At 43.2% G+C, this 288,358-nt stretch overlaps 3 protein-coding genes across 4 annotated transcripts; 2 read left to right on the top strand and 1 right to left on the bottom strand.

Moving 5' to 3' along the window:
- Positions 1–27,882: 27,882 nt before the first annotated feature.
- On the top strand, positions 27,883–36,335 carry AICDA (activation induced cytidine deaminase). The gene is made up of 4 exons (XM_070935291.1): positions 27,883–28,050; positions 31,708–31,978; positions 34,679–34,794; positions 36,282–36,335. The coding sequence occupies exons 1-4, from the start codon at positions 27,883–27,885 to the stop codon at positions 36,333–36,335; spliced, it is 609 nt and encodes a 202-aa protein (XP_070791392.1).
- Positions 36,336–59,194: 22,859 nt separating this feature from the next.
- On the top strand, positions 59,195–230,021 carry PHC1 (polyhomeotic homolog 1). The gene is made up of 15 exons (XM_070938332.1): positions 59,195–59,282; positions 84,205–84,363; positions 106,592–106,702; positions 108,065–108,142; positions 142,546–142,695; positions 143,796–143,951; positions 146,294–146,795; positions 148,884–149,599; positions 150,013–150,157; positions 187,922–188,127; positions 189,527–189,641; positions 190,313–190,421; positions 190,566–190,713; positions 225,992–226,223; positions 229,163–230,021. Exons 2-15 carry the CDS (start codon positions 84,250–84,252, stop codon positions 229,315–229,317), a joined length of 2,937 nt encoding a protein of 978 aa, XP_070794433.1. The 5' UTR covers positions 59,195–59,282; positions 84,205–84,249; the 3' UTR covers positions 229,318–230,021.
- Positions 230,022–231,109: 1,088 nt separating this feature from the next.
- Positions 231,110–265,659, bottom strand: M6PR (mannose-6-phosphate receptor, cation dependent). 2 transcript variants are annotated; one of them, XM_070935289.1, is made up of 7 exons: positions 265,593–265,658; positions 249,563–249,721; positions 243,876–244,042; positions 243,679–243,788; positions 243,046–243,194; positions 235,123–235,249; positions 231,110–232,593 (listed from the first exon to the last, which is right to left on the bottom strand). In XM_070935289.1, exons 1-7 carry the CDS (start codon positions 265,634–265,636, stop codon positions 232,471–232,473), a joined length of 879 nt encoding a protein of 292 aa, XP_070791390.1. In that variant the 5' UTR covers positions 265,637–265,658; the 3' UTR covers positions 231,110–232,470. The 2 variants fall into 2 exon arrangements, with proteins under 2 accessions (XP_070791390.1, XP_070791391.1); XM_070935290.1 differs by lacking the exon at positions 249,563–249,721 and having other exon boundaries at positions 265,593–265,659.
- Between the last annotated feature and the right edge of the window lie 22,699 nt (positions 265,660–288,358).

Genomic DNA, 288,358 nt, shown 5'->3' with positions numbered 1-288,358 from the left:
TTCTGCCACCAATAGCCTCCCACCGGCCAATCCGCTCCCACAGAGAGGGTCTCTTCAGGGTGCCATCGGCCAAGTTATGTCGGCTGGCGACACCCAGGGGGAGGGCCTTCTTTGTGGGAGCCCCAGCCCTGTGGAACGAACTGCCCCCGGAAATACATAAGATCTCCGACCTCCGGGTGTTTCGCTGCGCACTGAAGACCCTGTTGTTCCGCCAGGCTGGCCTATCAACATAATAATTTTAAATTGGGGTATTTTAAATTTCTGGGGTTTTAAATTGAGCCAAATTTATTTAATCATTTTAATTTTTAACTGCTGTTTTGTCTTGTGTTTTTTAAATAGGCTGTACACCGCCCTGAGTCCTTCGGGAGAAGGGCGGTATAGAAATAAAATAATAATAATAATAATAATAATAATAATAATAATAATAATAATAATAATTATTATTATTATTATTATTATTATTATTATTATTATTATTATTATTATTATTATTATTATTATTATTATTATTATTATCCTGTTGTGTGACCTAATAAAGGCTGGCAAAATAAAAAGTCGTCATGAATTTCTTGATTTTTTTTCGTATCTAACAAACGCCATAAGATTTGCAAAATTCGCAATGTCGGTGGACTCATCGACTTGCAATGCATAATAACGACTTTGAGAAATATCAGATAATAACATCTGTTTTACATTATTAGACATATCAATGATTCGTCAATGAACTGTATTATTTGAGAGAGGAACGCGGTCAAAAGTTTGTTTCGCTCTATCTCCTATCATTACTTCTGCCATTATCTTGGCTGCAGGCTTGATTAAAATTTGGCCAATGGTTTCCGCTGCACTACATTTGGCAATTAAAAGCGACACGCGATACGAAGCTTCTAGTATTTTTTGATTGTCACCTCCTGTCAAACCCCGCATTACTTTTCGAGATTTAAACCCTTAAGTTTATTTTCAAAAAAATCTATGGGTTTATCTTTGTACTGATTATGGTTTGTCTCAAAATGGCGCTTTAAGTTGGATGGTTTCATGCTTTCATTTGTTAGATTTTCAAAACAAATGACGCAAAGTGGAATAGGCTCATTTTCATCTCCAGTCCATGAGAATCCAAATTTAAGATATTCTTTGTCATACTTGCGAGTTTTCCTTGCTTTTTTCTTAACAGGTTCTTTCAGAATTGAAATTGATTCATCGTTAATTTCATTATTTCCTGTTCGTTGATTGCTACTACAATCATTACTTTCTTTCGGTTTAGCAGTTCCAGATTTCAACCAGCGATCCATAATCTCTGTTAAGGATAAAAATTGTATTTTATAAAAATAATCAAAATCAGTGGAACTTACTAAAGCACGATAACAGGCACCCGGAACTAACTTTTAAAGAAGTAAGTTGTCTCTGTAATGAAGTGCAGTATATTCATGCCGTGTCACGCCTCACAAGACTGTCTAACCATTAGATAACATTGCAATTCTCCGGTGTTTAAACAGCTCAGCGGCTCAACGTCAACTGTTAATGTTCCCGCAGTTTAAAAATGGCCGAACCCGAGCTGCGTGAAGGATGCGCAGAAGTTCCCGCCATAATGAGTTGCAATACGATGTACGATGGCCCCAGTTCCATGTAAAAACTGCGATACGCACCTATTTCTTTCCTTGTTCTGTGGGCGCAGCTAAGCATGGTGCAGTGGATATTCCCACGTGATCCCCACCAAACTCCGGTGCAACGCGTACCCCCACCAAACTGTTCCCATACCCCTGGGGGTACGCGTACCACACTTTGGGAAACACTGCTGTATGTCATTAGAATGTTCCTATCTTCTGACAACTTAGAGGCCTCCTAAAGGTATCAAAAGGATTTTGGCTGACTTTGTACTTTTTCCAACCAGATGCATTTCCTGCTTTTAGAATAGAGTGAATAGAAAGTTATCCAGTGGTCATCTATCAGATCCCGCTTCATCTACATTACTTTCAACACAATATACAATAGTATCTCAATTATTAGAATTCCCTTGTTAAATAGAGCTTTTTTTTCTTTTGTGTTTTAAAATCTTGAACTCTCCTCTTTTGCCCTAAATTTCCCATTGTTTGCACCTACCTTTTTTGGTGAGGAAAAAGAAAAGAAATCTGCCTCTGCCTAATTTTCCAATGTAACAGCCAACACCCTGCTTTACTTTCAGTTTCGTTTTCAGCTTGATTTGCATAAAGAGAAAAAAAAATCTGCTCCAACAATTTAGCTCTTTGCAGCAAGCAGCCGAGCCCTGCGCAAAACAGCTGAGAGCAAATCAGCTGAGAGTCAGGAGGCAGATCTAATCAACGGGCTAATTAGCCTATGCTGAAGCTGAAAGGAGTTGTTTTTTCTTGCTGTTTGCTTGCAAGGAGGTAACTGCTGTGAGGCACAGGCCAAAGGGTGGGGTCCACCCTTCTTGCCACTTAGCGCCCCCCTGTCGCCCCCTTTTGCCTCTAGCACCTCCCTGTCGCCCCCCTTGTCTCTTATCGCCCCCTAAGGCATCCCACCGCCCCCCAGGGGGTGGTATCGCCCACTTTGGGAACCACTGGCTTAACTACTTAACTACTTAACAACTGGTTCTACCGAAGTAGAATCCAACCCCTGAGTCTACCCATTTATTTTTGCAGGCACCGGTCTACTCATTTGTTTTCTTTTAACACTGATCAGCTGTAGGGCGGCCCTTTGAAGCCCAGCGGCAAGAGTTTAAACAGTATTTTTCCCTCTAGCCATCAGCTGGGACTCAGGAGGCAGCAATAGATTGGGAGTGGGGCCAAATAAAAGGTAAGAATAACATGGGGGCGGCAGCGGGGGGGTGGGGGGGCAGAACCAGTTTGGCGACATCATATTGTCACAGCTACTGGCTCGGCCGAACTGGGCTGAACTGGGAGGAACCCACCACTGCTACAATCTCTTCGGCCGAAGGAGTTGCAGAAAAAAATGTCAGGGTGCTAATTAATCCCATTCTGCTTTTGGGTAATCGCACCTTGATTTAGAGGATGAATCGAGGCTTTTCCTTGAAGTATACTTAAGAAAATAAACCCGAAGATATATTTTATAAGAAAAACTCATTTATTTGTTATAAAGAAAATAAAACATCTTACTAATCTATTTGGTTACATTTTGGCAACGTTCCTGCCGGCCACCTCTCTGGCCGGACCTCTCCTGGCAGGAGAACAAAGAAAGTTAGAAGAAAGTGAAGGAATGTAGACATGCGCAGTTAGCTTACTGATAAGAAACTTGGCAAGCTACGGTAAGTCTGAAAGTCCCAAAATAATAGCTCATCTGGTAAATACAAAAACGCAGTGACAACCCCTTCTTTTGCCAGTTGAGCGAATATCAGGTACATCATCAAATAAGGCACATCTTCTTACGCAGATACTCGTGTTGAGCTGCCGGAAGCGGTTTGTTGAGCATGTCTGCAATCTGATCATGTGTAGATACATACTGCAATTTAACAAAACCTTTTTTCACTAATTGTTTTATGTTTTGATAATGGATGTCAATGTGTCTGGACCTAGAACCTGTGAAATGTGATTCAGAAATATAAACCACCAATTGATTGTCTTCCATCACGGTAATCAGTCGGATCGGGTGTGTCCAGATATCTGTGACCGAAGCATCAAACCAAGTTAGAGAATTACATGCATCTGAAACACAAGCATATTCAGCTTCGGTAGATGAACAAGAAACAAAATTCTGTTTATGCACTTGCCAATAAACAGGACATCCATTTAAGAACATCATATAACCTGAAGTACTTTTACGTGATTTCTTATCACTTGCCCAATCAGAATCTGCATAACAACATAATTCTGAATAATCAGTATGTGTTGGTTCTAACAACAATTTCATGTGTTTAGTGTGTTTTAGGTATCTCAATAATTTCTTAACACATGTCCAATGAAACTGTTTTGCCTTACCTACGTGTCGAGACAAAAGATTAACACTAAGTGCAATGTTGGGTCTGGTCCAACTACTAATATATAACAGTGACCCAATAACTGAACGATAAAGTGTTTGATCCTCGAACTCAGGACTTGCTTCATGTGTCAAGTTGTGAAAATCTGTTTGCATGGGTGTCTTTGTTGTGTTAGCATCCTTCATGTTGCAATGATGCAAAATTTGTTCAATTTTATCCTCTTGTGAAAGACTAAACCCCTTCTGTGTTTTTTCAATCTGAACACCTAAATAAGTGTTAATATGACCTAATGATTTCAATGTGAAATATCTCTGCAAAGCTTTGACAAAAATTTCACTCATTTGCTTATTTGGACCAATATAAACAATATCATCAACATAAACAAGAACTATCTCATATGCATTGTTAGATCTTTTTGTGAACACGCACTCATCAGTTTCGGACTTAATAAAGCCCATTGAATTTAGTTTGTCAGTAAGACATAAGTATCAGTGGTTGGGTTCCTCCCAGTTCGGTCCGGTTCGACTGAACCGGTAGCGGTGATGATATGATGTCACCGAACCGGTTCTCCCCCCCGCCCTCCCACCCCCCCACCCCCTCCACGTTATTCTTACCTTTTATTTGGTCCCACCCCCAATCTATTGCTGCCTCCTGAGTCCCAGCTGATGACTAGAGGGGAAAAAATTGTTTAAACTCTTGCCGCGGGGCTTCAAAGGGCCGTCCTACAGCTGATCAGTGTTAAAAGCAAACAACTGAGTCAGGTCATAAGTGCGAGGACTGGTCATAAGTGTGAGGACCTTCCAGAAATGACTCTGACCAGGTAGCCACGCCCACCTAGTCACATGACCTCCAAGCCACACCCACAAAATAAGCCATGCCCACAGAACCGGTAGTAAAAAATTTAGAACCCACCCCTGATAAGTACCACATTAAACCAGACTGTTTCAGACCATAAAGACTTTTGTTTAGAAACCAGGTATCCCCTTCTTGCTGTCGGAACCCTGGAGGACCTCTCACGTAGATCTCTTCATCTAGGTCTGCATGTAGATAAGCCGTGTCAACATCGAACTGGAAAACTTCTAAACCAAGAATAGTTGCTGTTGCTAAAGCAATTTTTACACTCTCAGTCCTGACTGAGTAGGTATTTGTGTAGTCCTCAGGATAACGTTGAGCAAAACCCTGAGCTACAAGTCTGGCCTTGTACAGTGACTCACCATTCGGCTTCTTTTTGATTCTGTAGACCCATTGAGTGCCAATGACTCTTTTGTTTGCTGGAGGTTTTGCAGGTGTAAACACTTTAAGTTTCTTTAGACTGTCCATTTCAACCTGCAGTGCCTCATACCATTTGTCTTGCTCTGAATTAGGAAGATGTTTGATTTGTGTGAAATTATCAGGTGGAAGTGTAACATTGCAAATCAAAGGCAAGGGTGTTTTTGTCAGTTGCCATGAATATCGTTGTGGAGGGATTCCCTTTGTGACCCTCTTGGAACGTCTCGGAACAACAGTCCATTCTTCTTCTGCTTCGTCCTCGTCCTCATATTCGTCGCTAGCGTCAGCATCCGTGGCTTGCGAAGACAGAACATCAGGTTGAGAAGAACTAGTGGAATCTTGATCATTGATCTGTGCGGCATCAGCAGTATCATCTCTAGGAAAATAAACTCCAGGATCATTGGAGTGAATCCTGGACCAGTCAACATCTTCCTCAAAATTAGCAGATTGGGAAATCACAATTACATGTTTAGAGTCAATAAATTTGCTCCATTTTGAATTATCATCAATACCCATAAATCTCAGTCTCTTTGCTGCTGGACCTCTTTTTCTTCTTTGAGCTAAAGGAATGTTCACCATAGCATATGAAGCAAAAATATGGATGTTTTTGAGATCGGGCTTGTATCCATACAACATGAAGAAAGGAGTCTGATTTATTACACTGCTCCAAGTACAGTTGAGAATGTAATTTGCATATTTGATAGCTTCATCCCAGTATGGGTTACTAAGGTTGGCGTCTTCTAGGAGACAACGCATCATGGTTTGCAGGACCCCCTGTCGTCTCTCTACGACTCCATTGTGAGCCGGTGTGTAAGGAGCCGACGTCTGATGAAGAATTCTATTCTTACGCATCCAGTCCTGGAAACGCTGAGACATGAATTCAGCACCACGATCACTCTGGATTCTGGCGATGTGAACTTGGTGTTGGGTAGAAACAAGAGCAGCAAAGTCTTTAAAGATCTGAAAAGTCTCAGATTTCTGTTTCATAGGATATACATATCCATATCTAGAATAATTATAAACAATTGTTAGAAAATATTTTCTACCACCAAGTGTTGGCGGAAAAGGACAGAGGATCCCGGATCTGCGCACCTTCCACCGCGCTTTAAAGACCTTATTATTTCACCAGGCGGGCCTGGCCTAATTTTCTCCCTCTTTCATAAAAGATTTTTAATTTTTAAATATCTTTTAGTATTTTATACATTCAATTTTAAAATTGGTTTTAAATAGTTCGGGGTTTTAAATTTGTCGGAGCCAAAATTATTTAATTTGATTTTATTCTACTTTTAAATTTTGTATGGATGTGTTTTATTGTTTGGCTGTGCACCGCCCTGAGTCCTTCGGGAGTAGGGCGGTATAGAAATAAAATAAAATAAATAAAATAAAATAAAATAAATAAATAAATAAATAAATAAATAAATAAATAAATAAATAAATATGTCAGTGTGAAACAAATCAAAAATGCGTGTTGACAGGCGTGTAGCGCATTTGGGAATGGCTGCTGCTTTGGATTTGGCCTTTTTGCATACAGCACAATACAAAAACACCTTACACCCCTTTAGATCCAAACCTTTTGCGAACTCCGGCATCTTCCTAAGAACACGGAAACTGGCATGCCCCAATCTTCTATGCCATTTATTGATACACCTGGAATGCAAAGGTTTACCAGTTAGGGAATTCTCAACATTAACAGTTTTATGAGGAACCTCAGGCTTGCTCTGAGCAACCTGTTTCCTAATTTTCATTTTGTTGGCTTTAGGAGCCTTTGGAGTAGCAACAGGATCTCTCACTGGAGCATCTCTCTCTGGGCCTGTGCTCTCCTCTTTTGGTGTTTGTATACTTGCCTGTGTTTGCGATTTAGGTTTTGGCTTTAAGTAATAAACACCACCAATTAACATGGTTTCAGCAACAATATCTCCATCTTTAACTATGTAACTTGCTTTTTCAAGGTGGTGAACCTGGAACTTTAATGCTCTAGACTAGTGACTCTGACTAAGCAAATTACTGGTTGCTGTTGGTATGTAATAAACATCAGGAATGAATGCATCGAGCTCTTCAACATAAACAGTTCCTTTTCCTACGACCTTGCAAGGATGATTGGAAAAAGAATAAAGTTCACGTAGTTCAGGTTCAGGCTCATGCATCTCTGTAAAAAGTTCCTTTCTGTAGGTAACATGCAACGCTACACCACTGTCCAAAGTCCACAGGAGTTGTCTGTTGTACTCTGGTTGAGGTTGTGGATCATTGGTTAAAGCCAATGTGGCGAGTGGAGCTTGTGGATCACGCCTGGGACCACGACGACCTTGTCTTCCGCCTCTGCCTCTGTCTCCTCTGGAATTTGTTCCTCTGGGCTGGTACGAGATGGGAGCTGGAACTCGTTGGGGACAATCCCAGATGGCATATCCCACACGATTACAGATGTAGCATCTTGGCATCCTTGGAGCATAGGTCCTTCCTCGGAAGGGACGCCTCTAGCTGGAGCTCTTGATGCGGGTGGTCCTCTCAAGTGTAGCGTAGCTAACATGAGTGCTTCTTCTTCAATTAAAAGTCCGCATACATTGTCCACTGTGTGTTGAGCAATAGGTACTAGATTAATCTTTGTAATGGCATCTTTCCATTCATAATTCAATGAGTTAATATAATAATACTGATCATTTGAATATCATCAATAAGATAGCCTCTTTCTCTCAATTCTCTTCTGATTCCTTTCAGTTTGGTTAAATGTCCTCCAATTTGTTCACCAGGTTTCAATCTTGAACCATGGAACTCAGACATGAGCAAACATGAAGATTCAATTGAAACGGGCCTGTAGCAATTTTCCAATTGGACCCAAATTTGTTGGGCTGTTGCATCAGGCGGAAAGGTAACCTGCAGTTCAGTATCCATGGATATCAATAATGTTGTGCAAGTTTTAATCTCTAAGTCTCTTACTGCAGGAGTCCATGGCTGAGCAGGAGGATTAAAAACCATACAGTGAGTACCTTCTCTGCGAAGTAATAATCCAATCTCACTGACCCAGGCCTTATAATTCTGTCCTGCATCTTTAATTTTGACTCACCAGCTAGTGGAGCAACAGAAAATGCCTGGTGAGGAACATGCATTTGGTATGCTGGCTGTGCCGGTAAAAATATCTATGGTATTTGTTGTGCTTGTTGCGGACCAAAATGGTCCTGGTTGCACGGCTGGAGACATTTGTGCATGCACTTGTGGCTGAGGCTGTTGCATTTGAGCTGCAATATTGACATGGCCTGCTGGAGACGCAGTGATTTGCCTTTGCTGCATTAAGCGTTGTTGTGCTCCATCTAAAAGGACACCAGCACCACCAGGGGGTGCTGAAGATTGAGCCTTTGGAGACACTTGTGGCATTGCAGCCTGAATATCTGAGTGAGTTAAGGACATCTCTGATAAAGTCTGCTGCAACAATTGTAATTGCTCTCTCAAATTGCTATGCATTTCAGCTTTCTCTAGTAAATTACTTTTGCCAGCAGATATGCTGCAACTTTAGTTTCGGGCAGCTCAGATAATTTTTCTGCTTTTGTGGCACTTGTAATCTGAGAATAGGAATGATCATGTGACAAATGTGACGTGTGCACAGCTCTCTGTTCTGATTGGCCTGACACAAAATCCACCAGGGGGTGTGTCTTTGGCTCCGAAGAAGAAGGCAAAATGGCATTTTTAGAGATTTCAAAAGCACAAGACTCTCTCTTATCTTGCTCAAGCATAGATAATAATAATAATAATAATAATAATAATAATAATAATAATAATAATAATAATAATAATAATAATTTTATTTCTATACTGCCCTTCTCCCGAAGGACTCAGGGCGGTGTACAGCCAATTTAAAAACACAAGACACAACAATGATTAAAATTGTTTTAATCATGTTTCGCTGCGTATCGAGATCAGGCTCCATCTGCCTGCAGCTGGGGAGGCTCTTCTTCCCCCCCTCCCCCCCCCCTCGCCATGGAAACGCAGCGTTTTTGGGGCTGCTGGAGGCATGAATCTGGAATCGCAGGCTCCCCTGTGGAGGGAGGGTGTCTTGGAGGCCTGTCTGCACTGCCCAAGCGAGTTGGGCCGAACATGGGGGCGCAGGCGGTTGAAGGCCTTGCCTGGATGCTCCATCCTACTGCCTTGACCCCCGGATTGCTTCTGCTGCAACCACTTGGATGGGTGATGGCATCTAGAGCCCTGCTCCCCCCCCTTCTTTCCAGCCCTAAAATGGTCGGTTCTCTGGGTGTGGTTGCCCGCCGCCGTGAGAGGGCGGCTGTGGACCTATTGTGTGATCAAGTTGTGTTGCAGTGGGAGAGCATCAACGACCTGTGGATCCCACCCGGATGATTGTCCATCTGGCCTAGGAACCTCGCTGCGGTGAGAGGGCAGTGAGGATTACCATCGTCTTTTTTCCCATTGCCGTGAGAGGGCGTTTTGGAAATGCGGACTTTATTGCCTATTGCTAGGATGGATTTTTGGATTGTAGATCTTGAACTACCGGCCTGAGATCTTGATAGCCCCTGCCACCATGGACATGCCCATCTCTATGTTTGAGTATGACTATACGAATTTATACAACTGCGGACTTGGTCGCCTTGAGAAATTCCCCCCATTCTTGGGTGTGGCCAGTGGGCCTTGAAAAAACTTACCTTAAGGATGGGTCTTGGAACCCCGAGAGGTGGCACAAGGATTTTAAGGGTTTTAAGGGTTTTAAGGGATATAGATTGAGAGGTTTTTTAACAAAATTTTTAGCGAAAATTTTAAGGGGGACCCGGGCGGGTGATTAGGGTGGGTTCGGGGGGTAACCCACAGGGGTTGGGGGGAGCGGGGGGAGCTAGTTCCAATATTGGGGAGGGTGTTGCCATCGACATCGTGGGTGGGAGGGGCAGATATGGCGGGAGCAGGGGGCCATATCGTGTTAGGGGAGGACGCACTCGCTATCTGCGAGCGTTTGCGTGCTCCGGCCCTCAATGCTCGTCTCGCATCCCGAGTTGTTCAGATCCTCAGGCCCTGGGCCTTCGGTTGATGTTGTGCAATGCCAGGTCTGTGGTAAATAAAGCCCCCCTCATTTGTGATCTGGTTCAGGAGGGGGGTGCGGACCTGGTAGGGATTACGGAGACCTGGTTGGGCCAGGAGGGGGGGTCCCCCTCGTTGAGATGTGCCCTCCAGGTTTCTATGCATTCCATCAGCCGAGGTCCCAGGGGAGGGGAGGGGGGGTGGCGGTTCTAGTAAAGGAAGGTCTCGCCCCAAGGGAGGCCACTGTACCTCAGATAGCCGGATGTGAGTCCCTCTTTGTGAGGTGGGGACAAGGGAGGCAGATGGGCTTGCTGATTACGTACCTGGCTCCCTGCCACGTGTCGGCGGCCCTGCCCGAGCTCCTCAACGTGATTGCCGAGGTGGCGGTGGAGACCCCCAGGCTTATGGTCATGGGGGACTTTAATCTGCCGTCTGTCGGTGAAGCGTCTGAGGCGGCTCGGGAGTTCATGGCTTCCATGACGGCCATGGACCTGACCCAATTAATTTGTGGACCCACACACATAGGAGGACACACTCTGGATCTGATTTTTGTCTCTGGGCAGTGGAAGAATGATCTCGAGATAGGGGAGATAGTGATTAAGCCCTTGTCATGGTCGGATCATTCCCTTCTTAGGCTTGACTTTCTAACCGCCACACCCCGCCGCAGGGAGGTGGAACAGACCAGATGGTTCCGCCCCAGGCGCCTGATGGATCCTGATAGGTTCCAGACGGAGCTTGGGCCATTTCCTGAGACTCTGACTTATGGCTCGGCTGAGGATCTGGTGGCCGCCTGGGATAGGGCGGCCGCTGATGCTTTGGACTGAGTCGTGCCTGTGCGGCCTCTGACCTGTCACCGAGTCTACCTGGCTCCTTGGTTCTCCGAGGAGCTGAGGGGGATGAAGCGCCAGAAAAGACGCCTAGAGAGCAGTTGGAGATCTAGTCGCTCCGAATCCGACCGAACACTGGTAAGATCTCATATTAAGACTTACCTAGTGGCGATAAAAGCGGCAAAATGTAACTATTTTTCTGCTCTTATCGCATCGGCAGATAATCGCCCGGCCGCCCTGTTTAGGGTGACCCGTTCCCTCCTTCATCTGGGAGCGCGGGAGGATCCCTTGCAGGGTCGTGCCGAGGATTTTGTCCAGTATCTGCACGATAAAATCACTCAGATTCGGGAAGGCTTGGTCTCTGACTGGGTAGGTACAGACAGGATGATGGGTGTCGGTCTTGAGACTGCCATCTGGGAGGAGTTCGACCCTGTTGCTCCCGAGGACATGGACAGGATACTGGGGCGGCTGAACGCGACCACATGTTTATTGGACCCGTGTCCCTCCTGGTTGGTGCTGGCCTCCCGGGAGGTTACGCGAGGCTGGCTCCAGGGTATTATCAACGCTTCCTTGAGCGAGGGTGTCTTGCCGTCCGCCTTGAAAGAGGCGGTGGTAAGGCCCCTCCTCAAGAAGCCTGCTCTGGATCCGGCTGTTTTGGCTAACTATCGTCTGGTCTCCAACCTTCCCTTCTTGGCGAAGGTTGTTGAGAGTGTGGTGGCGCAACAGCTTCCTGGGTACCTGGATGAAGCTGTCTATCTGGATCTGCTCCAGTCCGGCTTCAGGCCTGGGCACAGCACGGAAACGGCATTGGTCGCGTTGGTGGATGATCTCTGGAGGGCTCGGGATAGGGGTTGTTCCTCTGTCCTGGTCCTGTTAGATCTCTCAGCGGCTTTTGATACCATCGACCATGGTATCCTGCTGCGCCGGTTGGAGGGGTTGGGAGTGGGGGGCACTGTTTTGCAGTGGTTGTCCTCCTATCTCTCTGACCGGTCGCAGTTGGTGTTGGCAGGGGGGCAGAGGTCGACCCCGAGGCGCCTCGTTTGTGGGGTGCCTCAGGGGTCGGTCCTCTCGCCCCTTCTGTTCAACATTTATGTGAAGCCGCTGGGTGAGATCATCCGTGGCTTTGGGGTGGAGTTCCATCAGTACGCTGATGATACTCAGCTGTACATCTCCACCCCGGGCCATCCCAACGATGCCCTTGAAGTGATGTCCCAGTGCCTGGAGGCCGTGCGGATCTGGATGGGGAGTAACAGGCTCCGACTCAACCCTTCCAAGACCGAGTGGCTGTGGCTTCCGGCGTCCCGATATAGCCAGCTGGTACCATCGCTGGCTATTGGGGGTGAGTTATTGGCCCCCACGGATAGGGCTCACAACTTGGGCGTCCTCCTGGATGCACGGCTGTCTTTAGAAGAGCATATGACGGCCGTGGCCAGGGGGGCTTTTTATCAGGTCCGCCTGATTCGCCAGTTGCGTCCCTTTCTGGATTGGGATTCCTTACGCACAGTCACTCAGGCACTCGTCACTTCCCGCCTGGACTACTGTAATGCTCTCTACATGGGGCTCCCCTTGAGGTGTACCCGGAGGCTCCAACTGGTGCAGAATGCAGCCGCACGGGGGATTATGGGAGCGAGGGGTCGCTCCCATGTGACACCTCTCCTGCGTGAGCTGCATTGGCTTCCAGTGGTCTTCCGGGTGCGCTTCAAGGTGTTGGTTACCACCTTTAAAGCGCTCCATGGCATAGGGCCTGGGTGCTTGCGGGACCGCCTTCTGCCGCCGATAGCCTCCCACCGTCCAGTACGCTCCCACAGAGAGGGACTCCTCAGGGTGCCGTCGGCCAGGCAATGTCGGCTGGCGACCCCCAGGGGGAGGGCCTTCTCTGTGGCAGCCCCCGCCCTCTGGAACGATCTGCCCCCGGAGATAAGAAGGATATCGGATCTTCGGGTCTTTCGCCGAGCCCTGAAAACTCTTCTTTTCCAGCAAGCAGGGCTGGCGTGAACCCCGCCCCCCCTTTTTTAGTTTTTAATGGTTATTAATTGTTTAGTTTTAATTTGTTAATGGGTTTTAATTCGCACTGTTTTAATTCGGGCCAAAGTATATAATTCTTTTAATTAATTTTAAATTTTGTATTGTTATGTATTTTAGTTTTGGCTGTGCACCGCCCTGAGTCCACTAGGAGAAGGGCGGTATATAAATTGAATAAATAAATAAAATAAATAAATAAATAAAATTTAAAATAATTAAATAGATTTGGCCAGTTTAAAACCCCAAAAATTTAAAATACCCCAATTTAAAATCATTATGTTGATAGCCCGGCCTGGCGGAACAACAGGGTCTTCAATGCGCAACGAAACACCCGGAGGTTGGAGATCTTACGTATTTCCGGGGGCAGTTCATTCCACAGGGCTGGGGCTCCCACAGAGAAGGCCCTCCCCCTGGGTGTCGCCAGCCGACATAACTTGGCCGATGGCACCCTGAGGAGACCCTCTCTGTGGGAGCGAACTGGCCGGTGGGAGGCTATTGGTGGCAGAAGTCGGTCTCAAAGATACCCGGGTCCTATGCCATGGAGCGCTTTAAAGGTGGTAACCAGCACCTTGAATCGCACCCGGAAGACCACTGGGAGCCAGGGCAGCTCGTGCAGGAGGGGTGTCACACGGGCACAACGAGGTGCACCCATAACCACCCGTGCAGCCACATTCTGGACCAGTTGGAGCCTCCAAGTGCTCTTCAAGGGGAGCCCCATGTAGAGAGCATTACAATAGTCCAGCCGGGAGGTGACAAGGGCATGAGTGACCGTGCGCAAGGCGTCCCGGTCCAGAAAGGGCTGCAACTGGCGGATCAGGCGAACCTGATAAAAGGCCCCCCTGGCCACGGCCATCATATGCTCTTCTAAAGACAGCCGCGCGTCCAGGAGGACACCCAGATTGCGAGCCCTCTCTGTGGGGGGCAAAGATTCACCCCCAATAGTCAGCGATGGCACCTGCTGACTATATTGGGATGCCGGCAGCCACAGCCACTCGGTCTTGGATGGGTTGAGTCTGAGCCTGTTCCTCCCCATCCAGACCCGCACGGCCAGATGACTCTTCACCCCAAAACCACGGATGATCTCGCTCAGCAGCTTCATATAAATGTTGAACAGAAGGGGCGAGAGGACTGACCGTTGTGGCACTCCCCATGCGAGACGCCTCGAGGTCGACCTCTGCCCCCCTGCCAACACGAACTGCGAGCGGTCGGAGAGGAAGGAGGAGAACCACCGCAGAACGGTGCCCCCTATTCCTAACCCTCTCAACCGCTGCAGCATGATACCATGGTCGATGGTATCAAAAGCCACTGAGAGATCTAATAGGACTAGGACAGAGGAGCAACCCCTGTCCCGAGCCCTCCAGAGATCATCCACCAACGCGACCAATGCCGTTTCTGTGCTGTGCCCCCGCCTGAAGCCCGACTGGCACGGGTCTAGATAGATAGCTTCATCCAGGTGCCTGGGCAGTTGTCGTGCCACCAAACTCTCAACAACCTTCGCCACAAAATGAAGGTTGGAGACCGGACGGTAGTTAGCTAATTCAGCCGGGTCCAGGGAGGGCTTCTTGAGGAGGGGTCTCACCACTGCCTCTTTCAAGGCGGCGGGAAAGGCACCCTCACTCAGAGAAGCAGTTATAATCCCCTGGAGCCAGCCTTGTGTAACCTCCTGGGAGGCCAGTACCAACCAGGAGGGACACGGGTCCAATAAACATGTGGCGGCACTAATCCTACCCAGAACCCTGTCCACATCTTCGGGAGCCACAGGATCAAACTCCTCCCAGATAATATTCTCAAGACCTGCCCTTGTCTCCTCCCCTGGACTCATCCAATCGGATACAGCCATTTTTGCCTGGGATAGCTCACATTCAAAATTTTCTATTTGATCACGATAGCTTTTTACAGCTAGCTCATGAAGGGAGAGATTGGAACTGTGAGGAGAATTATAGTTTACTTCTCTCTCTGCATGGGAGTGAAAATGCTTGGCAGTTTGTAGAAACTCTGGCCTTGCACCAAGTGTTTCAAAATAAAAGGTTCTGGGAAGACTGTTTGAGAGCATGCATAATTGGAAGAGGGTGTGACACCGACCTCGGTCGTAGCACATTACCTTCAAAAGCAGCTCCTGCAACAGCTTTTCTGATTTTTAAAATTCTTTTCACTTCTTCATTAGAGAGAGTAGAGATATCTATATCTTCAGCAGAATGCATTCTGTATTTGTTTTTCTTCTTCGGCATATTTGCAAAAATAATTAGCTTACCTCAGTAGCTAAAAACTAATTACCTATGCACTTATCATCAAAAGTAACAAGCAAGGAAAAAACCATAAATCTCGAACCATCCTCTGCTACCGGGTGTCAGGGTGCTAATTAATCCCATTCTGCTTTTGGGTAATCACACCTTGATTTAGAGGATGAATCGAGGCTTTTCCTTGAAGTATACTTAAGAAAATAAACCCGAAGATATGTTTTCTAAGAAAAACTCATTTATTTGTTATAAAGAAAATAAAACATCTTACTTATCTATTTGGTTACATTTTGGCAACGTTCCTGCCGGCCACCTCTCTGGCCGGACCTCTTCTGGCAGGAGAACAAAGAAAGTTAGAAGAAAATGAAGGAATGTAGACATGCGCAGTTAGCTTACTGATAAGAAACTTGGCAAGCTAGGGTAAGTCTGAAAGTCCAAAAATAATAGCTCATCTGGTAAATACAAAAACGCAGTGACAAAAAATGCTTTGAAAAGCCTCTGATGATCCCAGCTGAGCTGCGCGATCATCAGAGGCTCTTTTTTTTTTACTTTTAAAAGCATTTTTTCGGCCGAAGAGGTTGTAGAAAAAATGCTTTTAAAAGTAAAAAAAAAAAAAAGCCTCTGATGATCGTGCAGCTCAGCTGGGCATGGAGGGGGGGCGCAGGGATTTTTGCTACTGGTTCTCCAAACCACCCACCGCCATCGCTACTGGATCGGGCGATCCAGTCCAAACCGGGAGCATTTCACCCCTGCTTAAAACCCAAAATAGACTTAGAATTAGACAAGTTAATTCAGCAAGGCATTCTCGAACTAGTTGATCACGCCAAGTGGGAGACCCGCATTGTGATTCCCATTAAAGGGGACAGGTCAGTGCGCATATGTGTGGACTATAAGTGCACAATAAACAAAGCACTTCAACAATGTGCCTACCCAGTGCCAATCGGCCAACATTTATTACACTCTCTAGGGCCCAGAAATATATTTACAAAACTCGACCTCACACAGGATTATCAGCAACTACCTGTAGATGGCGCTACTGCCAAGGCTCAAACCATTGTAATGCATAGAGGGGCGATCAGATGTCACTGTTTACAGTTTGGGGTTAGCGTTGCCCCAGGAATTTTTCAAAGCATAATGGAGAAGTTGTTACAGAAAATCCCCAGGGTAGTGCCATACTTCAACGATGTGCTAATAACTGCTAGTGATGAACAGTAGTTATACTCAGGCTAAGGGAAGTACTCACTAAATTTTGCGCTGCAGGACTCCATGCAAAACGCAGCAAATGCCAAATCGGAGTCTGCAAGGTCGAATTCCTGGGGTACGGGATCACCGGGGACAGTGGTGAAATGTAAAATTGTTTCCCAAGATTCTTGAGTTGTTTCATCCAAGGAATCTTTCCCAAGTTCTCTCTGAGTTTATTAAAATCAGCTCTTTTAAAATCTAAGACACTGGTATCATTATGTTCTATTACTTGTGTTTGCGTTATGTTGAATTCTAGTATGACATGGTCACTCTCACCCAATGTTCCTCCCTCTATCACTTCTTCTCTGTTTGGAAAAATTAAGACCAATATGGCTGTCCCTCTAGTTTCCTCCTCTACCTTTTGGACAACAAAGTTGTCAGCTAGGTTGGTTAGGAACTTAAAATATGAATAATAAATCAGAGGCCAATATTTTAATATATTCTCTTTAAAATTGTCCCAATTAATTAATTTTACATGGATTTATCAATATTGGTATACTGATATTCTAGAATTTTGATATTCAGATGTAGAAAAAACCCAAACCCAAATTGGTGGTATCTACCAAGATTGTGTGAGGAACTCTATTGATCTGTTGTTTTAAAATGTCAGTTTCATAAGGGAACATAAATGTTAACAGAGGTTTGAATATATAAAAATAAAAGCCAAAACATAAATACCCTGGTGGCTACTAGCAAGATCAGTAAGTGATGTGGAAGGAAACCCTGGCAAAGGTTTTTTGCTCCAGCTATACCCTACAAACAGCTGGGATACTTCTTTCCATTGGACAATAGAAAATGTTTCCTAACAGTAAGAACTGCTCAACAGTAGTATAATAATAGAATAGAATAACAGAGTTGGAAAGGACTTTGGAGGTCTTCTAGTCCAACCCCCTGCCCAGGCAGGAAACCCTACACCACTTCAGACAAATGATTATTCAACATCTTCTTAAAAATTTCCAGTGTTGGGGCATTCACAACTTCTGCAGGCAAGTTGTTCCACTTATTAATTGTTCTAACCGTTTGGAAATTTCTCCTTAGTTCTAAATAGCTTCTCTCCTTGATTAGTTTCCACCCATTGCTTCTTGTTCTACCCTCAGGTGCTTTGAAGAATAGTTTGACTCCTTCTTTGTGGCAACCCCTGAGATACTGGAACACTGCTATCATGTCTCCCCTAGTCCTTCTCTTCATCAAACTAGACATATCCAGTTCCTGCAACCGTTCTTCATATGTTTTAGTCTCCAGTCCCCTAATCATCTTTGTTGCTCTTCTCTGCACTCTTTCTAGAGTCTCAACATCTTTTTTACATCATGGCGACCAAAACTGAATGCAGTATTCCAAGTGTGGCCTTACCAAGGCATTATAAAGTGGTATTAACACTTCACTTCACTAGATCTTGATTATATTCCTCTGTTTATGCAACCCAGAACTGTGTTGGCTTTTTTGGCAGCTGCTGCACACTGCTGGTTCATATCTAAATGGTTGTCCACTAGGATTCCAAGATCCCTCTCACAGTTACTACTATTGAGCAAGGTACCACATATACAGTACCTGTGCATTTTGTTTTTCTTCCCTAAATGTAGAACCTTGCTTTTTTCAGTTGAATTTCATTTTGTTAGATAGCGCCCAATGTTCAAGTCTGTCAAGATCCTTCTGTATCTTGAGTCTATCTTCTGGAGTGTTGGCTATTCCTGCCAGCTTGGTGTCAGCTGCAAATTTGATGAATTCACCATCTATCCCCTCGTCCAAGTCATTGATGAAGATGTTGAAGAGCACTGGGCCTAAAACAGAGCCCTGGGATACTCCACTGCATACTTCCCTCCATGTAGATGCGGTTCCATTGAGGACTACACGTTGAATGCGGTTGGTCAGTCAGTTACGAATCCATCTGGTGGTGATACTGTCTAACCCACATTTTTCTACTTTATCTAGTAGTAGGTGATGGTCAGTGGTGAAATCTAAAATTTGTTACTACCGGTTCTGTGGGCATGGCTTGGTGGTGGTGGGGTAATGTGACTGGGTGGGCATGGAGAGGTGGTAAAAAAATGCTTTCAAAAGGCTCTGACAATCCCAGCTGAGTTGCCTAATTGCCAATCAGGCAACTCAGCTGGGATCATCAGAGCTTGGATTGTCAGAGGCATTTAAAAGAAAAAAAGCCTCTGATGATCATGTGGCTCAGCTGGGCATGGGGGAGAAGGGATTTTTGCTACCGGTTCTCCGAACCACCCACCTCCATCGCTACCGGATCGGGCGATCCGGTCCGAACCGGGAGCATTTCACCCCTGGTTATGGTCTACTTTATCAAATGCTTTACTAAAGTCCAAGTAAATTATATCGACAGCATTCCTCTGGTCCACTAATTTTGTCACTTTGTCAAAGAATGCAATAATATTAGTCTGGCACAATCTGTTTTTGACAAACCCATTCCTACATACCTTAGTTAGCTGACTAGCAAAAAGTTCATCTACTTCCTCTGTTTGGTTGGGTGGCCTATAGTATAGACCTATGGCAATGTCATTCCCCCCCCCTTTAATATTGACCCAAATGCATTCAAGATAATTTTCATCATTGTTGTGCTTTAATTCTGTAGAGATGTAGTTATTTCTTATATATCGTGCAACTCCACCTCCTCTTTTATTTGGTCTATTTCTTTTAAATAATTTATATCCCTCTAGCTGTATGTTCCATTTGTGGGTTTCATTCCACCAAGTTTCCGTAATGGCAACAATATCATATCTGCCCTCATTTACTTGAATTTCTAATTCACCCTGTTTATTCCTCATACACTGTGCATTGGTGTATAGACATTTGAGTCCATTTTGATTGACCCTATGTTTACTGTCTACATAACCTGTGTTGTGCCTGACTGCCCCTGCTTTCTTGCCACCTGTTTGATTAATGCACATGGTATGGCACTCACTATTAAATGCTTGGTTTTGGTTGACAACAGGGGTGATAATCTTACTCGCACAGACATCTATGTTACATGTACTGATAGCCCTATTAATTTTGGATTGCTGGGGACAGAAATGTTCTGTATCAATTAATTCTTTGTCCCCACTGTTCAGTTTAAATGTTTATCCAGAAAATCTGTGAATTTATTGCTAAGTAACTCAGTCCCTTTCTTTGATGGATGCAATCCATCTCTTTTGTACAGTTCTTCATTGGACCAGTTGCAGGCATCATGACTAATAAAACCAAAGCCTTCCCTTCTACACCACTCCTTTAGCCACACATTAAACTCTGCTACACACTGGCCTTTTCCTTTTTGTTCATTATATACCAATAAAACCTCTGAAAAGATAAGCCTACAACCTATACTACTAAGTTCATACCCCAAGCTCTGGAAATCATTCTGCATAGAAAGTACATCCTTTTGGGACAGATCATTTGTGCCAAGATGTGAAGCATGAACATCACAGTCCTTACTGGCATTCTTGACTATCTTAAGAATACGCCTCTTGTCTCTGCTGGCAATAGCACCTGGCAGACACCTGACCTCTTTCAAAACCTCCATATCTTTTCCTAAATTTACATCCCTTACAATTGAATCACCAACCAGAAGGTGGCTTCTCTTTTTGGATACCGTGCTCTTCTTGTGTGACTGATGTGTAATACCTGGTTCACACTTTCCCCTTTCCAAAGTAAGTTCTTCATCTTGGACCACAATCCCCTGCTTATTTGAGTTATCAGTATCACTACTACCTTGACCTGTCACTTTAGTGTCTCTATTAAGGTCAGCAAGGGCACTGTATCTGTTATGCTGGGACACAGCAAAAGCTTTGTGTTTATGGTTCACAGCTCTCACCCTGCCAGATCCCAAGGTTGTCCATACTGCCCTTCTCCTGCAGGATCTTTGTGGTAGAGGGGACTGATGGCATAGCAGCTCAATAGAGTGGAATGGCTGAATTGGGCACCTAATTTCTGCTTGGAGATCACAGATTAGTGATTCTAGATAGGTAATCTGTCCACGTAGACTACTAATTTGTTTACAAAGAGGACAGTACCCAAATTTGAAAAGAGTACTGCGAAAGACAGCTGCAAAACAAGTATTACACTGAACTAAGCCGGTCATTTTTAAATAGAATAAAATCACATTCTCAAATGCACTAACCCTGAATATATTATTGCTATTTTTGATTTATTTTCTTCTCTGTACTCACTCAGACCCCCCTCACAGGCAGTTGCTCCTCCCTCTAACTCCTGTGAAGTGAGAATGTAAAGAATGCTTTTTCTTTGTATTCACTCAGACCCCCCCTCACAGGCAGTTGCTCCTCCCTCTAACTCTCAGATCCCCCTCAGAGGCAGTTAATATTAAGATATTAAAAATTTAATAGCTGGAGCAGTGGATTAGACAATGAGTAAGAACCCACAGTTATAGATAATTGGTTAAAGAGAGCTGGCCATTGCATGAGGGAATCTGAGCTGTATAAGAATAAAGGGGGAGTTTCCTTGTTTTCTACCTTTTTGTCCTGTGTGCTGTGTGTGCTCTCTGTGATTTACCTGATGATGTTCCTGATGTGTTGATTTACCTGACTACGCTCCTCATTTTGTCTCTTATTTACTGTAAATATACTTATTTATATAAAACTGCTGGTTCTTGTCAGCATCTCTGACTCCATTTGGACACCAGTTGCACAATTCCCTGACAAATGATCTGACAGACGGTAAATTCTTTTTTTACTGGAGGTATTTAAATGGGGGCGGGGTAGATGGTCATACTTTGGGAATGCTACAGTTGTGGATCCTCAGCCCTTATATTCTGCAGAACTTTGATTGACAATGGAGTAACTGCCTTCTATGCCTTCTTTTGAGTGACTGGTGGTTGGTTTTTCTGCCAACAAACACAAAGTGAGAGAAAAGGACACTGATGGATTCTTTAATTTCTATATTACCATCCTGCATTATGTCTCTAGGAATGGCACTCCTCACCAGCCTTGTTCTGGAAGCACAGTAAAACTCAGTGGGGGAGTGCAATTGTGTTGACATTCTTTTGTGCCAACTCAGAGACGGAAGAATGTGCATTTATGCAGCCATGAGGAAGTCCCCTTTTTCCTCTACTTTTTATCCTAATCCAGGGATCCTCAAACTACGGCCCGCCAAAGCCATTAATCCAGCCCATGTGGGACCATGAGTCTGCCCCACCCACAACACCCTGCCCACCCACCGGCCCCCACCCTTCAGAGGAGCACAATTCTTACCTTTGCAAGCCCTGCAGGCTGAAACTGGAAAGGAAGGCCAAAGTTTTTAGTCAGCAGAGTGCTTCTGGGGACCAGGGAGGCCAAAAATGGGATGTGCTGAGGCCACGGAAGGGGAAGATGGTGCCCTCCACCTCAGCTTCTTAGCTCGGGCTTCCTCCATCCATCCGTCCCTGGACTCAGGGAGTGCTCTCCAAGTGGCAATCAGCCGTGGTGACCCTGACCGGGGCCTAGGGAGTAAGTGCCTCACTGCTGCGGCATCGAGTGGGTGGGGGGTGATGGGTGGCTGCCCGCCACCTGCTGGCAGCCACAGCAGGCAAGGATGCAAAAGGAGTGGCAAAAGGAGCGGCATCCACGAAGATGCAGGTGTCCAGCAGCAGGGACTACACAGCTGACCTTCCAAGAAATATGGTGATGGCAGCACTGGCACCAGCAGCAGGTAGAATGGGGGGGAGACATGTGATGCAGACCACCAGATGCGCCTGCTCCATCCCATGTAGCTGGGACAGCACAGGTAGCTGTCCAATGCATCCAGCAATCCAGACCACGTGCCTGTCCCCTGTGCCTCTGTCTTCAGTTACTGCTGCCGCTGCGGGCAAAAACAAGGTGAGGAGGGTGTGAGGCGATGGCTGCCTATTCCATCCTGTCTCTTTTGGCTTGTGATTGAAAAGCAGGTAGTTGTTGGTCATCTTCTTGGCCCCTTCATAGGTCTGGCACAACCGAGGCTGCCAGCAGTTCATGCAAGTCCATTAGGCCTCTGCCATCACTACCTGGAGCACCAGGCCTGGGGAAAGCTCAATCTCCATCAGCGCTATGGCTGCCCAAGCCCAGCCAGAATCACGTGCCTTCACCCTCATCTCTGCTGGACCTGGGCAGCCAAGGCTCCAATGGGGATCTGGTTTTCCCCAATTGTGGTGGCCATTTAATGCCTGCTGGGCCTGGTCATACTTTACCAAATCTACTTGGCCTTTTTAACTGGCCACTTTGCCTCCTTTGGGCTGGGTGGGTCCACTGAGCCGTCATCCTGTCCGAAGTGGCAGAGTTGCTACCCAGGAGCTGCCAGGGGTAGAGACCCCTGATGATGTGCCTCCTTCACTGGAATTGCTCACAAAGGAGAGCCAAGCCCTGCTCTGCCCTGTGAGGTAGTAGCTCCAGAGCGCTTTCGGGGCGCTGCCTGTCCGACGCAGCTCCTTCAGACAGTGCTCCTGAGGCTGCGGTCCCTTCCCTGGACTGAAGGCAGCCTTCTATCTTGCAGCCCCCCTGCCACATCTCCATTCCAAGCTGAGGATTACAGCCAAATTCTCTGCTTGGCTGGCGTTCTGGGAAGGCGCGGCTTGGGGATAGTGGGACTTCCCTCTACACGAGCAGATGAGTCAGCAAGGTGCTGCCCAAACTGGTGCCTGGGGCTCAAAGGCCCTCTTCCTCCAGCCTTGGGATGGGTGCCACTTCCTACCCCATGCCCCTCCACGTTTCAGGGCAGCCCGGACAGGCACCACGTGTTGGGCCTGGTAGCAGATGGTTCCCTGCATGCTGCACTGTCCCACACTTCCTGCAGGGTGTGCTGGTGAAGCATCCCTCTCGTGCACCCACTGCTGCAGTTGGGTGTGTGAGGGGAACATGCTCCACACAGGGAAGGGAGACACATGCCCATTGTGATTGGCCAAAGGGCATGGGTGGGCGGGGGAGCACCTGCAGCAATGCCAGAGGGTGGACTGACGTGAATGGGGAGGGAAGTGCGTGGGAGTTGGCAGCATCAGAACTATCCTTGGCTCTTCCCTGAAGCCAAATCCCCTGTCCTGAATGCTGCTGCCACCACTCCCTGCCTTGCTTGGGATGCTCGTGATGGCACTTTGGACAGGATGATGGTGGCAGTGGGAGGGCTAGCGAGGCTTCCCGGAATGCTCTCTGGCTCTTTCCTGAAGCGCTTCTCATGAGCCGAATCCCCTGCCCCGAATACCATCACCGCCACTTCCTGCCTTGCTCAGGAGGCTCGCCCTTCGCTGCCCAGTTCTGGTGGGGCAGGCAGAATTTAATATCTGCCCCTGGGGAGCGCGTTGAAGGGGAGTTGGAGTGGCCAGATCCCTTCCAGGAGGCCTTTGCGATAAAGAGGGCCCATCGTCCCTATTTCACCTGTCAGGTGGCAGCAAGACAATGTCACCATAAGAAAAAAAACCCAACCTCTGGCCCTGTGAATGTTGCCTCTGCTGTGGATGGGCTTGCATGTTGGCAGCAGGAGCAGGAGCCCTGCACTAAGGGTGGTTTTTCTCCTCCCTACTGAAGAAAATGGTTTTGGTGCAGCATTCTGAAAAAGCAGCATTTTAAGTTTTCTTAATTGGAATATGCGAGCACGTCAACCCTATCCCTCTTCGTAAATTTCAGATTGAGGCTATGGGCTCCCCGATCAAGAGTGGGGCTGAGGGGAAGCCAGTCTTAATTTCAATAGCCAAATTGGGGGTGGGGAGGGCGAAGGGGAGAGAGAGGCAGGCCAGTCTAGTAATTCCTCATTTTCCCTTCCCCCACCAATTAAGGGGGCAGGTAGACAGTAGCTTGGTAGTCTAGCTCAGCCCAGGAAGGCAGAGGAGCAGGGGTGGGTTTCTACCGGTTCACCCTAGTCCGGGCAAACTGGTAGTGATAGCAGTGGGAGGTTCCACCCACCCACCCACCCAGATGTCATCAAAAATGCTCTGTGCATGCGCAAAAGTGCCGTGCACTCACGAAGTGCACCTGCGCACCTGCACACTACCGATAGAGAACCGTAGCACTGGGATTTGAATCCCACTACTGCAGAGGAGGCCCTTGTGCCAGAAGGGGCTTGCCTGGGTCTCATGGCTGCTGCTTCAGCCACAATGAAACATGTTATCTTGGCAAGGGAGCTATTGGGGAGGGGGCAGAGGAATCAAGCCCAGAGGAGAAACACTCTTTTCCTTCTTGTCTGTCCTGGCACTGAGCAGCAGTGGAGGGAGAGCAAAAGGAGCCTGTACTGGTTGGGGGACTTGGCTGGGGAAAAGTCCCAAGTGTGCAGGAGCTTGCTGCTGAGGGGTGCATTTTTCCAGGTTCTGGAGTAGACATAAACCTGCTCCTTTGCCTCTCTAAGGAGGCCCAGCTCTTGGGCCGAGTCCCTTGCCTCCCATCCACCCAAAACAAGGAGAAGCAATGCTTTCCCTGGTTTATTCTACTTGTTGATTGTAAGCTCCCTGGGACTGAGAAGAATTGCTGCAAAATTGAGTTTCCTGAAGTGGACCACTAGACTCCTAAACAACTTAAAAAAATGATCTAGTAAAAAGAAAAGTCAACCAAAAGAGCAACATGCAAACAAAAGCAAATAATATACCCCCAGGAGCGGGTGTTTTAATTAAACCAAATTAAAGTTTAATTTGTGTGTATTGTTTAATGGACTGCTAAATTGGCCACACCCACCAGGTCACATGACCACATAGCTACGCCCAGTCATATGACCACATAGCCACACACTCCAGCTGGTCTGGCCCCCCAACAGCCTAAGGGACCATGAATTGGCCCCCTGTTTAAAAAGTTTGAGGACCCTGTCCTAATCAGAAGACTGACATTCTTAGGCTTTCTCTTTGAGTCTCTACCTAGGATGGGAAGGATAGGGAAAGAACCTTCTTGACTCTTAGGACAGGGTCAGAGACAGTGATAGGATTCAGCCAGTTCAGGGTGGTTCAGGCGAACCGGTAGTAAAAATTCTGGCTGGCCCCGCCCACCCCACCCCACCCAGTCACTCCTCATCTCGTCTGCTCGCCTGGCATAGCTGCTGCTGCTCTCCATCTGGCTCCCTCGCTTGCCTCGACCACATGGTCTCTGAGGGCCAGCCAGCTTGCCTGCCTTCAGCTGCATCCGAGTGGCCCAACTGAGCTGCCCTGGTCTGTCTGGGTGAGTGACTGACTTTCTCATTTCCCCATTGAGTGCAGTGCCCAGGATCCTCTTTAATGGGAAGGGGAAACAGAGCAGCCAGCATGAGGGAAGGAAGCCTCTTTTTTTCTTTGCCTGCAGTTCCTCTGTTCCTCTTTCCCTCCTGCTGGCAGCTCCCTTTCTCATTTCCCTAGAGTACAGCATCCAGGATCCTCTTTGATAGCACCTAAGGTTTCCCCCCTTACAGCCCTGTGCTGTGAGGAGAGAGAGGAAAACATTGGGAGAGGCTTGGGGGCTGGGACTGAGAAAAACAAGCATTGCAAAAAAAGAAGAGTTTTCGTTAGTTTGCACTTTGCAGCTTACCATCACAGAAGTTTGTTTGAGTGCCTGCACATGTATGTGTTTGTGTGCACGTGTGTGTGTGTGTGTGTGTGTGTGTGTCTTGGGTTGAATAAGTCAGATGGCAATGGCTTCATCCAACGGAGTTTTTGTTTCGGATGGGTATCCTAGCCTTAGAAGGAGAGATGGAAGGGGGAAGGGAAGGGGGAGAGAGAGAGTGAGAGAGAGAGAAAAGAAAGAGAGAGAGAGAGAGAAGGGAGAGACAAGAAAGAAAGAAAGAAAGAAAGAAAGAAAGAAAGAAAGAAAGAAAGAAAGAAAGAAAGAGAAAAAGCCCAAAATTTTGGTTACTAAGCAAGAGCGTTGTTAAGTGAGTTTCACCATATTTTACTTAATCCATGACATCTCTTGGCTCTAACAGTCATGTGCAGGCTAGGGAAGAACATCTGAAGGCATGTGTAACAGTGGTGGGATTCAGCGGGTTGTCTCTGGATCACGTGAACCAGTAGCGGCAACTGCGGGAGGCACTGTCCACCCGCCCAGACATAATGCGCAACTACTGCGCATGTGCAGAAGGACATGCATATGTGCAGAGGTGGCACATGCAAGAGAAGTGTGCGCACACACTCACACTTGCGAACCGGTACGGAAGGTAAGTGAATCCCACCTCTGGTGTGTAATGTTCTAATGTACAGAAGTTATAGCTAAATGTATGGCAGAAAGTGGACTCTGGGTATGTTTTTCCAAATGCAATAAGTGAGGTTGAATATGTGTGTATATGTACATACACATACAGTATATATAGTAGATAATGTATCTTTTTGTGTGCCTATACACACACTATACTATGTAATATGTATGTACACATATGGCATACATACATAGGATTAAATAATGTATTTTGGATGTTCAGTAGTAGTAAATAGATAGGGATATTGTATCTCGTTGAGGCGAGGCCAGGCCAGACAAGGCACCCTTTGACGTGAGTGACGTCAAGCTGGCCACACCCACCCAATCACATGACCACCAAGCCACATGACCACCAACCATGCCCACAGAACCGGTAGTAAAAAAAATTGAATCCCAACACTGGTCAGAGATATCGGCTTTCTGTTGGAGCATGTAACATCTGTAATAAACTTTACTTGTCAGTTTGGGCTTTAGATGATTTTAATAAGTTGGTCCTATTGAGATGTGAATGTTGACTAAAATGAAGAATTGAGAGATCCTAACCAGGGTTGCCTCACATTTTTAGCCACACGTCACTGTTTTGGCTACAGACTTTCTATATTAAAGTTAATATAGTCCTCCTCTGTATTTCCTCCTGCAAACTGCAAACTGTTTTGCTTCCTGAATGTCATTTGTGGGGCCACTCCCGAATAAATTGGTATACTCTGACTAAAACGCCATATGGGGATGTAGAAAAAGACATACAAGGATGGAATGGGCCAGAAAGCATCCTTTTAAAATAAAATTGATGGCAAAATGTGATGGAGAAATCTTAAAAAACACATGTAAGGACTGTTACCCTGTGAATATACTGATATCCACAGTATTGTGGGTGGGTGGGTGGGTGGATGGATGGATGGGTGGATGAATTATGTGTCATCAAGTCAGTGCCAATGACAACCTGATTCATTAATCATGTAAGACAAAAAGGAACTATAGAAAAAAGTTCCAAAACTTACAGGGGAATATGTTGATCTTGTCATGCTAAATATGCTAAATTAACTATATCCATTGATTTTCTTCTGTCTTTTTTTTTTGTATGTTATATGCTTGAATATATAGAGTATATTCTTTTGCCTAGCACAAAATGATAATACTTTAGTTGACTATCTGCTTCTGAGTTCCTCATTTTTAATCTCATCTTTGGTCAAGTTCTTGATTTGTCCTGTGGCTCCCCCATATTGATCTTCATTTATAAATATGTGCTATTAATTTTCTTAATGTTCCTGCCTCCCTGCAGTCTTCTAATGAAGCAAAAGAAATTTCTCTACCATTTCAAGAACATGAGATGGGCTAAAGGCCGTCATGAAACTTATCTTTGTTATGTAGTAAAACAGCGGAATAGTGCCACATCCTGCTCCCTCGATTTTGGATATCTGCGTAATAAGGTAAAGGGATACACATTTAGCTCCCATTGGGTCTTTTCTAGTAGAGGCCTACAAAAAGTGAAAGCAAGGGAAAAAGCTGTCTTGGACTCCATGTGGTCAGGTAGCTCTGGGTTCTTGCATATTTTATTACAGTACACCATTTTGCTTATTCAAATACTAGTCTTCCTGTGAATCAATGAAAGGGCTGTGCAAAGAGAAAAGCAATGCTTCACAAAGCACATCTGAGTGAGTTCTTGAAATGCTAAAGCATAGCATTTGTTCAAGGCAGCTATTTGTATATAGGTGTGCATGCACAGACCACATCTCTGGGGCCACCAGCAAATCATAATGACATAGATTGGTGAGGAGAGCTTTGAAAATCCTTTGGTGGGTTTTTGGAACATTGGAGAGAATGATTATTTCCTGTGCCAACATTACCCAGTCTTTGGAAAAAAGTGAAGCTGGTTCTAGAAACATTCTGCTTTCCTCTCCAATGTTTCCAGGTGACACTTTCATTTGTGTAATAGGTTTCCATTAACCAATTAAAGTGTTTTCCTTAATCCACTTTGGAAAGACAGAGAACAGATTTCATTACAGTCTTCTCATGAATTCCTTTAAGATATTTGAAGAGTGCTATCCCACGTTCCCTCATTTTTCAAAAGACTGAGATAGATTTTAACACTTTATTTCAATAGCAAAGACAGCCTACAAAGAAGGAAGGCAAGAATGAAGTTCTATTACATAGAACTTGGTGGCAGATACCTAAAGATTGTAGAAGCAATTGTGAAAGAAAGAGAATTTGATTTCAAGATAGTAGAATAGTTCCTTCTAAAAACCTAACATCTTGCAGTGGATGTTTTTATATCTTTTCAGGTTCTGCCTATCCTATTCCTAATTGGTCAAGGTGCTTTGAGTACAATGTACATTACAATGATTTTGGCTTGTGATTGTCCAGTCTTTTTGATCCACCAAATTTTCTATGGCCTTAGGTTGGTCCATCCTGATATTTTCTATTACCTAGATTTCTCCTCTTTTTTTTATCAGTCCAATTTGTTGGCCCTCTGCTAAGATCTGAAAAACAGTTGTTTTCTATCCTAAATTTCAAATTTGCATACTTGCAAGTTATTTATGCTAACCTAAACGAATTAGCAAGTTATATAATTAAGACCCATAGAGTTTTATGCACTAGCAAATGCCTGACCTTAAGTTTTGTCCATCCTTGTTTCTTAATAGAATGCCATAACACATACAAAGTGCTCGATCGTCCCACTAAGCAATGTGGTATAACTGCAGAACAATATGGCTCTTATTAAGAATTTGAGATAGCAGCAAATAAATATGATACAGTTGCAAAAAGGAGAAATGTAGTTTTAGATTCCATCAACCTAAGTATATCTGTAATATCTAAATCAGAAGAAATTGTTCTATTTTATTCTGTTTGATTCAGATTTCATCTCGAATACTATATCCTAGTTTAGTACTACACTTTAAAGATTCAGGGAAATTAAAACATGATTGGTGAAGAGCAACAAGGATCAGTGCTGGGTTTCAAAAATTTTTACTACCGGTTCTGTGGGTGTGGCTTGATAGGTGTGGCATGGCTTGGTGGGTGTGGCTTGGTGGATATGGCAGGGGAAGGTTACTGCAAAATCCCCAGTTCCTCCCAATCAGCTGAGACTTGGGAGGCAGAGAATAGATGGGGGCGGGGCCAGTCAGAATTTTTACTACTGGTTCTCCAAACTACTCAAAATTTCCACTACCGGTTCTCCAGAACTGGTCAGAACCTGCTGAAACCCACCTCTGACAAGGATGACTTTTAAGACAAATGGGGGAAAAAATGATGGCCTTAGATAAGTTAGCTTTGAAAAAAAAGTCAGGTGGGGGAGTAGCACACATTAGTCAAATATTTTAAAGAATATCATATTGAAGATCACTACCTCTTTTCTCTCCTTGCAGAATGCAGAGTAATGGATTTAAATTACAGAAATCCAGATTCAGACTGAATATTAAGAGTAGAAAAAAATATCCCCAATAAATGTCATAGGACCAATAGACCAAAGATCTATCTTTGGCTACAGTCAGTTTTAGTTTTCCTTAAAATTACCTTAAAATTCCTTAAAATTGCCAAATAGTTGCGTCCCTATTTGGACCGAGATGCTCTACGCACAGTTACTCATGCACTAGTCACCTCCCGTCTTGACTACTGTAATGCTCTCTACCTGGGGCTGCCTTTGAGGACCACTCGGAGGCTTCAGCTGGTGCAGAATGCGGCCGCGCAGGTTGTGATGGGAAGGTCCCGATACTCCCACATTACACCTCTCCTGCGCGACTTGCATTGGTTATCAGTTGCCCTCCGGGTGAGATTCAAGGTGCTGGTGATGACCTATAAAGCCCTATATGGCTTAGGCCCAGGATATTTGTCGGACCATCTGCAGCCAGCAACAGCTTCCCATCGCCCAGTACGTTCTCACAGGGAGGGCTTCTCCGGGTGCCGTCGGCTAGACAATGCCGGCTGGCGACCCCCAGGGACAGAGCTTTCTCTGTGGGTGCGCCCACTCTTTGGAATCAACTTCCCCTGGGGCTTCGGTTGGCTCCTGACCTTCGCACCTTCTGCCGTGAATTAAAAACATGGCTGTTTACATCACCCAACCTGGACTGAGGGGGTTTGATTATTTTAATGGATTTTTATATGTTTTAAATTTATATTTATACATTTATGTATTTTATGTTTCATTGGGTTTGTTTTTACTGTTGTGAGCCTCCCTGAGTCTACGGAGATAGGGCGGCATACAAATCACATAAAATAAATAAATAAATAAATAAATAAATAAATAAATAAATAAATAAATAAATAAATAAATAGAATTACCTATTTGACCTCATTCATAGCTTCTAAAGGGTATCTTTTTCCTGCTATCAAAAACCTATTGAGGGAAAAATGAAATAGCTGCCTTTTAACTGATAATTCTAGGAATTATTGTGTCTGGAAGGATCTCAATGCCAGCATGATCAGTGTAATGGGACTAGATGCATGATGTATAAAAACAAGACAGATAACTAAAAGGTTAAAAGAAGCTCAGGAACTTAAATCATATATATGCAGAAATCTTATTTGAAATGACCTCCTGATTAATTTATCACCCCAAAAGTGCACCTTCATCACCCATTATTTCATTTTCTCTGCCAATTATCTAAATATCTTCCCAATATTGTCAGCTAAGGATCAGCAATACAATTTATAAATGGCAAAACAATACCTGGAGTGTGTTAAATTAAAATCTGTTGTCCACTCAGAAATATTATACACTTAACTGCGATAGATGATAGATAGATAGATAGATAGATAGATAGATAGATAGATAGATAGATAGATAGATAGATTCATTCATTCTTTGGCTTGATATTATTTCCATGTATGAAGTAGTGTGGATATAGTAGGAAAACAATCAGATATATAACTTTTCACTAGCAACTTGACATGTCATCTAAGAAAATGTGTTACTCCTGATCATACAATTTTTATTTGTAAATTGAGCAACTCAATCCTGATTTGTAGATTGAGCAACTCAATCCTGATCAGGATTGAGTTTATAAAAAAACAATACCTTTTTTTTTATAGGCTCTGCCTTTCATTGTATGATGCTCATATCCCAGTTTTTCTGTACCATTGCTATTTAGTCAGGTTGCCATGTTGAAATTCTCTTCCTGCGTTACATTTCCACTTGGGATCTGGATCCAAGGCACTGCTATCGTATTACTTGGTTCACCTCCTGGAGTCCATGTTACGATTGTGCCCGGCATGTGGCTGACTTCTTGTGTGCATATCCTAACCTGACGCTGCGAATTTTCGCTGCCCGTTTGTACTTCTGTGAGGAACGCAATGCTGAGCCTGAAGGGTTAAGACGTCTACACCGTGCAGGAGCTCAGATTGCCATCATGACATTCAAAGGTAAGATACTGCAGAATGATGGCATCTAGAATAATAAATAATTGTGATTGCAAAATATAGCCAACACTGTAAAGCAGACATGTCCAGCCACAGGCCATGAGCCACATTATATTACCTATACATTAACTATGTTATATATATTTTATATGAGGCCCAGGACAATTCCTCTTCACTTAATGCTGCCCTGGCAAACTGAAAAGATTGGACCACTTATGCTGTCAAGGAAGAGTCAGCATTATGGCATCTGTGATAATTCCTTACAAAATCCATGGAACTGTAAAATTAAAAATTAAAATAATTGAAAATTGTTGTAGAATTGAAAGATGACTTCTTGTCAAATTTTGTCTATTTGACTGAAATCTCATGAAATTTCAAAAGCAAGGCCAAAATTTCAAGAGGTCTCAGAAGCAAAACTACTATGATACTACAAGATTTTAGCAATACTGTACATTGTCAACAATTTTTATATTTATTTATTTTTCCTTTTTTGTGCGATGTTCATATCACTATTTAAACATGGTGTTTTCCAATACCTGCTAAGGCATCTGGGATCTTATTTAATTTTTGATACACAGTTGTACTACTCTCCCTGCCCCAAAGAGAACTGGTGCTCTATAAGTACTATTAATGGTGCCTCCCAAACACATACTGAATATCACACAGAATCCATTTATGGAATAAACACATTCCACACATCATTGTGTTGTAACTGTAGGCATATGTAGAGTTTGAAAGGGGATGTAATCCATCTGGTCCTGATGATTTGAATTCGTTTATAGTAATGGATAAGTCTTTTCTTACTGTTGTCTTGCCTATTTTGATTTATATTCTAATCTGTCTTTTACAGTATTGCTTTTATTAGATTGGACTGTTTTTTTCCTTTTGTTTAAAGACAGATGCAAAAAATAAATTAAGCAGGTTTTTTTCTCCCTGCTATGCATCATCTTCTTACCACCTTCTCCCTTTAGCGGACCAATGTTTTTTCTTTTTGACATGTTGAAAGAAACTTGGTTGGGCTGTATTATCTTTTTGCATGAAAACAGATACAAAGAATGAACTTAGCAGCTCTGATTTCTCTCTACAGCCCGTTACTTCCTTACCATCATCTCTCATTAGTGGACTGATCGTTTCTTTGTCTTTTTAAATTGTTTCTTATATGTTGAAAGAAACTTTTATTATTTTTGATATTTCTTGCAAGTCTTAATTCATTCTGAGCTTTCATTATTAGATTTCCTCACTTCATCTTTGCAGATTCAGACTATTTGCTGGTATTCTGCTTAATTATTTGTCCCTCTTTCCATTTTTTTATACTTGTCCTTTTTGTCTATCAGTTTAGTTAGAGAATTCTTTATGAATCTATGCTGGTTTCATCTGGGGGATCTCTTATTTTTCTTTCTTGGTGATATTGGGCTAGACTGGGCTTTTATAATTTCATATTTCAGAGTTTCCCAAGCTTCTAGAAATGTTTTCTCTTTGAGATTTCCATCCATGAAATCATTCCTGAGCTTTAAGTTTGTTGAAATCAGCTTTCTTAAAGTCCAAGTACACTACTTAGACTTTGTTCTATTACTTGTGCCTGAAGTATGTTGAATTTCAATATGACATGGTCACCCTCTCCCAAAGTTCCCATAACTTCAACCCCCTATTATCATTTAATCTCTGTTAGTAAGAATAAAGTCCAGTATAGCTGACCTTCCAGTTCCTTCCTCTATCGTTTGGGTGACAGTGTTGTCTGCAATGTTTGTCAGGTATCTGTTTGAGCTCCCATTTGGTGCAAAGTTTGTCTCCCAGTTGATGTCAGGGTAGTTAGAGTCCCCCAATACTATTGCAGTGTGCCTCTGGCACACCTTAGCTAACTTATTAGCAAAAGGTTCATCTATTGCCTGTTTCATTGGATAGTCTGTAACATACATTTATGGCAGTGTCATTTCTGTTTCCTTCTATAATAACCCAAATGCATCCAAGGTTTTCATCTTTGTTTTTTTGCATTTCTGTACAGGTGTAGTAATGCAACTTTGCTTCCTTTTCTGTTAGGTCTGTTTCTGTTGAACAGTTTAAATTCTTCTAGCAATATGTTCCAAACATGGGTTTTATTCCACCAAGCTTCAGTAATGGCAACAATGTCATTCTTGTCCCCATGTACAAAGATTTCTAGTTGGCCTTGTTTGTTCCTCATACTTTGAGCATTAATGTATTGGAGTCCTGTTTGGCTGACACTGTGTTTGCTTCGTACATCTCTTGTTTTGTATCTTTATTCCCCTTCTTTCTTACCACTTGATTGATTGCCATCGGGCTTATGCTTGGGATTAGGTCTTGAAAATTGTTCTCCCTCCAATTAATATAATTTAGTTTAATCCAGATTAAATTCTGCTGATTATTAGACAAAGAAAGGTAATATCATACAATTACATTTAGGGAATATCTGCATTATGAACTTGAAGCAAAATAAACTAATTGTATGATTATATATTCAGATGAATATAACGGCTGTACAAATCCTTCAAAAGATTAGCCTGGGGAGACAGGTGGGAACAACTTCTAAAAGAGTCAAGTGAGCCAGTGAAGACAGAGTTGCTTTATTTCAAAAGAGATGATTTATACATACTCCCATGAATTCTCAAAGCAACTCTTTCAAAAGATTTGCACAGCCTTAGGAGATATCAAACTGAGTTTGAATGTTTCATGGCTCTTTCTTATCAGACTATTTTTACTGCTGGAACACCTTTGTGGAAAACCGCAAAAAAACCTTCAAAGCCTGGGAAGGACTTCATGAAAATTCTGTGCGTCTTACCAGACAACTCCGGCGTATCCTTTTGGTGAGCATTTACTTCTCTCACTGAGTGTAAGGATTGTCTCTCCTTCTAACTTAAGAAAGTTGAAATGTAGTATTTCAAAAGGAACCTTTTATTAAGCAGAATTGACAGCAATGGATTCAAAGCAACATCTGAATACCCTTAGGCAAGACAGGTAGGATTAAAGTAGTAGAAACCCCTCCCTTTAGCCAGAATGCAGATTTTAGCCAATACACAAGTGTGAAGAATTTTCTTTACCAGCTGCCCTGAGAACCGGATAAGCATGCATTCCCATTGCTATCCTCCGTTATCCTTTAAAGTGAAACAGCCCTCATGGCTGTCCTAAACATTCCCCAAAGCAGGGGTGAAATGCTTCTGGTTCGGACCAGATCGCCTGATCTGGTAGCGATGGCGGCGGGTGGTTCAGAGAACAGGTAACAAAAATCCCTGTGCCCCCCCCCTCCACCATGCCCAGCTGAGCCGCATGATCAGAGGCTTTTTAAAAAACTTTTAAAAGCATTTTTTCTACAACCTCTTCCAATGAAAAAATGCTTTTAAAAGTAAAAAAAAAAAGCCTCTGATGATCACGCGGCTCAGCTGGGATCATCAGAAGCTTTTCAAAGCATTTTTTTCTGCAACCTCTTGCAGAAGAGGTTGTAAAAAAATGCTTTGAAAAGTCTCTGACGATCCCAGCTGAGTTCCTGATTGGCAGAGAGGCTTTTCAAAGCATTAGAAAAAATGCTTTGAAGTTTTTTTTAAAAAAACTTGACCACACCCACCCAGTCACATTACCCCCCACCACCAAGCCACGCCCACAGAACCGGTAGTAACAGATTTTACTTTTTTTTTTTTAATTTGATTTATATGCCGCCCTTCTCCGGAGACTCAGGGCGGCTTACAATGCGCTAAGCAATAGCCTTCATCCTTTTGTATATTTATACAAAGTCAGCTTATTGCCCCCACAACTGGGTCCTCAATTTACCTACCTTAGAAAGGATGGAAGGCTGAGTCAACCTTGAGCCTGGCGAGATTCAAACCTGCAGTAACTGCAGGCAGCTGGTCTTAATAACAGGGTGCTTTAGACTACTGTACTACAAAGGCTCTTTCACTCCTGCCCCAAAGGTAAGGAGTTCTCAGGGTACTGTGGTGCCAGGATATAGGTTGTAAAAAATCTGTTGGCAAAGGCAATGCTAATAAATTGAATCCAAGGCCACCCATTCTCCCAATTGAATGGCAGTATCACTTTTAGGGATCTGACACTAAACTTCCTTCTTCTTCTTTGCTGCTCTTCTCTTACTTGTCATTCCCTACTTCTCCTCAGTGTAAGCAGAATCACTGCCCTCTATTTGCTCTTCTCTTCTGTTGCCTTCATTTCTCATTCATACCCTTCCCTCCACTTCCCAGTTTTTCCTATATTTTCTTGATGTTTTCTTTATTACTGTCCTTATTTGTTATCTTGTCTCATATTCTCACAATTGCTTTTGGATCACTTATTTCTCCTTGATTCACAGCCTCTTTATGAAATTGATGACCTGCGAGATGCTTTCCAAACCCTTGGACTTTAAATTCCTGCTTGGGGAGAAATGAAGATGAAAAAATGTCAACATGTTTTGCGATAGTCTTCAACATCCAACTTTTTCTCCCAGTTCTTTCCTTCCTACCATAAGTATCAAATTCTGAAAAAAAACATATTTAAGAAAAAAATGGCAAGGTCTTTTGAATACTCTTCTTTTGCATACTGGGACTAGGGCTTGTTGTACTGTCCTCCATGGGAAGAAGTAAATCCAATCAAACTGTCCAAGGCACGTGGCCACATTTATTATTACTATCACAAAGGTCAGCCAGATAAATGGATAATTTAGGAAGATAGCTGTTTGTGCTAAACAAAAGGATCTAATTAAATCTTCTAGAATGAATGATAGATGTGGAAGTCAAATATTAAACTTTTAAAATTGCCAAGGTATTTAGCATCCACAAAAAACTCAGAGTTTACATGGAAGAAAAGATGAAATTTGAATCTTGATGCCGTAACACTGCATAGAAACTAATACATTTCATCATATTGTTACTAGCCCACTGTAAGTCTGGAGAGCACTGCTGCTTTGACACTGGATTTGTGCTTGGTCTTCATTATGTCATGATTGTAAGCCAAAACACTCTTGCAAGAAAGTATTTTCAAAGATACACCACAAGAGCCTTATACTTTGGATTAAGTATATTAAAAATGTATAATGTGCTAAATTAGATGTAGATTTTTCCATGCTATTTTTCAATAAGAACTAAAAAATAGAAACTTTTTTCATGTCTTACAACATTTACAATGTTATCAAATTGATTAAGCAAAGTCATACAAAATCTCTTAACTAAATAAGGACTTCTGACAACAAGGAAGTTATCAATCAGTTGGAGAAAATTACTTTTATTGATGAAGAATAATCATTCCTAGAATATTGCCTTTAAGTATATGCAAATTTATTCAATATAGAGACCACAGGGACCTCTTCTTTCACAGGCAGAGAGAAAAAGGTTTATTTATAATTTCACTATTATGCATTCTATTAACTGTGCTCTGCAAATGTTACGCAAGTGAGGGAGAGAATTTCAGAGTTATACTGGAACAATTTCAGGGGCTTCTGTAAAAATTGAGAGTATTATGTACAAATATGTGTAATGTAAAATAAATACATATTGCAATAATAATTTTTTTTTAAAATTTGATTTATATGCCGCCCTTCTCCGGAGACTCAGGGCGGCTTACAATGCGTTAAGCAATAGCCTTCATACTTTTGTATATTTATACAAAGTCAGCTTATTGCCCCCACAAACTGGGTCCTCATTTTACCTACCTTAGAAAGGATGGAAGGCTGAGTCAACCTTGAGCCTGGTGAGATTCGAACTTACAGTAATTGCAGACAGCTGGTGTTAATCACAATGCTTTCACAATTTGAAAGTCAAGCCATAGCAACTATGGAATTAAACATGAGTTTCTTCATAATAACATTTTAAAAAATCAAATATAAAATGTTTTTCTTATATGTGATTCCCTTTAGAACATATTCAATCATTTAAACACCATTGCTATATATCAAATTTTAAGACTCAAAGATAGGATTAAATCTAAAAAATACTAAATATAGTTTATTGAATTTTTAAGAGATGAAGTCACTATCAGCTGATTATTAGTCAATATAAAATAGTCAATATCTAATTGCTAATATCACTAAAATATGATCTAATGATAGATTTAATTAATTAACTATAGTGTTAAATATATGTTTTTAAAAGTGCTATCATTAATTCCTTTTAAAAGTACTCCTGTTCCATAAATTTATTATTTTCTCACAAATCTTTCTCCCATAATGCTAAATAAAGTCTCCATATTGTATTCTATTCTGTAGTCTTCTATAATTTTGCAATGGTTAAGTAAATAGCATGAATCAAATCTTTAGTATGTATTAATCCTTCAATAGAAGTAATGCACAGATTGCCTCATAGTTTTTCAGCAATGAATTCATACTATGCCCACGCTGTAAATTTGAAAAACCAAGATCAGGACCATATGGGTTGGAAACATGCAGAAGAGGCCTTCATCCTACAGTGGATAGACAATGGCTAAAATGATGATGATGATGACACATACCATATTTTTCGGACTATAAGATGCACCTGACTATAAGACGCACCTAAATTTAGAAGAGAAAAACAACAAAAAAGGTTTTTGGCCTCCCTTTTTTGGGGCCCTTTTCCGGGGCTTTTTTCTATCCATTTTCGAGGCTATTTTCGGCCTGTTTTGTGGGCTTTTGGGGGCCATTTTCGAGGGTTTTTTGGCCCATTTCTGAGGCTTTTTGGCCCATTTTTTCCCAAAAAAATGGGCTAAAAAAACCTCAAAATGGACTGAAAAGAAGCCCTGAAAACAGGCACAAAAAAGCCTCAAAAACGGCCCCAAAAGCCTCAAAAACAAACTGAAAAAAGCCTTGAAAATGAGCCAAAAAAGCCCCCAAATGGGCCAGAAAAGCCTAGAAAACAGGCCGAAAAAAGCCTCAAAAATGGGCTTTAAAAAGGCCTGAAAAAGACCAAAAAAAGGGCATGCAGAAGTCAAAAAATGGCTGGTGGGTGGGCGGCAATATTCGGTCTATAAGATGCACAGACATTTTCACCCCCTTTTGGGAGACAAAAAAGTGTGTCTTATAGTGCGAAAAATACGGTACATCATCTGACTTAGTCAGAAGCCACAAAATGTTATTAACTTGTTGATTATTAGAAGAGATCATTTGTACATTTCATCTACTTCATAAATTCCTTTCAAGTAAGGATTAATGTCTTTTCTCTATTATGAACACATATAAGTTTATAAGGGACAATGTATTGATTTTTCTGAAAATTCAGCTTCATAAAATAAAGATAAATTTTAGGCTGATGACAGCCTCTATCATTTTGATAATCACACCAACTTTTGTGAAAACCAGATGAGTTTGGGCTAAAATGTGAGTAACACTTAATATCCTCACCTTGCAATCTCAAATTGACCAAATTTAGTAAAAAGAAAAATATTTTTTCTTTTATTGAACCAAAAATTTTAAAAAATATCCCAGCCAGACACAGTTCTAAAAATCAGGAAAAAGCTGAAAATAGTGAAATCCAATTATTCCTTTTTCTCTATACCAATGACTACATCTCTAAGAATCCCTCTGTTAAAGTACTGAAGGTTTTAGATGATACAACAGTAATTGATCTAATTCAAGATGACAACAAATCTGCGTAGAGACAGAAAGTTGAACAACTGGCCCTGTGCTGCAGTCGGAACAATCTTGAACTGAACACACTCAAAACTGTATAGATGATACTACTATATTTTAGGAGAAGCCCTGGTATTCTACCACCTCTTACAATATTAGACAACACAGTATCAACAGTAGAGACCTTCTATCAGACCTTGCTCAGTCTATTCTCTCAGGAAAGTAAGACTCGTGACTCCATTTTAATTGAAGCAGAGTGTGGGTAACAAATTCACACAATACTTGGGTTACTCAGAAGTAAGATTTATTAGAAAGCTGTTTGCAAAGAGCTGGTGGAACTTCGCTTTGGCACAACAACAGAAGTCCATGCCTAGTTACAGATTTCAGCATATTTTATACAGTTCTATCACCGGCCACATGTCCCTCCAGACCCAGTTGAAAGGCCTGGTTCAGTCACATGCTTTCCGACCACCTACAATCTACTACTACACCTACATGTTTAAAGTTAGTTAAGTCCTTATTGTCACCCAAACTTGTTAAGCAATCAACCCCTTTCTATCCTATCCCTTTGATATTCCCTTATCAGTTACCTTATTACACAAGAATTATAGTATAGCCATAAAATAGAGCATTAATTAAGTAGAAACAACATTTGAGAGAGGAGGATATCAAAGCAAGTTTGAATTAGATACATTCTTACCCCAGTCAAGGCTAGACTTGACTATTCCCTTTGTTTATGGAGACTTGATAACAGATTAATTGCTTCCCCTGTCAGTTCTGGTCTCAAGCAGAGAAAGAGAGAGAAAGAGGCCCCTTATAGGCTTACAGGAAATTATCAGTAAGCAACATTAAAACATGCCTGTAATGTGGCTATATGTTAAGATACTAACTCTAAATAGTTTTGTTATGATATTTTGAGGATCAGACTCAATGATGAATTCAGAAGCAATTTCTTCAGTTAAAGGAGAGTTTATTCATAATAGGCATTCTACTTATTCTGTCAGATTTACAGTGAGAAGCAAACGTGAGGTGAATGCACTCTCTATTTATATCAAAGGGGAGGAGTCAAGGAAGGGGGTGATTACACATGAATACATTAAAGGAGGAGGAATGAATTAACTCTTAATATCCTGTACATATATACATATCTCTTGTTATAGAATAAGGCATTTACTTATGACAAATCCCCCTCTAAATGCCGATTCGACATATGACAATGATTGCATTCGGATTCAGAACTATATAGTACTTGTAATTTTGATGTCAAATATTTGTGTTGTTTAGAAGGTAAAGGTTTAGTTAATATATCAGCTATTTGTTCTGAGGTTTCGCAGTGGATTGCTTTAATGAATCCATCCTGAGATAATTGTCTCACGTGTTTAAATTTGATATCTATATGTCTGGACCTTTGACCAATGGCATCAGATCTTGATATTTCTATAGCTGCCTTATTATCTTCATGTATGACAAATGGTAGTATTGGGTTTTTCCAAATATCAGATAATAAATCATTAAACCACACTAAATTATTTGAGGCTTTAGATAAACAGACGTATTCTGCCTCTGTTGTGGAAGTCGCTACTAAATCTTGCTTCCCAGTGTACCAGAATATTGGGCAATCATTTAAAAATAATACATAACCTGAGGTGCTCTTTCTACATTTGATATCACCTGCCCAGTCTGCATCAGCATAACTGGTGATAATAGGTTCTTTAATATTATTGGGTTCTAAGAGTAGGCAGAAATCTATGCTGTGTTTTAGATATCTTAGTATTCGTTTAACTGCTTCCCAATGATACATAAGTGGCTTACTTACATGTCTAGATAATAAATTAAGTGGCAGAGCTATATCAGGCCTGGTCCAATTAGATATATACAAGAGAGAACCAATAATTGATCTATACAATGTATTGTTCTCGAACTCAGGTGAAGATTCATCCATATTCCTTAGAAAATCAGTCTGCATAGGAGTATCGCAAGGCTTGGCATCTCTTAAATTGCATTTTTCCAGAAGTTCTATAATTTTATCTCTCTGGGATAGTTTGAATCCCTTTCTTGTCTTATTGATTTGAACTCCAAGGTATTTGTTTACCCTTCCTAGCGACTTTAAAGAGAAATGTTCACTTAGCTTGGATACAAATAAGTCTTTCTTTTCTTTATGTTTGCCTATATACAAAATATCATCCACATAGATTAACACAAATTCTAATGATTCACCTTCCTTTCTAACAAAAAAGCAATTGTCTGCAGTTGTGGCTTTGAAATTCATATTTTTAAGCACGCTGACTAGACATTCATACCAACGCTTGCCAGATTGTTTTAATCCGTACAAGCTTTTGTTAAATAACCAGGTCTCATTTCTATTTGTACATTGGCTATGAGGTGCCTTTACATATATCTCTTTGTCGAGCTTTGCATGTAAGTATGCAGTCTGCACATCATATTGAAAGACATCAAGATTGAGTATAGCCGCTATGACTAAAGCTGTCTTAACACTTTCAGTTCTTACAGTGGGAGAGTATGTGTCAGTGTAATCCTCAGGATATTTTTGAGCATAACCTTGTGCAACTAATCTAGCTTTATATAGTTTATTACCCTCTTCTAAATCTTTGATTTTGAATATCCACCTGGTGCCTATAATTGTCTTGTTCTTAGGGGCAGGGACTGGTGTAAATACACCTAATTCACGCAAGCTGTTCATTTCTTTTGTTATGGCTAATTCCCATTTTTCTCTTTCATCCATGGAAAGTTTTAACACTTCCTCGTATGTGTTGGGTGTTGGTGTTTCGTCATTCACACACATTATATAATCCTTATACTTATTAGGTAATTGTTTTCTGTTACACCTTATTGTTCTTATTGGAATGCTCTCATTATCGTGTAGATACCTTGCTTCCTTTTTGGTTAATGAATCTGTTTTTATCCTGGTATGGTTACCTGTCCATGTTTTGTTTTTGTCATCATGTGAGTTATGTTCATGTTTCTCTCTTTCTATTCTGTCTTGTTGTTTAATGTTGGGTTTTGTATTTTGGATTATCTCGTTAAGATGTATCTTAGACCAGTTGGCCTGTTCATGAAACACTGCTGTTCTTGAGACTATGAATTTGTTATTACTGTCAATGAATCTATATCCTTTTGTGCCTGTTTCGTATCCCATGAATCTGAGCCTTCTGGATACATTATCTCCCTTATGTCTTAATTGTTTTGGTATGTGTACGTCTGCTGTAACTCCAAATATGTGCATGTGTGATATTTTTGGTTTCCTATTGTACATTACTTCGTATGGTGTTTTATTTAGGATGCTAGACCAGGTCCTATTTTGGGTATAGTTTGAATATAGTAATGCTTCTGACCAGAATTGTTTTCCTAAACCAGCATCTTCTAATGTACATCTAATCATGGTTTGCAGTGTCGAGTTCTTTCGTTCTGCTGTACCATTCTGAAAAGGAGAAAATGGGCTAGTTTGAAGTGTAGCATTCCTTTGTCTTTTAACCATTGTGAGAATTCTTTTGACATGAATTCGGATCCCCTATCTGTCATGATTTGTTTTATTTTGATATTGTGTTGTGTTTCTACACGTTTGTAAAATTCTTTGAATTTTTGGAAAGTTTCATCTTTGTGTTTTAAAGTATAAACAAATCCATAACGGCTATAGTCGTCTACAATAGTTAGGAAATATCTTTTTTTGTAAGTGATGGATGGTGTTAATGGACCAACCAGATCCATATGTACCAGATCAAAAATTTGGTTAGAGGTCCTTGTTGCCCTCTTTGGTTTTGGGTTTGTTCTGAGTTTTGAGGATTTACATACTGAGCATTCCAAATAGTTTTTACAATCCTTTATTTTGACGCCATCAGCATGTTCAATCATTTTTTGTATTACAGGGAAACTTGCATGTCCCAATTTTCTATGCAACATGTGTGCGCGTTCATCATGAATTGGTTTGCCTATATTGGGCCTTTTGTAATTGTGTGTATCACTAGTGGGTGTGTCTTTGTGGTTACAGTGTGTATTGGGTCCTTCATTGTCATTGTTGTTACTATGTTCACTATCTATGTTAATGTCGTCATCAGTGTTTGTATTGATGTTATGCAACCATTTATCTTCTGTTACAAGGAAGGGTAGGCCCCCTTCGATAATTACACTATTCAATTTAGTACCATCCTTTTCTAGTATTGCTTTTCCCCCAGAGAAGATTATATTTATGTTGAAATCTTGGCTTAATTTCACTGCACTAAGTATGTTATGTGATATTTCTGGTATCAACAATACCCCCTCTACTTTACCTAAACCAGGTATATTTACATCTCCTTTCCCTATGACTTGAACATTTTCTTGATTGGCTACTCTTATCATAAATTTATCATTTGTGAATGAAGACAGTATTTTCTTGTTATTTGTTGTGTGATTAGTCGCCCCTGAATCTATGAGCCAAGTATTGTTTTTTGATTTTTGTGTGATGACATCGTTATGTTTATCTAATCCATTTAATGATCCTGATTTTCTGTCCCTTGAATTATCCCTATCCTTTCTGCGTTCTCTGTAGTTTGGGGAGTCTCTATATCTGTATCTATCAATAGATGATTGCCTGTCTTGATATCTACCCCTATAATCACGGTTTTGTCTTTCCCTATGAAACATGGGGCAATCTCCCTTAGAGTGTTTTCTGGATCCACAATTGTAACATTCAATTGTTTTTTGGTGATTCTCTTGGAAGGCTACTCTTTTTGCCTGTCTGTGTTCTGTGTATGCATTGTATCTACTTTTCCTCAAATTATCTTCAGCTATTAACTTATTTGACAGACTTTCTATGGATAAGTATCCTAGATTGATTGAGTCTAAATGTGATATGTAGTTATCCCATGATGAATCTAATGAGTTAAGGATAACGCTTTTCATTGTCTGTTCTGATATTATTTCTCCTCTTAGATGTAATTCTGCTCTGGTTTTGTTTAAGGATATTAAATGTTCACTTATGGTGATTCCAGATCTTAATTTGGCTGAAAAGAAATCTTTAGACATTCTAGTGGTTGTTGCTACACTTTCACTATGAAACAATTTAAACATGCATTGAATTATTTCAGAAACAGTAAGATTATGCTTAATACTGTAGTACATGGCAGGTGATATGCTAGAAATTATTAAATAGAATGCTCTGTGATGCAGGCAGTCCATTTTTAGAGTCCAAGGTCTTTTGGGAGGATTGGTTATAAAAAATAATAAATTTTCTTTCATAAAGACAATCTGAATTTGTTGACACCATTCCTGTAAATTGATGCCATCAATTCTAAGTTTTGGAAAATCACTAGGTAGATTCCCAATATTACTATTCCCACTACTTACAACTGTGGGTAGTCCATGGTCCTGTAGATGTTGAAAATTGCAGAATGGTGTGGGTATTCTGCTGAAGAGCTTGAAAGGTTCTCCTTCTTCATAAAGTTCATTGTAGTTCTCTGTGTTCATCTGCGCATGCGCGTTGGTCATTTCTCTGCTGAAGCCGCTGGGAGAGGTTCTCTTTGCTGTAGCTCCCTCGTAGTGCTCTCCTTCTGATGATTCGGACTCCGGCTCGATCTTGGGTGTTCTGCTGGCAGCTGTGGTTCGTCTCTTTTCTTTGGAGCTTTCTTGCTTGGGGTATTTTGTTCTTTGGATCGTTTGTGGTGTGGGGGAAATTTCGCAGGGCCCTCTGGGTTCAGGCGTCGTCATCATCGTTGTCCGGATCGAGTTGTGCAGGCTTTGAGGTGTTTGTTTATTTCTTCGTCTCTTTTGTATTTTTGCATTATCGGCTTTTATTGATTCTTTTGAAATTGTTAGACTTGTGCCAAATGTTTTAAATAGTTTTCTCATGGGTGTTTCGATTTCTTGTTCGGTGGATGATTCTTCTGTATCTGTTTCTGACTCTTCAGAAGAATAAATATAATTTTTGCTATTTTTTGTGTTTTTTCGCGCCAGAGTTTTTGAATGGTGCATTCTGATTGGTTCAGCTGTGTTCATTTCTGTGGCCGGTTGAAGAGAAGATGGCTGCCTTTCAAAATTTTGAGCGGGACCTCTGGTCTTGCTTCTGGTTATTTTTTCTTTCGTTGTAGGTTCGCTCACCATTTTTGTATTTTCGGGTTTGGCTTTTTCAATTTCTTTTTCTCTCGCTGCTCCGTTTTCTTCCAAGAAGTCTCGGAGTTCCGCGATGAGTTTGTGGTCATCTTTTTTACTTTTTATTAGCCTCAGTATCTCCGATCTGAGGTCTTTGTCTTTTATTTCGTTTTCTTCTTGGTTGTCGGTTTCATCTGCTGTTTCTTCGATGTCTGTGGTGTTATCTTCAGATTCTTTGATTGTTGTATTTATTGGTTCGTCGACCATTTCTTGATCTGTTTTTGTTTCTTTATCATTTGCCCTGGTATTGGGTCTTTCTTTTTTATTCTTGAGGTTTTCTTTCTTAGGCATGTTGGATTTTATTGAGTCAGTTCAACCATCGACTGCTACCAGTTTGTTATGATATTTTGAGGATCAGACTCAATGATGAATTCAGAAGCAATTTCTTCAGTTAAAGGAGAGTTTATTCATAATAGGCATTATACTTATTCTGTCAGATTTACAGTGAGAAGCAAACGTGAGGTGAATGCACTCTCTATTTATATCAAAGGGGAGGAGTCAAGGAAGGGGGTGATTACACATGAATACATTAAAGGAGGAGGAATGAATTAACTCTTAATATCCTGTACATATATACATATCTCTTGTTATAGAATAAGGCATTTACTTATGACAAGTTTAAACAAAGGATATATCTTATATAAATGTATAATATGTCTTTCATAAGCTACATTTTTTTATTTATTTTGTCGAGTATGTATTAGATAATATATATAAGTATAAGCATGAATTGAATACATAAAATGAATACAATTAAAGGGAACGTTAGGACAGGGACAGTAGGCATGCTGTCTTATGCACGCCCCTTACAGACCTCTTAGGAATGGGGTGAGGTCAACAGTAGACAGTCTAAGGTTAAAATTTTGGGGGTTTTGGAATGAAACCACAGAGTCAGGTAGTGCATTCCAGGCATTGACCACTCTGTTGCTGAAGTCATATTTCCTGCAATTGAGTTTGGAGTGGTTCACTTTAAGTTTGTATCTATTATGTGCTCATGTATTGTTGTGGTTGAACCTGAAGTAGTCATTGACAGGTATGACATTGTAGCAGATGATTTTATGAGCTATGCTTAGGTCATACCGAAGGTGACGTAGTTCTAAATTTTCTAAGCCCAAAATTTCAAGTCTGGTGGCATAAGGTATTTTGTTGTGAGCAGAGGAGTGGAGGACTCTTTTTGTGAAATATTTCTGGACATGTTCAATTGTATTAATGTCCGATATGCAGTGCAGGTTCCAGACAGATGAGCTGTATTTGAGAATAGCAAATGTTTTGTATGCTCTGGTTAGTAGTGTAATATTACTGGAGAAGAAGCTACGCAAGATTAGGTTTACAACCCTTAATGCCTCTTTGGCGATGTTGTTACAGTGGGCTTTGGCACTTAGATCATTTGATATGAGTACTCCAAGGTCTTTGACAGAGTGAGGGTCATCTACAAGGTCATGTCCACTCAGCTTGTATTTTGTGTTCTGATTCTTTTCGCCAATGTGTAAGACAGAGCCTTTGCTGGTTAAGATTTGGAGTTGCCAATTTTTTTACCATTCCGACACAAAGTCAAGGTCTTTTTGAAGGGTAGCAGCATTGTTGGTGGTGTTAAATAGTTTTACATCATCGGCGAAGAGAACACAGTTACTTATAATATGATCACAAAGGTCATTTATGTATAGTATGAAGAGTGTTGGTCCTAAAACACTGCCTTGGGGGACACTGCTATTAACAAGTGCAGGATTTGATAGAGCGCTCCCTATTTTAACCACTTGTCTGTTTGACAGGAATGTGGTTATCCAATTATGGAGGGGTCTGGAGATGCCATAGGATTTTAGTTTTAGAAGTAGTTTGTCATGTACCACTGAATCAAAGGCTTTACAGAAGTCAATGTAAATTACATCTATTGCTTTGCCCTGATCAAGATTTGTAGTCCATATGTTTTTGCAGTGTAGAAGTTGTAGATCACAGGATAATTTTTTTCTGAAACCAAATTGTTTATTAGAGAGTAGGTTGTTTGTTTCTAGGTGGAGGGTAATGGATTGATTGATGATTGATTCCATGACTTTGCAGGTGACGCAGCATAGAGAGATTGGTCTATAATTTTCGATTAGGCTGAGATCTCCCTTTCTGAAGATAGGGATGACCATGGATAGTGACCATAGGTTGGGTAGGGAGCTGATCCTGAAAGATTTTTCAAAGATTATGCTTAGGGCTTCTGCTATAGCAGTGGAAAGTTTTTTTAAGAAGTATGCACATAGTCCATCAGCTCCAATAGATAGAGATGGTTTTATTCTATGTAGTGCCTTTTCAACATTATCTTCTGTGAAATCTATTTGTGTTAGATCGTTATAGTTATTAGTGATACAACTAGGGAATGTTGGGCATGAGCCATTGCTGTTTACAAAAACTGAGCCAAAGAATGTGTTAAAGAGGTTTGCTTTAACTGCTTCATCATTGCAATCTTTACCATTAGGTTCTTTTAGGGGTGGGATGGATCTTGAGTCTTTAAGTTTGTTGTTTACAAAATTATAGAAGGCACGGTTGGATTTTGTGTACAGAAGGTTTTCTTCTTGTTTGATGTGGTAATTGGGGCATTCAGTCCTTATTTGGTGGCATATATTTTTGTAGCAGCTTTTAAAGTTAGCTACGTAGCCAGTTTTGTTTTTTCACCAGAGGGATTTTTTGGGGGGAGGGTTCTTATTGATATGGGTAATTTGTTTTTCCTGGTTTTGGTGGTGATTAGTGATACATATAGTTTAATTAGTCTATTGACTTTGAGCAAAAAAAATGTTATAATGGTCTTCAGCAGTGTTATAGTCAGAGAATAGAATTTGCCAATCAAGAGATGAGAAATCGATGTCTATGAGATCATAGTTGGCTTTTTGAAGTTGTAGTTGGGTATCCCATTATTATGGTGATTTTTGTAAGGGCATATATTGAGACAAAAGTCAATCATGCTGTGGTCACTGTTGGAAAGGGGTTCTTTTATTTGTAGTCCATAAATTGAGTTCAAGCTCATGTGCAACTTGAATATTTTTTAGGTTTAGTGACTTTTTGTAGAAGATAGCTATTCTACCACCTCTGCAGCTTTCGCGATCAGACTGGTAAACGTGATATTCTCTTACTGTGATAATGGAGTCAGGGAGGGATGAGTTTAGCCATGTTTCACAGACAAATATAGTGTCAAATGTAGCAGTATTTAATAAGAAGAGGAGTTCGGGCATTTTCTTTACGATGCTTCTTGCGTTTATTAGTTTGTATTTAAGATCAGTAGTGGTTGGTATTGAGGAAGTAAGGGGCGTGCATACCTAGTTTTGGATGAAGGATGGTTGGATGTTCTGGATGATGGATGGTTGGATGTTTTGGACGATGGAGGGTTGGATGTTTTGGATGATGGAGGGTTGAATGTTGGGTGATTGATTGTAGGTTTTACTTTTTATGCAGTCAGCACGGTAATCGATGTACAGGTTAGTTTCACCTTGGTCTTGGTGTCTTTTGAGTTCTGTGCAGAGCTCACGGGAGCGGATCCATTGTAATAAGGATAAATCAGGCTGTGATCGAAGTTTGCTGTGGTTGGAGTTGGATCTGGTAATTGAATTTATAGTATAAATGAACTTTCGTTTGCAAATAACTCTACAGAATTGTGGGGCCACTGAGCCATCTCTGTTCTTGTATTCTGGTTTCATCTCTGGAGGCTTCGATGATTTTGTCAGGGGAGATGGTTGGTGTATTATGGCTGCTAATGATGTTACGCACCTTTGTGATATCAGGTTCATTTGTGTCATCTAATCCAAATAAGATAGTATTTTGACATTTTTGTTCTTGCTCAATGGTATCTTTGATGAGTATAGAGATGTTGGTTGGTTGGTTGACAGATATTTGTGGTTTTAGTTGTGGTTGAGGTAATGTTTGTTGAATTGAGACAGGATTTTGATCTGTTGAGTTTTCATTTTTCTGTGCTGTATTTTTTTTCCAAGATATCTAAAACATGATTCTAAACATGCTAATATATGTCAGGGGTGGGTTCCAAATTTTTTTTTACTATCGGTTCTGTGGGCGTGACTTATTTGGTGGGCATGGCTTGGTGATCATGTGACTGAGTGGGCATGGCCAACTCGAAGTCACTCACGGCAAGATGGGGCGGCATCTTGCTGTGAGTGACATCAAGTTGGCCACACCCACTCAGTCACATGACCGATGCTGCAGAGACAGAGCGATTTCCTATGTACCTTCCCCTCACCCTTGGGCTGACAAAATAATAGCCTGCCTAGCAGCCCAAACTGGAAAATGAAGGGGGGGAGATGCTTCATGTCTAGAAAAACAGCCTTTCTTTTAATTGCCTCATCAAACCACAAACTCCTCCGATCAGGGCTTCGGTCTCTGAGTAACGGGTCAGACGAAGAGTGGGGAAGTGACTAAAGGGGGAAAGAGGGACAAAGCCCCCTTAATGTGGATGCACGTAAAAAAAGGGTGGAATTTTGACAAACTTCTCTCCCAAGACCAGGAAGAGATTCATTTCCCTCTCACCCTCCCCACCAACATTTCCAAGAGCCTCCAACATTGCAGCAGCTGCTGCTCCTCGCCTCTCCTGTCCGGAAGTGGAACCAGGCACCGTTTCCTCCCCCAAGTCATTGTTGGAGCATCAGAGATCTAAGAAAAAGTCTTCCAGCTCTTCACAATTAACTTTAAGAGAGGCGAGAAGCCAATGCAAAAGAAGCGACAGTGGAGCCGACAGGGGTGTGTGTGTGTGTGTGTGTGTTTGTCCTTCTGCAGTCCTCTCCCGGGGGACAGCCAGGGCTTTGCCGCCTCTTCTTTCCTTCAGAGGGGCTGCCTCCAAGTCCTTGCGAAGGGATAAACACACACACACGCGCGCGCGCGCGCGCGCGCACACACACACACACACACACTCCCTGCCCTGTCACCTCCACTGCCGCTTCTTTTGCATTGGCTTCTCACCTCTCTTAAAGTTGATCGTGAAGAGCTGGAAGATGTTTCCTTAGATCTCCCCCAAGTCATTGTGCAACGTCAGAGATCTAAGGAAACGTCTTCCAGCTCTTCACAATCAACTTTAAGAGAGGCGAGAAGCCAATGCAAAAGAAGCGGCTGTGAAGGTGACAGGGCAGAGTGTGTGTGTGTGTGTATTTATCCCTTCGCAAGGATTTGGAGGCAGCCCCTCTGAAGGAAAGAGGAGGCGGCGAAGCCCTGGCTGTCCCCCGGGAGAGGACTGCAGAAGGACAAACACACACACACACACAAACCCATGTCGGCTCCGCTGCCGCTTCACGATCAACTTTAAGAGAGGCGAGAAGCCAATGCAAAAGAAGCGACAGTGGAGGCAACAGGGCAGGGTGTGTGTGTGTGTGTGTGTGACAGAGAGAGAGAGAGAGACATCCAGCCACCCACCCCCAGCACTGCCGCTGCCGCTGCCCCTCTCACCTCCAGCACAGTGGCTCCGTCTCCCTGAAGGGCCGCCCACCCACCCACTGGGCGGGCTGGAAAGCAGGCAAGCATGGTAGGGCCATGGGGAAGGGAGCTAGCTAGCTGAGCGGCCCCAACATGCTTGCCTACCTTCCTGGTGGCCCCGTTGCCAGGCCCGCTTGCTTACCTTCCTCCCCCACCACCGCTTCTTTTTTCAGCTGCTTACCTTCCACGGTGGCTGGTCCAGAGTTGGGAAGGCAAACTAATCCAAGTTTTTGGCAGCCCCCAGCCAGCTGCTGCTGCTGGAAAGTGACTGACCGAAAAGGCTTTTTTGCCAGCCACTTTCTCCGCAGGCTGCCAAAATGCATCTGCTGTTGTCACCATGTTCTTTGCGCATGCAAATTCCATTGGACTTGAAAGACAATAGGATGCCCATGTGCAAAGAACATGGCAGGGATGAATATGGCGACCGGGAAACCAGTTCGGGGGCGTGGCCAGCCAGCAACTACTACCGGTTCTCCGAACGATGAGAGATTTTTACTACCGGTTCTCGAGAACCGGTGCGAACCGGGAGCAACCCACCACTGGTATACGTGCTTCTAAACTTGTTTCAATGGAGTCTATGGTTGTTTGCTGTGTCTTTATAGTTGTTTCTATAGTATGGACCCTATCAGACATGGCAATTAAGTTATCTAATTTTGGCAAACAAGATGGACATAGATGGAGAAATGTAGAATATGCTTGTAGGAAATTGGCTACCTGTTTGTTTATTTTCAGGCAAATGTGGTGGGCATATTTGGTACATAAATGACATTTCTTGATTTCATCATATTCGTGTCAGCGTTGGAAACCATATTAGGCCAGAAGCTTCCATACTGCCACCTTCTCATGTGTGGGAAAGTAGGAGGAGGGATTTAGTAGAGGGGTTGTTTGTAGACATAATAGCATTTTTCCTGTCAGTGAAGGTCAGGGCCATCCAGCATCTGGAGAAGGAGTACTCGGAGTGCTGAATCGAGATGGGACAGACGTTGATTGGAGCATGTGATCGACTGAGGAGTGAAGGGATGGTTTTGGTGGTTTTGATTTACTGAGGGAAAACCCAGATCTCTCAGATTTGGGTTTTCCCAGATGTGCCAGTTTACCTATTCTAGTAAAGAGAAGTTTGGAAAATGCTTGCTTCTGCATCTCTACTCGCAGTTCCTGTCATGTCACCAGTATCCCTTCTGATATTAGCCACCTGAAACTCAACTCCTTTTGTAATCAAAAGACTTGTTAAGAAATGATATTCCTTCCTCAAATCTCTGACTCTTCTGGGTATTTGTCTCAACACCACTACCTCTTTATCTTTATATTTCATTGCAGTGTTTCTGGTTATTTGTAGTATCTCTTTATCGCTTTCTTTGTAAATCTTACATGAACTTCTTGTTCTTGGTACTCTTGGTAACTTGTTTCTCATTGCATATCTTGTGTGCACTCTAAATACCTCGTCCATCTCATTTATTATCTTCTCCTTGGGTTATTCCAACACTTCTGTCAGCATCTCTGCCATTGCTTCCAGCAAGTTTTCCCCTTTCTCTTCCTCTATATTTTGAAAATATAGTAAAAATCAGTTTTGTCCATCTCGCGAGAAATAATTGTTCGTTCTTGGTTTTTATCCACTGATGTCAATTTTTCCTCTAATTCTTCCACTTTCTTTTCTGTTAACTCCGCCTTTTCCTCTACTTTTTGAATTCTTTCTTCATTTCTCCCAATCATCTCCTTCACTTCTTTTAAATTTTCTTTCAGATCATCATGCAGTGACTGTATCAGTTTTTTTAGATCCATCGTTTCTTATGTTTTCAATGTTTCTATCGTAGAGGGGCTTGATGCTGAATGTAGATGTGCTGTAAATTTCTTCATCTCTTATCGTTATATATCCCAAATTTGTAATCCACTTCTGGTTGATATTTGTAATTCAAATATCTAGTTCACCCCGATGGGTGAACTAGAAAAAAATGAAAAGAACAAAAGGAAAAATATACAAAATAAAAGTTGCAAAAATCCAATAAACCCCCCAAGAGAAAAAAAATTATCCCCAAATCCTGTCCATCCAAAAATAATAATAATAATAATAAAGAAAAAAAAGCCAAGAAAAAAAGTTATATAATAAAAAATAATAGGTAAAGCCAAAAACTAGAAAAGGGAAAATTATAAGCTTCTTCAGGCTCTTCTTGCCTTAATCCAAATTTTAAACGGTAAAAATTCTTTCACGTCTTATTCCCACATCAAATAGTACATCAGAAAGAACAACAACAAAAAACCTCCGCCAAAAAAGGTAACCCAAACACCAATTCCAAAACAAAGTACTTCAAAAAGCTCAAAAAACAAAAACAAAACCCAACTATTAGAGAAATAAGAAAAACAAAAACTCAAAACATAAAAACAAATTCAGGACTCCAATCTCTTCCTTTCTTTCCAAAATGTGTTTCTCTCTTCAACATATGTTTTCTTATCTATACAGCCAGCATATTCAAGGTCAGCTTTAAATCTTATGATCACTTTTAAAGTCTTTTCTTTTTAGCCACTAGATGGCACTGCAGTATAACCAAACTATGCTCCCCCCCCCCTTTCAATTCTTTAATCAGTTTCGGATCATTGTAATTCCATTTGTAATCCTTCTCTTCTTACTCAGAGTAATCAAACACTTTTCTAGCTCTTCTTAATTCCAAAACTGCACTTTTAAGTCAATTCCCCATCAGTTTAACAATTCATTTAGTTCATTCAAAAAAGAAGGAACATTTTTCCCTTCTCTCTTGGGCTTTCACTTTCTTCGCAGCTTCAATACCGGAAATGGAGAGCCAATACACAGCCTCTCTCCTTCCTCACTTTAGCCATTTATCCAGTCTATCTATAGAGCTGAGGTGGCGCAGTGGTTAGGGTGCAGTACTGCAGCTACTTCAGCTGACTGCTAGTTCAGCAGATCAGCGGATCAAATCTCACCGGCTCAAGGTTGACTCAGCCTTCCATCCTTCCGAGGTGGGTAAAATGAGGACCCAGATTGTTGGGGGCAATATGCTATTTAGTATACTGTCTTTGGTGTAAGCTGTCCAGAGTCCTCGGAGAGTGGGCGGCATAGAAATATTAATAATAAAATAAATAAATAAATAAATAAATAAATAAATAAATAAATAAATAAAGTAAATCTTATATCTAGAAAATTAGATTCTCACCTAGATGATGCATTTTCTCTTAGTTTCTCTGCTCCGTTGCGACTGCCCCTGCTTCTTAGGAGCTCCTATGACGGCTTTCCTCAGCTGTTCAGTTCAAGAAGCTACCTCTGATCAACCTGGGAGTTTGCAGATTCCCTGAGTTGATCAGTCCATGCTTATCTAGTTTGCTGTCCCTACTAGACAGCTTAGGTCAATTAAGACCCCCGATCAGCTGGGATATCAGCGGAGCCCTGAAAAAACCCGCTGTGCTGCAGTGACGCTGGTTATGTCCAATCTTATTTTCAAAGACATTATGTAAGAAATGCATTATTATTGGTGTGGGAGAAGGTCAGAGATAAATATTATTTGAAAATACCAACATGGTTATCAACAATGGAAGCGTTAATACATCCAAATATTATCAATATTAGAAATATTCTTAGATATAAAGATATATTAACAGATAAGGGGGAATTGAAGGGGAAACAAGAAATAGAAGAACAAGGGATTGAGTTGGATTGGTATACTCAAACTCAAATACGAACAAGATATGAAAAAGATGGTAAATTACATGGTTTTTATTTAGAAATGACAGAACTGGATAGGATACTCACGGGAACAGATGATAAAATAGCTTTAAAAATATACAATTACTTACTTAGTATTGATTTAAAAGAAGAACAAATAAAAGAAACAATTATAGTTTGGGCAAAAAATTTTGGATATTCAATTAAGCTACATTAATGGCAACAATTATGGGAAAGGAATTACAAATTAACAATGTCCACAGCATATAAAGAAAATCAATATAAAATGTTTTACAGATGGCACATGCCACCTGAAAAACTGGCAAAAATGTTTAAAGATAAATCAGCTAAATGCTGGAAATGTCATCAGATACCAGGATCATATTATCATATGTGATGGACATGTCCAGAAGCAAAAAACTATTGGATTAAAGTTAAAACATGGTTGGAAGAAATTATACAACATATAGATTTAAAACCAGAACTGTTCCTATTGGGAATCTTACCAGAGAAATTTAGTAAAGAAAATATATATTTGATTACTCACATAATAACTGCAGCGAGGATAGTATTTGCACAAAGATGGAAAACAGAGAAAATCCCTACAGAGGGTGAAGTAATTAAGAACAGATTGGATTGCGCAGAAATGAATAGATTGACTTGGACAATCAAAGAAAGAGAGGAATCTGAATGCCTGCCTTGCTTCGCTTGCTGCAATCTCTGAAATCCATTGCATCAGTAAGCAACTTAATCTGCCTGCCTGCAATCAATCCAATCAGTGAGCAACTCAATCTGCCTGCCTGCCTGCCTTGTCCCTTCAATTGGGTAAGTAATTGTGGTTTTTTTTTTCCTTTGGGAGCTTTAAAAATAATAGTTAATTGGGGTTTTTTTTTAGGAGTTTTTTTTTTTTAGACATAGCCATTTAAAGTTTAGGAAGTTTTAAATTTAGCTGCTTTTATCTAAAAATAAAAATAAAATAATAAAATAAAATATTTCTGCAGCTTTCTGAGATTTGGTGTGTTTCTGTAGTGTTTCACTCTAACTACACAAACACACACAATCTCACAAAGCTTTATGTGGCCTTTTGTGTGGAAAAAGTGTGAAAGTTGGTTTTGGGGCTTTTTGTGGCTATGTGAAGTTCCTGCTTGTTGCATTCAAGGCCAACAGTTGTGAAAATAGTTGAGTGCATTGCAAACATTAAAAATTAAAACCAAAATGTTTTCCAGCATCATTGCACGGAATCTGAAAATATGTCTGATCATTGATGAAGCCTCAACAGTATCCTGCAAACCAGTTCTGTTAGTTTTCTTAAAAGTTGAGGACTCAGAGGACCCACCAACAATTTTTGTCGAACTTGTTGAATTGAAGAAACAAGATGCAGAGACAATATGTTCTGCAGTTTTTGAAAGTTTGCATAAGGTTGGATTTACCTGGGACTAACTACAAAAAAATTTAATAGAGTTCTGCTCTGATAGTGCCAGTGTTATGTTTGGGAGAAAATCTGGAGTGAGCACTAGAATAGCAAAAGAGTTTCCAAACATCATCATATGGCACTGCTTGAACCATCACCTCCAACTTGTTTTAGATGACACCATAAAGGAAATAAAGCAAGTAAATCATTTTAAAATTTTTATTGATAAGATATGCTCTATTTTCCAGCAGTCCAATAAAAATCGAATTGAACTTGACGAAATATCTGAAGAACTTGAAATTAACATCATAAGGATTGGTCGAGTTTTTGGGCCAAGATGGGCTGCCTGTAGTTTACGGGCAACCATAGCTGTGTGGCGTGCTTATCCTGTGCTACATCAATATTTTCATGGGAATGCAAAATACTCAGGTATGGCTGCCCGTCTGGAAAATAAACATTTCTTAAACGATTTGGCATTGATGATAGACATTTTGGAGGAAATTTCACTTCTTTCAACTGCACTACAAGCACGCAATATGGACATAATAAAAGCTGAAAAACTGGAGAGAAGATCAATAAAGTCATTTGAACTGCTAACAAAGTGAAAGGGCCCATACGAAAGAAAAGTTGAAGGACTAATTACCTCAGAAACCTTCAGGAATATAAACTTCATAGAAAACCATTGATTTATTGGTCTTCATTGAGAAAGACTTTTACAAAGTATCATCAAAAATTTTCAGAAATGACTGATGGACTGTGAGCATTTAAAAACTGGGAACCAACTGCAAGACACCTGAAATAAACTACAGTCTCTACAGTTTTTGGTACCAGAGTAATGGGATTTTGAGGAAATAGTCGTTCCATGGGTAGCAGCTGAAGAACAACTCTGACATTTTCAACTACAACATTGACATCAACGACTATAGAGATTTTGTGGAGAATGTCTTACAAAATTCAAAGAGGTATGCAATTCCTGACAGTATCAAAAAAGCAAAAGATATTGTCAGAACAATTACAGTGAGTTCTGCAGAAGTGGAAAGGGGTTTTTCGAAAATGAACCTGATATGTTCAGAGAGCAGAAGTTGCCTAGCAAATTTCGAATCTAACCAACCTCATGACCATCAACGTTACTGGACTACCTCTTCCAAAATGGGACCCTATTCCTGCAGTGAAAAAATGGTTCAGAGAACACCATTGCTCAGCCAATGATCCGCGCATCAAGTGCAAGAAAAGTGGAAGTGATGAGACTGCCACTGAAATAGCTATGTGGAAACATCTCAAAGCTAAAGACGACTAACAGTTTTATGTAAGTATTTATGTACCTATTTTGTTTTTTAATTGTTTTGTGTACTTCTGTTATTTTTATTTACGTATTAAATGGTTAAATTTGTATATCATGTTATATCTCTTCGTAGGTCATTATTATCATTGGTGCAAGAAGCGATGTTGAAGACAACACTTTTATTGCTCTTATGTAAGTATTTGTGTACCTCTTATTGTTTTGTGTACTTCATTTATTATTCTTTTTGTAGGTAAAAAAAGGGCAAAGTAGTGATGTCGACTTGGCCACGCCCACCTGACCACCAAGCCACACCCACCAATTAAGCCACGCCCACAGAACTGGTAGTGAAAATGTTTAGATTTCATCCCTGGTATACTGGATTTAATTATTACTAATAGAGATGAAATAATTGAAGGGATGGAAGTTGCAGAACTTTGGGGGAGAGTGACCATGTCATACTAGAATTCAAAATCATTCAGGCACAAATAATAGAATTAGTATCTTAGACTTTAAGAGAGTTATCTTCAGAAAACCTAACCCTAATGCAAACTCCAAATAGCTTTGGAAGGATTCTATAGATAGCAATCCTAAAGGGGGAAATAAATCAAGATGCTTGGGAAACACTGAAAAATGAGATTATAAAAGTACAGTCTAGCAGAATGCCACAGAGAAAGAAAAACAAGGGACCCCAGACAAAACCAGCATGGTTGCATAAAGAACTCTCTCATAAACTGTGAGATAAAAAGGACAAGTATAAAAAATGGAAAGAGGGACACATAACTAAAACAGAACACTAGCAAATAGCTTGAACCTGCAAGGATGAAATCAAGAGACCCAAGGCTCAGAATGAACTAAGTAAAACCAGTGTATAATGCTCTTAAACATGTTTAAGAATAAAAAATATTTTATCAGAAGTCTGGCTTAATATTAAAAAAAACTCTATATGATGTGCCTTTAACTATTTAAATGGATTAAGGACATGTGTTGGTGTCACAGATGTCTTACCTAGGGGTGTAAATGTGCATGTACTTTTATATTCAAAGTATCCCATGTTGTTCATTTATTGTTTCTGAATGATTTTCAGGTAATGCTGACTAGAAGCCCTCCGAGGTCCTTTTCAATTCTATTATGTGTATGAATTTAGTATTTCCCTTTAGTCCCCACTTTGACAGCTTCGTTCAAACCCCGTGTGCTCCCTGCTTTTCCTTGAAACGGTGGTCTAATTAGGACCATTCCTTTCTGCCTCCCTTCTTTCGAGGCTCGTAAATCCTTGTTCGCAGAAATTCAACAAGTCAAGAAAAACGCATCCTTCTAAACTGCATCTCCTGAACTCCTAACCACAACGAGGAGAGCAGCGCCGGATTACACGCTTCTGCGCTGCCTGCAATCGAAATCAAGACCCGCCCAATACCAAAGATGATCGACCTCGAGCGCCAGCTCCCCATCACCATGGCAACTGCAAACCTCGCTAGTCAAGGGCTCAAGGAGAAGGCAAGTCATGTGCTCCGGAAGAACCGCCTTTTGGCGCCCCCTTTGGCAGGAAGTGGGTAAACGAGAAGACAAGGAGGGGGAAGCCTGAGCCAAGGAAATTAAATACTCGGCGGAGTGGTCGGTTTATATCGGAAAGCGGCTTTGACTTCGGGAAAGGCGATCTGCCGAGGGGGCGCGGTGGCAGCCCTTTGGGCCCCTCCCCTCCTTCCTGGGTTTCTTCGCTGCTGCCGCCGGATCCCGGCTCCGCCCCGCCCCCGTTGCTGGGAGGGCTGGTCTGGGTCGTTGGCGCGCCCCCTTCGGGGTAGACGCTAGGCCTAGCTGGAACCAGAGGTAAGGAAGTGGTGCCCGACCCAGGACCACACCTGCAAGTCACTTTTCCTCCTGCAGCCATTGCGGTTCCCGCCCCTCCTTTCGCCCCATGCAGTTTCGGACCATTTTTTGTTAGTGAGCTTCTTGTTCGTGGTCTGTTTTTCTCACCGGTCTCTTGATTGTTCACACAATGAGTAGTCGTATCCCAGGTCAATTGTTTACTCTGTCTTGTTCCGCTCGTGCCTGTTCCTTTGATAGCTGCACTTGAAACACGTGTTTCCCGCGTTAATATTTTACCTGCACAATCTCTGTAGGGCATTCTTGTAAACAATGCTTGCAGTACTTTTTGCAGAATGAAGGCTTCAGCACCCTACCTGGTCCTTCTCTGCCTGCCTGCCTATTCTTACCATCTATTAAAAATTATTTCTGGAACCTAGAGAAGAATTCTGCCGCTTTCTGGTTAACTGCCGAAAAGCGGCTGACCGACTTCTTTTGTAGAATAAGGCTCATTTGGATTCTTATTGATTAAAAGCATCAAAAGGCAAGGTAGTTAATTCCGGAGCTGGCTAACAAACTTCCAAAATCTACGTTTATTTCACTCAGGAATTCAAGATTTTATTGGGGGTAGATAAATGGCAGACAAAAGGTATCAAGAAGTGAATCAGACTAAAAATAAAAATTAAAATTAAAACATAACTTGCCTCTAGTATCTAGACATCCGATTTCGAACTAAGGAGAAATTTTCTGACAGAACAATCAGTGGAACAACTTGTCTTAAGAAGTTGTGGGTGCTTCATCACTGGAACTCCCTGCTTGAGCAGAGGGTTGGGCTAGAAGACTTCCAAGGTCCTTTCCAACTCTTATTCTGTTACCCATTCTTTCCTTAGGATTTGTCCTAATTAAAACAAATTCTAATTTTTTTCTCTTGGAGAAAGAAACATTAGCTCATTGAAAACCTAAACTGCAAATTGTGTCAGAACCAATTGACAAAGATATTCAACCTTTTAAGGAGAATGGAAATGCAAGCAGTTGAAGATTGATTCAGAAGGCATGGGGGAATCATGTTATTGCTTTCAAAAATTTCTTCCCCTGCTTCTAGCAACATAATTTCTGATATTAAAGAGGTCCAGTGCCTTTATTATAAGTTTCAGTAGAGAAAATACAATGAATACAGTTGCCTTAAAAGGTTCTCCAAAGTTATAGCCATTAGTGCCATTTGCTTGCAAGAATGACTTTTAATGTCTGCCAGAGTACATGGGCTAATTTTGCAATAGTTTTGAAATAGTTAACTTTACATTGACATGAGCAGAGAGCACGGTCCCTATAGTTGTTTAGGGTTGTGCTTGAAAGTTTGCTCTTTTCCCCCAGGGTTAGGGGTTAGAATGTTCAGGTGTAGGGGGAAGAGAGAGAGACTAAAGAAAAAGTAGAATGCAAATATTTTTAAAACAGAAGCATTAAAGGGTGAACTAGTATTGTCACTGCATTGTGTATAAAGTCCTAGGAAAGGATATGCTAACATCACTTTATTGCTGAGTTGCAGTCTGAAATCCAGGGCAACATGTAGGCTCCCAAAACTCTAGTATGATTCCTAGAGATCTCCAAAGGTTGTTACTAAAAGATTTTAAAGTTAAATTAGCTAATTTTTAGAAGTTTAGTTTTTGTTCCCGGCTATCTGTTGCTTTTTTTGAGCTCAATTAGTACTCAAACTCTTGATACTGTACCTCCTTTTTCCCAGAAAAAGAATAGAATAGAATTCTTTATTGGCCAAGTATGATTGGACACACACGGAATTTGTCTTGTGTGTCTTGCATACGCTGTCAGTGTACATAAAAGAAAAGATACACTCGTCAAGAATCATAAGGTACAACACTTAATGATAGTCATAGGGAACAAATAAGCAATCAAATCATATTAGGAAACAGTCAATATAAATCGTAAGGATACCAGCAACAAGAATTCTGCACTAATATGTTTGGCAGAGGCAAGTTGTATAAACTTTAAAATAATTTACTTTGGTTTGCTGATAATTTATAAGTTTGAAAACCCATTGTGATCAAGTTTCAATAGCACTGTAGCTGTATTTTGAGCTAATTCAGGTTTTTGAATCATCTTTGAAGATAATCCCATTCAATGTTTTGCAGCAAATAACAAGAAAATATGAGTGTTGCCAGTTTATCTTTGGCCCAGAAATAGTTATAGCTGGTATCTCAACAATCAAAAACAGTCTGGTGATATCTTGCCAAATTAGCAAATTATTATAAAGCACTTCAGAACAGTCTTAAGTTGATAAATTTTTGCTTACTGGCTGAGCTCTGTTATTCTTTCTTCCTTTATTTATTAGATTTCTTTGCTGTCCATCTTGCTTTTAGGTGCCTTTGGGCAGCTTACAACATCAAGAGTAAAACCATGAAGAATAAATATTTCTAATAATGTAAAAATACATTATTATACATGCCCGCTGTGGGGCAATTTGCTGTGGGACAATTTAACAATTCTATTTACCGGTAATTATTTTAAATAAATAAAAATATTTTAATTTTTGCAATTCACATTTCATTCTGTCTCTCCCTTTTGCATACTTTCTTTAATGATTCTATTCCACTATTTCTTTGATATTAGTGTAACTCTTGTCTGGCAGCGAGTTGTCCTGCAGCGAGTTAGGTGGGCGAGTTGTCCCGCAGTGAATTGGCCATGGCAAATTAGCTGTGGCAAGTGAGTTGGCTGTGGTGAATTGACATAGACCGTTCTCAAATAGTCTGGACCCATGCCATGCTAGGCTTTCAAGGAGATAACCAACACTTTGAATTGCACCCAGAATCCAACTGGCAGCCAGTCCAGCTTGCAGAACAGTGGTGTAACATAGGCCACTCTAGGGCTCCCCAGAATTGCCTGTGCAACTGCACTCTGCATCAGTTAGTTTCCAAAGCTGTTCAAGAATAGCCCTTATTATATGATAAGAAGGTGAATAAGATTTTTAAAAGCCATATATTAAGAAATGCTTTATTGCGTGTCTGGAAAAAATATCAATACAAATTAAATGATAAGATACCTATATGGGCAGTACCCAGACACGCCATAGAGAACATAAGTGCAGAACAAAAACAAGATGTGATTACATATAAAGAGCTTCTTAATATGGAAAGAGGTACATTACAGTTAAAGTCTTTGAATGTATTAAAAGAAGAAAGGATAATTCAAACTTGGTTTCAGCATGGACAGCTACAAGCTAGATGGAAAGAGAATCAGAAAATTGGCATCATGCAAAATGAGGAAAACTTGGTAAAACAAATCCGAGATCAGAGCCAAATGCATATAAAAAGGTTGTATAACACATTGATAGAAATAGACTCAGAAACGGAGTTAGTTAAAGATTGTATGATAAAATGGGCACAAAATATTGAGGAGCCAATAATGATGGAAACGTGGGAGAAAATATGGGTTAGAAATGTAAAATTTACACAAGGCCAAAACTTGAGAGAAAATTTTTACAAAATGTTTTATAGATGGCATCTAGATCCTAAAAAGTTAGCTTGTATGTATCCAAGCTTGCAATCCAAGTGTTGGAGATGTGAGTGTGATGATGCCACGTATTATCATATATGGTGGACATGTAAAAAAATCAAAGCATTTTGGATAAAAATATGGTGGATTATGCAAAATATTCTTAAAAAGATAAAGTTTACTCCACAGCTGTTTTTGCTGGGTATAATTACAGATTGTATGGTTATGGAGACTAATTTGATTTTAAATTTAATAACCGCAGCAAGACTTTTGGTGGCCCAGTATTGGAAGAAGGAAGATTTTCCTACTATTGAAGAATGGACACTAAAAGTAATGAACTTAGCAGAGATGGCCAAAATTTCAGCGTATTTGAAGGACCATTCAAATGAAAGATATATTTTGGAATGGAGAAGATGGATTAACTATATTCAAAACAAATATGGGATTAAAAAGTTTCAAATATTTTATGAATGAATAAAGAGACTTTAGAAAGTATTTAAATTTAGTCATGTAAAAGGGGAGTTAAAAGTACAAGAGGGAGATAGGAGTCTATAGATAGTTAGCATATGTTAGTATATGATTGTTAAATGCTATACCCTGTATTTTGCTCTGGGAAGTCGGGGGGGGGGGGGTTGGGGAGGGAGGTGGAAGGTGGGATGGGAAAACATTTGTAAAATTCTTTAAAACTTTTTAATAAAAAAAAAAGAATAGCCTCATGAAGAGCGTGTTGCAGTAGTCCAAATGTAAGATGACCAGGGCTTGACTAACTGAATGCAGGGATTCCCAATCCAGGAAATGGCGCAATTGATATACAACATGAAGTTGTGCAAAGGCTCTCCTAGCCATGACTACCACCTGCTCTTTGAGCAAGAATTCTGACTCCCGGATAACCCGCAGCGCAACCCCATTCAGAACTAAAGATGTTAAAGAGTCCCAAATCTTGAAGCTCAATGCACCCAAAACCATTTTGTTTGCCTTGATTAAGTTGAAGCCTGTTGTCTCCCTCACGTTCCCCTGGCACCATGAGAGGGTAGCTACATCACTTGGATCACCAGGGTTGGAGATATAAAGTTGAGTATCATTAGCATCATTAGATACTTCATCCCCTGGTGGCGGATGATTTCATCCAGCAGCTTCATGTATATGTTAAAAAGGAGTACCAAACCCTGTGGCATGCCACAAAAGAACAGCCATGGACTGGATCTTTCACTCCCTATCAACACTGATTGGGACTGACCGTGGAGAAAGGAGCCAAATCAGTACAACACTGTGCTCCCCAGCCTCAAACCTCATAGGTGCCCAAAAGGATACGATGGTTGATGATATTGAAGGCCGCTGAGAGGTCAAGGAGAACAAAAATGATTGCAATACCCCATCCCACGCTCACCAGAGATCATCAAGTGATACTGGGCCTGAAATCTGACTGGAAGAAGTCTACATAATCAGTTTCATCCAGGACCCTCTGAAGCTGCCAAGCAACAATGTTTTCTACCACTGTCCCTAGAAAGGGAAGATGGGAAACTGCCATTTCTCTCTTGTAGGGATTAGCTTTTGGTTTATGGACATTCATCTAGTCCAGGTGTGTCCAATATGTGGGCCATGTGCTGCATGAGGCCCTAGGTGGTGCAGTGGTTAGAGTGCAGTACTGCAGCTACTTCAGCTAACTGCTAGTTCAGCAGATCAGCGGATCAAATCTCACCGGCTCAAGGTTGACTCAGCCTTCCATCCTTCCGAGGTGGGTAAAATGAGGACCCAGATTGTTGGGTGCAATATGCTATTTAGTATACTGTCTTTGGTGTAAGCCACCCAGAGTCCTCAGAGAGTAGGCGGCATAGAAATTATTATTATTATTATTATTATTATTATTATTATTATTATTATTATTATTATTATTATTAGGCAACTAGTAATGAGGTGTCACAAGTTATAATAAAAAATATTTAAAAAATAAAGGAAAATTAGAATTCTTTATTGACTAAGTGTGATTAGACATACAAGGAATTTGTCTCCGGTGCATAAGCTTAGTGTACATACAACAATAGTGATTATCATAGTCATTGTAAAACTACATTCATCATAAAACATTAGACACAGCACTTAGTGATAGTCATGGATACTAAATAAGCAATTAACATAAATCACACTAGGATACTAAGTAAACAATATAAATCATAAGATACAAGCAACAGTTAAAGTTATAAGGAGATAGGTAATAGGGAAGATGAGAATAATGATGGTAATACTGCCTTTCTAGATAGTTTGACAGTGTTGTGGGAACTTGTTTAGCAAAGTGATGGCATGGGGGGAAAAAACTGTCCTTGTGTCTAGTTGTTCTGACATGCAGTGCCCTATAGTGTTGTTTTGAGGGTAGAAGTTGAAACAGTTTATGTCCAGGATGTGTAGGGTTTGTAGATATTTTCACAGCCCTCATTCTGGCTCATGCAGTATACGAGTCCTCAATGAAAGAGATTGTAAGCAATTGTTCTGTAGTTCTAATTATCCATTGAAGTCTGAGTTTGTTTTGATTGGTTGCAGTGCCAAATCAGACAGTTATAGAGGTGCAGATGACAGATTCAATAATTCCTCTGTAGAACTGTATCAGCAGCCCACCTTATACTCCAGCGTGTTTTTTTGAGGGGCTTTTATGCCTCCGTTGTTACACTTGCATAACCATCAGTAACCTCTGGTGGAGCTCAATTGTGCCTGCTCAAGACCTCAATTGCAGCCATGCCTAAAGCCCTGGCGAAATGGAAACATGGCCGCTTGGCCAGTACTGCTGCACTTGCCCTGTCGGATTCTGCCTCTCATAACAGGCCTCATGACACGGTGACATCCAGAGAGTCGGTACCATCGTCGGACCTAGCACGATCTCGCTAAAAAGGCCACAAGCATGGGACATCTTCTAAATCTGAGAGGTGAAGGGACAAGGTCTTGACAAAGCTCTGCGAAAAGGTGAGCGCTGATATGGCTGCAAAGAATGCTGTGACCGCACCTATTGCTGATAATGCAAATCCTGGGTCAGTTCCTACACCCGATACCCCAGATCAGTTATCCCTACGGGACTGCCCTGTGACCATTTCAGCTTCTGCTTTGTGGGGCTCTTCTGATCCTCCTCTACCGGCTGCTTCTGCTCTGGAAATTACACAGTCAGCCGACTCTGCACCTACGACTTCGTCTCCTGCAACGGCTGTCTCTTGTCAATTGCTACCTGAGCAACTTCAACTTCTAATAGAAAATGCGGTGCAGAAATCTTTAGCTGCACAAGAACAATCACGTAGCCGCCCTGAATCAGTACGGTCGGTTTCTTCTGTTTCTCCTGAGCGACGGGTTAGTGAGGAACACCAGACCCGGGCTCCTGATTCACCTTCTTGTTCTCATTCCAGTCAACCGTCAGTCTTGAGAGATGTGGACTATGATGACTTCGTCCTGTCAGATGATGAGAACTTGCCTCAAGAACAACCGGCCTTTACTGGACTTTTTCCACAGGCTCTGTTTAAGTCCTTACTATTTAAGGCCGTTAACACCGCTCGCTTGTCTTCGCCCGCTGCGGACCCAGTTCCGGTTTCTGAGGCATTGGATCTCATGTTCACAGAACCTGCCAGGCCTATTACTTCCATCCCAACACCTCCTCTATTTGTAGATGTAGTGAAATGGCAGTGGGCTTCATCTGGTTCGGCTCCTTCGCCCTCGTCAAATGATCGCAAGAACTTTCACGTCGCTGCCGAACTAGATTCTCTTCTTCAGGTGCCATCGGTGGACACCTCTATTGCCGCCCTATTACCCAACGCCAACGTTCCGGGCGATCCTGATGAGGGCCTTCGGTCAGATGAACGTCGCTCGGATTTGGTCCTCCAGCGGGCCCATCAGAATTCCGCCTGGGCTATTAGGGCAGCCACTATGGCATCCTTTTTTAACCGTTTCACCTTCTTTGGCTGCGCCAGCTCCAGGAGAAACTGCCTCCGGAGGACACTCGAGTCAGGCAGGACTTGAATAAAATTGTCACAGCCTTGCAGTTTTCAGCAGACTCCACACTAAACGCTGCTCGCTTCGCTTCCAAAGCGTTGGCCTCTACGGTCACTGCCCGTCGCCTTGTCTGGCTTCGACACTGGCAGGCTGACGCCTGCCATAAGTGGCATCTGGCCTCAGTTCCTTTTGGGAGGTCCCACCTATTTGGTGATACCTTGGAACCGTTCCTCACTGAAACCAGGGATAAGAAGAAGGTCTTGGCACCTGTATTTCGACGGGGAGACTCAAGATTTGCCCCTTATACCCCTCGCTCTAATTTCCGAGGTGCTGATGGCATGGAGTTGGCTCCCTTCTCTTCCCCTAGACCTTATAGTAATTTTAACAGGCAGCGGGGATCTCAAGACAGGCCCTCCCGGGGAAAACCCTTTGTGTCTAGGCGGCCCTTTCGGGGGGGAGGAGGTCGTTCCTACCGGCGCCGTCGCTAAGTGCATCTTGTATCCTCCCATTGGCGGCAGATTAGCCATCTTTGTCGCCGTTTGGGAGAATTCTACTTCCGATAAGTGGGTCCTGGCTACCTTAAAATCTGGGTTGGCCATCGAATTTCTTTCCCCTCCCCCGAGCACCTTTGCTGTCCGCTTTCTTGTAATCCCGAAAAGAGGGCGCGTATGGACGCTGCGGTACAGCATCTCCTTTCCATCAGGGCTATCCAACCTGTTCCGCCCGATCAAGTCGGGTCGGGTTTCTATTCCCGGGTTTTTCTAGTTCCTAAGTCCTAGGGGGGGTGGAGACCCATTCTGGATCTAAAACGGTTAAATCGGTATGTCACATACCGTAAATTTAAGATGCAGTCGTTGAAATCGATCCTTGACGGTGTTAGGAGGGGCGATCTCCTTTTTTCTATAGACCTAACTGAGACTTACTTGTATATTCCCATCCTCCCTTCCCATAGAAGATACTTGAGGTTTTGTTACGGGGGAGTTCACTATCAGTACAGGGCCTTGCCCTTTGGGCTTTCGTCTGCCCCTCGTACTTTTACTAAAGTGTTGGCGGCTTTGGCGGCTTCCCTCAGGGTTCAGTCCATTAGACTCCTTTGTTACCTGGATGACATTCTGGTGTTGTCCTCTTCCACTCACCAGGCTATACTAGATGTTAAACTCACTCTAGAGACATTGGCCTCCCATGGATTTTCTGTGAATCTGGAAAAGAGGAACCTTGTTCCCTCCACCTCTTTAGTTCATTTAGGGGCCTTAATTGATTCGGTGCAGGGTAGGGTGTTTCTCTCCCCTGATTGCCAAGTGAGTCTGCGACACTTGGTGTCTCGGATTGAGGGAGGTCAGTCCAGTTCACCTTACGTTCTTTCTCAGCTCTTGGGGAAGATGATTTCGGCCATTGCCATTGTTCCCTGGGCTCAGCTCCATGCCCGGGAGCTTCAATGGTTTCTCTTGCCTTTACAGAAGTCGGGCAGAGCCACTTCAACCAGGCCGGTCCCTGTTCCCTCCTCAGTCCTCAGATCCCTCCCCGTGGTGGCGGTCCCCAGCAATATCGACGGGCTGTCTCTTCCTAGAACCTCAACGGGTGGTGGTGACCTCCGACGCCAGTTTCCGGGGATGGGGTGCCCATTGCCAAGGTCAACTGGCCCAAGGGATGTGGAACGACTTGGAGGCTCGTCATCTGATCAACTGGTTGGAGTTGCAAGCTGTCTTCCTGGCCCTCAGAGCTTTACGCCATCTGGTCTCCGGCACCCATGTCCGGGTGCTAACAGACAATGTGACGGCCAAGGCACATTTGAACAAGTTAGAGGGCACCAGGTCCATGTCTCTCTTGTCTCTGGCAATGAAACTGGGTCTCGGCTTGTCATTCGTTCAGAACCGCGATATTCAATAACCACCAGTAACGCACAGAGAATCAGGGTTTACTTTGGCAAATGTCAGCTCGCAGTCAAAAGTAAAGTACAAGTCGGTGTTTTGGTTCAAAGTCAGCGCTGAGTGTAACTACACCACAGCGCTATTTAACAAAAACTCAGCCCCTTAAACATACATCCGGTGATTATCAATCAAGCACCCCCTCCCCCTTAACAGTAACAGCTGCGAGCGCCAGAGCAGCGGGGACAGCAGAATCGGAGATCCCGATGACGTCATCATCCGTCGCCCTGAACGCCGCTCTCCAGGAACTGCTTGTGTATTCATTGCGGCTGCCACCTCCGCTCCTCATCTCCCATACCCCCTCATCGATGGCGAGCTCCGGTAGGACTCGACAGGCGGCCCCCCCTACCAGGAGCTCACCTATAATACAAAGCATACAGATGTTAGTCATTGTTATGATCCTGCCTTAGGTTTGTCTGGGTATTTTCGATGGAACCGTTGTATCAATCGGGCAGCCTGAACGTCGGATGCTGCCACCCACGAGGCCTGTGTTACAGGGTATCCTTTCCACCGTACAAGATATTGTAATATCCCCCTACGAACCCTAGAGTCCAATATCCGGTCTATTTCATATTGGTCGGTATGCACGGGACCTGGTGGAGTAGTTGAGGTACCTGGCCTTTCTCTCGTTATCGGTTTCAGCAAACTGCTATGGAACACGGGATGTATCCTACTGAATAGAGAGGGCAGTTTAAGAGCTACGGTAACGGGATTGATGACGTGTGTTATGGGAAATGGTCCTATATATTTAGGCCCTAATTTTCTACTGGGTAGTCGGAGTTTAAGGTATTTCGTAGATAAGTACACTTTGTCTCCTATCTGGAATGGTTTTGGATCAGCCCTTTTCTTGTCTGCATATTTTTTGTACTCGTCTGCTGCCTTTTGTAATGCTGTTTTTACACTTGGCCATACATGGCTAATTTTATCGGCCCAACCGCGGGGTGTGTTACCATCTGTCATAGGGGGATCTAGTTCTGGAATGGCTGAAAACTCCCGGCCGTATATTACTTGGAATGGGGAGAGCCCAGTACTGCGGTGTGGTATGTTGTTATATGCCACTTCGGCGAAAGGCAGGAGACTTGACCAATTCGTCTGCTGGTATGAAATATAGCACCTGATATATCTTTCGACCATGGCATTGGCCCGTTCAGCCACCCCGTTAGTGCTTGGGTGGAATGCTGAACTTAACCCTTGAGAGGATCCAATTAAATGGACAAATAGTTTCCAAAACTTGGAGGTAAATTGAACACCTCGATTGGATATAATCCATGGAGATGATAGATATGTTGCAAAAAGAGTTCGGTTAATTGACGAGCGGATGGTATGCCTTTACATGGCACAAAGTGGGCCTGTTTCGAAAACAGATCTACCACCGTCCAAATCACAGTGTGTCCATGGCTAGGGGGGAGATCGACTATGAAATCCATAGCGATCTCTTCCCAAGGCTGCTAGGGTTCGCGACTGTCTGTAATCTAACGGTCGTCCAGACCACGGTTTGGCGGTTGCACAGGTTGTGCAACTCTTTACGTATGTTTCTATGTCCTTACGCATTCGTGGCCACCAGAATTGCCTCCTTACAAGATGTAGGGTTTTTAAATACCCAAAATGGCCTGCTGATTTGGCATCTTGGCACCTGCATAACACCACGTTCCGTAAACGTTCTGGAACATATATTCTACTCTCCCTCCACGCTATTCCATCATTATAACTAACCATAGATTTGGATTACCCATTGATCCTGTTGTAAAGCCGTTTTGAACTCAGTACGTAAGTGACCATCTACTTCCGTAAGTCTTAATATGATTTGGGAAGGTGCAATAAGAGGTTCTATCACTTCCTCTCGCTTGCTATTATACTGTGGCATCCGGGACAGCGCATCAGCCAGGAAATTTTTCCCAGCAGGAACATACCGCAACCGGAAAGAGAAACACTGGAAATATTGTGCCCACCTTATCTGTTTGGGAGATAGTCGCCTGGGCGTTTGTAAGGCTTCTAAGTTTTTGTGGTCCGTCCATACCTCAAAAGGATGAGATGCTCCCTCCAAGAGATGTCGCCATGTCATCAACGCCCAATGGACCACAAATGCCTCTTTTTCCCAGATCGCCCATGCCCGTTCTGTCGTGGTTAACTTTTTAGACGTGTAGGCACAAGGTTGTAACCCTCCCTGCTGTGTTCTTTGTAGGAGTACTGCTCCTACAGCCACGTCGCTAGCATCTACCTGGACTACGAATGCCTGCGTTGGGTCTGGATGCTTGAGTACTGGTTCTTGAGCAAAGAGTATTTTTAACTGCTGGAAGGCCGTTTGACATGCTGACGACCACATCAACGCTTGTCCCGGCTTTGGTTTAGTCGTGGCTGGTGTGGTCCGCAATAAATCCGTTAGTGGTAGTGCTATTTCAGCAAAGTTGGGAATAAATTGCTGATAGAAGTTGGCAAAGCCTAGAAAGCTCTGTAACTGCTTTCTAGTTCTGGGGGCCTGCCATTCAAGCACTGCCTGGACTTTTCTGGGATCCATCTCTACCCCGTTCTCTGATATTCTATAGCCTAGATAGTCTATCCTCTTTTTATGAAACTCACATTTGGATAGTTTCACGTACAATTTAGCAGCTAATAATTTGTCTAAGACTTGTCGGACCAGAGATATGTGTTCCTCTTCGGTTTGTGTGTATATCAAGATGTCGTCTAAATATACAAGGACACCCCTGTACAGATGTTCATGCAGTACCTCATTAATGAACTGCATGAACACCGCAGGGGCGCTTTGTAATCCGAATGGCATGACCTGGAACTGATAGCTCCCTAAGAGATAATTGAATGTTGTTTTCCACTCATCCCCTGGTTTGATCCATATCCTATAATACGCTTCGCGTAGGTCGAGTTTCGTAAAGATACGACCGGTGGCTAGGGCAGCTAACAGGTCCTTCATTAAAGGGAGTGGATAGAGGGGCTCCACACACACTGCATTGAGTCCCCTGAAGTCAACGCATAAGCGTAAACCCCCGTCTTTCTTCCCGCGAAACAGGACAGGGGCAGCCATCCTTGATCGACTAGGTGTGATAAAGCCTCGGGCCATGTTCTTGTCTATATACTTTCTTAATTCTTTTAGTTCGGGTTGTGTCATTGAATACATCCGGGGCTTTGGTAGCTTAGCCCCGGGTATTAACTCAATACTGCAATCCGTAGGCTGGTGAGGGGGCAGGGTCTCACATTCCTCCTCACTAAAGACCCTGGCGAGATCCGTATACACATTAGGATACGTCATGTCTGAAAGTGGAATCCCTGCTTCTGTTCCCCCTGCTGGCTCCTTTTCCTCATTAGAAGGAGGAGGCCCTAACGGTAATCGGAGTTTGCGAAAAACCCCTTCCCACCATATCATAGGAGCCCATTTGTCCAGCCATGCCAACCCTAAAATCACTGGTTCTAACATTTTTTCCACTATAATAAACCGAATAGTTTCGGTGTGCTCCCCAATATCGAGGTGCACCTTTTCTGTTATATGAGTCACTTGGTGCCCCTCCCAGTAATGACCCATCCATTTGTTCAAAGGTAATAGGGGTTCTCAACCGCACAACCTGCAGCCCAAGTTCGTCAACTATTGCCCTACAGATTAAGCAACGAGTACACCCTGAATCAATCAATGCTTCATATCGGCGTCCAGTGGTTGCCCGTGGGTTACGAAGTACGACTGGTACCACGAAAGGTCGGATGGGGTCGCTCACCATCAGGTCGTGTGGGTCCTCATCGTCGTCATCACTATCCCCAGCCACAATCGGGAATTTTTCCGCCATCACTTTCTTAGCATCTGTAGCTAGGGGATCCCTCTCCATACAGGTTGTTTGAGTCATTTGCAACCGTTCGGATGTTGGACGACCTCTGCCTCTCAACACGGCTCTAGGAGGGGGGTTCTGGTCCGAGCCGCGGGGCATAGGATTAGGACAGTTAGCTGCTCAATGACCGAAACACAACGAAACACAGGCCGCTGGATCCTTTCTCCCAAGCCGGGGCCAGCATTCAGTCTAGTCTCCGTGGTCTCCTTGGGTGTTTGTATACGTTCTGTTGGTCGTTTTACTTGACTTGCAACCCCTTCACCCCGTATACGGATTTCTCGAAGACCAACGTCCAATTCGATGGCTGCCTTGTACCACACGCTCAACTTGGGGGGCAAGCCCCTATATACGCAGGCTTGCCGTAAATCGCGGTCTAGTCCTTTATGGAATTGGTGCACCAGAAGACGTTCCGGCCACCCCACCAACTGAGCCGCAATCTTTCGGAACTCCTGTACATATTCCTTGGCTGGTACGCCTCGTTGCTTAAGCGCAAACAAATCCCCCTCTGCAACCTGGGTGCTTGTGTCGTCCTGAAATCTGACACGAAGAGCCTCCAGAAACCGTCCCATGTCCACCAGTTCTCTTGCATGTTTAGCATGGAGGCCTGCCACCCACTCAGCTGCTTCTCCCGTCAGGACCCCCGTAACAGCAACCACCATAGCCCACTGGGACGGATACCACTGCCCATATTGGTCCATATGGCTTATCACCTGGCTTAAGAAAAGAGCCATCACTTTCTTAGCATCTGTAGCTAGGGGATCCCTCTCCATACAGGTTGTTTGAGTCATTTGCAACCGTTCGGATGTTGGACGACCTCTGCCTCTCAACACGGCTCTAGGAGGGGGGTTCTGGTCCGAGCCGCGGGGCATAGGATTAGGACAGTTAGCTGCTCAATGACCGAAACACAACGAAACACAGGCCGCTGGATCCTTTCTCCCAAGCCGGGGCCAGCATTCAGTCTAGTCTCCGTGGTCTCCTTGGGTGTTTGTATACGTTCTGTTGGTCGTTTTACTTGACTTGCAACCCCTTCACCCCGTATACGGATTTCTCGAAGACCAACGTCCAATTCGATGGCTGCCTTGTACCACACGCTCAACTTGGGGGGCAAGCCCCTATATACGCAGGCTTGCCGTAAATCGCGGTCTAGTCCTTTATGGAATTGGTGCACCAGAAGACGTTCCGGCCACCCCACCAACTGAGCCGCAATCTTTCGGAACTCCTGTACATATTCCTTGGCTGGTACGCCTCGTTGCTTAAGCGCAAACAAATCCCCCTCTGCAACCTGGGTGCTTGTGTCGTCCTGAAATCTGACACGAAGAGCCTCCAGAAACCGTCCCATGTCCACCAGTTCTCTTGCATGTTTAGCATGGAGGCCTGCCACCCACTCAGCTGCTTCTCCCGTCAGGACCCCCGTAACAGCAACCACCATAGCCCACTGGGACGGATACCACTGCCCATATTGGTCCATATGGCTTATCACCTGGCTTAAGAAAAGAGCCACTCGTTCAGGGCTTCCGCCAAAGGAGGTCTGCAGGGCAGGTGGACCCCAAACGGCCTGAGGGACCCACAACCCCGGCGGGGGCCCCGGAGGCCAAGGCATGGGGCCAGGGGTCCTCGCTGCGGCGGTTGCTCTCCTGTCCTGCCTCGATCGGTCCCTCACCGCCCCGCGAACCCCAACAGGTATGCCCTCCGCTAGTTGCGTTGGTTGGGGCTCAGGACCAGCTCCAAGGTCTCCCGACGATGCTCCTTGGTCTGGTTCTGGAGGGGGTTGTTCCATGGATCGTACAGAGGTCCGCTCCATCCTCAATTTAGGACTTGCGAGCCAGAATTGGGTTTCCGAAGCGGTCACCCCTGTATCCTGCCAAGAAGGAACTGGAGGCTCCAACCCCGCAACCCAGGGCTGCCAGGATGGGGCATCACGGAATCCAGATTCCCCGAAATGCTCACGCAGCATATCCATAGTACTGGGGCCGGATGAGGCAGGATACTCCCAATCTCCTTCATCCTCATCAGTCCATCGTCTTTCCCTCCAGCCCTGGAAAGACGCTCCCAATCGAGGGGGCGTTGGCATCCGCGGCCCAAGGAGAGCAGAGCTGTGCCACCAGTCCCCCGTCCGACCCCGTTGTCCTGGAAGACTCTCCTCTTCCGTTCGGGGCGGGGCGCTCTTAGATTGCTTAACTTTTGGTTTCACTGCCAATTGTTCCACACTCTCCTTTGCCTCCTCTATCAGCAATTCCTCCTCCTCCACATCTCCACCCCATTTCTGCTCTTGCAAAGCCGTCCCTTCTGCCATATTCCCCTTTTCTGCTGCAAAGCAACAGGGAATCCTCATTTACTGCAAAAAGAAACCAAGCGCTGATTTTCTCTCGGCTTGTCGTTCGTTCAGAACCACGATATTCAATAACCACCAGTAACGCACAGAGAATCAGGGTTTACTTTGGCAAATGTCAGCTCGCAGTCAAAAGTAAAGTACAAGTCGGTGTTTTGGTTCAAAGTCAGCGCTGGGTGTAACTACACCACAGCACTACTTAACAAAAACTCAGCCCCTTAAACATACATCCGGTGATTATCAATCAAGCACCCCCTCCCTCTTAACAGTAACAGCTGCGAGCGCCAGAGCAGCGGGGACAGCAGAATCGGAGATCCTGATGACTTCATCATCCGTCGCCCTGAACGCCGCTCTCCAGGAACTGCTTGTGTATTCATTGCGGCTGCCACCTCCGCTCCTCATCTCCCATACCCCCTCATCGATGGCGAGCTCCGGTAGGACTCGACACTGGGTCTCTGGGCGGAACGTCATCTCGAATCGCTCCGGGCGAAGCACATATCCGGGGTCGCCAATGCTCAAGCAGATTGGCTGAGCCATCAAGCAGTGGACAATGCAGAATGGCGTCTTCATCCCAGGATATTTCAGGTCCTGATTCATTGGTTCGGAGCTCCAATCATGGACCTGTTTGCAACACATGCCAATGCTCAACTGCCCCATTTCTTTTCCCGGTTTCCGAAACCTCAGGCGGAAGCCATCGATGCACTTCGGGCCCCATGGCCGGACGGTCTGTTATACGCCTTTCCCCCGACATCCTTGCTGCCCAGAGTCATCCGTCGGATTCTGGACAAACGGGCAGAGGTGATTATCTTGGCTCCTCATTGGCCACGCAGAGCATGGTTTGCGGACTTGGTCTCCCTCTCTGTCGCCCCCTCCTGGCGCCTTCCTCTCGACACGGACACGCTGATGCGAGGGGCTTTGAGCCATCCGGACCTTCCTTGGTTCAGCCTGACTGCCTGGAGGTTGAGCGGCTCACCCTGACGAGTGCTCATGTTCCAGGGGATGTGATTAAGATGATCCAGGCGTCGAGACATCCCTCCATGGACCAGATCTATTCTGCGACTTGGCGGTCTTTCTGTTCGTGGTGTATCCGGGCTGGGGTGAATATTTACCAACCTTCTATTGTGGACATTCTTGTCTTTCTCCAGCGAGGTCTCTCCGATGGCCTTGCACCCAACATGTTGCGTCTCCAGGTGGCTGCCATCTGTTCTGTACTTACCTGCGGTTCGCTTTCATCGCTGGCCCAACATCCTCTGATTAGACGTTTTCTGCGTGGTGCCACGAACCTGTCTCTTCCAGTTCTACATTGTTATCCTACCTGGGACCTTCTGTTGGTTCTCGAATCCCTCATGGGGCCTCCGTATGAACTGCTGAGGACGTCCTCTCTCCGGTTGTTGTCATGTAAAGTCGCCTTTTTGGTGGCTGTGACCTCGGCTCGCCGCATCTCGGAGGTGGCGGCCTTGTCCATCCGAGCCAATCTCTGTGTATTTCACCCAGACCGTGTTGTCCTCCGCTTGGATCCTACCTTCGTTCCGAAGGTCAACTCTTGTCTTCCATCGCTCACAGGAGCTTATTCTACCAAATTTCTGTCCGCGTCCATCTCATCCCCGTGAGCGCCGTTGGCACACTCTGGATGTCAGACGGGCGTTACGGATTTACATCAAGCGGACTGTGGATATCTGTCGGTCGGAAGCATTATTTGTCTCCTTCCTTCCTGTCTCATTGGGTCTCAAGGTGTCGTCTTCTACCATTGGCCGCTGGATTCGACAGACCATCGCTTCAGCTTATGACTTCTGTTCTCTGCCGCGACCTTCCCGGGTCACGGCTCATTCCACACGCAGTGCAGCCACGTTGGCGGCCTGGGCTACTCAAGCTCCGTTGTTGGAGATTTGCAGAGCGGCTACCTGGACCTCGCCTGGGCCGTTCATTCGGCACTATAAGCTGGACAAGTTTGCTTCGGCTGAAGCCGCGTTTGGTCGTCAGGTGTTACAATGGGTTGTGGCCAGTGAAGTTGTTTCGGACCAGCCTGGCCCCTCCCAGACTTTGGGACAATGAACGGGGGTATGTCCCACACTGGCTGCTGTCTCCACCAACAATGGAGAAGGGGCGTTGGTCCTACCTGAGACACTCCTTCTCGTTGTGTGGAGACAGCAGCCAGACCTTCCCTTGCCTGTCTGGTCCTTTCTTGGTTCATTTCTTGTGTTTCTTCCTTCCTGCCTACCCACACGCCAAGTCGGCCTTATAGTTCTTCGCCAAAAGCTGGACCTGCCTGGCAACAAGGGCGGGCTTTAATATTATTGGCTGACTCAGACCTTCAGCTGATTGGGCGAGCTACCCACACTGACTCCACACAACGAGAAGGAGCGTCTCAGGTAGGACCAACGCCCCATCTCTACTGTTGCTACTGTGTTGTTTAGTAATTTAATCATTTATAAATTATAAATTTAAATGTAATATTAATTTTAAATTAATAAATTAATTTAATATCAATTTAAATTAATTTAATTAATATAAATTAATTTAAATTAATATTAATATTAATATGCATAAATTATAAAATTCTATAATTTAGATAGATAGATAGATAGATAGATAGATAGATAGATAGATAGATAGCCATCATCAGCCATTCAGTTGTGTCTGACCCTTGGCCTCTATGGATCAGCACTCTCCATGCCTCTGTCCGGTCCCAGATATTTCTACGAGGATGCTGGTATTTTGGTGGGAGGAAAGGGTGGGGGAGGAATGGAGTGGCCTGTATATGAAGTTTCTGTTTTCTGTTTCTGTTTCCTGCATTACTGTGTTAATCTCTATATGAATTCTCTGTTTCTATTTCCCTGCAATGATGAAGTGTGGGAGAGGTTTGGTTAGCATTGTTTTAAATAGCTGGTTTTAAATGAGTTTAAAAGCTTCAGTTCTTGCCTAGGTCTCTTGTTATCACAAACCTTCCAATAAAAGCTCCTTTTGGAACCACTGCAGTTTCAAGAATCCTGCTTTCTTGGGAAGATTGGAGAGGCAAGATCTTACATTAGGCAAGAACTGCAAATTTATTTATTTATTTATTTATTTATTTATTTATTAATTAGTTCGATTTATATGCCGCCCTTCTCCGGAGACTCAGGGCGGCTTACAATGCATTAAGCAATAGCCTTCATATTTATGTATATACCTGCTTAGTAGTGCTTTTTGGACCTCCCCAAAGCGGTGTTCTATTTTATACAAAGTCAGCTTATTGCCCCCACAAACTGGGTCCTCATTTTACCTACCTTGAAAGGATGGAAGGCTCAGTCAACCTTGAGCCTGGTGAGAATTGAACTCGCAGTAATTGCAGGCAGCTGGCAGCTAAGTGCTACTTTAATAGCAGCAGTTTAGTCTGCTGCATCACCAAGGCTCCTAGGTCAACCCGGAAAGGTAATAGCCCTACCGTGGGGACTGTGCCCACCATGTTTGCCCAGGGCAGTGACCATAAAGAGGCTGAAGACTGGTTGAGAACCCCATCCCCCAAAATCTCAATTGAGGCCCTCAGTGCCTGGGTTGAGGAGAACATTGCCTCAAGCACCGCTGCCAAGACGAGGTGGTCCATCGGTGTTGGGAAGATAGAATGGCTGGGGAAGGCAGAACCAAAGATCTCACCCTCACCCTTGGGAGCCAATGACCTGGTTGGAAGCAGGAAATGGGAGACCTTTACGACAATGATGAACTGGAAGGAGCCCCAGACCGGCCCAACCAACTCCTGAGAGAAGCCATGAACCTCACGAGAGAGGTCATCCATGGCATGCGGATACAGGATGCCCAGGCTTGCGCTGCAAGCCAGTTAGGAGTACGAAAGGGATCCCCAACGTCAGAGGCATTGGCTGAAACCGTGGGGGCTACTGATGAACCCATTTCCATCATGGAAGATCCGCCCAGGAGACATCTCAATTCAAAGCAAGATTTTTTTTTTTTTAATTTATATGCCGCCCTTCTCCGGAGACTCAGGGCGGCTTACAATGCGCTAAGCAATAGCCTTCATCCTTTTGTATATTTATACAAAGTCAGCTTATTGCCCCCACAAACTGGGTCCTCATTTCACCTACCTTAGAAAGGATGGAAGGCTGAGTCAACCTTGAGCCTTGGCGAGATTCGAACCCTGCAGTAATTGCAGGCAGCTGGTCTTAATAAGCTTAATAACAGGGTGCCTTAAACCCCTGTACTACCAAGGCTCTTGGTAGATTTGCGATGAGAGGAGGCTTCCAACCTTAAAACAGAAGGTGTCAAATTTGATGGGAATCCCCAGCAACTGGGACTTTTCCTCACAAACGTACTGACCTACATGCAGGAATATGAGAGTGATCTCCCTACAGAAGGCGTCAAAGTCAGGGTTGTCACCCTGGCTCTAGAAGGATCAGCTGCACTTTGGATGGTGAGCCTCCATAATGCAGATATACTGGAGCTCCACAACTTCAACCATTTAATGACAGCCCTGAGACCGAGATTTGAGGACTCCCTAGCCGATTGTAAGGCTAGAGACCACATAAGGCACATCCGACAGGGACGACGTGCAGTTTCAAGAGTCCTGCTTTCTTGGGAAGATTGGAGAGGGAAGACCTTACAGCCTTGCACCACCTCCTTCAGATCAGCCTTGGTTATCTCGGTGTCATCCTTTATAGCATGAGTGTCAAACTCCTGGCATCACATTGCCATCGTGTGAGATTTTGCAATGTTTCTTCCTTTCACGGAGTTGGGGTGGGTGTTGCCTGCACATGATGCATTCAGCATGCAGGCCACCAGTTTAACACTCTTGCTTTATAGTGTCCAGCCAGCAGGTACTAGAATGGTCCCTTATCAGGGGTGAAATTTGACTGGTTCGGACTGGATCATGCATACCGGTAGCGGCAATTTTAAATGGTTTGTCGAACCGGTAAAAACCACCCCTGGTTGGGCCTGCCCCTGTCCGGGCACTTGCCTGCCTTTGCAAGCTGGCCACGGGGACTACTAGGAAGGCTTCATGGTAGGCAGTCAAGCAAGCATGTTGGGGAAGGGAGCTAGCAGCCTACTCACTTCCATGAGTGATGAGCCAGCACTTTTTCATGCAAAGCCTTGTGAAAGGCCAGCAGCTTCTAATGGGAACTGCAGCGTCTGCACTGCACTTCCTCCAGTTCTGTTACCGTAAATAGCACCTCCTACACGTATTCCACCTTCACCCGGAAGCCACTGCCACCTCTTCAGCCTTGTCTGGTGATGGAGAGCACTTCATCTCGCCATCTCATCTTGCTTCTTTATCCCTGGCTGAGAGCTCCCTTGTAAATGAAGTTCCACCAACCTGACGCACTTGCTACGTGCATCCCAGAACTAGACCCTCACCCACCTTCTGGATCCCAGGCAACAGGAGGAGGAAGAAGATGGCAAAGGACAGATGGGGAGTGGTGGGGCAGTAGCAGAGATACATGATGAAGTGCAGAGTGGCCAAAAGGCAGAGATGTGGGGGAAATAGGTGGGATGGAATTGAAGAGCCCCTGCAGTCATAAACGTGGGTAGACTGCCAAGTGCTTGAATTGGGTAATGTGACACTTAAGTGGCCAGAATGTCAAGGACTGGGTGTAACTACCATTTGGGTAGCACCAGTGTAACTTTGAATGGTCATTAATCAGGGATTATATATAATATAGAAATGATAATCGTTAAAACTGTCAAACCTTTCATAATTTGCTATTACAAGAAATACAATGGTTAGCAATCTTTAATATTAATCTCATTGCTGTGATAGGTGAGCATTACGTAACTTTACTTTGCATAGGACATAAAAGAGAGTAAGGATGTATTTTCTCTGCATGAAGAAGTGGGGCTTTTATTTATGTAGACAAAATGATTGTTCCCTGCATTGCCTGTATGGAGAATATTTTCCATGCAGGATCAAAACAGAGAAAATTGCTTTCCAAGGAGCTTGATGCCCTGTGATGCAGAAACTGGGACTCTATAGTTCAGCAACATTTAGAAGTCCATGGGATAGCAGAGAAAAAATTTGCACCCCAGGTAATTGCCTCAGATTGAACTGTTTTATAAAGTATTTTGAGACCTTTGGTGCATAAGGAGGTCAATTTTTGGAAGGATTTCCAGTTTGGCGTCATGGCGAGATGGTTGAGGAAAGCGGGGCTCTGTGAATCCTGGCCGATTCTTCTTCGCTACGAAGCCCTAAGGGGCTAAAGTTACCTTGGAGGGGTGACAAAGAAAGGAGGGACCCCTTGCTGATCACGGGAGAGCGACAGCTCTCCCACTGGATCTGAGGTACCCTCCCGACTAATGAAGAAGAGAGATTGCCATTATGGCCAGACCGAAGCTGGGGCAACCGAAAAAGAAGCACTAATGAGCTATTCATGAACAGAGCATTGGAACTGGGTGAGAGTATTTTCAACTTCTACGTTAGAGACCTATCTCCAAATAAAATATTTTTTTTTGAAAGAAAGATTCTCCAAAGCGTAGAAAAAGTGGCAAGTTAATACGTGGAGATCGATTACAGACCTAAAAGAGAAATGAAACTTTAATGGGACATGATTAAACTTTAAAATACAGAAAGATCGATCTGGAACTGATAATATTGTGGAAAGTGACTTTAGATAATATCTTTTGACTACTATGAAGAAAATAACTTTTTGGATTATTTGACAATCAGCTGTTTTACTTCAATGCAGGAAGTTAGAGCTTGAGTGACACCTACTGGTGAAAAAAGATATTATACTATTACAAAGTTGGAAAAGACCTTGAAAGGAAGCCAGGACTGATAAGAAGAAGGGAAATAAAGTGAAGAAAGGTAAACAACACCTGGAAGACGGTTTTCTTGTTGTTTGGGAATAGGCAATGTTTTCTTTTTGAAACTTGCTGAACTTGGTGGATTATGAATACTGCTGTCTTTGAGAAACGGTTTGGAGACTGAGTGAACTGGTCTTTTCCTTTTTACTTCTGACTTACAAATACCTTGGATAGAGTGGATCAGTGGAATAGCTTGGAACTGTTTAGAGACTATTATAAATACAGACAGATGACAAGGACATAATTGTTGATCTTAAAGAAGTCTTTCTCAACATCCCCAATAGACTGACTCTGTGGATTACAAATATAATTGGCCTAGTGATTGAGGGAATTGTGGGAGTGCATAAGAGGGAACTGTGGGAGTGTTTAAAGGCAACAAGGTACTATAAATTAGGGTACTATAAGATCGTAAGATTATAAAGGAAAAATGGCAAGAGCTCCAAATTTAACTAAAATTGGGAAAAAAGCATCATTCACATCAACATTAGCAACCTCCAGGCCACTAAAGCAAAGATCAATAGATACAATGTCACAACAGGGAAAAACAAATCCATTTCAAAAAGAAATACAATTGATGCTTCAATCTATCCAGGAAGTTATGACAAAGAATTACAACGACACGAAAAAGGACCTGGGAGAGATAAAGAAACAGATGCACAATATGGTTGTGCGATTAGGAAACCTTCAGCAAATGACAATGAAAGATGAACAAAGAACCCAGAGAATAGAAGAGAAATCAGAAGGAGCAGAGGAAAAAATAGAGGAGATATAAATCAACAAATGACACAAACAGATAAAGATTTGGAAAGGATAGTAATAATTCCTGAAATGGAGAAGGTAGCCCACTTTTTAAGATATCAAAATATAGAAGAGGACAGAGAGGAAGTGGTGGTGTTGCTGGTGGGTACCCTAGAAATTGGAACGCATAAGATAGATGTATAGGCAGATGAAATATTTAGACTAAATATGAGTGATGCAAGGAGACATAAGGTCTCATGGGAGGAGCATGTGAGATTCGTTAAAAAGTCAATTAGTCAAAATACTAAAAAGGGCAAGAGATGATGGATAGATACAGAAAACTTTTTAATATGGGATTTGTTTTATTAAAGGTTAGAAAATAGAGGTAGAAATTAGAAATTGGGAAAATACTATTATGTATATTGTCACACAATATAATTTATTATTACTATGTATACGTAAATATTAGAAGTTGAAAGATTATTATTATGTATTGTATATGTTATTGTTGTTATTTAAATTGACCCAGACAATACATTGTTCACTAAGCACCTAAGAAAAAAGTATAAATAAAATATATATTTAAAAAAGGAGGTCAATTTTTGGACTTCTTGGGTGAGTTAATATTGGAACATCTATAGCATTTTTCAAGTACATTGTTTAATTAGTTCAGCTTGCAAAACACATTTTGGATATTAGGAATCTTGCCATTAAATTTCCTGTGTGTACATATAATTCCATGGCTTACCGATTGTCTACAGCCGTGATGGCGAACTTATGGCACGCGTGCCACAGGTGGCACGCGGAGCCCCCTCTGCGGGCATGCGAGCTGTCACCCAGCTCAGCTTCACTGCACATGCGCACGCTTCCTGCCAGCCAGCTGATTTTCGGGTCTGCCCTGCAAGCGGGAGACTTGTGCGAATGGGCAGGGGACCTACCTTTCTCCTCACTTTCTGCTGCCTGTGCCTTCCCAGATCTCCAGAGATTCCCTTCCCAGTGCTGTTTTGGGAGGCAAGGCTTTTTCCCCCCTCCCAGCCGTTTTGGGAAGGGAGGCTTTTCCCTCCTTCCCAGCCATTTTGGGAGGCAAGGCTTCCCCCCCCCAAACGTTTTGGGAGGCAAGGCTTTTTTCCCCCTCCCAGTCGTTTTGGGAGGCAAGGCTTCCCCCCACCCCGCCAGCAGTTTTGGGAGGCAAGGCTTCCCCCAACCCCAGCACTGTTTTGGGATGTGAGGCCAAAAGGGGTGGTTGCGTGCACATGCACAGGGGAAGGGAGGGGGGTCAGGCGCCCATGTGCATGTGGTCATGCGCGCATGTGCAGGGGGCAGGGCGTGCAGGAGAGGCATTGCATTATGGGTGTGGGCACGTGCTTTTGGCACCCAAGGGAAAAAAGGTTAGCCATCACTGGTCTATAAGTTCAAGCTGTACTGTGTAAGAATGTGATACCATAATTATGTACTTATATACTTTTATTGTTTAACTCCCTAGAGTCAGAAATTATTTTCAGAAATTTCATATTTGTTTCATTACAAGTTTCAGATAGTGTGGACTGCATGGTTAAATAGTTCTATTCCCACTTTTTGGTTCTTAATTGAAAAATCATAAACATTTGCTTTAAAAATTAACATTTGTCTCTCATTTCTTCATTACTTTTAAATTTAAATTTTAAATTCCTTCAACTTATTGTTGAAGGAACAGTTATTTAGTAAAACAAATATTTTGTAATTTTGGATGATTACTTAAATAGTGATCTATATTACCAATACTCCATCCATCATTGGTAGATTTTGATACTTGGCATAGATTTATATTTCAGACAGAAAATATTCAAATAATTTTGTAATGTAGGCTTGTCTTTCGTAATCCTAATTTCTTCTTCTAGGGTTTGAAACAAAACTTCAGACAGGAATCCTTGGCACCTGACACAATGGAGACGGAAAGTGAGCAGAATTCAAATTCAGCCAGTGGTAGCTCAGGCTCTGGTGGAAGCACTCGCCCTCAGATATCACAAATGACACTCTATGAGCGGCAGGCAGTGCAGGTGAGGATTAATCTTTATTCTTTAGAAATGTAATTGTGGCATATATTAAGTTTGTTTTCATTCTGAGGAGGTTAGCCAAGGAAAAAATATGGTTCAAGAGAGTGGAATTCGACAATGGGCTTCAATTTCTGCATGCTAATATGACAGAACAAAAACTCAGATTAATATTTTGTTTTAGATTAAGCAGTCCTTCCTTTTCTCAGAGCAGTTCCTCATTTACTCCAGTAGTCCATGGTCTTTCCAGCTGGTAGCCTTTGCTTTGGGGATAACTGAAATAAATATTAGATAACTTTTTTACTTTTGTTCTTCTTAGATAAGAAATGGTGAATGTATGATGAGATGAGGCATTATTCTCAATGGCCAATGCTGGGTAACGCTAAGGCCCTCTGGCTTTTAAATCACTTCAATATGCTGTTTGACCAGGACAGAGGTAATATGAGATTGATGGAAGAAAAGACACTGAACTATGGGAGTTGCATGTTGCTCCATGACCAATAGGCGTTTGCTCCAAAAGTCCATATGGACTGGGTGAAAAATTTACTAATATGATTAAGGCAATATAGTCTACACAAACTGCAAAGGTCATGGTTAATGGGGACATGATAGAGAATTTTAATGTAAGGAAAGGCACAAGACAAGGCCCGTGTCCCCTCTACTATTTATATTAACATTGGAACTGTTAAATAGAAACACTTATATATTTAAGTGTTAGTACACTTATGTATTTAACATGTAAGTGTTAGATAGACAAGATTCAGAAATGAAAGGCATGGAAATAAAAAAAGAAAAATACAAACTACAGGTGTTTGCAGATGAACTGGTATTTATTCTAGAACAGTGGTTCTCAACCTGTGGGTCGGGACCCCTTTGGGGGTCGAACAACCCTTTCACAGGGGTCGCCTAAGACCATCGGAAAACACATATGGTTTTAGGAATAATTTTCTGGTTGGGGGTCACCACAACATGAGGAACTGTATTAAAGGGTTAGGAAAGCATTAGGAAGATTGAGACCCACTGTTCTAGAAGAACTGCCAGAAACTGGACCCAAATTAATAAAAAAAATAATAATAGAAGAATATGGTGAAATTGCAGGATTGAAAATAAATAAAGAGAAAACCAAGATACTATCAAAAATCTTACAGATAAACAGAAAAAAATTTATGAAGAAGACAAATATTCAGATAGTTAAGAAGTAAAATACTTAGGAATTCAATTAACAGCAAGATGTGCAGCTATTAAAGAAGATAATTATACTCAGCTAATGCAACAAATTAAACTAGATCTGGAGAAGTGGAAAAACTTGCAATTATCGATGGTAGGAAGAATAGCTGCAATAAAAATGAATATCTTGCTGAGATTATTATTTTTGTTCCAAACAATTCCAATAAAGTTAGAAAAAAAATACTTTGAGGAGCTAAATAAAATGATGTTAAAATATATCTGGCAAGGGAAAAGAGCAAGAATAAGATTGAAAATGTTACAAGACTCTAAAAACAAAGGAGGTTTTGGGTTGCCAGATTGGGAGCTATATTACCAGGCTTCTGTAGTTACATGGGTAAAAGAATGGATAAATTTGAGGCATAAAAGATTATTAACCTTGGAGGGATATGATCTTCAATTGGGGTGGCATGCCTTTCTATGGTATGGGAAAAACAAAATATATAGATATTTCCAAAGATATTATGTCAGAAATGCTTTGCTATTAGTATGGGGAAAAATCAAAGGAAAACATTATATGAAAATACCAGTCTGGCTCTCCATGATGGAGGCACCGATACATCCGAACGCTGTTAACCTGGAAAAAATTACAAGATACAAAGACATTTTGAATGAAAAAGGGGAACTTAAAACTAAGCAAGTATTGAAAAAGCGATTCGTAGGATTATTGTCAATGGAATTAATGCAATGTTGAACAGTAGTGGTGAAAGTGAGCCCCCTGGAAGATTCCTCATCTGATGTTGACTTCACTAATGTTCTCCCCATTTGCTGTTAGAACTGTTTTCCATTTTTACATATTTGCTTTCAAAAATGTACAAATATTTTTGCTGATTCCAAAATTATTCCAAAATTATTATTATTATTAGATTATCAATGATATGAATATTATTATTATTACTATTATTATTTTTCAAAACTGACTGTACTCAGACGACAACACTGTTCATGTAGATATTGAGTTTTTGTGTTTACTAAAGAAAAATGTATCAATAAAATATATATAAAAAAATAGTTTTTTTTCTGCCAAACAGTATAATTCTGGAAAATCAGCTTAACATGTACTAAATATAGCATATAAGAATTGATTATTTCTTTGAAACAATAGACACCTTTTCCTTCATAAAGGAAGTGATAGTCTCACTGTGAAAGATGAAGAACTCTGGGATAACTTCTCATTTTCTAAAAGATAGTATTGCTTCTTACCTTAAAATAGTCAGTTTGATCTAGAGATTAAGGCATCAGGCTAGAAACCAGTAACTCTGAGATTTAGTCCCTCCTTGGGCATGAAAGCCAGCTAGGTGACTTTGGGCACTCTCTTTCATCCCACCACACAAAGTTGTTATTGGGGGATGGGGAATAGGAAGAAGGAGAATTAGATATGTTTGCCACCATGAGTTACTTATAAAGTAATAATGATGGAATGATTTTTTTTAAAAAAAATATGCATCTCCCAGTAAATTTAAAGCAAACTATAAGCCAAAAGTTGTGTTTTGCTTTGCATTATAGTCTACTGTGGGAAATGTTAGTGAGGGAGCTAAAAGAAAATTGGGGTGAGGCCAGACATAGTCTCTGGATTGCTTATGGGCTACTGTTGAAAATGTTATAATTCTGGTCTAGTTGCATTCTCCATTGTAAATAAGATCTTGAAATTCTTATCTTTTTTAAAAATAGTTTTTATTATGCATTTTCGTTTGATATGCATAATGTTTCCATTTCTGCAATGGCAGTGTACTGTCTGTATCACATCTCTTTTAAATACACATAGTTTTATACACACCATAATTATAACCATTTTTCTCATAATATGAAAATAATACGTACAATGTAATCTTCCTTTCTAATTGCCCTATACAATTTAATCTATAATCCAGTAATAATATTGCTTATGGTATTATTGTTTATATATATATATAAACAATATAAAATTATTTATATATATACACACACACACGCACACTTCTATTTTATTGATTATCCTTAATTATAAATTACTAACTTCTGCTTATATTCTCTTAACCATTTATTTATTTATTTATTTATTTATTTATTTATTTATTTATTTATTTATTTTTCATATTTGTATACTGCCCTACTCCCAAAGGACTCAGGGCGGTGAACAGTCATAAATAATACAAAGACATATAAAAGTTAAAGACTATTAAAAAACAGATTAAATAATTTAGGCTCAAAAAAATTAAAACCAAAACATCTAAATTTATCTAAAAGAGATCTAAAACCCGATTTAAAAACCCGATTTAAAAGCTAATTTAAAAGGGAGAGTTAGGCCAGACCAGCCTGTTGGAATAGAAATGTTTTCAGGGCACGGCGGAAGATGTGTAAGTCTTGGATCTTTCGTAACTCCGGGGGGAGCCTGTTCCAGATGGCAGGTGGCCCCACAGAGAAGGCTCTCCCCCTGGGGGCCGCCAGTCGACATTGGCCGATGGCACCCCGAGGAGCCCCTCTCTATGGGAGCGAACTGGTCAGTGAGAGGCTATTGGTGGCAGGAGGCGGTCTCGTAAGTACCCTGGCCCTGAGCCATGGAGCGCTCTAAAGATAGTAACCAAAACCTTGAAGCGCACCCGGAAGAACACCGGGAGCCAGTGTAGCTCGCGCAGGAGGGGGGTCACATGAGAGAGCCACATTGCTCCCATTACCACCCGCGCGGCCGCATTCTGGACCAGTTGGAGCTTCCGGGTGCTTCTCAAGGGGAGCCCCATGTAGAGAGCATTACAATAATCCAGGCGTGAGGTGACAAGGTCGTGAGTGACCGTGCGTAACGAGTCCCGATCCAGAAAGGGACGCAATTGGCGAATCAGGCGAACCTGATAGAAAGTCCTCCTGGCCACGGCCGTTATATGGTCTTCTAAAGACAGCCGCGAGTCCAGGAAGACGCCCAAGTTGCGAACCCCATCTGTGGGGGCCAACGACTCGCCCCCAATAGTCAGAGATGGCGCCAACTGACTATATCGGGACGACGGAAACCACAGCCACTCGGTCTTGGATGGGTTGAGTCTGAGTTTGTTCCTCCCCATCCAGATCCGTACAGCCTCCAGGCATCGGGACATCACCTCGAGGGCATCATTGGGGTGGTCTGGGGTGGAGATGTACAGCTGGGTGTCATCAGCGTACTGATGGTACTTCACCCCAAAACCATGGATGATCTCGCCCAGCGGCTTCACATAAATGTTGAATAGAAGGGGCAAGAGGACCGATCCTTGCGGCACCCCACATATAAGGGGCCTCGGGGTCGACCTCTGCCCTCCTGTCAACACAGACTGCGACCGGTCAGAGAGAAAGGAGGAGAACCACTGTAAAACAGTGCCCCCCACCCCCAACCCTTCTAACCGGTGCAGCATGATATCATGATCGATGGTATCAAAAGCCGCTGAGAGGTCTAATAGGACCAGGACAGAGGAGCAACCCCTGTCCCGAGCCCTCCAGAGATCATCAACCAATGCGACCAATGCTGTCTCTGTGCTGTATCCGGGCCTGAAGCCCGACTGGAACGGATCTAGATAATTCGATTCATCCAGGTACTGAGGCAGTTGTCGTGCAACCACACTCTCAACAACCTTCGCAACAAAGCGAAGGTTGGAGACAGGACGATAATTTGCTAACACAGCTGGGTCCAGGGAGGGCTTCTTTAGGAGGGGCCTCACCACCGCCTCTTTCAAGACGGTGGGAAAGACACCCTCACTCAAAGAAGCATTTATAATCTCCTGGAGCCAGCCTCGCGTCACCTCCCGGGAGGCCAGTACCAACCAGGAGGGACACGGGTCCAATAAACATGTGGTCGCATTTAGTCTGTTCAGTATCCTATCCACACTTTCGGGAGTCACAGGATCAAACTCTTCCCAAATAATATTCTCAGGACCTGCCCTTGTTATCTCCCCTGGATCAATCCAGTCAGAGTCTAGCTGTTCCCGAATCTGAGCGATTTTGTCATACAGATATTGTACAAAATCCTCAGCTCTACCCTCCAAGGGATCTTCCTGCGTCCCTTGATGGAGCAGGGAGCGGGTTACCCTAAACAGGGCGGCTGGGCGATTATCTGATGACGCAATAAGAGTAGAAAAGTAGTTACTCTTCTCTACTCTTATCGCCACTAGGTAATTCTTAATATGATTTCTTACCAGTGTCCGGTCGGATTCAGAACGACTAGCCCTCCAACTGCTCTCTAGGCATCTTTTCCGGCGCTTCATCTCCCTCAGCTCCTCAGTATACCAAGGAGCCAGGTGAGACCGGCGCCGGGTCAGAGGCCACAAAGGCACGACTCGGTCTAAAGCCCCAGCCGCTGCTCTATCCCAGGCGGCCACTAAGTCCTCAGCCGAGTCATGTGCCAGAACCTCAGGAAATGGCCTAAGCTCCATCTGGAATCTCTCAGGATCCATCAGGCGCGTGGGGCGGAACCACCTGGTCAGTTCCGCCTCCCTGCGGCGAGGTATGGCGGTTCGGAGGTCAAGGCGAAGGAGGGAGTGATCTGACCATGACAACAACAACAACAACAACAACAACAACAACAACAATAATAATAATAATAATAATAATAATAATAATAATAATAATAATTTTATTTCTATACCGCCCTTGTCCCGAAGGACTCAGGGCGGTGTACAGCCTATTTAAAAACACAGACAAAACAATGATATAAAATTTAAAATAATTAAATAAGTGGCTCAAATTTAAAACCCCAATAAATTTAAATACCCCAATTTAAAACTATTGTGTTGATAGTCCGGCCTGGCGGAACAACAGGGTCTTCAATGCGCAGCGAAACACCCGGAGGTCGGAGATCTTACGAATTTCCGGGGGCAGTTCGTTCCACAGGGCTGGGGCTCCCACAGAGAAGGCCCTCCCCCTGGGCGTCGCCAGCCGACATAACTTGGCTGATGGCACCCTGAGGAGACCCTCTCTGTGGGAACGAACTGGTCGGTGGGAGGCTATTGGTGGCAGAAGACGGTCTCGGAGGTACCCGGGTCCTATGCCATGGAGCGCTTTAAAGGTGGTAACCAACACCTTGAATCGCACCCGGAAGACCACCGGGAGCCAGTGCAGCTCGCGCAGGAGGGGTGTCACATGGTCATAACGGGTTGCGCCCATAACCACCCGCGCGGCCGCATTCTGGACCAGTTGGAGCCTCCGAGTGCTCTTCAAGGGGAGCCCCATGTAGAGAGCATTACAATAGTCCAACCGGGAAGTAACAAGGGCATGAGTGACCGTGCGCAGGGCGTCCCGATCCAGAAAGGGCTGCAACTGGCGAATCAGGCGAACCTGATAAAAGGCCCCCCTGGCCACGGCCGTCATATGCTCTTCTAAAGACAGCCGCGCGTCCAGGAGGACACCCAGATTGCGAGCCCTTTCCGTGGGGGGCAAAGATTCACCCCCAATAGTCAGCGATGGCACTTGCTGACTATATCGGGGCGCCGGAAGCCACAGCCACTCGGTCTTGGAGGGGTTGAGTCTGAGCCTGTTCCTCCCCATCCAGACCCGCACGGCCTCCAGGCAGCGGGACATCACATGAAGGGCATCGTTGGGGTGGTCTGGGGTGGAGATGTACAGCTGAGTATCATCAGCGTACAGATGGCACTTCACCCCAAAACCACGGATGATCTCACCCAGCGGCTTCACATAAATGTTGAACAGGAGGGGCGAGAGGACCGACCCTTGCGGCACTCCCCATGCGAGACGCCTCGAGGTCGACCTCTGCCCCCCTGCCAACACGAACTGCGAGCGGTCGGAGAGGAAGGAGGAGAACCACCGCAAAACGGTGCCCCCATTCCTAACCCCCTCAACCGCTGCAGCATGATACCATGGTCGATGGTATCAAAAGCCGCTGAGAGATCTAATAGGACTAGGACAGAGGAACAACCCCTGTCCCGAGCCCTCCAGAGATCATCCACCAACGCGACCAATGCCGTTTCTGTGCTGTACCCCTGCCTGAAGCCCGACTGGTACGGGTCTAGATAGATAGCTTCATCCAGGTGCCGGGAAAGTTGTCGTGCCACCACGCTCTCAACAACCTTCGCCACAAAACGAAGGTTGGAGACTGGACGATAGTTGGCTAATTCAGCCGGGTCCAGGGAAGGCTTCTTGAGGAGGGGCCTCACTACCGCCTCTTTCAAGGCAGCGGGAAAGGCACCCTCACCCAGAGAAGCACCTATAATCCCCTGGAGCCAGCCTCGTGTAACCTCCCGGGAGGCCAGTACCAACCAGGAGGGACACGGGTCCAATAAACACGTGGCGGCACTAATCTTACCCAGAACCCTGTCCACATCCTCGGGAGTCACAGGATCAAACTCCTCCCAGATAACATTCTCAAGACCTGCCCCGGTCTCCTCCCGTGGACTCATCCAATCGGAGTCCAAGCCATCCTGAATCCGAGCGACTTTATCGTGCAGGAATTGCACAAAATCCTCAGCACGACCCTGCAAGGGATCTTCCCGCACTCCCCTCCCGAAGAAGGGAGTGGGTCACCCTAAACAGGGCGGCTGGGCGGTTCTCTGCAGATGTGATAAGAGCGGAAAAATGGTTAGATTTTGCCGCTTTTATCGCCACTAGGTAGGTCTTGATATAAGACCTCACCTGTGTCCGGTCGGAATCGGATTAACTAGTCCTCCAAATGCTCTCTAGGCGTCTTTTCCGACGCTTCATCTCTCTCAGCTCCTCAGAGAACCAAGGAGCTAATTGAGATCGGCATCGGGTCAGAGGCCGCAAAGGCACGACGTGGTCCAAAGCTCCAGCGGTCGCCCTTTCCCAGGCGGCCACCAGCTCTTCAGTCGAGTCGTGTCGTGTGACAAGGGTTCAATCGCTATATCCCCTATCTCAAGATCACTCAACCACTGTCCAGAGACAAAAACCAGGTCCAGTGTGTGTCCCCCCATGTGAGTAGAGCCATAAATTAATTGGGTCAGGTCCATAGCCGTCATGGAAGCCATGAACTCCCGAGGTACCTCAGACGTCTCGCCAACAGATGATAGGTTAAAATCCCCCATGACCATAAGCCTGGGGGTGTCAACCGCCACCACGGCTATAACATCAAGCAGCTCAGGCAGGGCTGCTGCCACGTGGCAGGGAGCCAGGTACGTGACTAGCAAGCCCAACTGCACCCTATGACCCCACTTCACAAGGAGGGACTCACATCCAGCCGTCTGAGGAACAGTGGCCTCCCTCGGTCCAAGACCTTCGTTAATAACAACCGCCACGGTCTTATAAATAAGACCCAAGTTAAATAGTACTCTGTTCCCTCTTTGTTCTTAATTTTCATCGTTAACCTGTCCATTTCGGCACAGTCTAATATTTCCTTTATTACATTTTCATCTATAGGTATATTTCCATTTTTCCATTTTTCCAATTTTGTGCGTACATAATTCTCGCTGCTGTTATCACATATAATATTGTATAAGTAGGTTTTTTATTATATTTTCCCAGTAATATACCTAGCAAGAACAATTCTGGTTTTAAATCTATTTGTTGTATTGTCATTTCTTCTAACCACCTTTTGATCTTTAACCAATATTTTTTCGCCATTGGACAGGTCCACCACATTTGGTAAAAGGAACCCGGTATCTGTTTACATTTCCAGCACGTTGGCGATATGTTTTGGAACATCTTTGCCATCCTTGCTGGTGGCAAATGCCATCTGTAGAACATTTTGTAAAGGCTTTCTTTATATGTTGTTGACATTGTTAGTTTGTAGTTTCTTTCCGAAAGTTTTTACCAATTGTCTAATTCTATATTATATCCAAAAATTTTGGCCCATGCTATCATGGTTTCTTTTACATGTTCTTCTTCCATTTTAAAATTCAATAAGTAGCTATATATTTTCTTTATTAGCTTATCATCTGTCCCTAGAAATATCTGATCTAGTTCTAGGGATTCTTTATAGAATCCATATATTTCTGCATCTTTCTTGTATTATTTATTTATTTATTTATTTTTATTTATTTATTTTATTTCTTTTTTTTATTTACACTTTATTGATTTTTTTTATACAAATAAAATATAATAACAATTTCTATTTGACATCGGATTCGCAGTGTTTGTACATATATACATGAAAAAAAATATCTGGTGTTATTTATACTATGCATTTCTAATTGATTTCTACACCTTTTACTCCTTCCTTGATTCTATCATTTATCCATTCGTACCATCTTCCCCACACAGTATCATAATCTGAATTTTCATCATTATTTATCTCGTGCGTTAATTTACTTATCTCTGCACACTCTAAAATTTTGCTAATTATAAGGTCGTTTGGTGGTAGGTCTTTCTTTTTCCAGTATTGGGCATACGCCAGTCTGGCAGCTGTAGTTATGTGTATTAGGAAGTGGACCTTTTCCTTTCCATGTCCTTTCTTTGCCATTCCCAGGAGAAATATTTCTGGATTCAAATCGATTTCTTCTTTAATTATGTCTTTCAACCATCTCCGAATTTTACTCCAGTATCTTTTTGCTTCAGGGCATGTCCACCACATATGAAAGAAGGTGCCCTGACCATGGCCACATTTCCAACAATTTGGGTGCACATTGGGGAACATCTTTGCTAATCTTGCAGGTGCTAAATGCCACCTATGGAGCATTTTATAATGGTTTTCCTTGTACGTGGCTGCTCTAGTTAATTTATAGTTTTTATTCCACGCCTCTTCCCAATCATTAAAGTTTAAGCTGTGCCCAATGTTTCTCTCCCATGCTCTCAATTGGTTTCTGATTGTATCTTCATCTTTGTCTTCATCTAATAAGTAATTATATAGCTTAGCCAACGCTTTTTTTCCTGGTCCCATCAAAATTTTGTCTAGTCCGTTGTATCCTAATTCTAAGCCATACTCATCCTTATCTTTCTGGTATCTTGATTTTATTTGCAGGTAGGTCCACCAATCTAAGATTATACCTTGGTCTCTCAGGGCATCATTTGATTTAAGATTTCCCCCTCCGTTGACGATGTCTTTGTATCTGCACAGTTTCTCCATTCCCCACCTGTTGGGGTAAATCAATGCCTCTACCGTGGAGAGCCAATTTGGGACTTTTGTGTAATATCTCTGCCTAATCCCCGCCCACGTTTGTATTAGGGAGTCCCTGATTTTATGCCTGTGGAAGTAGGTTTTCTTTTTCTTGTCTTTGTCCCATAGATACGCATGCCACCCTCTCTGTAAATCATGGCCTTCTAACATTAGGATTCTCTTGTTCTCCAAAGTGATCCATTCCCTTATCCATATCAACTTTGCTGCTCTGTAATACATTTCCCAATTCGGGAGTCCAAATCCTCCCACATTCCTTTTTTCCTGTAAGATTTTGAGTGAGATCCTCGATTTTTTCCCCTCCCAAACAAATTCCCTAATGTTCTTATTTAATTCTAGAAAAAAAATTTTCTCTAAAATCACTGGTAAATTTTGATATAGAAATAGGATCTTGGGGAGAATGTTCATCTTAATTGCCGCAATTTTGCCTATAAGTGACAATTTAATCTTTTTCCATCTATCCAAATCTTGTTTTAATTTATTAATTAATGGAGTATAATTATCTTCTTTTAGAGATGAACACCTTTTGGTTAGCCAGATTCCTAAGTATTTTATTTTTGGGACAACCTGTAGGCCCAAAGTTCCTTCTATCTCTTTCTTCTGCGCCTCAGTTACATTCTTAGTTAGTATTTTGGTTTTAGATTTGTTCAATTTGAAGCCAGCCACCTCTCCATATTTACCCAATTCCTCTAATACTTTTTGTCCAGATATTAATGGGTCTTCAAGTATTAGCGCCACGTCGTCCGCAAAGGCTTGTGTTTTATAAATCTCTTTTCTCATTTTTAGGCCTTTGATTTCCTCGTTATTTCTAATCTTTCGTAGCAAAACTTCTAGAGCCAGAATGAATAATAGTGGTGACAGGGGGCAGCCCTGTCTTACTCCCTTCTTAATTTGGAATGTTCTTGTCCTATCTCCATTTACTAGAATGCTCGCCCTCTGATTGTCGTAGATAGTCTTTATCATCTTTTCGAAGTTTTGCCCGAATCCCATTATTTTAATTTGCTTGATCATAAAGTTCCAATTTAGATTGTCAAATGCCTTTTGGGCATCCAAGAAAACTAAGGCCAACTGCTTTTCTGGGTGTTCTTCATAATATTCTAGAGTGTCTAGCACAATTCTCAAATTATCCCTAATTTGTCGCCCCGGGAGAAATCCATTTTTATCTTTATGGATCCAGTTGTTTAATATTTTTTTGGTTCTTTCTGCCATTATACACATGAATAGTTTGTAATCAGTATTTAGAAGCGAAATCGGTCTGTAATTTTGGATTTTTTTTGGGTCAGCACCTTCTTTCGGCAGCAGTGTAACATGTGCTTCCCTCCACGAGTCAGGGATTTTTGAGCCCGTCAAAACCTCATTAAAAATTTCCATTAATTTGGGTTGTAGAATTTCTTCCAATTTTTTGTATATTTCTCCTGGGAATCCATCCGGGCTTGGCGATTTGTTGTTTTTGAGTTTGGAGAGGGCTTTTTTAAATTCTTCAATTGTTATCTTAGCGTTTAGCATCTCCTTCTCTTCCTCCGTTATTTGTGGGAGCTCCGCATTTGCCAGATATTGGTCTATTTTTCCTTCCGAGGCCTCCTCTTCTTTGTATAGGGATTCATAATACTCTCTCGCTCTTTCTAATTTGTCTTCTTTATTTAAGAGATTTCCCTCAGCGTCTTCTAGTATCTGAATTGTCCCTTTTTCATTTTCCTTTTTTAATTTATAGGCCAGCCACCTGCCCGATTTATTGGCGTTCTCAAAGTAGTACTGTTTTGTTCTTTTTATTTTTTGGGCTAGCTCCTCTTGATCTAGGATGTTTAATTTATGTCTCCACACCAGCCAATTTTCTTTTGCTACAGTATCTCCAGGCGTTTTCTGGAGTTTCCTTTCTGCTTCATCTAGATGTTTAATGAGATCTTCCCGGGATTTCCTTTTTAATTTATTTTTATATGCAGTGTAGGATATTATTACCCCTCTTAGATAGGCCTTCATTGTGTCCCATACTATTTCGCGGGATGTCCCTTGGTTCTCATTTTCTATAAAAAAAGTCTTTATTTCTCCTTTCAATTTTTCTACACACTCTTTGTCACACAATAGTTTTGCATTGAGCCTCCATCTCTGTTGTTTCTTTCTCTTTATGTTTCTCCATTTTATTTCCAAGGGGTTGTGGTCTGCCCAAATGTTTGGGCTAATTTCTGCCGTCTCTATTTCTAACCCCAGCTTCCTGGTAACCCAAACCATATCTATTCTCGACCATGACTGTTGCGGGTTGGAATAGAATGTATACTGTTTTTCACTTGGGTGTAAGGTTTGCCATATGTCAATTAAGTTCATTTCCTCCACTAAATCGAAAAAAGCTTTTGGTAAAGTCGCCCTTTTATTTTTGTTCATTTTATTATTTTTGTGATCGTTGTCTGGGTCTATGATTCCATTGAAATCGCCTATCATGCAAATTTCATTATATTCCATTTTCCCTAATTGTTCACGAAGCTTTTGGAAATATTCTCCTTGTTTTTTATTTGGGGCATAAATGCCCACTAGTAACATTTTAGTGTTTTCTCTCGTGACTTCAACCATGAGGGTTCTTCCCTTTGTATCATTATATTTCAATTCTGCTTCAATTCCTTTTTTAACATAGATTGCTACCCCTCTCTTTCTTTTTTCTGCTAATGAGGTAAATAGTTTACCATATTTTTTATACTCCAAACATTTACCCTCATCCTTTTTTATGTGGACCTCCTGTAAGCAGATTATATCCATATTTTGTTTTGCTAATTTTGTAAGTGTTAATTTCCTCTTTTTACTATCGTTTAATCCATTGACATTTACTGAAATTAATTTCAAATCATTCATTCCTGTTTTCCTTGCCCGGTCTTAGTTCTTGTTTAGTCTTACGGCTCTTACTGGTCTTGTTTTTTTTTCCTTAGCTTCTTCTTCGGTCTTCTTCTCCTCCGCGGTTCCTTCCTCTTCTAAATTTGTCGCCTCTATTTCCTCTTTACTACTTTGTTCTTCTTCTGCACCCCTTAACTGATCAAGAAAGTCTTGCGCTGTGCTCAAGTTTTCTATTTTTATTTTTCTCCCCTGCCAGGTGATTAACATCCCCTCTGGCAGGAGCCATCTAAATAATATATTTCTTTTGTTCAATTGCACAGCCAAAAATCTGTAGTCCTTTCTCACCTCCCTCACTCTTCTTGGAATCTGTTTTAATATTATCACTTCTTTTCCTCTGTATGTTATTTGTCTGTCCCCCTTTATTAGGTCACACAACAGGATAATAATAATAATAATAATAATAATAATAATAATAATAATAATAATAATAATAATAATAATAATAATAATAATTTTATTTCTATACCGCTCTTCTCCCGAAGGACTCAGGGCGGTGTACAGCCTGATTAAAAACACAAAGACAGACAAAATTTAAAAATAATTAAAATTATTAAATAATTGGCTCAATTATAAAACCCCAAATTTAAAATCCCAAATTTAAAACCAATTAAAATCTTTACATTGATAGCCCGGCCTGGCGGAACAACAAGGTTTTGAGGGCACAGCGAAATACACGGAGATCGGAGATCTTACGCATTTCTGGGGGCAGTTCATTCCAAAGGGCAGGGGCTCCCACAGAGAAGGCCCTCCCCCTGGGTGTCGCCAGCCAACATAATGTGGCCGATGGCACCCTGAGGAGACCCTCTCTGTGGGAGCGGACTGGCCGGTGGGAGGCTACTGGTGGCAGAAGACGGTCTCGAAGGTACCCAGGTCCAATGCCATGGAGCGCTTTAAAGGTGGTAACCAACACCTTGAATCACACCCGGAAGACCACTGGGAGCCAGTGCAGCTCGCGCAGGAGGGGTGTCACTTGGCACAACGGGTTGCGCCCATAACCACCCGCACGGCCACATTCTGGACCAGTTGGAGCCTCCGGGTGCTTTTCAAGGGGAGCCCCAGGTACAGAGCATTACAGTAGTCCAGTCGGGAGGTGACAAGGGCGTGAGTGACTGTGCACAAGGCGTCACGATCCAGAAAGGGCTGCAACTGGCAAACCAGGCGAACCTGATAAAAAGCCCCCCTGGCCACGGCTGTCATGTTCTTCTAAAGACAGCCGTGAATCCAGGAGGACGCCCAGATTGCAATTGTATCTCGTTTGTATTTGGATATATAGCCACCAGTCCAAATCAATTCCTTGATTTTTTAGTTAGTGTTTCAATTTTAAGTCCCCTTGTTCATTTAGGATATCTTTATACCTTAGGATTTTTTCCAAGAGCATTTGGATGTATTAGTGCTTCCATCGTGGATAGCCAGACTGGTATTTTCATGTAATGTTTCTGTTTGATTTTTTCCCATATTGAGAGCAGAGCATTCCTGATATAATGCCTTTGGAAGTATCTGTGTAGTTTACTTTTCCCTTTCACCCATGTGAGCGCTGAAGCCTGGTAATACAGCTCCCAATCTGGTAGTCCAACACCCCCCCCCCCCTTATTTTTGGTATCTTGTAACATTTTCAGTTTGATTCTTGGTTTTTTGCCTTGCCAAACAAACTTTAAAATCAATTTGTTTAGGTCCTCAAAAAACTTCTTTTCTAGTTTTATCGGAATTGCTTGAAATAACAGTTTTGTTAAAATATTCATTTTTGTTGTGGCTATTCTTCCGACCAATGACAACTGTAGATATCTCCATTTTTTTCAAGTCTGTCTTTATTTGTTGTATTAATTTAATGTAGTTGTCTTCTTTAATGGTTATACATCTTCCTGTTAACCAGATTTGCAAATATTTAAATTTTTTAGTTATCTGCATGCCCATCTTTTCCATCAGTTCATTTTTCTGTTTATTTGTGAGATTCTTTGTCAACATCTTAAGTCTTTTTCTTGTTTATTTTTAGTCCTGCCACCTCACCAAACTCTTCTATTCTTTTTATTAGTTTGGGTCCCGTTTCTAGGGATTCCTCCAGAATAAATACTAAATCCATGATGACAAACCTATGGCACACGTACCCAAAGTGGCATGCAAAGCCATTCCACCTAGCACATGCGGCCTTGCCTGTTTGTCTTCTGGGTTTATGGCACTTCCTGCGTGCGCTGATCAGCTGTCCTTCACACATGTGGTAGTGCCAAAAACTGGTGTGCATGTGCGCCGGCCAGCTGATCGTTGGTCATGCATGCGCGCTAGAACCCAGAAGCTTGGCTTTTCCGGAGTATGGCCAGGACGAGTGCATGTGTGTGTGACCTATAAAGGTAAAGGTTCCCCTCGCACATATCTCCTAGTCGTTCCCGACTCTAGGGAGCGGTGGTCATCTCCGTTTCAAAGCCGAAGAGCCAGGGCTGTCCGAAGACATCTCCGTGGTCATGTGGCTGGCATGGCCAAAGGCGTACAGAACGCTGTTACCTTCCCACCAAAGGTGATCCCTATTTTTCTACTTGCATTTTGTATGTGCTTTCGAACTGCTAGGTTGGCAGAAGCTAGACAAGTAACGGGAGCTCACCCCATTACGCAGCACTAGGGATTCGAACCACTGAACTGCCAACCTTTCAATCAACAAGCTCAGTGTCTTAGCCACTGAGCCACCGCGTCCCTACATATGTCTTGCTATTTTATATATATGTGTGTGTGTGTGTGTGTGTGTGTGTGTGTGTGTGTGTAGGTCTTTGGTTATTCGGGTTTTCTCCCGTGTAAAATTTGTGGTGTCTTGGCAACGTTTTGACGAAGTCTCATTCGTCATCTTCAGGCTGGTGTTTTCAGCTTCGTGCACGATCCGGCGGTCGCTCCAGCGACCGCCGGATTGTGCCCTTAATTGTCTAGGAGGCCGATCGACCCCCCGTGGCATCACCCCGACAGACCTGTCTTGCCGCTCGTCCCGTCTGTGCTGCCGCTCCGCTGAGGAGTTTTTTCCCGCCCGCCGCCATTTTGGATCCCTTTCAAACGGCGAAATTTTCTGTCAGCGGTTGAAATTTCGGCGTGTAAATTCAAAGGCTCTGGGATAGTGCTTTAGCCCTTTCTGGCGGTGTGTGCTCTCTGTGAGCTTCAGATCACCTTGCAGACGGAATTTCGGCTTCGTCCTTCGGATAGCCCCTATCTTGCCTGGGTGCTCCTAGCGCATGCGCAGAAGCCTTTCAAGTCTAGATCGGCTCAATTGCCTTCCAGCACCTCTCCAGATATCTTTCGGAGATCTCTGTTACTTCGTATATCTTGCCGGTTCAGCACTTCGCTTAGTGACGGCTGTCTCATAGTTACGTCTACATCACAGTGACATCGAGGATTCTCTACTCTAGGATCCGTGCTGCGCCAAATACTTTTTCTTGTTCGGCGATTCATTTAGTGACATTCGTCTCACACTTATAACCAAAAAAAACCCAAAAAACCCAACTAATAAATTACCTGCATTCCATTGTGTCATCCACTATGGCGGATCCTGTGCTGTCATCCGACCTCGAACTTTCTGACGGCCCAAACGTCACCGTCCACGTTCCTGCCAAGAAAAAGACCAAGTCGCGGTCACGGGCCTCGTGTGCGGCTTCTGCTCCTCCGTCTTCTTCGGCCCATCCCACCTCCACCCGCCTTTCTTCGACTCGTAAGGATGAGCAATGTCGACATCGCGCCCTAGAGCGCCAATTTAGTTTGGCTCAACAAAAGGCCTTGGCCGTTGCTCCGCAACCACCGATAGAATCGGAGCCTGCTTCCGCTACGGAGTTTTCCGTTCGGCCTACTGCCTCGCCCAGTGCTGTTCCTGTTCCTGCTCAGCCCGAGGCGGGGCCCAGTTCTCGTTCTTCCTCAAGCCGGCCCGCACCCTCAGCCTACTGCGGCTGGCCTGCGACAAGGTGAGGGTTCCCGCCCTGACCCACCTTTGGACGTCCAGTCCATCGTAGCTGCCACGATATCCAACTTGATGGTCTCAGGCACCTGGACTCCTGCTGCCTCCCAGGGTTCTCAGCCCTTTCACCAGACTTCGGCTACTACTTATGCCGGCCGCTACTTTGACTATGAAGGTTATCAAGATTCCGCTCATAGCGAGGAATCCAACTGGGAGGACGATTACCATAGAGACTCAGAATTTTCGGAGGACGAGGGCCTCTTACCAAACAAACCTCCGCTGACAAGGCTCTTTCGTCCAGCCTTGTTCAAGTCCTTGCTACACAAGGCAAAGGTTTCCACAAATTTGGTGGACTCTCCTGACCAACAAGCCGCGTCTTCGTCCTCCCTCCCTTCTGATGGTCTGTTTCAGGTTTAAGCAGAATCTCAGGATGCTATTCCCTGCCCTCAGTTATTTACGGAGGTCATTCAAAGGCCATGGAGCTTACCTGTTTCCTTGCCAGCCCCAAATAGCCTAGACAAAAAGTTGTATTGTTCAGCGCCTAATTTAAAGGAAATGCTGACTCTACCTTCTGTGGACGCCCCTGTGGCTCAGCTAACAGCGTCATCTGTCCTGACTAGCGATGTGGCGGATGGCTTACGCTCTGAAGATAGACGGGCGGAGATCCTACTACGAAAGAACCATCAGGCGGCTGCTTGGGCGATCAGGGCAGCGACAGCGTCGTCTTTCTTCAACCGCGCCTCCCTCATCTGGCTACGCCAGTTACAGGACCGCCTCCCCCAGGACGACAAGCGCTTGCATCAGGATATTAATAAACTGGTCGCAGCGGCAGAATACTCTGCGGACGCATCCCTGGATGCGGCCAAGTTCGCCTCTCGCTCCCTTGCCGCCACCGCCGCTCATGCCACCTCCTGTGGTTACGACACTGGAAGGCAGACAACAAGTCTAAATGGCAGCTGGCTTCTGTCCCATTCAAAGGAACGAAACTGTTTGGGGACGCACTTGATCCCATCCTCGTTGAGGATAAGGATAAGCGGAAAGTGATGCCGACTTCTTTCAGACGAGCAGATCGTCGTTATTCACCATATTCGCAACGGCCGCCCTTTCGGTCAGATTCCGGACCCAGCGGGTCCTATCAATACCGCCCATCATTTCAAGGGTTCTACAGACCCTCCGACCGTTCCGGCTTTCGCGACAGGGGCCATCGACAATCTTCCTCCAAGAGGCCCTACAGGGGCTCCAGCACACATCCCTTCAGGAGGGGGAAATGACTCCCTCCCTTCAGCTCACATTGGTGGTCGTCTCCATCTTTTTCAGTCCCAATGGGAGCAGACCACGACGGACGCCTGGGTCCGCCAAACTATCTGTCTCGGCCTCACCCTGGAATTCTGCTCCCTCCCTCCTCCGAGATTCATCAAATGCCCCGTCCCAGCGAATCCAACGAAGCGGGACTTAATGGACGCGGAGATTCAACATCTCCTGGACATTCGGGCTATAGAGGCGGTTCCCCTAAATCATCAAGGGACCGGCTTCTACTCCGTCTTTTTCCTGGTGGCCAAAAATTCAGGAGGATGGAGGGGAATTCTGGATCTAAAGGCGCTCAACAAATTCATAAAGTACCATCAATTCAAGATGCAAACACTATGGTCAATAATGGACTGCATCCGCCCGGGAGACTTGATGACTTCCATCGACTTGAAAGAGGCCTACCTGCATATCCCCATCCGGCCAGCACATCGCCGATTCCTCAGGTTTGCCTACAACGGTCTGCATTTCCAATACCGGGCAATGCCATTCGGCCTGTCATCAGCCCCGCGGGTCTTTACGAAGGTGTTGGCCGCCGTAGCCGCCTCTCTCCGGCTGATCCCCATTCGGCTCTACTGTTAACTCGACGACATCCTCATCCTGTCGTCGTCGCCCGCTCTCGCCCTGAGGGATCTCGAGGATCTGCTCTCCGTTCGCACGGCTTCACGCTGAATGTCGGAAAGAGCCATCTCCATCCCACCACTCGGATTCTTCACCTAGGGGCGATCTTGGACTCTCAGCTGAGCATGGTTTTTCTGTCGGAAGATCGTCGCCTCAGCATTCGCTCCTTGGTTCTCCAGATCCTGTCACTACCCCGGGTGCCGCTGCTGCTTCTATCGACCCTCCTAGGCAAAATGACATCCTGCCTCTACATTGTACCTTGGGCCAGATTCCACTCCAGGCCTCTGCAATGGTATCTGTTACCTTTCCAAAAGACCCGCCGCAGCAACTCCAGGTCCAGGGTCCGGTTACCTACGGCAGTTCGCGATTCCCTACTTTGGTGGATCTCGCCATCCGTGCTCTCCGGGTGTTTGTTCCAAAACCCTCCACGGGTGACGGTGACCACTGACGCGAGTCTGATGGGCTGGGGTGCCCACCTTCAGAACCAGGTCACACAGGGTCGCTGGTCTCCAGCAGAAGCAGCCAACGACATCAACTGGCTGGAGCTAGCGCTGTCTCATTTCCAACCTCTCTTGGAAGACCAACACGTCCGCATCCTCACGGACAACGTGACGGCAAAACGCACGTAAACCGCGAGGGCGGAACTCGATCGGCTCCCCTCATGGCGGAAGCGACCATGCTGTTGACTTGGGCGGAATCACACACTTGGTCGTTGACGGCGGACCACATATCTGGCACCGACAACCGCCAAGCGGATTGGCTCAGCCGTCAGCAGATCGATCAGGCCGAGTGGCGCCTCCACCCGTCCCTCTTTCAAGAACTGTCTGCCAGGTTCGGTCGCCCCATAATCGACCTGTTTGCCCATCCGGCCAACGCACAACTTCTGAGATTTTTCTCCCGGTTCCACTGCCCCACAGCAGAAGGCACCGATGCCCCCCATGCCCCTGGCCACGGGGCCTTCTTTATGCCTTTCCCCCTCTCCCACTCCTGCCGAGGGTGATCCGGAAGATCCTCCTGGAACGAGCGGACGTCCTGCTTGTCGCTCCCCATTGGCCGCGCAGGTCCTGGTTCGCCGACCTGGTGGACCTATCAGTGGCTCCTCCGTGGCGAATCCCCGACCACAGGATCTCTCTCAGCCAGAGGGTCATACTGCATCCAGAGCCTCAATGGTTGCAGTTGACCGTCTGGCACTTGAGAGGATCCTCCTGACCAAAGACAACTTGTCCGGATAAGTTGTTTCCATCATCCAGGCCTCCAGACGACCTTCCACCACCAGAATTTACAATGCCACCTGGCGCTCCTTCGCTTCCTGGTGCACCGCCAGGCATTCTGATCCCACTTCTGCTTTGGTCTCCGACGTGTTGGAGTTTCTGCATGCCGGTTTCCACAAGGGCCTTGCGGCGAACACGCTCCGCAGACATGTGGCTGCCTTGAACACTGTTCTTTCTGCCGATTCGGATGTTCCTCTGTCTCACAATCGACGGATTAGATCCTTTTTGAGGGGCGCAGCTAATCTCTGGCCTCCATGTGTCCATTGATATCCTTCCTGGGATCTCCCGCTGGTCCTCCGAGCTCTCACGGCCCCTCCTTTCGAACCCTTGAGATCTATTGGTCTGCGTCTCCTGACACTCAAGGTAGTGTTCCTGATTGCGGTGACATCGGCTCGACGGATCTCTGAATTGGCTGCCCTGTCAGTTCGAAAGGATTTATGTATTTTCCATTCTAATCGAGTTGTCCTCAGATTGGACCCCTCCTTTATCCCGAAAGTCAATTCGGTTTTCCACCGCACTCAGGAGCTGATCCTTCCCGATTTTTGTCCGGATCCCAGACACCCGCTAGAGGAACAGTGGCACACCCTTGATGTTCGGAGGGCTCTACGCCGGTACATCAAGAGGACCTCGGCATTCCGTCGTTCTGAAGCTCTTTTTGTTTCTTTTCTTCCAGCTTCTCTGGGTCAAAAAGTTTCGTCTACCACGATTGGTCAATGGCTAAAAGCCTGTATCTGCAAGGCTTACTCCTCGTCAGGCAAGCCTCCTCCGGGCAAAGTCCTTCCTCATTCCACCAGGAGTGCCTCTACATCAGCTGCGTGGGCAACTCAAGCCTCGGTTTCGGAAATTTGCAGAGCAGCCACCTGGACCACCTTGAACCTGTTCATTCGATATTATAAAATTGATTCTTTTGCGGCGGCTGATGCTGCCTTCGGCCAACGTGTTCTACAATTGGTCACTGTTCCAGTGCTTAACCCGGACCTGTCTGATAACCCCCCCTAATTAACTTGCTTGGGTACATCCCACGCTTTGGATTCTCCAAGCAGCGCGCTGGAGAACGAACGTTGCTTACCTGAACGTTCCTTCTCGGTGCGCTGATGGAGAATCCAACCCTCCCTACCTTAAGGATTCAGGTTCGGCGCCTTGATTGTGGACTACCGTCGTCTTCTTACCTGTTCTTTGTGAACTAAACTGACATCAGTCGAGCAGAAGGGGCGGAACCAAGGCAGAAAATTTAAAGTGATACACTCAGTCTCTGACAAGCTAAACGTGAACATTACCCACGCTTTGGATTCTCCATCAGCGCGCCGAGAAGGAACGTTCAGGTAAGCAACATTCGTTCTGGTTGTTCTTATCTTTCTGCGTTCTTTTATTCTTGCACCCTCTCGTTCTGCTTGCTCATTTTTCTCTTTCTCTCTTTCTTCTTGTTCTAGAGCTTTTTCTTCTGTTTGTATTTCATCCTGACTTTTACTTTGCGCTGGGGCTGCTGTGGCGGGTGCTTGGTAGCGCGGGCTATGCAGATGCAGCACCTGGGTGCGGGGGCGAGAGCGGGCGGGCCGCCACCATGGCACAGGAGCAGACGCTCGAGGTCTACGGTCGGTGCTGCGGGCGGCGAAAGTGGTTGGGGGCACAAGAGTTTGCAGGGATGTGGCTGCCTTGGGAGGGTTGGGGGGGTGAGAGACCTGTGCGTTCGTGTGTGTGTGAGGGGGGGGCTTAGTTTTGAGGGAGGGCATATAGGCCCATCCCAAAAATCAGGCTTGGCCTTATTTTCGGGACATGTCCCATGGTAGATACAAATAATGTCATTATCTACGAAAAACCCACAAGCATCTTATGCTTATACAAGTGTTTGTTTACATAAAACAAGCCAATATAAATTGTTTATTATTCCTATGATATGTCCAAAGTACCGTCTTGAGAATTACTTCCAGTTTAAAATTTAAAAGAACCACTATTGTAGATTATAGTTGTTCCATGTTCTTACTTTGGATATCTTCTTTATTGCAGGCCCTTCAAGCACTACAGCGACAACCCAATGCAGCCCAATACTTTCATCAATTTATGCTTCAACAACAGCTCAATAGTGCTCAACTTCACAGTCTGGCTGCAGTCCAGCAGGTGAGAAGTCAAGACATGCTAGCTGAAAAATTCTGTTTGAAGAGAGAGAAACCCCGGGACTGGAACTTCTGAGTACCACCAAGCCTCCATCTTTTTCATCATGCATTTCAGCATCTGCTTGAATTTGGATAATTGATTTTGAGAATATTAATATTTAGATGCTATTCACTTCTCTCTCTACATTAATTTCACAAATGCTATGGAACTTCTGAGTCAATGTTTGGAGATAGTTTTCATCAGTATTACATTGGAAGAATAAGAATTTCCCAGAATAAGAACACCAATTTGGTCAACAGCCAGTTGCTACCTAGTTCCAAATTTGAGGAATAAAAAGCAAGATGTCCAGTAAGCTTCGAAAAAAGTTGTGGAAAAGAAGCATAAGGTATAAATTGCAGTGGCTATTAGTAAGAGCTGAATTCTGAAGTTGACAGAGGGCATTCAGCTGCCAAGTGGCTTCATTTTAGTAGACAATAAAGATTCTTAAATATGTTAAGTGTCTGTAGCTTCTTTTGAGTTTGAGCCATGTTATCCACTGTCCACATGAGAGTGAAGCTTGTCTTATAATCCATTGTAATTTAAACCTTTTTCCTGCCTCTCCTACAGCTTAATAGATAAGTAGCTTACATTTCTTGGGCTTGGAGTTAGGTGGCAATTGGTTCTTGACAATGAGCACTGCCGAGGGCAAACAAATAGAGGTTGAGTTGAAAAAAAGGAATATATTCTGATTAGGGAACTGCTGTTTTAGAGACTATGGCTTTTTAAAGAATGTGTGTACATTAGCTTTCCATAGATTTACTACTAACTAGCAACAGTCAATAAAAATAATTAGGGACTTACTTAGAAAATGTTAACCTGCTTTTCATTATTATGTGTTAATGGTACAGTGTCGGAGCTACTGTACTATATTTGAGGCCATTTTTCAAATGGTTATGAGCTGATGCAAAATATAGCCATTCACATATCTAAAGTTATGAGGTAGGTAATTCATTCATATGACAGTTGTAGGCTGCATTCATACTGCACTATTAAATATGAAGTTTATCCATCTTTATTTCTGTCTGCTGGGCTTTAGGCCTTTTGGAGAGTAGTGAAGGGAGCTTTTGACTGTTCTTACTGATAGTTCACATGGTATAAATTTTTGCCATTTCCGTGTCTCTGAAAAAACCTCAAAATTTTTTCAGAGTAATTGAGAACAACGTAATAGTCTTGTTAAAACAATTGAGGTCTCTATCATAGTTTACCCTTGCAGAAAGGATATATACTAATGAAAAGTTTAATGTCTCACTTTTTGTCTTTTTCTCAGGGAGTACTTAATAATATATGGTATCTTAATTCTAATTTTTTAAAAAATATTTCTTGTAGGCCACAATTGCAGCCAGCAGACAGGCAGGCTCTCCAAACACAAGCTCCCCTCAGCAGACAGCCACCACACAGGCTTCAGTAAGTAGAGTAATTCATGATTGTTTGTTTGGATACATTCTTGATTATGAATGAATATTTTCATACCTAAGACTGGCATTTTGGAGTCTGGAAAAAGTGTTTGCTGTGTGGGTGGAGAATAATATTAAAATGAAAAGTATATGTTTTGGATAAATAATGGTTAGTGTATGTGAATGAAGACATTTTAAAATATATTTTATTTATGTATTTTTCTTTAACATACATAAGTGCTTAGTAAACAGTGTATTGTCTGGGTCAATTTACTTATACCTAATCATAATTTTTAATTTTTACCTCTTGTCTAACGCAGGGGTCCTCAAACTTTTTAAACAGGGGGCCAATTCATGGTCCCTCAGACTGTTGTTGGGCTGGATCGGCTGGGTGGGCGTGGCTAGATGGGCATTTGACTAGGTGGGCATGGCTAGGTGATGTGGCTAGGTGGGCGGGGCCAATTTAACAGTCCATTGAACAATGCACACAAATTAAACTTTAATTTGTTTTCCTCCTGGGGGTGTTTTTTTTTTTTTATAAAATTTTATTATAAATTATAAATATAAAGCAGAATAAAGACTATAACGAAACACAATCACATACATACGACTGAGGTTGATTCAACCCCCATATATATACAGTTTCTAAATAACATTACAATCATCATACTACAGCTTCAATTTGGTTTATCATACTGCATCTTGCATTTGTTAATCTTCTTATATCTAATATTCCCTTATTTATATTTAGCTTGCTATTTACATATCTATGCTACATGCTTCCCTAACATCTACCTCATGACATTTTTACTTCTATCCATTTATCCCAGCTTTGATTGAAAATTGATTCTTGTCTATCTTTAAGTATATATGTTAATCTATCACATTCTGCACACCACAAAATTTTGTTGATAATCATCTGATCCGATGGTACTTCCTTCCCTTTCCAAAGTTGTGCATATGCAATTCTAGCCGCAGTGGTAATGTGTATGAAAAGGTACTAGTCTGCTTTCCTTATGCCCCCAGGGTTTATTCCTAGCAAGAAGACCTCTGGTCTCAGTTGAAAACTGACTCCTGTAATCTCCATGAGCCAAACTTTTATCTTACTCCAATAGTTTTGGGCTTGTAGACATGTCCACCATTGGTGGTAAAATGTACCCCTGACTGACCCACATTTCCAACATTCTGCTGAGGTTCCAGGGAACATCTTTGCGATTCTTGCTGGTGGTATATGCCATCTATATAACATTTTAAATATATTTTCTTTGAAAGACACTGCCATCGTCATTTTCGCATTTCCATATTTGTTGCCATTTTTCCAGATCTAATGAATATCCAAAATTCCTCTCCCAGGCTATCATCGAGTCTTTAACTATTTCCTCAGCTACAAATCGGGACAGGAGGCGGTTATATACCTTAATGATACATTTCTTATCACCTTCCAGGAGGGCCTTATCAAACTCTTGTGGTGAAGTGAACCCCCCCCCCCCCATTGGCTTTATCTTTTTGATATCTTGCTTGAATTTGTGCATATGCCCACCAGTCCAAATTGATTCCCTGTATTTGTAGTTCCGCTTTAGATCTAAGATTTCCCCCACCATCCAACAATTCCCTGTATATCACAGGTTTATCCAAGTTGTATAGAGGTGGGTATATAGTCGCTTCAAGGGTCACAAACCAATATGGAATCTTACTATACATCATTCCTTTGATCTTATTCCATACCTTAATCAGACATCCCCTTACATAGTGATTTGTAAAATATTTATGCTGTCCTGCTTTGATTGGCCAGAGAAAATAATGCCACCCCTGCTGTAGATTATACCCTTCAATTTTTAATATACGCTTCCTCTTCAGTATTATCCAATCTTTTACCCAAACCAGTCAAGAAGCTTGATAGTACCGCTCCCAGTTGGGGAGTCCCAAGCCTCCCCTTGTTTTATGCTCCTGCATCATTTTCCTTTTACTACGTGGCTTTTTCCCTTGCCATATGAATTTTCCAACTATCTGATCCATTTTTCTAAAGAAATTTTTCTCTAATCTTGCAGGGGCTGCTTGGAAAAGATATATCCATTTTGGCAGCACGTGTGCCTTTATCACTGCCACTCTTCCTGACAGGGATAGCTGTACTTTCCTCCACCGATCTAAATCCTGTTCCATTTGCAAGATGACTTTATCATAATTATTCTTTTTTATCGAGGAGCACTTTGGGGTCAGCCATATGCCCAAGTATTTTACCTTTTTAGCTATTTGTATTCCCATCACATTCTCTATCTCTAATTTCCATGTCCCCTTAAGATTTTTAACAAGTAATTTGGTTTTGTCCCTGTTAATTTGTAGACCCACTACTGCGCCGAATTCCTCAATACTTCATAACAAATTTGGCCCCAAGGACGAGATCATCTGCAAACGCTTTTATTTTAAACTCCTTTTTCCTAACATTAGGTCCATTTATTTCTTTAGTTTTGTCTGATTTGATTTAGTATAGGTTCCAGAGTCAAAATAAATAATAGCGGGGACAGTGGGCATCCTTGCCTAGTTCCCCGACGTATTTGTATCTCCTCTATTGTTTCATCTTCAATTAACACTCTTGCATATTGCGCCGTATAAAGTGCCCAGATAACTTCTGTAAAGCTAGATCCAAAATCCATCTCCTCAATTTGTAATAAAATAAAGTCCCAATTAACCCTATCAAACGTCTTTTGCGTGTCGAGGAACATTAGAACCATTTCTTTGTATGTGTTTCATAATATTCCAGTGTATCCATGATGGTTCTAACGTTGTCTCATAAGTATATGGCAAAAAGCCGTTTTGATCTTGGTGGATGTATTCGTTTAAAAAAACCTTTAATCTTTCCGCTAATATTGATGTAAATATTTTATAGTCCGAATTTAGTAGGGAGATGGGTCTATAGTTTTTAATCTGTGTTCGATCAGAATCAGGCTTCGGAAGCAACGTGATGTAAGCTTCCATCCATGACCTGGGAACTATATCTTTAGTTAGAACTTTATTAAATAGGTCTTTCATATTTGGCAATAGTATATCGTATATCTCTTTATATAATTCAACTGGCAATCCATCCGGTCCCAGTGATTTGCCACATTTCTGCTTCTTAATAACAGTTTCAATTTCTCCTTCCCTAATCTCTGAATTAAGAATACCCTTCATATTTTGTGGGGTTTTAGCTAATTTTAAGTTTTCAAGGTATTCCCTTACTTGCATCTCCTGTATTCCCTCTTTTTGATATAATTTCTCAAAAAAATTTGTAATCACCCTCTTTTTCCCTTCCACATTCCCCACGATATTTCCCTCACCATCTTGTAAGGCATCAATTCTCTTTGCTTCTATTTCTTTCCTTAACCTATACGAGAGCCATTTATCTGCTTTATTAGCATGTTCAAAAAAATGTTGCCTCTCCCGCTTAAGTTTGTTCGCCAATTCCTCTTGATCCAGTAATGATAATTTATGTTTAAGAAGCTCTTTTCTCTCTTTTATCTTCTCATTTCTCGGGTCTACTTGTAATGCCCTCTCTTCCTTTTCCAATTCTTCTAAAATTTTGCCCCTCTTCTCTCTTTCTAATTTCCATTTATGCACCAAAATTTTTATCGAATATCCTCTTATAACCGCTTTCATAGTATCCCAGGTATTTTGTAGCGAGGTATCCTCTCGTCTATTTTCCTCATAAAAAAGCTTTAGTTCTTTTTTCAATCCCGTGACAAAGTCCTCCTCCCTTACCAGATCTGTCCTCATTGTCCATCTTCCCCTACCCTTTCTTTCGTTCCAACTTACTGTCACTGGATTGTGGTCCGCCCATTCGTTTGGTCCAATTTCTATTTCTACAGCCAATCTTAATATTTCTGGGGGTGTTTTATTTGCTTTTGTTTGCATGTTGCTCTTTTGGTTGCCTTTTCTTTTTACTAGATCATTTTTTCAGTTGTTTAGGAGTCTAGTGGGCCACTTCAGGAAACTTAATTTTACAGCAATTCTTCTCAGCCCCAAGGAGCTTGAGAAATCTCTCTCTGTCTCTGTCTCTCTCTCTCTTTCTCTCTCTGTCTGTCTATCTCTCTTTCTTTGTCTCTCTCCCTCTCTCTCTCTCTCTCTCTCTCCCTTTCTTTCTTTCTCTCTCTCTCTCTCCCTCTCTCTGTCTCTCTTTCTGTCTTTCTCTTCCCCTCTTTCTTTCTCTCTCCTTCTCTCTTTCTCTCTTTTACTTTCTCTGTCTTTCTCTCCCTCCCTCCCTCTTTCTCTTTCTGTCTCTCCCTTTCTGTTTCTTTCTCTCTCTCTCTTCCTCTCTCTCGCTTTCTCTCTCTCTCTCTCTCTCTCTCTCTCTCTCCTACTGCCTCTCTCTCTGTGTCTGTCTATCTATGTTCTGGAGGCGGGGAAGGTGAAAAACTGGCCATTTTCGCCTGTTTTTTGGCGTCCTTTCACCTCCCCCACCTCCAGAAGCATTCTGCAGGCTAAAACCAGGCAAAAACAGTTTGTTTTTGGGCCAAAAATGCAGCAGTTTTGCCCGATCTTTTGCTCTCCTTTCACTCCCCCCCCACCTCTAGAAGCATTCTGCAGGCTAAAACCAAGCAAAAACGGCTCATTTTTTGGGCAAAAATGGGCCATTTTTGCCTGTTTTTTTGGCCTCCTTTCACCTCCAGAAGCATTCTGCAGGCCAAAATTATTGAGCTTACCTTTCGGTTTATTATTTATTTATTTATTTATTTATTTATTTATTTATTTATTTATTTATTAGTTCAATTTATATGCCGCCCTTCTCCGGAGACTCAGGGTGAATTACAATGCGTTAAGCAATAGCCTTCATACTTTTGTATATACCTGCTTAGTAGGGCTTTCGGCTCCCCCCTAAGCGGTGTTCTTTTTTATACAAAGTCAGCTTATTGCCCCCACAATCCAGGTCATCATTTTACCTACCTCGAAAAAATGGAAGGCTGAGTCAACCTTGAGCCTGGTGAGATTCGAACTTGCAGTAATTGCAGGCAGCTGGTGCTAGTTAACAGCACTTTAGTCTGCTGTGCCACCAGGGTTCCAGCCTGCAGGGCTCCCAAAGGCAAGTCCTGTGCTCTGCTGAAGGGTGGATGGGACGATGTGGGTGGGGCAGCCATGTGGTGCTCAACGGGCTGGATTAATTGCTACAGGCCGTAGTTTGAGGACCCTGTCAGGGTGGCAATTAATCCCATTCCGCTTTGGGGTAATTGCACCTTAATTAGAGATGGGACTGTGGCTTTTCCTTGAAGTATACTTTAAGAAAATAAACCCGAGATATATTCTAATAAACACATTTTATTATAAAGAAGTAAAAACATCTTACTAGCTAATGATTACATCTTGGCAGCGTTCCTGCCTTACCTCTTGGCAGGCGAACAAAGAAAGTTAGAAGAAAGTGAAAGAAATGTGGACATGCGCAGTAGCTTCTGAGATAAGAGTCATATCAGTCTACCATAAGTCTCAGAATGGGAGCCCAGCTGACAAATACAAAAACACAGTGACAATCCCTTACTCGTGTTGAGCTGCTGGGAGTGGTTTGTTGAGCATATCAGCAATTTGATCATGTGTAGATACATACTGCAATTTAATAAAACCTTGTTTCACTAATTGTTTTATGTTTTGATAACGGATGTCAATGTGTCTGGACCTAGAACCTGTGAAATGTGATTCAGAAATATAAACCACCGATTCATTGTCTTTCATCACGGTGATCGGTCGGATCGGACGTGTCCAGATATCTGTGACCAGAGCATCAAACCATGTTAGAGAATTACATGCATCTGTCAACATCGAACTGGAAAGCTTCTAAACCAAGGATAGTTGCAGTTGCTAAAGCAATTTTTACACTCTCAGTCCTGAATGTCGGTGAGTAGGTATTTGTGTAGTCCTCAGGATAACGTTGAGCGAAACCCTGAGCTACAAGTCTGGCCTTGTACAGTGACTCACCATTTGGCTTCTTTTTGATTCTGTAGACCCATCGAGTGCCAATGATCCTTTTGTTTGCTGGAGGTTTTGCAGGTGTAAACACCTTAAGTTTCTTTAGACTGTCCATTTCAACCTGCATTGCCTGATACCATTTCTCTTGCTCTGAATCAGGAAGATGCTTGATTTGTGTGAACGTATCAGATGGAAGTGTAACATTGCAAATCAAAGGCAAGGGTGCTTTTGTCAGTTGCCACGAGTATCGTTGTGGAGGGATTCCCTTTGCGACCCTCTTGGAACGTCTCGGAACAACAGTCCATTCTTCTGCTTCGCCCTCGTCCTCACATTTGTCGCTAGCGTCATCATCCGTGGCTTGCGAAGACAGAACATCAGGTTGAGAAGAACTAGTGGAATCTTGATCATCGATCTGCGCGGCATCAGCAGTATCATCTCTAGGAAAATAAACTCCAGGATCATTGGAGTGAATCCTGGACCAGTCAACATCTTCCTCAAAATTAGCAGATTGGGAAATCACAAGTAGCACCACGATCACTCTGGATTCTGGCGATGCGAACTTGGTGTTGGGTAGAAACAAGAGCTGCAAAGTCTTTAAAGATCTGAAAGGTCTCAGATTTTTCTTTCATAGGATATACATATCCATATCTAGAGTAATTATCAACAATTGTTAGAAAATATTTTCTACCACCAAGTGTTGGCGGAAAAGGACCAACTATGTCAGTGTGAACCAAATCAAAAATGCGTGTTGACAGGCGTGTAGCGCGTTTGGGAATGGCTGCTGCTTTGGATTTGGCTTTCTTGCAGACAGCACAATCCAAAAACACCTTACACCCCTTTAGATCCAAACCTTTTGCGAACTCCAGCATCTTCCTAAGAACATGGAAACTGGCATGCCCCAATCTTCTATGCCACTTATGGATACACCTGGAATGCAAAGGTTTATCAGTTAGTAAATTCTCAACATTAACAGTTTTATGAGGAACCTCAGGCTTGCTCTGAGCAACCTGTTTCCTAATTTTCTTTTTGCTGGCTTTAGGAGCCTTTGGCATAGCAACAAGAATATCTCTCTCTGGGCCTGTGCTCTCCTCTTTTGGAGCTTGCATTCTTGCCTGTGTTTGCGGTTTAAACTTTGGCTTTAAGTAATAAACACCACCAATTAACATGGTTTCAGCAACAATATCTCCATTTTTAACTATGTAACTTGCTTTTTCAAGGTGGTGAATCTGGAACTTTAACACTCTAGATGAGTGACTCTGACTAAGCAAATTACTATTTGCTGTTGGTATGTAATAAACATCAGGAATGAATGCATCGAGCTCTTCAACATAAACAGTTCCTTTTCCTTTGACCTGACAAGGATGATTGGAAAAAGAATAAAGTTCAGGTAGTTCAGGTTCAGGCTCGTGCATCTCTGTGAAAAGTTCCTTTCTGTAGGTAATATGCAACGCTGCACCACTGTCCAAAGTCCACAGGAGCCGTCTGTCGTACTCTGGATGAGGTTGTGGAACGTTGGTTAAAGTCAATGTGGCGAGTGGAGCTTGTGGATCACGCCTGGGACCACGACGACCTTGTCTTCCGCCTCTGCCTCCTCTGGAATCTGTTCCTCTGGGCTGGTACAAGACGGGAGCGGGAACTCGTTGGGGACAATCCCGGGTGGCATGTCCCACACGATTACAGATGTAGCATCTTGGCATCCTTGGAACGTAGGCTCTTCCTCGGAAGGGGCGCCTCGCTGGAGCTCTTGATGTGGGTGGTTCTCTCAAATGTGGAGTAGCTAACATAAGTGCTGCTTCTTCAATTAAAATTCTGCATATATGATCCATTGTGCGTTGAACAATAGGCACCTGATTAATCTTTGTAATGGCATCTTTCCATTCATAATTCAGTGAGTTAATAATAATGCTGATCATTTGAATATCATCAATAAGATAGCCTCTTTCTCGCAATTCTCTTCTGATTCCTTTCAGTTTGGTTAAGTGCCCTCCAATTTGTTCACCAGGTTTCAATCTCGAACCATGGAACTCAGACATGAGCAAACATGAAGATTCAATTGAAACAGGCCTGTAGCAATTTTCTGATTGGGCCCAAATTCGTTGAGCTGTTGCATCAGGTGGAAAGGTAACCTGCAGTTCAGTATCCATGGACATCAATAATGTTGTGCAAGCTTTAGTCTCTAAGTCTCTTATTGCAGGAGTCCATGGCTGAGCAGGAGGATTAAAGACCATATAGTGAGTACCTTCTTTGCGAAGTAATAAGCCAACCTCACTGACCCAGGCCTTATAATTCTGTCCTGACATCTTTAATTTCGACTCACCAGCTAGTGGAGCAACAGAAAAGGCCTGTTGAGGAACATGCATTTGGTGTGCTGGCTGTGCCGGTAAAAATACCTGTGGTATTTGCTGTGCTTGTTGTGGACCAACAAATGGTCCTGGTTGCACAGCTGGAGGCACTTGTGTGTGCACTTGTGGCTGAGGCTGTTGCATTGGGATCTGCTGTGCTCCAGTTGCCATTTGTGCTTGAGCTTGGAGCTGTTGCATTTGAGCTGCAATATTAACATGGCCTGCTGGAGACGCAGTCATTTGCCTTTGCTGCATTAAGCGTTGTTGTGCTCCATCTAAAAGGACACCAGCACCACCAGGGGGTGCTGAAGATTGAGCCTGTGGAGACACTTGTGGCTTTGCAGTCTGAATATCTGAGTGGATTAGGGACATGTTTGATAAAGTCCAATGTAATATTTGAAATTGGTCTTGCAAACTGCGATGCATTTCTTTTCTTTTTTTTTATTTAATAATACTTTATTGATTTTTTTTAAAAAAAATTTAAAAAAGAAAACATCAAATCTCCATTAACATCTGAGGTGTCGTGCAGTTACATATTTACATTATGTACATATCAAGTATCTTCGAGTCTACCATTATTAAAAATAGACATATCCTTATAATCTCGTTCTATTATTCCACCATTTGTACCACCTTTCCCATACTGCCTTAAATTTTGAATTCTCATCGTCTTTAAGAGCACTTGTTAATTTTGCCATTTCTGCGCATTCTAGGATTTTATTTATTATTGTCATCTCTGGAGGGGTTTGTTTGTCCTTCCAGTATTTTGCAAAGGTTAATCTGGCCGCTGTTATAACATGTATAATTAATTGTATCTTGTCCTTAGAGAGTCCATTTCCCATCATTCCTAATAAGAAGATTTCAGGGGAAAGTTTTATATCTTCTTCCACTATTTCTCGTAGCCAAATTCGTATTTTTGTCCAAATTTTTTTTGTCTCCGGGCAGGACCACCACATATGAAAGAAGGTGCCAACCTCCTTTCCGCACTTCCAACATATTGCTGAGGCACTGGGAAATATTTTTGCTAATCTAGCTGGGGCTAGATACCATCTATGAAATATTTTATAGTGATTCTCCCTATAAGTTGCTGATTTAGTCAAATTATAATTTCTATTCCAGGCCTCCTCCCAGTCATTAAAATTTAACCTATAACCAATATTTTTTTCCCAAATGCTTAGTTGATTCCTGGCTATTCCTTCTGCTCTGTCCTCGCCTAATAAGAAGTTGTAAAATCTCGCTAGCATTTTCTTTTCAATCCCCAACATAATTTTATCCAAATTGTTGTACTTCGTCTCTATACCGAATTGGTCCCTATCTTTTTGATACCTTGAGCTTATCTGTAGGTAGCTCCACCAATCTAAATTGAAACCTTGATTACTTAATATTTCTTGTGATTTAAGAATACCATTATCATCTAATATATCTTTGTACGTGCCGAATTTCAAGATATCCCTTTTATTAGAGGCAGTCAGAGCCTCCATAATTGAGAGCCAAATCGGTACTTTCGTGTAAAATCTTTGCCTAATTTCTTCCCATGTTTGAATCAGGATTTCCCTTAATTTGTGTTTGTGGAAATATGAGTTCTTTTTATTCTTTAGGTCCCATAAATAACCGTGCCAGCCTGCCTGTAGATCATGGCCTTCTAACGTCAAAATTCTCTTGTTTTGTAATGTAACCCATTCTTTGATCCATACTAATTTGAATATACTTCCCAATCTGATATACTTCCCAATCGGGTAATCCGAAGCCGCCCATGTTTCTTTTCCCTTGCAGTGTTTTATATGCAATCCTTGCCTTCTTCCCTTCCCATAAAAATTCTCGCACCTTCTTTTCCAGATCTAGGAAATATTTTTTATCAATATTCACTGGTATAGTTTGAAATAAAAATATAATCTTGGGGAGAATATTCATTTTAATTGCTGAGATCTTACCGGTAAAAGACAATTTTAACTTCTTCCATCTGTCTATATCCTGCTTTATTTTTTGTAATAATGGACTGTAGTTATCCTCCTTTAAAGAGGAATATCTTGAAGTAATCCATATTCCCAAATATTTTATTTTCTTCGCTATCTGAAGGTCTAAGGACTTTTCTAGCTCTTTCTTGTTTGTCTCTGTCATATTTCTTGCTAAAATTTTAGTTTTGGTTTTATTAAGCTTGAAGCCAGCGACTTCTCCATACTGTTGTACTTCCTGGAGTAATTTGGGGCCAGATTTCAAGGGATCTTCCATTATTAAGGCCACGTCATCTGCAAAGGCTTGTGTTTTAAAAATTTCTTTCTTAATTTGTAGTCCTTTAATTTCTTTGTTATCTCTGATCTTTCTGAGTAGGATTTCCAGCGCCATTATGAAAAGTAGAGGGGACAGGGGGCATCCCTGTCTAACTCCCTTTTGTATCCAAAATATCCGCGTCTTGTCCCCATTTATTAAAATGCTTGCCCTCTGTTTATGGTAAATATTTTCAATCATCTTTCTAAAATTTGTCCCAAATCCCATTAAATCAATTTGGTTGACCATAAATTTCCAGTTTAAGTTGTCGAACGCCTTTTGGGCATCCAAGAACACTAACGCCAGCTGTTTTTCCGGGTGCTGTTCATAATATTCTATGACATTTATTACAGTCCTCACATTATCCCTCATTTGCCTCCCTGGGAGGAATCCTTTCTGATCATTATGAATCCAGCTATTTAGAATTTTTTTTAGTCTCTCCGCAATTATACTTGTAAATAATTTGTAATCTGAGTTTAACAAAGAAATCGGCCTATAATTTGCTATCTGTTTCGGGTCAGCACCTTCTTTCAATATGAGTGTAATATAAGTTTCTTTCCAGGAATCTGGGATTCTTGTACCAACTAATACCTCATTAAATATATCTAACAGTTCTAATTGTAGTTCTTCCTCAAATTTTGCATAAATTTCCCCCGGGAGACCATCTGGGCCTGGTGTTTTGTTTTGTTTTTGATTTTGGCAAGAGCCAATTTGAGTTCTTCCACTGTGATTTTGTTGTTTAACATTTGAACAACATTAAAAATGTTGTTTAACATTTCTCTCTCTTCTTCCATTATCTGTGGCAAGTTAGCTTCCATCAGATATTGTACAGTTTTATCTGGATCAATCGCTTCCTCTTTATATAAAACTTCGTAAAATTCTCTCGCTCTTTCTAACTTATCCACTTCTTTTGTCAAGATATCGCCGTTGGAGTCTTCTAGTGTGAGAATTTGATTTTTTTCCTGTTCTTTTTTTAATCTGTATGCCAGCCACCTTCCCGACTTGTTGGCGTTCTCAAAGTGGTAGTGTTTTGTTCTCTTAATTTTTTGCGCCAACTCTTCCTGATCCAGAATGTTAAGATTATGCCTTGCCATCATCCACTTTTGTTTGGCCATCTCGTCTCCCAGGTTTTGTTGTAATTTGCTATCCGCTTCTTCTAATTTCCTATTATAATCCTCTCTAACTTTCCTTTCTTCCTTATTTTTGAACGCCGTGTACGATATCGCTACTCCTCTCAAATATGCTTTCATGGTATCCCATACAATTTCCTTCGCCGTGCCTTGCTTGCTGTTCTCGATGAAGAAGCGCTTAATTTCTTCATTTAATTTTATTATAAACTCTTTTTCATTCAAGAGGTTGGTCCTTAGACTCCATCTTTGTTGCCTTCTCTTGTTAATATAATGCCAATTTACTTCAAGAAGTTTATGATCTGTTCAAGTATTTATACTTATATCCACTTTCTTAATTTCTAGACCTAATTTTCTAGTAGTCCATACCATGTCGATTCTGGACCAAGAATTCTGTGGATTTGAGAAAAAGGTGTAATGGGAGTTGTGCGGGTGTAAAGTACGCCACATATCAATTAGGTTAATTTCGTCCACCAGATCAAAGAAGCTTTTTGGCAGGGGTAATCTTTTATTTCTTTTTCTCTCCCCACTTTTATAATCTTTCTCTGGGTTAACAATACCATTAAAATTGCCTAACATACATATTTCAGCATGGGCCCAACTCCCTAATTGTTCATGTAATTTTTTGTAAAATTGTCCCTGTTTCTCATTCGGGGCATATACTCCCTCCAACATCATTTTTGCATTACCTCTCCTAATTTCTACCATTAGAATTCTCCCTTTAGTATCTGTGAAAAAAGGAATTGAGGCAGAATTAAAGTACAAAGATACTAAAGGGAGAACTGCGATGCATTTCAGCTTCCTCTAGTAAATTACTTTTGCCAGCAGATGGTGCTGCAACCTTAGTTTCGGGCAACTCATATAATTTTTCTGCCTTCGTGGCATGTGTAATTTGATCAGAGAGAACGTCATGTGACAATTGTGATGTGTACACAGCTCTCTGTTCTGATTGGCCTGACACATCCTCTAGGGGGTGTGTCTTAGGCTTCGAAGAAGAAGCTAATATGGCGGTTTCAGGAATTTTAAAAGCACGAGACTCTCTCTTACCTTGCTCGAGCATAGATAAAGCCATTTTTGCCTGAGATAGCTCATGTTCAAAAAATTTTATATGGTCATGATTTTTATAGCTTGCTCATGTAGAGAGAGTTTGGAGCTTCGAGGAGAATAATGGGTTATTTCTCTCTCTGCGTGGAAGGAAAAATGCTCTGCAATTTGTGAAAACTTTGGCCTTGCACCAAGCATTTCAAATTCAAAAGGTTCTTGGAGGACTGTTTGAGAGCATGCATATTCAGAAGGAGACATCACTGATCTTAATTGCAGCACATTGCCTTCAAAAGCAGCTTTTCTGTTATCTTCCTCCTGAAGCCTCTGTAAGAGCATTTCGTCCGTTTCTTCTACTCCCACGTCTCCTTGTTCCAAGCATGGGGCTGGAAATTTGAAAGCCTCCTTTCTACTTCTTCTTCGTCAGAGAAAAACAAATCATTCGTGGAGAATGCTCTGAGTTTCATTTTCATTTTCCCTTTTTTCTTTTTCATTGGCATCTTGCAGTAATTAAATCAGCATTCCTCAGTCGTCGAAATAATCATCTGTCTAATTAGCCTATTCGCTTATCTTCAAAGTAACAAGCAAGGAAAAAGCCATAAATCAATCCAAGCCATCCTCCTGCTACCACGTGTCAGGGTGGCAATTAATCCCATTCTGCTTTGGGGTAATTGCACCTTAATTAGAGATGGGACCGTGGCTTTTCCTTGAAGTATACTTTAAGAAAATAAAATCGAGATATATTCTAATAAACACATTTTATTATAAGGAAGTAAAAACATCTTACTAGCTAATGATTACATCTTGGCAGCGTTCCTGCCTTACCTCTTGGCAGGCGAACAAAGAAAGTTAGAAGAAAATGAAAGAAATGTGGACATGCGCAGTGGCTTCTGAGATAAGAGTCAAATCAGTCTACCATAAGTCTCAGAATGGGAGCCCAGCTGACAAATACAAAAACGCAGTGACAGACCCATGGTCTAACCACTGATAAAACAAATCCCATGTTAAAAAGTATTCTGTATCTTCTTTATCTTTTATCTTTAATGTCAACCTATCCATTTCTGCACAGTCGTATTTTTTTAATTATATTTTCTTCTGTAGGTGTTTCCTCATTTTCCCCAGTGTTGTGCAAATACAATTGTCGCTGCTGTCGAGTTATGTAATATTACCCTGTTTCCCCCAAAATAAGACATCCCCTTATAATAAGCTTATTTCAGGGTTCAAAAAAATGTAAGACGGTCTTATTTTCGGGAAAACACAATATATGTTCCCTTTATCATATTTTTCTGGTAGCATACCTAGCAAAAATATTTCTGCCTTTAAATCTATATGTTGCTTTAACATCTTCTCTAACCATGTGTGTATTTTCGTCCAATTTTTTTTTTGCTTTTGAACATGTCTGCCACATAGTAGTAAGAGCCCGGTGTCTGATTGCATTTCCAACATTTGGCGGACATGTTTTTAAACATCTTTGCTAGCCTAGCCAGTGGCAAATGCCACCTGTAAAACATTTTATACAGGTTTTCCTTGTAAGTGGTTGCCATTGTTAATTTGTAATTTCTGTCCCAAAGTTTTTGCCATTTAATTCTATAGTATCTCCACAAAGTTTTTTGTCCATACTATCATTGTTTCTTTCACCTGTTCATCTTCCATTTTAAGGCTTAATAGAAAAGTATATATTTTCCTGCTGGAAAACTCGAGACTTCAGGCATGGGTATCACTCTATCTTCTGGCTCTATGGACTGGGTTCAAACTTGAAGAAACGCCCCCTTTGCAGACGGTCCCAGTTTCAACTCAGTCCTGAGCTTAGTAGGACCTTACCTGGGTTGCTCTTTGATTGATATTAGCAAGGATTCTGCAAGGATTTGTTTAGCTTAATTACTGGCCATTTGGAGTTTGTACTTAAATGTAAACCTCCGGACTTCTGGTTTCCTCGTCTTCGGCGACGGCGGTGCCCTTTGAAGGACCGCCAGCCCCGCCGCTTGTAGAGCCGCTTCGCGATCGAGAAGCGGCTCGAAAACTTCAAAATCCATAGGATTATTGGAGGAGAGATCGCAGGGCACAGGTCGAGCCCCTGTAACCCCCCAGGGAATTGTTTCTGGGGAGGAAACAGGCGCGGCTCCCTCCCAACCTGCTGAAGCTCCGGGCGGCGTGGGACGATTCTGCTTTTGCAGAACAAGCCGGCTGCAGGAAACATTCAAAGCAAAAGAAACCAACCTCAATAAGAAGCGAAAATTTACTTGGACTCTGAAACTCTGAATTGCAAGTATAGCGCTTTGTTGATTCTTTAACTTGAGAAAAAATGCGAATGAGTGAAAGTGATCTGAAAAAACATGGCGCTCGGCTTTAGAGTTAACGAGCCAGTGAGTGTGGATTGGTGAAGTCATCTTGCTTTGTTACAAAGTTACCAAGTTGTTACAAAGTTGCTTCGCTTGTAATAAGAGAAACAAGAGAAAAACTTCTCCCTTTTTAATACTTGACTTTGTTTTACTCCAGTTCCTATTTGATTAAATCTGGGGGACTTTTTTAGAAGTCTCTGTGGAGGTGGGAAAGGAAAAGGAACTTCCCTCTTCAGAAAAACTAGTCTACGTGGCAGGATGGCCTCAAAGAAGCAAGAAGGGAAGGTAGCAGGGGGGGGGATCCCCCACACATAAACATGCAACGCAGCTTCCCCCTGCTCAACAGTTACAGACTCAGAAAAAAGATTTTGATGTGGGAGATTTAAAAGAATTTATTTCTAAAGCTTTGGATGATAAATTTCAAAAATCCCAACAGGAAATAGATGATAAACTCCAAAAGTCTCAACAGGAAATTATGCAGGAAATTAATGAAATTAAAGACATGGTGAAACAGAATCAAAACAAGGTGACCAAAAAAATATCAGAGGTGGCGTCTGGCCTTGCAGAATTTATTATTAAAGTTGGTTCTAAAGTGGAAGAATTTAAATCAGAAGTCAATGTTAAGATGAAAGATAATGATTATAAAATTTCTGATGTTGATGATAAAATGCAGAGAGTTGAAAATGAAATTGTTATGATGCAATTCAGGGCAATGGAATTCGCAATAAGGCTTCGAGGGATCAGAGAAGATGACAGACAGGATTTGAGACAGGTCTGCGCTGAGGCTCTGGCTGTGATCTTAAAAATTAATCCTGATGTGGTTTTTTTTAAAATAGATAAAATTTACAGAGTGAATTCTTGGGTGGCCAGACAAAGACAATTGCCTAGAGATGTGGTCATATATTTTACGGACAGAGCAATAAGAAATGATATCCTGCAAAAATCTTTTCATACTACTGTGCAAGTGGGGGGTTCACAAATTGGAGTTTATAAAGAACTACCACCTAAAATGCTGAAAACCAGAAAAGATTTTGGCTTTCTTGTTAAAGAACTGCAAAATCAACAGATACCATTTCGGTGGGATGCTCCAACTGGTATAATTTTGAGATATAAGGGAGAAAGACATCGTTTGAATACCGTGGAGAAGGCGGAGCATTTTTATACTACTATCCTTAAAGAAAGAACACCATCTCCACGTACATCTACAGTTCTGGGGATTAAGGAGAGTGATAAGAAGCAACTTCAACAAGAATTGCAAGAACAGTCTAAGCAGGAACCAGAGGAAATGCAGGGCGCTGAAGGAGGTTTTCTGGATGAGCCTTTGTTGGAATCTTCTCCAATTTTGGACCCGATTCGGATGGTTGAAGTCAAGGATCAGCATATAACTCGAGCTAAATCTAAGCAACTTAAAGAAAAGCAACAACAGGAAAGACAAGATAAAAAGGGAGCTAAGAGTACAACACAAGAGACTGGAGCCATGGGGGGAGCGAGACCGAAGATTCTGGAAGATATTCGGTTATTCTGCTCTTTGCTCCAGAAAGATAAAGATGACGATTAAGTGCTTATCTTGGAATGTGAATGGGTTGAATTTAGCACAGAAAAGGAAGAAATTATTTGCATATTTGAAACAATTTAATAATGATATAATTTGTTTACAAGAAACGCATATCACAACTCAAGATCAAAATTATTTGATAAATTCCAAATTAGGAACACATTTTATATCTTCAACTTCGCAAAAAAAGAACGGTGTGGTTATTTATGTAAATAAAAAGTTAACAGCTAAAGTTATAGAAGCAGATGAAGATGGAAGGTTTGTGGCAATTGAGTTGCTTACAGCAAATGGCCAAATTCTTCTGATTGGAATTTATGCTCCCAATCAACAACAGGACCATTTCTATAAAACGTTACATACTAAAATACTGCAATGGGACTACAGATCCATTTTAATTATGGGAGACTGGAATGGAGTAATTGATTCTAAATTAGATAAAAAGAGTTTGGCGAAGTCCAGGATTAGATTACCACAGACTTTTTTTGATATGAAAGAAGACCTGGAATTAAAAGATATTTGGAGATTACATAATCCAAATGAATTGGACTACACTTTTTTTTTCTGACAGACACAGATCCTTCTCTAGGATTGACTTCATTTTGTTGTCAGATGATCTACTTATCAAGACAAAAAGAACAAAGATTTTTCCAAGAACTTTGACTGACCATAGCCCAGTATGGATAGAAATTGAGACAGGCAAGACTGAAAGACGTTCTTGGAGATTAAATGAGAACTTGTTCAGATATGAAAAAAATATAATAGAACTTAAAAAGCACTTGAAAGAATTTTTTGAAATAAATTTGAATAAAGGTACCCCAATTGAAATTGTGTGGGATGCAAGCAAAGCTTATATGAGAGGGGTGCTTATTTATATGAACTCTAAACATAGATTGATTCGACAAAAGAAAAGATTTGAATTGGAAGCAGAAATAAAGAATAAAGAACAGTTACTTATTAAAAACCCAACAGATGAAAGAATACGTGGTGCTATAAAACTCTTGAAAGACCAATTTCAAATGCTTATGGCGGAACAAGTTGCAACAAATTTACAATATGCGAAGCATAATACATTTTGTAACGCTAATAAACCGGGCAGATGGTTGGCCTATACATTGAAGAAAAAACAGAGTATACGGACTATTGATAGTATTGATATTGGAGGGAAAGAAATTTTTCAACAAAAATTAATTAAAGAAGCTTTTGTGGACTATTACACTAAACTATATGCCAAAGAGGATGTGCAGTATGGACTTATAGAAAAATACTTAGATAATAAAAGAGTTACAAAAATCACTGACCAACAAAAGGAAAGAATGAATCATCCTATAACAGAGGAGGAGATAGCAGTAGCAATTAAACAATTAAAAACAGCTAAAGCTCCTGGAACGGATGGTTTGACTGCAGTGTATTATAAAACTTTGCAAGAAGAAATGGTGGAACAACTTAGAGATCTATTTTGTAATATACAACAAGGGGGTAAAATACCCCCATCATGGACAACAGCTTATATATCTTTGATACCAAAAGAGCAAGCAGGTTCTAAAAATCCGGAGAATTATAGACCAATATCTCTTCTGAATACTGATTATAAAATTTACGCAAAAGTGTTAGCCAACAGGTTGATGCCAGTAATCCAAAAGGTGATTCATGATGATCAAGCGGGATTTATTGAGGGTAGATAAATGAAGGACAATGTAAGGCAAGTAATAGATTTATTGGAATATCTTGAGAAAAATAAACAGATCCCTGCAATGCTGGTTTTCTTGGATGCAGAGAAGGCCTTTGATAGAGTGGATTGGAATTTTCTACTAAAGACTTTAAAATAGATGGACTTTGGGGATCAATTTATACAGGCGATTTCAGCAATTTATCAAGAGCAAAAGGCACAGATTATTATTAATGGAAGTTTGACAACAGAGTTTAAAATTGAAAAAGGAACAAGACAGGGATGTCCGCTGTCCCCGCTTTTATTTATTTTATCACTAGAAGTCTTGTTAAATACAATACGGGACTCTAATATCTTGAAAGGTATAATGATAAGGCAAGAGGATTACAGAATAAAGGCATTTGCAGATGATCTGGTTGTTACCCTAACACAGCCAATGGAATCAATAATCCTGATGAAGGACATTATACAAGACTATGGTAAAGTGTCAGGCTTTAGACTGAATCAAAAAAAAAACTAAGATGTTAGTTAAAAATATGACACAAGATCGTAAACACGAGCTTGAAAGGAGGGCAGGTTTTGAGATTGTACCAAAGGTAAAATATCTAGGAGTTCAGGTTGCAGAATCAAACACGAAATTGTTTCAAAATAATTACGAGGTGTTGTGGCGAGAGTTGCAAAAAGATATGGAGACTTGGAAAAAACTGCAGCTGTCTTTACTTGGAAGAATAGCAGCAGTTAAGATGAACATTTTGCCGAGATTTCTTTTTTTGTTTCAAATGATTCCGGTGCTTAAAAGTGATAAACAACTGAAAGTGTGGCAAACTGGAGTGAATAAGTTTGTCTGGAACGAGAAAAAACCGAGAGTGAAATTGAAAATTATGCAAGATGTTCCAGAAAGGGGAGGTCTTAAACTTCCAAACCTACAGTTATATTATGATGCAGCAGCTTTGACTTTAACAAGTGATTGGTTTGGAAGGAAAAAGACTGGAATATTGAACATAGAAAGTTTTGATCTGGAATTTGGATGGCATGCCTACTTATTTTATGATAACAAAGTGGATAAAGTATTTAAAAGCCATATACTAAGAGATTCTTTGATGAGAGTTTGGAAGAAGCACCGACTCAAATGGGATTATAAATTACCGCTATGGCTGGATCTTGGTCATACTTTGTGGAATACAAATATAATGTCACTCGGGGGGGTTTTATACAAAGAGGTTCTTTTTACAGATGCGGACAGATGGCAGCTGAAAACACTACAGACACTGTTGGATGAAGGGATTAATTTAACTTGGCTACAATATAATCAATTGCAATTGAGATGGAAAGAGGATCAAAAAACTGGTATTATGTTGCATGAGGAAGAATTGGTTAGACATATAAAAGAGAAAGGTCCAATGCATATTAAAAGGCTTTATAATGTTTTGCTAGAAAGGGATTCAGAAACTGAATTAGTCAAAGATTGTATGATTAAGTGGGCACAAAATTTTGAAGAACCAGTGATGTTGGAAACATGGGAAAAAATTTGGGTTCAGAATGTAAAATTTACACAGTCGCAAAATTTGAGGGAAAATTTTTATAAAATGTTTTATAGATGGCATTTAGACCCCAAAAAATTGTCGTGTATGTACCCTAACGTTCAGCCAAAATGTTGGAGATGTGACTGTTTAGATGCTACATATTATCATGTTTGGTGGACTTGTAGGAAAGTTAAGGCTTTTTGGATAAAACTTTGGTGGGTTATGCAGAATGTGTTAAAGAAAAAAATTCATTTTTCTCCACAACTGTTTTTACTGGGTATAGTTAAGGGTTTTACATTGGGTGAAACAAAGTTGATATTGTATATGATAACAGCAGCAAGACTATTGATAGGTAAATACTGGAAAAATGAAGCTTTGCCCACTATCGAGGAATGGACTATGAAGAGGGCCAGTTTTGCAGAGATGGCGAAGATTTCAGCATATCTAAAAGACTGTTAGGGGGCGCGGGACCTGGAGAGCCCCGCGGACAATAGAGGGAGTCCGGCGAGCGAGAAAGTGAAGCGCAAGCACTTCTCGCAAATCCGGGCGGCTCTGTCAAACCAGCGTGAGTGTGTCAGCCTTTTAATGGCTGACTTGAAGCTGTGGGGAGCTGACAACTAGCAAGGAAGATCGGAGGTGGCAGTGGCGTGATCGAAACCTACTTTCCCTGCCTATGTGGATTTAAACATCAAAAAGGGGTCGGCGTAGACGAGATCGAGGGGCTCAGAGTGGAAACGAGCGGCGCTGGAGATCAAAGAGCAGTTTGCCAAGGCACAGAGCTCGTCTAGCCGGCGCAGAAAAGGAAAGTCTGAGGGCGCTGAAACTGTCTGCGTAAAAAGAGGTTTGGTGGAGCAAGGAACACATAAGAACTCAGAAAAAATTTGTTCCTCATTTGCTGGCCATAGCGGGAAGGTGAATTAAGCTGAAGATTGGATTTTACTTGCCTGTATCGGAGAACAGGAAGTGCAGCCATTAAAGAAGCCTGACAGAGCAAAAGCTGAAAAGGACAGGCATAGAGACAATCTAGCTCCGAGATTTACCATAGAGCTTCGGCTGTGGCTAAGGAAGAATTGGAGGAGATTGGAGGAGATTGCTGACTGAGTGAAAAAAATAAAAATAAAAAAAAAACTTCCTCTTTGTGGAAAATACCATTTGTCCCTTATTGTATCTTGATAGCCTTCCTCTTTATTCTTTTTACTCTTTATAACGCTGTCCTCAACCCCCTGACCCTCTACATAGTAATAGTGTTATTAATAAGAACTGTTAATTTTTAGGCTATTTAAGTCTTGACTTTACTTGCCTACAAGATATACTATTATACAGTGTTATTTGATCTGCACTCATTTAATTAATTATCTAAGTATACTCACTTCTATCTATAGTAACTCTGCATATTTTATATATCAACTTATTAATATTTAGTAATATAAGAATTACAGTATTTTCTTGGTTTAGATATACATAATATACTCTCAAGCTATGATATTTTAAATCTTCTATATATATTCCGCTGCTTAGCATTTATAGTATTTATTAGTATTTTTATAGTATTTAAAACTGTAATTGTATTTAAAATCAAGTATTCAAAAATTTCCATTTACAGCATTTATAGTACTTTAAGCATTTAAAAGTACAATATTTAGCCAAATTAATTGCTATATTGATATATTGATTGTGACTTGTTGATTAATTGATACATTGATTGTATAGTATTGAATTGTCTAACCCATATCTACTAAGCTAGTTATATTTGTTTATAAATTTAGAAGGAAAAATTAGGTACAGGAATATATATCTATATATCTATATATATATTTTAAAAAAAAAGATAATAGAGGCGCTAACTGGCGAATGAGAATTTGGAGTAACATTGATAGGATAATTAGAGAGCAAAAGAAAATTTTGAAAGAAATGACAAGCATGTCATTCACAGCGGGGAAAACAGGAAAAAAGACTCCCTCTAATCCCACTATAACGACAACCTCTCCGGCGACACAAAAATCAACAGAAAGCCTGGCAATGCAAACTCTGCAAGCATCATTAACCCTGATCCAAGAAACGATGATGGCAATGCAGGAAAAACTGTTAAATAACCTTGTCGAATTAAAATCAGACATACATGCATTGGACCAGAAAATGAATGAAATCCAAACATCAATAGTTAATAATGAAGAACGAATTCAAAAAGCTGAAACAAGAATTGACCAAACTGAAAAGAAATTGGATATTGTGGATCAAACATTAACAAGTCAAAATAAAGAGTTAGAAGACTCAATAATCCAATTGGAGATGGACCAGGCTTCCTTCTACTTGCGATTTCAGAATGTTGTCGAGGACAAAGAGGAAGACCTAGGTGAAAAGATGGCGGAGCTGATAGCTGATGCACTTCATCAAGACAAACAGGCGATAATTAGGGAGCTGGACGACGTATACAGGGTCCAGACTAACTACGCAAGAAGGAACAAGCTTCCTAGAGAAGTACATATCCGCTTCGCACGGAAAAAAGTTAAAGATATTCTATATAACATGGCAAGAGACGAACAGATAACATATCGAGGAAAAGAAATAATAATCCTAAAACAGATACCAAGAAGAGTCCGGGAGATGAGGAAGGGATACAGATTTTTGGCCATACAGTTGAACAAAAGAAAGATACTATTCAGGTGGCTTCTTCCAGAAGGGATGCTAATAACCTGGCAAGGAAGAAAAATCAAAATAGAAAGCCTGAGTACAGCACAAGATTTCCTTGACCAGTTGAGAGGTGTGGAAGAAGAGCAGGGTAGCAAGGAAGAACTAGAAACAGCAGTAGTGGAGGAGGAAGCCCTACACCAACAGAATACGAACGAAGCAACTGCAGAGGGGAAGACAGAAGAAGAAGAAGAAGCCAAAGAGAAGAAAACAAGACCAGTAAGGGCCGTAAGAAACAAACAAGAACCAATAATCAGATAGAGGTATAGAGATGAATGACTTGAAGCTAATATCTGTAAATGTCAATGGACTAAATGATTACAAAAAGAGGAAAAGAATTTTAACAAAATTAGGTAAACAAAATGTTGATATAATGTGTTTACAAGAGGTACACATAAAAAAAGAAGAGAGTAAATGTTTAGAATATAAAAAATTCGGTCAAACATTCGATTCGCTGGCAGAGAAAAAGAAGAGAGGGGTGGTAATTTACGTAAAAAAAGGAATTGAAGCAGAATTGAAATTCAAAGATACAAAAGGTAGAATCCTCATGATTGAAATTAAGAGAGGGAATTCCAAGGTATTATTAGTGGGCATTTATGCCCCAAATAAAAAACAGGGAGAATTTTTTAAGAAACTCCATGAACAATTAGTGAAAATGGCATATAACGAAATCTGTATGATAGGGGATTTCAATGGTATTGTGGACCCGGAGAAGGACCACAAGAGCAATAAAGAAAAAAAAAAATAAAAGGACAAATTTACCGAGAGCTTTTTTCGAGTTAGTCGATGAATTAGATTTAATTGACATTTGGCGTACCTTGCATCCAAACGATAGGCAATATACCTTCTTTTCAAATGCACAAAAGTCGTGGTCCAGAATTGACATGGCATGGGTTAGTAGGAATTTGGGGTTAGAAATCGGAACAGCAGTAATTAACCCAAATGATTGGGCAGATCATAATCCGCTAGAAATTAGATGGAAGCTTGTTCAGAGGAAATACTAACGGAGGTGGAGGTTAAATGCTAAATTATTGGGCGACAAAGACTGCATACAAAAATTCAAAGAAGAAATAAACCTCTTTTTTAAGGAAAATGAAAACAAAGGCACATCTCGCGCAATAGTATGGGATACAATGAAGGCCTATCTGAGAGGAGTCGCGATTTCATATACTGCACATAAAAATAAAGAAGAAAGGAAGATCCTGGAAGACTATTTAAATCACATAGGAGAATCAGAAAGAAAACTCCAAGATAACCCAGAAGATGAAGCTGCCAAAGAAAATTGGATGATGTGGAAGCATAAAGTAAATATCATGGAGCAAGAAGAGCTGGCGCAAAGAATGAAAAGAACGAAACAATATCTTTTTGAGAATACTAACAAATCGGGCAGGTGGCTGGCTTATAAATTAAAAAAGGAAAATGAAAGAGGAATAATTCATACCTTAGAAGACTCTAAGGGCGAATTATTGACTAACGAGGAAGGAAAACGGGATAGGGTGAGAGAATACTACGAATCCCTATACAAAGAAGAGGAGATACCGGATGACAAAATAGAACAATATTTGATAAAAGCAGAGCTCCCACAAATAACTGATGATGAGAAAGAAATGCTCAACAGAAAGATTACAATTGAAGAATTAAAAACAGCCCTCTCCAAATTGAAAAATAATAAAGCTCCAGGACCTGACGGATTCCCAGGGGAAATATATAAAAAATTAGAAGAAATACTCCAACCGAAATTAGTAGAAATTTTTAATGATGTATTGTTAGACCAAAAAATTCCAGAGTCATGGAAAGAGGCGCATGTTACACTTGTGCCGAAAGAAGGTGCCGACCTAAAACAAATTCAAAATTACAGACCAATTTCGCTCCTAAATACTGACTACAAATTATTCATGGGTATAATGGTAGAAAGAATGAAAAAGATTTTAAATAATTGGATATACAAAGACCAGAATGGATTTTTATCGGGGAGACAAATTAGGGATAATTTGAGAATCATGCTAGACACACTAGAGTATTATGAAGAACACCCCGGAAAACAGATGGCTCTGATCTTTGTTGATGCTCAAAAAGCATTTGACAATCTAAATTGGAAATTTATGATTAAACAAATTGAGATTATGAAATTCGGAACAAATTTTGAAAAGATGATTAAATCTATATATAATAACCAAAAGGCGAGCATCCTGGTGAATGGGGATAGGACCAAAACATTCCAAATTAGTAAGGGAGTAAGGCAAGGTTGTCCCCTATCCCCCTTATTGTTTATTTTGGCCCTAGAAGTTCTTCTCCGGAAAATTAGATCTAACGAGGAAATAAAAGGTTTGAAGATCAGGAAGGAGACCTACAAGACACAAGCATTTGCGGACGATGTAGATTTAATCCTTGAAGACCCCATAGAATCGGGACCTAAAGTATTAGAGGAATTAAGTAAATATGGAGAGGTGGCAGGCTTTATACTGAACAAAACTAAAACCAAAGTATTGATCAAGAACACAACTGAGAGCCAGAAGAACGAGATAGAAGAAGTATTAGGATTACAGGTTGCCAAAAAAATTAAATACCTAGGAATTTGGATTACATCTAGATGTTCGACCCTGAAAGACGATAATTATATTCCCATAATTAGAAAAATGAAACAAGACCTAGATAGCTGGAAAAAAATAAAACTATCACTTTTGGGCAAGATAGCCACAATTAAGATGAACATCCTCCCCAGAATATTATTCTTATTCCAAAATATACCGATAAATCTAAACAAAAAAATTTTTTTTTAGAATTAGACCAAATCATTAGAAAATTTATATGGGAGGGAAAAAAACCGAGATTTTCCATTAAAATTTTAAGGGGCAAAAGAGATATAGGCAGATTTGGACTCCCGGATTGGGAAACATACTACAGGGCAGCTAAGCTAGTTTGGTTAAGAGACTGGATCACCCTGGAAAATGAGAGGATTCTCACTTTAGAAGGCCATGATTTGCAAAAAGGCTGGCACGCCCACATTTGGGACACAGAGAAGAAAAGGAAGACACATTTCCACAGACATAAAATTAGAGACTCCTTGGTACAAACATGGACTCAGATTAGGCAGAAATATTACAAAAAAATTCCAAATTGGCTCTCAACGATGGAGGCCCTGACCCACCCAAATAGGTGGGAGAGGGAGAAAATGGGCAGATACAAAGATATTTTGGACGAAGGAGGGAGGCTTAAACCAAATGATATCTTACGAGAGCAAGGAATAACTTTAGATTGGTGGACTTATGCACAAGTAAAATCCAGATATCAGAGAGATAAAGAACAATACGGTTTAGAACTTGGACCAAATGGATTGGATAAAGTCCTGATGGGAACAAATAAAAAGATTCTGGCAAAACTATACAATTATTTATTAGGCGAGGGTAAGTTCGAAGATGTCACAAAGAACCAAATAATTGCATGGGAGAAAAATATAGGGCGTGATATAAATTTTGGGGAATGGGAGGAGGCATGGAACAGAAATCTTAAACTTACTAGAGCGGTGGCATATAAGGAAAACCATTACAAAATGTTGCATAGATGGTACCTAGCCCCGGCCAGACTAGCAAAGATATATCCCAATATACATCCCAACTGTTGGAAATGTGGCCATGGTCAAGGCACCTTCTTTCACATGTGGTGGACATGCCCGGATGCGAAAGGATACTGGAATAAAATTAGGAGGTGGTTACAAGAAATAATTGACGAAGATATTGAACTAACACCAGAGATTTTCCTCCTGGGAATAATAAAGAAACCATATAGAAAGGAAATGATACATTTAATGATCCACATAATTACAGCTGCTAGATTGGCATATGCACAGTACTGGAAAGAGAAAACTCAACCACCAGAAGAGCTTACAATTAAGAAAATACTCGAGTGCGCAGAGATGACTAAATTAACTTATGAATTAAATGATGAGAAGTCAGTTTACTATATGGTATGGGAAAGGTGGTACAAGTGGTTGCATGACAAAATGAAAGAAAGATCTAAAGGTGTGTTAAATATTGGTTAAAAGTGAGTTGAAATGTCACCAAGTACTATTTATCTAAATAGTTAAAACACTGCACATCCGATACTAATTGAAAATGTTATCATACTTATGTGTTTTATGTTTTATGTTTCTGTTTGAATGTTTGTTTTTCCTTTTTTTCTTTTTTCTATTTTTTCTTTTTTTTTTGTTTTGTAAAAAAACCTCAATAAAGTTTATATATATATAAAAAAAAGACTGTTCACAAGAGACTTATGAATGGGAATGGAGAAAGTGGATAGATTATGTTCAGAACAAATATCAAACTAGGAAGTATCAAATAGCCTTTATTTGAAAATGATATATTAAGATAGAAATATGTTAATGTAATGAAGATAAAAAAGAAAATTAAGGGGGAGGGAGGGGTTCAAGTTTTATATAAGTTTTATATAAAGGTTTTTTTTTTATTTGATATGAGTATACTGTGTGGAAGTCTGGGGGGAGGGGAGGGTTAGGGAGGTTGGGAAGGTTGGGGTGGGCTGGGGGGGGAAGGGGTGAAAATGTAATTGTAAAACTTTTGCAATAAAAAAAAATGTAAACCTCCAGCAGCCCCTTTCACAGCGGAGTGGCAGCGTTGGTGAAGTTTGGCAGTGTCTGCCATTAGGCGCACATGCCAGCCGCTAGACCATTGGAAGGGCTTCCCTCGTCTGAGGGCCCTTCTCTATCTCTATCTTCTCTTCTCCTGGCGTTCTTTCGCTGCCCGGTACTCTGGCGGCCTCCTATCACGGCACAGGGGATGCGGGCGCCATTGAGGATCGCACTGGCTGCAAGGAGCTCAGCCTTGTGTGTGCAGAGCGGCGTGGCGACAGGGCCTGGAGCCTTTACAATGAACAGCTCGGCTAGCAGAAGTCCACCTCTCCTCAGGGATCGTGAGAAGGAGGAGGGTGGCAGTAGACAGAGCAGGGCATGAAGAAGGCCTGTAGCCTCTGGGTGATTTGGCATCATTTAAATTCTGTTGGGAGCTTGCCGGGTGCGGCAGCCATTTTGTCGGCCTTATAACTGGCACGGAGAGGAGAGCTGTCATAGGGCTCAGTTTTCAGCCCTCCAGCACAGCGCAAGTCCTTGGAGGGCAGTGTGAAGGGCCCTGGGCCCGAGCCCGCTTTAGCCTCTTGAGATGAAGAGGAATATTGATACGGTCATTCAAAGAGACCAGAATTAGCCTGAATGCGGCCGTTTTCTGGCAGCAAGGCTTGACGGGCATTTTGGCTCAAAGCAGCCGGTTTCAGCCTGCAGAGCAGAGTGGAGTGTCAAGTTTAGGGTGCTTGGCCCTTATAATACTGCTGGACTTGTGACCTGACTGCATCTGACCAGATGAAGTTGGGTTAGGGTTCTCACTCGCAGAGAGCTTCCGGCCGGGGCTCAAAGGGCCATTATCATAAGACAAGGCTTGGTAATGCAGAGGCGGCTGCAAAACTCAAGGTAAAAGCCCTAGCTCTTAAACGCCCGTCTAAGGTCCAAAATGGCGGAGGAGGTTCAGCTGATGATCTCAAAGCTTGGAGGGCCCAGAGATGGCAAATAAATTTTTATCTTGGAATGTCAATGGTTTAAATTCTCCACAAAAAAGAAAGAAAATATTTCACTACTTGAAGCAATTTCAGAATGATGTTATTTGTTTGCAAGAAACGCATATTAAATCCTCAGATCAAAAGTACTTGATAAATTCGAAATTAGGTACACATTTTGTGGCATCAGCACCAGAGAAGAAAAATGGCCTAGTTATATATGTTAAAAGAGGCTTATTGGCCAATTTAATTGAGGCTGACACTCAAGGTAGATATATTGCAATTGAATTAACAACACAGAACGGGAAGCTGCTTGTAATTGGAGTATATGCACCTAATCAACAGCAAGACAAATTTTATAAATTTTTACATACCAAAATACTACAATGGGATTATAGATCTTTACTTTTAATGGGTGATTGGAATGGGGTAATAAATACCCAGAAAGATAAAAAAAAGTCTTTCCAAGATATCCATGCGTGCTAAGTTGCCTAAATCTTTTTTTTTATATTTTGGAGGATATGGAGCTGAGAGACATTTGGAGAGAAAGGAACGTATTGGAAAGTGATTTTACTTTTTTTTCAGATAGGCATCAATCTTTTTCTAGGATTGATTTTATATTAACCACAAATGATCTTTTTTCTAGGGTGAAGAAGACGAAGATATGTCCAAGAACTTTAACTGATCATAGCCCGGTTTGGGTGGAACTAGAACAGGAAAGAGGGGAAAGGAGGTCTTGGAGGTTAAATGAGAATTTATTTAGATATGTAGATAACTTGAGTGAACTTAAAAAACAAATGAAAGAATTTTTTGTTAACAATATGAATAAAGGTACCTCGATGGAAATGGTATGGGATGCGAGTAAGGCATATATGAGGGGAACATTAATTTTTCTGAACAATAAATATAGATTAAAACAACAAAACAGAAAGAGATAGAGGAGGAAATTAAAAAGAAAGAACAATTGCTTATAACTAATCCGGGAGACAAAAAGGCAAAAGATATGATAAATATCTTAAGAGAGCAATTTAATATGTTAATGGCTGAGCAAGTAGCAACCAGCATACAATATGCCAGACATAATACATTCTGTAATGCCAATAAACCTGGGAGATGGTTGGCTTACACGATGAGAAAAAAACAAAAATCACGTGTTATAGACAAGATAGAATTTAGAGGTAAGGAGATTTACCAACAGAATTTAATAAAAAAGGCTTTTTTGGAGTTCTATACAAAGCTATATGCTAAAGACTCAATTCAAGATGTTGATATTGATAGATATTTAAAGATAGATATTCCTGAACTAACGCTGGAACAGAGAGAAAGATTGAATCAGCCAATAACTTCCGAGGCAATTGTTGGGGTAATTAAACAATTAAAAATAGGTAAGGCTCCGGGAACAGATGGACTAACAGCTGTTTATTCTAAACATTTACAATCGGAAATGCTAGAACCACTTAAAATCTTATTTAATAAAATACAGGTAGGAGGAGGAGTACCACCTTCTTGGAAAACAGCTTTTGTCTCACTAATCCCAAAGGAGGATCAAAATTCCATCAAACCTGAGAATTTTAGGCCAATTTCACTTTTGAATACCGATTATAAGATTTTTGCTAAGATACTAGCTAATAGATTAATGCCAGTTATACAACAAATAATTCATAATGACCAATCAGGGTTTATAAAAGGGAGACAAATGAAATATAATGTTAGAAAATTGTAAACCTACTGGAATATTTGGAAAAAAATAATAAAGTCCCTGCAGCGTTTATATTTTTGGATGCATAGAAAGCATTTGATCACTTGAACTGGCAATTTTTGTTTAAAATAATAGAGAAAATGCATTTTGGGGAATATTTAAAAAATCAATTAGAGCGATATACCAGCAGCAAACAGCACAAATAATAGTTAATGGAGGTTTAACAGAGATTTTTAGAATTGAGAAAGGAACAAGGCAGGGGTGTCCTCTGTCCCCATTGTTGTTTATCTTGACTTTGGAAGTGCTATTGAATAAGATACGTGACTCAGAAAAATTGAAGGGTATTGTAATTAGACATCAAGATTATAGATTAAGAGCATTTGCAGATGATTTCGTTGTTACCTTATCCCAACCTATAGAGTCGGCTCCATATATATTGGATATATATTGGATCAATACGGGCAAGTATCAGGATTTAAAGTTAATTCACATAAGACGAAGATGATAATTAAAAATATGTCTGTATTTGAAAGAGATGAACTAGCAAGAATAACAGGGTTTGAAATAGCTAAAACGGTTAAATATCTAGGAGTGTATATAGCAGCTTCAAATACAAAATTATACAAAAATAACTATGAGGATCTCTGGCAGAAGGTACAGAAGGATATGGAGAATTGGAAAAAATTACAGTTGTCTTTATTGGGAAGAATTGCAGCAATTAAAATGAATGTGTTACCTAGATTCTTATTTTTGTTCCAAATGATACCTGTGCTTAAGAAGGATGAAAATTTGAGAGAATGGCAGAAAGGTGTTAATACTTTCATTTGGGCTGGGAAAAAACCCAGAATAAAGATGAAAATTATACAAGATACACGTGAAAGAGGGGGTCTCAAAATGCCTAATTTAAGATTATATTATGAAGCAGCGGTCTTATCACAAATTAGTGACTGTTTAACTTAACTGAGGGGAGAATTTTGAATTTAGAAGGGTATGATTTATTATATGGATGGCATGCCTATTTGTTATATGACAAAAAAGTGGATAAAGTATTTAAGGCCCATATACTTAGAAATGCTTTGTTGAGGGTTTGGAAAAAATATCAATATAAGTTAAATTATAAGATACCTGTATGGGCAAATCCTAGACATGCAATAGAAAATATAAGTATAGAACAAAAATAGGAGGTGATTACCTATAAAGAGCTTCTTATTATAGAAAGGGGGGTAATGTATTTGAAATCTTTAGATACATTGAGAGAAGAAGGTATAATTTATACATGGTTTCAGTACGGTCAGCTTCAAGCTAGATGGAAGGAGGATCAAAAAACTGGCTTTGTGCAAAATGAGGAGAATTTGGTAAAACAAATTAGAGATCAAAAACAAATGCATATTAAAAGGCTGTATAATGCTTTATTGGAAATAGACTCTGAGACGGAACTGGTTAAAGACTGCATGATTAAATGGGCGCAAAATTTTCAAGAGCCAGTGATGATGGAGACTTGGGAAAAGATTTGGACTAGAAATGTGAAATTTACACAAGCACAAAATTTAAGAGAAAACTTTTATAAAATGTTTTATTGATGGCATTTAGATCCAAAAAAATTATCATGTATGTATCCTAATGTGCAAGCTAATTGTTGGAGATGTGACTGTGATGATGCAACTTATTATCATATATGGTGGACTTGTAGAAAAATCAAAGCATTTTGGATAAAGATTTGGTGGGTGATGCAGAATATTTTTAAAAAAAGACTGAAATTTACTCCGCAGTTGTTTTTACTGGGTATAACTACGGACTGTACAGTTGCAGAGACTAAACTGATTTTGAACTTGATAACAGCAGCAAGATTGTTGATAGCACAATATTGGAAGAAGGATTTTTTGCCTACTATTGATGACTGGATATTGAAAGTAACTAATTTAGCTGAAATGGCTAAAATTTCAGCATATTTGAAGGATCGTACACAAGAAAGGTATATACAGGACTGGAGAAAATGGATTGATTATATTCAAAATAAGTATCAGACTAAAAAATATCAAATAGCTTATGAATGATTTTTTTAACTGTATAAACGCTATATAAGTGATATTAGAAGTATTATGTCTAAGAAGTAGGATTTTATCTATGGGGGTTAAGAATTTTTTTTAGGGGGTGTTAGTTTAATGGTTGGTTAAGCAATTTAGTTTATTGTTAAAAGTTAATAGAAATACCTTGTGTTCTGCTCTGGGAAGTCGGGGAGGGGGAGGGGGGGTTGGGTGGGAGGGTTGTGGGGAAGTTGTATTTGTTTCACTAATAAAACTTTTTCAATAATAATAAAAAAAAGATTTCATGCCAGGCCTCTGCAACGGTTCTTGTTACCGTTCCAGAGATTGGGTCAGGTCAAAGTCAGGGTTCTGGGGGTAGTCCTGGCGTCTCTTCGCTGGTGGGCATCCAGGTGCATGGCGCAGGGTTCCTACTTCATTGACCAGGAACATATTATGGTAACAATGGATGCCAGTCTAACAGGATGAGGGGGTCCATTGTCTGGACCAGGTGACTCAGAGAACTTGGTCGAGGTCAGAGTCGCAGCAGAATATCAATTGGCTGGAGATGAGAGCGGCCCGATTGGCGCTCAAGAAATGCAACCATTGTTTAGTGAACCGCCATGTACTTCTGATGACTGATAACATAGCGGTCAAGGCCCATGTCAACAGGCAGGGAGGAACTCGATCCAAGGCACTCATGGAGGAGGCGAGACTCCTCTGTCGCTGGGCACATTGTAGGGGTGGACAATGTAAGAGCAGATTGGCTAAGCAGGGCCCCTCTGGATCACTCAGAGTGGTGCCTGCATCCAGCATTGTTCAAGGAGATAGTGTGTCGGTTCAGCCAGCTGATCATAGACCTCTTTGCGTCACCAACGAACAGCCAGCTTCCATGATATTTCTCCAGGTTCCCAACTCGGGGCGGAGGGAGTCAATGCCCTTCACTCTCCTTGGCCCAGGGGTCTGCTGTACGCATTCCCCCCATGACACTCCTACCAGGTGTCATCAGTTGGATCCTGCAGAACAGGGCAGAGGTCATCCTCATTGCTCCACATTGACCCAGACGCCCGTGGTTCGTGGATCTGGTGAGCCTGTGGAGGATTCTGCCAGACAGGGTCTCCCTCAGCCAGGGGCCAATTTGCCATCCAGACCCCCAGTGGCTACACTTGACCTTGTGGCGGTTGAGCGGGGACTGCTGGAAAGGCGGAATTTCTCTTCAGGCGTGATACGAACGTTGCAGGCTGCCAGACGCCCATCCACGACGCACATTTATGATTCTACCTGGAGGACATGTAGAGCAGTAACAGGAATATCCAGGCGACCAAGATTAAGGTGCTGCAGCTGCTCGAGTTCCTACAAGCAGGTTTGGAGAAGGGGTTGGCACCAGCAACACTTCGTAGGCAAGTGGCAGCTATTGCATCAGTGTTAGCCTATGGGAGGAGAATATCGGTGACACAACATCCAGATGTGAGGAGGTTTCTCAAGGGGGTCACCAACTTTAGGCCTGCAGTCGTTCACCGCTATCCCACCTGGATAGCCTGGAGTCTCTCCTTCTCCACAGAAAAGGGGTGTATCAGGTAGGACCAACACCCATTTTCTTTATTGATTTTTCATCTGCCCCCATATAATATCTGGTCAAGTGTTGTTGGCTCTTTATAAAAGCCATATGTCTTTGCATCTTACTCGTATCTCAATTGTATTTGCAGATGTGGCCACCATGCTAAACCCACACCTTGATTCTGTAGGTCCTGTTTAGTTTTAAGTTCCCCTTCCTCATTCAAGATATCTTTATATGTTACAATTTTTCCAATTTTACTACATTTGGGTGTATCAGTGCTTCCATTGGTGAGAGCCAGACTGGTGATTTCATATAGATTTTTGCTTTAACTTTTTCCCATACTTAGAGTAGAACATTCCTTACATAGTGTCTTTGAAAATATTTATGTATTTTATTCTTTTTATACCACAATGAATGAAGACATTTTTAAATGGGATACTTGTCTACATGACGAGGAAACTGAAGTTTAAATTAGTGTCATCAGAAAAAAAAGCTTTCCTTTACCGCAGTTTTGACTGGTTTTGCATGATGGTATTGTGACTTAGAAGGCCATTATGCATGTCTTCCAATTATTGAAGTTTTGAGATATTGTGGGAGATTTCTCCTCCTCTCCCCCCCCCCATAATCTACTGTTCTCAGAAATAATGGGCTGTGCACCACCCGTTATTTTTCTCCATGATTCTAAGCTTTGGATCTTTGATTTTGTTTCATTACCAATAATTGCTCACAGTATATTGTTTGTAGTATAATGTTTGTAGTTTATGCTTTTACTTGGCGGTTCACCGCCCTGAGTCCTCAGGGAGAAGGGCGGCATACAAATTTAAAAATAAATAAATAAAATAAATAAATATTAGCTATGGCATATGAAGATGATAAGAATTATATCTAGCAATATCTGGAGATCAAAAGTTGGGAACTATTATTTCAGAACATATCTGGACTCCTGAAAGCTATAGAAAAGACATGAAATCAGAGTATGTGAGTAATTGCTGGACCTAGTTTGGTATTTTTAGTCACAAAGTCCAGGTACCGTTTAGAAATTGCTTCTCTTTTGGTTTCCATTGCTATGAATTCCCACTTTTTGCTGATTTTTTTCATTTTACAGATTAATCTGGCTACCACATCAGCTGCACAATTAATCAGTCGCTCACAAAGCGTGAGTTCACCTGGTGCCACAACACTGACACAATCAGTCCTTCTAGGGAACACCACTTCACCACCTCTTAACCAGTCACAAGCTCAAATGTATCTTCGGGTAAGAGTTTTCATTATAAATCTTCTTTATCTTCTTGTTGTAGTCTATCATCTCTCTCTGCTTACAACAATCCAGTTGGGAGTTAGCAACCTCTATTCCCTTGAACACTTCAATGTATATATAAACTACAGGGACAGAGTATCATTTAGAATTTTATTTTCTATAACTTTAGAGACCCTATGGCACTTACTGGGAGTTTTGAGAACATTTTAGCAGAACAAAAAGGTCATCTTTTGGTAAATCTTGGCTGCAGCTCTTACATTTGTTTTAAATATGCTCTAGTGAAAATGCTCCCATTCTGCTTTTTAAAATGGCTGTGAAGATTTGGCTCTTCATCTAGGCCTTCAATGGGAACAGTGATACCTCTCAATTGTGTTTGCCATATTTTTTTTCTTTATTTTTTTATGTTTTGTTGTAAATTCTTTGATTGTTGCAAGACACTCAGAGTGATTAGAGTTGAGTAACAAACAAGTGTAAGAAGTTATGACTAGTTGCATAGTCAGTCAGATGTTAAGACTGGCTTTTATTATTTATTAATATGATTTCCATGTTCTTGTATCAGTATCCTAGTTTACTATCTTTCTTGTTTTTAGGACTAGATGAAGGGAATGCTATAATTTTAATAAGGCTACTTTTGAAAGAATTTTTTACTGCCCCTTCTCCCCATTGCCTCTGGGTACTAATCGCAGATTTGTGAAAAGCTAATGCTTAACTTGCTTGGTTTCAGATTTTTGTTTTAGATTTAGAGAATAGGTTCTCTTCATTATAGTTCTGTAATATGAAAATACTTTCTTAACTATCACAAATAGTACAGGTCCCTTACTTTCACTATCCATCCTTCATTACTACTTGTAAACTAATGGGTAAATTGTTAGGTATCTATTATTGGCACAATAGTGGGGAAAAAATGATAATTTGCCCTCTGTAAATAAGTAATGTCTGCTTTCTATCTGATGAAGAAAAAACTGCAAATACAGGATGAGTTTCTGTTGGGAGACCCTAGATCCATGACAGATTATAACATTTTTGCTTTTGGTACATTTTCTTTCTTCCTCTCTTTTACTGTCCCACCTCCACACCATCTAATCTTTCCCAAACAGCCGCAGCTGGGGAATCTGTTGCAGGTGAACCGGACTTTGGGCCGCAATGTACCTCTTACTTCCCAGCTCATCTTGATGCCAAATGGGGCTGTGGCTGCTGTTCAGCAGGAATCACCTTCCACTCATGCTCCTGGGGTCCAAACAGACACAGACCAGGTCAGTGACACCCTTTTCCGGGGGTTCCCATGACCAGCCTGACATATCCTAATCTTGTGTGCATACTTAAATTTCATAGTGTCACTAATAGAGCATTAATTTTATGCTGTGTTCTTGTTTCATAGCAAGCATTCATCATTTACTACACACATCATTGTTGCAGTGAATTTATACAGTTGAACAGCTATGTTAATATTTGCGTCTGTTGTATCCTCATTCTCAGAATATGTACCATTTATTGTGCAGCATTAAATATTATATTTTTCGGAGTATAAGATGCACCTTTTTTTTCCCTAAAAGAGGCTGAAAATTTGGGTGCGTCTTATACTCCGAATGTAGCTTTTTTGAAGCTTTTTTCAGTCCTAACAAGATGCTAACAAGGTGCTAGCAAGTGAAGCTATCTTCCCAGCTTTGCTTGCTTTCTCGACTCTTCGCTGTGCTTTAACGAGGCGCTAGCGAATGAAACGGTCTCCATGCTTTGCTCCGACTCTTAGCTGTTCTTTAGAAATTTTTTTTCAGCCCTAACTAGGTGCTAGCCGAGTGAAGCAATCTCCCCGTGCTTTGCCTGCTTTTCTCATTGCTGCTTCCTCTCAGCTGTGCCTTAGAAGCTGTTTTTTATCCCCAAGCAGGATAAAAAACCAGCAAACTAATGTGCTGAAGCTGACCAGACTAAGGACGCTAGCCAGATGAATATCCGGTAGGCAGATTTTTTCCCCCCCTATTTTCCTCCCCAAAAAGTAAGCTGCGTCTTATACTCCAGTGCGTCTTATACTCCGAAAAATAGGTTAAATGCTTCTGACATAATAAGTATAAATAATTATTAAATAAAAATTTGGGGAAAAATTATAAAAGGAAATTGTTCAAATAAGGGGTGAGTGGAAATTAATTTGCTATAGGAAATTGGAAATGTAAACCTGTAATAATTTAACTGTAACTCAGGATATGTAGAGATTGCAGAATTATTGCCTTGTAATTCTAGCCTGCTTGATCACTGAACACTATCTTTCTCATCACTGCTTGGCACATTGGAAAGATGGGGGTGGCCCACACTATTCTGCATCTATTTTCTATCCCATATCTATTTTCCATCTTAAATGCTGTTTCTTTGCAAAGATCAACTTTTGCCAGTTGTAGTTGTAGGAATGTGAAATAAGTACTGTATTTTTTGGAATATAAGACGCACCTTAATTTTGGGGCAGGAAAACAAGAAAAAAAGAATTCTGCCTCTGCCTACCAGCACCAGGATCAGCGGCGTCCTCACTTCCATTCAGATTTTGATAACAAGTAGCACAGATCTTTTTATCAGTTTAAAACAAATCCTATCACTCTATTTAATTGGAGTGACAAAAGGAGGAGGAGGGTGCGTGGCTTTGCAAATTGCTTCGGGGAATCAGGGAGGAAAAAAGAGCATTGCCTCCATGCATCGTGTTTTCTGGCGTTTTTCTCCCCAATTCCCCGAAGCAATTCGCAAAGCCATGCACCCTCTTCCTCCTTTTCCGCAGTCTCACTTTCTCTTTCCTCCCGGCCAGATCTGTCTCCCGGGCCAGGAGCAGAAGCCGACCACCCTCAGCCTGGGTAATCTGGAGAAGGGGCAGGCCGGGTGGCGAGCCACCTTGCTTTACACCTCTCGTGCAGAAGCGCCCGCTCCGCAAGAACATCGCCTCTATGCATTGCGTTTTCTGGCGTTTTCCTCCCCGATTGCCCGATGCAATTCGCAGAGCTGCGTGCCATCATGAAAACACGGCAACGGTTTTCGGCCAGTTCCAAACAGCACCCTAACCGTTTCTGCCACCCATCTCCCAGTGTGTGGAGACTGAAAATGCGATGCTCATTTTTGGCAGTGTGAGGATCCCCACTGCCTGAAACTGCCGGAAAATGCAACGCACGGAGGCCGATAACCTCCCAAGGGTGGGGGCCAGTGGGTGGGTGGGGCTACATTCGGACTATAAGACGCACCCAGATTTTCACCCTCTTTTTGGGTGTAAAAAGGTGCGTCTTATAGTCCGAAAAATATAGTAGTCATCAGAATGCTGTAACATCATTCTGAAGTAGTTTGCTCAGAACAGTATTCATATGGGGGAAAGATGTTTTTATCTAGTTCTGCTCAGGTAATGCCATGTGATTTTAACTTTAAAGACAAGAGATTAAAACTTTGCCAAAGTAACCAATTCTTTTATAAATTACTTGAGCCTCCTTCCCTGTGGTATTTAGTGATATTGGCCCATTTTGGACCCAGAGGAAATTGGACAGTTTTCTTGCAGATTGAATAACAGTAAATTTTAGGACACTGTGCCCTTTGAAACCTACAGTAATGGCTTATTCTTTTTCCTTCTATTGTCCAGGTGCAGAATTTGGCTGTCAGGAGCCAGCAGACTTCAGTAGCTAATGCATCACTCCAAGCTTCTACTCCAAAGGCTACTTTGCCAGGGAATTCCCAGTCTTCAGTAATACCCCAAGCTACTCATGCTGGCCAGACTTTGACAGTAACACAAGCATCTTCTGGCAATGTAGCCCAGTCACTCAATCTCACCCAAGGTGCAGCAGGAAGTAATGGCATTTCTGGAGGCATGGTCTCGTCAGTAGGGAGTCATGCTACCACTGGGTTGAATCAATCAACTTCATCTGGCCCAGGATCCAACTACCAAAGGAAAGGCACTGGTGTAGTTCAGCCTTTACCAGTACCTTCTGCTCCCCAGGCAGTGACTGTGAGCCAAGGAAGTCAGACAGAGGCAGACAGTGTGGCAGCAAAGAAGGCTGAAGGTGATGGTAATGGGCAACAGACTGTGGGCATGAATCTGACCAGAACAGCTACACCAGCTCCAAGCCAAACTTTGATCAGTTCTGGTATGTTACATGTGATTCTTTTCTGCCAATACCTTCTTGAAACTTTTGTATTCTTTGACAAGGTTCACTGCTTTTATAATTGCTACCTGTCACAGGCAAGATAGACTTTAATTGGATTAGCAAATTGGTACTACTCATTGCTGTGTTGGATTAGATTGAAGAAAAAGCTCCATGGTTCTTGTTCCTGGTAAAGAGAGCTGTGTTTTGTCACACTGTCTTCATTCTCAGTGAGTGAAATACCGAACAGGCAAAATTGTTTTCTGCAAGGATGAGAAATCTCACCCAAGGGCAACTTGTCCTTCTATACCAGTGATATCAAAGATTGGGCATACATAGTTCCTTTACAACAAGCAGTGTTGCTCAACCTTGGAAACTTTAAGATGTGTGGACCTCATCATATGGCTGGCTAAAGAATTCTGAGAGTTGAAGTCTTAAAATTGCCAAGGTTGAGAAATAGTGGCATAGGAAAAAAATTTTTCCCATTCTCTTTGCCTGCTTGGTGGAAAGGGCTAATCTTTGATTTCCGAATGTCTTTCTTCATCATTATTAAGACGAAAACATAAGGAAAAGTTTTGCAGTTACATGAGTGGGTACAATTAAATGGTTTTTAATTTGCTAGGTTCCCTTAGCTTCTCCTTTTCTTCATTTTCTCTAATTGTTACCTTTTAGGGCAGGGGTCCTCAAACTATGGCCTGTGGGCTGAATATGGCCCGCCGAAGCCATTAATCCGGCCTGTGCAGGACCACGAGGCTGCCTCACCCATATCACCCACCTACCCGCTGGCCCCCACCTGCCTTCTGGAGGCTGAGGAGGCCAAAAACGGGATGGGTGGAGGCCCCAGGAGGCCAAAAACAGGCCTGTTTTTGGGTGGCAGAGTGGTTCTGGAGGCTGAGGAGTCTCCAGAAAGAGAGAGGGAGGGAGAGAGAGCGACATACACACACACATACACACACAAACAGAAGTCCCTCTCCCTCCCCCCCAAGTCAGCCACATCCCTTCACTAACTTGCTTTCCATCCCCAGGAGCATGACAAATTAAAGTTTAATTTGCGTGTATTGTTTAATGGACTGCTAAATTGGCCATGCCCACCCAGTCATATACCACCTAGACATGCACACACAGTCACATGACTACCTAGCCACGCACACCCAGCTGGTCTGGCCCCCCCAACAGTGTAAGGGACCGTGAATTGGCCCCCTGTTTAAAAAGTTTGAGGACCCGTTTTAGGGTATGGGTAATTGACTTCATTTTCTTACATTGAAGTACAGGTAATCCCCAGGTTACGAGCGTTCCCTTAGTGAACATTCAAAGTTATGTGAACAGCACCCCCTAGCGTTTCCGAACAAGGCCTGAAAGTACGAATCTTGCATCACCACGACAGTTGTTCGCCCTTAAGAACAACCGCTTGGCACGGCTTGGCACGTTGCCAACCGAAATGGAGCTTCTAAGAGGCAGATCCGCCCCTCAGAAGCCCCGTTCAGTTGTCCAGAGGTCTCCCCCGCCTATTGCAGGCCGAAATGGAAGCTCCGGGGGCCAGATCCGAGGCTCCATTCAGCCCTCTGTGGGCCTTCCCCGGCCCATTGCAGGCTGAAATGGAGCCTCAGAGAGCCGGATCCGGCCCCTGGAGGCTCAGATTCGGCCCTCGGAGGCTCCATTTTGACCTGCAATGGGCCCGGGGAATCCCGGCCCCATTCGTGGAGGGCTAAATGGAGTCTTCGAGGGCTGGATCCACTTGTGAAGATAGATCATCACAAGCTAGATCTTCATAAGGTAAGTGACGGCAGCTTAAGGAGGGAGGCAATTTGGGGAGCATGAGGTATTTCAGTGGGTTGGGGAGGCCTTGGGTGGTCTTAGACAGTAGGCCCCGCATGGCCTCTCCCCACCCCAATACCTCATGTGCACATAATGAGCCTCACATTCAAATAGCGAATGCATGGGTGAAATGAGGGAGTGATCTCGTTCAAGGTACAAGATTCACTCCCACAAATCGTCAGGTTACTAATGGAATGGGTAGGCTCCATTACATTTGTAACTCAAGGACTACCTGTATTTAGTTATGATGCTAAACCTTTTTCTTGCTGTTTACAGCCACGTATACCCAAATCCAGCCTCATTCACTGATCCAGCAACAGCAGCAAATTCACCTCCAGAAGCAAGTGGTGATCCAGCAACAAATTGCTATCCATCACCAGCAGCCATTCCAGCATCGTCAGTCCCAACTCCTGCACACTGCTACACATCTCCAGCTGGCCCAGCAGCAGCAGCAAGCTTCACCTATGACCCAACAGCAGCAGGGGCCACCACAAGTTCCACAACAGGCCACATCTCTTCATGGCCAACAGCAAGCCCAAACTCTTGTTGTCCAGCCCATGTTGCAGTCACAACTTCAGCCAGTGCAGCTCCAGCAGGACAGTCATTGCCAGACCGTCACTAAGACTTCTGTCTCTATTCAATCCAAGCCTCCTATAGCCCCTCTGAAACCCCCACAAATTGGTGCTGCCAAAATGTCAGCCTCCCAGCAGCCTCCACCTCATATACCAGTACAGGTGGTAGGAAATCGCCAGCAAGGTTCAGCTCAGGCTCAGGCATTAGGACTTTCTCAGATGAACACAGCTGTGCAGCCCCCCCGGGGTGTGCCAGCTTTAGTGCAGCCAGTATCCCAAGCCCATACAGCATCCTCATTAGCACAAATCTCTTCCTCTTCTTCTTCCTCTTCTTCGGTATCATCATCACCACCACCACCTCTACAAGAAGCCCTTCCTCCGCTCACTGCTGGAGCCAATGTAGCACAGGGCACAGCGCAGGTGAAGAGCACTACTTAATCTCCAATTCTTACTCAAGCAGCAGCCACAGCATATTATGTACAGCCAATGCAGTTATCAGTAAGGGGCCCTTTGCCAGTGTAGTGGGAAACAAAGTTGGAGGGGAACAAGTATAATGGGCTAGTCAGTTATTGAGAAAAAAATCAGTTATTTTAAATGAGTAATTGATTTCCTTAGATTTCTAGATAAGCGAGACAGAAATTGTTGGTTTCTTTTGAGGAAAGGTACAGTTGAAAGAGATAGGTAATCTCTATTGTCTGTGGTTCTGCTGTTGCTTATTTCCATGCAGCCTTGATTTGATGGCTGGAATCTTGGATTTTAATAATACTTAAAATAGATTGTATATTATCTTCACTAAAATATATGTAACATTTCAAAGTGTTCCTCCTACACAGAGTAAGCCCCAGGCTTTGGCAATCAAGCGCAAGGCAGAATCTGAAGAGGAGAGAGAGGATTGTAGTGCACCATCTTTACAGGCTGTCAGATCTTCTCCTGTGGCTGAGAGCCCCAAAATCACAGAAGATAAGGTTGGCCTTGGAGGTGAGGAAAGCAGAGCTACATTTTTCATTGTTGTTTTTATGGTTCACACATAAGGATTCTCTGCCTATTCATTAGCCTATTTGGAATGTTTTGAACTATAGGATTCCTGGTGAGATTCCTCCCAGTCTAAATAGTATAATATACATACAGTAAAGACATAGCTCCTACTTTTCAGACTTCAAGCTCAAGGAGATGTTTGCATTCAGAATGCTTGACTTCTGGGTATGCAAGAAACCACTGGACCTAGATCACTGAGAAAAGGGAAAGAATAGGAGCTCAAATCTGAATGTGGCATTGAGTTTCCTATCCTGCCACTTCAGTTATGATGGAGATGTTTTTCTTCCTATCCTGCAGCTGCTACCTCTGTTAGCCTTTCCATTAGTGATTGCATAGAAGCCCATTTGTGACTGAGAGTTAACTCATTGATTTTTGTCTCATGAGGGAAAAAATTGTGAATATATGCTCCTTGAGTACAGATCTGAGTTTGTGCATGATGCCCACCAAGTGAGTCAGATTTTCTGTGGTTTTAATTATTTTTATGATGTTCTCTTTGGATTTGATTCAAAAGATACCACAGTAGAAGCATGTTCAGCATCATTTTTCTCTCACATCATTATTTCTCTCCTTATCTGCTCATTTGGATTATAACTAGGTAATTCACCCTTATCCATTGTAGGCTTCTCATCCCTCAGTTTTACTATAATAGCTTAATATTATAATGGGATATTAATGGCCAGTGCTAATAATCATTTCTATCAGGCAAGAGTAAATATTAGAGGTGTGCATAAAATGAAAAAAAAAGTTTTATTTCATTCCTCCTTCTCCCCCCAAAAAAGTTTCATTCTGGAACTTCTGCCAATATCATCTGACAATTGCAGTAATTTATCGATTTATTGCTTCATTTTATTTCTGAGGATAGTTGTAGAAATTCTTGTTTAATTTAAATATTCACAATATTTCAAAGTTGAAGAATCTCTTAGGTTTAGAAACAAATTTCAAAAAACAGCATCTTTTATTATCCCAGATTATCCCAGATTTTATTGGCAAACATCAAGATATGACCAAGAGAGCTACTGTCCTTTAAGATCATTTTGAGCAGTGGTCCCCAACCTTTTAGGTTTGTTTATGTTTAAAGCTTACTTTATTGATTAGCTCTTGGGCCATATCAAAGTGCAAAGCTCCAGACACAAATTATTACTAAAATCTGATAAAAACAATTTAAAATGGAATTGGATAAAATACATTTAAAATGAAATTGGAATAAAATACAGTTTTAAATGATAGCTTTGATTAGCCTATAGGCCATATCAAAGCACATGGTGCAAACACATATCGCCAATAAAATCTTATTCAAACAATTTAAAATAAGAGTAGGGTAAAATACAATAGTTATAGGATAAAATACAATATAATTTAATACATAAATATATAAAATAGAATAAAATGACATAAAATTATATTTTGGTGTCACCCTTACAATCTACCCCAATCAGTCCCACTTATACAGATCTCAACCAAACCATTTTGTTTAAGTACCATGCTATGTTAAATGTTATTTTCAGGTTCTGGCAGCACATAAAGTAAATTGTTTTGATATGGGGATCCCAATGGGTCATTTGTTTGGTATATGGACCAAGGTACCTGTCTCTCACCCCCAACAGTCAGATAGGATGTAAGCCAGGTCTTCTACCTCTGCCACTCCACAAATGCAGAGACACTCATTGTAGAGTATAGAATGGAATCTCCCATATCTGACCATTGTGTCAAGCTGCTCGAATCTCGCTTGTATAAATATCTCTCTAAGATGTTTTGTCAGTTGTAACTTTAAATAGCTGTCTACTTGAAAAGTACATTTGCATTTCACTACCCCCTTACTAAGGATAGCTATATCATTTTGTGCTTCTATATCAGTGATGCCTAACCTTTTCCAGACTGAGTGCCCAAAGTGCATGTGCACAAATGCACATGTGCGTGCCTGAACCCCCAAAATGCAATGTACGTGCCCCCCACGCATGCAACCACTCCCTGCGCATGTGCATACGGCCCCCATCATGTGCCCCGGGTCTCCTCGCATGTGCACGCCGTCCACCGCACATGCCCTGCCCCCCACACGTGTGGCAGAGACCTCATGACCAGCTGGCCAGTGGGAGGCACACGCACATGTGCGGCAGAGCTGAACTGGGGTGATGGCTCGCCATCACAGTTCTATATCCTTAATTCTTTGGGCAGCACCTTTTTTGAATTGTTCTCCTGTTACGCAAGAGACAGGAAGGCCACAGCTTCTTACAAAATTTGTTAGTTTGGTGATCCAGGAGATTTGTGATTGTAATTTTATTTGCTCTAGTAGACTTAACTTGGGGAGTCTATCAGTCTTCATTTCATTGACTTTGCACCAGTAGTTATGCTCTAATTTTGGATAGTTCATGAATTGTATGAATTCCCAGTTCAGCTCTAACTGCTGCAGCAGATGTTCTTGGATCTACACCCAAAATACGTCTGAATGCTGGGACTGTGATTCTTCTGGGACTGTGGTTGAATATAGACCCCGAACCTCTGCTCCATACAAGAGCATAGGGGTAACCTTAGCTTTGTATACTTTAATTAATGGGGCTAGGGACCCTGGGTAACTATGGTTCTTTAGTTTAAGCAGTAAATTCAAACGGGTGTTTGCTTTGAATGTACTCTGTTGATGATGGCAAGCCCAAGATCCAGTCTTGGAAAAGGTTACGCCTAAATATACAAAGATGTTAACGTGTTCAATTGGTTCACCATCTAATTGCCACCTATGTCCTGATGCTGTTTTCCAAACACCATTATTTTCTATTTAAATTTACTATTGATTAGGGAGTTATCCTGGCAATAAGAGCTGAATCAACTTAATAGCCTACGTCAGTGATGGCTAACCTTTTTGCCATCACATGCCAGGAGGGGAGGGGGCGGGGGAGGTTCGCGTGCGCATGCCCACACCCATAATTCTATGTGCCCCGCCCTGCGCATGCGCGCACAACCCCCTCCCCCCCTCCCCCCGCTCCTGGGACGCGATGGCCCGATAGGCCTGTTTTTCTTTCTCACCTGGCTCCAGATCCTCTCTGCATTTGGGAAGGGCGAAAACAGCCTTTCCCACTCCCTCGGAGGCCCTCCGGAGGCCTGAAACGGCCCATTTCCCAACTCCCGGTGGGACAGGAAGTGACTTTTTTTGCTGTTCCCAGCCTCCAGATCCTCCCTCTCTCTGGCAAAAAACCAGTCTTCCCCACCCCCCCAGGCCCTCCAGAAGCAGGAAACATCCTGTTTCCCTACTTCTGGTGGGCCTGGAAGGCCCGAAAATCAGCTGGCCGGTGCGCACATGCGCGCCAGAGCTGAGCTGGCATGCCCACTGATATGGGCGTGCCATAGGTTTGTCATCACGGATCTAAGTAATCCTACTAGTAAATATGATAATAAAATCATATCATCAGCATAAAGCAAGCTGTTACAGTAAGTATTTAGGATCATAGGCATGTGTACCATGGGATCCTTCATTAATCCTGGCAAGTCATTGATATATAAACTAAATAATAATGGGACCAGGATACACCCTTGCCTTACCCCTTTATTTGTGTGAATCCTGTTAGTCAGGGCCCCATTAACCCCATACCGCACCCTCAAACAGGTACTTGGTTAAAGGACTTTAATCAAAGCCAGCAGTCTAGGTTCTATTTTAAGAGATATCAGTTTACCATATCAAATGCTGCTGTAAGGTCTATAAAAGCAGCAAACAGGTCTTCTCTTATAAGCATATTTGGCAATTAGATGGTTCAAGACAAAACAATTATCAATAGTGGATCGCCTTTGTCTAAAACCTGCTTGTTCTTCTGTGAGGATATTGTTTTCCTCTACCTAGATTTCAATCCTGTTCAAATAACCTAACATATATTTTTGCTGCAATGTCAATCAGGCTAATAGGCCTATATACTAGGATCCATTTTATTTCTTTTTTTATATATGGGGACAACCATTGCCATCTTCCACCCATCTGGTATATGGCAGGTGTTATTTATATCTGTAAAAAGACCTGCCAATACTGGGCCCCACCAATTGGGAAATTTCTTGAATAATTCTGCTGGAAAAAAATCCTCACCTGGGACTTTATTGCTCTTTAAACTTTTAATAATGGATTATATCTCCTTTTCCGAGACTGGCCAAGGGGGGTGGGGGGAGTTCTAGGATTTACTAGATCACTGCTTAGAGACAGTTTCTCTGCAGGTTGCTGGCACAATGCTGGTGAAAATTGGCTCTAAAGTTCCTGCCGGTTTTTTCCTTAATTAAAATAAAAGTTTGTCACTTCCCCCCGAGACATCAGTCACATGGTCCAATCAGCATACAGTCTAGACCAGGGGTCCTCAAACTTGGCAGCTTTAAGACTTGTGGACTTCAACTCCCAGAATTCACCAGCCACCCTCCCTCCCTGTTTCTCATCTCCAGTCTGTGTCAGCACTTAAGCTTTGAAGAAAAGAAAAACCCCAGTAGAATAGAAAGATGGCCACCGTCTAACCAGCTTCAGGGTTGACAGGCTGCTCCCCTCCCTCAGTTGAAGAGGACCTCCTGCAAGAGAGAAGATAAACCACAGTGGGGTTAGTTAAAGACTCTAACCTCCCCTTCTTCCCCTTGAAGAAAATCCTATCCCCCACTTGCTAGTCCTTTGGCATAGCTCTTTTCTTATCAGCCTGTTTCTTATAGGCTCAGTGAGCCTCGTCTAATGCTTTACGAGTTACAGTCCAGTCCAGGAAGGTATTTGAGGGTTTTCCTGCGGTAGTTCTGGGATGGGCACAAAGTCCTGAACCAACACCACCTTGAATGGACTAAAACCAGTAATACTGTGTATGGAGTTATTATAGGCGACCTCTGCAAATGGCAGTAAGTCTGCCCAGTTATCTTGCTGGTAATTTACATAATACCTGAGGTATTGTTCCAATACTAAGTTAGCCCTTTCACAAGCCCCATTTGTCTGAGGATGGTGGGTGGAGTTTAGCCCTTGGGCGGAGCCTAGCAACCTCAGGAACTCCCTCCAGAAGTGGGAGGTGAACTGAACCCCTCTGTCCAAAATTATTCATTCTGGAACACCATGTAACTATACACATGTTGAATGAACAGTTTAGTCAACATTTTTGCTGAGGGAATCTTGGGACATGGTACAAAATGCACCTGTTTGGAGAATAAGTCCATAATCACCCAAATGACTGTATTTCCACTACTTTTGGGTAATTCAACAATAAAGTCCATGGATATCTCCTTCCAAGGAGCTCCAGGTCTGGCAATGTTTTGGAGTATCCCAGGTGGCCTCTTTGCCGAAGCACATGCAGGGCAGCTAGCAATGTATGCCTCTATGTCCTTCTTTAGGGAGGGCCCCCAGAATTGTCATTTAACTAAATGTAATGTCTTCACGAACCCAAAATGCCCAGCTACTTTTGCATCGTGGGATTGTTGTAACACTGCCCCCCTCAGGCTGGCCGGGATGTACAACTTGGCCCTCACCCATACGAGACCATCATGAAGAGTGCACTTGTTGGAATGAGATATGAACCACATCAGTTTTTAGCGCTTCCCTTAACTGCTCACGTAAATCAGTGGATAGGTTCAGGTCACCTTTCACCTGGGCTCTAGTGATGACAGGGGTAGCCAGCTGCTTCAAAGGGATAACCAGGTGGATTACTTCCGGCCATGCACTATTGTATTGAGGTAATCTCGAGAGAGCATCTGCCATAAAGTTCTTTCTCCCAGGGAAGTAACGCAGAGAGAAATTAAAACGATTAAAGTATTATGCCCAATGGACTTGTTTGGGTGACAACTTCCGAGGTGTTTTTAGGGCTTCTAAGTTTTTATTGTCTGTCCACACCTCAAAAGGGTGTTTCGCCCCTTCGAGGAAGTGCCTCCAAGTTAACAGGGCCCAGAGGACCGCAAAAGCCTCCTTCTCCCAAATTGCCCATCTCCTTTCAGTCTCAGATAACTTCCGGGAGGTATAGGCGCAGGATTGTAAAGTTCCTTCAGCATTGGCTTGGAGTAGCACTGCCCCCACGGCCACATCACTGGCGTCGGCCTGGACTACGAAAGGGGCCTCCATGTCAGGGTGTTTAAGGACAGGCTTGGCAGCAAACAGTCGTTTCAGTTTCTCAAAAGCGGCCTAGCACTCCATGGTCCACACGAGTGGCCAGCTAGGCTTTGGCTTAGAATCTCCCTTTGTTTTTCGGAGGTTGGTAATTAGTAATGTAATTTGTGCAAATGAGGGGATGAACTGTCGATAAAAGTTGGCAAAACCCAAGAAGCTTTGCAACTGCTTGCAGGTGCATGGAGGTGCCCACTCCAGGACCGCCCGGACTTTCTTCTAATCCTTTTCTATCCCCTCATTTGATATACGGTAACCCAAATAGTCAATCTTACTCTGATGGAACTCGCACTTTGACAGTTTAGCATACAGCTCAGCCGCTCTGAGTTTTTTCAGGACTGATCGCACTAGTTTCACGTGTTTGTCCATGGTCTCCGTGTAGATAAGACCATCATCTAGGTAGACCCCCATGTAAAGATGCTCATGTAGTACCTCGTTAATCAATTACATGGGCCCCCTGTAGTCCGAAAGGGAGTACTCTAAACTGGAAACCACCCAGAGGCCAATTGAAGGCAGTTCTCCATTCGTCTTCTTCTTTAATTCGAACTCTGTAGTAAGCATCTCTCAAGTCCAGCTTGGTGAAAATCTTCCCCTTGGCCAGGTGAGCTAACTTGTCTTTCATAAGAGGCACTGGGTAAACATTCTCTATGCAAATTCCGTTAAGGTTTTTGTAGTCCACACATAGGGGAAGAGAGCCATCCTTTTTCTCCCAAAACAGCACCAGGGCAGCCACTGGTGGCCGAGCTGGTTGGATGAAGCCCCATTTTAAGTTCCACAGCTCCTCTAGCTCAAGAGGGGGTCATGGAATAGCTCTTTGGTTTAGGGAGCTTCACCCCTGGGAGGATCTCTATGACGCAGTCTGTGAGCCAATGGAGTGGGAGCGCATCTGATGCCCTCTCGCTGAAAACCTCCCTGAGGTCCCAATATTCCTTAGGTATTTTTTTGCGGAAAGGTTTTCCCCCTTCTTTTCCCTGCTGGGTGGAGCGGATGCATAACCAGCCCTTCCTCCAATTCACCTGCGGGTTCCATTTTCGAAGCCAGGGCAGTCCAAGCAAGAGGGGTCTTTCCATACCAGGGGCTACGATAAGAGTGGAAAGATCTGTTTGTGACTCTAAGAGACTTCGTGTCAAGTTTTACATTACTCTGCATTTGGAACAAATTATGTGGCAGGTTGCCAAACAAGAAAAGGTGTGTGATAACTATTCCTTCGAAAAACTGTTTGGACAAACCTTGCTGACTGTGACAGTCTTAGAAAGTCATCAGCTGTCCACGCTTTGTGGTGCCATCTCTAGGCTGCCTCTTCGTTCCTGCTGTGGCTGAGAGGGAAAGTAAACCCTGGGTCTGACAAGAGAGCTGCGACTCTCTTCGATCTCTCAGGATGCCCCTCTTCGCTTCACCGCTCCTACAGAGCAGCTTAGGCTCCTCTTGGAGCCCACAAACAAGAGAAGTTAGCGCAGGGGATGAGGAGACCCATTCCCTGTGTCTGTCTTGCAGCGAAGTCAAAACCGGAAGTGTCTCCTAATTGGTAGTTGACATAGCATCTTAAGTATTGCTCCACCATTGTGTTAACTTATTCCGACGCTCCATTCGTGCTTGGATGAAAAGCCGAACTAAGCCCCTGTGATGACCCAATGATTCTTACAAACTCCCTCCAGAACTTATCAGTAAACTGGACCCCCCTATCTGAGATGATCCTACGTGGGAATCAGTGCAACCTATATATCTGCCTTATAAACAATTTGGCTAGCCTCTTTGCAGTAGCACAGCTCTTTACATAGTCCTCTACATCCTTCTTCATTTTTGGCCACCAGAACTGTCTTCTGGCCAAATGCAGCGTCTTTAAATAGCCGAAATGTCTGGCAAGTTTTGAGTCATGGCTTTTCTGGAGTATTTGAAATCCCAGCTTGTTGGGCATGTATATTTTGGATCCTTTCCAGGACAGACTGTCTCTGATGGTTAGTGCCTCTCTGTTGTCGTTGTACCAGGGGTCAGTCAGTAGATTATCCTTGAACTTTTGGGTCATTGCTCCCCCGTTGGCTGTTTGTCATTGGGAATTATGATGTGGATTACTTCCTCTCGCTTAATGTTGAATTGAGGTTTTCTGGATAAAGCATCCACCAACAAGTTACCCCCCCTCCCATGGCAGAGATGGGATTCAGCCGGTTCAGACCAGTTCAGGTGAACTGGTTGTTAAGATTTTGCACAGTTCAGAGAACCGGCTGATCGCACACTGGCTGGCCCCTCCCACCCTGCTCCTCACAGTCACTCCTTATCTTGCCTCGCCTGCCTTGGCCAGTCCCTAGAGTCATGCCCACCACATAGCTGCTGCTGCTCTCTGGTTCCCTCGCTTGCTTCAACCATGTGATCCAGGTAATCTCTGCCTGGTGAATATTCCTTCTGTCAACCCTGGAAGCTATCTTTTACCTTTGAGCCTTCAGGCCTGCCACAAATTCTACTGTGGGAAAATGGGAGGGGGGATTGTATGGAGTGAAGATATGTAGTCAAAATAATATTCTTTCTAGAAAGTCAAGGCCGCTTTGCCCTGCAGCCGTGCTGAGAAGACTGGAGAGGTATTTTCTGTTCCGGAGGGTACCTGATTGGTGTGTGATGGACATGTGGGTGATGGGCAAGGACTTGAACTTGCTTTTGGGTGAGGAAAACCCAGAAGCTCTCAGATTCGGGTTTTCTCAGATGTGCCAATATGACATCTCTAATAAAAATTAGCTTTGTGGAATTTCAAGCCTCGGAGTTTGACTTCATTGGAGGTGTTACTTGGAACCCTGACATTAACTCAAATCCCCTTTCTAACTAAAGCAGCTTCCCCGAATTTCAGGGTGCTGTCTGGGGTCTTGAGCTCCAAGCGTCGACCCAACATTGGGCAGCACAAAAACTCATGGAGGATGGAGGAAGAAAAGAAGGCCACGGAGGGAGTAGCAGGCAATGGCTCAACGACTCCTGTTGAGACCCTCTATTCTTCCTCCCCAGCTATGGAGGAAGTCATAAAAGGCACAGAAGCCGAACGCCAGCTGGGCGGCCGACGCAAGGAGCCGATGCCAGAGCAGAGATCGTGACCTGACCTGACTGCAGGGCAAAGCTGCGGGAGTTATCCCAATCCTGGATGGGGAGGAACAGGCTGAAGGTCAACCCTTCCAAGACTGAGTGGCTGTGGCTCCCGGCATCCCGATATAGTCAGTTGACTCCATCACTGACTATTGGGGGCGAGTCTTTGGTCCCCACAGAAAGGGCTCGCAATCTGGGAGTCCTCCTGGATATGCAGCTGTCCTTGGAGGAACATCTGACGGCTGTAACCAGAGGGACCTTTTGTCAGGTTCGCCTGATTCGCCAGTTGCGGCCCTTTCTTGATCGGGATTCCCTGTGCACAGTCACTCACGCCCTCGTAACCTCTCGCCTTGACTAATGCAACGCTCTCTACATGGGGCTCCCCTTGAAGAGCACCCGGAGGCTCCAACTGGTCCAGAACGCAGCAGCGCAGGTAGTGACGGGAGCAGCATGGCGCTCCCATGTAACACCGCTCTTGCGCGAGCTGCACTGGCTCCCGGTGGTCTTCTGGGTGCGCTTCAAGGTGTTGGTCATCACCTTTAAAGCGCTCCATGGCATAGGGCCTAGCTATCTTCGAGACCGCCTGCTGCTACCGACGACCTCCCATCGACCCGTGCGCTCCCACAGAGAGGGCCTCCTCAGGGTGCCATCAGCCAAACAATGTAGGCTGGTGACCCCCAGGGGGAGGGCCTTCTCTGTGGGGGCACCTACCCTCTGGAATCAGTTGCCCCCAGAGATAAGGAGAATCCAAGACCTCAGTGCCTTCCGCCCTGCCCTTAAAACCCACTTTTTCCAGCAAGCCGGGCTGGCTTAAGAAGAAATTTTTAAATGTTTTAATTGGTTTGTGATTTTTAATTTTTGGGCCAAATTTATATATATTTTTAATTGTTTTTTAATATTTGTATTTCATGTTCTTAATTCTGGCTGTACACTGCCCTGAGTCCTCAGGGAGAAGGGCGGTATATAAATTGGAAATAAAATAAAAATAAATAAATAAATAAATCCAAAAATTACTGTTGGACCCACGAGTGGGTGCAGGGCAAGCCTCGACCCTCAGATGGGGAGTGCCACAGCAGACGCACCGCAGGCATTCTGGAGAATGGGGCTTCACGCCACCGTCATGCAGCCAGTTGCTGGCCAGTCTCCTGGAGCAGTTGAGCCAACTCAGCGAGAGCAGGATGACCCAGCCCCTCGGCACCAAAGTGGACCTTGGCGCAACCAACATTCACCTTCCCAAGCCAGGGAGTTGCAGTGCAATGTAGAGGAGCATCGGCCTCTTTCCATTCAGCACTAAGCGGCTTGGCTCACAGCCTCACACCTCCACCCAGGCCAGCTGTGGGCTCTATCCACCCTGGGGCACAAATGATCCAGCAACCAGCCCTATTGAGCCAGCGCAGCCATGGAATGCAGGGCCTGATGCAGGGATTCTGGAGTCTACCTGCCCCACAGCATCAATCCAGATTTGCATTGCCCCCAGAGAGCCAAATCCCTCCCAGGTGGGCTTTCTACCCAGGGCAAGGATGGGTGCAATGCCAGTGGACACCGGCCCCAACCCAGCAACCGATGCCTTTCCTTTCCAGCAGCCAGCTGTTGTGCTGCAGCAAGCTCCTGTCCAGCTGCACCTGCAACCTCAAGCCGCGAACCTTTCACAGGTCCAGGCTCAACAGCAGGTGCCGGTGGTTCCACAACAAGTTCTGGCCCAGCAGCAAGTGCCTGGCCAACTGCAAGCCCAGTTGTCGGTCGCACCAGCTGCTCCTCCCCCTTGGTTTTGGGTGACATTTGATGGGACTTCCAGGAAGTTGGCATACTTTCTCAACCGCGTCTGGGCTCACGTTGACCAATATGGAAATCAATATCCATCCAATTGGGAATTGATTTCCGCCATCGCGGATGGCATGAATAAAGGAGAGGCGTTGGAATGGATAGTGGAGTTTCACGATGAAGAGGTCCCTGAGGTAGAGGACGCTGATGAATTCATCCAGCTAATGCGGGTCAGAATATTGCCCAGCAAGTGGAAGCTGAAACTCAAATTAAAGCACTGTAGCAAGCTGGCAGACCTACAGAGGAGTTAATATGGGAGTTTCGGACACTGGCTGGAAAACTGCGAGACTGGCCAGAACTCCTAATGGTGCATACCTTCAAAGAGGCCCTTGACCCAGACCTCAGGCAAGCCTGCTGCATTAAGGGGAGTACCGGATTGGATATTATCATGGTACAACATGGCCGTCATTCTAGACCTGGAGCTTCACCCTCACAGGAAACCAGCTGCAGATAAACCTGCCAGGAGACTGCTCGGATGTCGGACCCAGGTGAAGAAAACCAAGGCGCCTCCTCCCACACCATCCGGGACTGTTAAGTGCTACCAGTGTGGCCAGCACGGGCACTGGGCTTTAAAATGCCTCCAAATCCCCAAACCCGGTCTCCCACCAGAGCCAGAGCAAAAAAACCGCACAAAAACCGCTAGACAAAGGACGAAATGTCAAACAGGCTGCAGAAGTCCCTCTCCTTCCCAATGAAGCAGAGGGTACTCTGGCTAATGAATCTCCTCCAGCCTATGCAGGGGAAAGCAGTGGCAATGATGACCCAATGGTAAGTGAAACCATCCACCCCTTTGCCCTCAAAATAAAGTTAGTAGTCCCAGAGAAAGGGGTCCAAGGGGAACTAGAAACCATCATAGACATCGGCTGCACGCAATGTCTAATCAGTCTCCCCATAGTCGAACAGTTGGCATACACACGAGACCCCATCAGCTTTGAACAAGTCAATGGGATGCTAATTGGTGGGGACCCTGCCACCTTGGTCGCTGAACTTGACAAGCTGGAGATGGGTTAGCACCAAGAACTCCTCCGTTTCGTAGTCGCCCCAAAACTGACTGACTCAGTCATATTGGGACTTGCGTGGTTAGATAAGTCCCTCACATCTCCTGGGGGGATGACTATATGGCCATTGGTGTGGGACCACTGCTGCCCATAAGTCAGAAACACCTCCTAGAAGCCATGACCCCAGAGAAAGCCAGCGCGCCAGAAACTGCAGCCCTGCCCAAAGATGCCCCACCCGGCAGCCAGCTTAACCAATACCGAGACCTAGCGGGGGGTTTTAGTGAGGAAGATTGCAACTTCCTCCTCTTTCACTGCTTGACCGACTGCACTACAGAGTTTGTACCAGGGACTAAATTACCCAAGTAAAAAATGTACTCCATGACTCCGAAAGAGATGGAGGAATTAAGGATGTACATAGATGCCATATTCCTTGGAACCCTGACAATGGGGGGTTGAGGCTTTGCGTTGATTTTCATGGATCAATGCCTTGTGCATGGAGAACACCTACCGCCTTCCCCTCATGAAAGACATGCTAAACCACTTGTTGAAGGGTAAGATGATCACCAAACTGGACTTAAGGGTAGCATACTATTGCATAAGAATCAAAGAGGGAGATGAGTGGAAAACTGCCTTCAACTGCCTGCTCAGCAGCTTCCAATTTAGAGTCATGCCCTTTGGACTGCAAAGGCACCCCCGCAGTATTCATGCAGCTCATTAACAAAGTGCTACATGAGCACCTATGCCAAGGGATCCTTGTTTACATAGATGACATTCTCATAGGCTTTAAACTTCCGGCATGTCCCAAGATGGCGGCGGTCAACTGAGCTCCGCTGAGGAGATGGAGAGGTTGCTGGTGTCGGGGTCTTCAGGAGCCGTTTTAACTATCTCCGGCTCCAGTCCCAAGGAGGGGAATGCCCGCCCTGCCTTTTCGCCCTCCGGAATATCAGGGCAGGGTGGGACTCACTGTTTGAAGCCGCCGCAGGAGATGAGCGACGGCCTGCTGAAACAGCTGTTTCTGGCTTGTCAGCGCCGGAAGAAGTGGAAGCCAGAGCGTTCAGCGGCGGTCAGCGTTTCTGTGCAGCAGCGGCAGCTTGGAGGTGCCCTTCATCCCCCTCGCCCCTCAGGGATCTCTGGGATGTTCTCCGGACGTTTTTCGGGGGTCCTGGGGGAGCCCAGGGTGCCGGTTGCGAGCCGGTGGCGGTGGCGGTGGCGGCAGAAGGCAATGGCTGCCACGGACTATCCGGCTAAGGAAAGAGCTTGCAGTAGGTGGTTGGGGGGAATACGGACAGCCTTACCCTCAGGATTAGCATCTGCTCTTTTTTTGGACTATGACCCCTATTATCCCGTTTTTTTTTTGTCATCAGAGCTGAGACTGGGGATTTGGGGAGATTTGGGGCGGGAGAGGCGGGAGGCTAACCAGGGCTGATCTATTGGTCGCCTCGGGTGGCTTCTCCTCCCCCCCACTTTTCCCCCAGGTATGGGTGGGTGTTGGCCTTTGATGGCCACCCACCCTTGGACTGGGTTCTTTGTCTACTATCCCTACTCTCGCCCCAAGGAAGAACTTGTGCCTGTGGAATTATCACCATTGTCTTTAATAACTTTACAAACTGCTGGCTTCTTGTGCGACCCCAAACTGGAGGAGAACTGGGCAAAACGGTGTGCAGGTGCTGAGGGGGCTGTTTGTCATCCGCCAGATGAAAGGATGGACTATTGTGACTTTATTGTCGGTGTCATCTGCCCCAGTCACTGTGAGAGGGTGACTGGGATAATTATCCTCCGGACGTGAGGGGATGCCACCGGCCCCTTTCACTGCCGTGAGAGGGCAGTGAACCAGCTCCTGATATGAAGATCTACTTTGATCCAGTATTATTGGACGATCTGGTGAAGCCCTGACCAGTTGACTCTCCACCTCTGTTTTGTGCGATGTTTACGGCTGCTGACCTGCTTGCGCTGCGAGACTCCCCCCTCTCGCAGGTTTGGCCCTCCTCACTATCGAGGACCTACCTTGATGACGGATTTTGGAATCCCAAGAGGTGGCATGTGGCGAGGAGGGGGTTGTGGGGTTTTTTGGGGAAATTTTTAGATAAGGTTTTAAAGGTTTTTGGGAGGGGGGTGGGCTCTGTGGATTTGGGGGAGAAGCTATCGGGGAGGAGGCCAGAGCCAGCTGAAGAGCGCGGCACAAGAGGTGCGGGAACTGGGTTCAAGGAGGGGGTTAGAGCTTGTGTTGTGGATGGACATTACATCAGTACTGTGGTTGGGAGGGGCAGATATGGCGGGAGCAGGGGGCCACATCAGGTTGTGGGAGCGCGTGCCCGCTGGCTCCAAGAGGTGGCGCGCTCCGGCCTCCAATGCTCCTCTCGTTCCCCAGGTTGCGCAGACCCTCAGGCCCTGGGCCTTTGGCTGATGCTGTGCAATGCCCAGTCCATGGTAAATAAAGCCCCCCTCATTTGTGATCTTGTTCAGGAGGGGGGAGCGGACCTGGCGGGTATTACGGAGACCTGATTGGGCCAGGAGGGGGGTCCCCCTCGTTGAGATGTGCCCACCCGGTTTCCGCGCATTCCATCATCCGAGGACACAGGAGGGGCGGGGTGGTGGTGGTTGTCATTAGAGAAGGTCAAGACCGAGGGAGGCCACTGTTCCTCAGACAGCTGGATGTGAGTCCCTCCTTGTGAAGTGGGGTCATGGGGTGCAGATGGGCATGCTGGTTACGTACCTGGCTCCCTGCCACGTGACGGCAGCCCTGCCCGAGCTGCTCAACGTTATAGCCGCGGTGGCGGTTGACACCCCCAGGCTTATGGTCATGGGGGATTTTAACCTGCCATCCGTCAGTGAGGCGTCTGAGGTGGCTCGGGAGTTCATGGCTTCCATGACGGCCATGGACCTGACCCAGTTAGTTCATGGCCCTACCCACACGGGGGGAAACACGCTAGACCTGGTTTTTGTCTCTGGTCAGTGGTTGAGTGATCTTGAGATAGGGGATATAGTGATCAAGCCCTTATCATGGTCGGATCACTCCCTCCTTCGCTTTGACCTTCAAACCGCCGCACCCCGCCGCAGGGAGGCGGAACCATTGAGGTGGTACCGCCCCAGGCGCCGGATGGATCCAGATAGGTTCCAGACGGAGCTTGGGCCATTTCCTGAGGCTCTGGCACATGGCTCGACTGAGGAGCTGGTGGCCGCCTGGGATAGGGCGGCTGCTGGAGCTTTGGATTGGGTCATGTCTTTGTCTCTGACCCGGCGTCGATCTCGCCTGGCTCCTTGGTTCACCGAGGAGCTGAGGGAGATGAAGCACCGGAAAAGACGCATGGAGAGTGGTTGGAGGGCCAGCCATTCTGAATCTGACCGAACACTGGTAAGGTCTCATATTAAGACCTACCTGGTGGCGATAAAAGCGGTGAAGTATAACTATTTTGCCACTCTTATTGCGTCATCATATAATCGCCCAGCCGTCCTGTTTAGGGTGACCCGCTCCCTGCTCCACCAGGAAACGCAGGAGGACCCCTTGGAGGGTAGAGCCGAGGATTTTGTACAGTATCTGTATGACAAAATCGTTCAGATTCGGGAACACCTGGACTCTGACTGGGTAGATTCAGGGGGGAGGACAGAGGCAGGTCTTGTGAGTATTATCTGGGAAGAGTTTGATTCTGTGACGCCCGAAGACATGGACAGGATACTGGGCAGATTGAGCGCAGCCACATGTTTACTGGACCCGTGTCCCTCCTGGTTGGTGCTGGCCTCTCGGAAGGTTACACGAGGCTGGCTCCAGGGGATTATAAATGCTTCTTTGAGTGAGGGTGTCTTCCCTGCTGCCTTGAAAGAGGTGGTGGTGAGGCCTCTCCTCAAGAAGCCTTCCCTGGACCCGGCAGTGTTGGCAAATTATCGTCCAGTCTCCAACCTTTGCTTCGTTGTGAAGGTTGTTGAGAATGTGGTAGCGTGACAGCTCCCCCAGTACCTGGATGAATCGTCGTATCTGGATCCATTCCAGTCAGGCTTCAGGCCTGGGTACAGCACGGAAACGGCATTGGTCGCGTTGGTTGATGATCTCTGGAGGGCTCGGAACAGGGGTTGTTTCTCTGTCCTAGTCCTATTAGACCTCTCAGCGGCTTTTGATACCATCGACCATGGTATCATGCTGCACCGGCTAGAGGAGTTAGGGGTGGGGGGCACCATCCTACGGTGGTTCTCCTCCTTTCTCTCTGACCGGTCGCAGTCCGTGTTGACAGGGGGGCAGAGGTCGACCCCGAGGCCCCTTGTATGTGGAGTGCCACAAGGGTCGGTCCTCTCGCCCCTTCTGTTCAATATTTATGTGAAGCCGCTGGGTGAGATCATCCATGGTTTTGGGGTGAAGTACCATCAGTACGCTGACGACACTCAGCTGTACATCTTCACCCCAGACCACCCCAATTATGCCCTTGAGGTGATGTCCCGGTGCCTGGAGGCCGTGCGGATCTGGATGGAGAGAAACAGACTCAGGCTCAACCCATCCAAGACCGAGTGGCTGTGGTTTGTGACATCCCGATATAGTCAGTTGGTGCCATCACTGACTATTGGGGGCGAGTCATTGGCCCCCGTGGAGAGGGTTCACAACTTGGGTGTCCTCCTGGACTCATGGCTGTCTTTAGAAGAGCACATGACGGCCATGGCCAGGGGGACTTTTTATCAGGTCCGCCTGATTCGCCAGTTGTGTCCCTTTCTGGATCAGGACTCATTAAATACGGTCACTCATTCCCTCGTTACTTCCCGCCTGGACTACTGCAATGCTCTACATGTGGCTCCCCTTGAGGAGCACCCGGAGGCTCCAGCTGGTCCAGAATGCGGCTGCGCGGGTAGTTATGGGAACGACGTGGTGCTCCCATGTGACCCCCTTCCTGCGCGAGCTGCACTGGCTCCCGGTGGTCTTCCAGGTGTGCTTCAAGGTTTTGGTTACCACCTTTAGAGCGCTCCATGGCATCGGACCGGGATATTTACGAGACCGCCTTCTTCTACCAATAGCCTCTCACCGACCAGTACGCTCCCATAGAGAGGGGCTTCTCAGGGTGCCGTCGGCCAAACAGTGTCGACTGGCGGCCCCCAGGGGGAGAGCCTTCTCTGGGGCACCTACCATCTGGAACGAGCTCCCGCCAGAGATACGGAGGATCCCGGACCTGCGCACATTTCGTCGTGCTCTCAAAACTTTTTTATTTCAGCAGGCTGGCCTGGCCTAACTCTCCTCTTTTAAATTTTTAATTCGTTTGATTTTATAAATTGGGTGTTTTAATCTGTGTTTTGGCCAAAATATTTAATAATTTTAAGGGATTTTTAAATATTTGTATTATCTGTATTTTATCTTGGCTGTTCACCACCCTGAGTCCTTCGGGAGTAGGGCGGTATAGAAATTTGATTAATAAAAAATAAATAAATATTCAGCGAGACCCTTGAACACATGAAGCTCGTCTGACAAGTACTGAAAAAAACTCACCGCCAAGCTTTATGCAAAGCTGTCGAAGTGCGAGTTTCACAAGACTTCCCTGGATTACTTAGGCTACCGAATTCCCAGTGGAGGCGTGGAAATGGATCCAGGGAAAGTGAAAGCGGTACTCGTTTTGCAACCTCCATGCACCCATAGGCAACTTCAAAGCTTCCTGGGGTTCGCTAACTTCTATAGATAATTTATCCGGCTTTCGCAGAGGTGGCCCTACCCCTAACAGAACTGTTGAAAATGGGATCTCCTCCAACGAAGCAAAAGCTGACTCAGCCAATCGCTTGGACAATGGACTGTCAAAAAGCCTTTGAAAACGTAAAAAGACTGTTTGCCCAGGAACTGATCCTGCAGCACACAGACCCAGAGCAACAATTCATCATACAGACTGACGCTAGCAATGTAGCAGTGGTTGTGGTACTCCTACAAAAGAACAACAAAGAACAACTGTTGCCCTGTGCCTATGTGTCCAAAAAACTCACAGAGGCGGAGAGGCGATGGGCCATCTGGGAGAAAGAAGCCTATGTGGTTTGCTATGTCATTGCTCTCCTGGAGATATTTCCTGTGGGGGGGGGGGGAGGGAATGCCTTTTGAGGTCTGGACTGATCACAAAAACCTGAAGGCCCTGAAAACCCCCAGGACTCTCCCAAACTAGTCCGCTGGGCTCAATACCTCAGGCGCTTCAAATTTGAGCTGAAATTCATCCCAGCCGGAAAAAAACTGCTGGCAAATGTCCTATCAAGAAAGCCGCAATTTGACAGCTGCCGGGAGGAAGTAATCCATACCATCATTCTTCCCCCCACCCCACCCCCACAATCAGCAGCACAAGTCACCACCAGGAGCCAAGCCAGGCGACCACCCGACCCAGACTGGGACAAGCTGACAGCAAAGTTAAAAGCAGCGCTACCAGCTGACCCCTGGCTCACAGAGAATAAAGATGTCTTGACCATGAGGGAGGGACTAGCATGGAAGGGATCCAAATTATATGTCCCCGCAAGCCTGAGACTCAAAGTACTCCAGCGCAGTCGCGTCTCGAAGCTGGCTGGCCACTTTGAATTCATGGACAACCCTGCATCTTGCTAGGAGGCAATTCTGGTGGCCAAAATAAAAGCCGAAGTGGAAGACTACATAAAAAGCTGTGCCACCTGTGCAGCGATGAAAACGAGACCAGGAAAACCACCTGGACTCCTTCAACTAGTGGCCAGCCCCAGTAGTCTTTGGGAGGAAATTGCAGTGGACTTCATAGTCAAACTCCCAGAAAGCGAGGGGAACACGGTAATTTGTACAGTTATTGATTTGTTCTCTAAACAAGCCCACTTCACTGCTTGCTCTGGAAACTCGCTAAACTATTCATCAAACACATCTACCGTTTGTATGGAATACCCCGTCGGGTCATCTCAGACCGAGGAGTCCAGTTTACTGCCAGATTCGTGAACGCGATGGTAGAACAGTACATAAGATGCTATGTGGATTACCAACAAGAGAACTGGGCAGATCTGTTACCGTTTGCGGAGGTGGCTTACAACAATGCAGTGCACAGCAGCACTGGACTGACCCCTTTCCAGGTCACTAGCAGCATGGAGTTTGTCCCCATGCCTTAACTGCCCAGAGAACCCCCCTCCTCCATGTCCTTGGCAGAATGAATGGAGTCTTTGAAAAAGGGGTGGGAAAATACTAAAAAAATCACTGTCAGAAGCAGTAGAGGAATATAAAAAGCAGGCAGATAAGCACCGTTCTCTCCAACCCCCCTTCTGAGTAGGAGATAAGGTTTTCCTATCAACCAAATACATACGGTTGAGGCTGCCTAGCAAGAAATTAGGGCCAAAATTCCTAGGTCCTTTCCCAATACTTAAAATAATTAACCCGGTGACAGTTCAACTTAGCCTCCTCTGCATTCTAGGAATAGTGCATCCTGTGTTTCATTGCAGCCTGCTAAAACCCACCGTTGGGTCTAGTTTAAGATCTCAAACCCAACCACCTCCTCCTCCTATAGTTGTACAAGGAAAAACTCATTATGGAGTCAAAAATTTTTTAGATTTTAGGTTATATGGGGGTTGCTTACAATACACTGTACACTGGAAAGGGTGCTGAACCACATAGGTCAAAAGTTGGAATGTAAGGGAAGATAGACTAGTCAAACAATTCCATGATAAATAAATACCCTGATAAGCCAAAGGGTCCCCGGGGGAGAGGTGGTTAAGAACATGATTAACCCCCTGTGTTATTCTCTTTCTAGGACACCCTTCTCTTCTGAGGGGGGGCAGCCTGTCAGATCTAGAAGCCATCTTTTACCTTTGAGCCTTCAGGCCTGCCACAAATTCTACTGTGGGAAAATGGAAGGGGGGATTGTATGGAGTGAAGAAGATTTTGTTGGGGATGTTACTTGAAACCCTTCGCTTCTTGCCCAGCTGCCTCCCACACAGTCCCCGCGGCCCAGCCTCCTTTCCTACCTTGCTTGCGGGGAAGGGAAGTGGCTGAGATGCTGCTGCCTTTCACTAGGGCATGTGGAGCGAGATGGAGCTCCTCTTTCTGTTTCTTCTCCCCCTCCCCCGGTGCTGGCCATTGAAGGCCTAGGGCTTCCTGCCCCTCACTTAGCCACCCTCCTCCTTTTTCAATGCAGTTTGGGAGTATGGCAGGTGGGAAGGGGGAGAAAGGGTATTCCTGATTTCTGGGCTGACTAGTTTCTTCCAGGCAGCTCTTGCTCTGCCTTTCAGCGTCAGCTATCAAAGACGAGATGTCAGCATTTTGATGCTGCCATAAAAAGACGAGGCTTGACTTTTCACCTACTTATTTCTTTGTAGATAATATCCCCTAGGAGGTGAGATGGTGGGGGGGAACATTCCTATGGGGTGAAGTCAGAAGCTGAGGAGACTGACTTGGAAGATGGCCAATGAGAAGATGAGAATTGGGGAACGGAAAGGGAAGGGTTTGGGGGTCAGAGGGTTAGTATCGGCTACGACTAAGTCGGGGTCAGATCTGTCGTACTCAATAAATGGAATACTTCAGCAAAAATTAATTGTTTGGGAGTGCAATTTATTTGAGATGACATCGAAACCTGACACGAGGTTTTTGTGGGCAGAAGAGCTTTCCCCAACCACCACCGCCCAGGTCCTTGCTTTCCCGAAGCATTGCTTTGCCTAACTGATTTCCAGCTCCATTGTGTTTCTCCATCGCGTTTCTCGCCATCGTGTGCAGGGAAACAACAGTTTGTGGGACTAAAAAAAATCCACTCAATCAATTTCAACTTTGCGAGCTCTTTTTGTTTCGCGAGAAGTTGGAATTGATTGAGTGAATGTTTTTTTTAGTCCCTCAAACTGTTGTTTCCCTGCACACAACGGTGAGAAACGCAACGGAGAAACGCGGTGAAGCTGGAAATCAGGTAGGGAAAGAAATGCTTCGGGAAAGCAAGGGCCTCGGCAGTGGTGGGTGGGGAAAGCTCTGGCGCAGTGATGCAATGGCGAAAAGGGCCCTCTCTTCTCCCTGCATCTTGTCCTTCCCTAGCACTGGCCGCTCCATTTCCCATTTCTACATTGCAGCACAGCACCCAGGATCCACTTTGATAGCAGGAGGAAGTTTTTGGACCCGAGGCTGCATGTGCACACTGTTTTTGGGAGGCAAGGCTGTTGGGAGATGAGGCTGCAGCCCCGCGCTGTTTTGGGAGGTGAAGCTGCCCCCCACCCACACTATTTTGGAGGCCGGCCATCTGCCTGGCCAGTGTCAGAAGAAAGGATTCCCCACAGGACAGAAGTTTTGTCTAGAAGGAAAAGCATTCAGAAACCAGTTTGATCATAAGTAACCCAAGTATTATGCCCCATATTTCCCACAATTAGATATTTTTAAATTGCACACTTGTAGCGTAAGTAGACTTCTTTTATTATTTAGTAGAAACAAATTCTATTAACAAAGGAATAAGTAGGGTGGGAAATTTGGAGAAGCTGAAATTGCTGTTCACTTCTTGCATTATCCCTAGCTTCTGCAGCTTCATCCACTATTATTTCCATTTTAGAAGGAAAATGACTTAAAGTTGCAAAAATAATAGTTCTATACTAAAGGGGCACTTTTTCAGGATGCTGCATTGTCTTTTTAATGCAACCACATGGGATGATCACAGAACACAAATATAAATTGGTAATTTCCCATGTTGTACTTTTTTTTTTTATTGAAAAAGTTTTTCAAATACAAATTTTCCCCCCTTTTCTTCCCCCCTCCTCCCTAACCCCCCCCTCACCCTCCCCTCACCCTGTGGCTTCTCCAAAATAAAACCCAAATTAATAACAGATTATATAATACTTTACCATCCTTTTACTCCACCCCCCATATACTGACCCTTTCTTTCTAACAATATTATTATATCCCCCCTATACTATACATTTCAGAATGACATTCAGCTGTAAAATTATATAATAAATCCTAATTTGGCAATTTCAACTCATAATCTACCCATTTCCTCTTCTCTCATACATATATCTCTTAATTCAAGTCTTTTACGTATATTAGTATAACATAACATCCCTTTTCCTAAACTAAACAATCAGTAAACTAACCCAGCTCCACCCATTTTCCTACAGGTCTACCATACATAATATTTTTAATATTTTTGTTCTTCTGCCCACACCACTAAAAAAATATTTCCATACGTAAATAAAGTCCTCAAATGACTTTAAGCTTGTATTCCATATGATATCTTCTATAATGTCTTTCAGCTGGATTGTTAATTCGATCACCCATGTTAGGGTAACATCACATTCTAGTTCCAACAGTATGTTCGGTATCTTCAATTACCATCTGCCCCCATCAATAATAAATATTTTCATATATAAAAAACCACCCGAGTGACTTTATATTTATATTCCATATAATATCTTCTGTAATGTCTTTCATCTGGATTATTAATTCCAACCACCGTGTTAGGGTAACCACCAGATCTTCTGCATGCCCCAATCCCATAATTCTCTTGCCTTGTAGCTCAACATAAACGTAATCCATTTGTCAAAGAGTCCAAAATAGAAAGTTCCAATCCACTCAGTTAAAGGCCATCTTCCACATCCCAAAAGCACAGCACTGCAGAGATCTGTCACTCTCCTCAAAATAGTATAAACCAATACTTTGCCTCAACTATATTTTCATATATTTAATCGTCTCTTAAGTAACTGGCATTAGACTGTTGTTTAGTCTAAAATTTTTTAGTTTTGTAGAACCTGCTTCTTCTTTTCTTAACTTGTGGCTTAGATCTCCATCCTGGTTGCCTTTCTAGGACTTGTATATCAGCTGATTGATTTCCATGCTGGTCTGTAACTTGATAAATCATCACATTGGAATCCAAAGCCGCCTCTCTTGTATTTATAGGCAATCCAACTATAACCTCTGAAGGAGAATCCAAAAGCGGCTCGTCCAAAAAGGCCTCTGTAACTTGTTGTTTTTCCATTACCTCCATCTTCATTTCAATCTCTTGTTGATTTTGCTTTTCTTTATTCCCCTCGTGTATTATACGTGGAGATGTTGAATCCATTTTAAGAACCTTGTAGTAAAATTCTTCCGCTTTTTCAACAGTATTTAGTTGATATCTTTCTCAATATCTCAATATTATACCAACTGGAGCATCCCACCTAAATGGGATGTTTTGTTTCTTTAGCTCAATCACCAAAATTCCAAAATCCTTTCTATCTTTTAACATCTTGGGCGGCAGCTCTTTAAATATCCAAATCGTCCTTCCATGCATTTCAAGAGTGGAGTTAAAAGACTTTTGCACAATATCATTTCTTATTTCTTTATCCGTAAAGTAGATCACCACATCTCTAGGCCCATGTTGTACTTTTCAGCGCTAGACAATCATAGTATTTGCAGAGTCCTTGGGGGAAAGATATTGGGGGGGGAGCATATTTCTTTATTGGAGCCACTCATCAAACAAAGAAGCAGAACAAAAAAAGCTATCTGGTCCCCATACAATGGATTCAAAGCATCCCTAACCTTGTCTTTTCCTGCAAGATACGGGTCATGTACCAATAGCTTTGCCCTCCCCCCTTTTTTGTTTTGAATTTCCTGTCCAAATGAAATTGGATTTTTTGGCTTGGAACCAAGAGTATCTAGGCTCAGACTACCCCTTCTTCTGTCCCAGACAGGACATTTTATGATGATACAATTTTCTTCCAGATAAATAATTGATTGATATTTAGTTATGGGGAAGGCGATGTCTCTTTCAATAATATAAATTAAAACTATTTTATTTTAACAAGAAAAGAAGTAAACATATGCAGAGAAAATTGGGAAAATGAAGAGAAAAACCAAGAAATGATATTACAGAACTTTTTCTTTTGTATTGTTGCTAAACATAATATTTTAAAAGCAGAAAAAAAAATGAAGGGGCATAAAAGTGCATTTATCACGTTTTTTAGAACAATTAGCTGAACTCTGCCTTGTTTATCATTATTTTAGGTAGTAATTTATCAAATCAAAATGCAATATGCAAAATTTGCAATAATTTTTATATTTTGGTCAACTGTAAGTTCAAAAAGTCAGGGATACAGTGGCTCAGTGGCTAAGATGCTGAGTTTGTCTATCGAAAGGTTGGCAGTTCAGCGGTTTGAACCCCTAGTGTTGCGTAACGGGGTGAGCTCCTGTTACTTGTCCCAGCTTCTGCTAACCTAGCAGTTCGAAAGCATGTAAAAAATGCAAGTACAAAAATAGGGATCACCTTTGGTAGGAAGGTAACAGTGTTCCATGCGCCTTTGGTGTTTAGTCATGCCTGCCACATGACCACGGCGACATCTTCGGACAGCGCTGGCTCTTCGGCTTTGAAATGGAGATGAGCACCGCTCCTAGAGTTGGGAATGACTAGCACATGTGTGCGAGGGGAACCTTTACCTTTACCTTAAGTTCAAAAAACAGAGGTGAATTTGAGGTGTGGAATCATTTCTCAAATGAAGCCACTCAGTGAAACAGAATTTTTATAATCTTTGGAAAATACAGCTGATGTGAAAATGCTAAATTTATATAATGTGCTCTGTATGTATGGTGTTTGCAATTCATAGCACTTATTTCTTAATCAAGTTAATAATTAATATTTCATAACTGGAAATAGTTCTTGAAATTTAATTTAATTTATCGCATTTCTATGCCGCCCAACTCCCAAGGGACTCTGGGTGGCTTACAGCAAAAATAATGCGAACAATGAACATAGAAAAATTATTTTAAAACATTATAAAAACATTTTAAAAACATTAAAAGCCCATGCACACCATTCATGGTTGGATCTCGCAAGATTGCAACAGCGAGATCAATGGCCCCAGGCCTGCCAGAAAAGCCAGGTCTTCACCAGTTTCCGGAATACCAATAGGGTGGCGGTAGTCCGGATCTCAGGAGGTAACTGGTTCCAGAGAGCTGGGGCAGCCACAGAGAAGGCCCTCCCCTGCGGGCCCGCCAGCCAGCATTGTTTAGTTGACGGGACCCGGAGGAGACCAACTCTGTGGGATCTTACCGGTCGCTGGGAGCTATGCGGTAGAAGGCGGTCTCGAAGATAGTCTGGCCCTGAGCCATGTAGGGCTTTAAAAGTAATAACCAACACCTTGAATTGTGCCCGGAGACCAAAAAGGAGCCAGTGCAGCTTGCGGAGAATTGGTGTAATGTGGCTGTATCTAGGTGCACCCACAACAGCTTGTGCAGCTGCATTCTGGACGAACTGTAGTCTCCGAACACTTCAAGGGTAACCCCATGTAGAGCACATTGCAGTAGTCTAACCGTGAGGTGACAAGAGCATGAGTGACTGTGAGGAGAGCTTCCTGATCCAATTAGGGTCGCAATTGGTGCACCAGGCGAACCTGTGCAAAGGTCCCCCTAGCTATAGCTGCCAGATGTTGCTCTAATCTTAGCTGTGAGTCTAGGAGGACACCCAAATTGCGAGCCTGTTCTGAGGGGGACAATTTCTCCCCCTCCAGAACCAAGGATGGACAGTCGACATAGTCTTTAGGAGGCAATACCCACAGCCACTCGGTCTTGTCTGGGTTAAGTCTGAGCCTGTTGACTCCCATCCAGACCCTCACAGCCTCCGGGAACAGGCACAATCGACTGTATTTATTAATAAACCTTTTTTAATTTTGTTAATCAATGTGCTCATTGGACAATAGGGGGCTATAAAAATTGACTATCTCCAAGGTGCTCCCGTATCTACAAAACATATGAAAAGAAAAATCTTTTTTGTTAAGTAATTGTTAAGTAACTATATTTCTCATGATGTGCTTGACATATAAGTTAAATAGGCAGGGCAATAGTATACAGCCTTGCCGGACTCCTTTCCCAATTTTGAACCAATCAGTAGTTCCATGTCCAGTTCTCACTGTTGCTTCTTGACCCGCATATAGGTTTCTCAAGAGACAAATAAGATGGTCTCGTACTCCCATCTCTTTAATAACTTGCCAAAATTAGTTGTGATCCACACAATCAAAGCCTTTATCATAGTCAATGAAGCATAAGTAGATGTTTTTCTGGAACTCCCTAGCTTTCTCCATGATCCAGCGTATGTTGGCAGTTTGATCTCTAGTTCCTCTGCCTCTTCGAAATCCTGCCTGTACTTCTGGTAGTTCTCAATCCACAAACTGCTGGAACCTAGTAGGATTTTAAGCATAACTTTATTAGGATGTGAAATGAGTGCAATGGTGCGATAGTTTGAACATTCTTTGGCATTGCCTTTCTTTGGAATTGGAATGTAAATTGACCTTTTGCAATCCTGTGGCCAGTGTTGAGTTTTCCAAATTTGCTGGCAAATTGAGTATAGCATTTTTACTGCATCGTCTTTTAAGATTTGAATATCTCAGCTGGAATACTGTCACCTCCACTAACTTTGTTGTTGCTCAGATTTCCTAAGGCTCATTTGACTTCATATTCTAGGATGTCTGGCTCGAGGTCAATGACCACCTCGTTGTGGTTATCAGGGATGTTAAGCTCGTTCTTGTATAATTCTTCTGTGTAATTTTGTCACCTCATCTTAATCTCTTCTGCCTGTGTTAGGTCCCTGACATTTTGGTCCTTTATCATGCCCATCTTTGCATGAAACGTTCCCTTCATATCTCCAATTTTCTTGAAGAGATCTCTGGTCCTTCCTATTCTATTGTTTTCTTCTACTTCTTTGCACTGTTCATTTAAGAAGGCATCTCTTCTAGCTATTCTCTGGAATTCTGCATTCAATTGGGTGTATCTTTCTCTTTCTCCCTTGCTTTTCACTTCCCTTCTTTCCTCAGCTATTTGCAAAGCTTCCTCAGACAGCCATTTTTCTTTCTTGCCTTTCTTTTTCTTTGGGATGGTTTTAGTTGCTACCTCTTGTACAATGTTGCGAACCTCCATCCATAGTTCTTTGGGCACTCTGTCTATCAGATCTAATTCCTTAAATCTATTTGTCACCTCTATTGTATATTCATTAGGGATATGATTTAGTTCATACCTGGGTGGCCTAGGGCTTTTCTCTACTTTCTTCAATTTAAGCCTAAATTTTGCAATGAGAAGCTCATGATCTGAACCACAGTCAGCTCCTGGTCTTATTTTACTGACTGTATAGAGCTTCTCCATCTTTGGCTGCGGCATACATAGTCAATCTGATTTCTGTGTTGACCGTCTGGTGATGTCCATGTGTAGAATAGTCTCTTGGGTTGTTGGAATAGAGTATTTGCTATGACCATCATATTCTCTTGACAAAATTCTATCAGCTTGTGCCCTGGTTCATTTTGTACTCCAAGGCCAAACTTGCCTGTTATTCTGGTTATCTTTTGGCTTCCTACTTTAGCATTCCAATCCCCCATGATGATAAGGACATCATTTTTTGGTGTTAATTCTATAAGGTGCTGTAGAGCTTCATAGAACCGGTCAATGTCATCCACTTCAGCACCAGTGGTTGGGGCATAGACTTGGACTACTGTGATATTGAATGGTTTGCCTTGGATTCAAACTGAGATCATTCTATCATTTTGGGGATTGTATCCCAGTATTGCTTTTCCTACTCTTTTATTGACTATGAAGGCTACTCCATTTCTTCTGAGGGATTCTTCCCCACAATAGTATACCTGATGGTCATCTGAATTAAATTCACCCATTCCTATCCATTTTAGTTCGCTGATTCCTAAGATGACAATGTTCAGTCTTGTCATCTCTTGCTTGACCAAATCCAGCTTGCCTTGATTCATGGATCTTACATTCCAGATTCCTAAGGAGAATAGATCTTTACAGCTTTCCTTTCACCACCAGATACATTCACAGCTGAACGTTCTTTCAGCTTTGGCCCAGTCGCTTCACTCTTTCTGGCGCTAGTAGTACTAGCCCTCTGCTTTTCCCCAGTAGTATATTGGACACCTTCCAACCTGAGGTGCTCATCTTCCAGTGTCATATCTTTTTGCCTTTTGGTAACGTCCATGGGGTTTTCATGACAAAGATACTGGAGTGGGTTGCCATTTCCTTCTCCAGTGGATCACATTTTGTCAGAGCTCTCTACTATGACCTGTCCGTCTTGGATGGCCCTGCATGGCATAGCTCATAGCTTCATTGAGCTACACAAGCCCTTTCACCACGAGAAGGCAGTAATCCATGAATTGGGGAGGTGGATTAGGTTAGTTTAAATCAGATTTAAACCCAAGTGACTTGGAATCAGAGTTTCTCAAGCAATTCCATTTTGTATAAAAATTTTGCAGGTGAGGCAAGTAGCTGGATGAGGTGAGGGGCTGTGTGCGCCCCCTTCGATGTGAATGATGTCGAATTGACCACACTCACCCAGACAAATGACCACTCAGCCAGTCATTAGGGCAAAGAACCTGTTGTTAAATTATTTGAATTCCACCACTGCTCCCGGGATGTATTATAGCTCAAAATTGAATCTTTTGAAGTATTGTGGCCAGCGAACTTGCTTGGGGGAGAGTTTTCAAGGGGTCTTTAGTGCCTCTACATTTTTGTGGTCAGTCCATACTTTGAATGACACCTGACTGCCCTCGAGGAAATGCCTCCAAGTTAGTAATGCCCATTAGCAGCTACCCTGGACTGCATAGGCTTCATTCTCCCACACGGCCCACCTTCTTTCGGTGTCCGTGAGTTTTTTAGAAATATAAGCGCACAGTTGCAGGTTACCGTTTGCATTCTGTTGGAGGAGGACTGCAGCAACCACCACGTTGCTGGCATCTGCTTGCATCCCAAAGGCTGATCCGGGTGTTTGAAGATTGGCTCTTCAGCGAATAGTCTCTTCAGTGTCTCAAACACCCACTGACACTCTAAAGTCCATTTTAGGGGTTGACTCGGTTATGGCTTCTGCGGGTCCCCTTTTGTTTTCAACAACTCAGGGCAGGGCAATCTCGGTGAAGGAGGGAATAAACTGTCTGTAAAATTTGGCAAACCCGAAGAAGCTCTGGAGCTGTTTACATATGCAAGGGGGTTGGCAGCCCAGCACTGCTTTAACTTTTGCCGGATCTATTTCCACTCCTTCGTTTGACACTTGATAGCCCAGGTAGTTTAGAGCTGTCTTGTGGAACTCACATTTTGACAGCTTTGCATACAGCTTTACTGCTAGTAGCTTTTTTAATACTCGGTGTACTAGTTTCATGTGCTCCTCTGGGGTTTCACTGAAGATCAGAATATCATCCCAAGTAGACGAGAGCCCCTTTATGCAGGTGCTCATTAATTAGCTGCATGAAGACAGTGAGGGCTTTTTTGAGCCCGAAAGGCATCACTTTGAATTGGAAGCTACCCAGCAGGCAATTGAAGGCTGTTTTCCATTCGTCTCCTCCTTTAATCTGCACTGGGTAGTATGCCTCCCACAGGTCTAGTTTGGTGAACACCTTTCCCTTGGCTAAGTGGGTCAGCATATCCTTCATTAAGGGCAGTGGGTACGTGTTTTCCACGCATACTGCATTTATTTCTCTAAAATCAACACAGGGCCTCATTGTCCCGTCTTTTTTCTCTTTAAAGAGGACTGAAGCAGCTACCCTGGACTTGGCTGGCTGTATGAACCAATGGGCTAGGTTAGTGTCAATGTACTCTCTTAGTTCTGTCATTTCCTTGGAGTCACGGAGTACATTTTTTGTTTGGGTAGCTTGGCCCCTGGCACGAACTCTATGGCACAGTCTGTGTCTTGGTATTCCCTGAGGATCTGGGGGATCCCAGGGCATGGATCTGAGGTGGTAGCAGCTGTTTTGTTCTGCCTAGTCTCATTCAGGCACTGGAGAGCTCCTCTCTCCGTCGAGCTGGGAGGGGGTTTGGGTCCATCTCTAGCATTAGTTTTCTGTAGCCATCCCCACCCAGGAGATGGTGGGGAACCATTTATCTAGCCACGTCAAGCCTAGGATGATGGCTTTGATCGTTTTTGGTGCCACCACGAATCAAATAAGTTCCCAGTAGTGGCCCATCTCCAGCCTTACAGGCTCCGTAACTAGTGTAGCTAGGAGTCCCCCTATCAGCGACCCATTGACCTGTTCGAACCGCATGGGATTTGCTAGGGGTTTTATTTTTATGCCTAGCTTGGTGACAGTGGAGAGGCTGATCAAGCAGCAGGTGCATCCTGTGTCTATGATGGCCTCTATTTCACCCTGGACTCCTGCTTTTGGCATCACTAGCTTTGACTTAATGGCAAAGGGATGGATGGTTTCATTTACCATTGGGTCATCCTTGCTGTTGTTGTCACTGTCACCAGTCAGTAGCGATGGGGTTCCAAGGACCAGAGTTCCCTCTTCCCCTTGAGGGGGAGTGGAGACCTCAACGGCTTGGCAGGCAAACTTTTCCTTCTCCACTGCTTTCCAGGATGGCTTCTTTGGCTTGGCCGGGGCTGGAGCCTTACAAGGACTGGGGCCAAGTACTTGGACGCTTGATGACCCTGTTGGCTGCACCGGAGACATTTGATTGCCACCGCGGAGGGTCCCCTGGGTTGTACCTCAGTCTTGTGGGTGCTGAGCTGTCGACCAAACTGTCACCTAGGCTTCTTCTCCGACGTCTCTCCCTTTGGCCAGCGGAGCTCTGTGGCAGGCCTGAAGGCCCAAATGTAAAATATGGCTTCCAGGTCTGACACCATCACTATGGCCATCCAGTACCAGTCATGGATGTGGTCAGAAACTCCCCGGCAGAGGCAAATCTTGAGCAGCTCTTTGTCCAGGCCTCTTTGAAGTAATGCACTAAGAGGTGTTTGGGCCAGTCCTGCAGCTTTCCGGCTATCTGTTCTGACCCAGCCTTAGCAGAACCAAGAAACAGATTCCTTATCCCCAAAAAACCCTTTTTATTTAGCTACTGTGAATTCATGGCATTCACACACAGAAAAGTCCAGGCAATAATCCTTCCCAGGGTTAATTACAATAACAGATCTTATCAGTCCTTGGATAATTGCCAGGCCAAGAGCTTCCAGTCCCAGAGCTATAAATTAATTCCTGGCAAGAAGTCTCTGAGGCACGAACCATTTCTTCTGAAAGAAATATGAACTGTTTTCTCCTGCAACCACCACTCCCTTTTTGCTTCTATTTATTCCCCAGCCAGGGAGGGGCCATTCAACGTCCACATGCACCATTCTTCCCAAGTCGGCCCCTGTTCCTCATTTGTTCTCCTCTCCTGACAGCTTTGCGCATATGCATATCTGGAACAGGCCCCAGCTTTTCTTCTTCCCCACTTATCTGACTCCAAAGGCAGCTGGGAAATGTCGGACAGCCCTGGCTCTATCTGTGCTTCCGACGCAGAGCATCCATCAGAGCCTTCCCCAGACTCCAGGACTTGTTCAAGTTCCTCCCCATCCTCATCATCGTCCGAGTCTGCCGCCAACTCCGCTGGCAGCTGGCAGGACACAACACTATCCTCTGGAACTCCTGGATGTATTCTTTGGCCATCCGCCCCTTTTGTTTGACTGTTTTAATTTCTGCTTCTTGGCGTTGGGCCATGACTTCGAATCTGCTCCTTAACAGCTGCAAAAAGTTATCAATGTTCGCCAGCTTTGGAGTGCCCTCATCATGTAGTTGAGTCACCCATTCTGCTGCTTCCCCCTCCAGGTTGTCGCAGATGGCAGTGACTATCTCTTGGTCCCTTTGGTACTTATCCCCATAGCAGTTGATGTGGGCCCACACTCAGTTCAGGTAGAAAGCTAGCTTGTTTGGAGTTCCATCGAACCCAGCCCGGAACTGTGGCAGGGCAGCCGGTGGGCTGGAGGGAGGAAAGCTGGCAGCAGTGCCACTGTAGGGGCTGGGTGCCATTGGGCTTGCACTCAAACCCATTTTTGCCCCAGGTAATAAGTCCAGCTGCACGGTACTTGACCAGAAAGCAGCAGCTGGGGTTGCCCAGGTGGGCTAGCTGGGCTCCGGCACCTCAGCGAACTTCATTCTGGCCCTGGGCTTGAGTGCATAGAGCAGGATGGTGGAGGGCTAGTGGCTCTGATCCCTCCCATGGTTGACCAGGTCCGCCAAGGGGGAATTGGCTCCATCTCGAGCTGTGCTACCGCTAGAGGTGGAGAGCTCACAACTCGAGTAGATTGGTCCCACTTGGGAGGGATTGTCAGTGTTGGCTGGCTGCGAACTACTCAGGTGTTCCCAGCCTTGTGTGAGTGCCTCAAGCTACTGAAACTCAGCCTGTCAAGCCTCTCGGGTAGCCCCTCCAGGGTCTGGCTGCGGACTGCGCTCTGGTATTTCCACTCCCCAGACTCGCTTAGATACATCGGCCCCATCAACCTCAGTTTGAGGATCGTAGCTTGTGATTCCCTTGTAGCAGCTGCTAGGCGCTCCCGGATCGGCTCTTGGAGCGACACTTGGATGGCAAGGTCCTTCTCCACCAAATAGAGCTCTTCTGCAGTAGCCATTTGGTTTGGGCCGTGGGTCAGGCGCCCACCTGGCGTGCAACATCTGCCACCGCTGCCGCCACTCACAGGGTCTTCGATGGGGTCGGCAGGCTCTGGCATGGGCAACTGCAAAACCCGCAATTGCCCACAGTCTCTTCAGTCGTCTTCTCCATCTTCCCTGAGTCTTCCTGCTTCCTGGGTAGACCGGGTAAGCAGCCGGGGCTCAGGACCTCGGATAGCAGCTCCTATGGAGCTCAGAGTTTAGAAGAGCCAGTTTAATGTCAGGGTCCCAACTAACACATCCCTGAATGAAAGAATTCTGAGGCCTGAGGTTTCCTTAAAAAACATTTTATTAGGGTATGTCATATTGGCACAATGCTGGTAAAAACTAAAGTTCCTGCTGGTTTTCCCTTTAATTAAAAGTAAGTTTGTCATTTCCCCCTAGGCATCAGTCACCTGTTCCAATCAGCATACAATCCAGATGATGGATGACCCCCAGTCTCCACCTCCCAACCACCTGCACACATGACCTTGGTTCCCAGGGAAAAGAATGTTGTTTTGGTTATAGCACTCCAGCTATCTCTACAGCCCCTTCCCTATCCCTCATTTCCAGTCTGTGTCAGTACTGAAGCTTGAAAAAAAAAAAAACCAGTAGAATAGAAAGATGGCCACCATCTAACCAGCTTCAGGGTTGACACCTGCTTTGTTAGATGAACATGAAAACCTTCAGAAGGGAACTTCTTTTACCAGCCCCAAACCGTCTACTGTGTTGATCATCTGCAACTCTTACACCAAGAGGCAGATTCTCATGCCCAGTAGATAGGAAAGGCTGTGATATCTGTGCAAACGTTTGTAAGCATCCAAACAGCTTGCTTAGAGGCCATACTGTCCGGGTGATCATGAACAATTTTGTAATAGCTTGTTTAAACAAATGGGGTGGAATAATGTCCACTTTTGCTTCAGTTTCAATTATGAGAAAGGAGCATGGCCAGGTATACAATGTTCATGAAACAGTTTGGGACAATATTCTTGAATTGCTAGATATTGAATGTGAATGATGAGGAGCTATAAATAAATTCTTCAGTTACTAAGTAGGAGAGGAATATCAGTCACAGATCTGTGGTCCTGAAATTTTCTTTATATGTTTGTGACATTTCCTTTGGTTGTTCAGAAAAGAGCCAAGGCTCTTCAGGGAAGTCTTGACTACATTCTAATGGAGTTTTTGTTGTAGCCTTCCTAAGCATACTTTACCTTTTTCCTCCATTTTGGTAGGAACAGTGTTCGTTTTCTAGTTCACTCTGACCTACACTCAACATGTGCTCTATTGGTGTGACAACCCTCAAATTTTACAGACTGCAGAATGAAATAAATATCATTTCTTCTATTTGCTCACAAACCTATTCCTTAGTTTCGCCCAAGTTTCTCATATTTTAGATTTTCTTTAGTGACTCAAGTCAAAGGTCTTTCATTTTATTCTGGTTTTGGTTGGACTTTTGAACCCACCGTATGAACAAAGTACAGTATTTCTTTTATCTCCACTTTTTAGTTGAAAAAGGACTTAATTGTCTTTGCATTTTTCTCAGATTCCCAAATAATCTAGGAAAGGCTCAAGCACACTTTTTTATATTGTCTCCTGGTGGGAAAACCAGCATCTGTCTCCTGCTCTGGACTTTGGAAAGGCAATCTCATTTTTACTCAATATCTTGCAAACTGGGTGATACAGGTAGTCTTCAACTTACAACCACAATTGAGTCCAAAATTTCTGTTGCTAAGCAAGATAGTAGTAAAATGAATTTTGCCCCATTTTACAACCTTTCTTGTCACAGTTATTAAGTGAATCACTGCAATTAAGTTTAATTTCAGGATGCTGTTATGCCCTTCAGAATGTATAGAAGAGTACGGAGAAATAGAAAATATACAGCAACCATCAGTAAACCAGATAGTTGAGAAAGAGGGTTGCCCTGTTTTGAGTCTTATTGGTATAAGAGGGAAGGAAGGGAAAATACTGTCAGATTTTCAAGATTTTGTTATAGGCTAAATAGAGTTTTAGTATTTCTTGTGTCTGTTTCTTGACTTTGCCTACCTGAAACAACTGACAAAACTGAGTGAAATGATAAGTGAAAAGATAAATTGAAGACAGTGTGTGCCAGTCTGTTGGAATATATATTATGTAGACACAAACCCATATGTGTAAAACCATATTCATATCAGACATCAGATTACTTTCTAGTTGGGGATTGAGGCATTTGTACATGAACAAAATCTTAATGATGCTATATCAAGAAATATAGTAAAGCCTCTGAATCTTGGAAAATGATTAGGATCAAGCTTTGTTTCCACATATAATTTTCTCCCCTCCGTGACTCATAAATGTACTGTTCCCTCTGGTCCTCAATCAGCATGTGATATTCCTATGAGTAGAAATTGACATGAGAAGTTGAGATCAATATATGCTTCAATAATAGCAGAGAGATTAAAAAGGGTTTTGAATGAATTTATACATTCAGATCAGAATGGATTTCTGCCTAAGAGATAGATTAAAAACAATATGAGAATGATCTTAAACACACCGGAGTATTATGAAGCACACCCTGGAAAATAAATGGCATTGATTTTCCTAGACGCACAGAAAGCATTTGATAAACTGGCAATTTATGTTATTACAATTAAAAACTATGGATTTTGGGGAGAGATTTATCAATATGATTAAGGCAATATATCACAAGCAAACGACAAAAGTGATGGTAAATGGAGATATGACAGAGAACTTTAATATAAAAAAGGCACAAGACAAGAATGTCCACTATCCCCTCTACTATTTATATTGACATTGGAAATGTTAAACAGAAATATTAGACAACATATAGAAATAAAAGGCATGGAAATAAAAAAGAAAAATATAAGCTACAGGCATTTGCAGATGATTTGGTTTTTATTTTAGAAAATCGACAAGCAACAAGACCCAAATTAATTTTAAAAAATAGAAGAATATGGTGAAGTTGCAGGACTGAAAATAAGCAAAGAAAAAACTAAGATTTTGTTCAAGAACCTTACAGATACACTGAAAAAAGTGCCAATGAAGAGAATAGATATTCAGATAGTTAAGAAAGTAAAATATTTAGGAATTCAATTAAAGGCAAGATGTGTAACTATTAAAGAAGATAATTACTATAAACTGATGCAACAAATTAAAATAGACTTGGAGAAGTGGAAAAACCTGCAACTGTTGTTGACAGGAATAAAATAAAATAATAACTTTATTGTCATTGTACATGTATACACAGTATACCCATACAACGAAATTCATTTAGCACCCAAAGACCAGGTCCGACACACATAACAATCCCCAAACACACCCCTACCCACCACAAATTCCCCACCCCTAAACTACCCAAACATCCACACAACAGACCAAGTAATGCTGTCCAACAGCTCACTGATGGTGGCCCATTAATTCATTGTTGAGTGCAATTATAGCTCTGGGATAAAAACTATAGAAGAATAGCTACTATAAAAATGAATATCCTGCCGAGACTACTGTATCTATTTCAAACAATTCATATAAAGCTGGAAAAAAGATATTTTGAAGAACTAAATAAAATGATATTAAGACATATTTGGCAAGGGAAAAAGACAAGAATAAGCTTGAAAATGTTGCAAGGCTTGAAAAATAGAGGTGGTTTTGGGTTGCCAGATTGGGAATTGTATTATCAGGCCTCAGTACTTGGGTGAAAGAATGGATTGGTTTGAGGCATAAAAGATTATTGACTTTGGAGGGACATGATCTTCAACTGGGTTGGCATGCCTTTTTATGGTATGGGAAAAACAAAATACATGGTTATTTTCAAAGACATATTAAAAATGCATTATTATTAGTATGGGAGAAAATCAAAGAACAACATTATTTGAAAATACCAGTCTGGCTCTCCACAATGGAGGCACTGATCCATCCAAACGTTATTAATCTGGGAAATATTACTAGATACAAAGATATTTTGAATGATAGAGGGGAGCTCAAAACTAAACAAGTGGTCAAGGGATTGATATAAGATGGTGGCCACAAGTGCAGATACAATCTAGATATGAGAAAGATGCTAAAATGTATGGCTTTTATAAAGAATTAACAGAACTAGATCAGATACTAAGAGGGACAGATGAAAAACTAATAAAGAAAATGTATAGTTATCTATTTAGTGTTAAAATGGAAGATGTGCAAATAAAGGAGACAATGATAGTGTGGGCTAAAAACTTTGGATATACAATAGAGTTAGATAAGTGGCAGAAATTATGGGATAGGAATTACAAATTAACAATGTCAACTGCATATAAAGAAAACTTATATCAAATGTTTTATAGATGGCACTTCTCGCCCTCAAGATTGGCAAAGATGTTTAAGGATATGTTGGTTAAATGCTGGAAATGCCATCAGATACCTGGTTTGTACTATCATATGTGGTTGACATGCCCAAAAGCAAAAAAATATTGGACAAAAATACATACATGGTTGGAAAAAATAATAAAGCAACATATTGATTCAAAACCAGAAATATTTATGTTGGGTATTCTACCAGATAATTATAATAAAGGGAATACATATTTGATCCTACATGTATTAACTACAGCCAGAATTGTATTTGCACAACAATGGAAAAGTGAAGAGATGCCTACAGATGAAAATACGATTTTAAAAATATTAAAATGTGCAGAAATGAATAGATTAACACTTGCAGTTAAAGAAAAGGAACAAACTGAATATTTTATGATATGGGATTTATTTTATCAATGGTTAGATAATAAAAACAAGTTAGAAACATGGAAATATAAGAAAAAGATCAATGAAATAAGGGAGATTTGTTAAGGTAGAGAAGTAAATATTATGATTATTTTATTATTATAGAATTAATATCAATGTAATGAATATTGTTGTAAACATTATGATTACTATCTTTCAAACTATTTATACCCAGACAACACATTGTTTAATTGAAAATGAAACTTTGACATGTTAAAAAATAAAAAACTATGCAAAAAAAAAAAGAAGTTGAGATCAACACGAGAGGACTCCCTTGGAAGAAATTGTCATGAGCAGTAATTGTCCTGCTACATCATCCATCCTAACTGATATTGAATCTTCAAATTCTGCAAGGGGATTAAATATTGTTTAACAAATATAATGATGCTGATGTTTGAAATTCATGTCTGAGTTTTAAAAAATCTTAAGACTTGGTTATGCCTGAGAACCCTGGAGGACCAGCAAACTAGTGAGGTGGTTCCATTATTATTAACATCACCTGTTACTTGTTTTTTAGCTTTGTTTTATCATTTTCAATGTTTCAATTTTTTTATTTCAATCAATCAAATAATATGACAACTAAATAAATATATAGAGGTTCAACAGTGTATGCAATTCCCACATGGAATTATATTTAACAATGAATACGTGGATTTATTTTTTATAAAACAAATCCTTTTTGTTAAATATACAATTTTAAAATTTAGTTTGTTAATGGTGTTTCTGTTTTAGAGAAGACTGACTCCACCAGTAGTTCTCTAAATGCATCCCCAAGTGACCCCAACTCTGCAAATCCAACAATTTCTTCTGTTCCTACACTGGCTGTGTTGTCACGTCAGACTGGAGATTCCAAACCTCCACAAGCCATCGTCAAGCCTCAGATTCTTACACATATCATAGAGGGCTTTGTCATTCAAGAAGGGGCAGAGCCTTTCCCGGTAAGAATGCTGTTACCGTAGCATTTTGATTCTTTTTGTCATTCTAAGTTGATCCTATGGGCTAACACAAATCTCAGAATTATTGGGGAATTTATGTGAAAAAATTGAATAGGAGGCAATGAGTAGATGAAAATGATGAATGTTTATTATTTTTTGCATTACAGGACAAGTATTATTTTGCTAGTGCAGCTCAGTGGCAGTATTTACAGTGTCAACATCTATTGATGTTCTAGTTTAGACCTGTGACATTTTTAGCCTAATAAATATAATCAACTACAAACATTAAATCTTATGACCCCAAAACCATTATAATTGCCCTCTATAAAATTCTGTTGTAGTGAATTAATTTGATATAAAACTTAAAAAGCTGAATGGAAAAAAGAATTGGACTTTTGTCTAGGGCATGGGAATAGTTTTAATATCAGTACCAAAATTTTCATTAGATCTTAAATTATGTCTTATTCAATGCCAAAAAATATTATTTCAGATTTGTTGGATTCTTGCATTTATATAGAAAAAGCTACATAAATATAATATAATAAAATTATAATATATAAATGTCGTGATATTGAGGTTACAATGAGATTAATGGTTCTTATAAATATATATTTCTTCCCTGTCTTGTAATTGTTCCATTGAGGGGATGTGTGAGCACATGTACTTTGATATGTTCAGATTCTTTTGAACTATGTTCCTGCTGCATAGAGCTAGATATCTGAATACAGAAAATAGGTGTTCTGTTTCCTATTTATAGCTAAAAGATGCATTCTTTAGCATTGCAAAGAAATATGGCCCTCGGTTCCTCAGTGGTCTGCAAAATTAATATTATGAACTTTTATTGATATAGATTATAATGAATGATTATAATGAAATTCAGCTACCATTCATTGAAATGTTTATATAGAATGTTTATATATGTGAATCCTTTAACATATGCCCTGTTTGTTTCTAAAATTATATATTATTCTCCAACGCGCAGCTTGGAGAATCCAAAGCTTCGGGTAGTTCAATAGTTGAGTAGCCTACACTGAGTGTGTTCCTTTAAATTTTTCTCTTCAGACACGCCCACTTGCTCATCAGAGTCCCAGTTTAGTTCACTCAGTTGAGCCTGTGACACTGTCTGAATTTTTCTCTGGTTCTCTACTAGACTATTGTTTCTGAAGCTTTGGATTCTTCTAAGTTTTTTCTGCATATTTTTGTCGATTTTCCCCTAAGCAAAATATTCTTCCTTGCCCTTCCATACCTGCCAGAATGAGCTCCCTGTGGACTTAGCTGATACTACCAAAGCCAGAGGAAAAAAATGTAGTAATCCTATAGGCCCACCTAATGAGGCATGTAAAAAGTAAATGCTGTCAATGAAGCTAATGCAAGTTTTTTCTCCCTCTTCTCTTGAATGCAGGTGGGTTACTCTCAGTTCCTTAAAGACTTTGAAAAGCCTCTTCAAGGGGCCACTCCTTCTAGGCAGTCTACCAACCAACCCAGCAACTCTCCTGGAGTAGAAAGTTTAACAGTTGGTGAGTGTTTGCTGAGAACTAAGAGTAGCGAGAAAGAAATCTTGCATCATGGTTATGATGAGATATTTTCTTTGTACTAAATACTTTTCAAATATTTTGTCCATTTTTCTATTTTTTTTTTAAACAAGAAGAGTCTGAATGCCAATTCACATTCTTAGGAATTAATTCTTAAAAGTCCGAATCTATCAGTCCTTTCAGTTCCAATGTCATTTTATCCATCTCGGCACAATCTAACTTTTACGTAGTATGGGAGAAATGGTATAATTGGATTGAAGATAGAAAAAAAGGGAAATAACAGATAGCAGATTTTGTAAAATTATATAGAGTATAGGAGAACATTAGTGTGATTATATGTAAATGGTCACAGTCATGCACAAGAGTTGAATAAGAATTGTTTAATTGTTAAAACCAATAAAACTAAAAAAAAAGGAATTAATTCTTTGAAGAGTTACCCAGATTGTTAGCATTGTCAAGGTTTAATCTTTACCCAGTATAAAAATTATGAGGCTTTGAGACTTTCTTAAGGGAAAGATTCATGCTTTAAATAAATATTTAGTGTAGTCCTTCTGTGGAACAGTACAATTTTTTTCTCAAATAGATTTTAGGTTTATATCCTACTTTTGCTAATTAACAAGACTTGTAAAGTATCTCTTCATCTGTCATTTCCTCAGATCAAGACAAGAAAGGAAACTTGCTAAAATGTGAGTTCTGTGGCAAATATGGCCCTGCCAGTCAGTTCCGTGGTTCCAAGAGGTTCTGTTCTGTAACATGTGCAAAAAGGTAGTGATAATTGGATCTTCTTGAAATTTATGACTCCTAAACAAATAATTTAGAGCATGAATGCCTAGATACTAATAGATTGGAAAAGAAGCTTTATTTTATTTCTAAGGAACAGAAATTATGTTTTATTTCTGGTCATAATAGATATAATGTGAGCTGTAGCCACCAAATACGTCTGCAAAGGAAAAAAATAAAAGAGCTCCAAGAAGCAAACTATGCTCGTCGTAGACGTGGACCCCGGCGCAACAGCTCTGAGATTGCTCGAGCCAAAATCCAGGGCAAGCATCACCAGGTGAGAATTCCTTTTTCCTACCATGTTTAGGACAGGTGGAATTAACATGTGCTTCTCTGTTTTTCTGCCATGGTGCTGGGAGGCATTTTCAAACAGGGACATCTAGAAATGAATCAAAGTTGGGATCATGTGTTATCAGGACAGAACTTTTAAAGTTTATGTCACAGTGGAAGTGGCCCTATCTTCTGCTTTCTTTCAGTAACATTGCTTTAGTTGCTGTGAGAAATAAAGAAGCTATTACCATCTTATTTCCCTGCAGTCCAACAGTGTGCCCAGCTGCCTGAAGGATAGGAAAGATAGGGAATCTCCTAGACCTAGTTTGCTAAATAAGATGGTAGGTATAACCTGGGGAGAACAAGAAAAGGTGGCATAAAAAGCAAGAGATGAACCACTGCAATATAAAAGCAAATAAATAGTGGTGCTGAAACAGGTGCCAAGAAGAGTAAGAAACTGAAGAAGACAATACCAATTCCTGACAGGTCAGCTGATTAAATACAATGTAAATTTCAGATAGTTACATCAGAGGGAATCTTAGTAACTTGGAGTGAAAAAAGATACAGACTGGACTCATTAGATAAAGCACATGAATTCTATGAATATCAATTTGGAACTACTGAAGAACCGGAAAGAGGAGAGGAAGTAGAACGTAAAGGACAAAAAGAACCAGTAAATGTGGAAAAGACTTTATGGCAAGAAGAAAGTGGGGCCAAGAAAATAGAACGAGCAAATAGACATTCAGATAGTAAAGAAAGTTAGGTATTTACCTAGGTATTTACCTAGCTAACAGCAAGATGCACAACTATTAAGATAATTATATGAAACCTGTTAACAACAAATCAAATTAGATTTGGAGAAATGGAAAAACCTGCAACTATCATTGATAGGAAGGATAGCTACAATAAAAATGAACATTTTGCCAAGACTGTTGTTCTTATTTCAAACAATTCTGATAAAATTAGGAAAAAAATTCTTTGAAGAATTAAACAAAATGATACTAAAATATATCCGGCAAGGGGAAAAAGCAAGAATAAGATTGAAACTGCTATAAGACCGGTGCCTGCAAAAATAGAAAAAATAGCCCCTTTTAGCTTCAGTATAGGTTAATTAGCACAAGTTGATTAGATCAGCCTCGACTCTCAGCTGATTTGCTCTCAGCTATTTTGCGGAGGGCTCTGTTGCTAGGTGCAAAAAAATCTGGAGCAGATTTTCCCCCCCTAGCTATGCTGAAAAAACGAAACTGAAAGTAAAGCAGGGTCTTTGCTGCAACATGACAAAATGAGGCAGAGAGAGATTTCTTTTTCTTTTTCCTCACCAAAAAAAGGTAGGTGCAAAACTGCAAACAATGGGAAATTTAGGGCAAAAAAGGAGGTTCAAGATTTTAAAACACAAAAGAAAAAAAGCTCTATTTAACTAGGGAATTGTAATAATTGAGATACTATTAATTGTATATTGTGTTGAAAGCAGAAATGGTTAAGTTGTGGTTTGGAGGAATATATGGGGGAAATTATTTGGTTTATTATTGGTAAATATAATTAATTGATTTATAAGAAATTGGATTTAAAGTTTAAATAAATAAAAGAGGAAAGAGATAGTTTAAAAAGGAAATAAAACATTTTTAAAAATAATATTTTGATTTAGATAAAATGAATCACTACAAATTCAAGAAATTTATAAAATAAATTCAAGAAATATACCATGTGATGTAATTAAATCTACATACTTTAAGAGAAACACATTCCATTAAAATGTGGAGATAAAATAATTGAGATTTTTACCAGATAGAGACTTCAGATTTCTGACATCTGTCTTCTAAGAAAGAAAGTTCAAATATGGGTAGTGCCAACCGTCCCATTTGGCACATTCAACAAAAGAAACTCCCAGCTCTTTAGAATCTCCAAGAGTCTAGCTTTATTGAAAGATCCATCTAGGCACAGCAGAAGCAAAGTCAGTTCTGGGATTTTTCCGCAAAAACCCACGTAGGTAAAACCAGGGGTGAAATCCAGCAGGTTCTAACAGGTTCTGGAGAACTGGTAGTGGAAATTTTGAGTAGTTTGGAGAACCGGCAAATACCACCTCTGGCTGGCCCCGGTGGGAATGGAGATTTTGCAATATCCTTCCCCCAGGAATGGGGTGGGAATGGAGATTTTGCAGTATCCTTCCCCTGCCACGCCCACCAAGCCATGTCCACCACACCACGCCCACTAAGCCACACCCACAGAACCGGTAGTAAAGAAATTTGGATTTCACCACTGGGTAAAACCCTTTTTCCCCCTTTGGGCCACCCACAGTTCATAGTTCACCAGCTGAGTGCAGTTCTTTTGTTTTAGGAAAAACTGTCTGAGCCACTCAAACATTTTTCATAACTTGATCTTGGTGGATAATCTCTCACCAGCAACAGAAGGCTCTCGTGTATTCTATAGCTTCTCCTCCCCTTAGGAATTCACCCTGCCTCCCATTACTATTTGGCAAAACTGAGAGTAAAAACAGGTGCAGGCAGCCATGGAGTCAAGTCAATGTTGACATGCTGACCCTCCAGAAGAATGATAGCCCTGGAAAATAAAACACACCAGTACAGACAACATTAGATATTATTATCCAATTCCAAGATCTCCTTCACTTGGGCTGACCTGGATGTTCAGCATGAAATCTGCGCACTAATTTAGCTGCCCTCACATCTGTCGCTGCCATCCATTTTGCATCAGCTAACAGGTAGCCTCTCCATAATACTAAATACTGCAGTTTCCCTCTATGGTACTGAGAGTTAAGACTTTCCTTAATCTCATAGAGTTACTCTCCCTTGACTAGAATGGGAGGAGGAGGCGCTTCCACAGCAGGTCTTAATCCTGAACTGCAGAAAGGTTTTAGCAGCTGCAATGAAATACTGGGTGGATTTGTCTGAGGCTTTTTGGCAACTGCAATTCTACAGTAACTGGATTTATGATCCAGATAATTTGAAAAAGTCTGATATACTTGGGACCTAGCTTTTTACAAGGCTGCCTCAAGTTGAGAAACTTTGTAGACAGATACACTTTATCTCCCATCTTGCATTCCCTCGGTGGTGCTCTCTTGTCTGTTTGCTTCTTTTGTGTCTCCCTAGCTTTTTGTAATGCTCTGCACACTATACCCCTCACATCTACTTTAAAGTTTCCATCCACTCTGTCAATGATACCGAGGATGGTTATCCCTGAGGGATCTCTGGTATTGGCACAAATTTCATTCCACTAGCTACCCTGAAAGGGATAAATCCTGTCCTACTATGCACAGTGTTATAATATGCCACTTCTGCAAAAGGCAGAAGTTCGGTCCATTTGGACTGTTGGTAATTGACATAACACCTCAGATGTTGCTTCAACACGGAATTGGTCCATTCACAGGTTTCATTGGTACTGCAATGGTAGGTGGAGCTAAGGCTCTATGAAAGGAGCCAATCATCTTAAGGATTACTGCCAAAATTTTGCAGTGAACTGTACCCCATGGTCTGAGATGATACACTTTGTGACTCCATGCAGTCGGTAGATACATTATATGAACAGCCTCACCAAGGATCAAGCACAAGGAATCCTTGGGGAGGCCACAAATGTGTCTGAAATGGTCCAAATTAGTGTTCCATGCACTCTCTGGCAAGTCCACAATAAAGTCCATGGAGATTTCCTCCCAGGGTTCATTGGGTTGGCTACTGGGTGCAGTAACCCGATGCGGGGGCTTGCCAGGCATTAGTTTTATTGAAGCACACATAGGGCAGCTGGCCACGTAAGCTTTTATGTCCTTTTTCACTTTTGGCCACCAGAATTGTCTTTTCACTAGATGCAGGGTTTTTACAAACCCAAAATGTCCTGATGCCCTTGCATCTTGACTACTCTACAAAATCCAGATCTGCTGGCTGCCTGGGACATATATTTTGGCGCCCTTCCATACCAGCCCCTTCCTCAAAGATAGGTCGTATTTGTGCTGCTGGAACCACTCATCTCTTAAGTGGAACCACTCATTAGGGCATCTCTTAAGGGTTATGGTAAGTCTTGGGCTGGCTCTGGCTGTGGTGTCACTTGTTATAGGTGAGACCCAATGTTGCGTGCTGCTTGGATGGGATGATGGACTTTGCCACTGCCTCTCAGGTGCAATTAAACTACGCCATGCGGGAGAGGGCATCTGCAAGGAATTTTTTTCCCCCTGGCAGATATTGAAGAGTGAAATTAAGTATGGGGGGGGGGGCTGATCTGCTGAGGGGATAGTTAACGGGGGTGTGTGTTTCCAGCGCTTCTAGGTTCTTATGATCCATTCAGACCTCAAAGGGGATCTTGCTACCCTCCAGGAACTGTCCCCATGTTAGGAGAGCCAATTGGGCTGCGTAAGCCTCTTTTTTCCAGATAGCCCAGCACCTTTCAGTGTCAGACAACTTGCAAGATGTGTAGGCACAGGATTGTAATTCACCTTTTTCATTCCTTTGGAGTTGGACCGCCCCTACTGCTATTCTGGATTGCAGTGTTTCAGGACCAGCTCTGCAGCGAACAGGCACTTCAACTTCTAAAAAGTAGCTTGGCAAGCAAGGGACCAGTCCAGGGGCTGGCTGGGATTTGGTTTTGCCCCTCCCCCTGTCTTTAGCAAATTGGGGATTGGTAGGGCTATCTGAGTGAAGGTGGGGATAAACTGGTAATAAAAATTCACATAACCCAGGAAACTCTTTAGTTGCTTCCTAGTCCGAGGGGGGTCCCACTCCAGTATTGCCTTCATGTTACTACTACTACTACTACTAGTAGTAGTAGTAGTAGTAGTAGTAGTAGTAGTAATAATAATAATAATAATAATAATAATAATAATAATAATAATAATAATAATAATTTTATTTATATACTGCCCTTCTCCCGAAGGACTCGGGGCGGTATACAGCCAGAATTAAAACATAAATATACAATATCATAGTTAAAATTAATTAAAATCATTAAATAGTTTTGGCCGAATTTTAAAACCCAAAATTAAAACCCAATTTAAAATCATTCAGTTAGACAGCCCCGCCTGTCAGAACAGTAGGGTCTTGAGGGCACAGCGAAAGACCCGGAGGTCAGAGATGTTACGAATATCCGGGGGCAATTCATTCCAAAGGGCAGGACAGAGAAGGCTCTCCTCCTGGGTGTCGCCTGCCGACATAACTTGGCCGACGGTACCTTGAGGAGTCCCTCTCTGTGGGAGCGAACTGGTCGGTGGGAGGCTGTTGGTGGCAGAAGGCGGTCCCGTAGATATCCTGGTGCTCTGCCATGGAGCGCTTTAAAGGTGGTGACCAACACCTTGAATTGCACTCGGAAGACCACTGGGAGCCAGTGCAGCTCACGCAGGAGAGGTGTTACATGGGCATAACGAGGTGTGCCCATAACTACCCGCGCGGCCGCATTCTGGACCAGTTGGAGCCTCTGAATGCTCTTCAAGGGGAGCCCCATGTAGAGAGCATTACAATAGTCCAGATGGGAGGTGACGAGGGCGTGAGTGACCGTGCGCAAGGCGTCCCGGTCCAGAAAGGGATGCAACTGGCGGATCAGGTGAACTTGATAAAAAGCCCCCCTGACTATGGCCGTCATATGCTCTTCTAAAGACAGCCGTGAGTCCAGGAGGACACCCAGATTGCGGGCCCTCTCTGTGGGGGGCAAAGATTCACCCCCAATAGTCAGCGATTGCACCAGCTGACTATACCGGGACGCCAGGAGCCACAGCCACTCAGTCTTGGAAGGTTTGAGCTTGAGCCTATTTCTCCCCATCCAGACCCGCACGGCCTCCAGGCAGCGGGACATCACATCAAGGGGATCTTTGGGGTGGAGATGTACAGCTGGGTGTCATCAGCGTACTGGTGGACTCTCACCCCAAAACCACAGATGATCTCACCCAGCGGCTTCACATAAATGTTGAACAGAAGGGGCGAGAGGACCGACCCCTGCGGCACCCCCCAAACGAGGCGCTTCGAGGTCGACCTCTGCCCCCCTGCCAACACAAACTGCCAGCGGTGGGAGAGGTAGGAGGAGAACCACCATAACATGGTGCCTCCAATTCCTAACCCCCTCAACCGCTGCAGCATGATACCATGGTCGATGGTATCAAAAGCCGCTGAGAGATCTAATAAGACCAGGACAGAGGAGCAACCCCTGTCCCGAGCCCTCCAGAGATCATCAACCAACGAGACCAATGCCGTTTCTGTGCTGTACCCCTGCCTGAAGCCGGACTGGTACGGGTCCAGATAGACAGCTTCCTCCAGGTACTGGGGTAGCTGTCGTGCCACCACACTCTCGACAACCTTCGCCACAAAACGAAGATTGGAGACCGGACGGTAATTTGCTAATACAGCCGGGTCCAGGGATGGCTTCTTGAGGAGGGGCCTCACCACCGCCTCTTTCAAGGTGGCGGGAAAGACACCCTCACTCAAAGAAGCATTTATAATCCCCTGGAGCCAGCCTCATGTAACCTCCTGGGAGGCCAGTACCAACCAGGAGGGACACGGGTCCAATAAACATGTGGCAGCACTAAGCCTACCCAGAATCCTGTCCACGTCCTCGGGAGCCACGGGGTCAAACTCTTCCCAGATAATATTCTCAAGACTCACCCCCGTCTCCCTCCCTGGACTCACCCAGTTGGAGTCCAAGTCTTCCCGAATCTGAGCGACTTTATCATGCAGGAATTGCACAAAATCCTCAGCTCGACCCTTTAAGGGATCTTCCCACACTCCCACCTGAAGGAGGGAGTGGGTCACCCTAAACAGAGCGGCTGGGCAGTTCTCTGCAGATGCGATAAGAGCGGAAAAATAGTTAGATTTTGCCACTTTTATTGCCACTAGGTAGGTCTTGATATAAGACCTCACCTGTGTCCGATCAGATTCGGATTGACTAGTCCTCCAAACACTCTCTAGGCGTCTTTTCCAACGCTTCAGCTCTCTCAGCTCCTCGGAGAACCAAGGAGCCAATTGAGGTCGGCATCGGCATCGGTCCAAAGCCCCTGTGGCCGCACTATCCCAGGCGGCCACCAGGTCTTCAGTCGAGTCGTGTGTTCTGTCCCCATCCCACATGCACACACACTAACAGACGTCCAAGAGTTAAAAACCAAACCAGCCGACAAAATCCTTTTCCTTATGACAACGGAACTTGGCAGCAACCTAGTGGCTGCCTGCCAAGAGTTTATTACTCACAAAGAGATAACGTCTCTCCACTTCTGGTACATCAAAGTAAAATATTCAATAATTACAGAGTAAATCAAGTCCAAATATAATCCAGCAAAGTCTATAGCAAAAGTCCGGCAATGCAGAATGGCGTGGAAGCTTTCAGCTTTGTTCGTCACAAGGTTTGACTGGCCACCACGCTCCCTTTTATACCCTGTGGGGTGTGGTCCAGTGACTCAGCCTAATCTCGGGCACGCCTTTTCTTCCGTTGCGCGCGCTTATCTCTCGATGCTGTTGAGGATCCAGCCAAGACTCATTACTCTCATCACTGTCCACCTGTGGCTGTGTGGACGTGCTTGGCCCAGGCCCTATCTCTTGCCCTTCGGCTGACACCGAAGGTATTGCCAAAGAGGAGGGTCCTGGAGAGGAAGGCCTTGCCAACTCCTCTTCTTCACTCTCAGAGTCCTCTCCTGCCGATGACACAGGCTCAGGTAACGGAGCAACAACATCGTGTGCCAGAGTCTCAGGAAATGGCCCAAGCTCCATCTGGAACCTTTTGGGATCCATCAGGCGCCTGGGATGGAACCATCTAGTCGGTTCCGTCTCCCTGCGGCAGGGAGAAGTGGCTTGAAAGTCTAAGTGAAGGAGCGAATGATCTGTCCATGACAAGGGTTTAATGTCTAGGTCCCCTCTACCAAGATCATTCAGCCACTGACCAGAGATGAAAATCAAGTCCAGAGTGTGTCCCCCTGTGTGAGTGGGGCCTTGCACTAACTGGGTCAGGTCCATGGCCGTCATGGAAGCCATGAACTCCCGAGCCACCTCTGACGTCTCACCGACGGATGGCAGGTTGAAGTCCCCCATAATAATAAGTCTGGGGGTATCAACCACTACCCCGGCAATCACGTCGAGTAGCTCAGGCAGGGTCGCTGCCATGTGGCAGGGAGCCAGGTACATAGTCAGCAAACCCATCTGCACCCCACGACCCCACTTCACAAAAAGGGACTCACATCCGGCTATCTGAGGAACCGTGGCCTCCCTCGGACAAAGACTTTCTCTAATAATTGCCGCTACTCCCCCACCCTTCCCCTGAGCCCTCGGCTGATGAAATGCACGGAAGCCTGGAGGACACATTTCAACGAGGGGAACCCCCCCCCTCCTGGCCCAACCAGGTCTCCATAATCCCAGCCAGATCTACACCCCCCTCCACAATAAGATCACAAATGAGGGGGGCTTTATTAATTACCGACTTGGCATTACATAACATCAGTTGAGGACCCAGGGCCTCCTACTAGAATCCTTCTTTACTCCCTCATCTGATAGGGAGTCTAAGCAAGTTTTGTGAAATTTACATTTAGACAGCTTTGCATAAAGTTGTGCTTCCTGCAGTTTTCTGCTCTGACCAGATTCACGTGTTCCTCAGGGGTCTTGGTTTATATTAATGTGTCATTCAAGTACACCAAGACAGGTGCTTGTGCAGGATCTTGTTTATCAGTTGCATGAACACGGCAGAGGCCCTTGCAGCTCAATTAAACACTGTTTTGCACTTGTCCCCTTCCTTAATCCTCACTTGGTAATATGCCTCCCTCAAGTCCAGCTTCATGAAGATTTTTCCCTTTGCCAAATAGCCTAGCACAGTGATGGCTAATCTTTTTGCCATTGCATGCCAGGAGAGGGGGGGGCAGGGGAGGTTCGCATGTGAGTGTCCACACCCATAATTCTATGTGCACTGCCCTGTGCATGTGCACGCAACCCGCCCCCGCTCCTAGCACGCGATGGGCCGGTAGGCCCGTTTTTCTTTCGCACCTGGCTCCAGATCCTCTCTGTGTATCTGGGAAGGGCAAAAACAGCCTTTCCCACTCCCTCAGAAGCCCTCCGGAGGCCTGAAAAGGCCCATTTCCAAACTCCCGGTGGGACAGGAAGTGATGTTTTTTGCTATCCCCAGCCTCCAGAGCCTCTCTTAGATGCACAGTCTAAGGGACCTATCCTTTTTCCTGAGCGCTGCTCCCACAATCCATAGGTGGGTTCCTCCTCATATTCTGACCAGAAACTGAGTGAGAGACATTCAATTCCCCTTGCTTGGCCATGCCCACAGTCCCATGATGTCCCAGTCTTTCACTCAATTCCTGACAGGACTGACGTGTATTTTTCTCTCTCTGAGTGTAGTATTCTCTAGTTAGTGTTTTTTTGTTAGTCTCGTCTAGTCTTTTATTTTTGATTGTTGGTTTTTTTCTTCAGTAAGAGAGCAAAAGATTCATTGCTGCAGGGCACGCGTGGCGTGTCTGGAGCTCCAGCTTCAGCAGTAAGCAGCTGCTGGAGATCTGTACCCTTCGGGGCGGATCCGGCTTTACTTCTTCAGCCGCCGGTGGATGTGACAGACTGCACAAGCCGCCACCACCAGTTTCCCCTTGCTCTCCTATAGTGGGCGGCTCTGGAGCGGCTGCATGGGTCGCGTGCGCGCTCTGAGGTTTGTGGCTGGAGGCGGCAGCGGAATAGCAGCCACCAGGTCAGAGCTACCTTGGCACTATTTTTGTGGCATCGGACCTCGTTTTCCGCTTGGAATTTTGCCACTCGCCCCACCGTCGACTTCACTGCGGTTGCCATCTTGTCAGACCTTCGGGCCAGCAATTTAGAGCAGCTAGCATTTGTGGGCACCATTTTGGACCATCCACTGTTGCCGGCAGCCATTTCTGGTAGTTGTGGCTGCCATTTTGGAGCGCTCGCCGCTTGCGGCCGCCATTTTGGAACATTTTCTGCTTGCAGCCGCCATTGTGCACCATCTACTCTTCACAGCACCATTGTTTTTTGGGGGGTCTCGATTTGATTGGGCTTGCCTAGGGAGACTGTTCCTGTGGTGTCCGCTGTTCTACGTCTTCCCCCAGCGTTTTCCATCATCACTTGGCCTTTGTAGTGATTGACTCTGTTAGTGAGCCTCACTAGAGGGCTGGGCGCCCAACTGCTGCGATTGTCATCCAAGATGGCGGACTTGCGCCTCTCCTCGGATCTGGAGCCTGAGGCAAGTCCACTTCGTAGATCCGCCAAACACCACAAGGCGGCGTCTGGGAAGCAGTCTGAGTTGCCCAGCCGCAAACCCCATCAGTCGAGGGTGGCCACTGGTCAGGACAAGGACGTCACAAGGCCCTGGAACTTATATGTGACAAGGCACAACGTTCTGTTTCCTCTACCCTGGGATTGGACGCTTGTTCTCTGCAGACTTCTGCGCCCTCGCCATCCGGTGCTACGTTGCCTCCGCAGCCTCCCTCTGGTTCGGCTATTGGTGATTGGGCTGGATCTGGCCAACCATTACTCTTGTCCAAGAGGGTGTCTTTATCTATGCCCTCCTTCCATTCATCTTGCTGCAAATTGCCGGAGGAGACCTTCACTCCAACTGCCGCAGGGCTCCGCGCACAAGAGTCACCTGTCCCTGGCACTCAACTCGACTTACAGTCCATGCTCTCTTCCACACTGTCCTCCATCTTGGCGGCTGGATTGCAGCAAGCAGCCCAGATTCCACTTCAGGCCTTGGCCGGACAACAGGTCTCCCAGGAACAGCTGGTGTCTAAACTACGGTCACCTGCCCGCAGGGATTCAGTTTTACCTGCGGATTCAGACCATGGGGAGGAATGTCCGGAGGACATAGAATTCTCAGAGGACGAGGGTTTGATGCCGGACACCCCGTCTTTCACCGGGTTATTACGCCCCTCGTTAATTAAATCCCTTCTACACAAAGCCAGATTGACAACCAATTTCGGAGTGACCAGTGAATCTTCGTCTGGGTTGCAGGTTCCTACTGGGCCCCATGATGTCTTGTTCAAGGTTTCCAAACCGGAACAGGACTTTATACCTTGTCTGCAGCTGTTTTCGGACATTAGCCAAACGCCCTGGGGACAGCCTGGGTCTCTCACCACACCCAGCAGCCAGGATAAGAAGTTATACTGCGGAGCCCCTGAACTGGAGCACCTCTTAGCACTACCTGCTGTAGATACACCGGTCGCCTCTTTGTCTTCCGACTCAGTTATTTCAACCGACTCGTTAGATGGGCTCAAAGCTGAGAACAGATGGGTGGAGCTAGCTTTTCGCAAGTTGCACCAGGAGGTGGCTTGGGCGATTAAGACAGAGACAGCTACGTCCTTTTTCAGTCGTGCATCCCTCATCTGGTTGAGGCAATTACAGGAGCGGCTTTCGCCTGAGGAGACCAGGTTGCATCAGGACATAAATAAAATTGTTGCGGCCACTGAGTACTCGGCCGACACCTCCCTGAACTCTGTGAAGTTCACTTCGCGAGCCCTGTCTTCCACAGTCACATCTAGGCGACTCTTTTGGCTTCACCATTGGAAAGCCGATCTCAAAGCGAACTGGAAACTGACGGCGACTCCGTACAAACCTCCTAATCTCTTTGGGGCAGCTTTGGACCCCGTCCTTTTGGACCAGCCCGGGGGGCCCTCGTCTCAACGGACCGCTTTCCATGGTGGAGACCGTTATCCAGACAGACAACATTTCCGCGACCGTGGCAGGAACCAGCAGCCAGCTAAACGATCTTTCCGGGGTTCCGGTTTCAGATCGTACAGAGGGGGCAAATGACTCCCAGTCATCGGGTTCCATTGGTGGGCGGCTATGTCTCTTCCGTCGCCAATGGGCTCAGTCAACCTCAGACTTGTGGGTGCGTCGCACAGTATCATTCGGTCTTTCCATCGAATTCAACTGCTTGCCACTGAGTCGCTTCGTACTTTGCCCGGTCCGGGGGTCCCCCGAACTGAACCTCCTCATGACAATGGAGATTTCCCATCTGTTAGACATCAGGGCCATAGAACGCGTGCCTCTGGACCAGCACCAGACAGGCTTTTATTCGGTCTATTCCTGGTGCCCAAGAACTCGGGAGGCTGGAGGGGGATACTGAATTTGAAACACCTGAATCTGTCGGTCTGCTATCGCAGGTTCAAAATGCATTCCCTCCGCTCAATCCTAGGGGGCGTGAGGACGGGGGATCTCCTGCAGTTGGTGGACCTTCAGGAAGCTTACCTGCACGTGCCTGTTCATCCCGCCCACAGGAAATTCCTGAGGTTCGAATACGTGGGCCAACACTTCCAGTATTGTGCGATGCCTTTCGGACTCTCATCTGCACATTTACGAAACTGGTGGTGGTGGTGGCGGCCACACGCCGGTCAATGCCGGTAAGGGTCCTATGTTACCTCGACTACATCCTGATCCTCTCGTCATTGTGGGACCAAGCGGCCAGGGATTTGGAGTTCGTCTTGAGTGCCTTTCAGAGACACAGTTTCTCGATAAACTTCAAGAAAAGTCACCTGGTCCCATCCACGTGCCTTCTACACCTGGGAGCGGTGATAAACTCGGTAAGGTTGACTCAGCCTTCCATCCTTTCTAAGGTAGGTTAAATGAGGACCCAGTTTGTGGGGGCAATAAGCTGACTTTGTATAAATATACAAAAGTATGAAGGGTATTGCTTAACGCATTGTAAGCCGCCCTGAGTCTCCGGAGAAGGGCAACATATAAATCAAATTAAAAAAAAAAAAAGGTGTCAGGTGTTCCTGTCCCCGGACCGGGTCCAGAGCATCGTTGAGCTGATTCATCAGGTCGTTGCCCAAAAGAAAGTACCTTTACTGCACCTCTCCTGTCTCTTGGGGAAAATGGTGTCTTGCTTCGATATCGTTCCCTGGGCACGCAGACACTCCCGAGCCCTGTAGTGGTTTCTGCTCCCATTCCAACATGCGGTCCGGTCCAACTCGAGTCACGAGGTTTACCTTCCACCACAGGTTCGTCTCTCCCTCCGTTGGTGGACGTCTCTGTCTCTCCTCAACAGTTGCGATTTCCTGGAACCGGACAGACTGATTCTAACCTCTGATGCCAGTCTTCACGGCTGGGGGGCGCACCTTCTCAATCTAGTGGCGCAGGGTCAGTGGTCGGAGTCCGAACAAAGAAGCAGCATAAATCTTCTCGAGCTGCGGGCAATCAGGCTAGCTCTCCTGCATTTCCATCAGGCGGTGGAGGGTCGTCACATCTTGGTCCTCATGGGTAATATTTCAGTCAAAGCGCACGTGAATAGGGAAGGGGGCACGAGGTCTCGAGCCTTGATGTTCGAGGCGGAGAAGCTGTTCGCGTGGGCAGAACGTCACCTCCGTTCAATACGGGCGGACCACATCTCGGGAACGGCCAATGTCTGAGCCGACTGGCTCAGCCGGGAGCAGATTGACCCGGCGGGGTGGCAGCTCCATCCGTTCCTGTTTCAGGAACTTGCTTCACACTTCGGGACTCCAGTTGTCGACGTGTTTGCAACTCCAGCAAACTCTCCAGCAAACTGCCTCGCTTCGTGTCCCGGTACCTGGTGCCTGGTGTGCACCCTTCAATTCGCTTTCTCAGCATCCGCGCATCAAAGGTTTTCTACATGGCGCCACGAATTCGTGTCCTACGGTGCACTGCTACCCGTCCTGGGACCTCCCGCTGGTTTTGCAGGCTCTGACGTCTCCTCCTTTTGAACCGTTGGGGTCAGTGGCACTGAAGTTTTTGTCCTTTAAAGTGGCCTTCCTCCTGGCCGTCACCTCAGCCAGGAGGGTATCGGAACCCGCGGCACTATCAGGAAGGACCTTTGTATATTTCGTGATAGCACGGTGATCCTGTGACTGGACCCTTCTTTCACCCCCAAGGTGAACTCCTGGTTTCACCAGGCCCAGGAGCTCATCTTGCCGGATTTTTGCCCGTCCCCTCGTGATCGAAGGGAGAAGCGTTGGCACACTCTTGATGTTTGTCGAGCTCTCCGTCACTACATTCGCTGGACTGCTGAGTTTCGTCGGACTGAGGCTCTTCTGGTTTCCTTCCATCCGGCCTCTATGGGCCAGAAGATCTTGGCCTCCACAGTTGATCGGTGGATCAAGGCCTGTATCGCTTTGGCGTATGAGTTGAGTGCCAAACCACTGCCTGGAAAGATTTTGCCGCACTCCACACATAGCGCGGCTACTTCTGTGGCCTGGGCGACGCAGGCTTCAGTGGTGGACATTTGCCGGGCAGCGACCTGGTCGTCGATTTCACCATTCATCCGCCACTACAAGATTGATACTTACGCTTCGGCTGAGGCTTCCTTTGGCCGCTGAGTGTTACAAAGTGTGCACATGGATAGGGCCTCGGGGGGCAGTCAGCCTCCCGCCCTAGGGGTTTGAGCTTGGGTATATCCCAGCTATGGATTATGGGAGCAGTGCTCAGGAAAACGGATGTTGTCTTATCTGAACATCCCTTTTCTGGGCGCTGCAACCATAATCCATTCCCACCCTGTAGCTGTTTTTTTGGTTGTGGCTTCCTGCCCTTGTTTGTTTTTTTCCACACCGTGGGTGGGACGTGTTGCATTTCTTCGCTGTTGCGTTTGACTTTCGATTATACAGACCTACCATGCCTTCGTGAAAGACTGGAGCATCATGGGACTGTGGGGGTGGCCGATCAAGAGGAATTTCAATGTCTCTCACTCAGTTTCCTGTCAGAATATGAGGAGGAACCCAGCTATGGATTGTGGTCGCAGCGCTCAGAAAAGGGACGTTCAAGTAAGATAACGTCCCTTTCCTTTGAAAGCACCGGGGACTCCATTCTCAATTTTGCTGGCTGGATGAACTCCCTCAGTAGATTCTTACCTATAAACTCTCTGAGCTTGTCCATCTCTCTAGAAGTCATAAGAGTACAATTTTAGCTTGGGCAACTTGACTCTTGGCATGATCTCTATCGCACAATCAGTGTGTCAGTGAGGTGGGAGCCCATCTGATTCCTTTTCTCTGAAAACTTCAGCTAGTTCATTGGAATCAGTGGCTCTAACCTACCATCTTCTTTTAGTGCATTTGTGGTTTCTGCTTTCACTTTTCTAGTCATAGGCATGTGGACAGCTTTTTGGACCTTCCCTGGCTGTTGCTGATTAGCGGCTCTCCTTCGCATCCACCACTTTTCTCCATCCCAGCTCACCAAGGAGTTGCACCTTTTCCACCAAGCTAGTCCTAGGACCATGGACTCAGTCATTCTGGGGACTACATTAAACCTAATAGTCTCTATGTGAGTCCCCACTTTAAGTTGAACCGGTTCGGTCAGGCATGTGGCTCACCACAATTATTGAGCCATATAATTTGGGTGTGTGTGTGTGGGGGGAGTATTTTATTATTTTTATTTCTTTTATATTGTGTTTTTATGCCCTTGTAAGCCACCTTGAGTTGCCATGGGCGAGTAAGCAGCAATATACATTTTTTAAATAAATAAATAAATCACCATGCCCCCCTCAGTTTTCATAGCCTCATCCCCAACCTCTCCACTACTTGGGTGCTGACCATACACCTGGTGGAACCTGAATCCAGCAATGCTGAGATGGCCCCCTTTTCCACCCGAGGGCACTACAATCTCCACCCTGGCAATCATGAGGATGACGGTGCCACTTACAATCGGGTTCTTCTCCCCTTGCTATCACTCTCATAGAACACCAGACCTGTTTGGGGGTTGGTCGGAATTACCTTCTCGCTTGACTGAGAAGAAAACTCAGCATCTTGCTGCCCCATGCATGACTTCTCTTTCGGCTTTGCTGGAGGTCTCTTTTTCTTGAGTTGGTTGGCAGCTTCATGATCCTCCTTTCTGCAACGGAAGCAGGTTCTTGTGGTTCGGTGAGATTTGCCTCCTCCAGCCGAAGGTGTGCCCCCTTCCCCCCTGGGACCTTGGTGTCTTTTGGGTGTTCTGCTGGGCTGGCTTTCTTGCGTGGTGTGCTCCCCAAGCCCCATCAGGTTGATCTCCACTTTATTGGCCACTCAGAACCATGCTTGTAAATTCTGCGGTGTCAGGGTGGCAATTAATCCCATTCTGCTTTTGGGTAATTGCACTTTGATTAGAGAATGGATCGTGACCTTTCCTTGAAGTATACTTTAAGAAAATAAAACCGAGATATATTCTAATAAACACATTTTATTATACAGAAGTAAAAACATCTTACTAGCTAATGATTACATCTTGGCAGCGTTCGTGCCTTACCTCTTGGCAGGCGAACAAAGAAAGTTAGAAGAAAGTGAAAGAAATGTGGACATGCGCAGTGGCTTCTGAGATAAGAGTCAAATCAGTCTACCATAAGTCTCAGAATGGGAGCCCAGCTGACAAATATAAAAACGCAGTGACAATCCCCTTCTTTGTCAGTTGAGCGGACATCAAGTACATCATCAATTAAGGCACATCTTCTTATGCAGATACTTGTGTTGAGCTGCTGGGAGTGGTTTGTTGAGCATATCAGCAATTTGATCATGTGTAGATACATACTGCAATTTAACAAAACCTTGTTTCATTAATTGTTTTATGTTTTGATAACAGATGTCAATGTGTCTGGACCTAGAACCTGTGAAATGTGATTCAGAAATATAAACCACCGATTCATTGTCTTTCATCACGGTGATCGGTCAGATCGGACGCGTCCAGATATCTGTGACTAGAGCATCAAACCATGTTAGAGAATTACATGCATCTGAAACACAAGCATATTCAGCTTCAGTAGATGAACAAGAAACAAAATTCTGTTTACGCACTTGCCAGTAAACAGGACATCCATTTAAGAACATCATATAACCTGAAGTACTTTTACGTGATTTCTTATCACTCGCCCAATCAGAATCTGCATAACAACATAATTCTGCATAATCAGTATGTGTTGGTTCTAACAATAACTTCATATGTTTAGTGTGTTTTAGGTATTTCAATAATTTCTTAACGCATGTCAATGAAACTGTTTTGCCTTACCTACGTGTCGAGACAAGAGATTAACACTAAGTGCAATGTCGGGTCTGGTCCAACTACTAATGTACAACAGTGACCCAATAACTGAACGATAAAGTGTTTGATCCTCGAACTCAGGACTTGCTTCATGTGTCAAGTTGTGAAAATCTGTTTGCATGGGTGTCTTTGTTGTGTTAGCATCCTTCATGTTGCAATGATGCAAAATTTGTTCAATTTTATCCTCTTGTGAAAGACTAAACCCCTTCTGTGTTTTGTCAATCTGAACACCTAAATAAGTGCTAATATGACCCAATGATTTCAATGTGAAATATCTCTGCAAAGCTTTGGCAAAAATTTCACTCATTTGCTTATTTGGACCAATGTAAACAATATCATCAACATAAACAAGAACTATCTCATATGCATTGTTAGATCTTTTTGTGAACACGCACTCATCAGTTTCAGACTTAATAAAACCCATTGAATTTAGTTTGTCAGTAAGACATAAGTATCACATTAAACCAGACTGTTTCAGACCATAAAGACTTTTGTTTAGGAACCACGTATCCCCTTCTTGCTTTCGGAACCCTGGAGGACCTCTCATGTAGATCTCTTCATCTAGGTCTGCATGTAGATAAGCCGTGTCAACATCGAACTGGAAAACTTCTAAACCAAGGATAGTTGCAGTTGCTAAAGCAATTTTTACACTCTCAGTCCTGACTGTCGGTGAGTAAGTATTTGTGTAGTCCTCAGGATAACATTGAGCGAAACCCTGAGCTACAAGTCTGACCTTGTACAGTGACTCACCATTTGACTTCTTTTTGATTCTGTAGACCCATCGAGTGCCAATGACCCTTTTGTTTGCTGGAGGTTTTGCAGGTGTAAACACCTTAAGTTTCTTTAGACTGTCCATTTCAACCTGCATTGCCTGATACTATTTACCTTGCTCGCATCTTCCTGATTCAGGTGGAAGTGTAACATTGCAAATCAAAGGCAAGGGTGTTTTTGTCAGTTGCCACGAATATCGTTGTGGAGGGATTCCCTTTGTGACCCTCTTAGAACGTCTCGGAACAACAGTCCATTCTTCTTCTGCTTCGTCCTCATCCTCACATTCATTGCTAGCGTCAGCATTCGTGGCTTGTGAAGACAGAACATCAGGTTGAGAAGAACTAGTGGAATCTTGATCATCGATCTGTGTGGCATCAGCAGTATCATCTCTAGGAAAATAAACTCCAGGATCATTGGAGTGAATCCTGGACCAGTGAACATCTTCCTCAAAATTAGCAGATTGGGAAATCACAATTACATGTTTAGAGTCAATAAATTTGCTCCACTTTGAGTTATCATCAATACCCATAAATCTCAGTCTCTTTGCTGCTGGACCTCCTTTTCTTCTTTGAGCTAAGGGAATGTTCACCATAGCATATGAAGCAAAAATATGGATGTTTTTGAGATCGGGCTTGTACCCATACAACATGAAGAAAGGAGTCTGATTTATTACACTGCTCCAAGTATGATTGACAATGTAATTTGCATATTTGATAGCTTCACCCCAGTATGGCATACTAAGGTTGGCGTCTTCTAGGAGACAACGCATCATGGTTTGCAGTACCCCTTGTCATCTCTATACGACTCCGTTATGAGCCGGTGTGTAAGGAGCCGACGTCTGATGAAGAATTCCTTTCTTACGCATCCAGTCCTGGAAATGCTGAGACATGAATTCAGCACCACGATCACTCTGGATTCTGGCGATGCGAACTTGGTGTTGGGTAGAAACAAGAGCTGCAAAGTCTTTGAAGATCTGAAAGGTCTCAGATTTTTCTTTCATAGGATATACATATCCATATCTAGAGTAATTATCAACAATTGTTAGAAAATATTTTCTACCACCAAGTGTTGGCGGAAAAGGACCAACTATGTCAGTGTGAACCAAATCAAAAATGCGTGTTGACAGGCGTGTAGCGCGTTTGGAAATAGCTGCTGCTTTGGATTTGGCTTTCTTGCAGACAGCACAATCCAAAAACACCTTACACCCCTTTAGATCCAAACCTTTTGTGAACTCCGGCATCTTCCTAAGAACACGGAAACTGGCATGCCCCAATCTTCTATGCCACTTATGGATACACCTGAAATGCAAAGGTTTATCAGTTAGTAAATTCTCAACATTAACAGTTTTATGAGGAACCTCAGGCTTGCTCTGAGCAACTGTTTACTAATTTTCTTTTTGCTGGCTTTAGGAGCCTTTGGCATAGCAATAGGATCTCTCTTTGGAACATCTCTCTCTGGGCCTGTGCTCTCCCTTCTTGGTGCTTGTATACTTGCCTGTGTTTGCAGTTTAAGCTTTGGCTTTAAGTAATAAACACCACCAATTAACATGGTTTCAGCAACAATATCTCCATTTTTAACTACGTAACATGTTTTTTCAAGGTGGTGAATCTGGAACTTTAATGCTCCAGACAAGTGACTCTGACTAAGCAAATTACTATTTGCTGTTGGTATGTAATAAACATCAGGAATGAATGCCTCGAGCTCTTCAACATAAACAGTTCCTTTTCCTTTGACCTGACAAGGATGATTTGAAAAAGAATAAAGTTCATGTAGTTCAGGTTCAGGTTCGTGCATCTCTGTAAAAAGTTCCTTTCTGTAAGTAACATGCAACGCTGCACCACTGTCCAAAGTTCACAGGAGTTGTCTGTCGTACTCTGGTTGAGGTTGTGGATCATTGGTTAAAGCCAATGTGGCGAGTGGAGCTTGTGGATCACGCCTGGGACCACGACGACCTTGTCTTCTACCTCTGCCTCTGCCTCCTCTGGAATCTGTTCCTCTGGGCTGGTACAAGACGGGAGCTGGAACTCGTTGGGGACAATCCCGGGTGGCATGTCCCACACGATTACAGATGTGGCATCTTGGCATCCTTGGAACGTAGGCTCTTCCTCGGAAGGGACACCTCGCTGGAGCTCTCGATGCAGGTGGTCCTCTCAAATGTGGAGTAGCTAACATAAGTGCTTCTTTTTCAATTAAAAGTCTGCATATATGATCCACTGTGCGTTGAGCAATAGGCACTAGATTAATCTTTGTAATGGCATCTTTCCATTCATAACTCAATGAGTTAATAATAATGCTGATCATTTGAATATCATCAATAAGATAGCCTCTTTCTCTCAATTCTCTTCTGATTCCTTTCAGTTTGGTTAAATGTTCTCCAATTTGTTCACCAGGTTTCAATCTCGAACCATGGAACTCAGACATGAGCAAACATGAAGATTCAATTGAAACAGGCCTGTAGCAATTTTCTAATGGGGCCCAAATTTGTTGGGCTGTTGCATCAGGCGGAAAAGTAACCTGCAGTTCAGTATCCATGGACATCAATAATGTTGTGCAAGCTTTAGTCTCTAAGTCACATTGCAGGAGTCCATGGCTGAGCAGGAGGATTAAAAACCATACAGCGAGTACCTTCTCTGCGAAGTAACAATCCAATCTCACTGACCCATGCCTTATAATTTTGTCCTGACATCTTTAATTTTGACTTACCAGCTAGTGGAGCAACAGAAAATGCCTGGTGAGGAACATGCATTTGGTATGCTGGCTGTGCCGGTAAAAATACCTGTGGTATTTGCTGTGCTTGTTGTGGACCAACAAATGGTCCTGGTTGCACAGCTGGAGGCCCTTGTGCATGCACTTGTGGCTGTGGCTGCTGCATTGAAATCTGCTGTGCTCCAGTTGCCATTTGTGCTTGAGCTTGGAGCTGTTGCATTTGAGCTGCAATATTAATATGGCCTGCTGGAGACGCAGTCATTTGCCTTTGCTGTATTAAGCGTTGTTGTGCTCCATCTAAAAAGACACGAGCACCACCAGCTGGTGCTGAAGATTGAGCCTGTGGAGACACTTGTGGCATTGCAGCCTGAATATCTGAGTGAGTTAAGGACATCTCTGATAAAGTCTGCTGCAAGAATTGTAATTGCTCTCTCAAATTGTGATGCATTTCAGCTTCCTCTAGTAAATTACTTTCGCCAGCATATGGTGCTGCAACTTTAGTTTCGGGCAGCTCAGATAATTTTTCTGCATTCGTGGCATTTGTAATTTGAGAATAGAGATGATAATGTGACAAATGTGACGTGTACACAGCTCTCTGTTCTGACACAAAGTCCTCCAGGGGGTGTGTCTTTGGCTCCAAAGAAGAAGGCAAAACGGCGTTTTCAGAAATTTCAAAAGCACAAGACTCTCTCTTATCTAGCTCAAGCATAGATAAGGCCATTTTTGCCTGGGATAGCTCACGTTCAAAAATATTTATTCAATCACGATAGCTTTTTATAGCTAGCTCATCCAGGGTGAGCTCAGACCTTCGAGGAGAATAATAGATTACTTCTCTCTCTACGTGAGAGGAAAAATGCTCTGCCGTTTGTGAAAACTTTGGCCTTGCACCAACCGTTTCAAAATCAAAAGGTTCTGGGAGGACTGTTTGAGAGCATGCATATTCAGAAGGAGACATCACTGACCTCAGTTGCAGCACGTTTTCTTCAAGAGCAGTTCCCCCGACAGCACCTCCATCAATTCTGGTTGTTGAAGCAAGCGGTGTTTGAAGAGTTGAAAGCCTTTTTAAAATTCTTTTCACTTCTTCATTAGAGAGATCAGAGATATCTATATCTTCGGCAGAATGCATTCTGTATTTCTTTTTCTTCTTTTTTGGCATATTTGCAAAAAAATAATTAGCATGCCTCAGTAGCTAAAAAACTAATTGCCTATGCGCTTATCATCAAAAGTAACAAGCAAGGGAAAAGCCATAAATGAACCATCCTCTGCTACCAGGTGTCAGGGTGGCAATTAATCCCATTCTGCTTTTGGGTAATTGCACCTTGATTAGAGAATGGATCGTGACTTTCCTTGAAGTATACTTTGCTGCTCTTGTTTCTACCCAACACCAAGTTCGCATCGCCAGAATCCAGAGTGATTGTGATGCTGAATTCATGTCTCAGCGTTTCCAGGACTGGATGCGTAAGAATGGAATTGTTCATCAGACGTCGGCCCCTTACACACCGGCTCATAACGGAGTCGTAGAGAGAGGACAGGGGGTTCTGCAAACCATGATGCGTTGTCTCCTAAAAGACGCCAACCTTAGTATGCCATACTGGGGTGAAGCTGGCCTAATTTTTTAAGTGTTTTGTTTATTGTTTTTAATTAATGGGGCCAAATTTATATATATATATATATATTTTAACTGTATTTTAATATTTGTACTTGATGTTTTTACTTGGCTGTTCACTGCCCTGAGTCATCAGGGAGAAGGGCGGTATACAAATTGAAAATAAAATAAATAAAATAAAATAAATATGCAAATTACATTGTCAACCGTACTTGGAGCAGTGTAATAAATCAGACTCCTTTCTTCATGTTGTATGGTTACAAGCCCGATCTCAAAAACATCCATATTTTTGGTTCATACGCTATGGTGAACATTCCCTTAGCTCAAAGAAGAAAAGGAGGTCCAGTAGCAAAGAGACTGAGATTTATGGGTATTGATGATAACTCAAAATGGAGCAAATTTATTGACTCTAAACATGTAATTGTGATTTCCCAATCTGCTAATTTTGAGGAAGATGTTGACTGGTCCAGGATTCATTCCAATGATCCTGGAGTTTATTTTCCTAGAGATGATACTGCTGATGCCACACAGATCGATGATCAAGATTCCACTAGTTCTTCTCAACCTGATGTTCTGTCTTCGCAAGCCGCGGATGCTGACGCTAGCGACGAATATGAGGACGAGGACGAAGCAGAAGAAGAATGGACTGTTGTTCCGAGACGTTCCAAGAGGGTCACAAAGGGAATCCCTCCACAATGATATTCGTGGCAACTGACAAAAACACCCTTGCCTTTGATTTGCAATGTTACACTTCCACCTGATACGTTCACACAAATCAAACATCTTCCTGATTCAGAGCAAGAGAAATGGTATCAGGCAATGCAGGTTGAAATGGACAATCTAAAGAAACTTATGGTGTTTACATCTGCAAAACCTCCAGCAAACAAAAGGGTCTTTGGCACTCGATGGGTCTACAGAATCAAAAAGAAGCCAAATGGTGAGTCACTGTACAAGGTCAGACTTGTAGCTCAGGGTTTTGCTCAACGTTATCCTGAGGACTACACAAATACCTACTCAGTCAGGACTGAGAGTGTAAAAATTGCTTTAGCAACTGCAACTATCCTTGGTTTAGAAGTTTTCCAGTTCGATGTTGACACGGCTTATCTACATGCAGACCTAGATGAAGAGATCTACATGAGAGGTCCTCCAGGGTTCCGAAAGCAAGAAGGGGATACGTGGTTCCTAAACAAAAGTCTTTATGGTCTGAAACAGTCTGGTTTAATGTGATACTTATGTCTTACTGACAAACTAAATTCAATGGGTTTTATTAAGTCTGAAACTGATGAGTGCGTGTTCACAAAAAGATCTAACAATGCATATGAGATAGTTCTTGTTTATGTTGATGATATTGTTTACATTGGTCCAAATAAGCAAATGAGTGAAATTTTTGCCAAAGCTTTGCAGAGATATTTCACATTGAAATCATTGGGTCATATTAGCACTTATTTAGGTGTTCAGATTGACAAAACACAGAAGGGGTTTAGTCTTTCACAAGAGGATAAAATTGAACAAATTTTGCATCATTGCAACATGAAGGATGCTAACACAACAAAGACACCCATGCAAACAGATTTTCACAACTTGACACATGAAGCAAGTCCTGAGTTCGAGGATCAAACACTTTATCGTTCAGTTATTGGGTCACTGTTGTACATTAGTAGTTGGACCAGACCCGACATTGCACTTAGTGTTAATCTCTTGTCTCGACACGTAGGTAAGGCAAAACAGTTTCATTGACATGCGTTAAGAAATTATTGAAATACCTAAAACACACTAAACATATGAAGTTATTGTTAGAACCAACACATACTGATTATGCAGAATTATGTTGTTATGCAGATTCTGATTGGGCGAGTGATAAGAAATCACGTAAAAGTACTTCAGGTTATATGATGTTCTTAAATGGATGTCCTGTTTACTGGCAAGTGCGTAAACAGAATTTTGTTTCTTGTTCATCTACTGAAGCTGAATATGCTTGTGTTTCAGATGCATGTAATTCTCTAACATGGTTTGATGCTCTAGTCACAGATATCTGGACGCGTCCGATCTGACCGATCACCGTGACAATGAATCGGTGGTTTATATTTCTGAATCAGATTTCACAGGTTCTAGGTCCAGACACATTGACATCCGTTATCAAAACATAAAACAATTAATGAAACAAGGTTTTGTTAAATTGCAGTATGTATCTACACATGATCAAATTGCTGATATGCTCAACAAACCGCTTCCAGCAGCTCAACACGAGTATCTACGTAAGAAGATGTGCCTTATTTGATGATGTACTTGATGTCTGCTCAACTGGCAAAGAAGGGGATTGTCATTGCGTTTTTTTGTATTTGAATTTCTTGTTTTTTGGCATATTTGCAAAAAATAATTAGCGTACCTCAGTAGCTAAAAACTAATTGCCTATGCGCTTATCATCAAAAGTAACAAGCAAGGGAAAAGCCATAAATCACCACTCAGGTGATCCTGAGGGCACAGATAAACCTCCAGGTAGCCTTAATGACTTGCTAAAAGAATGCAAATGACCAGTTATCTGCAAGAAGTACAAATCCTTCCATTCCCCACCATCCAGTCAGAGCTGAAGAAGCTTCTTGGATTTCTTTTTCAATGGTATTGTGATGTACTTTTATAATCACATTTTTCAGAGTTTCTCAAGCTTCTTGAGTTGTTTTCCTCTTTTTCATATATGGAATCCTTCCCAAGCTCTATATTTGTTGAAATCAGCTGTTTTAGTCTACAATACTAGTTTGATTTTCTTTTAATGTTTATGTCTGCATTATATTGAATTCCAATATGACATGGTCTCACTTCCTTATTTAGGGTTTTTTGAGCTTTTGAGGAAATTATTTCTGGTCATTTATTGCTTAGTTTTGGAATTATAAATCACTTTACTTTCACTATATGGAAGTTGATGGCAAGAGGACTCTCCCCTGGGTATTGAAAATGATCTGATTTGATTTACATTTACATTGGTTTTTCCTACAAGGATTTTATATTCTATTAGTTTTTAAAAGCTCTGGATTTATTTCTTTCAATCTCTGATGGAAACTTCCCTTTTTTCTATTCCCTTTTTATTGTGGGAAATACTATCTCAAGTTTTTTCTGTGGTCATTATGTTATGGTACATCTAATTCTCCTATCCTTGAAAGGAACTGTTTTGTTGTGAAAGCTCAGCTACAAGATCAATTGAGTTTTAGACGATTTTAGAAATGCAAATAAGAGTAAATTAAGGGTTTTGAATATCATACATCATATATTCCTTACAATGTCCATAAAAAAAGATATAAAAGAAAGGCAACAGTCAGATCAACAATGTTAAAGCTCTTTGGGAAGCTTTTGCAAAAAAAAAAAAAAAAATGCAAGACTTAGATATAACAGAATCAATGAGTGATGGAATGGACTTTCCTAAGAAGATTGATGGAGATTGGATATTGGTTTTATTATATCCAATCAGAAAACAATTGTCAACAGATTCTTTGTTTCAATTTGTTGGAAAATTCTTTGATCAACAGATGCTGCAGTAATTTTTACAATAGAGATTTTGACTTTGGGGATGACATCAGTGGTGTGATTCAGCCAGTTTGCACAGGTTCAGCCGAACTGGTTGTTAACTTTTCGTGCAGTTCAGCGAAGCGATTGATCCCATCACAGGCTGGCCCCACCCCTCCCATTCCTTTTCTCGCCTTGCCTCCCTTTGTGCTCATCCTCACACACGTGGCCTAAGTGTTCTTCGCCTGTTTGCTTCCCTTGCCTGCCTTCAGGCTCACCCTCACGCACCCAAATCAGCTGTTCTTCGCCCGTTTGCCTCCTTTGCCCATTTGCCTCCTTTGTCCGTTTGCATCCCTCACCTGTTTGCCTCCCTTCCCATTTTCCTCCTTCACCTGCCTTCATGCTTGCCCTCACGCCCACAGCTCAGCTGTTCTTTGCCCATTTTCCTCCCTCGCCTGTTTTCCTCCCTTGCCATTTGCCTCCCTCCCCATTTGCCTGCCTTTATGCTTGTCCTCATGCCTGCATTTCAGCTGTTTGCCCGTTTGCCTCTTTTGCCCAGGGCCTGTGGATGTGGGACCCAAGGCAGATGGGAGAGCAAGCAGGCCAGAGCCTTGCCATCTTCCCCGACGCATCCCACCCTCTTCAGCCAAGCATGGTGGGCCTGCCCTCCCTCCCATCTGCCTCGGGTCCCACATGGAGCCAAGTCCACTGTGGTGCGGTGAGGCAGGGTGCTTGGGCCAGCAGAGGTGCGTGGAAACTCTGGAGCTCCTCGAGGCCTTCCGGAACATGTCGTCCAAGGCTTTACTAATACCCCCCTGGGAAGGGCTCCATTGTGGAGGGCTATGTGTCCGGACTCAGCACTTTATCTCAGGCCTTCCCCCCCCCCCCCATTATTGTGTGTCCAGGAAGCTCCCTGAACTGCATCTTGGTCTCGGTCATTAAAACCACCCCAGTGAAGCCGCTGCTTGCCAGCAGCAAGGATCCCACCCACGTGGCCAGGCTGCCACCATCCATCCTGGGCTTCAGTGACTTCATGGTCTACCCATGGCGCTAGGGGGAAAATGCACACAATGTCGCCCGCTGCATCTCAGCCTCTCCGCGAGGGAGGAGGCAATAGCAGTGGACTTTGGAATATTGTGGAGCGCTCCACCAGACATGATGAAGAAGCGGGAAGCCCCAACAGCGATACTGGAAGCAACGGGCACTTGAGAGTGAGTGAGCCTGTGAGGTGGGTGGGGTTGTAGGAAGGACAACTGTGGGAAGCAAAGGTTGAGGAAAAAGGGCTTCGGTTTAAAAGGAACCTTATTTGGAGTCTGGAGGCCCCCACCCCTCACTCCCAAGCCTCTTGTGGAGTTGCAGTTAAGTCATTTCTGCAGGTGATTCACCCTCCCGATGTTGAGACCTGGGCGCCAAAATCATCCTTTTTTAAAATGCCAGCCGCAAGGGCCAGTATGCACAAGATGCTGGCAAGGGCTGGCTTTTTGCCTAGGTTTGTCCGGCTGTCGGGGAGGAAACAGCTTCCTCCCCAGGCTCCCATCCATTTTCCCCTGACAGCCGGACAAACCTAGGCAAAAAGTCAGCCCTCACTTGCACCCAGCTTCACCAACAGTGGGCTTGCAATCGTGAACTGCTGCCTCCATCAAGCTAGACTGGGGAGGGAGAGCACAAGCGAATGAGCGAGTACCGAGGAGACAGCAGGAGGAGGGAACCCAGGCAAAGGGGCAAGCGAGAGGTATCCGCAGCATGCTGTAGCACATGCATTTTCCCTCAGCCTGGCAGCCTTTCTAAGTCTGCCTAAAGCAGGGAAGGAGGAAGAGAGAGAGAGATCCAATCCAATCCAATCTCAGAGAGTTACATTAGGGCTGGTGGCGGTGTGCTCTCTCTCTCTCTCTCTCTCTCTCTCTCTCTCTCTCTCTCTCTCTCTCTCTCTCTCTCTCACACACACACACACACACATGTAAGATTTTTCTTTCCTCCCACCCCCCCCTCCTGCCCCACCCCCCAGAGACCCCTGGATTCCCTCCCCAACACTGCCTGGCCCATATAGGCACCACCCACACAAGTGATGTAGAGTTGGCCACACCCACTCAGTCACATGACCCAGCCACACCCACCCAGCTGGTCATTAAGAAGAACCAGTTGTTGTGGCACACCCCCACGACAATTGCTAGAATGTTCAAGAATAAATCGGAAAAATGTTGGAAATGTCATCAGATACCGGGCTCATATTACCATATGTGGTGGACGTGTGTAGAAGCTAAAAGATACTGGACTAAAATCCACACATGGGTGGAAAAAATGACACAAAAACACATAGACTTTAAATCAGAGATTTTTTTATTGGGGATTGTACCTGAAACATATAATAGAAAATTGAGATATTTGATTGTGAATGTATTAAGAGCGGCTAGAATTGTGTTTGCCAAAAATTGGAAAAATGAGAAAATACCAATGCAAGATGAAGTTATTAAGAAAATAATGGTATGTGCAGAAATGAGTAAATTGACATTTGAAATTAGAGAACAAGAAGATAAACAATATTATAAGATACGGGATTTATTTTACCAATGGTTAGATAAAAAGACATGGAAATGAAATATGATTGAGATTTTTTTTAATGTAAGAAATGTAGAATCATATAAAATATAATATAAAGATGTACTATTATTGGAATGATTTAGGAGAATGTATGGCATAATACAAATTAAATCAAATCCTAGACTATTTTGTATGAAATGAGGGAAGAAACAGCCATAGTTAAATATATGATTAATGAGGATAATAATATATGGATATATATGAATAGAGTGAAGATGCACAAGACTTGTAACCAACCGACACAGTTTGTATTTGCATTGAAGATGGGTTTTTTTAATTTGTTTTTTATATTTGTTTAAAAAATAAAATTTTTGTCAAAAAAAAAAAAAGAAGAAGAAGAACCAGTTGTTAAATTACTTGAATCCCACCACTGGATGACATGCAGTTGTTGGGAAAGATCCTAGTTAAAATTTTAAGGAAAACTTTTAAATTAAGAATTAATTGATGATAATTGATCAGAAATATTAATTGCAGTGCTTTATCAGAAGCTGTTGTGGACTTTCTTTGAGTTAAATATTAGGTTGTTAACTGAGGGCTTTGAAGTAAACAGAATTATAGATGTTCATAAACTCTGAGCCTATTTCACAAGGCGGGGGACTATTATTCTTTAAATCTATTATCAGTATTCAAGTAGGAGGGACATTCTATGTATATGTGATTTTTAATGCACTTTTATTTATTGTTTAGCTTTGCTTTATTGTATTTTTTCCTTTTTTGGAGTTTGCATTTTACCTTTGTTTATTAAATAAATAAATAAATAAATACATAAATAAATATGGGGGTGAGAAAAAAAGTGTGCATTGGTGATAGGAGATTCATTGTTCAGGAGAACTGAACCAGCAATTTGTAGAATGGACAGTCTAACCAGAGAGGTTAACTGTCTCCCAGAAGCAGCTATCAAAGATGTGACTGAGGGGTTTACTAAAATTATTAAATCCACAGATTATTATTCCTTTCTATGAATGGAAATCCTTAAAAAGAAAACAACCAAGAAGCTTGGGAAACACTGAAAAATGAGAACACAAAAGCCCAGTCTAGCACAATACCACTGAGAAAGAAAAATAAGAGATCCCAGAAGAAACCAGCATTGCTGCATAAAGAACTCTATAATAAACTATAAAGAGGGGCACATAACCAAGGCAGGATATCAGCATATAGCCCAAACCTACAAAGATGAAGTCAGGAAAACTAAGGATCAGAATGAACTAAGGAACAAACATCAATAGTAATAGAAAAAGCTTCTTTCAGCATGTAGAAAAACAAGAAAATAGTCAAAGAAAAGTCCACTAATAGGAGAAGATGGCATGAAGGTGACAAGCAGCAGGAACAAAGCAGAACTGAATAATTCCAATTTGCATCTGTCTTTACACAAAAGGGGGAAAAAACCTGTCCAACCTATCAAAAACTATACCATAAATGACAGATTAAGAATACAAATGAAAATAGGATAGAAAAAGGTAAGAGAACACCTATTAACTCTAGATGAGTTCAAATCACCAAGACCAGATGGATTACATCCCAGCAATCTGAAGGAACTGGCAGACATAATCTCAGAACCACTGGACCATTTCTCCAAAGATCCTGGAGCACTGGGGAAATGCCAGAGGACTGGAAAAGAGCTAATGTGATTCCCATCTTCAAAAAAGGGGGGGGGGATGGATCCAGCAAACTACAGACCATTCAGCCTGACATCAATACCTGGGAAGATACTGGAAAAAATAAGCAATGAATCTTCGAACACCTAGAGTCTAGGAAAATTATAACCAGAAATCTCATGGGTTTGTTAAAAACAGATCATGCTAGACAAATCTTATTGCAATCTTTGACAAAGTGACTAAATTAGTGGACCAGTGAAACGCTGTGAGTTGTTTCAAGGATGGGCTGAGTGATGATCTATACAATACCTGCGTGGTCCGAGGTGCACCAAATCACCTACATGAGCGGTACATCACTGCCGAAGAAGCTGAGATCGATATGGCCAGAAACAAGTACCAAGCGGGATGAGCATGGAAGAAATCTCCACCCCAATGGAAGCAAGAGCCCCTCAAACCACAAACCGCATTTTCTCCGAAATCCTCAGCCTGTTTCAAGTCTGGAAAAGAGGGGCACCGAGCTGCAGAGTGTCATTCGCAATGGAGCCACCCACCAGGGGGGGAACCTGCAAAACCTGGCCAGCACGGGAAGGAGACTGCCCTGAGGAGCAGGGAGATCATAGAATTTCCATCCCCCTCCCCTCTTGGGAGGAAACCCTAGCATCTCAGCAGGAGGAATCACACTCATTCAGAAGCAATCCAGAAGATGAACCACTGGTAAGCAAACCAATTAAACTGCTTACCCTCCCCTTAAGACTATTTATCCCAAACCGGGACAGGGAGATAAATATCTCCGCTCTAGTGGACTCAGGGTGCACCCATTGTTTGATCAGCCCAACCCTAGTAGGGAAGTTGGGGATTAACGTAAGAAAGCTGAAAAACCCCATCGCTTTCTGCCAACTAGATGGGTCAATAGCAGGAGGGGAGCCAGTTCTTTTGCCACTGAGCCTCTACATATAGGCATCGGAAACCACAAGGAAATACTTACATTTATAGTGGCACCTGGCATGGAATGGTCATTAGTTTTGGGCCTTGCATGGCTGAAAAAAATGGAACCCAAAATCAGTTGGAAACAAGGCATCATAAAATTTCAGATGCACATGACTTTTGCTGAGAATCCACATAAAGGAACTGTGGGGGCAGAGAACCTAGAAACAGCCATGCCTGGTCACACCATGCCAATTGAGGGCATACCCATAGAATACAAAGATTTGGCTGAAGTTTTTAGCGAAAAAGCCTCAGACGAGCTCCCTCCCCGCTGCGCCACTGACTGTGCGATAGAAATCTTACCCGGAGCTAAACTCTCTAAACCCAAGATGTACAGCATGTCACCGAGGGAGTTGGAAGAGTTGAGAAAAACCTAGCAACGGGTTTCATTGAGCCAGCCCAATCAAAAATTGCAGCTCCAGTGTTATTTAGAGAAAAAAAAAGATGGCTCAAAACGTCTATGTGTTGATTTTAGAAATCTAAATACGATCAGTGTGGAGAACATGTATCCCCTTCCCCTTTTAAAGATATGCTAGCACACCTTGCTAAAGGGAACATTTTTTTCAAAGCTAGACTTAAGGGAGGCTTACTACTGTGTCAGAATTAAGGAGGGGGACGAGTGGAAAACGGCATTTAACACTCCCCTTGGCTGCTACCAATTCAAAGTGCTCCCCTTTGGGTTACAAGGAGCCCCTGCAGTGTTTATGCAGTTAATAAATGAAGTGCTACATCAGCATTTGTATAAGGGGGTCCTAGTCTACTTGGACGACATTTTAATCTATACTGAGACCAAAGCAGAACATGTAAAACTAGTCAGGGCGGTTTTAAACAAACTTCGCTCTGCCAAACTTTATGCTAAACTTTCCAAATGTGAATTCCACCAAGAGAAGATTGACTATTTGGGGTACCACATTTCACACCAGGGGGTTGAGATGGACCCTCAAAAAGTACAGGCTGTACTTGATTGGGAACCACCACGCATGCGTAAACAGTTACAAAATTTCCTGGGATTTGCCAACTTTTACCATCAGTTTATCCCTGCTTTCGCTCAGATTGCCCTCCCCATCACCAAGCTCTTAAAAATGAAGGGGGAGGGCAATCCTAAACTGAAGCAGCCGTTGAACTGGACTATGGAATGCCAGGCGGCATTTGAAAAATATAAACGGTTGTTCTCAGCAGAACCAATTCTAAAACACCCGGACACGGAGGAACCATTTGTCATACAAGCAGATACCAGCGATGTGGCAATAGGAGTGGTCCTGCTTCAGAAAAATGAGCACGACAAGCTACAACCATGCGCTTATACATCCAAAAAGTTGAATGAGACTGAATAAAGGTGGACCATTTGGGAGAAAGGGGTTTATGCAGTTCGTTGGGCACTGTTAACCTGGAGGCATTTCCTAGAAGGAAGTAAGAGCCCTTTTGAAGTCTGGACTGATCATAAAATTTTAGAAGCCCTAAAGACCCCCAAGAAAACTCTCCCCAAAATAAGTACGATGGGCTCAGTACTTTAAACGGTTTGATTTTATTCTAAAATACCTCCTGGGGGGGGGAACTTTCTGGCAGATGCGCTATCCAGAAAACCACAATACAGTAGTGCGTAGTCAGACGTAATCAAACCTATAGTACAAAACAATCAACTAGCTGCTAAAGTAATCACCAGATCCCAGGCAAAACAAGAAACATTGACAGACAATGACACCACCCAAACTTTTAAACAAGCATTGGCCAGCGATGAATGGTTTTTGAACAACAAATCCAGCTGTCTGATGAAAGAAGACTTGGCTTGGGTGGGAGGGAAGTTGTATGTTCCAGCCAGCCAAAGACTATGCTTAATGGTAAGGTGCCATGACTCCAGATTAACTAGACATTTTGGGTTTCTGAAAATTTTGCACCTTATTAAAAGACAATTTTGGTGGCCATCACTAAAAAAGGACATAGAAAGCTATGTAGCTAGCTGCCCCATTTGTGCAGCAGCAAAAAGACATCAGGGGAAATCCCCAGGTCTATTGCAGAAGGTAGCTGAACCTTCAGCGCCTTGGAGAGAGATTGCTATGGATTTCATTGTAGAATTGCCAAACAGTGAGGGAAATACTGTTATTTGGGTCGTGACAGACCTGTTTTCAAAACAGGCACATTTTATACCCTGCCAAAAGATCCCAACTGCTAAAGGTTTAGCCAAATTATTCCTAATACACATTTATCGACTTCATGGAGCTCCACAAAGGGTCATCTCCGACAGAAGGGTTCAATTCACCTCCAAATTTTGGAGGGCATTTTTGGACTTGGTACTGGCCAGGGGTTGAGCTCCTCACATCACCCTTGTACTAATCAAAATTCTGAAAAATTTAACTCGGTACTAGAACAATATTTAAGATGTTTTATTAATTTTCAACAGGATAACTGGACCAAACTTTTGCCTTTTGCTGAAGTTGCGTTTAATAATGCTGTCCATTCAAGCACTGGTTTTACCCCTTTTAGAGTAGCGACAGGCCAGGATTTCAGTCCCATGCCTGAACTACCCACAGAAGAACCCACCATCCCCTCACTTAAGGAGTGGATGGATAATTTGTAAAACACGTGGCCAGTGGTTAGATTAGCCTTAAAGGAAGCTAGAGAGGCTTTTAAAATTCAAGCTGACAAGAAAAGGATGGAACCTAAACTTTTTCGTGTTGGAGACAGAGTATACTTATCTCAAAATTCCTGAAATCATTACAACCATCAAAGAAACTAGGGCCAAAGTTCATTGGACCTTTCCCCATCACTAGTTATCAATGCAGTAGCAGTTGAACTACTCCTTCCAAAGACACTCAGGCAAGTCCACCCAGTATTCCACATTAGTTTACTCAAACGAGAAGTAATCTCATCCCTCAGACCACCTGAATCTACACCACCTGTTCCCATCATGATTGAAGCTGAACAACACTTTGAAATCAAGGAAATCCTTGACTCTAGGACCCACAGAGGGAAAATCCAATACTTAGTCGCTTGGAAACATTTACCATCAGCCCACAACGAATGGGTCGCTAAACATCACGTTAGGGGTCCAACGTTACTGAGAAAATTTCACACCCAATATCCTAACAAACCTTGTTAATATACTATCATGAAATTTTGTTTATATTTGCTTTTTAGAGGTGGACCCTTTTGTTTTCTAAGGAAGGTAGCATGTCAGATCCCTAAAAGTGATACTGCCATTCAATTGGGAGAAGGGGGAGACTTGGATTCGATTTACTAGCATTGTCTGTGTCAACAGATATTTTACAACCTATATCCTGGTGTCAAGAGCCCTGAGATCCCCTTAAGGTGGAGGAATGTTTATGACAGCCATGTGAGCTGTTTCACTTTAAAGGATAACGATGTGAATACATGTTTATTCAGGTTCTCAGGGCAGCTAGTAAAGAAAACATCTTCACACTTGTGTATTGGCTAAAATCTGCATTCTGGCTTAAGGGAGAGGTCACTACTGCTTTAATCCTACTTGTTTTGCCTAAGGGTATTCAGACCTTGCTTTGACTTCATTGCTGTCCCTTCTGCTTAATAAAAAGATTTATTTTGAAATATTACGTTTTAAGTGGTTTTACTTTCTTAAGTTGGAAGGAGAGGCAATCCTTGGATCTTTCATTGACTGGTAAATTCTGGACAAAATCTTGGGATAGGTGTCCCCTAGTATCTTTGGATTTTCTACATTTGTTTTATATCCTGAGAATTCACTAAACCTTTGTTTTCATCAGCTGTCTTTTTGCTGTTGCATAATAATTACTACTACATCATTCACATAGTACAAATTTTATAATCATTCGGTAGGGAGATTGCTCTATATCATGGTTTTTCAGAATCATTCTTGCCTTTAGGAACCAAAATTATGTATGCTTCTTCCCATGTTTAGAATATTGCCTTTGTGTAATTTCATTTTTCTGATTTTTGTCAGCAGTTTTAGTAATTCATCCTCCAATTCTTTATAAAATTGAGCTTTGTTTTATTTATTCTCAAATTCTTCAATATTTATAAGTTTACTTAATATTTGTCTATATTATTTAAATCCTTTGGGTCCTCATTATTTATTCAAACATGCTTGATTAATGTCACCATTAGCACATAATTTCCTGAAAAAAATCTGCAAATTCTTCTGTGATACCCGATCTTGGGCATAGCAATTTATTTTCTTTCTTTATTGGCAATATTGTCTTTTTTTTTTCTCATCTAGTGAGACAAAGTTTTCCCTAGTTTATTAGTGTTCTCAAAATTATTTTGTTTGGCAAAATTGATCTTTTGTAATTTTTTTGTTTTGAATAAATATAGTTATTGTTTGGCTTTTAGGTTGTAAAATATCTCTTGACACAGGCAGTGCTAATAAATCGAATGCAAGTCTCCCCCATCCTCCAATTGAATGGCAGTATCACTTTTAGGGATCTGACAGCCAGAAGAGTGAGGGCCAAGATGTTCCATAGGGTAGGGATATATATTTAATGATCTAATTTGGCTGCTCTTTTTTTTACTTTCAATACAAAGTGTTACAAGGTTTTACAATGCAAGGTTTTACAATCCTTTTTTCTTTCCTTCATATAGTTTTTATTTCTCATGCTCTGTTTTGTGATCTTGGATTTGCAGGGCCAAGAAGATTCAAGCAGAGGATCTGATAATTCTAGTTATGATGAAACCCTCTCCCCCACATCACCGGGACCTCTTTCAGTGAGAACTAGTCATGGAGAGCGAGACCTTGTCAATTCCAGCATGACTCAGCCCATTTCTGACTTGCATGGTATCAATCCAGTTTTCCTGTCCAGCAATCCTAGCCGCTGGAGTGTGGAAGAAGTATATGAGTTCATTGCATCCCTACAAGGCAAGTCTGTATCTTTTCTCCCACGCCCTGAAAAGAAGGAGTGGGGTAAATGGCTGTATATTGGACACCTAAATATTGGCATGAATAAGGTGTTGGTAGATTTGAAATACCGTATTTTCCGGCGTATAAGACGACTGGGCGTATAAGATGACCCCCGAATTTTCCTGTTAAAATATAGGGTTTGGGCTATACTCGCCATATAGGACTACCCCTCTTCCAACGCACACCAAATAAAAATTAAAAAACATCAACTGGCTCACCCACAATGTAAAAGCAGCTGTGCTAGACCCAAAATGGCCCCTGAAACAAGCAGGAACCTCACACAGCCACAGAAAGCCCCAAAAAAAAACAACTTTCACACTTTACACACACACAACATAACTGGCTCATCCACAATGTAAAAGCAGCTGTGCTAGACCCAAAATGGCCCCTGAAACAAGCAGGAACCTCACACAGCCACAAAAAGCCAAAAAAAAAACAACTTTCACACTTTACACACACACAACACAACACAATACAACTGGCTCACCCACAATGTAAAAGCAGCTGTGCTAGACCCAAAATGGCCCCTGCAACAAGCAGGAATCTCACACAGCCACAAAAAGCCCCAAAATCCAACTTTCACACTTTACACACACAAAATTCCACATACAGCTTTGTGAGATTTTGTGTTTGTGTAGTTAGAGTGAAACACTACAGAAACACACTAAATCTCAGAAAGCTGCACAAATATTATTTTATTTCATTTTTATTTTTATATAAAGCTAAATTTAAAACTTCCTAAACTTTAAATGGCTAGGTCTAAAAAAGAACAACTAAAAAAAACCCCAATTAACTATTTTTTTTAAAGATCCCAAAGGGGAAAAAAACTTACCCAATAGAACAGGGGTCTCCAAACTTGGCAACTTTAAGACTTGTAGACTTCAACTCCCAGAATTCCTCAGCCAGCTTTGTTTTGCTGGCTGAGGAATTCTGGGAGTTGAAGTTCACAACTCCCTGCCTGCTTGATTCAGGCAAGCGAAGCAAGGCAAGCAGCTAAGATAAGCAAGCTGGAGGGGGAAAACTTTTTTTCTTCTCCATGGCTCTGGCGATCCCAGCTGCGTTGCCTGATTAGCAGATCGTCAGAGCTTGGATCGCCAGAGCCATGTGAAAGAAAAGTTTTTTCCTTCTCCATGGCTCTGGCGATCCCAGCTGTGTTGCCTGATTAGCAGATCGTCAGAGCTTGGATTGCCAGAGCCATGTGAAAGGAGAAAAGTTTTTTCCTTCTCCATGGCTCTGGCGATCCCAGCTGCGTTGCCTGATTAGCAGATCGTCAGAGCTTGGATCACCAGAGCCATTTAAGGCTCGTCAGAGCCTTTCGGGCTGTTCTGCCTGGTTACAGGAGAACGACACCCGGCGTATAAGACGACACCCGACTTTTGAGAAGATTTTCATGTGTTAAAAAGTCGTCTTATACGCCGGGAAATACGGTAGTAATTATATTGGGCATGACATTTTCTTATATTGGACTGGGTTGCTGCCTTCTCAGGCTCAGCATGACATTTAGCAAACTCCTAAATTCTCCCTCTCCCTCCTAAAAAGGTTGGAGTTGGGCAAAACGAAGTGTTAGAGGAGGCAGTTCACAAAAGGAGCTTTCCTTCCACACAATTGTTATTGTTGGAGCTAGATAGATCTAACAGATATACTATTTGCCAATATCCAGGAACTCTGAAAGGGAGTATTATTTATTTTTTCTTCTATCCTTTATTATTTTTAAACGTAACTCAAGGTAGAAAACATTTTAATATAACAAAATGGCTTTATCTCATTAAATTGTAGTTTTGTCAATAATAGTGACAGAACCATTATCTATGCTTCTCATCTCTGTATGGAAATAATATGGGGATTTTGCAGGGGTGTTAAGATAATTAATCACAATAGAACTGGAAGGGACCTTGGAGGTCTTCTAGTCCAAACCTCTGCTCAGGGAGACCCTATAGCATTTCAGACAGGTGGTTGTCTAGTCTTTTCTTAAAAACCTCCAGTGATGAAGCACCAATAACTTTTGAAGGCAAGCTGTTTCACTGGTTAATTGTCCCTCACTGTTTCTCAATTCCAGGTTGCTTCTCTTCTTGATTAGTTTCCATACAGTTTCTTGTCTTGTCTTCTGGTGCTTTGGAAAATAAGTTGACTCCCTCTTGTTTGTGACAGCCCCTCAAATACTGTAATACTGCTATCATGTCACCCTTAGTCCTTCTTTTCTCTAGACTAGCCAAACCCAAATCCTGCAGCCGTTCTTCATATGGTTTTGTCTCCAGGCCCTTCTTAGTTAATCTTAATCAACTTAGTTGTTCTTTGCACTTTTTCCAAAGTCTCAACATTTTTATTGTAATGCAATATTCCGGGTGTGGCCTTACTGAGGATTTATAAAGCAATACTAATACTTCACCTGATTTGGATTCCATGCCTCCATTTATACAACCCAGGATTGTATTAACTTTTTTGGCTGCCGCCACACACTGCTAACTCAAGTTTAAGTGATCATCCACTAGGACTCCAAGGTCCCTCTTACAGTTACTGTTTTTGAGCCAGGTTTAGACACAAATGCAAGATACGTGAGTCACAGCAAGTGGAACCACTTAGTGTAGTATTAAAGTTTATAAAGCTAAACTGAGTCAGAACTGGATGGGAGAATAATAAATCCCAGGTTGGTAGACCAGACTGGAAAGTAAAAAAGGAAGCAAACACCTACCCTCCCAGAAGGCATCAATGGTAAACCATTTCCTCATTATTGCCACTATTATATTGAAGAAAATAAACTTGACTCAAGTCTTTTTAAATCGTGTTTGAATATAAAACTTACAGATTCTTACAAATATTGAATTAATCTATAAACACTATTACATATGTGTATAGTTTCTATTTCTCACAAAATTCTCTCTGGTATTTAAATCTATTAGGCTGCCAGGAGATTGCAGAGGAATTTCGCTCCCAGGAGATAGATGGCCAGGCCTTGCTTCTGCTAAAAGAAGAACATCTCATGAGTGCCATGAATATCAAATTGGGTCCAGCTCTCAAAATCTGTGCCAAAATCAACATTCTTAAAGAGACCTAACACTGGAATGCAGATTTTCTTTCTTTCCTAGCTATAATGAATACACTAAATGTAAGAAAAAAATTCTTTCACAAGCCTGTGTCATGGTGATACTTGGGGGAGGAATACTTGGAGGCCTTGAAACATCTCATCAAAAGCATAGAATATCTTCTGCTGTGCTATGAATTGTTCCTGATGGAAAAAGGCAAAAAAAAGTTCTACGCTGCAGCTGCTGTGAATCCTTCCTGTCAAGTTGCTGGATTCTCATATTTTTCTCCCAGTAGAATCGTTCTTTCCACATGGTTTCAATTTTCAGGGGACCAATTGGTACTGAATCTTTTCTCTTGCTAAAGGCTTGTTTGGAACAGTAAAGAAATTAGTTTTAAATGACATCTTTTCTAATTGAAGTGTTGATTGAAGGTAAGTAGTAAATTGATTTCATATAGAATACTGGAATGAACGTTAATTGAACATTAAAGACTAGAGCTGGCCCAGGTCTAATGGGACCCTCCAGAAGACATTATTTCTGATACCACCATCAGAGGGTTTAAATATTAATTCCACTTGTGTCTCTTGTGGTGTTTGGAGAAAAATTACTCAAGAGCCAAAGGAGAATCCAACGCTATTGAAGCTCCAAGTGTTTCATCGTGCTTTTAAAAAAACTGCCTTCTTTGGGTTTTGTATTTTACCCTTTCCCTTACGAGAGAGCATATGGGACAAACTTTCTGTTATCAGGTTTGTATCTTCTGTCCAAAGCCTGTTTATTTTTGTTTATTAAGCAAATTATTCAGTAAAAGGAATGCTTCATAAACATTATTGCAATCTTCCTGTTGTCTGATTTTTCTCACCAGCTTTTGCACAATCAGGTTTGCAGCTTGTTTTGAATTCTCACAAGTTTGTTATTAGTCCCTGAATTTAAATTTTAGAAATGATTTTCGGATCTATTTGTAAAAGTAAAATGTATATCCATACAAAATTTTTAAAATATCTTTTAATTTAGATTCCTGCTCTGGAATCTACACATCTTCAGGTGAACTTTTATTCTAACAATTTAGAATAATATTTAATTTCATTGTTCTGCCAATATATTTGAAACAAACTTGTAAAACTGTATTTTTAAATTAATTTGAATAATTATTTCAAAACGTCAATCTCTTAAGAATAAACTTAGGATAGCCAGGGCTTTTTGATAAGATGATTTTCCACTCCTTCCCTTCTATTTATAGCTTAGCATTTTTTTAAAAAAAATTGAACAGAGGAGCAGCAAAAAAATAGGGAAATGTACTTTATTATGTTGTTCATATTTTCTAGAGATGATATTTAATATAGACCATTACTAAAATATGTAACTATCATAATTTATGGTAACATGCTGAATAAGGTAGCCTAACATGAATTTAACAGAAAAACTTGGAAATTTTTTATTTTCTATTAGAAATGTTAGCATCCTATAAAATGCAAAGCTTACTTTGGACTAGAAGAAGAGTTTACAATGCCAGCATTGAAAGGTTTTCTTTCTTGAAGTGCAGTTCTATTGTTTTTTATATTCATATCTACTATGATCCAAATTAATGAAAAAATGTATATGATATCTTTCAGCTTCTAGACTTAGCCCACACTTATCATCAGAGTTGTTCCAGCCCTATTTCCTACCATTGAACCTCTTTTCATTTGATTTAGGCCTGTAGGATGTGTAAATGTCTTCCAAAGAAAGGTTAGCACAAAACTACATTGAGTTCATGACTCTGTTTTCAACTAAAATGTGTTTAGCTGTAATTCACAAACTGTTTGGAAACATTTAAGCATACGCATATTTTGAAATTTCAAGTCATTTTTAATGTTAAAATTGCATCTCTTTTATACAAAATCTTTTAAACTTTACTATGAAAAAATGACATAAGTAATGGCCCATTTCTTTTCTCTTATAAGAGAGCCTGGCAAAGAGGGCTATACTATGTCTCAAATCTTATCTCAGCTACAGTACTTCTTCATAAAAGGAGTAAGAATAGATATAACCTATAGATATACCTGGAGATTTACTCCCAGTTAGATCCACCAATTCCACTAGGAAGAGACCAAGTAAAGATGTAACTATTTATTTCCCCTCACTTCCCCAAAAGCTAATATTCCCAGCAAGTTCAAGTGAATTCAGGAGTCCTAATTGCATTTTAAATGCAATTTAGAGAATTGTCATTAAGAAATAGTACAACATGCACCAAAGAAAAGGAAGCAAATCCCTGAAGCAAACAGACCTGTCACATTCTATCTTTAAAAAAAAAAAAGCATATATAGGAACAGATCAGATTTGACACTATTCATACTTATAAGCAGAAATATAAGCATTAACATTCACCAGTTTTAAAAATATTCAGTCCAAACACTAAAATAGTTTGAACAGAACCAGAAAAACATTGTCCACACAGATTTTGAGGTTTCCTACCCTGTCTTTTTTGGTTAAAAATCTTTTTCACTGTTGGACTCTGTATTTTATATAATTTGCAACTGCTGGCACTGTCCTATTTGTAATGAAAATGAAAGACCAGCTTTTGTGTTTAAAACAGCATTATTAAAAGTCTGCCCTTTTAAATCTGTTTTAAAATATTGCCATTTAAATTTAGACCATTTAAATATGTTGCTGACAGTATCCTTTCTAGCTAACATTTCCCCCTTCCCTTAACGGACTATTTTCCTTTGTTAAGAAAATATAGGTATTTCCATTTGGTCTACTGTCTCTCCACAGATTTAAAAAAGCAAGGACAAGCTTCACTAAATTATAAAAAAAATTATGTAACTGCATAATTGAAAATCAGAATCCAGTGTTTTTGAAGAGTAAAGCCTGTAGGAAATATGCAAGTACATTCAGTCACTGTAGCTCAAAACCTTTTAGTATTACTTCAAATCATTTCCTCTTCCATGGATTATTTCTTTTCTGTGTATCTTCAAACTGTCACACGACCCTTCCCTTTTGGAAAATGGTTCTGAGCAATCAGTCCAAAACTCCTTAGTACAGCTTTATGTTCATAAACCTTGCACAGAATTTATTTGTATCACAAATATGAAAAATAGTGTGGGTATTTAAAAGTGAAAGCAAGTGGCTTAAAAGGACAATTAGATGAGAGGAAAACGGAGTGGATGTCATTTGTGTAAGAACTGTACACAAATAAAAAGTGCATATCACATGGGCAGCAAGTGGTCATCTTGCTCTTCTGATTCCTCTCCAAGCTGGTCATCACCAACACCACGATATGCAGCTGGTACATTCTGTGTTTTAGAACGGCACATGAAATCACAGCCATCCTGCAAACAGATTAATGAAGTAAAATATCAAAGAACAGTAATATCAAACCTGCAACTGAAAAAGTTTTATTTCTCCAATTACTTTGCTCTGATTTTGTTTTTTTAATATGGAGTGAACAAGAGCGCAATCCTAGCATGAGAAAAATGCCTAACTATCTTACTAAATATTGGGCATTAGTGATTTAAGTGTCAATAATTTATAGCAGAAACTTTAGAAATTGATTCAAAAAACACTTCATGGATATATTTATCACCCTTGCAAGATTCATTATGATTAGTCTACTTTTCCCCGTTGCCAGTGCCTGAGAAGAAAACAATGTTAAACCAAAGTGTAGTTAGTTTGCTTTTGGTACTTGTTAGTGATTGGGTAGGGGCACCAAAACCCCCAATAAATTGATGATCTATTATTTCAAAATACTACAATGATTTAGGTTTAATTATTTATATAATAAGGCATGGAACCAGATACATTCCAATATCAAAGCAGAGCTTTGAGCATAGGGATCACTTATACTAAGAGTCTAGAAAAGAGCAACAAAGATGCTAAGAGGTCTGGAGACTAACCATAGGATGAACAATTAAGAGAATTAGACATGTCTAGTCTAACAAAGAGGTTATGATAACAGTCCTCCGGTACATGAGGAGCTGACACAGAGAAGAGAGGATCTTATTCTCCAAAGGTCCTGAGGACAGGACAAGAAGTAATGGGTGAAAGCTCAATTAGAGATCCAACCTACAACTAAGGAGAAACTCCCTGACAGAACAATTAATCAGTGGAACTCCAGAAGTTGTGGATCACTTTCAAGGAGAGACTGGACAGCCATTTTTCCAGAATGACACAGCTAGTCCTTGGCTTACAACAGTTCATTTAGTGATCGTTCGAAGTTACAACAGCACTGAAAAAAGGGGCTTATGACCATTTTTCATACTTATGATCCTTGCAGCATCCCCAAGGTCATGTGATCAAAATTGAGGCACTTGGCAACTGACTCATGTTTATGACAGTTGCAATGTCCTGGGATCATGTGATCCCCTTTTGTGACATTTTGACCAGAAAAATCAATGGGGAAGCCAGATTAACAACTGAGTTACTAACTTAACTACAATGATTCGCTTAACAACTATAGCAAGAAAGTTTGTAAATTGGGACAAAATTCACTTAACAAATGTCTCACTCAGCAACAGAAATTTTGGGCTTAATTGTCATAAGACAAGGACTTCCAAGGTTCTTCCCAACTCTATTATTCTATCTTCTGTGTCCTAACTATAAAAGCTCATTGTACATGACAAAAGTAACATCTGTAGCCTTCCTTCAGAGAATAGTTCTATCAAAATTATACCAAGAGTTTGGACCTCTGCTCTTAGATTGATGCAGCCTTGGAAAGAGCCCTTTCTTTCTTTCTTTCTTTCTTTCTTTCTTTCTTTCTTTCTTTCTTTCTTTCTTTTTATTTATTTATTTATTTATTATTTATTTATTTTTATTAAATTTATATGCCGCCCTTCTCCCGTAGGACTCGGGGCGGCGCACAGAATTAAAAACATATAACAATAAAAATCCTAAAAACAGCCAATATAAAACACCAAACAGAATAATAATCGTATAAATAATCAAACAAAATCTCGTAACAGATCAGGGAAATTGCTGAAACATCCATGCCTTCAGGTCGGTGCGGAAAGTGCGGAGGTCAGGGGCCTTCCGGAGCCCGATGGGTAACTCATTCCAGAGGGTCGGTGCGGCCACTGAGAACGCCCTCATCCTGGGGGCCACCAGCCGACATTGTCTGGCCGATGGTACTCAGAGGAGGGCAGCCCTATGTGACCGCACAGGGTGGTGGGAGGCCAGTAGGAGGTGGTCCTGCAAGTACCCCGGGCCCATGCCATGTAGGGCTTTATAGGTAAGAACCAGCACCTTGAAGCGGATCCGAAGAACAACCGGCAGCCAGTGCAGCTCACGCAGGAGAGGTGTCACACGGGAGTAACGGGAAGCTCCCATAACAACCCGCGCGGCCGCATTCTGGACCAGCTGGAGCCTCCGGGTGTACCGGAGTAAGCTAATATTTACTTATTTGAATGAATCAAAGAGAGTACAATAAAATGTACCTGTAATTAAGATTCTTCAAATGCTGAATGTGAATTCATATAACACACCCTTCTATCCTGATTCTTTTTTCTTGAGTCAACAACTGAGTTTCAATCTAATAAATAATTAGACTGATTCATATTTATGGCCATTGCTTTTTCCTAAGGTCGTATGATATTATTTTGCAACCTTCTGATAAGCAAAGTCAATGGGGAAGCCACATTCACTTAGCAACTGGGTTACTGATTTATCAACTGCAGTGATTCATTTAACAACTGTGGCAAGAAAGTTTGTAAATTCACTTAAATGTCTCACTTAACAAATTGTCATAAGTTTAGGACTACCTGTATAGTCATATGAGGTCATACTTTACAAGTGCATCACTTAGTGGTGGAAGTTCCAGATCCACTTGTTAACTGAAGACTATCCGTAACTTAAAATACACTTACAGCTACTAGATTGCCAAGATCTTGCCAGAAAGCAAAATGGGGAAACTGTTCCATGCCCTTTGCTCCTACTATCAGACGCTGGTAGAGGAATCCTCCAATAATGTATACTGCAATCAGTGAGGAAAATCTGAAAGAAAACAAATACTAACGAGATTCACATACAAAATATAACATTAAAAAATAAAATACAAATGTATATACCCATGGGTGTTCTAGAGATACAAGATGACTACATATTAGGTCTGAATATGATTCAGATTCATTTTCAAAATGTCACTTTAGATACATAGGCTGCAAATGTAGCATCTGTCTGTAAATTCCTAAAAAACATGTTAACAAAGAAAAATCATTTTGTATATAAACCAGTGCCACAAGAGGGAAAAATGAGATTAAAATATTTACTAATTATATGGAGAATAGCAAGTAGCATATTCAAGCTAAGTCTCTTTTAGGTACAATTACTATTTCCTATGATAGCAGAAGAGAAACAATACTGAAAGAGATCAGACAATAATAACAGAAAAAACGAAGTGCATTGAAGAACTAACAAAAATCCTAAAGTTCATGTCACATATGTAATATGTATGACAAATACATACACACTGTTATGGTAGTATCCAGATAATAAAAGCCCAACTGATAAATCAGTTTAACACACTTATTTTCATACCCCAATTCAAGCATATTTGTAAAGGTTTACTAATAGAGAAGTTCTTTTTTAAAAGTATAACTGCTACACAGGAATATATTTTAAAAAGCAACAGCTTCCTGTCATCCTTCTACACCCAAATCAAGTAATTCAAAATTGTAGTTCAAATGAGAATCTAAGTTTTAATTGTCCTATTACTTATTAAATGTAGAATAATGTGTGCTAGCTCTCCCTCCCTACAGTGGGATGATGGCAGCACTATTACCAATAAGGGTATACAGGACATTCTTTGCACAGGAGAGCTGGCTTGAGGTGGACTGTACTCATAGTTACCCTATGGTAAGATGGACAGCCAATAAATTTGATAAATAAAATAGAGATACACATATATTCTGTGGATGCAGATTCAAGAAATATATTCTGGGTAGAGGCCGAGTAAACAGGACAAAAAGGATATACCCAGTAGGCAAATGAGAGGAACTATAGAAAAGCTGGGAAATACCTATGATTTTCTCTGAACTATAGGTATAGACAAAAATTAGAAGACCTACTTTGTTTTAAACATGTAACAAAAGAGCTCCCCATAAAACACTATGTAACCAGATGCTACTCCTCATCTAAGGGCCACAAAAGTAGGTACGGTGGCAATCCATATGGAAAAGTATAGAACATTTGGCTAAAAGCATACTTCTAACTTTTAAAATATTAAAATAAAAAATAAAATAAAAATTAAAGTAAATAAAATATTTAAATATTTTAAAAATATTAAAATAAATAGGAAACATTGGGATCTCTGCTCTCATTAATAGAAAAATCTTAGACTGTTGTTATAAAAATAAAAAATGAAGAGAACTATTTACATTTCTTTAAATGGTTGCTTCTTGGTTGCTCATTAGGCAGAGCTATTTCATTCTTTAACATTTATTTCAATTAGTACTTCTTCCTTATGTAGCTTTTTTAATGTTTTCAATTTTTCAAAAACTTACATAGATGGTACCAAAAGTGGATTTACAAATAAAAGACCAAGAGAATGCCTTGGAAAAGGATGATTTACTGGAAATACAAAAGAAAATGGGTCAGGTTTAAAAAAAATAAAAAAACAAAAACAAATGACAAATGGATAACTTTTTTTTATTGCATTCACAAAAGAGGCCTATATTAAAGCCTTGAAATTTGTGCAATGGAACAAAGAATTGGAGAGGAATCAAATCCTATGACAATATGCAAATGATACTAAAGATTAAGATTATTAGAAATAAAAGAAATGAATATAAAGTTATATAATATAATATAAAGAGCCCCTGAGGGAGATGGGCAGTTAAGAAATATGAAATCTAAATAAACAAATAGTTGATCCCGGTTAAAATGAGATGTGTTAGTTTGGCAACGTTTTTTACTGGCATGTGAATAGTTGATGCTTTATGGAAGTGTCTATAAATAAGGCATTTTACACAGATTATATTTTATATAATATAATATAAAAAATTAGAAGAGGAACTAGTGAACCATTGTTGAAGAAAATGAATGAAATTCAAATAACAAAAACAATAACAAAGACTGGGAAAGAAGCATATACAATATTAATGCATAAGAACAATTCAAAAAATCTCGGTCATAAAAGACCAATTCCTTTATTGAATGTCAATTGTAAGATATTTAATACTACAGGTTGTCCTCGGGTTATATATATTTAACTACTCATTCAGTAACCACTGACGGTTACGATGACACTAAACAATTGGGACTTATGGCTGGTCCTTGAAGTTGCAGCTGTCATAGCACTCCACAGTCACATGATTAAAATTTGAATGCTTGGCAAACAACTTGCACTTGATCACTATTTGCAACCCTCCCTGCTGTCTTCTTATTACAAGCAGTCAGTGGGGAAGACAGCATTGACTTTCTCATCAATAAACCATAGTATCTACCTTCACTTGTGTCATGCCATAGCACCTGTTGTGCCTCCGTTACCTGAGCCTGTGTCATCGGCAGGAGAGGACTCCGAGAGTGAAGGAGAGGAGTTGGCAAGGCCTCCCTCTCCAGGACTCTCCTCTTTGGCAATGCCTTCGGTGTCCGCCGAAGGGCAAGAGATAGGGCCGGGGCCAAGCACGTCCACGCAGCCACAGATGGACAGTGATGAGGGTAATGAGTCTTGGCTGGATCCATGCCAGCGTCGCAGAGATAAGCGCGCGCAACAGAAGAAAAGGTGTGGCCGAGATTAGGCTGAGTCACTGGACCACACCCCACAGGATATAAAAGGGAGTGTGGTGGCCAGTCAAACCTTGTGACAAACAAAGCTGAAAGCTTCCACGCCATTCTGCATTGCCGGACTTTTGCTATAAGACTTAGCTGGACTATCTCTGGACTTGATTACCTCCGTAATTATTGAGCTGTTTCTTTGGATGTATCAGAAGTGGGGAGAAGTTATCTCTCCTCTTTGTAAATAATAAACTCTTGGCAGGCAACCACTAGGTTGTTGCCAAGTTCCGTTATCTTAAGGAAAAGGATTTTGCCGGCTGGTTTGGTCTTTAACTCCTGAACGTCTGTTGGTGTGTGTGCGTGTGGTTGGGGACAGAACAGCACCCACCCACTTACCTCTTCCCCCCATCTTTGCCCTTTCAGATGTACTGTACAGTGGGGGGGGGGGGCAGCTCCTGGGCCACAGACCTATACTGGCCTGTGGCCTCTTAGGAACCAGCCTGCGCAGTGGCAGGCAAGTGAGCTAAGCTTCATCTGTATTTGCAGCCATGTCCCAGCGCTAGCATCACCGCATCAGCTCCATCTCAGATCATCAGGCATTAGATTCTCATAGGAGCATGAACCCTCCTGTAAACTCTGCACACAATTGATCTAGGTTGCATTCTTCTCCCCACCCTCCTGGTCCATGAAAAAATTGTTATCCACGAAACCAGTCCCTGGTACCAAAAAGGTTGGGGGCTACTGTAAAGCATGGCTGAGATGAAGATGCTGCTGTATTCTGCAGTCCCTCCAGCTGACTTTCATTGTCATCATCTTGTCTCTGCTTCCCTGACCCCCAGTGGGCTGTCCCACTTCAACAGTCTCAGCCCACTGCCAACTGGGAGTCATGCATGCATGCTCACTGCCATTTCCTCTCCAGCTTCCTCTGCCTTAGCAGTCTATGTAGATGTGGCAAAGCAAAGAAGACAACAAAGTCAATTGGGAGAGGCAGAGAGTGGTAGTGGTGGAATACAGCAGCATCTTCATCTTGGCTCTGCTATGAAAGATGGCCAAAAGGGCAGAGATGGGGGAGATAGGCAGGTGCATGGAGTTCAAGCAGAGAGTTTCTGCAGGTCAGGAGAGTGTGGCTATGAATTGCAACAATCGTAAATGTTGGCTGGTGCCAAGCACCCAAAATTAGATACACACGTGGAGATACTGCAGCTTTGAGGACTTGTAAGAGTATTTGTTCAGTGCCACTGTAAATGATTGCAGAATAAGTGATTGTAACCCAAGGACTACCTATAATTTTTTTTTACCATAGTCACGAGGCAACAAATATGATGAACTATGTGCCAGAAGTCAATCACAGATTAGAACAGAATTAGGTTTTGTGACCATAAAAACCAATTGTCATGGCTGCATCTCACCTGGTTTCTGACCGAAACAGTGGGGCTGAGGATAGGGACCAATGTAGAGACTATCCAGTACATTGTGGCCACGGGGATGACCAAGGCCATGATCCTGGGACTTGCATAGTTCAAGTGGAATCCCTCCATAGATTGGAAGTGGAACAGGATGAAAGTACGGAAAAATTTTCTAGCCTGGAAGCAGTGGTGAAAGTGACAAGGAGCCGCCACAAGCCACAAATGAGAAAACCAGAAGTTGCAGGGAAAGCTTGGGTGGGGGAGGAGCCAGACCCATCAATCCCTAAAGAGTACTGGGACCTGACCAAAGTGTTCGATAAAAGAGAGTCTACTTCCACTTCATCACCTCACAGACTATGCAATCAAGATTGTCCTGGGAGCTAAGATGCCAAAACCTAAATTGTACTCAATGATGCCCTGGGAAATGGAAGAACTCCAATCATTCATCAACAAGAATTTAGCCAGGGGCTTCATTCAGCCGACCAAGTCCAGCATGGGTACTCCTGTTTTCCGAGAGAAAAAAGATGGCTCTCTTAGACTGTGCATAGACTTAATGCCATCTGTGTGGAAAATGCATACCCCCTTCCATTGCTGAACAACATACTGGGCCACTTGGCCAAGGAGAGATTTTCCACCAAATTGAACTTAAAGGGGATGTATTACCAAGGAGTGTGGATTAAGAAGAGGGATGAATGGAAAATGACACGTTGGAGCAATACCTCTGCTGTTACATGAACTACCAGCAAGCTATCTGGGCTGAACTCTTACCCTTTGCTGAGGTTGCCTACAATAATTCAGTACACAGTAGTACTAGATTCACCATCCCAAATGGCCACTGGCCTGGACTTTGTCCCTATGCCATAACTCCCTCAATACACCCCTCAAGTGTCATCATTAATCAATTGTATTCGAACCCTGCAGAACATCTGGCCCATGGTCTGCAAAGTGCTTAAATTACAAGTGTTTCTTGAATGGGAATAACCTAATGAACCAGGATCATTTATGGAAATCTCACACATGCCTTTAGTAATCAGGCATTACTAAAATCTCTACTTAATTCAGCGGTTCTCAACCTGGGGGTCGCGACCCCTTTGGGGGTCGAACGGCCATTTCACAGGGGTTGCCAAAGCCCTCTCTCCCCCCCCACGACTTTACTCACCCTCACTCTCTGCTCTGTTGGATCGCCGGCCGTTCGCTTACCCCGCCCACTCCCAATCTATTGCTGCCTTCGGAGTCCCTCTGATGACTAGAGGGGAAAAAACTTTAAATTCTTGCCGCGGGGCTTCAAAGGGGCGCTCTACAGCTGATCAGTGTTAAAAGAAAACAAATGAGTAGATCGGTACCTGCAAATATAAATGGGTAGACCCAGTGGTGGGATTCTACTTTGGTAGAACCGGTTGTTAAGTAGTTAAGCCAGTGGTTGCCAAAGTGGGCGGTACCGCCCCCTGGGGGGCGGTGGGATGCCTTAAGGGGGCGGTAAGCAGCAAGGAGGGCACCAGAGGGACGCTAGAGGCAAAGGGGGGCGACAGGGGAGCTAAGAGGGTGGCTCCCCTTTGACCTGTGCCTCGCAGCACTTACCTCCTTGCAAGCAAACAGCAAGAAAAAAACAGCCTCTTTCAGCTTCAGCATAGGTTAATTAGCATGATTAGATCAGCCTCCAACTCTCAGCTGATTCGCTCTCAGCTGTTTTGCAGGCTCGTTTGCAAGCTCTTGTTTTGCAAGCTCTTTGCTTGCTGCAAAGAGTGCTGAAGCAGATTTTTTTTTTCCCTAGCTAAAAGGAAACAAAGTAAAGCAGGCTCTGCTGCAACGTGACAAAATGAGGCAGGGAGAGAGATTTCTTTTTCTTTCTCCTCACCAAAAAAGGTAGGTGCAAACAATGGGAAATTTAGGGCAAAAGAGGAGAGTTCAAGATTTTAAAACACAAAAGAAAAAAAGCTATATTTAACTAGGGAATTGTAATAATTTAGATACTATTAATTGTATATTGTGTTGAAAGCAGAAATGGTTAATTGTGGTTTGGAGGAATATATGGGGGAAATTATTTATTATTATTGGTAAATATAATTAATTGATTTATAAGAAATTGGATTGCATGGAAATAATTGGAATATTCATGTTCATATTGATTACTATACAAAAAAGATAGTTATGTAACTAATTGATCTATATTAAAATGTTGAATTTATATTAAACAACTGTATTACATAATTACATAATTAACCAATGTGAGGATGGATATAAAAATAGATGACAATGGGAAGGGATATAATATAGAATAAAAAGGGAAAACTGAATTTGATTAAGATTAGAGATGAGGATGAAGGGTAATATTGGTTTTTTTAAAAAAATAGATGAGGAATAAATATGGCAAAAAGGAAATATAGAAATTGTAAATTTAATTGAAATGACTAAACACTGTTTAAATTTGTGAACTGTCCAAATACTCTGTTCAAAGAAAATACATTGTATGTTTGTATGTGTGTTTCTAACTATTGCTATTTATTCATATTTGTTCTTTTTTATTCTTTAAAGTTTAACAATTCATTCTTTATCTTAATATCTTTATATTTGTTTGGGGTTGACTTTCTTCCCATTCATCTTTTTTATTGTACAGCAATCTTTCTCCTCAAACCTACCACCTCTCTCTTTCCTTTCCTTTCCCCACTCTTCTCCTCCCTACTTCCTCTTCCTTTCTCCTTCTCCTCCTCTTTTCCTCTCTCTCTTACCCTCACTCCTACTCTAATTTCCCTTCCCTTCCTTCATCCCTCTCTATTGCTGTATCCTTTTATGCATATGGACTACTCAGAGGGCTGAAAAAGTTATTTTTTACTGGTCCTCGCACTTTTGACCAGTCCTCAAACTTACGACTGTACTCTCATTTTATGTTTTTGCCCTATCTTGTCACCATGGTGAAGAGAAGCAGTTGTGAAATGAGTGACACGGTTGTTAAGAATGCTACAATGGGCATAAATGATGACCAGTCATAAGTGCGAAGACCGGTCAAAAGTGCGAGGACCTGTCAGAAATCACTTTTTTCAGCCCTCTGGATAGTCCTTTTGTGCACATGGACTACTCAGAGGGCTGAAAAAGTTATTTTTGACTGGTCCTTGCACTTTTGACCAGTTCTCGAATTTACGACTGTCCTCACATTTTACGTTTTTTGCCCTATCTTATCACCATGGTGAAAAGAAGCAGTTGTGAAATGAGTGACATGGTTGTTAAGAATGCTGCACGGGCATAAATGTGAGGATGGTCATAAGTGTGAGGACCAGTCAAAAGTGCGAGGACCTGTCAGAAATGACTTTTTTCAGCCCTCTGAGTAGTCCCTATACACATAGCCATGGCCACCCGGTCACATGACCAGCTAGCCACGCCCACCCAGTCATATGACCTCCAAGCCACGCCCACAGAACAAACGACGCCCACAGAACCGGTAGTAAAAAAAATTAGAACCCACCCCTGGTTGGGGGTCACCACAACATGAGGAACTGTATTAAAGGGTCGCAGCATTAGGAAGGTTAAGAACCACTGACTTAATTAGTTTTATGATGCCAAGTTGCTATTTTAAAATGGTTTGATTTTGAATGCTTTTCCACCCTTAAAATTATGATGGTAAGTTGTTGGAAGCTGTTTAACTCAGAAAAGAACTATTATTTCAAATCAACTTACGTGATTAGCAGTATAGAGCCAATACTGAGATGATGGTGCACATTTTGGTGCAATTCTTCCGGAGGACAAGCCAAGCTGCTCTCTAACTCAAAAACATAGGAACATTGCTTTATCTTCTCCTTCTCTTCTGCCACCATGGTGAAGCCAGTCTGTTTAGAAATGGTAAGAGTCTAATGTCATACTAATCAATGTTCAACTGCCCCCTCCACTCAAGATATTCAGCAACAGGGTGCCCCACAATTTTCACAATCCTATTGTGCCCTGATTCATACACATGGCATGTGGACTGAAACTACCAAGAGGTAGTTCAGCACTATATAGAGAGCTGCAGTTTCCATTTCCCTAGGCTAAGGCATTACTAAAAAGTTCTAATATAGTCTCTATGATTGCCTTTTTCTTACTTAATGCTCTCAATATTATATCTTACAGTACACGCTGTAATTTGATATGTAATATATAATTTTCATATGTAATTTTCATATGAAATGCATAGCCTTTCTTTTCCCAATCAACTTCAGTTCTGATGTTATGTAGCATGTAACCAATACTGCAAATAGTATGGTAACGGCTGAGTTATGTACTAGGTTTTTTTTTAACATAATTCATTTTTACTGTCCCCGTTCTTATACTCACTGCTAATGTTGTTCGGTTGCAGATAATCATTACTAAAGCTTTCCTGTTTTCCTGTGTACAATGTCTATCATAGGGATCGCCACTCTGATATATCAGCATAATCCAGCTAGCTGCCAAATTAGAAATATAAGAGATTCAATGAGGCATGAGTATAATTATAAGGATGCTCAATAGATCTGTTCAAAATTATGTCTTACTTCCATTTGCAAGATGGGTCTCATTGATTCGTCCTATTACTTTTTGTTTGTTGTTTATCTTACTGATCTGCACCAGGCCAGAATTGGTCATATTGCTGAAGACTTCCCGACATATCCTCAGTCTGTAAATGTAGTGGCCCTCATCATTCTTGCTTTCTGTTTCAAAACTGCAAAGAAATGCCAATTTAGAACATATTATATAGAATCAGGACTGAATGTGACCTCAGAGGTCTTCTAGTCCAATCCCCTGCTCAAGATAGGAGCCTTATATATGATTCCAATCAAATTGTTGTCCAGACTATTTTTGAAAACTAGCACCCACATTTACACAGTTTACTCTCATTTATACATTTACAACCACATTTAGACCAATATAGGTCATTCCATATCAAGTGATCTGATTTCAGAAAAGTGCCCAGCTGAACCATTACAGATTTTGATGAAATTTGGTGTGAACATGCACACACATCCCAATGAGCATTGATAGTGTTACGTTTGCCAATGAAATACTTGTGGAGATATAGTCATTTATATGACCCCATACCGCAGCCTTCGACAGTATGACTGAGGTTTCAGCAACTTTGAGACATAATATCTCCGGCAATATTTTGTTGAGAGAAACAAAACTTGGCCATCTTGTAGAACTTCTTGTGCTCTATTAAACAAAATAATAAAAACATTCTCATGTGCGATCTCCATCTAGATAATTTGGAGCAAAGTTGGCCGAAAATGTTTGGCTTCTTACATCTCTAGAAGGAAAGGTATGAGAAACGTGAAACCTTGTGCGTAATAACTTAGCAACACAACGTTGTCGAATATAAAATTTCATTTTCCTACTGCTTTCCAATAGTTCACAAATTGAGTGTAAAGGTGATGGTTTTCGTAAAAATGCCAAAAATAGGGTATTTTTAGCCCGCTTTTACAAAAAAAGACCTGAAAACTGTTAAATCATTCTCATTAGAAAGAAATGTTTCAACCCCCCTAAAAAAATAGGGTTGGTGTTTCATTGCTGACGTTATAAAGCCCTAAAAATAGGGACAAAGTTGAGGACGTTGCTATGGCAGCATCACATGCATTCTATTATTGTTTCATCTTGTTTTATATAGACATCATTACTACTATTATATTGCGTTGGTCCATGGTGACATTGTCACTACCAGTTCAAGCACTTGACCCAGCAACCTCATTGCCATAGGGGGCATGCTTGATAGCCATGCAATACCAGCCAAGGGTGGATTTCTTGGTTCAGGATCCCAAGCCTGTAGTTTGGTTTCTACCTTGTATGGTTTAGCGTTGCTTCTGGGAATTGCTACTGTCGACCTTCAGTTACATCGTCAGGTTGACAGTATCAATTCCCAGAAGCAACACTAAAGAACGTGTGTAAATTCAATAATAAATCATTGGAATTTGGCAGTTCATACAAACAGTACAGACTTTGACTAGGGAACCATATAAGATACCCACTTTAGGCTTGGGAACCTAAGATGAGATGCCCAATTGCCAGCTTGGGAACCGGACAGGGGGGTTTGAAACATGCTCTTTAAATGAGAATGATTTAAGAGTTTCCAGAAGGTCTTTTTTCGTAAAAGCGGGCTGAAAATACCCTATTTTTGGCGTTTTTACAAAAACCATCACCTTTACACTCAATTTGTGAACTTTTGGAAAGCAGTAGTAGAATGAAATTTTATATTCAACAACCTTGTGTTGCTAAGTTATTATGCACAAGGTTTCACATTTCTCATACCTTTCCTTCCAGAGATATAAGAAGCCAAACTTTACCCTTTTTTCACCTCGCAGTCATTTTCGGCCAAATTTGCTCCAAATTATCTAGATGGAGATCACTCATGAGAATGTTTTTATTATTTTGTTTAATAGAGCACAACAAGTTGTACAAGATGGCCAAGTTTTGTTTCCTTCAACAAAATATTGCCCGAGATATTGTGTCTCAAATTTGCTGAAACCTCAGAGTCATACTGTCGAAGGCTGCAGTATAGGGTCATACAAATGACTATATCTCTGCAAGTACTACATCGGCAAATGTAATACTTTATCAATATTCATTGGGGACGTGTGTGCATGTTCACACCAAATTTCATCAAAGTCCGTAATGGTCGAGCTGGGAGCTGCAGACCACTTGACATGGAAGGACCTATATACGAAAATAAAAACAGTAAGAAAGCTAGCAATATTTGCCTGGTATATTTCTTATAATGCTAATTTTATCTTTACCTCTCAAATGAAGGAATAATTAATAGCCAGAATACAATTAACACTGTGAATCAAACTTCATTACAAAAAGAGCATCATCTCTCCTTCTAGATCAAATGAGAAACATGAAATCTTGAACTACAGTGCATTCAGAAAGTATTCAACCCCCTTCACTTTTGTCAATTTTGAACAATGAATCTGCATACAAACGGGAGGTTGAACAACTAGCCTTGTGGTGCAAGGAGAAAAATCTTGAACTAAATGCACTCAAAACCGTAGAAATGGTGGTGGATTTTAGAAGAAAACCTCCTATACTACTACCTCTTTACAATACTAGACAACACAGTATCATCAGTAGTCCTTCAAGTTTCTAGGTTCTATCATATCTCAAGACTTAAAATGGACACCTAACATCAAAAATGTCATCAAAGAAGCTCAACAAAGAATGTTCTTTCTGCGCCAACTCAGAAAGCTCAAACTGCCCAAAGAGCTGCTGATCCAGTTCCACAGAGGAATTATTGAGTCTGTCATCTGCACCTCCATAACTGTCTGGTTTGATTCTGCAACCCAACAAGACAGACACAGACTTCAACAGAAATTAGAACTGCAGACAAAATTGCTACCGTTTCCCCAAAAATAAGACCCTGTCTTATATTTTTTTGAACCCTGAAATAAGCACTTGGCCTTATTGCCATGCGCTCAAAAGCCCGATTGGCCTTATTATCAGGGGATGCCTTATTTTGGGTACCAATCTGCCTTCCATTGAGGATCTGTATACTGCACCAGTCAAAAAGAGGGCTATGAAAATATCTACAGACCCCTCACATCCTGGACATAAATTGTTTCAACTTCTACTCTCAAAACGACGCTATAGAGCACTGCACACCAGAACAACTAGACACAAGGACAGTTTTTTCCCGAATGCCATCAATATGCTTAACAATTAATTCCCACAATACTATCAAATAATTTACTAAGACAGTATTACTATTATTCTTCTCTTCCTTACTAGTATCTATCTCTTTCCACTTACTACTATAACCATGTTTCTTGTATCTTTCAATTTATATTGTTTTTGTTTCCTAGTACAATTTGATAGCTTATTAGTAACCTTGACTATCACTAACTGTTGTATCTTTTTATTCTTGATGAATGTATTTTATTCTCTTTATGTACACTGAGAGCATATACACCAAAGACAAATTCTTTGTGTGTCCAATCACACTTGGCCAATAAAGAATTCTATTCTAGTCTAGTCTAGTCTATTCGATTTGATTTGATTCGATTCTGATTCTACAGTTGTTGAAATTCATTTTTTTCTCATTAATCTACATTCAGTACCTCATAATGACAAAGTGAAAATAGAATTTTAGAAATGTCTGTAAATTTATTAAAAATAAAAAACTGATATATCACATTGGCATAAGTATTCAGACCCTTTGCAACAACACTTGAAACTTAGCTCCCATGCCTCCCATTTCTCCTGATCGTTACCGACATGTTTCTATACCTTGATCAACCTGTGGTAAATGTAATTGATTGGACATGATTTGGAAAAGCACACACTCTATAGAAGGTCTCACAGTTGACAATGTGTTCTGTAACAGAGCAAAAACCATGAGGTCAAAGGAACTGCCTGGAGAGCTCAGAGACAGAATTATTGCAAGGCATAGATCTGGGGAAAGCTACAATAAAATTTCTACTGCACTGAAAGGTCCTAAGAGCACAGCAGCCTCCATAATTCTCAAATGGAAGAAGTTTGGCACAAACAGGACTCTTTCAAGAGCTGGCCACCCAGTCAAACATAGCAATCGGGGGAGAAGGGCTTTAGTAAGAAAAGTGACCAAGAACCCGATGGTCACTCTGACTGAGCTCCAGAGATCCTGTGTGGAGATGGGACAGAATTCCAGAAGAACAACCATTACTGCAGCCCTCCACCCATCTGGGCTTTATGGCAGAGTGGCTAGATGGAAGCCTCTCCTCAGTGCAAAATATATGAAAGCCCACTTAAGAGTTCGCAAAACAGCACCTGAAGGACTCTCGTGTGAAGACTGTGAAGAACAAGATTCTCTGGTCTGATGAAACCAAGATTGAACTCTTTGGCCTCAATTCTAAACATTATGTCTGGAGGAAACCAGGCACCTGTCATCACCTACCCAGTATCATCCCAACAATGAAGCATGGTGGTGGTAGCATCATGCTGTGTGGGTGTTTTTCAGCAGCATGGACTGGGAGACTGGTCAAGGCTGAGGGAAAGTGGAATGTAGCAAAGTACAGGGATATCCTCAATGTAAACCTGGCCCACAGCACTCAGGACCTCAGACTGGGCCAAAGGTTCACTTTCCAACATGACAACAATCCTAAGCACATAGCCAAGACCAGACAGGAGTGGCTTAGCTACAACTTTGTGAATGTCCTAGTGTGGTCCAGCCAGAGCCCAGACTTGAACCCTATTGAACATCTCTGGAGGGACCTAAAAATGGCTGTCCACCAACGGTTGCCATCCAACCTGACTGAGCTTGAGAGGATTTGCAAGAAAGAATGGCAGAAAATCCCTCCTCAATCAAGGTGTGCAATGCTTATCATGTCATACCCAAAAAGACTTGAGGCTGCAATTACTGCCATAGGTACTTCAACAAAGTAGTGAGTAAAGGGTCTGAATACTTATGCCAATGTGATATTTCAATTTTTTCTTTTTAATAAATTTAAAGACATTTCTAAAATTGTTTTCTGTTTTCACTTTGTCATTATGGGGTTCTGAGTGTAGATTAATGAGGAAAAAAATGAATTTCAACAACTGTAGAATCAGGTTGCAACATAACAAAATTACAAAAGTAAAGGGGGTCTGAATATCTTCTGAATGCGCTGTATATTAAAATATAAAATATGTTACTTGCATAAATTTCCTTTAAATATTTTTTTCAGATTTGGTATCTGAGAAGTGTGGAAACACTGAGAAAGGATTAAAATTAGCATGACATGTATATAACACCTAAAGAGGTTACATAAAGAAAGGAGGTTACATAAAGACTCCCAAGAGTCCCTTGGGAGTTGGGCAGCATAGAAATGCGACAAAATAATAAATAAATAAATAAATAAATAAATAAATAAATAAATAAATAAATAAATAAATAAATAAAATAAAATAATAAATAAAATAAAATAAAATAAAATAAAATAATAAATAAATAAATAAATAAATAAATAAATAAATAAATAACCTTTATTTTCAATAGCCTCATGAAAACCAGAATCTTGGGTATGGTGATGTTACAGATTTCTAAAAGCAATTTTTTCCTCAAAGTTGAAATTATGATTAATATCGATCTCTATTAATTAGAGCATTAGAAAGCATTCTACTGGCAATATCAATTCAGCATATTTTCTTACTCACTACAATGCTTTCTACTTCTGTCATTCAAAGGAGCGCAACATTGCCTAGTCTTATTTGTTTGATCTGAAATTTATTGACACTGCACCTTTGATTGAAAAGTGGCTTCAGTCTGTTCATCAATGCTAGTTCTTTTGAGGATTCTTGTTCCCGTTCCCCAAGAAGGTCACACGTCTTTTCTTCTGCCATCGCAGTGATTATAATGGCTAGTATCACAGCATGGGAGAAAGCATGAACCAGGAACATTCTATAAACAGGAATTTACAGAAAGTGAGGAAAATAAGTTTCAAAAAACTATAATATGTCTGTTAATGCTTCTGACACATAAATTCTGAATTAAGCAAACTGTTTCAGCCTTCACAACTCGAAATTAAGAGAAGAATAGGAAAAGAATATGGAGCATTACTGGTCTCATAAAAATAAAGTGGAATGAGATACTTCTGAAACAAAAGGGAAATTACGTTTATGGAATGGAAATTTCAATTGCTGTATGATAGCACTATCCTTGCCACACTTTCCTTAGTGTCCATTATATACTTTCTTTAGTGTCCTTTAATGGAGGGCGGAAAGCCAGATTAATTAGATGGTTCTCTTTCTCAGAAAATCCATACTAACTATCCTCTGCAGGATACCAATGAAGAAAAAATCTGGTCATACCAATTTCAGAAAGTTATTCAGCTGACACTTTGCTAAGTCTCTGTGGTAGAACACTTAGAAAGTTATTTTTTGAAGTAGGTGTAGGAGAAGCTTGAGGTGTCAAAATCTAAGAAACCTGGAGAAAGCTGTAGTGCAGAGAATTTCAAGACAGAAATTGTTTGGACCACTATACTTGTTAGTTGCTGTAATCAGAGTTATATTTTATCCACTGAAACTGAGACTTATTACCATATATTAATGAGGTGCAATTTCTGCAGATCTCCTGTATGATAAAGTAGAGAATGATGGAATGTTTGGCATTAGAAAATTGACCACAATCTGGGATCCTAACCATAGTCACAATCTTATGCTAAGTGGTATTTTACAAAGCATTCTACTGGCATTTCTGTTTTTTGCTCTGCCTTCCATTTTATTGATGGAATCTGTGACTATTAGCTTTGGAAGGCCAGTAAATGAACAATTATTCTGGAGAAGGAAATAAACTGGTACTACTGGAAGACATGGATGCGGTGGCTCAGTGGCTAAGACACTGAGCTTCTCGATCCAAAGGTCAGCAGGGATTCAGTGGTTCGAATCCCTAGTGCCACTTAACGGGGTGAGCTTCCGTTACTTGTCCCAGCTTCTGCCAACCTAGCAGTTCGAAAGCATTTAAAAAATGCAAGTAGAAAAATAGGGACCACCTTTGGTGGGAAGGTAACAGCGTTCCATGTGCCTTTGGCGTTTAGTCATGCCTCCCACGACCACGGAGACATCTTCGCACAGCGCTGGTTCTTCGGTTTTGAAACGGAGATGAGCACCGCCCCCTAGAGTCGGGAATGACTAGCACATATGCATAAGGGGAATCTTTACTTTTACCTTTTACTGGAAGACATATAAAGAAATTAATCTGATAGACCTCTGGATTGTACAAAGCCTTTTAAATTTGTATTTTACAATTTCTCTACAGACAGAGTTCAGAAACGGGAAAAGCCTATGCAATAGATATTCCAATAAAATACACTGTGTGCACAATTATTAGGCAAATGAGTATTTTGACTATATCATTATTTTCATGTATATTTTCCACCTCCAAGCTGTATAAAGCCAAATGCTTAGTGGATATAAGCATATCAGGTGAGATCAAGACCCTTTATCAAGGTGTGCATAATTATTAGGCAGCTTCTTTTCCTCAGGCAAAATGAGCCAAAAAAGGAGATTTAACTGACTCTGAAGTCAAAAATAGTCTTTCAGAGGGATGCAGCACTCTTGAAATTGCTAAGATATTGGGACATGATCACAGAACCATCAAATGTTTTGTTGCAAATAGTCAACAGGGTTGCAAGAAACATGTTGAGAAAAAAAGATGCACATTAACTGCCAAAGATTTGAGAAGAATCAAATGTGAATCAGGTCTATTTTGATTCTGAAGTTCTTCTTTTTGACAGAACTGAGGATTGGTTGGCCACATTCATCTTTCATATAATAATCATACAGAACAGCTCTGGAAACTTCAGACTGTCATTTTTTTTTGTGTGTACTTCAACCAGTTTGATATCTATAGCATACCAGGACACCTATGGATACTATTCTCTGCACTCGACAACTCCTTTTTTCCTAAAGTAATAATTTTTAAAAAATAAAAGCTGAATTTCAAATAAAAAGCCAGCTTCTATCTCTATTCATAAAAATTCTTATAGTTATATAGGCATTCTTAGAAAAAATGCTGCTCACTGCCATTTATAAGTGATTACACTTGAGCAAGAAAAAAAGAGGCAAAATTGGGAGAGGGGTTAGTGGTAGAAAAATGACATATTAATAGTGTAAGGATTGCCTCTTCCTCTAACTTAAGAAGGTGAAAACTCTTGAAACGTAGTATTTCAAAAGGAACCTTTTATTAAGTAGAAGTGACAGCAATGGATTCAAAGCAAGATCTGAATACCCTTAGGCAAGACAAGTAAGATTAAAGCAGTAGAGACCCCTCCCATTAGCCAGAATGCAGATTTTAGCCAATACACAAGTGTGAAGATGTTTTCTTTATCAGCTGCCCTGAGAACTGGATAAGTATGCATTCCCATTGCTATCCTCCGTTATCCTTTAAAGTGAAACAACCTACATGGCCATCATAAGCATTCCCCAAAGGTAAGGAGATCTCAGGGCACTTCGGCACCAGGATATAGGTGTTGACACAGAAAAATGCCAATAAATCGAATCCAGGGGCCCCCTTCTCCCAATTGAATGGCAGTATCACTTTTAGGGATCTGACAAATAGTTTCCTTATGGATAATGTTTTCATTTCAAAACACTCATCACAGCCACTACTTTGCAAACAAACATCACTGATGGCTCTCAAAATTCCACAAGTACTCTCTTCACGCACAACAGCTAAAAATTTGTATTGGGATTTTAAAATATGAATTGTCTGTCCATTAACAATGCAAAAATGTATTTGCAAGTCTGATAACCTTCAATTTGGCCACATGGTGGAGAATAGTAGCAGTTACAACCCTATGCAGAACGCATCACAAAGGTCTAATTGCATCTTTAAAAACCCTGCTTAAATCTGTGTATGTACACATTCTGCTTAAAGAAAATAAATATATGCAACAACTGAGGCAATCAACACAGACTACAATTGGCCAAGCAGGAACAAGCCTGGGATTCCTTAGTCCAGGGATCCTCAAACTACGGCCCGCGGGCCAGATATGGCCTGAAGCAATTCGAGCCCACGCTGCACCATGAGGCTGCCCTTCCCACATAACCCTGCCCACCCCCCGGCCCCTGACCTTTGGCCAAGCAGACTTAATTGGTGGGCAGCTGTGGTGAGCAGAGTGGTGCGAGCCCAGTGGGCTGCGACTGGAAGGTTAGGCCAATTGTAGAGGAGGGAAATCTGCTCCGGGCCCACTGTGCTAGGCGAGGCTCAGCTGCCTTTTGTTGCTCTGGGCTGGGCAGCAGTTCGGTTTTCCCAGCTGGCCATGACCCCTGATCCCCACCTCCCCTTTCTCCCATGGCTGGTGATAGAGAGGAAGGTGAGCCATTGTCGTTCATTCCTCCCCCAGCCCAGACTCTCCGCAGCTGCTGGGCCTCACCTGCTGCAGCTGCCAGTACTCAGGGAGCACGAGGCTGCGCTGCCTGCATTGCTCCTCTGCCAGCTGACTTCCCCGCTGGACCACGCCCTTCGGCTGAGTGAAGCCTTACTTTCGTGGGCAGCTGCTGTGACCAGAGCTTTGCGAGCCTCATGGGCTGGAACTGGAAAGTAAGGCCAACAGCGGGGGAGGGAAATCCGCTCTGGACCCACCGTGCAAGGCTGAAGGGCACCCTCAGGGGGGTTGTGGACAGCAAGCCTCAGCCACCTTTCGGGCCTGCCTCTTGGCTTCCGTGGGGCCTCCAGGTGCCCGCCGCACTCTCGCCTTCCCCTCCACCTCGGGCCCCGCATCCAGCCCACGACCAGGAGATGTGTCACCCAGTGCAGTGCTCTTCCTTGAGGGCTGCCTGTTCACCCATCCACCAGCTGGACTGGTCTGGAAGCAGCACATCCTTGACCTCCTCCCGCCTAGCTGCTGGCTCCTTGACAGGAGCAGAGCCTGCTGGTTGGAGCAAGGGAAACTGCAGTGCTGGGCTGCCACAGCTGCAAGTGCCAAGGCATAGCTAGAATTGGAAGAAAAGGCTGTGTGGCTGTGGCAGAAAGAACCGGAGCAACACCCGGCAGTTTGGTTGGGAAGGCGCGAGCGAGGCAGCAGCTGCTCTCACCAGTAATTGAGCCCACCACGCCAATTTTCTTGGCACTCGCAGCCGCAGCAGCCTAGCACTGCAGTTCCCCTCGCTCCAACCAGCAGCCTCTGCTCGCATCAAGGAGCCGACGGCTGGGCGGGAGGAGGACAAGGACATGCGCAAGGTGACACGCTGCTTCCAGGCCAGTTTGGGGAGCGACCCAAGAGCCACACAGGAACAGCTCACCCAAAAGAACTAAGGCAAAGCCTTGCAGCTTTTATCTGCTGGCTGGCCTCTGGGTAAGGCCCCTCCTCCTCCTCCTCCCCACTTCCAGCAGTGTACTGTTTTTCCAAACACCCAGGCCAGGCAGCAATTCCCAGGGAGGCGCCCCGATCAAGGAGGCTCAGGCTTATCCTGGGGCTTGCATAAACCGCTCCCACACCTTTCAAAATAGCCATCCAGCACTTCCCTTGGGCGCCGAAGGCCAGCAAATGGCTCTTCTGAAAAGCGGGGGGGGAGAGGCAGGCACGCCGGCGGAGACAGGCTTTGGTTGCTCGTTCTGCTGCGACCCCAAACGACTGGCCTTGGCTGTCCCTCACAGGCGCTCTGTCCACCGGGGGAACCAAAGTGGCAAAATGCCGCCTTCTACTGGCCCTGCATCCCTGGGCGGAGCTCCAGGCAGAGGGGATTGCTTTGGCCCTAGGCTGGAGCAGTGAGAAGGCAATGGCATGAAGGGAAGCCACGTGGCCTAGCTGTTGCAACCTGCAAGAAAATAACCATTTTTGGTGCCACCGGCATGATGGGCCTGCCCATCCTGGTGCAAGCCCTGGAGGCGGATGAGTCGGGGAGGGGGCATCAACCTGGGGGGCAGAACAGGGGGGACCTGTGAAGGGGCTGCGAAAGGATGCGTTTGGGATGCGGCCGCTTCCCTGGAGAAAGTGGCGCAGCTGCTGACAATTTGGGGGGGGGCGAGTACCAAAGGAGCAGCTCCTCGCATTGTGGCTGCTGCAATGAATATGAGAAGCCCAACCAATATTTTGAGCATGGTTAACATCTCCAGCCTAATTTTATTTATTTATTTATTTATTTTAATTTGTATACCGCCCTTCTCCAACAGGACTCAGGGCGGTGAACAGCCAGAATAAAACAGAACATACAAAATTTAAAAAACAATTTAAAATAATTAAATATTTTTGGCTTCAATTTAAGACAAACCCAATTAAAATCAATTTAAAATTAACTAAAACTATGGGGTCAAGCCAGCCCAGCTAGGTGAAATAAATACGTTTTTAGGGCCCGACGAAAAGTCCGGAGGTCTGGTATTGTATGTATCTCTGGGGGGAGGTTGTTCCCCCACTGTTTGGTGGACCGTCAGGGTGCCGTCCACCCCACTGTTTGGTGGACGGCACCCTGAGGAGGCCCTTTGTGCGAGCGTACTGGTCGGTGGGAGGCTATTGGAGGCAGAAAGCGGTCTCGTAAATACCCCGGCCCTAAGCCGTGGAGCGCTTTAAAGGTGGTCACCAACACCTTGAAGCGCACCCGGAAGACCATCGGGAGCCAGTGCAGCTCGCGCAGGAGAGGTGTCACATGGGAGCGCCCCGTCGCTCCCATAATCCCCCATGCGGCCACATTCTAGACCAGCTGGAGCTTCCGGGTGCACCCCAGGGGGAGCTCCATGTAGAAAGCATTGCAGTAGTCCAGGCGGGAGGTGACGAGTGCCTGATTGACCGTGTGTAGGGAGTCCCGATCTAGAAAGGGACGCAACTGGCATATCAGGCGAACCTGATGAAAAATCCTCCCTGTCACAGCCATCAAGTGCTCTTCTAAAGACAGCCGTGCATCCAGGAGGACGCCCAAATTGTGAGCCCTCTCTGTGGGGGCCAGTGATTCGCCCCCAATAGCCAGCGATGGCACCAGCTGGCTATATCGGGACGCCAGAAGCCACAGCCACTTGGTCTTGGAAGGGTTGAGTCGGAGCCTGTTTCTCCCCATCCAGGCCTACACAGCCTCCAGGCACTGGGACATCACTTCAAGGGCATCATTGGGGTGGCCTGGGGTGGAGATGTACAGCTGGGTGTCGTCAGCGTACTGATGGAACTCCACCCCGAAGCAACGGATGATCTCACCCAGCGGCTTTACATAAATGTTGAACAGAAGGGGCGAGAGGACCGACCCTTGTGGCACCCCACAAGCAAGGCGCCTCGGGGTCGACCGCTGCCCCCGTCAACACAGATTGCGACCGGTCAGAGAGGTAGGAGGAGAACCACCGCAGAACGGTGCCCCCCAGCCCCAGCCCCTTCAACCGGTGCAACATGATACCATGGTTGATGGTATCAAAAGCCGCTGAGAGATCTAACAGGACCAGGATAGAGGAGCAACCCCTATCCCGAGCCCTCCAGAGATCATCCACCAACGTGACCAATGCCGTTTCCGTGCTGTACCCAGGCCGGAAGCCGGACTGGAGCGGGTCTAGATAGACAACTTCATCCAGGTACTGGGGAAGCTGCTGCGCTACCACACTCTCAACAACCTTCGCAATGAAGCGAAGGTTGGAGACTGGACGATAGTTAGCCAAAACAGCTGGATCCAGAGAGGGCTTCTTGAGGAGGGGCCTCACAACCGCTTCTTTCAAAGTGGCCGGCAGGACCCCCTCACTCAGAGAAGCGTTAACAATCCTCTGGAGCCAGCCTCGTGTAACCTCCCGGGAAGCCAGTACCAACCAGGAGGGACACGGGTCCAATAAACATGTGGTCGTGTTCAGCCGTCCCAGGATCCTGTCCATGTCCTCGGGAGCCACAGGATCGAACTCCTCCCAGATAACGCTCTCAAGACCTGCCTCAGTCATCCCGTCCAGACATACCCAGTCAGAGGCCAGCCCTTCCCGAATCTGAGCGATCTTGTCATGCAGATACTGCACAAAATCTTCAGCTCGACCCTGCAAGGGGTCATCCTGCGCTCCCAGATGGAGGAGGGAGCGGGTCACCCTAAATAGGGTGGCTGGGCAATTATCTGATGACGCGATAAGAGCAGCAAAATAGCTGGATTTCGCCGCTTTTATCACCACTAGGTAGGTCTTAATATAAGACCTCACCAGTGTTTGGTCGGATTCGAAGCGGCTGGTCCTCCAACTGCTCTCTAGGCGTCTTTTCCGGCGCTTCATCTCCCTCAGCTCCTCGGAGAACCAAGGAGCTAGGTGAGTTCGGTGCCGGGTCAGAGGCCGCAAAGGCACGACGCGGTCCAAGGCCCCGGCGGCCGCACTATCCCAGGCAGCCACCAGGTCTTCAGCCGAGTCATGAACCAGAATCTCAGGGAATGGCCCAAGCTCCATCTGGAACCTATCAGGATCCATCAGGCGCCTGGTCGGTCCCGGTCCCGCCTCCCTGCAGTGGGGTGCAGCGGTTAGAAAGTCCAGTCGAAGGAGCGAGTGGTCAGACCATGACAAGGGTGACTATATCCCCTGTATCAAGGCCACTCAACCACTGACCAGAGACAAAAACTAAGTCCAGAGTGTGTCCACCCATGTGAGTGGGGTCATGAATTAACTGAGTAAGGTCCATGGCCGTCATGGAAGCCATGAACTCTCGAGCCACCTCAGACGTTTCACCGATGGATGGCAGGTTGAAATCCCCCATGATTACAAGTCTGGGGGTATCAACCGCCACCTCGGCTATGACGTTGAGCAGCTCGGGCAGGGCCGTTGCCACGTGGCAGGGAGCCAGGTACATGATCAACAAGCCCATCTGTACTCCACGGCCCCACTTCACAAAAAGGGACTCACATCCGGCTATCTGTGGAACAGTGGTCTCCCTCGGATCCAGACCTTCCTTTATGATAACCGCCAACCCCCCCGCCCGTACCCTGAGCCCTCGGCTGATGAAATTTATTTATTTATTTATTTATTTATTTATTATATTTCTATACCGCCTTTCTCCCGTAGGACTCAAGGCGGTGTACAGTCAAGAAAAATATAGACACACAAACATCATAAAATTGCTAATTAAAATTATTACTTAGTTTGGTCAATTAAATAAAACCCAGAATTAGATAACATTTAAAAAATCATTCACATGTCTGTATGTTTAGCCCTGCCTGTTGGAACATCAGGGACTTGAGGGCACAGCGGAAAGCACAGAGATCAGGGATATTCCGTATCTCCGGGGGCAGTTCATTCCAAAGGGTTGGAGCCCCCACAGAGAAGGCCCTCCCTCTGGGAGTCGCCAGTCGACATAATTTGACTGACGGTACCCTGAGTAGTCCCTCCCTGTGAGAACGAACTGGTCGGTGGGAGGCTATTGGTGGCAAAAGACGGTCTCGTAGGTACCCAGGTCCTAAGCCATGGAGCGCTTTAAAGGTGATAACTAACACCTTGAATCGCACCCGGAAGACCGCCGGGAACCAGTGCAGCTCGCGTAGGAGAGGTGTTACATGGGCGTAACGAGCTGCACCCATAATCACCCGTGCGGCTACGTTCTGGACCAGTTGGAGCCTCCGGGTGCTTTTCAAGGGGAGCCCCATGTAGAGAGCATTACAGTAGTCCATACGGGAGGTAACTAGGGCATGAGTGACCGTGCGCAAGGCATCCTGATCCAGAAAGGGACGCAACTGGCGGATCAGGCGAACCTGATAAAAGGCACCCCTGGCCACGTCCGTCAAATGATCTTCTAAAGATAACCGTGAATCCAGGAGGACACCCAAGTTGCGGGCCCTCTCTGTGGGGAGCAAGATCTCATCCCCTATTGTCAGTGATGGTACCAGCTGACTATACCGGGACGCCAGAAGCCACAGCCACTCGGTCTTGGAGGGGTTGAGTCTGAGCTTGTTTCTCCCCATCCAGATCCCCACGGCCTCCAGGCAACGGGACATCACAGCAAGGGCATCATTGGGGTGGTCTGGGGTGGAGATGTATAGCTGTGTGTCATCAGCATACTGATGAACACTCACCCCAAAACCACGGATGATCTCGCCTAGCGGTTTTACATAAATGTTGAACAGAAGGGGTGAGAGGACTGACCCTTGCGGCACCCCACAAATAAGGTGCCTCGAGGTCGACCTCTGCCCCCCTGCCAACACAAACTGCGAACGGTCAGAGAGGAAGGAGGAGAACCACCGAAGCACGGTTCCCCCTATTCCTAACCCCTCCAGCCGGTGCAGTAAGATACCATGGTCGATGGTATCAAAAGCCGCTGAGAGATCTAATAGGACCAGGATAGAGGAGCAACCTCTGTCCCGAGCCCTCCAGAGATCATCCACCAATGCGACCAATGCCGTTTCCGTGCTGTATCGTGACCTGAAGCCCGACTGGAACGGATCCAGATAGACAACTTCATCCAGGTATCGGGGTAGTTGTCGCGCCACCACACTCTCAACAACCTTCGCAACAAAGCGAAGATTGGAGACTGGACGATAATTTGATAATATAGCCGGGTCCAGGGAAGGCTTCTTGAGGAGGGGCTTCACAACCGCCTCTTTCAAGGCGGCGGGAAAGACACCCTCACTCAGAGAAGCATTTATAATCCCCTGGAGCCAGCCTCGTGTAACCTCCCGGGAGGCCAGTACCAACCAGGAGGGACACGGGTCCAATAAACATGTGGCAGCGTTAAGCTTGCCCAGAATCCTGTCCACGTCCTCAGGAGCCACAGAGTCAAACTCTTCCCAGATAACGCTCTCAAGACCTGCCCCCGTCTCCTCCCCTGGATCTACCCAATCGGAGTCCAGGCCTTCCCGAATCTGAGCGACTTTATCATGCAGGAATTGTACAAAATCCTCAGCCCGACCCTTTAAGGGATCTTCCCGTACCCCCACCTGAAGTAGGGAGCGGGTCACCCTAAACAGCGCAGCTGGGCGGTTCTCTGCAGATGCAATAAGAGCGGAGAAGTAGCTAGACTTCGCCGCTCTTATCGCCACTAGGTAGGTCTTAATATAAGATCTCACCTGTGTTCGGTCAGATTCAGATTGGCTTGTCCTCCAATCGCTCTCCAGGCGTCTTTTCCGACTCTTCATCTCTCTCAGCTCCTCGGAAAACCAAGGAGCTAGACGAGATCGGCATCGGGTCAGAGGCCGCAAAGGCACGACGCGGTCCAAGGCCCCAGTAGCCGCCCTATCCCAGGCAACCACCAGGTCCTCAGTCGAGTCGTGAGCCAGAGTCTCAGGAAATGGCCCAAGCTCCATCAGGAACCTTTCGGGGTCCATCAGGCGCCTGGGACGGAACCATTTGGTTGGTTCCGTCTCCCTGCGGTGGGTGGAAGTGACTTGAAAGTCCATGTGAAGGAGAGAATGATCAGACCATGACAAGGGCTTGATGTCTATATCCCCTATTCTTAGATCATTCAGCCACTGATCAGAGACAAAAATCAAGTCCAGAGTGTGATTCCCCAAGTGGGTGGGGCCTTGAACTACCTGGGTCAGGTCCATGGCCGTCATGGAAGCCATGAACTCCCGAGCCGTCTCCGACATCTCACCAGCAGATGGCAGGTTAAAATCCCCCATAACAATAAATCTGGGGGTTTCCACCGCCACCCCGGCTATAATGTCGAGCAGCTTAGGCAGGACCGCTGTTACGTGGCAGGGAGCCAGGTACGCAATCAGTAGGCCCATCTGAATCCCCTGACCCCACTTCACAAGGAGGGACTCACATCCAGCTATCTGAGGAACAGTGGCCTCCCTCGGGCAAAGACTTTCTCTAATGATTGCTGCCACTCCCCCACCCCTTCCCTGAGTCCTTGGCTGATGGAATGCACGAAAACCTGGCGGGCACATTTCCACAAGGGGAACTCCTCCCTCCTGGCCTAACCAGGTCTCTGTAATCCCTGCCAGGTCAGCAACCCCCTCTGAAATAAGATCATGAATGAGGGGGGCTTTATTTACCACTGACCTGGCATTACATAACATCAGCCGTAGACCCAGGGTCTGAGACTCTGAACAACCCGGGAAACGAGCAGTGCTTTGGGGGTCGGAGTGGGCAATTGCTCGTAAACATCGAGTGTGCACTACCGAAACATAATATGGCCCCCTGCAGCCATCATATCTGCCCCTCCCACTTACTATACTAATGCCCATCGCTTCATCCCCCTGCATCCTTGTCAAATTTCTGTCCCCATCCTCCCCACCATGATTATCAGACCCATTACCCCTTTCAGTGGATTTATGGATCCCCCCAGATCCATTCCCACAATCCCTCTCAGAACCCCTTAAAATAGAACTTAAAGATTTATCTAAAAAACCCCAAAGCCATCGGTTTTTTGCAAACCACCTCTCAGGGTTCCAAAACCCGTCCTCAAGGGCGGCCCTTGATAACTGAGAGGGCCAGACATGCGAGAGGGGGGAATCTCACAGTGCAAGGAGCTCCGCAGTTGAATACATCAAATATAGGAGCGAGTTGAAGGAGATGAAGGATCATTTTCTTCTAAGAGTGTTAGAGATAGTTAAGACAGGTAATTTAAAATAAGGGAGGAAATAGATGTAAAAGGGAGACCAGTATGTTACAAATGTCAATACATCGGAACATCATCGCCCTCTCACGACGATGGGAAGTCTTGTGGTTGTAGTAAGTCCATCCAAAGGAGGTGGGGGTAGAGGTCTCAAAGGGTCGTCCTCTCACAGCGACCAAACCATTTGAAACAAACAAAGAGAAGGTGGTCTATCTCCCCATAATCCAAGATTCTCGATGTCTGTATCTCCTCCAGTCCTGATACCAGCGATGGCCGAGGATTAGATCAAAAAAGTAAGGCAGAGCCACTGGACAAAGTATTTAGGGTTAAATAATCAGGGTAATCTTGGGGGAATAGGTGGTAAATAAAGCTGCAGATCGATCTAAGATTGCAAGTTAACGCTGAGTGGTCGTAATAGATCTAGATCTGATAAAGGAGAGAGGGACAGTTGAGGGGGAGAGTAAGTCATCATCTCCAGATTGTAATCCTCAGTCCCTATCCATCACCTTGCTCAGGCTACTTAGTTCAATTAGTTTAATAAGTCCTCAGAGTTTCAAGAAAGAGGAGTGCAACAGATCCCTAGAGGTTGAAGGGATCCTAGCATTTACAGCCTTTGCAGCATTGCCCTCTCCTCTATTAACAACGAGGGCTTCCTTGCAGCCTCCTGGTGTTGCCGTCGCCGTCGCTGCCATTAGCGCCATTCCCCTCGCCATTGTGGTAACCCCCCTTGCCATAGACATCATCGCCGCCGTGTTGCTACATGCAGCGCCTATTAGCCCAGGCATCATTATCAACACCCTATCCGGAGTCGCTGTTGCCACTGTCTCGCCAACCATTTCATCAGCTGTATTAGACTCAGTGGTTGACCCGGTCATGACAGCCAGGCTTTGATGTTGATATCCTCCCCACTGCCCTCAGTCTTTTTACTGACAAACAGCTGATCTTCGGGCTCGGCTTGGATTTTATCCTTGGGCTCCATCCACAGCTCTATTGAGCCGAAAATACCTCAGCTTGCTGGGAGGGGGGTCTGTGGATGGTTAATTGACCCCCACACTCTTGAAAATGTCGAAACATCTCCCTCCTAGCCTCGGAGTTTCAGCTCTGAGCTACCATTTTGTTTTGCAACTGTCAACGGAAATTCCGGAAATGCATGGAAGCCTGGTGGGCACATATCCACGAGGGGAACTCCCCCCTCCTGGCCCAACCAGGTCTCCGTAATGCCTGCCAGGTCTGCTTCCCCCTCCTGAATAAGATCATGGATGAGGGGGGCTTTATTAACAACGGACCTGGCATTGCACAACATCAGCCGAAGGCTCAGGCCCTGAGAATCTGGACAGCCTGGGGAACGAGAAAAGCATTGGGGACCGGAGTGCGCAATTGCTCTAAGATAGCGAGTGCGCATTCCCCAAACATAATGTGGCCCCCGGCTTCTGCCATATCTGCCCCTCCCACTCACTATGTTGATGGAACAGCCCTCCCTAAGTTGAACTCCAACCCCCTCCCCGACCTCCGGTTCTACATCCCTAGTGTCGCAGCCCTCCGCAGAGGCTGGTCTTGAACCCGGTGGATTTCCCCCAAAACCCACCCTAATCCCCCCCGAACCCCTTAAAATTTTTGTTAAAAACCCATTTTAAAACCCACTTTAAAAAACCCTCAAACTCTTCTTTGCTGCATGCCATCTCTCGGGGCTCCAAAGCCCGTCATCAAGATAGGCCCTCGATAACGAAGAGGGCCAAACCTGCGAGAGGGGGGAATCTCGCAGAGCACGGAGTTCATTCACCGAATACATCTGGACATCAAGGGGAGGTAATGACCCATGACCAATAACCAGGGGGCAATTTTGATGTTATCACAGTCAGAAGGGGTGAAATGAACTAATGAGTTCTCTGTTAACACTCACCACACCTATCAATTTACCAACTCCAGTTACTGCACCAGTGAACATCGCACATCCAGTCACTATCACTTCACCAATGAATCTCCCAACACCAATGACATTAGCTGGCCCTTTAAATATTGCCATGAGACCTATGGAAAGCATGCTTTTCCTTCCCTAGGCATTGCCAACCTCTTCCCCAAGTAAAAAAAAAAACTAGAGCAAAAACTTCAATGCAGTACAGTATTAAAAAGAATAGAAAAGTGGGCTGCTGTGTATTGTTTAATGGATTGCTAAATTGGCAAAATGGACAGCTAAATTGGCCACGCCCACCCAGCCAGTCCGGCCCCCCAAAAGTTTGAGGGACTGTGAATTGGCCCCGTTTAAAAAATTTGAGGACCCCTACCTTAGACAGTTTAATAAAAGTGCTGATTTACCACCAGCCTATCAGGTACTTTGAGCCGAGGGCACAGTGGCATAAGGAAACAATTAACTTAGTAGCCATCCATTAACACCCTAATTAACTGAGGTTTCCTTGTTCTTAGTGTAGTTTTACTATGAAGAAAAATATGACCAAATGTGAAAGAAATACTTCAAGGCTAAATGCTCTGCAATACCATCTCCAAATACTTGGGGTGGCATATTGCACCTTTTCTTTCAGAATGAGAGACATGCTTTGTACTATATGACAGGGGTCCCCAACCTTTTGGACCTCAGGGACCACCAAGTTCATAATTTTAAATTTCGCCGATCACTAATACGAATCCAGCGTGCCGCTTGCTGAAGCACCTGGACTCCCAGTGACGGGATGGGGTCCTTCAGGCACTCTCCCTCCTCTCTCTCTCTCTCCCCCTCTTTCTTTCTCTTTCCCCCCTCTTTCTCTCTCTCCCTCCCCCACTCTCTCATTCTGATTCTCTTTCATTGTCTCTCCCTCATTCTGATTCTCTCTTTCTGTCTCATTCTCTCATTCTGTCTCTTTCTCTCTCTCTCTCATTCTCTTTCATTCTTTCTCTCTCTTTCATTCTTTCTCTCTGTCTCATTCTGATTCTCTCTTTCTCTCATTCTCTCTTTCATTCTTTGTCTCTCTCTCTCTCTCTCTCATTCTCTCTCATCTCATGGGCCAGCCAGCGTCTTGGGGCTCAGAGGAAGTCAAGCATCTCCCTGAGTGACCGAGGTGCACGGAGCACCAACAAGGGCCGGAAGAAGTGTGGGACCGAAGCACTACTTGAACTTGCGCGGCATGAGCATTCACCTTGGTATATTTGCGCCAGCCGGTGGTGCAAGGCAGCCCTCATCTCCTGCCGCTTCGGACTCGGAGCGGTAAACAATGTCTGGTTCGAGCAGCAGCCGGATTTTGCTCTCCATTGCAGACACCAGATTGGCTCCCTGCAAGCTCTCATCTCTCGAGGAGCCCGACCAAAGTTTCCAGCGGTGCTTCAGGGAGCGCTCCTCGAGAGACGAGAGGTTGCAGGGGGCCGATCTGGCGTCCGCAATGGAGAGCAAAACCCGGCTGCTCCTCGAACCAGACGTTGTTTACCGCTCCGAGTCCCAAGCAGCAGGAAACGAGGGCTGCTTTGCGCCACTGGCTGGCGCAAATATACCGAGGCAGAATGCTGTTGCCGTGCAAATGAAAGTAGTGCTTCGCCATCACAAACACCGCTTCTTCCCGCTTGTGCCGCCCCTCCCCCACCGCCACAACAGCACCATTCATTCCAGACAGTGAGGGCTCCTTTTTCCATATTGCACCACCTGCAAAAATGCAAAAATACGAAAATTTCTCCGCGGACCACCAAAATTTTCTTGCACACCACCAGTGGTCCGTGGACCACCGGTTGGTGACCACTGCTATATTAAATGTGTTGTCTCAGAAGTTTGCCCTTCCTAATTTTGTTGCTTTAAGGCCAAACTGAATGCAATCTGACAACAATATAAACATTACTGGGGTTTCTGCCTCTTCATAGCAGCTGGTATATTGCTAGTATGTAGCAATATACCAGCTCTTTCCTCCTTGGTGGCTTACAATATAGGTTGGGATATTCCATGTGACATGTAAAATACCTGGCTACATCCACCTTCTCCGGCTCGACAACCAAACTATCAAACCGCCCAATGGTCAACTACTTTAGAAAGCATATTAGCTCCTTCATGAAAGCATGCCACTTTGTGCGACTCATTTAACGTGAAGCCCGTAACAGAAATAACAGCGCAAGTTTCAGAGCTATCCTAAACAGCAGAAACGAAGCGCCTGCAAAGGCAGCAGAAAACAAACAACAACGCTCGTCCATTTTGCAAAGCAAAAAGTCAAGCGGAGGAAGGAGTTGTCTGTGGCTGTCTAATACATTAAGACTCCCGTCTAATGCCGATACCACATCCTACTACTTCTTCGGGTAATAGCCCCGAATCTCTCACGGAACCCTGTAACATTTCATACTCCAAAACGGTACTTCCACCCTAGCCGTTCGCTACGGTACCTGGCGAAGAAATCGAAAAACAGCGAGGCACAACCTACGCTCATCCTCTGAGGCGCTCTGAATACCGGAACCAATGTAACGGGGGAGAAGGAGTAACCATCGTCCCTGCGAGAGGATTGGCTCCTACCAACAATTTTCTCTAATCAGAGAAAATATACTCCCGGATGGTCCGCCTACGAGTCTTTCTCGCCCAATAAAAAGTGAAGATGACCCATTTTGTAGACGGTGCTCTGCCTTCAGTCACCTGATAGCGCTGTGCTCTAATGAAAAAGAGGTAAAAGAATCTATGTCATTATCCATCACGGGACCCTCACGTGCCTCTTTTATTACAGTCGTTTGCCGGGGGCGAGATCTAGGAGAGGGATTTAGTTTTAAGGTCTTATTCGTCTGGCACTGAGATTTTTGGAACGCTTGTGGGTGTCTTAAGTTTCCTTTTTGCCCTGACCACGAAGTATTGAATGGCCGTGAGAAACTGACCCTGGGAAAGGAGTGGCCGGATAGCTTCTCCAGCGAGCAAGTTGACTCTTTTGTTGACGTAGAGCCGTCATCTTTAGAAACATTTTCCCTGAGACCAAAAAGTTAAGTGTCAGCTCGGCAGGGCTTTTGGTTAGAAGACTGGAGCTTTTTTTCTCTGTTTTTAAAAGTTTATGGTGACATTGCAGTCTCATTTGTCCTACATATGCAGGGAGGGTTTATCATCAGTAAGTTGGCAAGTCTTGGACTGTTATAGATTGGAGATAGATGATGTCATATCCCTCCCCCTCAGTTAAGAGAGGGCTCTTCAATTTTGACATAAATGGCCTCTTTAACCCCTCTTTCAAACCAGCGATACTCTGTCCAAAATATGGGCTTAGTTGTCTTCAAAAGAGTGGCCTGTGTCTTTTAAATGCAGATGGACTGTTGAATCTAGTCCTGATGTGTTGTTCTCCTATGTTGTGCCATGCATTTATGAAGTGGGTGTTTCATTTCCCCAATGTACAGATCTGCACATGACTCACTGCATTTTACTGTTGCTCAGTTTCTGTCTGGGTGTTTTATCCTTGGGGTGGACAAGCCTCTGCCTTAGTGTATTCTTGGGTTTCATATGTTATGTTGGCTGCCGATCCTCGTGAGTTTTTCCCAGATGCCTGAAAAGCTCATTTCATAAACGCACTGGTCACACCCATTCTCGGTTTAACAAAGGGGGGAAAAGTCATGATACGTAACGTGATGCTGCCGTGATGATGTGAGTCAGAGCCGAAGAAGCATCTTGGATAAGAAACGTCTTCAAAGAAAAACTGGAAGTCCAGTTGCCTCTTGAGGAAAAAAAAGGCACCTTTATCTTGCCATAGAATATAATATCAATATATGCTCAAGGCAAGAGTCCTTATACCATTCCAGACAAATGAATGTCCAATCTTTTCTTGAAAACTTCCAGTGAGGGAGCTTCCACAATTCCGAGAGACAAGCTGTTCCATTAGATGTTCTGACTGTTTGGAAGTTCCAGGTTGGATATTCTTTAACCAGCTTCCACCCTTTGCTTCCTGGACTGCCCTCAGTTGCTTTGGAGAATAAGTGAACCCCCTTAACTCTGTGACTTCCCAACTATTCGAAGGCTATCATGTTGCCTTTTTCTTTGTTAATCTAAAGATAGCTTGTTCCCTTAACTGTTCATTGAATGGCTCCAGATTTTTATATTCTTTGTTGCTCTTCTTTGCACTTTTTATAGGATCTCAGTATCTTTTTGGTATTATAGTGACCAGAACTGGACACAGTATTCCAAGTGTAGCCCCACTAATGCTGCATAGGTGGGACTATCACTTCTTGTGATCTTGATGCTATCTATTGATGTAGCCTAGAATTACATTGGCTTTTTTGGCAGCTGTAGCACACTGTGCTAGTCCACCCACTGTGGTGCACTTTGGATAGCACATGAGGGTGAACTGAACAGACTAGCATCTTGGTGACCAGAATTAGATGCAATATTACAAGTGTGTTCTAACCAGTGCAGTATAAAGCATTGTGGATGCATTAGTTTTTTTGGCAGCAGCAGCAGCAGCACACTGTTAGTTTGGCTCCATCACACTACTGGTTCATGTTCAATTTAAAAACATCCTTTTCACATGAACTACTGATAAGCCGGGTAGCCAATCTATACGTGCCTTTCAAATGTTCTCCCCAAATGTAATATGTTACTTTTATCTCTGTTAAATTTCATACTGTTTGTTTTGGCCCATTGTTCAAGCTTTTCAAGACTTTTGGAATGTCCTCTCTTCTAGCTTTATGAAATATTTGTTCAACCTCTTAATCTAAAAACATTGAAAAGACAGGCCTCTGCTCTGCAGCATTGCACCTGAAATTACTCTTTAAGCGGATATGGACATCATATATATAGATAATCCATTTACAACCTTTCATTTAGTGACCATTTGAAGTTATGATGGCACTGAAAAAAGCGATTTATGAACATTTTTCACCCTTTCACATGGTCACATAATCAAAATTTGGACACTTGGCAACTCTCTCATATTTATGATGGTTATAGTGTCCCGGGGTCATGTGATCACCTTTTGTGACATTCTGACAAGCAATGTCAATGGGGAAACCAGATTCACTTAACAACCATATTACTGAAGTGATTTACTTAATAACTGTGGAAGAAAGGTCATAAAATGTGGCAAAATTCATTTTAACAACTGTCTCACTTAGCAACAGAAATTTTCAACTCAATTGTGGCTGTAAGTCAGGAACTACCTGTACAGAGAACATATTCTTTGTATATGGTCTCCAACCTTCAATTTTCAGTGCTAATTCCTTTTCTCTTGTGAGTTACACTGAATGAAACAGCATTTATTTAGTCTTTTGACTGTTCTTTGTATTGTGAATACATAAAGATAAATACAAAAACTTAGTGAAATTGGGAAAGTAATTTTAATTGTTCAGTTTCAATTTTTTATCTGAAAAATGATGAATGTGAGGAAGTTAAACATTTTGAAATCCAGATAATTTCAGAGGGAGATTGAATATGTGTTGAAATCAGTGATTTCAGTTTTGGGCTGAGCTTGTCCATAGCTCCAAAGTAAAATTTTCCGCTGAATACAGTTTATTTTACATATGAATTTAACTTAAAACTTTAGAAGAGTTTGAGTTCTTAGTTCTAAAATGGAAATGCCTTCAGATAGTTTCGCAGTAACGCTTTTGCTTAAAAAGAACTGTACTGACATCTACTGGTTAATACATGTAACATGGGTCTTTTTTCATATGGAGCTTGGATTCAGAGGCAATTCAGGATCAAAGAGCAGTAAATCCCCAGTTAAAAGTGTTAGAAGTGTGACTTCAGCTGCACTGACCTTTTGGCATTGTTGGAAGAAAAACCCGTCCAGTTCCAAGCTGGGGAAAAAATGCTGGAAATAAAATGGAGTCTGGCTACAAGGAAAGAAGGTCTCTATTTACTTTGTTTCTAGAAATTTCAGTGACAGCAGCATGTTTCTGGGGTGGCTGACCAATTGGCTGGGTGAGAGGATGGATTTTTTTCCAGAACGCTGCTACTACACTCCAGCATAGGTTAAACCCTCATTTCTGCCAGCAACTGAGAGAACTTTTACTAAATTAACTTCCTACTCTGTGGTCTTACCACGCCCCTTTTGCACTCAGTTCTCCAGTCTTTCTCTCAGTTGCTGCCAGACTGAGAGGGTTTTTCTCTGTGCTCTGAGGTAAGCGTTAGGCTTTTGTTTATTTTTGATTAGCCCCTTCTTTATTTTTCGGTTATTTTAGGTTTCCCAAGTTTTTCTTTTTTCTTGGTATTTCAGTTGCCTCCCTGCCTGTTTGCTGTCAGTCGGGTTCGTGCCTGGGAAACCAGGTCGTCCCGACCGGCGTGTTTTTCGCGCCCACAGCTGCCGGTCTCTGTCCCTGCGGGGCGGACCCGGCTGAATCGTAATTCCCACAGAGTTTGGGGCTGAGGGCTTCGCTTACCGCCGCTGCCTTTTGGAGTGAGGACAGGGCGGCGCAGCGACTTGGAGAGGTGGCTAGCGAGCGCGCTACCGCCACGGAGCCCTGCCGACCGTCCCATCAGGTTACTGCGGGCGGCATCTTGATTGGAGTGCCGATCTCCCCACGAGCAGCTCCGGCGCGTGTGGCCGTTGGTGGAGGGTGTGGCATGGCGGATGGTTGCTCGCCGCCCTCCGGCTGCAGGGAAATCGGCTTGAGACCCCTCCCATGTGGCGACCCCGGTAGAGGCGCCAAGGGGGTAAAGCAAGGGCCTTGGGACAACGCGGCGAGAACGCCATCCCTTCTGGTTCTTGGGCGGCCGCCATTTTGCCTCGCCACATGGAGCGCCCCTGCTGTTTAGGGCTGCTCAGCCATTTGGGGGCCTATTCTGTGGCGCCTCAAGGAGAGGCGCAACTCAGGCATTTCATCAGGAAGGGGGTATTAACTGGCCCCACCAGCCTTTCACACCTGTTGGCTGGGAGGGGGGGCGAATTAACCGGCTATCCCCTCTGCGAAGCCGGCTTTCCCCTCTGGCCCGGGCTAGTGCCCTGAAGATACTGAGTTCTTTGTTGGTTTTAAGTTGATGGTGGGCTATTGCGTTGCCTTTTCTGAGGGGTAGATCGCCACTGCCCTTAATTCATATATCTTGATAAAAAAAAAAAAAGCCACGCCTCCTTGACACATAGGTGGGCGCCTGGCTTATATGACGGCGGAATCATCGTTTTCCTCTGACATGGATCGGGAGGCCAGCCCGGTCAGATCGAGCAAATCTCGTAACAAGCAGTCGGCCAAGCGTTCCACGGCGGGAAGCCACAAGTCCCGGTCTACTAAGTCCTCCTCTACGGCTGACAAGGACAAGCTCCGTCGTCATAAGGCCTTGGAGAAACAATGCGAGAAGGCCAGGCAGGCTTCGGCTTCCTCGTCAGGCCGGGACATGGGGCTCGCACAACAGGCATCTTGTGCTCCTTCAGATCCGGAGCGGAGGGCGGCCCAACCCATACCGTTGGCGTTGCAGAAGGGTGTGTCCCAGTCGATGCCAGATGTCTCGATAGTGGGTCTGGATTCCTTCCCACCTCCACGATGCCAGCCATCTGCCACTTTCACACCTACAGCGGCGGGGCTCCGCACTGTGGATCATCCCCCACCCCCTTCACAGTATGACTTCCAGTCTATGCTTTCCACCGCTTTGGCATCTATTATGGTGGCTGGCGCTCAAACAGCAGCACTGACTTCATCTGCGGGGACTTCCTCAGGAGGGTTGGGGGCTGCGGGATCTCGCAGGACCCGCTCCCCCTCGTGGCTGGAATCTGATTCATCTGAGGCTTCAGACCAGGAGGAGGAGGTGCCAGAGGACCTTGAGTTTTCAGAGGATGAAGGCCTACCTCCTGACTCCCCGGCTTTCACGGGTTTGTTCCGACCTGCATTATTCAAGTCTCTGCTTCACAAGGCTCGGCTGACAACGAATCTGGGGTCAGTGGGGGCTCAACCCCCGGCGTCCCAACCCGAGTCTGGCCTGCACGATGCCTTGTTCAAACAAGTCAAGCAGGAAAAGGACTTCATTCCGTGCCCTCAACTGTTCACGGATGTGTTGCAGGCGCCTTGGAGCCAACCTGGGTCGTCTACTGCGCCCAGTAACCTGGACAAGAAATTGTTCTGTTCGGCACCTGAGTTGGAAGCAATGTTGGACTTGCCCACTGTGGATGCTCCGGTGGCCAGCCTCACTTCTCAATCTATGGTCTCATCCGATCCCCTCGAAGGACTGAAATCTGAGGACAGGCGTACCGAACTGGCTTTCCGGAGGTCACATCAGGCCGTGGCTTGGATGGTCAGGACGGCCACGGCCATGTCATTCTTTAATCGAGCATCTCTGATATGGCTGCGTCAACTCCAAGAACGGCTTCCGCCGGAGGAACGGCGTATGCATCATGATATCAATAAGATCATCGCGGCCACGGAATGCTCAGCAGATGCCTCGCTGAACTCAGTCAAGTTTGCATCTCGGGCGATGGCGGCTTCCATCACATCACGACGCCTGTTCTGGCTACGCCCGTGGAAGACGGATGTCTAGGCCAAATGGAAGTTGGCGGCAGCTCCGTACAAGGCCTCCAACCTGTTTGGTGCTGCTTTGGATCCGGTCCTGGTGGAGGACAAAGACAAATGAAAAATTATGCCTTCTTCTTCTCTCAAGCAAGACAGGCGCTATACCCCGTACTCGCAGCATCAGCCCTTTCGGGCTTATTCGGGGCAGGGAGGCCCCTCTACTTACAGACAACCTTTCCAGCAGTCCAACCGTTTCACAGATAGGCAACGCTTCAGAGACCGTGGCAGAACTCAACACGCTTCGAAGCATCCCTACCGCGGGGCCAATTCTAAGCCCTTCTGCAGGGGCAAATGACTCACTGACTCCCGATCCCGTGGGCGGGCGACTTCAAGCCTTTCGTCACCAGTGGGACTGCTCCACGTCGGACGAGTGGGTCCGTCGCACGATTTCCGAAGGCCTCTCAATAGAATTTTTGGATCGCCCTCTTCGCCGCTTCCTAAGGTGTCCTGTGCCCCTGTCTACGGACTGTCGCAACCAGATGGCGGAGGAGATCTCGCACCTCTTGGAGATCAGGGCGATAGAACCGGTTCCGGCGGATCAACAAGGGACAGGATTCTATTCGGTCCTATTTCTGGTGCCGAAGTCTTCGGGTGGCGTCTGGGGGATTCTCAACCTCAAAGATTTGAATCGTACAGTGCGTTACCATCGGTTCAAAATGCACTCTCTTCGCTCAATCCTGGCATCGATTTGTCCAGGGGACCTGATGCAATCGGTGGACTTACGAGAGGCCTATCTGCATGTTCCGGTGCTTCCTTCACATCGTCAATTTCTGCGCTTCGAGTATGCAGGCAGTCATTACCAGTATTGTGCGATGCCGTTCGGACTCTCTTCGGCTCCCAGGACTTTCACCAAGTTGGTGGCGGTGGTGGCGGCAACGCTCAGTGCCGTTCCGGTCAGAGCGCTCTGTTACCTGGACGATGTACTGGTCCTTTCTTCATCCAGACAGCGGGCAGTGCGAGACATGGAGTGGGTGCTCTCGGCTTTCAGGGAGCACGGCTTCACTATCAATCTGGACAAGAGCCACCTTGTTCCCTCAACCTTGATTTTACATCTCGGGACAGTAATAGACTCTGGGAGGGGGCAGGTTTTCCTGTCAGAAGACAGAGTGAGAAGCATCGTTTCACTCCTGGACCTGGTCTTGACCCGGAGGTCGGTACCCCTGTTGACATTGTCCCGGTTGTTAGGGAAGATGGTGTCGTGCTTCCGCATTGTTCCGTGGGCGTGCAGACACTCTCGCCCATTACAATGACTCCTGCTCCCCTTTCAGCGGGAAGGCAGTTCCAATTCGGTGAGGAAGGTGCTAGTCTCTCCGCAAGTTCGTCTATCGCTACGTTGGTGGAAGTCGACGGCCATTCGGAAGGGATGCAGTTTTCTGGAGCCGGACCGGATTGTGATCACCACCGATGCCAGTCTTCATGGCTGGGGAGCCCACCTGGGTGCCCAAGTGGCCCAGGGACAGTGGACTCAGGTGGAACGCACTCACAGTATCAACTTGCTGGAGCTTCGAGCGATCCGCCTCACTCTGCTACACTTCAGGTCTCTGATTCGCGGCCGTCACGTTCTGATACTCACGGACAACACGTCCGCCAAGGCGCACGTAAACCGTGAAGGGGGAATGAGGTCACGGAGCCTGATGCTCAAGTCGGAGCATCTGTTCAGCTGGGCGGAGCGTCATCTGGTGTCGATTCGTGCGGACCACATCTCTGAGACAGCCAACACTCGGGCGGACTGGCTCAGCAGGGAAGTGATCGATCAGGCTGAGTGGCAACTTCTTCCCAGTCTATTTCAAGAAGCCTCGCTTCGCTTCGGGCGGCCGGTGGTGGACCTCTTTGCCAGCCCGGCCAACGCTCAACTTCCAAGGTTCATCTCTCGATTTCCGACGCCGCTCACAGAGGACACAGACGCCCTACGATGCAGTTGGCCGGTCGGCCTTCTGTACGCCTTCCTGCCAGTGCCATTATTCAACAGGTGGTCCGGAAGTTGCTTGTGGAGAAGGCGGAGGTGCTGCTGGTGGCGCCGTACTGGCTGCGCAGGCCGTGGTTCACGGACCTCGTGGAGCTTTCGACGTTGGATCCGTGGCTGATTCCTCCTCATCGGATTATGCTGCGTCAAGGGGCCATTCGACACCCCGAGTCCCAGTGGTTCCAGTTGGCCGTCTGGCATTTGAACGCGTTATCCTGAGGAAGGGCCGTCTGCCGGACGAGATGATAGGGACGATCCAGGCAGCCCATAGACCTTCCACAACAAGAATTCACGAAGCCTCCTGGAGGGCCTTTTGCCGCTGGTGCACGGCGGCCCATGTGGATCCGACTTCCGCAACTATACAGGATGTTCTGGGCTTTCTCCAATCGGGGTTGGACAAAGGCCTGGCTCCGGCGACCCTACGACGTCAGGGGGCGGCCCTGGCCACGGTGCTTTCCTTTCCTCCGTACACGTCTCTGTCGCATCACCCGTGGGTGAGCGGGTTTCTACATGGAGCTACGAACCTGAGGCCACCCACTGTTCACCGTTATCCCTCCTGGGATTTGGTGCTGGTTTTGCAGGCCCTTACAGTTTCACCGTTTGAGCCACTGGGTTCTATTTCCTTGAAGTTTTTGTCGTTCAAAGTTGCCTTTTTGGTAGCAATTACTTCGGCTCGGCACATATCTGAGCTCTCAGCTTTGTCCGTCCAGAAGGATTTGTGTATTTTCCACGCTAACACTGTTGTTCTTCGGCTTGACCCTGCTTTTGCCCCCAAAGTTAATTCCTGGTTTCACTGCTCGCAGGAGCTGGTTCTTCCGGACTTCTGTCCGTCGCCCAGACATCACTGTGAGGTTCTTTGGCACACTCTAGAGCTCTGAGGCGTTACATTCGCAGGACAGAGTCGTTTCACAAGACGGAGGCGCTTTTTGTTTCGTTTCATCCGGCTTCTATGGGTCAGAAGGTGTCGTCGGCCACAATTGGATGTTGGATTAAGGCCTGCATTTCCTCGGCATATGAGAGGCAGGCACGCCCGGTGCCCGCGAGAATTCAGTCTCATTCGACTCGGAGTGCTGCTACATCGGCTGCCTGGGCAACCCAGGCGTCGGTGTTGGACATCTGCAGAGCAACCACATGGACCTCCTTGTCGCCGTTCATTAGACACTATCGCATTGACGCTTATGCTTCTGCGGAGGCGTCCTTTGGGCGGAGAGTTTTGCACACTGTGGTTTCTGGCCCCTCTGAAGGGAGCAGTGTGTTGCCCGGCCCTGGGAATTAGGCTTGGGTATGTCCCTATGCTGGAGTGTAGTAGCAGCGTTCTGGAAAATGGACGTTGTCTTACCTGAACGTCCTTTTTCGGAACGCTGCGTATACACTCCATTCCCCCCCCCCATTTGGTTTTATGTTTGTTTGTGAGTTTGGTTTCTGGTTGGTTTAATAAAGTTGATTTGTGTTTCACACGCTGTGTCTTCGTTCAAGACTGGGGAACTGAGTGCAAAAGGGGCGTGGTAAGAGCACAGAGTAGGAAGTTAATTTAATAAAAGTTCTCTCAGTTGCTGGCAGAAATGAGGGTTTAACCTATGCTGGAGTGTATATGCAGCGTTCCGAAAAAGGACGTTCAGGTAAGACAACGTCCAATCTGGGGACCAATTGGTTGGGTGAGAGGATGGATTTATCTGGGGTTCTAAGGTTTTGTGATTGAGATGTTCCAGGGGGTTGTGCAATGCAGGGGTGAAATCTACTTACCTTCCTTACCGGTTCGGAAGTGCACGCTCCGCACATGTGCGCACGCTCTGCACACATGTGCATGCTTTGTTCACGCATGCATGCATCACATGCACACACACACATGTGCATGTGCAAAACCTGCGCATGCACAGAATATAAAAAAACATTACTTCCTGGTTAAAACCAGGAAGTAATGACACCCAGGCAGCGATCACTACCGGATCTCCGAACCATAGGGAAAAATCGCTACCAGATCAGGCAATCCGGTCCAATCCAGGAGCATTTCACCCCTGGTGCAATGTAGTGAGCCTTGTGTCTTTTGCTATTTTAATGGTGATGAGTTAATCCTATTATGTCCTAAAGGTCATGTCCTGTCTTTAGCATTTGGATGGGGGAATGTAAATTCTTAATCCCAACAGCTCCAGCCTTCTGTGGGAGCTGTGGCTGAAGGCATTTTGTTTATGAATAGGTTGGTGTGGCTTTCCTAATAGGTACAAAATATCTAAAGACTTGAGGCTTCTGCTTGAGGCTATGAAAGGAAGACTGGGGCTGCTTTCTGCCTTTGTTAAGATTTTTCTGTTTCTCCCTTGGGGAAATATAATATTCTGACTCTTTTAATATTCCTCAAAATATTTCATTTTCTAGGAGGAGGGGGGTTTTCCCCCACAGCATCTCACCCTACTAACTACAAGCAAAAATGGGATGTAATTTAGGAATTTTCTTTGTATTCCTTAGGTCCTGTGCTAAGTGCCCTTTTTAAATGTGCTAATCTTATATGTTCCTTTTCTTCAGAAGCATGGTTGTTTTCTGCGTAATATAAGACTTGGGATAGAATTTATATCTTAATACAGAAAATTCTTAAAGTGAATATAGAACGAAAACCAGAGACTTTTCTTTTGGGTTTAATGGAACAAGACTTGGAAAAAAAGTTCTGAACTCTGATGTTATATATGTTGACGGCAGAAAGACTACGCAGAGAAGTAGAAGGTCACCTCAATCGCCACAATGGATAAATGGCTGCAAAAACTGATGGAGTTAGCAGAGATGGCTAAATTGACTGTTTTGATTAAATAAAAAAACACAAATACTTTTATTTCTACTTAGAAACCACTTCTGGACTTTGTGCTTTTTTTTAAAGTTTTTTATTTTTTAGACAAATATTTAATACATCAGTTTTCTCTTCCCTGTGACATCTCGGTGTTATCTTCCAAAGTTCTTTCTTTTTCTTTTTCTTTTTTTTTTTTATTGCAAAAGTTTTACAATTACATTTTCACCCCTTTTTTCATCCCCCCACCTCCCTCCCAAAACTTCCCATCCTCCCTAACCCTCCCTAACCCTCCCCCCCCAGACTTCCCTATTACATACTCATAACTAATAACACTAATATATAAACCTGAACCCATCCCTCCCCCTATATAATTTTTCCTCTTTGTCTCTTTACATTAAAATATTTCTAATACATTATTTTCAAATAAAAGCTATTTGATACTTTCTAGTTTGGTATTTGTTCTGAACATATTCTATCCACCTTTTCCATTCCCATTCATAAGTCTCTTGTGAACCATCTTTTAAATACGCTGAAATCTTCGCCATCTCTGCAAAACTAGCCATCTTCAAAGTCCATTCCTCGATAGTAGGCAAAGCTTCATTCTTCCAATATTTACCTATCAGCAATCTTGCTGCTGTTATCATATACAATATTAGTTTTATTTCACCCCGTGTAAAACCCTTAACTATACCCAATAAAAACAATTGTGGAGAAAATTGAATTTTTTTCTTCAAAACATTCTGCATGACCCACCAAATTTTTATCCAAAAAGCCTTAACTTTCCTACAGGTCCACCAAACATGATAATACGTAGCATCCAAACATTCGCATCTCCAACATTTTGGCTGAACATTAGGGTACATACATGGCAACTTTTTGGGATCTAAATGCAATCTATAAAACATTTTATAAAAATTTTCCCTCAGGTTCTGCGACTGTGTAAATTTAACATTCTGAACCCAAATTTTTTCCCATGTTTCCAACATCACTGGTTCTTCAAAATTTTGTGCCCACTTAATCATACAATCTTTAACTAATTCAGTTTCTGAGTCCCTTTCTAGCAAAACATTATAAAGCCTTTTAATATGCATTGGACCTTTCTCTCTTATATGTCTAACCAATTCTTCCTCATGCAACATAATACCAGTTTTTTGGTCCTCTTTCCATCTCAATTGTAATTGATTATATTGTAGCCAAGTTAAATTAATTCCTTCATCCAACAGTGTCTGTAATGTCTTCAGCTGCAATCTGCCCGCATCTGTAAAAAGAACCTCTTTATATAAAAACCCCCCGAGTGACATTATATTTGTATTCCACATAGTATGACCAAGATCCAGCCATAACGGTATTTTGTAATCCCATTTGAGTCGGTGCTTCTTCCAAACTCTCATCAAAGATTCTCTAAGTATATGACTTTTAAATACTTTATCTGCTTTGTCGTCATAAAATAAATAAGCATGCCATCCAAATTCAAGATCAAAACTTTCTGCATTCAGTATTCCAGTCTTTTTACTTCCAAACCAATCACTTGTTAAAGTTAGAGCTGCTGCATCATAATATAACTGTAGGTTTGGGAGTTTAAGGCCTCCTCTTTCTGGAACATCTTGCATAATTTTCAATTTCACTCTCGGCTTCTTCTCGTTCCAGACAAACTTATTCACACCAGACTGCCAAACTTTCAGTTGTTTATCACTTTTAAGCACCGGAATCATTTGAAACAAAAACAGAAATTTTGGCAAAATGTTCATCTTAACTGCTGCTATTCTTCCAAGTAAAGACAGTTGCAGCTTTTTCCAAGTCTCCATGTCTTTCTGAACCTCTCGCCACAACACCTCATAATTATTTTGAAACAATTTCATGTTTGATTCTGCAACCTGAACTCCAAGATATTTTACCTTAGGTACAATTTCAAAACCTGCCCTCCTTTCAAGCTCATATTTACGATCTTGTGTCATATTTTTTACTATCAGTTTAGTCTTTTTTGAATTCAGTCTAAAGCCTGAAACTCTACCATAGTCTTGTATAATGTCGTTCATCAAGATTATTGATTCCATTGGTTGTGATAGGGTAACAACCAGATCATCTGCAAATGCCTTTATTCTGTAATCCTCTTGCCTTATCATTATACCTTTCAAAATTTTAGAGTCCCGTATTGTGTTTAGCAAGACTTCCAATGTTAAAATAAATAAAAGTGGGGACAACGGACATCCCTGTCTTGTTCCTTTTTCAATTTTAAACTCTGTCGTCAAACTTCCATTAATAATAATCTGTGCCTTTTGCTCTTGATAAATCGCTGAAATCGCCTGTATAAATTGGTCCCCAAAGTCCATCTTTTTTAAAGTCTTTAGTAGAAAATTCCAATCCACTCTATCAAAGGCCTTCTCTGCATCCAAAAAAGCCAGCACTGCAGGAATCTGTTTATTCTTATCAAGATATTCCAATAAATCTATTACTTGCCTTACATTGTCCTTCATATGTCTGCCTTCAATAAATCCCGCTTGGTCCTCATGAATCACCTTTTGGATTACTGGCATCAACCTGTTGGCTAATACCTTCGCATAAATTTTATAATCTGTGTTCAAAAGAGATATTGGTCTATAATTCTCTGGCTTTTTAGGACCAACTTGTTCTTTTGGTATCAAAGATATATAAGCAGTTGTCCAAGATGGGGGTATTTTACCCCCTTGTTGAATATTACAAAATAAGTCTCTAAGTTGTCCCACCATTTCAGCTTGTAAAGTTTTGTAATACACTGCAGTCAAACCATCCGTGCCAGGGACTTTGGCTGTTTTTAACTGTTTAATTGCTGCTGTTATCTCCTCCTCTGTTATAGGATAATTCATTCTTTCCTTTTGTTGATCAGTAATTTTTGTAACTCTCTTATCATTTAAATATTTTTCTATAAGTCCATTCTGCACCTCTTCTTTAGCATATAGTTTAGTATAATAGTCCACAAAAGCTTCTTTAATTAATTTTTGTTGAAAGATTTCTTTCCCTCCAATATCAATACTATCGATAGTCCATATACTTTGTTTTTTCCTCAATGTGTAAGCCAACCATCTGCCCGGTTTGTTAGCGTTGCAAAATGTATTATGCTTCGCATATTGTAGACTTGTTGCAACTTGTTCCGCCATAAGCATTTGAAATTGGTCTTTCAAAAGTTTTATAGCACTTCAAATTCTTTCATCTGTTGGGTTTTTAATAAGTAGCTGTTCTTTATTCTTTATTTCCATTTCCAACTCAAATCTTTTCTTTTGTCGGAACAGTCTATGTTTAGAGTTCATATAAATAAGTACCCCTCTCATATAAGCTTTACTTGCGTCCCAAACAATTTCAATTGGAGTGCCTTTATTCAATTTATTTCAAAAAATTCTTTCAAATGCTTTTTAAGTTCTATTATATTTTTTTCATATCTAAACAAGTTCTCATTTAATCTCCAAGAGCGTCTCTCAACCTTGTCCATCTCAATTTCTATCCATACAGGGCTATGGTCAGTCAAAGTTCTTGGAAAAATCTTTGTTCTTTTTGTCTTAACAAGTAGATCATTTGACAACAGGATAAAATCAATCCTAGAAAAGGATCTATGTCTATCAGAGAAAAAAGTGTAATCCAATTCATTTAAATTATGTATTCTCCAAACATCTTTTAGTTCCATATCTTCTTTCATATCAAAAAAAGTCTGTGGTAGTCTAATTCTAGACTTTGCCAAGCTCTTTTTATCTAGTTTAGAATCAATTACTCCATTCCAATCTCCCATAATTAAAATAGATCTGTAGTCCCATTGCAATATTTTAGTATGTAACATCTTATAAAAATAATCCTGTTGTTGGTTGGGAGCATAAATTCCAATCAGAAGAATTTGGCCATTTGCTGTAAGCAGTTCAATTGCTACAAACCTACCATCTTGATCTGCTTCTATAACTTTCGCTGTTAATTTTTTATTTACATAAATAACCACACCATTCTTTTTCTGCGAAGTTGAAGATATAAAATGTGCTCCTAGTTTTGAATTTATCAAATATTTTTGATCTTGAGTTGTGATATGCGTTTCTTGTAAACATATTATATCATTATTAAATTGTTTCAAATATGTAAATAATTTCTTCCTTTTCTGTGCTGAATTCAACCCATTGACATTCCAAGATAAACACTTAAAGGTCATCAGCCTCTTTCTGGAGTGCAGAGCAAAATATTTGAAGTTCATCCGAAAGCTTCGATCTCGCTCCTCCCATAGCGCCACTCTCTTGTACGGTACTCTTAACTGCCTTCTTGTCTTGTCTTTCCTGTTGTTGTTGTTGCTTTTGTTTAAGTAGCTTGGATTGAGCTCTAGTTATACGTTGATCTTTAACTTCAGTCAACTGAATCAAATCCAAAATTGGAGAAGAATCCAGCAAGGGCTCACTCAGAAAACCTCCTTCTGCACCTTGCACTGTTTCTAATTCCTGCTTAGACTGTTCTTTCAATTGCCTCTCTTCACTCTCCTTAATCTCCAAAACTGTAGATGTACGTGGAGATGGTGTTCTTTCCTTAAGAATAGTACTATAAAAGTGTTGTGCCTTCTCCACGGTATTCAACCGATATCCTTCTCCCTTATATCTAAAAATTATCCCAGCTGGTGCGTCCCACCGGAAGGGTATCTGTAAATTTTTCAATTCCTTAACAAGAAAACCAAATTCTTTTCTGGCTTTCAGCATTTTAGGAGGTAATTCTTTAAAAATTTCAAGTCGTGAACCCCCCACTTGTACAGAAGTATGAAAAGATTTTTGCAGGATATCATTTCTAATTTCTCTATCAGTAAAATATATGACCACATCTCTGGGCAGTTGTCTTTGTCTGGCCACCCAAGAGTTCACTCTGTAAATTTTATCTATTTTATGAAATACCAAATCAGGATTAGCTTGTAGAATCTTAGCCAAGGCTTCAGAGCAAACTTGTCTCAAATCCTGTCTCTCCTCCTCTCGAATTCCCCGAAGCCGTATGGCAAATTCCATCGCCCGGAATTGTATCATAACAATCTCATCTTCAATTCTCTGCATTTTATTGTCAACTTCATCAATTTTATAATCATTGTCTTTCATCTTAACATTAACTTCTGATTTAAATTCTTCAACTTTAAAATCAACTTTCCCAATAAATCCTACCAGGCCAGACGCCACTTCTGATATTTTTTTGGTCACCTTTTTTTGATTCTGATTCACCATGTCTTTAACTTCATTAATTTCCTGCATAAATTCCTGATGTGATTTTTGAAGTTTATCATCTATCTCCTGTTGAGATTTTTGAAATTTATCATCCAAAGTTTTAGAAATAAATTCTTTTAAATCTCCCACATCAAATTCTTTTTTCTGAGTTTGTAACTGTTGAGCAGGGGGAAGTTGCGTTTCATGTTTGTGTGTGGGGGATCCCCCCCCTGATGCCTTCCCTTCCTGCTTCTTTGAAGCCATCCTGGCTCGTGATCTAGTTTTTCTAAAGAGGGAAGTTCCTTTTCCTTTCCCTCCTGCACAAAGACTTCTAAAAAAGTCCCCCAGATTTAATCAAATAAGGGTTAAAATAAAGCAAAGTCCAGTATTAAAAGGGGAGAAATTGTTGTTTCTCTTATAACAAGCAAGGCAACTTTGTAGCAACTTGGAAACTTTGTAACAAAACAAGATAACTTCAATCCACATTCGCTGGCTCGTTAACTCTGAGGCTAGGTGCCATGTTTTTCCAAAGCACTTTCACTCACTCGCATTTCTCAAATTGAAAGTCAATAAAGTGCTGATACTTGCGTTTCCAAATTTCAGGATTCAGGTAGTTTCGCTGTTTATTAAAGCCGGTTCTTTCGCTTTAAGTTTCCTGCAGCCGGCTTGTTCTGCAAAAGCAGAGTCGTCCCACGTCGCCCGGAGTTTCAGCAGGCTGGAAGGGAGCCACGCCTGTTCTCTCCCCAGAAACTTCCCTGGGGGGTTACAGGGGCTCAACCTGTGCCCTGCGATCTCTCCTTCTTCAATCCTATGGATTTAGAAGTTTTCGAGCCGCTTCTTCGTCTCGAAGCGGCTCTACAGGCGGCGGGGCTGGCGGAGCTTCAAAGAGCGCCGCCGTCGCCGAAGACAAGGAAACCGGAAGCTCCAAAGTTCTTTCTTTTTCTGTATAGTTGTCATTACTTCTATCTTGATCCTTGCCCAGTCCACAATATCAATTCATCACTAACATAATATTCAACTCATTACATATTTTTACATACTTATATAATTAATCATTTATATCTCTTCTCCAACCAATAATAAAAGTCATTCCATATTTTAAAATATTCTGAGTCTTCTCTATCTTTAATCATCAGAGTTAATCTATTCATTTCTGCACAATCTAAGATTTTTTTTATTACTACTTCCAAAGGTATTTTCTCTGCTTTCCAATTTTGTGCATAGACAATCCTTGCAGCTGTTATTACATGTATTATCAGATAAACTTTTTCCTTGCTAATTTTTTCAGGTAGGATACCCAATAGGAACAGCTCTGGTTTAAATTCGATGTGTTGATGTATCATTTCCTCCAACCAAGTCTTAAATTTAATCCAATAGTTTTTAGCTTCCGGACATGTCCACCACATATGATAATATGATCCTGGTAGTTGATGACACTTCCAACATTTAGCTGATTTTTCTTTAAACATTTTTGCTAATTTCTCAGGTCGCATATGCCGACCTAATGTTTTATAAAATATAAAACATTTTATATTGATTTTCCTTATATGCAGTGGACACCATTAATTTATAATTCCTTTCTCATAGTTGTTGCCATTTTTCCAAATCAATTGAATATCCAAAGTTTCTTCTCCAAGCTATCATTGTTTCTTTTACTTGCTCCTCCTCTTATTCAATACTAAGCAAAAAATTATAATTTTTTTTATTAAATTATCATCTGTTCCCATGAATATCCTATCCAACTTAGTCTTTTCCATATAAAAACCATATAATTTAGCATCCTTCTCATATCTTGTTTGTATCTGCATATACATATTGTAGAGGTTAAAGGTCATGGTGTGAGGCTGTGTGCAGCAAACTGCCTCACCTCAGATGCTATGTATCTTGCTTGCTTGTATGATCTCATTCTGGCTCTGGTTTGCATTATCTTATTATTGCAAGGTAGCCTTCACCATCAGGAGGATGGCATCTTAAGGGGGGCGAATAGTATCTACCAATTTTTTTTTTATTATTATTTTTTAATTTGATTTATATGCCGCCCTTCTCCAGAGACTCAGGGCGGCTTACAGTGCGTTAAGCAATAGCCTTCATCCTTTTGTATATTTATACAAAGTCAGCTTATTGCCCCCACAAACTGGGTCCTCATTTAACCTACCTTAGAAAGGATGGAAGGCTGAGTCAACCTTGAGCCTTGGAGAGATTCGAACCAGCAGTAAATTGCAGGCAGCTGTGTTAATAACAGGGTGCTTTAAACCACTGTAGTACCAAGGCTCTTGCTGTTGCTGGTTTGCCTTTTCTGCTTGTAAAAAACTGTATAAAAAGCAATAAACGCTGCGAAGGGGAGAGACATCTTCGCACAGAGCAAATGACTGGACCCTGATTTCTACAACATATACCAGCCTGTCTCAATCCCCTGTCCTTGTAGTTTATTTATTTATTTATTTCATGTATTTATATGCCGCCCTTCTCCAGAAGGACTCAGGGCAGCGAATACAAGTTAAAAACATGTACAACAAAATCCCATTTTAATCAAATTAATTAATAAATAATAACACCCAGAATCAGAGTCAGCCTATTTGCTTGCACAGCCAAGTCTTCAGGTCTCGATGGAAGGAGCAGAGATCAGGAGCCATCCGGAGCTCGGTAGGCAACTCATTCCAGAGGGTGGGAGCACCCACAAAGAACGCCCTACCCCGGGCGCCACCAGACGACATTGGCTCGCCGTTGGAACCCTGAGGAGAGCAGTCCTATGTGAGCGAACAGGATGGTGGGAGGCAGGCAGGAGAAGGTCCTGCAAATATCCTGGACCTAAGTCATGTAGGGCCTTATAGGTGAGAACCAGCACCTTGAAGCGGACCCGGAGAACCACCGGTAACCAGTGCAGCTCACGCAGGAGAGGTGTTATATGGGAGTAACGAGGGGCTCCCGTAACAACCCATGCGGATGCATTCTGGATCAGCTGGAGTCTCCGGGTGCATCTCGGGCAGGCCATGTAGAAGGAATTGCAGTAATCCAAGTGGGAAGTAACCAGGGCATGAGTGACAGTGTGAAGGTCATCTCGGTCCAGGAAAGGGCGCAACTGGCGCACCAGGTGAACCTGTGCGAAGGCCCCCCTCGTCACGGCCGTCAGGTGGTCTTGTAGGGACAATCGAGCATCCAGGAGGACACCCAAGTTGCGAGCCCTATCAACGGGGGCAAGTTTTTCCCCACCCATCAAAAGTGATGGGGTCTCTGAAACCCAAGATGCCGGCATCCACAGCCACTCAGTCTTGGAGGGGTTGAGTCTGAGTCTGTTTCTACCCATCCAGGCTCGCACCGCCTCCAGGTAACGGGACATCATGGAAAGGGCATCTCTGGGGTGGTCTATGGTGGAGATGTATAACTGGGTATTATCAGCATATTGATATCTCACCCCGAAGCCACGAATGATCTCACCCAGCGGCTTCATATAGATGTTAAAGAGCAGGGGGGAGAGAACCGACCCCTGAGGCACCCCATAATTTAGGGGCCTCGGGGTGGACCTCTGCCCCCCCACCAATACAAACTGCAAGCGACCTGAGAGGTAGGAGGAGAACCACTGTAAAACAGTGCCTCCCACCCCCAACCCCACAAGTCACTGCAGTAGGATACCATGGTCGATGGTATCAAAAGCCACTGAGAGGTCAAGTAGGACCAGGATGGAGGAACAACCACCATCCCGAGCCCACCAGAGATCATTCACCAGAGCGACCAATGCCGTTTCCGTGCTGTGCCCACGTCAGAAGCCTGATTGGTACGGGTCTAGGTGTTCCGTTTCCTCCAGGAACTGTGGGAGCTGTTGCGCCACCACAGTCTCAACAACCTTCGCAATGAAGCGAAGGTTGGAGACGGGACAATAGTTATTAAGTGAGTCTGGATCTAGGGAAGGCTTTTTGAGGAGAGGTCGAACCACCGCCTCCTTAAAAGAGGCGGGGAAGACCCCCTCCTTCAACGAAGCGTTGACAATTGCCTGGATCCAGTCTCTAGTCACCTCCCTGGCAGCCGAAACTAACCAGGAAGGACAAGGATCCAATAAGCAAGTGGAAGAACCAAGTTTACCCATAATCCTGTCCACTTCCTTGACAGAAACAGGGTCAAACTCAACCCAGATATTACTCTCAAGACCTACCCTAGTCTCCCCATTGGATTCTGCCCAGTCAGAGTCCAATCCGATCCGGATCTGAGCGATTTTATCATGCAGAAACTGTACAAAATCCTCAGCTCTGCCCTGTAAAGGGTCTTCCCTCGCTCCCTGATTGAGGAGGGAGCGGGTCACATGAAACAGGGCCGCTGGGCGGTTTTCTGCAGATGCAATGAGGGCGCAAAGTAATCTCGCTTCACCGCTTCCATCGCCACTAGGTAAGACCTAATATGGGTTCTTAACTATGTTCAATCAAATTTAGACCAGGAGGACTTCCAACTCTCCTCTAGGCATCTTGATGTTTCATTTCCCGAGCCCCATGGAAAACCAAGGAGCAACCTGGGATCTGCATCGGGTCAGAGGCCGCAAAGCTGCAATTCGGTCCAAGGCGTCGGCAGCCGCCCATTCCCAGGATGCCACCAGAGCTTCAGCCGAATCGCAGGATTGCGAGGTGGGGAATGTCCCAAGCTCCGTCAAGAACCTCTCTGGGTCCATCAGGCGCCTGGGGCGGAACCATTTTATGGGTCCCGCCTCCCAGCAGCAAGGGTTGGCAGATTGAAAGTCCAGTCTAAGGAGAGAATGGTCGGTCCATGACAGGGGGGCAATGGAAAGTTCCCCCCTACCACGACCATTTATCCACTGCCCAGAGAGAAAAACCAGGTCGAAAAACCCTATGAGTTGGGCCCTGAATAACCTGAGTCAGGTCCATGGCTGCCATGGAGGCCATGAACTCCCGGACTGTCTCAGATGACTCGCCAATCAAAGGCAGATTGAAATCTCCCACAACCAAAAGGTTGGGGAGTTCAAGTGCCATTTCAGTCAAGACATCGAGCAGTGCGGGCAGGGCTGTGGCAACGTAGCTGGGAGATAGATATGTGACCAACAAGCCCGACTGAACTCCAGGGTCCCACTTCAGTAGAAGAGACTCACACCCGCCTATCTGAGGGACAGTGACCTCTTTAGGACTAAGACTTTCTCTAACAACCACCACCACCCCTCCGCTCCTTCCCTGGTGTCGCGGCTGGTGCAGCACACGAAAGCCCGGGGGGCATAAATCAGAGAGAGGGATTCCCCCCTCCTGCCCCAACCAGGTCTCCGTGATACAGGCCAGGTCCGCACCCTCCTCATCAATAAGATCTCGTATGAGGGGGGCCTTATTCACCACGGACCTGGCATTCACATTCACCAGATGGAGACCAGGGTCCCTCGCTCTCGCATCCCCAGAAAAGCAGGGTGAGCAGGAGGCATGGGAGCAAGTCACCACCCAAATGCATCTGGTGTGATGCTCCCGACCCCTACTTCCATTTCTTCTGCCCCATCCCACCATCACAGGTATAGAATGTCCCACCCCCCTCTGAACATCCTCTATGACTCCCAACCCCCCCCCATTCTCCGGGACCGTCAGAATGGTATGGCTGCTGATCCTTAAGAGACCCCCCAGTCTCATTTTTGTTGTTAAAAGCCACTCTCCTCCCGGATCCCCTTAAAATTGGATCTAAAAATCTATTTAAAAAACCCCAGAGCCTCCGTTTTTTAGCGTACCACCTCTCGGGGTTTCAAAACCCGTCATCAAGGGCGGCCCTCGATAGTTGAGAGGGCCAAACCTGCAAGAGGGGGGAGTCTCACAGTGCAAGGAGTTCCGTAAACAGAAGAAAAGGCTGGAGGGGATGAGAGACAATCTTCTGAAGGTGTTGGAGATGGTCATAGTAGAGGGGAAGAAGATGTTATGTAGAGCACCAACATATTAGAACAATAACCGTCCTCTCATAGTGATGAGAAATCTGAAAATTACAATTCTGTCCAGGGGGGAATAAAGGTCTCAATGGCCGCCCTCTCATGATGACCAGTCCAGAGTCCAAAAGGACTTAAGAGAAGATGGTCCATTCCCCAACAAAATAATCAGGGAGCAAGCAAGGATTCATAGTGTTAGTGTCTTCATTCCCTGGGAAGCTGGGATGGAATTAAAGGGGTAGGATGGTATATCAAAGGACGGAGTAATTGCTGATGGTACAACAGGGGTAACACAGTGAGGGAGAGATATTCATGTGGGGGTGGCAAAGCAGGGGATCATTTAATTGAGCTGAGTGGCCATACTAGATCTGGGTCTGATGGGGGCGGGTTATCGAAGGGGGGAGATCAATCAACATCCCCCTTCTTGTAGTCTTCTGCTCATTCAACCACACCACTCCAGACTTCTTCTTTAAAGGTCCCTCAGCGTTAGGTGACTACTAGCCCCCCTGCAGACATAAAAAGGGGGTATCCAGATCACCCTAAATTTAGAGCGAATCCTGAGCCTTCTCCATCGCTGTCTTCTTCTTTGACAGCCTCCAGATGTCACCACCATCCTCGCTGCCACCATCAACCACCATTATCACTACGATCATGGAAAACGCTGCCATGGCTGCTGCCGCCTCCCAAGGCTCACAACCAGCTTCAGAAATGGCTTTCTCTGGCGACCCGAGCACCACAGCTGTTGTAACTGTCATTAACGCCGTCATCGCAGCTGCGCTGAATGCCCGAGGCGATAATAACGGCAGCCTCTAAGTCCGTTAGGCAGCAGCAATCTGGCAATCAGGCTCTGGCCACGCCATCACTGGCATCCTCCTCACCCCCTCCGTCCATAGA

Source organism: Pituophis catenifer, unplaced genomic scaffold (genome assembly GCF_029215685.1).
Source record: "Pituophis catenifer annectens isolate HBS135680 unplaced genomic scaffold, rPitCat1.0.hap2 SCAF_2, whole genome shotgun sequence".
Classification (NCBI taxonomy): domain Eukaryota; kingdom Metazoa; phylum Chordata; class Lepidosauria; order Squamata; family Colubridae; genus Pituophis; species Pituophis catenifer.
The sequence above is the reverse complement of the archived record's forward strand: the minus strand, read 5'-3'. Positions and strand labels throughout refer to the sequence as shown.

What these genes read in the sequence shown, in the direction of transcription:
- M6PR (XM_070935289.1), bottom strand. Translation starts at nt 265,636, where the DNA reads ATGAGCGTAGGTTGTGCCTCGCTGTTTTTCGATTTCTTCGCCAG. An exon ending in TTTTTCGATTTCTTCGCCAG is followed by an intron (nt 249,722 to 265,592) that starts GTACCGTAGCGA and finishes TCCTGTTTATAG; the next exon opens with AATGTTCCTGGTTCATGCTT. An exon ending in GACCCATCTTGCAAATGGAA is followed by an intron (nt 243,789 to 243,875) that starts GTAAGACATAAT and finishes CTAATTTGGCAG; the next exon opens with CTAGCTGGATTATGCTGATA.
- PHC1 (XM_070938332.1), top strand. Translation starts at nt 84,250, where the DNA reads ATGGAGACGGAAAGTGAGCAGAATTCAAATTCAGCCAGTGGTAGCTCA. An exon ending in AAGCTCAAATGTATCTTCGG is followed by an intron (nt 142,696 to 143,795) that starts GTAAGAGTTTTC and finishes TTTCCCAAACAG; the next exon opens with CCGCAGCTGGGGAATCTGTT. An exon ending in AAGGGGCAGAGCCTTTCCCG is followed by an intron (nt 188,128 to 189,526) that starts GTAAGAATGCTG and finishes TCTTGAATGCAG; the next exon opens with GTGGGTTACTCTCAGTTCCT.
- AICDA (XM_070935291.1), top strand. Translation starts at nt 27,883, where the DNA reads ATGTTCCTGCCTCCCTGCAGTCTTCTAATGAAGCAAAAGAAATTTCTC. An exon ending in TGCCATCATGACATTCAAAG is followed by an intron (nt 31,979 to 34,678) that starts GTAAGATACTGC and finishes CTTTCTTATCAG; the next exon opens with ACTATTTTTACTGCTGGAAC. An exon ending in AACTCCGGCGTATCCTTTTG is followed by an intron (nt 34,795 to 36,281) that starts GTGAGCATTTAC and finishes CTTGATTCACAG; the next exon opens with CCTCTTTATGAAATTGATGA.